The sequence below is a fragment of the Arvicanthis niloticus genome, chromosome 1 (assembly GCF_011762505.2).
Source record: "Arvicanthis niloticus isolate mArvNil1 chromosome 1, mArvNil1.pat.X, whole genome shotgun sequence".
Taxonomy (NCBI): Eukaryota; Metazoa; Chordata; class Mammalia; order Rodentia; family Muridae; genus Arvicanthis; species Arvicanthis niloticus.
In genome coordinates this window covers 96,221,223-96,509,580 of record NC_047658.1, presented here as the reverse complement: position 1 = coordinate 96,509,580, position 288,358 = coordinate 96,221,223, and the positions used below count along the sequence as shown (strand labels likewise).

At 43.3% G+C, this 288,358-nt stretch overlaps 1 protein-coding gene across 3 annotated transcripts; it reads right to left on the bottom strand.

Moving 5' to 3' along the window:
• Positions 1-99,625: 99,625 nt before the first annotated feature.
• Plpp4 (phospholipid phosphatase 4) lies at positions 99,626-224,569 on the bottom strand. 3 transcript variants are annotated; one of them, XM_034510478.2, is made up of 7 exons: positions 223,896-224,565; positions 174,095-174,203; positions 165,201-165,291; positions 160,044-160,107; positions 158,174-158,298; positions 110,129-110,299; positions 99,626-100,178 (listed from the first exon to the last, which is right to left on the bottom strand). In XM_034510478.2, exons 1-7 carry the CDS (start codon positions 223,949-223,951, stop codon positions 99,979-99,981), a joined length of 816 nt encoding a protein of 271 aa, XP_034366369.1. In that variant the 5' UTR covers positions 223,952-224,565; the 3' UTR covers positions 99,626-99,978. The 3 variants fall into 3 exon arrangements, with proteins under 3 accessions (XP_034366369.1, XP_076767540.1, XP_076767542.1); XM_076911425.1 differs by lacking the exons at positions 158,174-158,298; positions 160,044-160,107 and having other exon boundaries at positions 223,896-224,569; XM_076911427.1 differs by lacking the exons at positions 174,095-174,203; positions 223,896-224,565 and having other exon boundaries at positions 158,174-158,263; positions 165,201-165,216.
• Positions 224,570-288,358: the final 63,789 nt, after the last annotated feature.

Genomic DNA, 288,358 nt, shown 5'->3' with positions numbered 1-288,358 from the left:
ATCTTTCTGATGCATGAATTCTATTATCCAGGAGAAAAAAGGAAAATTTGAGCACAATATAAAAGTTTTTAAAATGTCCCTAGTAGCACAGATCTGGAAACAACCCTAATATCTATCAATATCATCAAACAGATCCCTTCCTGTATCACACAACTGGACAGAGTCGGCAATGAAACGGAATGAACCATTCCCATGCATAGCCACAGTGTAGGAAAGTCTCAGAAGGAAAGAAAACTCAGAAAATAAAAGAACACACACTGCATAGTCTTATTTGCACAAAGTTCTGGAACTCTCAAAATTGAATGATGATGACACAAACCTTTGCATATGTATCTCATTCTCTCTGTCTGCTCCTCCGTTGATGGATGCTGTTCTTGCTAGCTTTAATTGTCAACTTGACATAGCCTGGAGAAGAGCCTTTATTGAAGAATTGCTTAGACCAACTTGCTTCCTGGGTGTCTGTAGAGGACTGGTCTGACTATTGATTGATGCAGGAGGGATCAGCTCATCCCAGGATGTGTGTACCATGTCTAGGTTGGTGGTCCTGTGGTATAGAAGAAAGCTAGCTGAATCCTGTGATCCAGCTAGCAGATAGCATCCTCATTGGTCCCTGCTGTACCTTTTGATTTGTGAAGTGAGTTCTTGGTCAGAGATAGTGCTGCACAAGGTAGCAGACAGGTTGCCTTCAGGTTCCTGTTTTGAGTTCCTGATTTGTCTTCCTTCAGTGATGGAAAATCTTAGAAACCTTGGAAAACCTAGCATGGTACAACATGTATGAATATCAAGGTTTTTTTTTAAGGAGGCTGGCAAAACAGCTCAGCAGATAAAGGTGCTTGCTGCTAAGCCTGATGATCTGAGTTCAATCCATGGAACCTCTATAGACAAAGGAAAGAGTCAACTCTCCCAAGTTCTCCTCTGACCTACACATGCACACCGTGGCACATAATGACCAACTAACCAACCAACCAATAAATGTTAAAATTAAACAACAATGCCTCCCCCTCCCCCCAAAACACCAAGTTACCTTTGCAAAGGGGGTTAGCTGGCAAGAGATCTGAGGGAGTTTACTAAGATGGCAGAAATAGTCTATGTCTTGTTGGATTTGCTATGCACACCATTGTCAAAACTGACAGAACAGAATGCATATGGTTACTACAGTTCACTGGAGGCATGTCACTGTAAAAACAATGAAATGAGCCATCCTCTCCAAGCATCCACGATGCTATTGATTAGGGGCTCTGCTGACAAAGGTATTCTATCTTTCAGAACAGTCAGTGCCGTAAGGTTTGGAAGCAAGAGTGATACAATGACCTTTCCCAAATAGTGCCCTGAAAACACACATAGACACTGGAATACCACCATGTCTGCCCCTTTTGGTGCCAGAGGGATGGGCTCTCTCAGGACCAGCCGCTCATGTGATGTGCATTAACAGGACTTTCAGGGCTAATAGCTAAAAGGAGCTGCCATTCCTCCATGCCAACTATTACAGGAGCATTAACTCATTTTCTCCTCTCCAGGAGTCTCTGAAGTGATGGCATTTGGCTTCTAATTCTCTCAGTGTGGTGTCTAAAGCTCACCCAGGCTGTGTCTCGTACCTGGGAGGATAAGAGCAGGCCTAGTATTCAAACCCAGCTCTGCCTATGCCCAGAGCTCAAGTTCTTAACCACTGTGTAGCACTGAAGTAAGAAGCATCTGAGAATTTATTTTAAATGCAACTAGGCTACATGAGGGAGGGTTAGATGGCATTTAGAAGCCATGGAACGGCTATTTTGGGTAAAAGTGAAACACTTGTAATGTGATGAATCAGATTATCTGTCTCATAAATTAATATTTTCACATCTGTTTTCTCATGATAGAATGTGCCTACGTGGCCTAGGCTATGAGGAAGAAGTAGCATTTATGCTTTGTCCTTTTCAATACAGAGATATAAATACACAGGAGAGGCAGGCCTCTTTTTTCAGTAAACTTTATTAGAAAATTCACCCAACTTCTATCTCATTGGCTAGACCCATGGCATATAGCCAGGGAAATAGAAAAGTGTTCTCTTAAAGGGAACTGTGTTGTTATTCCCAATGGAATTGAGCAGTCATTGAGTCAGAAGGATACTGAGTGATTAGTTTGAAGTCTGCACTGGCAGGAAGAGAGAAAGAAAGTGGGTACAATCTGACCAAGCTTCAGAAAATCTCTGTAACAAATGGGTAGCAGGAAAGTCTGTCTGTGAGGGAAGGAAGAACTCCCGGACCATCTCAGATGAGCACCAGTGCTTAGAAAGGATACACTTGGGAATTCTGTTTGTCTTTGCCCTAATCAGATGAAGGTAGCAGGACTGTGAAAAGGAATGGCCGCATTTGAATCAAGATACCACCTCTGTATATATAGACAGCATTGCAATGTTCAGTAAAGTAAGCAGTACTAGCATAGAGTAGAGAATTTCCCATGCCCTCCCCCCAAATCCATACATTGTTCCAAAAGCAAAATGATGCTAGGGAGAATGAATGACATGTATTCACACTGTTGCATAGTTGTCATGCTAAGTACCAGAGTCTGAATGTGTGTGTTTGTGCCCTGACTATTGCCTGAGACTGCAAGAGGAGAGCAGAACAGTCTAGGATCCCTTGCTTAAGGTTAACAGGTTGTAGCTCCTGCCTTGTGCCACTACTATAAATGTGGGTTGAATTGAGTGGAATTAAATTAAACTGGGAACTATTGATTTAAAAAAAATCAAAAGTACAACTGTAGTATTTATCTGGGTATGTAGTATTTAATGGGCATACTACACTAGAATCACCTGGAGGCTTGTTTCAAAACAAGGATTTATTATTTGTCCCTAGAACAAATCACGTATGATATGCCTTGTGACAAGCATATTTCAGGCATTGCTTGGATTTTTTTTTTTCTGGAAGATGTGAACAAACATATGTTCACCCCAGATAGGACACTAAAAACCAATTCTACCCAAGTTTTGCTTAATGGGGAGTGTTTATTGTGGTTACTTGCAGGAACCACAGCTGATACCAGCACACCTGTATCACTGAAAAGCCTAATGATACATAGCAACAACTCATGTACACCACATTTCTGGAGCACACTACCCAACTTGCAAGATAGGTTGGACAGCAGAGAAGTCTCCTCTTCCCAGCAGTTGTTACTTTTTATGTTTCCTTTTAAGTTATTTTCTGAGCCTTGTAAGTTTCTTTTACTTCCTAAGACTTGTAAATTTCATTTACTTCCTGAGCCTCATAAATTTCATTTACTTCCTGAGCCTTGTAAGTTTCATTTTATTTCTGAGTTTTACAAGCTTCTAAAATGGAATATTTCTGTTCAGAAGAAAGAGCTATGCAGCACAAGGATCCAAAATGAAAATGATAGACAAAGTATGGACTACCCCTGATTTCCTAAATATTAAATTTAACCAATTCAATGAGAAAAACAGACAAAGTCTAAAAGTTTGATAATACAAATATAAATAAAACCATCACATGAAGTCCTGGGCTTGGGAATAAGTGGTACAACACTTATTTAAAATGTACAAGGCCCTGTGCTCAATACCTAAAACCATGCACACATATAAAATACACACACAAATGCACCCACAAATGCTGTAACAGTCATACCTGTTATACTGTTGTGAAAGTAATTCAGTTGCTAAGAAAGAGATGGGTAGGGGCTGTGAAGAAGAACCACTTGAGGTGAGAGATGCAGAAAACACTACCCTTAGGAGACAAAATTTTCCAACTTCACTCCAGAATCACAGAATGGGGCCAAAAGAATGAGGGAGAGATGGTTCCTTAATCATCACATGGGTAAAATATGGATTTTCTTCCTCTTAAGATTATAACCTCACTAGATTCAACACTTGAAAAAGCTGAAGCAGTATGCCAATTGGGACTCCTATGGCACTCACTTCAGCCTGATTCACCTCTCCTGTCTAACCTGGTGAGATGAATATTCTGTATAAAACAAGCCAGTTGACTGTGTCTACCCAATGGGCCATGAAGAGAAGTCACAAGTGAGACCTTCAAGGCCCATTACTCTTCTTCAGAAACCCCAAATTCCACCATGTACTCTGTTAATCTAAAGCCCTACATAAATTCATGGGAGACTTTCTGTTTCCAAATGTTGTAGAAATTTCTGGTAAACTGAATCACCAAGTCATTTTCAGCTGGGGAGAGGAAAGTTTTTTAACCTGGAGGACCACACCCAGACCATTCTGTAATGCTCTTGGTCTCAGACTCTAGGTTTTAGGCAGGAACAAGTAAGCAGGACTAACAAGTGTACACGTATGTATGTGGCAGTGAATGGTGGTTGCTAAGCATGGTTAAAATGCAGTTTATCCCACCTCAGCACCTTGAACTCCTGGAGAAACCACAAAGCAAGATGGAGCCAGTTCAACAGAACTGTCTCAGCACTGGAGAGTATCCACTGTTTTAACATGTGACTGTTGGGTTAGTTTCTACCATACAACCAAGTCCTAGGTTGACAGATATAGGTAAGAAATGAGATTTGACTTAAGTCACTAACATAATCTGTTATAGCAACATCCTGAGCATCATCCTGACGATAGAAGTAGGAAGTATGAACCTCTTCCCCATGTTATGTGTATTTAGATCATAATAATAAACTTTACTGTTGTGGCTTTATTTCTGTTGTGATCAAAAGTGACTTAGTAACAGAAGGGTTTATTTGGCTTACAGTTTCAGGTTGCAATCTATTACTGTGAGGAAATAAAGGCAGGAACTTAAGGCATCATATCCACACTCAAGATCAGAAAGAGTCAAATGCACCTATATTGCCTACTTAGTCTCATCTAGCTTTCTCCTGTTCTGTATAGTTCATGACTCTATGCATAGGGAATGGTGCCACCCATTCTGGACTGGTCTTCCTGCATCAATTAACAATCAAGGCAATTCCACAGAGACATGACATATGCACCACAGACATATAGACCAACTTGGTAAGCACAATTAGTCAACTGAAACTATCTTCCCATGTGATTCTAAATTTTGGCAAGTTGACATTTACAACTTACCATCGCTTTGGTTTGCCATTAAATGCATACCGAACTCCAGGTTAAATAGTTTTCCTGTGTCACAGATTAATTACTTGGGTCTAATTAAGGGCAAATGAATAGCCACCTTATTCTTTATCCTGTTTTCTACCTTTAAATACTAGAACAGGACTCATTTCTCTACATTTCTTGAGCAGACCCCACAGTTTGTAAGAATCAGTAGCTGTTCAAATGAGTGTTAATTAATAAAATGTGCAACTTTTTCCAGTTTTAAAATTACATGATCTCACCTGATTCTGACTTATACTGCTCCAGGTCTGGAGAGTGGGTAGAATATGTGTATGGCTGACTTCTTCAGAATTTTATTTTTAAAATCTGAGTAGCTAAATTCTTGATTACTAATATACCATCTGAAGGCATTGAAAACCTAAATATTTGAGAAGTGCCATAGCCCGATAAAGAAGGCTATTAAATTTGCAATCAATATCTTTTTTCCTTTTTTCATCTTTTTAAAAAATTGGGTATTATATTTACATTTCAGATTTTATCCCCTTACCCCACTTCCTCCCACCACCCAGAAACCTCCTATCCCATCCCCCCTCCTCATGCTTCTATGAGGCTGTGCCCCACCTACCCCCTGCCCCCACTACCCCTTCCCCACCCTCACATTCCCTCCCTACTCTGTGTTCGTTTTTCATGGGACCAAGAATCTCCTCTCCCACCTATGCCCAACAAGGCCATCCTCCCCTACATATACAGCTGGAGTCATGGGTCCCTCCTTATGTGCTCCCAGGCTGGTGGTTTAGAACCTGGGGCCTCTGGTTGGTTGGTATTGTTGCTTTCTTCCTGGGGTCACAAACCCTTTCTGTTCCTTCAGTCTTCTCTCTAACTTCTCCATTGGGAAACCCTTGATCATATCAGTGGTTAGCTGTGAGCATCGTCCTCTGAATGTGTCAGTCTCTGGCAGACCTCTAAGGAGACAGCTATATCATGTTCTTGACAGCATGCACTTCCAGCCATCCACATCAGTGTCTAGCTTAGGTGACTGAATATGGGATGGATACCCAGGTGGAATGGATTCCAGATGGCCCCTCCTTCAGTTTCTGTCCCATGTTTTGTTTTCATATCTGCTCACTTGAGTATTTTTGTTTCTCGTTCTAAGTAGAACTGAGGCATCCCCTCTTGGTCTTCCTTCTTCATGAGCTTCATGTGGTCTGTGGGTTGAGTCTTCGCTATTCCAACTTTTGGGCTAACATCCAATTATCAGTGAGTAAATACCATGTGTGTTCTTTTGTGATTGGGTTAACTCACTCAGGATGACATTTTCTAGTTCCATCCATTTACTTAAGAATTTCTCAAATTCATTATTTTTAATAGCTGAGTAGTACTCCATTGTGTAAATGTACCACATTTTTTGTATCCATTCCTCTGTTGAAGAACATCTGGGTACTTTCCAGCTTCTGGCTATTATAAATAAGGCTGCTATGAACATAGTGGAGCATATGTCCTTATTATATGTTGGAGCATCTTCTGGGTATATGCCCAGAAGTGGTATAGCTGGGTCCTCAGGTAGTACTATGTCCAATTTTCTAAGGAACTGCCAGACTGACTTCCAGAGTGGTTGTACCAGCTTGCAACCCCACCAACAATGGAGGAGTGTTCCTCTTTCTTCACATCCTCCCCAGCATCTACTATCACCTGAATTATTTATCTTAGCCATTCTGACTGGTGTGAGGTGGTATCACAGTGTCATTTTGATTTGCATTTCCCTGATGACTAAGGATGTTGAGCATTTCTTAAGGTGCTTCTTGGCCATTCGTGTTTCCTCAGTTGAGAATTCTTTGTTTAGCTCTGTACCCCATTTTTTAATGGGGCTATTTTTTTGTTTGGTGTCTAATTTCTTGAGTTCTTTGTATATATTGGATATCAGCCCACTATCAGATCTAGGATTGGTAATGATCTTTTCCCAATCTGTTGGTTGCCGATTTGTCTTATTGACAGTGTCCTTTGCCTTACAGAAGCTTTGCAATTTTATGAGGTCCCATTTGTCGATTCTTGATCTTAGAGCATAAGCCATTGGTGTTCTGTTCAGGAACTTTCCCCCTGTGCCTAGGTATTTGAGGGTCTTCCCCAACTTCTCTTCTATTAGTTTCAGTGTATCTGGCTTTATGTGAAGGTCTTTTATCCACTTGGAGTTGAGCTTTGTACAAGGGGATAGGAATGGATTGATTAGAATTCTTCTACATGCTGACCTCCAGTTGATCTAGCACCATTTGTTGAAAATGCTGTCCTTTTTCCACTGGATGGTTTTAGCTCCTTTGTCAAAGATCAAGTGACCATAGGTGTATGAGTTCATTTCTGGATCTTCAGTTCTATTCCATTGATCTTCCTGTCTGTCTCTGTACCAATACCATGTAGTTTTTATCACTACTGCTCTGTAGTACAGTTTGAGGTCAGGGATAGTGATTCCCCCAGAAGTTCTTTTATTGTTGAGAATGGTTCTTGCTACCCTGGGTTTTTTGTTGTTCCAAATGAATTTGCAAATTGCTCTTTCTATCTCTATGAAGAATTGACTTGGAATTTTGATGGGGATTGCATTGAATCTGTAGATTGCTTTTGGCAAGATGGCCATTTTTACTAAGTTAATCCTGCCAATCCAGGAGCATGGGAGAGCTTTCCATCTTCTGAGATCTTCTTTGATTTCTTTCTTCAGAGACTTGAAGTTCTTGTCATACAGATCTTTTACTTGCTTGGTTAGATTCACTCCAAGATATTTTATATTATTTGTGGCTATTGTGAAGGGTGTCATTTTCCTAATTTCTTTTTCAGCCTGTTTATCTTTTGAGTAGAGGAAGGCTACTGATTTGTTTGAGTTGATTTTATATCCAGCCATTTTGCTGAAGTTGTTTATCAGGTTTAGGAGTTCTCTGGTGGAAGTTTTAGGGTCACTTAAGTATACTATCGTATCATCTGCAAATTGTGAAATTTTGACTTCTTCCTTTCCTATTTGTATCCCTTTGACTTCCTTTTGTTGTCTAATTGCTCTAGCTAGGACTTCCAGTACTATATTGAATAGGTAGGGTGGGAGTGGGCAGCCTTGTCTAGTCCCTGATTTTAGTGGGATTGCTTCAAGTTTCTCTCCATTTAGTTTGATGTTGGCTACTGGCTTGCTGTATATTGCTTTTACTATGTTTAGGTATGGACCTTGAATTCCTGATCTTTCCAAGACTTTTAACATGAAGGGATGTTGAATTTTGTCAAATGCTTTCTCGGCATCTAGTGAGATGATCATGTGGTTTTTTTTCTTTGAGTTTATTTATGTAGTGGATTACATTGATGGATTTCTGAATATTGAACCATCCCTGCATTCCTGGGATAAAGCCTACTTGATCATGATGGATGATTGCTTTGATGTGTTATTGGATTCGATTTTTGAGAATTTTATTGAGTATTTTTGGATCAATATTCATAAGAGAGATTGGTCTGTAGTTCTCTTTCTTTGTTGGGTCTTTGTGAGGCTTAGGTATGAGCGCAATTGTAGCTTCATAGAACAAATTGGGTATTGTTCCTTCTCTTTCTATTCTGTGGAATAGTTTGAAGACCTAATTGGTATTAGATCTTCCTGGAAGGTCTGATAAAATTCTGTACTAAAACCATCTGGCCCTGGACTTTTTTTGGTGGAGAGATTTTTAATGACTGCTTCTGTTTCTTTAGGGGTTATGTGGCTGTTTAGATGGTTTATCTGCTCCTCATTTAACTTAGGTACCTGGTATCTATCTAGAAAATTGTCCATTTCATCCAGATTTTCCAATTTTGTTGAGTATAGGCCTTTGTAGTAGGATCTGATGATTTTTTAAATTCCCTCTGTTTCTGTTATGTCTCTCTTTTCAGTTCTGATTTTATTAATTTGAGTACTGTCTCTGCGCCCTTTGGTTAGTCTGGCTAAGGGTTTGTCTATTTTGTTGATTTTCTCAAAGAACCAACTTCTGGTTTTGTTGATATTTTGTATAGTTCTTTCTGTTTCAACTTGGTTGATTTCAGCCCTGAGTTTGATTATTTCCTGCCGTCTACTTCTCTTGGGTATATTAGCTTCTTTTTGTTCTAACGCTTTCAGTTGTGCTGTCAAGTTGTTAGTGTATGCTCTTTCCATTTTCTTTTTGTGAGCACTTAGAGATATGAGTTTTCCTCTTAGTACTGCTTTCATGGAGTCCCACAAGTTTTGATATGATGTGTGCTCATTTTCATTAAATTCTAAAAAATCTTTAATTTCTTTTTTTATTTCTTCCATGACCAAGTTATCATTGAGTAGAGCATTGTTCTGTTTCCACATGTATGTGGGATTTCCGTTGTTTTTGTCCATATCAAAGATAAGTCTTAGTCCATGGTGGTCTGATAGGGTATAAGGGATTATTTCAATCTTTTTGTATCTGTTGAGGCCTGTTTTGTGACCAATTATATGGTCTATTTTGGAGAAGGTAACATGAGGAGCTGAGAAGAAGGTATATTCTTTTGTTTTAGGATGAAATGTTCTATAGATGTCAGTTAAGTCCAATTGGTTCATAACTTCTGTTAGTTTCATTGTGTCTCTGTTTAGTTTCTGTTTCAATGATCTGTCCATAGCTGAGAGTGGGGTGTTGAAATCTCCCACTATTATTGTGTGAGGCTTTAAGCTTTAGTAAAGTTTCTTTTATGTATGTGGGTGCCCTTGCATTTGGGGCATAGATGTTTAGAATTGCGAGTTCCTCTTGGTACATTTTTCCTTTGATGAATATGAAGTGTCCTTCTGTATCTTTTTTGATTACTTTTGGTTGAAAAACGAATTTATTTGATATTAGAATCGCTACTCCAGCTTGTTTCTTGGGACCATCTGTTTGGAAGATTGTTTTCCAACCTTTTACTCTAAGGTAGTGTCTGTCTTTTTCACAAAGGTGCGTTTCCTGTATGCAGAAAATGTTGGATCCTGTTTATGTATCCAGTCTGATAGTCTATGGAGAATTTTTATTGGAGAATTGAGTCCATTGATATTAAGAGATATTAAGAAAAAATGAATGTTGTTTCCTGTTATTTTCGTTATTGGCAGTGGAGTTATGTTTGTATAGCTACCTTCTTTTAGGGTTGTTGGTTTTTCTAGGTTGTAGTTTCCCTTCTTGTGTTGGAGTTCTTTCTTGCTTTTTCTAGGTTGTAGTTTCCCTTCTTGTGTTGGAGTTCTCCACCAATTATCCTTTGAAGTGCTGGATTTGTGGTAAGATATTGTGTGAATTTGGATTTGTCATGGAATATTTTGGTTTCTCCATCAATATTGATTGAGAGTTTTGCTGGGTATAGTAGTCTGGGCTGGCATTTGTGTTCTCTTAGGGTCTGTATGGTATCAGTCCAGGATCTTCTGGCTTTTATAGTCTCTGGTGAGAAGTCTGGTGTAATTCTTATAGGTCTGCCTTTATATGTTACTTTGCCTTTTTCCCTTACTGCTTTTAGTATCTTCTCTTTGTTTTGTATATTTGATGTTTTGATTATTATTTGACAAGAGGTATTTCTTTTTTGGTCTAGTCTATTTGGAGTTCTGTAGGCTTCTTGTATATTTAAGGACATCTCTTTCTTTAGGTTAAGGAAGTTTTCCTCTATAATTTTGTTGAAGATATTTACTGGCCCTCTAAGTTGGGAGTCTTCACCTTCATCTATACCTATTATCCTTAGGTTTGGTCTTCTCATTGTGTCCTGGATTTCCTGGATATTTTGTGTTAGGACTTTTTTACATTTCATATTTTCATTGACCATTGTGTCTATGTTTTCCATAGTATCTTCTGTGCATGAAATTCTCTCTTCTATCTCTTGTATTCTGTTGGTAATGCTTGCGTCTATGACTCCTGATCTTTTTCCAGGTTTTCTATCTCAGGTGTAGTCTCCCTTTGAGATTTCTTTATTGTTTCTACTTCAATTTTTAGATCCTGGAAGGTTCTCTGTAATTCCTTCACCTGTTTGGTTGTGTTTTCTTGCATTTCTTTAAGGGCTTCTACCTGTTTACCTGCGTTCTCCTCAAATTCTTTGAGAGTATTGTTTATGTCCTTTTTAAAGTCCTCTATCATTATCATGAGAAGTGGTTTTAGTTCTGAGTCCTGCTTTTCTGGTGTGATGTGGTGTTCAGGACTTGCTATGGTGAGGGAACTGGGTTCTGGTGATGCCAAGTAACTTTGGTTTCTGTTGTTTACATTCCTGCACTTGCCTTTCGCCATTTGGTTAGCTCTAGTGTTACTTGCACTCACTGGTTCTGACTGGAGTCTGCCTTTCCAGTTATCTTTGTTGTGTCAGAACTCCTTGGGGTCCGGATGTCTCTATGATCCTGAGCTCCAGCTGTTCTGGGTACAGTGGCTCTTCTAGGATATCTCAGGATATGGTGTCTCCACTGTAGTAGACCAGCTAGGTGTTTGCTGCTCTGAGTATAGTTGCTCCTCTAGGATGCTTCAGGATATGGTGTCCCCTGCTCTGCAGCTCTGCAGTCCATAACCTCTCTAGGATGCCTCAGGATGCAGTTTCCTCAGGGGAGCAGATCAGCTGTGTGACTGCTTCAGCCTCCAGGATCCGGGCAATGGGCGGAAGGTGAGTGGTTTTCCACAGGGGTGGGTTCTTGATGCCAGGTGCGCTCTGGGGGCTCCTAACTGCCAGTTGTGTTTCTGGAGCCTAGGGCGGTGTGCAGGTGCCTGCATCTACCTGCAGCTCTGCAGTCCATGACCTCTCTAGGAAGCCTGCATCTTTGCAGTCGTGACCTCTCTAGGATGCCTCCGGATGCGGTTTCCTCAGGGGAGCAGATCTGCAATCAATATCTTTAAAAACTAATTGCCAAGAAGTCAAGTTGCATTTTATTATTGTCCCGACTTACAGAGGCTAGAGACTATTGACTGCTAGCTACTTCCTGAGTTTAACTGGGAAAATCTAATTCTGCTACTGTTATGGAACAATTTGTCAAGAGTGATAACTATGAGGTGGGAAGTTTACTGCCTCCTCCAAAGCAATTTTATTTTATGGTATTCATGTTTTTAGTTATCATTTTAAAAAATCTTAAAAAACAGAAATCACCTCTTACTGTTTTCTATTTCTTGCTCTGTTACAGAGCAGAATGTGCACTTGACTCCTGTTTTCCTTTTGGTTAATTTTTTCTCGGGATAGTACATGATTGGAATGACAGTATCTTAAGATTCAGTAGACTTGTTTTCATGAGGAAGGTAGTAATAGGCAGTGGTGGTAGAAGCAGCTTCCCTCTGCTGTGGTGAATGGGCTAGACTAACTCCTGTGGTGGTTTACCATGGTGGCTGTCAGGGTGGCTGCCTTGGCCTGAAAGATCTTTTATGTAATTTAAACACATTTTCTGTTCTCAGAACTGAGCTAACCAATTTCATAGCTCTCATTTTGCAAGCAACGTGAAAGAGGCTCCTGATGGTGACAGAAAGCTGCCGAATGCAGGCGAATATGTAACCACTCTGTTAGAAATATCCCCATCCGGAAGACAAATGAGCTGAAGTCATTTTGATGGCATCTTCTTAAACAAAATTCATTTTCAAGCAGTGACAGGACAAAAATGCAAACACTGAAATTAAGGTGCTGAGATATATTTGTATCAAAACCATTTTTCTCCATTTCTACAAAAGAAAATGCTACATAGTTAAGAATAGAGAGCCCTGACCCTCAGAAGGTCACAATACTGGAAAACTGTGACTCTCTGAGCTGGCTTTTGCTGCCAAATCCTTCAAAGAGAGAAGGCAAGGTCACATAATAGATTAGTGTTACCTGTGTGAGAATTGCTCCAGGTTACCATGTTATGACCTTTTGGGCCATAGTGAACATTTTAACTAGTTGTTCCAGTGGAAAGGGGACATCATTACACCTTGGGCATGTGAAAGCTAGACCACAAGCAGGTTTTCATGTTAAATCCAACTCACATCTTCTGAGTCTGGTGTCTGAAGTTCGCAGTGTCTTCAGCATTAGGGACCTACCTTTAGTGTCTAAGATGCAACCAGGAGTAACAGGAATAGACTATATTGTTTTGGGGAGTCCCTCAAACTAGCCTGGAGAACAACTTGAATGGGCATTTCTTATGCCTAGCACTGGGAATTTCTGTTAGCTATGCAAGCTACAGAGATGGAAATAATCAATAGTGCTATTCAGCTCTGATGCCTGTGAACAATACCAACATAATAAGAGATCCTCAAAGGTAGAAAAATGCCACTCAGATCTGGGTGGTAACCAATAGTAGTCTAGTTTGACTTAAGGCCCTCACATCAAGAGAGAAAGTATACCTAGTATCAGAATCTCAGTCAACTACCCAGAGTTTGTGTGCTCACAGCTCTTAGAGGAAGGCCTGTTACAACCAATTTATTAGACTTAATTTCATTCTAAAATCTATTTTTAACCCACATATAAGAGTAACCCTCACTCCACATCAAAGAAGCCTCTGTTGCCAGCAACAAAGACAATTATAGAAAACCCAAAATGATCACAATGGAGAGATTAACTGATTGAGGGGAGCCCAGGCCCAACAGATATATCTACAGCAAAACTTCTATACCTAAGGCTCAGGAAACATGTGACAAAAGGGAGAATAACGGTTATAAGAGGCAGAGGTCAAGGACATCTGCTATGCATTATGTCTCCTAGAATTGACAGGAGAGCTACAGTCATGACACCTCAACAATATGGTGCAAGACTTGAACAACAAAAGAACTAACATGAAAGGGGACATTTTATGAGGCCCCACCCCTAGACAAAGAACTACAGGTAACTAATGACTACTGAGAAAGAATTAGTCTTCTGTGAGGAGCCGCATTCGCCATTACAAGATGGCGCAGGCTTCTGCTTCCTGGTTCTTCACGGAAGCTTTACTTGAGAATGCGCCTGCGCATGGTGCGAAAACCGAGTATGACAATTGGATGAAAGATTTGAGCCAATGAGGGATCTGCACGTCTCCCAAAGCTCTATTTAAGCAGCGGGCTTTCTGAGCTTGGCGTCCTTCCCCTTTTCTCCATCTTGAAGAGCTGTTCAATAAATGCTGTCAGAGGAATCCTGAGTGTGGCGTTCTCCTTATCGGCGAGGTAGCGCGTTGCAAGTGGAACCGAAACCCAGGATGAAGCCAAACATCTCGGGGTTTTGACCAGTCACGAAGGACCCTGTTGGCTTGCAGAGGATTCAGAATTGACGGCGCGGAGAGTCTAGACGCTTTTCTGCAAGGAACTCCAGTAAGCAGGATACAGTGGAAGACAACCTGCACTGGAGAACCAGTGGACTGACAGAGACTCAATGTTTGAACTCCAGTAAGCGGGATACAGTGGAAGACACCCTGCGCTGGAGAACCAGTCGACTGACAGAGCTGGTTGAATTGGGAAGTGAAACAAAGGTGATTGCATATTAACAAAAACGGGGCAAGAAAAAAAAATAAGCAGAAACAGATGAAAAAAAAGTTTTAAAGATGCAAGGAGTAAATTGCAGGCTGCTCTGAGTCAAGAGAGCCAAACAGATAAATAAATAAAGGTTATAGTAACGAAAATGGGGCAAGAAATAAGTGAGTAAAAACAGATGAAAAAGGCTTTAAAGACGCGAGGAATAAATAGAAGGCTGCTCTAGACAGAGAGCTAAGCAGAATGATAATGTTAATTGATTTAACTTTCAAAATGGGTGTGACTCTGAGGTATATAGTTATATTTTTCTGGATAAAAACTCAATGTAAAGGTTTTTCTGGTTACTGGCTTAAGGAAAGGTTAATTTGGGAAAAAAGGTTTTTCTATGAGTTTTCTGATGAGGTCATTAAGGTAGTAGTTATGTCTTCCAGAATTATATGGATCAGACATGACAGAGGTAGGCCTCCAGAACACTAGATTTCAGAGAATCAAAATAATTATCTAGATACTAAAATTTGTTTTTGAGATTTGTATATTGCAGAATACACAGCTTTGGAGAATGAATCTTATCACTTGCATGTTCACTGATGCCCTGGACTTCCAGCTGGATGCAGTTAAGACAGACTTCAGATGCTTATCAATTTACCCTTCCCCTCATTCCTCTTCTAAAAATCAACGCCCATGTTCAGCTTGAAGAAGTTAATGAGGAGTCAGCGCCCCAATTCCCTGGACTTGGGGACTGAGGTGGTTAATATTAGGCTGTCTTTATCTGTATAATTGTTCGCTTGGATTTCTCCTTGACCCAGGGACTCTCCTCATGGATCTCTTCGGTCTTTTCTTACTTTAAGGAATGGGTGGGGGTAGGGTTATTTGGCTGCATGATCTTTGGGGGAGTGCTGCTTACCCTCTGGTTGCTCTGCAAATTCAAACAACAACATCAAAAGGATAAGGTGGTGATCACGCAAGCATTGCTTGCCGTGGAGCAGGGAACATCCCCTCAAGCCTGGTTGAATCTGCTTAAACAATGAGACACCATCACTTAATAGGATATCCTGAGGGCTCGTGTTCCCATTGCACCAGGTATCCTAGTGGTGGTCCTCCACACTTCCCAGGGCTCAGGTTCCCATTGCACGGGATAAAAGGTGTGGAAGGTCTCGTACTGTTTAACTGCCTTGAACGCCTATCGGTAGAACGGTGGGCAAGATCGGCAACCTAACAGCCCTCGATTGTTGTTGCAGTTTAATAAGGAAGGGGGAGATGTGAGGAGCCGTATTCGCCATTACAAGATGGCGCAGGCTTCTGCTTCCTGGTTCTCCACGGAAGCTTTACTTGAGAATGCGCCTGCGCATGGTGCGAAAACCAAGTATGACAATTGGATGAAAGATTTGAGCTAATGAGGGATCTGCACGTCTCCCAAAGCTCTATTTAAGCAGTGGGCTTTCTGAGCTCGGCGTCCTTCCCCTTTTCTCCATCTTGAAGAGCTGTTCAATAAATGCTGTCAGAAGAATCCTGAGTGTGGCGTTCTCCTTATCGGCGAGGCTGTGCGCTACAGTCTTCCCTAAAGATGAGCTCCTAATTCCATGGTTCTCAACCTATGGGTCGTGACCCCTTTGGGCATCATATATCTGATATCCCACATATTAGATATTTACATTAGAATTCATAACAGTATAAATTACAGTTATTAAGTAGCAATGAAAAATGTTATGACTAGGGGTCACCACAACATGGAAACTGTATTATAGGGTCACAGCATTAGGAAGGTTGAGAACCACTGTGATTGGTTACCTAAAACAAAGTATTCAGCTATGAAGTCATACACAAATAAGCAACAGTAAATGGTCTTGGAAAGTTTTGTGTGTGTGTATGTGTGTGTGTGTGTAACAATAATAAAGAAAATAAGCCATCAAGTTGAGAGCAGACATGGGAGAGGTTGAAGGGAGGAAAAGAAGGGGAGTTATAATTATTGTTTGATCAAAATTTAAAAACCTAGAATAAAAGAATGTAGAAACTGAATAACAAGACTTAATTAAAAATTCTACTATCTTAGTTAGGGTTTTAGTGCTGTGATCAGACACCATGACCAAGGCAAGTCTTACAAAGACAACATTTAATTGGGGCTGGCTTAAAGGTTCAGAGGTTCAGTCCATTATCACATGGCAGCATCCAGGTAGGCATGGTGCAGCAGGAGCTGAGAGTTCTATATCTTCACCTGAAGGCTGCTGGCAGGATACTCTATTCCAGGCAGCTAGGATGAGGGTCTTAAAGTCCACACCTATAGTGCCAATAGACCACTACTCAAACAGGGCCACACCTTCTAATAGTGCCACTCCCTGGGCTGAGCATATACAAACCATTACTTCAAATAAACTAAACTGAATGCCTCACTGAAGGTAAAGTATATCTTTTTATTCATTTTATGTTAAGCTTGTCTACTCAAATAAAACAAAGCTGAAGTGAACTCAAAATGTATTAGTGGGGATAATAACTGAAAAATATTGAGGAGCTGTTTCTCAAGGGCAATTAAAATCCCCTGACAAAGATAATGTACCTTTTACCAAATTGAGGTGCCCTCACAGGAAGTCAGTCACAACAAGAGCAAGAAAACTATCATTAATAACCATGTTTTCAGTGAATTTGCATTTGTGCGGTTCAAGAGATCTTAGCTATCTGACAAGTAAGACACCTGAAGGCAGAAAGAAGTCTGTTTGTCAAAATTCGTTTTGATGTTTCCTGATGGAAAGACTAACTTTAAAATGTACAACATCAGAGCTGAATAAAGACATATGCTGGCATTTCAGACAAGCACACTGGTGGTAGCTTTCCCTTTCAAAAGATGTAAACCTGAACTGTATGTAGAAGGGACTCCGGTGCTTTTCAGGGAAAAGCAAGGAAAGGATTTCTGTCATAATGAGTCTCATAAACTCTAATAATTGAGTACAAAAACCCTAATCCCTGTGAATGGCAAAAATAAAGATAAAAATAAAATACAATGTTTCCAGAATACAGAGATAACTGAATATTCAAGATGAGAAGGCAATCTATTTCCAAAAGGGACAGACATTCAAACAGCCTATGATGAACATTCTCTACCTAGACAATGTGGTCTGAACCTTTAACTCTAAGCTAGGTCAAGGAAGAGACCTGCTCACCAGTTCTGACTTACATTTTCTTCCCACCTGTTCCCCAGAGCCCATGGACCTGAGCATTCACTCTGGGCTTCGGTACTAGGGCTTTTTTTTTTTTTTTTGGCTCTGCCATCTACAGAGCTTTGCCCCCAGCAGGTCATATCAGTTCTCCTGGCTGCCTTTTTCTAATCTATTAAAAAAAAAAAGACTTAGATACTGACACTTGCTGCACAGATGATAATGAGAATCAAGCCAATGGTGAAAATTGAGGTTATGGTGAGAACTGGGGTGATGGTGTGCTTCGTTTACACATCATCAGCCCTGCCCTGGTGTGTGCACACGAAGAATTGCAGGTATTGACTGATGATCTATTCAGAAGTGCTAAGTTACTTTTCCCATTGCTACAACAAATTACCTGACAAAAGCAACTTAATGGACAAGGGTTACTTTGGTTCACAGATCAAAGGTATGGCTCATGATGGTGGAGAGTCATTGGGGTAGACCATGAGACAGCTGGGCACATGGCATTCACAGTCAAGGCACAGAAGGAGATGGATGCTGGGTACCCCTCTTGCCTTTCCTTTTTATTCATCCTGGGGCCTCAGGCCATCATTTGCTACTCACATTCAGAGCTGGTCTTTGCACTTTAGTTAATCTAATCTAGATGCTCGCTCATAGACAAGCCAGAGACATATTTCCTAGGTGATTTTAGATCTTGTCTATATTTTTTCTGTATCCCGACAATATTACAAACCATAGGAGCTTTATATTTTTGTTGATCTATATGTGGTAACATAGATGTCAATCAAATTCAACTCTTCTATTGAGGAGTCCATAGTTCCCATTACAAAGAAGGAATCACATCTAATATGGTTGGGGACCAAGATGTTAGCCCTCATTTTAGGAATGTTTAGGGTTTCCTCCTTTGGACTTCTACCTGCTCCAACTCAGCTGTCACAGCTAATTATCCATCTCAATAAATGGTCTCTGCTCTTCTGACCCTAGAAAGTCCTTTATTCAAAGTACTGCTCCTCTTTCTCCAATGAGAATTCCTGTCAGTAGATTTTGTAGAGAAAGCCAAGTCAGCCAAGTCTCTCTCTCTCTCTCTCTCTCTCTCTCTCTCTCTCTCTCTCTCTCTCTCTCTCTCTCTCTCTCTCTCTCTCTGTGTGTGTGTGTGTGTGTGTGTGTGTGTGTGTAAGAGAGAGAGAGAGAGAGAGAGAGAGAGAGAGAGAGAGAGAGAGAGAGAGATTCACTTCAAGAAAAACTTGATTCATGCTCATTGATTGGATTAAGCAGGGCACACTCACTGAGGCAGCTTTTGGCTGAAGGCATTTGTCCCATGCCCAGGAACTGACCAGGGACCAGTGACATAGTTGGCAATCAAGCATCAAGCGGTCTTTTCAGTTCTCAGTTCACTTACTGTGAGAGCAGCATGAAAGGCCACTTCCTGAGCATGCGTGTGGCTGAATGTCAGTGGTCAGCCATCACAAAACATGGGCATTTTGCTGCCTGGTGACAAAATTTTAAAACCAACTCTAGCTCTTAGAGCTGGGAGTTCTCAGGGTCTTCATCATTTTATGCTATAAAAACTCTAAGTGCTCACAGAACAAGAAATGTACAAAGGGAGGCTATGGGCATGGAGGCAAAAAGCGTGAGCAACTGATATTGCTTCCTCAACGAGAGGCAAGTGCACTCGGAGCTGGAACATCACATGTCAAAATCTCTCCCTGGTACAGAGAGAAGATGTGCATATCAGACAGGTTTCCTTAGCACTCCTTTAGAGTGCTTTCAGGAGGAGGGATGGGTGGAACAAGCTAATGGCTTTCAGTCCAGATCATTCTCAAGGACTCCACCAAGATCTGTGTCAACTAAAGACACCACTGAGGGCTCTTAAGGAGCCTTCCCTATCCTGCATGCTGAGATTTGCCTGATTACAACTTAGTTTAAAAGAAATAAGAACAAAAGATTAAATATATAAAGTAAGAAGCAGAAGATGTGCAGTACATTGGCATCCAAGAGAGAAAATGAGCTTGTTAGGGGCTGTTAAAAAGACCAGCAATAACCAGTCAAAGATAGTTGTTATATCTAGGTTGGTCAGTGGGTTACACCTCTGATTGAACAATTCCAAACTTATAAAGCCTATGATTAACATTATTTTTAAAAAATGTATAAATGCAAAAAGGAAAAGGGGGCATGGGATAGGGGTTTCCTAAGGGGGGTGGGGTGGGGAATGGGGATAGGGGATGCCATCTGAAGTGTAAATAAAATATCTAATAAAAAAAGAAAAAAAGGAAACCTTTCAACGTTATTATAGTGGTTTTGTAACTTATTTGAATACAGGGTATGTATGTAAAGCATCTATTAGCACCCCACTTCTAGAAGACAACTGAGGAGAGAGCAAGCAGGAAGTGCAGTCTGCAGGGCTGATGTTTTACCACTCATCCAGAGCCCTGCCATGGTGGCAGCTGTCCATGGTCTGAAAGGCAACGCCCTGCCTTTGCTATTTAATGGTAACACAGATATTCACAGGTCTAGCCCCTGCCTGCTCCCCAAGAGCAATACTAAGCATCTCTAAGCATCACCTACAAACATGGCAGTGCAGTGTTAAACTCTAGACCCTAAGCTATTCTTAATCCAATGTGTGTACACTGTACACCCTGGCATTCCTCCTCCAAAGTCTACGTCCCATCACCTTCCTCCTTCCTATTTCTCAACCAACAGAACTACCATTAGTCCCTTTCTCACATTTGGAACTTGAGAACTCTCTGAGAGAACTCGCATTTGTCCCTATTTCCCTTCACTAACATTGGGATTGTTGCTCTCTGTGTGATGATTGTATGCTAGGTTCTGGGAATGCAGTGATCAGCAGACTGATGGGGTCATTATGATCATGCAGCTTTTAGCTGGATAGACCACATGGTCTGCTCCCTTCTCTTGGCTCTGCACAACCGGTCCACCACTGAGTCCTATTGATTCCCCTTGCAGGATGGTCACCACTTGCACTCCACAGTGCTGGAGGGAATTCTAACTGGTAAATCTGGACTCAGTTTCTCATGTTTTCAGGCCATCCCGCATACTCTTACAAAAAGAAAATCCTGAACCACTTTCACTGTATTCTTATTATATACTGCTTCTCAAATAGATTCTTCTCTGTATCCAAAGGATCAATTCTTCATCCCTTGGCCCAGCCTCACAGTTTGCTTACTGTGCATCTTGCTTATGCCTTTCCCCTCTTAATTACATGGTAAAAATACTTTAAGCCTTAGCTCTAGCCAGCTTTTGAGATGTAGGCTTCCTTTGAACTCATGGATCTCCTACTGAACAGGATCCATCTCCACACGGCCCATAAGCCCACAGAATGCTGTAGCCTGGCTATTTACCAGGATCTCCTATGAAGGCATATCTTTCCCATTAACCTTGCACCCTAAGCTAGGCTTATTTAACTAGACTATGGCACATTCTGGAAATTGTGTGTTTTAAATATAGCTAGTCAGATGATTCTGGGTCATAGCTAAGATTGAGAAACACTGTCATTGTCCATCTATGTGTTTCAGGAAGAATTTGCCTCATGTCCCTGAGATACATGCTACTTTTTATTACACTTTTGGTGCAGATGTTTATAGATTCGTCAGACTGTTACCTGCTCAAATCCACAAAAGGTTGTGAAATCTAGGCTACACTACCATTCTATGTGTGAAAGAAGGGATAGAAACACACATAAACACAGAAGGAGACAGATAAAAAAGAAGATAGAGGAAAGAAAGAATGATCACCTTTATTGAACAATTTAAGGTGCATTTTATGTAATAGGTACTCAGTTCAAAGGACATGAACAGAGATGGATGACCATACCTGACCTGGATTGCACATTATTTCTTTCAACTAGTAGCTTTTCTGGCTACAAGTTGACAGACATTCTAAGATAACAATTAAAATTCTATTGTAATGTCTTTCTTATAAAGTGTTTGATTAATTTTTCTTCTTTTTGTAAAAAAACATTATGATTTATTTTAAGTACAGGAGTGCACTAACTGCACTCACATATTTAAAATATGACCAGAAGAGGGCATCAGATCCCATTATAGATGATAGTGAACCACCATGTGGTTGCTGGGAATTGAACTCAGGACCTCTGGAAGAGCAGTCAGTGCTTTTAACTGCTGAGCCATCTCTCCAGCCCCAATTAATTCCAACGAACTATCACATGCTACAACCAATTTTTTTTGACCACTACACGTTAACACTAGAAGAATACCATTTGTTTTGTTTTGTTTTGTTTTGTTTTGTTTTGTTTTTGACAAATCTGAAAATGAGAAAGGGAAATGGCTTACCAGGAGCAAAAATCAATTCTGAGTTCTAACTTAGAAGAAACTAGTTACATTTATCATGTGTTGAATGAAGGACCCACTCTCCTGTGGGCATCAAAGATGGTGTAGAGGTGGGGGTCTGTGTGTTAGGTGTTCTCTATATTTCTTTTCTTCACATATGGATACAGTCTACATTGTATAAGATTTAGTACTATATTATATATTATAAAGGCAAATTGACAGATTAATTCATAGACATACAACCAGATTACAGTTTGGGCTTTGCCACTTAAAGGATATTCTGTAACAGGTGATATTTAGGAAATGGTACCTGGTCTTGCTTGTTCCAGGGCAGCTGCCATGTTTCCACTGTTCTCACTTTGACTGCAGCTCTGGCTAGCTAGAGGTGCGGGCCCTGGCACCCACAAGATGCCACCATGGTGGCTGGTTCCACCGATCAGCTCCATAGAGACCATGCCCCAAAGCATGGATCTTGGGCCAACCCCATCACCTTCATGGTTATCTGCTAAGTCCCAGACAATACCTGCCATCCTCGTGGTAGCTGGTAGAATGAAGACTCTTAAAACTTGAAGATTATCCAATGGATTTATGTATTTGAAAATGCTAAATTAACAAGATGTCCACATAATTAGCGTAGTTACCCAATATCTAAAGGTTAGATATAAGTTACTACTCAGGACTCCTCTCAACCCATCCATCCTCCTCTGTGGTTGCTAGCCTTTCCCCTTCTTCTCTCCTTTCTCCTCCCCTTCCTCTTTCCTTTTCCCAGGTCCGCCTCCTCTTCTACTGCTCACCGAGCTCCACTGCAAATACAATGTAGCAGAATAAATATCCTGTTACAATATTCAACCTTTATAAATAAAGCCTCAATTTTCCCACTTTACCTCAGGTTACTGCCTGCCTTCTTGGCTATTGGATAAGTCAGATGAAACTACATCCCCAACTCCTCAGCACAGTGCCAGGCAGGGCCAATAGTGCTAAACGATGGTGTTTTTAGAAATCTCTGGTCAAGGAATGATCCTTCTGTACTTCTAAACTGTCTAGTATTTGTCGTTAAAGCTCTCTCAGTGTCTTCCATGTCCTTGCCAGCAGTGGGTCTGGAGGGACAGACACACTTGTAATACTAGAACGTTGGAGGCAAATGCGGGCAGATCTCTGTGAATTCAAGATCAGCTTGGTCAGTGTAGAAAGTTTAGTCCAGCCCTGGCTCCAAAATGAAACCCTGTCTCAAAATCAAACACAAATAATTAAACAAATAAACATAATTCAAGAAGAAAGCTGAAATTAAAGTGAAAAAAATAACATTTGCAAAAGTCTTACAAATGAGAAGAGACATTGCTGTTATAAGAAATATGATTTTGACACAGGCTCAGTTTGCTGGGCTGCTCCCACACAACAGGGATTAACTACAATCCATTCTTCATTGTTGATGTTCTATTTAAGCAATAGAGAAAATTCATCAGGCGACCATGGCTGTATGAATTTGGCCTCCTTACTATTCAACATTTTTGCTACAGGGCAGGGCAGAACTATGTCTAATGTCCCTCTTTCACTGTGGAAGAAAGAAGAAGCTGAGTCAAAAGAAGGAATGTAAATGTTTCCTTATTTCTTATGTAACTGGTTCAAGAGGATGGGAAGGAGACTTTGTGAACTAAGAGTTTCAAACCTTGACTTTTACAGCTTCTTGTAAGTTATGTGACATCCAGCAAGACCCTTCATTTGCTGGCGTTCCAGAGACTAGAAATTATAACACCTGCTCTGACACCTTATGGGGTCCATTTCTGACCATATTTGAATATTCATTCACATAACCATTTAATCTCTACATATATTAAGCACTGGTGACATACCAGGCTCAGGACCAAGTAGCAGTGGTATAAAAATGAGTAAAAGTAGGTAGAGCTGTCACATTCTGGAATCTTGTTAGGAAGATAGACAAACTGTCAATGGCACACCTTGGCTTAGCCTCCAGTATAGACCCAGCCATCTTGAAAGCATGAATGAGACCACCCCATCTGAGATAAGGAGACAAGGGGTGCATAGTGAACTCAGACAGAAGCAGTGTGATGTGGAAGGTACAAAAGGAAGGATAGAACACAGTGAAAACCTAAACAGTGCACGTTAACAAGGCTGAAGAAGAAGAGGGAGCCATGCAGGGACCACATGATGCAACCAGACCAGAACAGGGAGGCCATGAGAGATGTGTGATGTTGGAGAATCACCTACTAGCAAGAAGAAAGAAGATAAGTGAAAAGGGAGCAGAAAAACTGAGGCCCATACTGAAGAGGCATGCTTGACTCAGGGAAGAAGGAAGAGGAACTATGGGTAGAAACAGAAGTGAGGAAGTAGGCAGTCTGAGACATAGAGCAACTCAGAGCATGTGCAGGGCAGCTGTGATCTCAGCATGAGTAAGATTCAAACATCCATCCATCCCTGTGTTTGCATTAAGACAGACATGAGCATGTTCATAAATTCTAGGAAAATGACCCAAAAGGTGTTTAGGAAACAAAACCAGGAAAATAATAATGAAAGGATCTTTCATTGCACATATCTAACTATATTTAGCTTTAATTCATTTTAGCTTTAGATGCAACTTGCTATTAAGTCAATATATAATATTTACATGGAGGGGTGAAATGTTACCTTAAGTCTGGACTCTGTTGTGTGTGAAATTGGAGAGGATAGAATTTAATTTCCTCTGCTTAGCCTTCCCCAGAGTCCCAGAGGACAAGACTCAGCTAGATCTGTCTGTGGGAGAGTGTTCAGGGAATCCCAGACTGTGCGCAGAGAATAGCCTGTCTTTGGTTTGGAAGAGCTAGAAGCTGTGTTCTTTTCACAGGCCAGTGGTGAACCCATCTCCGTTAATCAGGTCCAGAGATCCCATGGCTGATGAGTGTTGTGCTCAAGTCGCAGGGACCCTAAAGACGACCGAGGAGTCAATTCCGATTCAAACACATAAGAGTCTTTATTACAAGCTCAAGAGCAAGGACTCTCACTGTTGCCATTGCAGCATATCAGAAGTGAGAGCCCCAACTCTAGGGGTGTGGGGTACTTACTGTAGTTACAGCAGGCTTGGGGAATTTCTATGCGGTTCAGCAAGTTAATATTTTAAAAATTGTATTTCTGGTATAATCTGCAAGGACCAAACATGGGGGCAAAACTACTTGAAAAAAACAGGATGGTTAGGTCATCTATTTTTCTTTAGGATATCTTAGGTTATCTATATGTACCTTGACCCTGCTGTCGTAGCCTGACAGACTGTTGTTAAGGGGGGGGAGGGTTGTCATAGGATGTTTGCTCAAGTGGACTTTGTGCACTCTCAAAAATAGAGTTGGTTGGGCTTTACAATGAGACCAGTCAGAGGAGAATATGGAAAGACCTAAGGGCTCTTGTGGGGGCTGGGGAGTGAGTGTGCAAGGCCACCCAGGAGAGGAGAAAGGCATTATTACCTTAAGAGCAAGAGAAGCTGCTTCTCTGTGCCCATGGTTTATTTAAGGGTTCATTCCAAGTGATGACCATTCTTTGGGTTTGGGTATATCCCATCTAGTATCTACCATCACCGTAGTTTCATTAATAATACCTTATGCTCTCCCCAGTCATCCCTCCCTCAGCTGTTGCTCTTAGCAACCATTGGCCTTTCATGGTTCACATGGCTCTTTTGTCCTGAAATCTCAGCTTTGGGATCAATCTTTGGTTTTCTGTGTTGATGCCCAAGGAACCCATCTTTAGAGCAGTTCTGGAGACAGACAGAATGCAAAGGCAGATGTAGCATTTGGGGTGAGGTAAGCTGGGTACTTTGGGCTTAAGTGAGGATGTTCCTGCTTACAGGATCCCCTCCAGCAGACTGGCCCTTAAAGGTCAGTGTCCCTTCACATGTTGGCTGTGCATCCTCAGAGCCTCTGGAGACCACATCAAGGACACCTGAAGACAATTAGGAACAGAAGCCAGAACCAAACAAGCCTTTCTCTGCCAACAGGATCTGATCAACCCATTTACCCTTCTTCAAACCTTTGCTTGTGCTGAGCATACACATAGGAGCCTGGGGGCACATATCACATGTGTGGCTCCCTCTTGATTGCTGCTGGACTCTGTCCTTCTCACAGACAACAGACTAACTGGCCCCGGCTACCTTTGGGAGCAGATGATCCCTTTTTAACCTGCTGCAGTCCTGAGTCAAACAACCTGTTTATGCAGATCACGCAGGTGTCAAACTGAAGCCACAGCCTGTAGGGGGGACAGTCTGCCTGAGGCCATTTTTGACAGCCAGAACAATAGCCCAAGAGACAGAGCAGGGCTGAGACTTCTGCAGTCACATAGTCTGAATGTCTGTGAGAAGTGCTAATGTCTTTGTGTCAACTGAATGCTATTATATATGATACATAATGCAAATGATATATAATGTTGTATATTCATTGTATATTATAGCAGTGAGAAGTATAGGAAGATATGTCCTAGCGAGGATAGAAGAATGACTTTCTCTTCCTCTGCTCTTGGAGTCTGCACAGAGACAAGTTTGCTTCCAACGCACACAACGAACATTTTCCTTCTTTTTAAAAATTAAGTCATCTGAAGGTTTTACAGGCACTTGTACAAAATGGAGACCCACTGAACTGATTTTCATAGGCATTCATTCTTTTAACAGATAATTGCCATGCATATGCTACTGTGTGCAAAGCAAAGTTCTGTGTGCTGGGATGTTGTGTGAGTGGACTAGACAGATTGCTTCTTTTGACTGGGGTTTAAAATGAAGTCTGTGATGGTTAATCTCCATTGTCAGCTTTGCTGAATTTAGAATGACTTGGACATTGCAGCACTGGACAGATCTCTGAGGATCTGACTGAGAGAGAGGTCTGACTGAGGTGGGAAGACTTGCTTTGATCATAAGCAGCATCCTGTATCAGCTTGAGGCTTAGAACTGAATAAAAAGGAAGAAATGGGAAAGGGAGCAAAACATCAGCATCCATCTCTCTGTTTCTTGACTGTAGGTAGTGCGCCCTGCTTCCTCTCTCTGTTACTTGACTGTTGTATTCATCTCTCTCTGTCTCTTGACTGTGGGTAGTGTGCCCTGCTTCCTCATGTTCCAGCTGCCATGCCTTTCCCACTATGATACATGCACCCTTACACTGTAAACTCAGATAAATCCTTCCATCACTGAATATTTTTAGGTATTTTTCTCATAACAATGAGAAAAGTAATGAATATGAGGGCTGAGTTTTACTCAAAATGAGACAAATGTGAGTCAGAAGTAGGAATACAGTTCTCATGATGTGGGATGTGTATGCCTCAACCCAACACATGTGTAGAAGTAGCTCTATTTCTGACTACACAGTCATCTAAGGCAGAGCAATGCCTTAGTGATTTAGAAAGTAAGACAAGGTTTTTGAGTGTGAAACAGTTGTCATCAGCTTTGTTTCTTCATATGATTATCAAGTCATTCACAAACCAACCTCCACTGACTTGAAATCGTATATCCCTAAGTCCTGGGCTGAAGCCCAATTCCCTCCCATTTTACTACTGAAGGCACCAGAATCTTGAAGCAGTGGAGCCTCATAAGGGGTCTTCCAGGGACTGAGGCTATGCCCTTGTAGTGAATAATGCTTGCTTAACTATAAGATAATACGTTTTGCTCTGCCATATGCCTGCTGCTGCAATGGGTTACTTCACTACAAGTCCAAACCAATGGTGTTAAGTGATCACAGACTGAAGCTTGAAAAACTACGAGACAAAATAGACCTTTCCTCCTTATAAGCTGAATTATCTCCAGAGTTTGTTACAGTGATGGAAAGCCGGCTGACACAGCCTGATTAGTGCATTAGTCTCTGAGATGGCTTTCTTGCCCTTGGAGTCTCCTGCACTGTTCTTGACATGGCAGCTGGAGTGAGCTATGCTGTTACAATAGAGCTGCCTATTAATTACATGATGAGACTTTGACAATGTATCAAACAGGAAAAGCCTCTGTTCTTCTTCCAGGCGCCTGGAAGAAGAGACAACAGAACACATATGATAGGAACTAGAACTAAGTGCTTTGTAGAAAATGAAGTCCTGGATCTCAAGAAGTACAATTTTATGTAAGATAATATCATTCTATGTGAAGTAAAAATAAAATCTGATGGATCCTCATGTTACCCAGAAGAAAAGTCAAAGTCTTTTTATGTTGCAAGACCCTATGGCATTATATCCTAATCACTCTCTGATCTCACCCCATCCCCAGCACCGCTGAGACCCAGCCACCTCTGTCCACACAATCTTACCTCAGGCCTGGCCAGGTTACTCTGTCAGGAAAGCCATTGTTCTCCTCTATGGTTTCAATGTGAAATGTCTTCAATAGGCTCCTATGATGAATGTTTGGTTCTCAACTGGGGACTAGTTGGGGAGGTTTTAGAAACACAGGAAGTGATACATTGTTGTACAGTGTAGGTCATTGTAGGGCACAGCTTGATGACTGTACCCAGTCTTCTTCAGTGGCTCATTCAAGTTTGCTTCATGTTCACTAATGAGATGAAAAGCTTCCTATGCCCCATACAACATCACCATGATGTTCTGTCCATCTCATGGGGTCGAACAACTATGAACTGAACTCTGAAACTCTGAGTTAAGATTTGACAAATGGCTAGTCCTGAAGGTGTTATAACAGCTGTGCAGAAGTAACTAATTCAGGACAGTAGGAAAGACACCTTGAGGGCATCCCAGGATCTATGATGCAAAGGTTTTTAACTCATCTGAAGCCTCTGAGGCTAAGCAAGCATTTTCCTGGGTTCAGCTCCCCAGAAAGGCCACTGCAGCATTGGTCCAAGAGAGCTCTGGCTGGGGGCCAAGGTATGGTATCACCCATGGGACAATTTTCAGGCATGTGGAAGGAATTCATAGGGCAGTATGTGGCAGGGATGCTGTCACTTTAGGTGACCTCTGGGGAGACAGGGAAAGCTGTGAAGATAAGTTGCAGCAGAGCTTGGGCATACCAGAAACTTGGGATGTCTGCTACAAAGAGACGCAGCAAATGAGTGGAGCCGGTCTAAGAGACAGAGCTACCCAAGCCCTTTGGAAGTCCTGCCATGATGTCCTGTGCCCAGCTTCTGGTATGCAACTACAGGTTTTAATTTTGACTGTGCTAAGTGTTCATCTTACGTTGGTCCAATATATCCTTGATATTCAGTTATTCCTTCCCTTTGAAATGCTAGCTCTGTGTCATTCCATCTTATGGGTAGAGGGTGGAGATAGAATATGCTTTGACTTTACAACAAAATACAGCTACCATGTCCCTGGATCGTATGGGTCACATTGAACTATGAAGATCTGGGGGATTTTTTGGAAGTTCACTTTGCATTATGAAATGTTCATGAGCCTTTGAAGAAGGGCCAGGGATAAGATGTTATACTTTGAAGGTGAAATGTCTCCTACAGGCTCATGTTTGCATGCTTGGCTTGTAGCTGGGGAGGTTCTGAAGGCTTCAGAAGGTAGAGTCAGGTAACCAGTGCTGCTCCTGGAAGGCCATGTCTGTATCTGGCCCCTCCCTCATGGCCATGTGGTACACAGCCTCTTTTGCCTCATATACTCAACTCCCAGGATGTTTTGCTTAATAACTTGAGCCCAAGCAACCAGAGCCCGAACCCTCAAAACTATTAGTTAAAAAAGTCTTTCCTCCTTCAGGTAGTTTGTATTGAGTGTATAGTCAGAGCTACATAAGAATAATTAATACACCCAGGTATCCAGTGTCTCATTTGTCATGTTATCAGTGAGGTGTTTACTGTCTCCTTTATGTAGAACATTAGCCTTCCTTACTCCTCTTTCCTGGTTTAATTTTTCTGAAATCCATTTTTAATGCCTTCCATCACAGTCATTTATTTATTTGTCTTTTTATTTTTGGATTTTATAGACAAGGGATTTGCGTGGGTCATCTATTGCTATATTCCTAATTCTTGGAAGAAAGTAAATGCTTACTATGTTTGTTGAAAGGAACATACTGTGTGTAGATCCTGTGTGTGTAGACCTGCAAATGAATTGCTGAAACAGAGTCTGTGAAAATTTAATGGACACTAGAGAGAACACACCTCAGCACTTAGAAGGCTGAGCAGGAGGATTGTGAATTTAAGAGCAGCCTGGGCTACACAGTTATAGACCAGCCTTGGCTACAGTGAGGCTCTGTTTTAGAAGAAGAAAGTTTTGCTTTATTTGTGATTTACAAGTTAATTTGCGAATTAGTTTATTAATTTTTATACCAACAGCCATGTGCTGAACGCCTATATTTTTATTAGACCTTTCTTATTTTTTTTTATTTGTAGTGACTTTTTTTACTTATGTAGGAAAGATGATATATCTAAACACATACACTAATATCAGGCAATTCTGAGAGAAAGTGCAGGCACACTAGTTAAAGTCAGTGTGCTACATGCAAATGAAAGTAGAAAGGGGCTTTCTTGGAAAGAACAGAATTCATTAGAAGAAAGAGGAGGAGACAGGGTAACAGTGGGGGAAAGAACTAAGATTCATTATTTATATGTATTATATGTACGGAACTGGTTTATCTGTTCTAGCCCAGACTGGAGTCTACAGCATTTGTTGCTTCTCCACAGCTGCCTTGCACTCTCAGCCTTGAACATGAATTCGTGTCTAGAAAGGAGTTCCTTTTGGGATCCTTGTAGCCTCTTACAGATGAGCAAATGCTCACACATGTGACACAATGCTCTGTGAGCAAATTGGGACTGCAGGTGGATGCACATCTGTGCACATGAAAATCCTCACAACACCTCACTTCTCTCATTTGGAGTTACCATTGTCCAAATAACAGTGTTCTATGCTGCCTGGAGCCATGATAAGACCCTGCAATACACTATAAACTTTACTTTTAAAACGATGATGGATGGGGGGAAGAATGACACAATGACAACCAAGAAAAATACCAAGCTAGAACAGTGAGTCCAGTTTAGCTTTAAAACCTCAACCTGCACCCTTCAAAGGTCAGATAGTGAACAGAACAACACAAAGGGTTAACACACCTTCAATACAAGTGCTTTTCTGTTTCCTTCTCTGTGCTGTTCAGATTGTCTTCTAGAAGGGCAACTTTTCAACCCTCATATTCACATATTACAGTGGAAAAGAGAAGCAAGTACTTATCTTGAGATTATATACCAGCTGGGCCATTCCCAACAAAGCCACAGGTAGATCTCAGGGATGCTTGGTGTGGTGGCCCTGGAGAGCCTCATTCTGGATTGTCCCCAGAGACATGTCACTTATCTCTGAGGATGGAAGGTTCCTGGTGGCTGGATCTGCCCATGCCCTTCTTGTCAGCATCAGCTTCTCTGTGTCTGTTACCTGTGGTGCTGCCTTAGCCCAGCAAGGCACAGGGTGTGCTGTGTGTGAATGTTCTAATGAGTTGTCTTAGAGGAAAAGTTTTTCTTTACCTTGTACCTCACTGTTGTTTCTCCACTGTCATATAACTAAGTCAGAGTTTGCCTACAGAGATTTGGTTATAAGTTCTCTGGTATACAGCCTCTCAGATGTGCACATCCCACCATACTGACATTTGGGAGAAAGATGAAGAAGAAGGATGCTTTAGGTCTTAGGGTATTTTCCGATTGTTTGCTGTATCTGGGAAAATTATCAGGTGAATAACCTCAAACTTATGCCATTTTCTTTTCTGACTATTGTTCTCACTGTTTTCCTCCAAGTTTAGTATTTGGGTATCTGGTTTTGCTTTTTGGTTAGACATAGGGCCTGACAGTTCTCCTGTCTTTTCAGTGACTGTCAATAAGCAGTATGCCACTTGTTCTGGGAATGAATGTGGTCTGGTCACTTGGGAATCTCACTTTATGAAAAGGGAACAAAGCAAGGCCACAGTAATTTATAAGGATGGGCTGATCGACTAGCTGCAGCTGATACATAGCAACCAGGATGGCCATCATAGACAGCTCTGCACACACACCTGCCTGCCATAGAGCCCCTTGTGCTTTTCCTATAACTGTTCTCATCAGTTCCTGAAACCCTGGTCTTATTTACAGAGATAGATTCCTCTGACCCACCCAAGAATCCCTCCTGGGCCATCATTATGACCTTCATTTCCAAATCAAGGAAACTGAAGCTCAATAGATTTCAAAACTTGGTCACAGCTAGAGGAAGGTGAGTGACAGAGCTTGAGCCCAAAGTCTTCCAAACTGCTGTTCACTGTCATCTCAGTGGGGTTCAGACATCTACATGTTGGATATACTTTTTAATGGCCATAAAGACCATTCAGAGAATGATCCATATTTGCAAGGTGCCTATGGAGAAATCACAAACATTGCTTGCTTGAACCAGGGTTGGACAAAAAAAAAAAAAAGGAATTCTAGCTTGGGACTATCTGAATCTAAGTGTGGAGTTTTTCAAGGGTCCATTTGTTAAAATATATCTCGAGACTTAATGGCTAGACATTATCTACAAAATTATAGAAGTCATAAAGCCTGATTCACTGTGAATCAAGACCCACTCCAAATAAGACACCAAAATGCACATGACTTTTCTTTTTACTAAAATAAGAACTTGAAAATCAGAAAACAAATTAGGTGGGTAGCATATGCCTTTGGCATATGACAGTGAGGGCATGGTGGTGGGATTTTTTTCTTGTAGGTGTTTCTTAAATAATGTTACTATGTTTTATACTTTCTACCACCCCTGACTTACACATGTATAGCAAAAGAATACATCTGCAGTCTTTATGAGTTAGTATCCAACTACGAATTGATAACAAATACACAGACAAACCCAACAGTACTTAGTTTATACTGTGTCATATTTGTCCAGGTTTATTTAACATCAAACAGATCAGGGTTAATGTCTATAGCTAAGTTGACATCCAGGCACATGAGTGTACACATGAGTGAATGCCACCTCCAGCTGAACATAGCCTCCCTGATTAGGGATGCCCACAGGATAATGTCCTCACATCCCATCTGGTTGCCCTAATGAAAACATCCTGAGAAGCAGGCACAGAACGCTGCCAGCCCCAGACATGCTCCTTGCTCCTTCTATCCTCCTCAGTAGGATGGGAAAAGCCACAGTCTTCCTGCAGATCTCATGTTTGTGTGGGGCAACCTTTGGGGCATCAGGGACAACAGCTTTGTGTTCACTAGTTCATACTCAGCATAGCAGAGTATTCCATAAACACTTGTCAGTCATCACTGGAGAGGCTGTTAGCAAAGCACTTAATGATAAAACATCATTCAGATCTTTGGCCTGACAGTGATAGCTATCACTTATGTGAATGTGACTACTGGCCACCTGACAAGATTCTTCTAGGCTGGGCATTATGTTGTCCATGTTTTGTATGAGAGGTGGCTGACAGTGTGCAAGGCTGACAGTGTGGATTGCCCAGTGACAAAGCTGACACTTGAGGCTAGAAGTTTGCAACCCCTATGTACTATCTTTTCATCATGTCTGCTCTTGGCCTTTTAAAGAATAACATAAATAAAGACATTTATGTCTACTGTTTGCCAGAGGAACTGGTGGCATTTCATCCACTATTCATGAGTCCATTATCCACATTCATTAATTCAAGCCATTTTATTGTGAGAGAATGTGCTGGACGCTATGGGAAATCAAAGACTCAAAAACACACTTCTTCCCCCAAAACATACAGTCAAGATGGAGACAAATAAAGGCACACAGAGACTAAGTGCTAAATAACAATTCAGTCATTAATACGGTTTCTGAAAGGCAGGAGCCCTGGCCCCATCACCATGGTCTCTTCTAGTACACCTGGATTTGTTGTGATATTTGGAAAAAACCTATTCCTGCAGACTGGCTCATCAGGAGGTCCCAGGAATGGATGTTCACTTAAACCCACCCTTGTTCTTTAATCAAGGTATAAACTTGATCTTGAAGACCCCGAAGGGTATGCTTTTACTAGAAATGTTAGTCATTCCTCGGCCTTCTTCCTTTGTAGAATGGATGCAATAATCCTGCTTCTCTCCTGACTGGTGATGGGGAGTTGGGGGTGGGGGGCACCTAACAGGCCAGTTGAGGCTGGCCAACACCATTCACAAATCAATGGATGGTATGCAACTTCCTGGTGCCTCTGTACACTTAGCGACAGAGAAAGATTGCCTTTGTGCTGAGTTAAGTTCTCATCTGGAAAAACTTAAAAGATTTTGAGAAAAAAAGAAAAAAAAGAAGGAGGGTGGTTTCCCAAGGCTTCCTCCTTTCTCGCTAAGAAAGACGTACCATTAATTAAGCATCTAGAACAAATAGGCAAATTCAGCTTTCAAGAGCTGACTTCACCTCTTTCCGGGGCTAAGAGCAAAGCTTCAAAAACCGTATTATATGTATTATTTAAATATTGTTTGTTAGAGAAAACAAATGGGTCATATTTTAAAACCAAAACCTTGCACTTGGCACAGAGTTTTCTATTAGTATTTTGTTTTAGCAACTGAGAGGGCTTACTAAAATAAAATAGAAAAAGAAGCTATTATGAGCAGTAAAGCAGTGGATTTTAAGGGGACATGTTGTGAATACTCAGCCCTGAGGTGTATGAATATATAAGAAATAGCTTACAAATCTGCGTTTCTGGAATTAAGAACAGACTGTTAGCTGCAAGCCCCATAATTATTCTGGTTCCCTCCTGCCAAGCTGGTAGGAGGAAGAGAAAAGAGGTTGGTTCTGCCTAGTCCCAAGAGAAATTAGACCAATTTTAGTTTTTAGAAAAGAACTTAGAGTTAATGGTTGAAAAAAATGAGAAAGGGAAGAAAAGCAGATGGTCCCTTTAAGATTGTAACGTTCTAGAGTCACTACCCACTGCTGGGATGAAGAATGAGACGCCCCCGCTGGGACTGGGTAAGGAGTCTGCTGCTACAGGTGCTGCTGCCTCCCTCCGCTACTCAGTCATTACCCTCTGCTCTGCCTACACGTCCAGTCTCCATATAACAGCTAGACAGGTCATCAGAAATGGGGGACGGGCAGCGCTCATGCCTCAAACCATTTTCATCTCGGGCTTTTAAATTTCTCCATATGAGAATCACCTGATCATCTACATTTTAAAAATCTGGACACCCAAACTGAAGCCCAGAATGGTTAAAGTCAGACCAAGAACTGGGACTTCATGTTTTAAAGTTGGCAGGGAAACATCAATGTGTACCACGATTGAGACAGAACACTGAGATCTTGGTGACAAGGTCCAGGAGAAAGAGTTCCCTGGAGACATTCCCTACTCTTATATCTCAGATCAAAGCCAAGTTCTCTGAGGATCCTCCTTGGTTCCCCTGCAGGGTCCTTGTACATGCCTCCTGAACATGTACACATCCTTGTTTTGCCTGTTGTCCTTGTCTGGCATCTGCTCACCTTTGACTTCTAGATGTCAGCATCCAGGGACCATTTCACCTGACTTTGCAGCCATCCATAGACCCCAATTTAATCTCAGCATTCCTCACACAGGGGTGTCTGGGGCAAATACCAAAAAATACAAGTGTAGAAGATTATTAAGGAAGTAATTTTCGTCCTGACAAGTGAGCCTACTAGAATGGATATCCCAGGACTTTGAATAGCCATGAAGTCATAGGCGCCCATTGGAATGTAAAGCCTCCAGCTGTGTGCCCTGAATCTTGCTATGGTTAGGACAGATGTGCAATCCAGGGAAATTTCCACTATGTGATGGAGAAAAGCAAACCTTCTTACAGCCCAGAGAATCAGCATAAAAGCATGTGTCTTCCTGGTGTGTGGTCAGCAGAGCATATCCAATCTTCCATACTGAACCACTACAGACAGCCAAGGACAACCCAGAGGGAACAATTATATTCTTCTCTTAAAATACCGACCCCTCACAAATAACCAAGTGGAACAAAGCTCCCTAATTTTAGAGCCAAGTCTTCCAACAGGTACTTTCAGAAAGAAACAGCCATTTCCTGACTTTTCCACTTAACACTGGTGCCTAGAAAAACCTGTCTCAGCATTTTCAAACAAAATAATGGCTTTCTTGGCTGCGCCTCTAAGCCTGAAGGGGTCTACCTCCACTGTTTCCATCCTGCTGTGCCCCAAGAACTCAAACCAACACAAATTCGTGTTTTCTCTCATTGCTGTAACTGAGTGTTTGAAACAGCTTATTTTCACACATTAAAACTACACGTGCATGTCAGCGACATGGCCATTAACACTCATTAAGGTTCATAATGGAGCTGGCTGCAAGTTGAAGCTATGCCTGCTCTGAAATAATCATGGTCTCCATACATTATTTGTGGAGAAACCCAAGCAAAGAGCCATAATATGCAAAGTAGCCTAAATGATTTTTGCATCTAAGTGGTGCTTACTGTCCTGGGAAGTTGAGCAGTGCTCCTCTGTACACGTGAATGCCTTCAAGGAGGATGGCAAGCTCCTCCTATCTCTTTAAAGCACCCTGGTCCAGGCTGGGTACTGTGACAAGAGAATGCAGAGAAAGAAGGCACTGTCAGATACAGCACAATGACCTACAATCACAGATGGAGCTTATTGAAGTACTTAACAGGATTTTGAGTTTCTGAGTCTGGTGATGAAGGGGAATTTGCATAGCATGTTCTCAAGTGAAGACAACACATATTCAGTAATTGTCTCAGATAATCCTGAAGCTGATGGCCTGACCCTGGAGAACAATTTTGTAACCATGACTGTGTGTTAGACTCTCTTTGGGATCCTGGGAACATAGTTCCCTGGAGTTCTCCTCAGACTGTGATCTAACTGGAAGTAACACCATCTAGTCTAGCCTCTTGGGACTGTTTTCCCAACACTTTTCTAAAGTATTACTCATACAACACGAAAGTACAGCTCAATGAATTACTACAAGAGGAAAATCTTACATACGTTGCACAAATCTCCCTCTCAGAACCCAAACATACAGATGAAGAGTTGGAGAACTTATCTTTACTACACTGGTAGTTTCAGTGAGCCAATCCAGCAGCTGCTGCTTTGGAGGGACATTGAACCTGGGTCTATAGTTGTTTACAATGTTTATAAACTGCAAAGCATCATTTTGATCTTTCCTGTTACTGAAGGGTGGGAGATTCGAACCAAGGCCCACCAGCAGCCATTTGCAGAAGCAGAAACAAGAAGTAAAAAGAGTTAGTTTGTAACTATTTTTTTAATAAGGTAAGGAAGGGAGAACAGCCCAAGGCAGGAAGAAAGCAAAATTGCAGAAGCAAAACACAGCCCATATTACTCACTGCTACAAATACAGTAAGACATGTTAACTTGTTCTTTTGGGTGTTGTTATTGATTATTTAATTTAATCACATCCCGAATGTTGCACCCTCTATGTCCCCCATCACAGAGTTCTTCCCCTGAGAGGGTGGCCCCCAGGCATCCCCTTCCCTGGGGCATCAGGTCTCTACAGGATTAGGTGCATCCTCTCCCACTGAGGCCAGACAAGGCAGTCCTCTGCTACATATGTGCCCATCTCTCCTGACTCTCCCCCACCATACCTGATCCTGCCTCCTCTTCAACCCCCACCCTCTCCCACCCAGTTAATTCCCTACCTCTGAACCCCATGATTATTTTGTTCCCCCTTCTAAGTGGGATTTAAGCATCCTCACTTGGGCCTTCCTTCTTGTTTAATGTCTTTGGGTCTGTGGAGTGTAGCATGGGTACCCTCTATTTTATGGCTAATGTCCACTTATCAGTGAGTACATACCATGCATGTCCTTTTGGCTCTGAATTACCTCACTCAGGATGGTATTTTCTAGTTCCATACATTTGCCTGTAAAACTCATGATATCCTTATTCTTAACTTGCTGAATAGTATTCCATTGTGTAAATGTACCACATTTTCTGTATCCACTCTTTGGTTGAGGGGCATCTGGGTTGCTTCTGGCTATTATGAATAAGGATGTTATGTACATAATGGAGCATGTGTCCTTGTGATATTGTGGAGCATCTTTTGAGTATATGCCCAGGAGTGATATAGCTGGGCCTTCAGGTAGAACTATTTCCAATTTTCTGAGGAACTTCTAGATTGATTTCCAGAGTGGTTATACCAGTTTGCACTCCCACCAGCAGTAGAGGAATGTTCCCCTTGCTCTACATCCTCGCCAACATCTGCTGTCGCTTGAGCTTTTGATCTTAGTCATCCTGACTGGTGAGGTGGAATCTCAGGGTTGTTTTGGTTTGCATTTCCCCGATGACTAAGGCTGTTGAACATTTCTTTGTGCTTCTTGGCCATTGGAGATTCCACTGTTGAGAATTCTTTGTTTAGCTCCGTACCCGAAATTAACTTGTCCTTAATCCCCCTCATCATATCAGCAGCCAGGAGACATCACTGAGGTGCTTGGACCCGGAAAACTCCTAGTTAGAGCTGCTTCCATCCTGAGTTTATAGTCATTTCATTGGGTTCCTTTAAATAACAACTTCATCTTGCCAAGTTTAAAATATTTGATATATTTCAAAAGCCTTTTTCAATACCCTGAACTCCCCCCCTCTTTTTCTCACATCAATATATTAAAAAACTGGTAGCGTCTAATCCCTGGATCACATACTCATTGTGTAGTTCAGAACAGCTATCTCTCCTATATGTTTCCTGCAAAATCAGCTGAATCTAAAGTCTTGGTTCCTAGAAAGTTTGATCCTATGGGCAAGCACATCCCAGAGGGCCATTTCCTTTTACTGGGAGGTAGACTATGACTGCTTGCCTCTTTTTGTGTTTCAGCCACTGTTAGTCCATGATGCCTAGATGTGTTGAGTGAGTTCAAACTTCAGAATGGTGATTCAGTAATTCTGTTGTTATTTTTTTTAACATTTTTAAAATTTTATTTACTCCTCCTTATAACTTTTATTTTTTAAAAACTTTATTTTTAATGATAGTCCTTAAATGCTGTAACCTCCCTTTTAGCCCACCACCCACCGGAGATAGTGGGGGGGAAAGGATATGGGGTGGGGTGGGGAAATGGACCTGTTTAGAAAGGTTCTTTGGAGCAACTCCCATCTGTGTTGTCTGGAAATTGGTAGTTTGGTTCACAAGTTGGCAGCAACAGCCTGATCTACTCGCTAACACAATTCACAGATACACCAGCAGTCCAGTTCAGTAGAATCAGGTTAGCAACAGCAGTGACATGACATAGCAGAGACAACCAGGCCTCAACCTCAAGTCAGCAGGAGGGACCAGAAGAAACACCAGAAGTTCTAGTCTGTGCCTCTCTCAGCAAAGTGAAGATCAGCAAAGACTCAAGCAAGACCCACAACTGTTGCACAGCTAACTTTATAAGCAGTCGAGTTCTATTTATAGTCCCTTCAAACATCACCCGTCCTCCATGGGTCTTTCCTCAGCATGTGCATCTGTCTCAGCTGACATCACTCTACCAAATTGGTCTGAGTCCGTAGAAGCAGCAAAAAGCTGCCAGCATACCACCAGAAGTTTTTTTGGTGCATTTCTCTCTACGGAGTCCTGACAAATGCAGCTCAACTATGCAATGTAAGGCAGACCAATATATGCATGTTGTCAGCAAAGACTCCTTCATCGTGTGTCCTCTCACGTGCTCGCTTTAGCAGAACATCCTCTCTTCTGTGTCTGCTTCAGCCAAATGTTTTTTCACGAGTTTGCCTTAGCCTTATACTTGTGTCCACTTCCACTAAACGTTCCTTCTCGTGTTTGCCCCAGCAAAGTACCATCCAGTACAGCCGACTTTCCAAAGAAGCCTCAGATTTCCGCTTCACCTCCTCTATTTTACTTACTCACCGACATAGTTCCTTATATTATCAGTTCACAAGATAACCAAAGCTTATAAAGTTGACCATTTATAAACTATTACTTTGAATTTAGGCACTCAAATATCTTTGATGGATGTTGATTCACTTCAACTATTATTATTCTTACGAAGCAAAATTGTGCTCTCTCTGTGAAGGGAGTGGCTGGTCAAGTAGGCTGGTGAATCCTCCTGACATCCTCCTGCTCACTCTGATGCTGCCTGGTGCGATGCTTCCAGGATGATTTGTCTCCTTTCTCCTCCTGGGCTGGGATCAGTCATAACTCTTTTAGAAGGAAATGGTGCCTTAAGACCACAAGTGGGTAAATTGTTTCCAGCTCCCCCCATTTTTTTCATTTTATACCCAGTATTGTTTTTTATAGTTTAACCTCTGTTTTAAAATCGTTTTCTGTATTTGCTAACTCTTCTCTAGGCCTGGAGTCTCCACTCTGAGTTTTCTAATTCTAACCGATGTGCACTTTCATGTTTTAGCTCATTTTCCGAATACCTTTTGGCTCATCTTGAAATAGCCAGTACCGGTTTCCTGAGCTTGCTTCTGCTGCACTGCCGTTGTCTTTAAGGAGATTCTTTTTTTCCCATTTAGCTCTGAATGAACTTCACCTGGAGTTATTGGCTTACATTCCTAAGGGCTAATTTTATATGGATCCTTAAACAGGAGAGAGGGTACAGAAAGCAATGCCTAACTTCTTGTCCCCTCTTCTGGCTGCTGAGTTTGCAAAGCCGCAGCTAGTTGCCCTCCTTCCAGCTGCCCAGTGTCTATCCTCATCTCTTCTCTGTTCTTCCCTGTGCACACCCTGTTCAACTGACATCTCACTCCGATCAGAGTTTTTGCCTCTGCTCTTGAGTTTCTTTCCTGCAAAGACAGCCTGGCCTTAGTTCTCTTTAGGCTCATGGGGGCTGTCCATCGATTTTCAGGACCTGCTGACAGCCTCTTCCACTTCCAGTGTTAGCCATTGTTCACAAATCTACACAATTGGTTACCAAGCCACCATCTTCCGTATTTGTAGGGGTTTCCTCACCCACTCCAGGATGTTCTTTGGCTTCTCCTACTTCTTTCTACCTAAATGGTTTTGTGGCTGTTGCAGGTTACCCAGCCACTCACCTCCCTTTTAGGATGGACTTTGTGGGGACACTTTGTCATACAGTGCTTTTTATAATCAGTGACTGTTCTACCACAATGCTGTCCAAAAGAATTGCCACCGCCTTCTTTCTCATATACTAAGCCGTTGCTTCCTGATACTGAGGGATGGTGAAATTACAGACTTCGTACCATCCAGATGAATTTGTGTAACTGCACATGGAGAGGAAAAAAAGAAAGAAAGCACATTCTGAAGAGGTTCCGCCCAAGGAACCATTGTGTACTCTTTACTGTCTATTGAGTACTTTATGTGGCTAGTACAAAAGGAAAAAAAAGTTTTTTTTTTTTTACATTGAGTATAAGTAACTTAAATCTAAATTTAAATAGCTATAGGAACTGATGGTTACCATACTGGAAAATGAAGTTCTAAGAAAATTATTTATTCATAAGGAATTGTTTATTTATAAGGAAATAATTTATTCATTATTCCATTGGGTTGATCTGTATAGAGGTACACAGATCGAATATAATGTCCTGCTTGTAGGTAGCTTACACTGTTTCATAGGAATCTGCAGAGAGCTGTAAAGTCCCCGTATTTCACAGAACTGAAGTAGTTCCTGTTTCTGCTTCCTGGAGCATCAGACACCTAAAACCAACTGCTCCCACTTTGCTGGTGATACCTGAGAAGACTGGAGAACTACTTACGCTCCAGCTTTTCAGGAGCACTGCCTGGGACACAGCCAGATATAAGTCATCTTTCCATTAACCCATGAATATCTCCTTTCCAGGTTTTCCAAAGTGATTTTTGTTAGGTCCCAAGGAAACCCCAGTTCCTAAAACTCCAAAAGGCAGCCCAAATATCCAGAAATGGGCCCAAGCTGGACTATAGGAAGATTTCTGACAGTTAGATAAAAGCCAACCCTCCGGGAACTTCTGAAGCTTGTTCCTCTCTACCGAAGGAGGCATTCCCTTTTTTTTTTTTTTTTTTTTTTTTTTTTTTTGGTTTTTCGAGACAGGGTTTCTCTGTGTAGTCCTGGCTGTCCTGGCACTCACTCTGTAGACCAGGCTGGCCTCGAACTCAGAAATCCTCCTGCCTCTGCCTCCCAAGTGCTGGGATTAAAGGCGTGCACCACCACTGCCCGGCTCCCTTATCTTTGACAGAAGGGACAAATGCCTATCTGTGGTGTTTGCTAGCATACTAAAGCACATGCTAGCTTTGCAGAGTCCATCAGTAATACAAATACTTTTTGAAGCCTAGGCTAGCATCCTAGCCCTAAAACCTCCTCCCCTGCCCTAAACTCCCTCCAGCTCACTGGCTTCACTCCCCACGGCTACTCGTTCTTCTCATAATGTACTTTTATATGTTCTGTCTAACATCTATCTATCTATCTATCTATCTATCTATCTATCTATCTATCTATCTTCTGTCTACCTATCTTTCTTTTTCTCTATTGTTCATCTATCTTTATCTTTGCCTGCCTATCTGTCCGTCTGTCTGCTTCTCTCAGGTCTAATCTGCTGACCATGTTCACCCTACTTCTTACTCTCTTCACTCTAGACCCTTCAGTTGCCTCTGGCTGTTCTCTTTCTCATGTCTACAATAAAAACCTCCCCCGTAACCATACCATGAGTAGTTCATGTCGTCAGTTTATACAGTTTCTCTTCTAAAAGCAAAACACATGTGGGTGTCATATCTAGTTTCCTCACTACACTAAGTAGTTTGCTCAATATATTTCTTGATTCACTGAATTAATACATGAGTCAACAGACTCTGGCTTATGGATCAAATCTGGCCTGTTGTCTGATATTCATAAGAACTATAAGAAAAGAATGGTAATTGCATTTTTAAGCAATTGGAGGGGGAAAAGGGAAATCAGTAATTTAATTCATTTATATAAAATTTAAGTGTCAATGCATATAAATAAAGTTTTATTGTAATGCAGCCATCCTACTTGGTGTTGTCTGTGGCTGTTTTCACACTACACAAAGCCTAAAATAGTTACCATCTGGCCCTTTGCTGGAAACTCTGCAGAGCCTGGAGCCCATCGATAAATGCCCATTATTTTCCTGAGAGAGACTTGATTGAATTTCATATTTCAGAAAAAAATGAATACTTCAAGAAGCTTTCTTCCAGCCATAGCCAGAGAATGTGCATTCCACACCCACATGTACAGCTGGGGATCAGGGAGGAGACAAACAGGAGTCTAAATGAAGTTATTAAAGTTGCAGCCTAAGAAATAAAATTCTCCATAGAAATTCTCTTAAGCTCAGGCAACTCAAGGGAAACAAAGAATTTAAGACCCTGTTTATTATCCAATTTCACAGAAATGCCTGGCATGAAAGCAATTACCCATTTGAAGTGCCTCTGTAGAGAAAATATTCACTTGCTCCTCCTAAAATTGGGAGAGAGGGACGAGGACATTAGTTAGTAGAATCATCAATCTTTGAGAAGTCCTTCAGGACAAACACACTCTGAATGTTGTAGGAATGTTTCTCCCTAAAGAAATGAATCAGGAGCAGTTAATTTTTGTGACTCTTGTGGAGTCTTTCCCGCTGACGGAAGCAACTGTTGGATCTAAGCTGAGAAACTCACAAAGTCAAAAGGGATGACAGGTCTTAAGTGGGAAGTTTATTTTAAAAGGGGGCTAAGGGGGCACAGAGGCTGCCTCTGGGTGGTGGAGGAGGAGAAGGAGAGGAGAGGGGAGAAGAAGTGAGTGGGGGCAGCATTTTCTCTGGGGTGTGGCACATGCGTAGGTGGACTTGTGACGCAAGCAGACAATGGGAATGTGTTGCCTCTGGGTAGCTACTGATGATGTGTCCTGTTGTGCCCAGGTCCCTTGGGCTGGCCATGGAGGTGCCTGATTGCCAACAGTAACCATCCTCTTAGCAAAACCCAGACATGATCTGAGTTGCATGCTTGACCCTACACAGTTTTCCCTAGGAGCAAAATTTAATGTATCCCACTTGGATAGTGAAAGCCTACTCATGAATATTCTGCATAATCTGAATGAAGGGGGATAGCACACATCTGAGATAATTGTGGTGTCTCTCCTGAGAGGGAACAAGCCATATCAGATCAAATGCTAAGATGTTCTCCTAAAATAGCATTCATGTTTTTCAAGGTACTACCCTTAAAGATGGTGGCAAATAATTGAGTTACTGATGGTGCCAATTAACATAAAGGTAGAAGTTTTGGTGATTGATTTTTCTTGTAAAGATGAAAACACCATGGGAAAACTATAATACTGAGTTGGCTCTACAGTAAGAGCTGGAAACAGCTGGAATCCGGGTTCACACTGAGTCTTGAGTAGGTTATTGTCAGGTGATGGACAGCTGATCCTGGTAGATGTCTTTCTTCTTCTCTTGGCCCTGAGGAAAGAATTACCCTGTGGTTTGCAACATGAAAAGCAAATTGTGCTCACGGCAGAGGAGCAAGAACAGAGGGCCTACTATGTCCAAAGCTACCCTGTATGATGACTGCCATGTTAGACACGAGTCAAACAGACTCCCTGCTGTGAAGACAGTTATGAGAGGAGTCATGGTTAGGTAATAAAGACAGCAAATCTCCAAGATGGCCAACTTCACCCTTTCCTTCCTCCCCTGATACAAAGGCCTGCCAGCTAACACCAAAGGTCTTGCAGGCCTTCTCCCAGCCATTGAATTCCCTGTTGACTGACTGGTTCAACAAGTTCCAGGCAAGAACAGGAAATGGTTGTAGGCCAATCAGCCATCCCGTCTCTCTTCAAACTGATCAACCCTAAAATAGGGAGAAAGATTCTTCAGAGATAAGAAGAGAAAGGAACCTTCAAGAACAAAATGAAGTTTTTCAGCTTTCTGAGTCTTCCCTCTGCTTTTCAGAGGATCTTTTTTCTCTGTGTATTTACTCTCTCTCTCTCTCTCTCTCTCTCTCTCTCTCTCTCTCTCTCTCTCTGTGTGTGTGTGTGTGTGTGTGTGTGTGTGTCTGTCTGTCTGTCCTTATCCCTGATAAAAACCCTCCTTCAACTGCTGGTTCCCTCTGCTCCTGTTGGCAGTATTCGAGAATTCTCTGCTGCTGCCTGCAGTGCTGGAGCTTTTCCCTGCCTTTTAATCCTGTAATTGGCAGAGAAAATGTTCAAGACCCCTACACTGTAACACTGTCACAGCCAGATAGAAAAGAATAACTGCTTATTAGGACATGATGGATCTTTAAAAGGATTATCAGAAAATGATGAACCACATCACAGCACAATATACAGATTGGGAGTTGACTTTTCTTGTGTCTCTTGTCAGTATGACACCTCGAGCAAGAAACACAATTCCATCGGGGCATTGGTATATGTAAGTCCAACTTTCAGAGCTGCTTATAAACTGAAAAAGAACAATGCTCATAGTTTGTGGCATTGAGCTTGCCACTCAGCAAACATTTACAACCAGGATAGTTAGTGCCACTAGTACAAAGTACCACCTTGGACTAAGGTTGGATGCCATTCTATGGCTGAACTTCTTTTGTTTAGAAAATGTCCATAATACTGTAAGTGAAGAGCTGATGGATAATTTGGGGAAGAGGTTGTCTGGTGTATAAAAGCTGGTTTTTCAGATGTGAACAAGGAAAGGAAGGGCCTCTGTTTACTCAGCCTGCTGGGACTCTATCCATGAACTCCTTTTTTTTTTTTTTTTTTTTTTTTTTTTCCTTTCTTTAAGGACATATGAAAGGGATCCCTGATGTCATGTGGGTGTCATTTCCCCCATGAGACTAGAGGTGGACCTCAAGCCTAAACTCCACCAACATTACCTTTTCTCAGGAGAACTCGGCTTGTGCCATGTTGTCTTAAGCATTTCACAAGCTTCCTCACAACCTAAGAGTGAAATTAATTTATATGGTAGATTTAACAATAAGTACTTGGGAGGGAGTGTTCTTAGAAATGAAAAATAGGATATGACTTTAGATATGTAGCCATGGATACTAAGATAGATATACTACATCCCAACATTGGCATTCTAGGGGGCAAAAGAGAAGAGAATTTCACTGAGGAACAGAGAATACCAAGAAATGCCATGTTAAGTTTCAAATGCCTGGACCAGGAGTGGTGATGGACAGATGCTCTACAAAGATTGTCTCAGTTGCCAGATGCTGTCTACCTTCCCTTATTTTCACAAGTTATCCAGAAATGTCTTGCAGAAACAGGCGATGTCTTCATTTTTCCTGAAGATATCCCCAGGTGACATTCAGCTATGCTGTTTTATAGTTTCTCTCTTTTAAAAACTCTTCATTAGATTATAAGTATATTGTGATTTTGAATATTTGAAGATAGAAGAAATGCAGAGTGAGTTCCAGGACAGCCAGGGCTACACAGAGAAACCCTGTCTCGAAAAACAAAAAAAAAAAAAAAAAAAAAAAAAACAAAACAAAAAAAAAAAAGATAGAAGAAATGAACATTCTTTTTTGACCAAGGAATAACAAACTGTAGAGAATAAACAGAAGCTATAAAAATAAACAAAGGGTTAGAAAGAGGAGGAGGAAGGGGGAGGGATGATGTAAGTTGGGGAAGAGATGGGGGATGGGCTGAGAGAATTTCAGGAAGGAAGTGGGGGTTGATATGACCTAAAAACATTACATCTGGTATGAACTCACCAACAAGAAAACAGTGAAGGATGGGGCTCCTGTTAGCTCCCTTGCCTCATCCTCTCACTGCTAATAAGGAGCACAGAAGCTCACACAGGGAGACAGAGAAGATCTGGAGGCTATGTGTGGTAACTCCTGTCTTCCAGAGCCAGTCCTAGATGTTCTAATCCCTCTTATAAACAGTAAAAGTCAGGTTCTTTGTTCACAGTGTGGGGCCAAACCATTTAAAATAGAAATCAGAATGTGAAGGCAGCCAGTAGGGTAAGCCAGCTCTTGTTCCTTCTTTTTCCTTGAGTCACACACACACACACAAACACACACACACACACACACACACACTGTCAACACTGCCTGTGGACCAATGACCTTGCTTTGCAATCAACAGTATCACACCAAGCCATGACTTTGTCCTGGTCCTGTGTCAGCTGAAGTTCCAGAATAGCTCTGAGCATCCCATTGCTGAGGAAGTTCATTCCTCAGAAAAGGCTGACACAAATGGAATGTGAGAGGCAAAACTGGGGATGGAGAGCTCAGGAAAAGTTAGCCAATGGCTTGACTCCTGAAGTTCACTGAGCTGAAAATGGTCCTGTTTAGAGAAATATTTAGGCATATCCATCTCCAAAGGAAGAGCACTAGACCATATTTTTTTTAAATGGAAGAACAGAACATCAAATTATTCCCAGCTGACTGGCAAAAGCATCTGAAGACCAAATCCTCTGAAAGATAAGTAGGGGCTTTCAGAACTGTGTGATAAGGGCAGTCAAATAGCTGAGAGTCAGTTCTCACATATACAAAGTTATATCTGACTCCATTAAGGCTGTTACAATCATTGTTAAATAATTACTATGTTCAGATAATCATTAGGGAAATGCAGATTTAAATCATAATGCAAATGGCATAATGCAAATTAAATCATAATGCAAAAGTAAATTGAATGGTTACACCAAGGTTGGCAGGGATGCAAAGGGGACAGTAGTTTTGTACATCACTTCCGAGGTGTAAAACAGTATGTCAGTTTGTACTTTAGAAGTTAAATCTAAGAATAGTATGTAAATAGAGTTGTTCTTTTCCTGGATGTCTATAACTATACAAAGACTTCCACATGAATAGTCATAGCAGCTGTACTTAGAATAACTGAACACTGGAAAACAACCCAAATGTTATCAAAAGGAATAAACAAATTCCACCATATGCAGGCAATATAATCCAAGTAATATGAAGAAATGAGTTGTTGAGATATTCAACCACATGGGTAAAGCTCAAAATAACTATCCTGAATGAAAGAAGCCAAAAGTATGTAGTATCTGGTCCTATTTATAAAGAAGCTAAAACCTGTAAACTGATTTGTAGTCAAAGAATGCAATAATATGGTTGGTTGTGTTTGGGGAAATGTATAGGAGCAGACAGAAAGAATTGCAAACTGACCAAAGGAATTCTTCGGAAGTGATGGGTATGTTTCTACTTCAATGTAGTCATGGTGCCACCAGGGCATGCATATGTCAAATTTTATAAAATTGAACACTTTAAATGTGTACAATTGATTCATGTCAAACATAGCAACAGAGCTATTTAAAGTATTCATATTGATGACTGTCTAGTGTATGTATGTACGTATATATGTATATATGTATGTATGTATGAATGAATGTATGTTTGTATGTTTTCACAAGAGACATAAGTTCTTTGTAGGGGTCAGAGACATACATTCATGTTCATATATTCTCCAAGACTGGAAGCATCTCACATGGTGTCCAGAGCACAGTAGGTATACAGTAGCTATTTGTTGAATAAATGAATAGATAAACTGGTCCCTGCTAAGGCAAAGATTTATACTGTCAAGTCAAAGTTGACAGCCTTAGTGATTTTCAGAGAACCTAGTTTCTTATGCCAGGCATGGGTGGTACAAGCCATTTGATCCCAGTACTTTGGAGGAGGCAGAGGCAGACATATCTCTTTGAGTTCCAGGCCAAATGGGACAACATAGAGAGATCCTGTTTTAAAATACAAGCAAACAAACTAAACATAGTTTCTTACCTTCATAAAAAGGCAGGCAACTTAATCACTCATAACAAATGTCTTGCAGGTTTGAAATCAGGCATTTTGATGTGAAATTGTATTTCTTTTTATGGTTACAACATGCTTCACACAGAGACTTAAGACTACAGTACAATAGCGTGTCACTTTTTGAACTGATATATCTTTGCTTATTTTTCTGGAAATATCTTCTCCATAACAAACCGGAAAATCTGGCTTTACTAATCTACAAAGTTGTCTTTGCCTTCACATATCCAGACATTTCTTTCTCAGCAGAGGTTGTGCTCACAAGTCACCTTTGTCATGGGGCTCTTGGCTCTGTCTGTGTAGACCAGAAAGAGCCAGTGTAAGACTCTAAAGAGGAGAGAAACTACTTTGATTCAGCTTGTTTTATAAATTCTAACCTTTCACACAACAAAAATGATTCCTTCACGAAAAGTTGCAGACTCAGAGAGGTTTCTAATGATTCTGTCAAGGATTCAATGAGTCCCTACTCCCCAAGGATGTATTTCATGTTGCAAGGTCATGGAGAGCTGGCCAGAATACTCAACTGGCTGGTGTTTTCCAGGAATCATACTTCCTAGAGATTAGAAGAGCACAGCCTTTAACAATCCAATGGGTAAGACCACAGGGTACAGAAAATTCACGTTTTTGTTTTCCTCTCATCTCAATTCAACAGAATGCTTCCATTTCCCAGACCACTGGGTTGGTGGTGCAGTGGTGAATGCATAGGGCAAGCAGAACATCCATCTGTGCCCAAGGGGCTGTTGAATGAATGAAACACAGAATCCACAGAAGGTACAGTTTACTACAGTGTGTTAGCAGAAAATCTCATTTTTTGGTGCCTTGACTTGTTCTAGTCTGATAGACTCTCTAGAAGGTCTCTACCAGAAGATTTCAGGCCTACTTGACTCTCTTAAAAATACTCAGATGCCCAGGCCTGGTCTAAATTTACCAGATCCAAAACTCTAGTAAAAAGTCACAAATGGATTCAGAGGGAAAATAAAAAAAAATGTTTTGGTTACATGTGTTGTTGCTACAAATACTTGACAAAAGCACTTTAAGCAGGGAAGGGTTTATTTTGGCTCAGTGTTCCACAGCACAGTCCACTATGGTGGGGAAGTTCATGGGGTCATGAGCAGCTGGTCATACTACATCTATGGTCAGGAAACAGAAAGATGGACCTTTCTTTTCTCCCTTATATGCAGTGTGGGCTCCCAGGCCATGGAATAGTACCTCCCACATTTAGGGTGAATCTTCTCACCTCTAGGAACCTGATTCAGAAAATCCCCTGCAAACACACTCAGAGTTTGTAAGAGCTGGTTTCTGTGATGGGTCCCATCAAGTTGACAGTTGAGATTAACCATTAGAAACAGTAAGTCAGGCACGATAAGAGACATTTGTAACCTTCAGGAGGCAAAGCCAGGAGGATCAAAAGTTTGAGGCCAGCTTGAACTACACAGAGAGACTTGATAAAAGAATTAAACAAACCTAAGACAAAGTCAATAAATATTCCTAGAGACTTTTCCCACAACTAAAAAATATTCTAGCTGTGCTAAAATACATGTAGCATAAAATCTACCATCCCAACCCACTGAGGATACCCACATCAGTGATATTAAGCAGTTCATATCGCTGGGTATCCGTCCAGTCTGAGAACTCTTTTTTTAAAATATTTACTTATTTTATGTAAGTACACTATTGATGTTTTCAGACACACCAGAAGAGGGTACCAGATTCCATTGCAGATGGTTGTGAGCCACCATGTGGTTGCTGGGAATTGAACTCAGGACCTCTGGAAGAGCAGTCAGTGCTCTTAACCACTGAGCCATCTCTCCAGCCCCAGTCTGAGAACTCTTTGCTGTATTAATTAATCAAGCCCCCCCACCCCCACCCAACACACACCACCCCTGGCAATCCTCTTTTACCTTTGGTCCCTGGGAATCTGACTGCTTTACAGATATTGCATAAGTTTGAATGCCTCATTTTCAATGCCACATTTACTATGATCACACTAAAGATTTTGATACAAAGCAGAGCAGCACATGTCTCCTTAGGGAAGATCACAGACACATGGGGTAGCTGAGGAGAGCTTGTGTCAGATAGTAAGCCACAGGGATCCTCAGGCTGACAACATTCAACACAGGCTTTATCTCAGGGAATTGGGTAGGTGCAAAGGTAATAGAGTTCAGAAAATACAGTCAAGGGCTCAAGGAGTTAGAAAGCAACCTTTCTCAGAGAGTGAATGTGATGAATTTGAATACAGATAGATGTCTGTAAAATGAGTTCTCATCTCTAGATAATAGTCTCCAAACTGGAATAGAGTAACTAAAAGCGTATTTAATGTTTCAATTGACACTTAACCGAGTCAGAAGGTGTAGGTGCACTTCTGCTTTTGGTAATTATAGGAATTGTTCGATTTTTCTTATAAAGACTTACTAACAGAATATATGACTTTCCTTCATGCTAGGACATCAAAGTAAGCAAACTGTGATGATATTTATACTGAAGAGAGAATCAAGGCAACAGCACTGAATGAAACCCAGAACAGTCTCTTCTCATCCAAGGATATGTCTACACCAGAAAGTGGGAGAGAATAGTAAATAAAAATTTCCATAATCATGAACTAAAGAATGAAAACAGAAATCATGGAAATGAAATCCTGTCATAACTGACTGCTTTGCCCTGCTTCCCTCTTCTCTCTGGTCACCCTCTTTGTCATCAGGACTTTTTTGTCACTGACTCTGTTTTCATGGGGAGCTACTCATAAACAACCGTTTGCTGAGAGTATTTGTACAGGCCTCAACTTCTCTTAGCAGAGTCTGCCTTTGAGTCTCATACAAACCATCTCAAACCTTGGAAGGGCCCAAGGAAAGCCTCCCAGAGGCCTCTCTAGGGGATGTGCGATGTTTGAATCTTTGTTTGTTTGAGTTGAGGTGTTTGGGAGGATTGAAAGGCAACAGATGTGAGAACAAAATTTGAAAGCAGCATTGTAACAATAACAAAAATTCATGGTCAGCAAAGACCACCAACAATTTGTTAAATATAGTCATAATAAAAATATTAAGCTCCTGCAGGGGCAGGGTGACAAAAAAATAAAGGCATGCAAGGGCGTGCCCAGACAAGTCCAAACAAGCCCAACTGAGTAATGGGCTATCTGGTGTTTACTTCTCTCTCCCTCCCTTTTCTGGGAGGTCCGAGTTTCTACAAGTTCTGCCAGTTCTGCAAGTTGCTGATATTTGAAATATCCAATCATGTGTAAGCGCGCGAAAATGCCTTCCTCCCCCCACCCCATGCTATAAAAGACCCTTTAACCCACCACACGGGGCCAAAAACCCTGCTCTTGGAGCTAAAGAGCATGTCGTTTTTGACCGCCGGCTCCTCCCCTAATAAACCTCTGCTGATTGCATCCAGGTATGGTTTCTTGTGATTTTGGGGGGGTCGCGATTCCGGAGGCTTGAGGAAGGGTCTCCCGAGTATGGGGCTCTTCACAGACACGTAACATTGGTGGATCTAGGGTAAAACTGAACCCAGCTGGTCTTTGTCATGTTCTTTGGAGGACTGAATTAACTTTCGATGCTGTATAACCAAACAGAAAAACAATGAGGGAGAGAAGTCAGAGGAGAAATGCAAGGAAGCCAGAGCTGCCGAGAAGGGTGACAGAGGCCCAGGATCACAGAACTCTCACTAGGGAGTTCGTCAGATAGAGGAATGGATATTAAGTCCTTGTCCAAATAGGAAGATTGCTCTCAGAATGAAGACACTGGTACATGCTCCAGTCAGGACCTTTATGGTGTGCAGAGCCCCACAGTTCTTAGGCACACAAAGTGCCTTTCCTCTCTTCCTTTGCACCCCTGTGAACTCATGTTGAACTACAATACCTAGGCATGCCTGAGATATTTCAACCCTGTCTTTCCTTTGTCTCTTGCTTGAAAAACCCAGACACTGAAGGTACCTATTCTTCACACTGTGTGATACACTAGGTGCCATACTGGCCCTAAAGAGCCCTCACACATCTCTGTGAGTTGTTCAGGGAGATCCTTACAGGGGTGACTCTCTGTCTGGTGCCTTTTCGGCCAGTTTTTAAAACCACACATGCCTGCAAATGTCTTGCTGAGCTCCCAGAACAGAAAGTACACTTCTGAATTTTTAGAAATTCTGGACTGTCCTGCTCCTTATCCTACTCTGTGGTTGGGGTTTCGGGGGAGAGAGTTTTACAAAACCAGACTAATAGTGCTTTTGGCTGCCCTTCTGTGATGTATGAATCTTACAGGCCCGATCTTACAATGCCATCTGTACTCCATGCCCTCTCTTCTCAGCCCTGCTCCTCGGGACCTCTGGCCCTTTAGCATTATTTGTTCACAAGATGTCACCCGAGGTAATGAAAGATCACAGGGCCCTACAGCTTTCTTTCCGGGCAGACTGTTCAAGTGTGAAGGGTGCCTCAAGACTCTTGGGATTCTGAATTCTCTGCCCTGTGGCCTGGAGCAAATCACTTAACCTTTCCAGAATTCAATTTCCTTGTGATAATAAAGGAGTGGATTATCTCCAAAATCCCTCACCATCTGCCCAAACTGTGACCTTAGGTAGGAGACTTAAAAAAAAAAAACTGATAGAAATAAGTGAAAATTTATTAAGGTGGAAGAATCAAATGATATGTTTTGGATCCAGGATCATGAAGGAGGAACTATCCGCCCACTGAGGCACTCCACAAGCTGTGTGGGATAGAGACAACAGATGGACATAGAGGACAAAGCTCTACCCCGTCCCCACCTCAGTACAACTAAGTCCACTTTGGAGCACTTTGGAGCATGCAAAGGTAAGCTGGATTCTGAGAAGGGAAATGAAGGTAGATGCAAAATGCCTTCCTCCTGAAATGGGGTGCACATCTGTTATCATTTGTGGAGGGAGGATAAAGAGCCTCACTCCTAAGATGTTACACCATTGCATCACCTCATTTCCTGATGTGCAAATGCCCGCAGAGCTCATTAGTTCAGACCCATTTCTCTAGGGCTGTGCCATGCTTGGCTGCCCTCTTCCTCTCCTTAAGTTGCCTTATTGAGATGAGGCTGTGGTACCTGTAGGCTTATGGAGAAGGATGGCTGTAACCCATCTGCCCATGGACCATGGGCATCAAGACACCAGATGTTCTCCTTGACAAATGGAGGTTGCAGGGATTTCAATCAAGTTTATATGATGATTGAGGGCTATACTTGACAAGTCAAGTATCATGATAGATGGTAAAGAACTTCACATTCTGAGAAGGGGCACTAAAGTGTTTATCATTATTTGGATAAAGTCCTCTTTTTCTAGAGGAAGAAAATGAAGTTCAAGTCAGAAAGCCAATATGCCTGAAGTCACCTGCAGGAAGCAAGACTGAGACCAGGAGGTGGCCAGTCCCCAGCACCTTGCAAGGCCACTATGTGTGCGAACTATACAGAGCCTGGAGTGGACTGTTTATTTTTTCAGCAGCTTCAGTGTTTCACCAGGAAGAAGCTTATTCTGACCCCAAGCATAGTTTAGAAGCTGCAGTGAAACTCCCAGAATTAAAGTTAAAAGGCAAAGTCTGGGCTGGCTAGAACTCATCTCGAATTGGTCCAAAATAAGTTATTGAAGATTTTTATTGTAGGATTAAATTACCATTTTTGAAGTATCTCTTTCATACTAGAAAATTTTCATTAGTATTTCTGTCTTACATGGAGGCAGAACTATGTCTCCACGGCCCTGGGGGGAATCAACGGAGACCTAGGTTTTACACCACACTTCCTGGACCATCAGTTCCTCTATATCCTATTATTTCTCCTGACCTCCACCAAGAAACCAGCCCTGTAAATGGACCAGGAAATCTCCATAGATTCTTTTCTGCCTCAGAGGAGGGATGTATGATATGAACCACACCATCATCTCTCAGCCCAACTCGAGAAGGAAAAAAGAAATCACAAGGATGAAGCCAGCTTATCTAAGTCATTCTGAAGATAGGACTCCCAAGAGATGTGCCCTGAGTTCCTGACCCTAGACTCCTAAAGCTGTGCTGAGTCCCATCCATCTGAGGTTAACCCACTGTCCTTCAGCATCTTCTGTCCTTCTCCACTCCATACTGTTTCTTACTGATCTCCCTCTCAGAGCCTCACTTGGAATCTCTTTCCCTTACACTTAACCTGTTACATGAGTCTCCTCACTGGCTGTTTGCTATCTTGGTTTCTTAAACCATGGGACACTTCCTCTAGATGAGCATGCCCAGAACTGTGTTCACCTGTCACTTCTCTAACCTAATCAATCTCATCACTATTCTGTATTGCTACTCATTTTGAACCTAATGTCCAGGTCTGACATGGTCACATACTCAACATCTGTCTGGTCTCACTTCCTGTCACTGACAAGGGAGGACCTGCCTTCAGTCTGCTCAATTCTCCCGTATGGGTCTGGACTCACATCCTCAGTTGTCCCCAGAGTCAGGAGTCTCTCTGCTTAGATCTGTCCAGTGAAATCTCATCCAGCCTCTAAGACCCTCTTGCAGGAAGCTTCCCTGACCCACTAAGTCTGCAATTCACACTCACATCAGACTTCCTGTAGTTACATGAGCCCACCAATTGCTGGATCTCCCCACCCCCCCAACTGCTTTGAACCCTTTCCAGTTTTTCATATACTTTAGTTTTATCTCCACACGCAGACTTTGAGAGGGGATCCTGGCTTGTGCTTCCTTAAATCCCCTGCAGCAAGTTGGTTCCCTGCTCCCTGAGCCCAGGTTCAGCACAGAGCAGGAGCCCAGTATATACTGGTTGATCTGAAGTGAGATAAGACTAAATTATATATCAAGGAAGGAATCAAACTGCATACTTCAGGGAAGGTATTTTCTTCAGTTATTTCAAAAGCATTTTCTCTCAGTGAAATTACATATATCGAATAGCATCAATTTTAAATATTAGATGTTAAAACACATTAGCCCACATCAGGACTTATTTCAGAGTTATTAATATACAGAAGAAAGAAAGTTTGAAAGTGTCTATGTTGATTTGAATTCCTATGGCCTCCATAGGCTCCTATGTCTGAATGCTTGGCCCCCAGCTGATGGAACTGTTTGGGAAGAGTTAATGAGATGTGGCCTTGTTGAAGGAGGTGTGTCACTGGGTGTAGGCTTGGAGGTTTCAAAAGTACATACCATTCTCAGGTCTGCCTCTGTCTCTGTCCGTCTGTCTATCTGTCTCTCTTTCTCTCTTTCTGTGCTTGTCTCTCGCTGTCTGTCTCTCTGTCTCTCACTGTCTCTCTGTCTCTTTTTGTCTGTTTCTGTCTCTCTGTCTTTCTTCATCTGTCTCTCTCTGTCTGTCTCTCTTTCTCTCTGTTTGTCTCTCGCTCTGTCTCACTGTCTCTCTGTCTCTCTTTGTCTGTCTCTGTCTTTCTTTGTCTGTCTGTCTGTCTCTCTTTCTCTCTCTGTCTCTCACTGTCAGTCTCTGTCTGTCTGTCTGTCTGTCTGTCTGTCTGTCTCTTGTGCTTGTGTATTGGGATATAGGCTCACAGCTATTGCTCCAGTGCCACATCTGCCTCAGGATGTGCTCCCTGCCATGAGGGTTATAGACTCACCCTCCAAAACTGTAAGTCTCCAAAAAATTATTTGTTCTATAAGTTTCATTGGTTATGATATCTCTTCATAGCAATTTATAAGTAAGGAAGAATTAAATTCCAATAATGAAATGAAGCAATTACTATATATTATATATATAATAACTTTTATACTGTTAGTGGCTTAAATCAACACAGAGGTAACTGGCTCAAATAGGTTAAAATACACCCATTCTGGATTTTAGGGCAAGGCTCATATGGATTTTGCCTGTGTTACCCAGATTTGACCTCCCCATACACTGACCCTCAGTCTGTTACCAGGTTAGACTCTAATATCTGAGGGTCTTCTAACAAATAAGTTTCTTGCATTTTACCCTAGACCCATGGATCGCACTTTCTTGGGGCAAAGCCCAAGAATATGGATGCTTAAGACACTCTCTTACTAATTCTGATGGGAGTTCAGCTTTGGAACCTCCCCACTTCCGATCCTCAGACTTGAAGAAGCCAAGTGGGTTCAAAAAGTATCCCAAAGTATCCTTCTATCCTCATCTTCCTAAAACAGCCTAGTTTTGGCCATTTCTCTCAGCATGTATATACACAGTGTGTGTGTGTGTGTGTGTGTGTGTGTGTGTGTGTGTGTGTGTACATGTGTGCGTGTGCCCTTGCACACAGCCTGTGACTTTGCACAGCCCTGTGACTTTGTGCAGCTGCTTCTTTTACCTGTGTGCAGTGTAGCTCTCTGCACCTCATCCATCTACCCAGTCCTCCTCAGATACTCCTTAATTACCAGTTCCTCTGCATGCCTTACACACTGCCCTTGTGAATCTCTGGGGATGCATGCCTTTCTTTTACATATTCAGCAAGCACCAGTAGAACACTGTGGTCATCAGAGCCTAATATTGAGTCCTTGGGATACACAGCTCAATTAGCATAGCACCTGGGTCTCTGATTTTGAGGACCATGGGGTCTAACTAGGCAGATTACCCAGACTGATGCACTCAATAGCCCTTACACAGAAAGCACAAGAGAGCATCAAGCATGTCTTCTGTGTTCCCTACTTTAGGAAGCTTTAGAGTCCCCAGGTGTTCAAGTTTGGCCCATTGGTTGTGAGAGCATACATACATTTATTTTACACGACATCATGACACAACACTGTCATTTTCAAAGTTCATGGTCAAAGAATCATGTAACCAGATCACAAAAAGTTAATAACTGAAAGAAACTCCATAGGGTTTAAGGAAGGTTTAGGAGCTTGCGTTGGGCCATATTCAGAGATACCCTGAGTTGTATGTGGCCTGTGGGCTGTGAGTTGGACACCCCAACTTAGACAGTTGTCTCTCTCTATTGTTTCTGGGTCATCTGAAAATAACCATGTCTACCTCTCATGCCAAGTATTTTCATTTTTGCCATTATGTCTTTAAATTTTATGTTTGATTTTCTGCTTTGATTTTTCAGTGTTAGGCTGTTTCTATTATCTTAACACTACTAAATAATAAGGTTTTATTTCCCCCAGCCCACGAGGATCCTTTCCACTTCTTCCTCCAGGGAATTCCCAGGGGTTCTAATAACATTTGCTGTTTATAATCTTATTATTGTCAACATAGCTACTTTGACTTTCCCTGGAGTTGTTAATTACCATTTCCCTGTTTGCACAATACACTATGTTCTTATCACTACTTTAAAATCAAGTGCATAAACAACTGTGTGAACATCCTCCCAAGAGGTCCAATGTAATCAATACTTTGAAATCTGTCTTCTTGAGGAAGCTCTCCCTGAGCCTTCAGAGCTCCTCCAGGATGAATTAGTGGTTCTGGGGACACAGAAATGAGCTGTTTCCCAGGACTTTGCTGTCTCCTCTCTCGTATCAGAGACTGCTTCCTGTACCCATGTCTTCCTCTTTCTTGATTTGTGCTGCCATCTTGTAGAAGACATTTTCTGGTATGTTCCTCAAACACACACACACACACACACAGGAACAACAAAATCCAGACAGAATTTTGTGGTGAAACATTGTGTGTCAGAAGATACCTATATCTAAGGTGATACTTTATTGCTTAGCAGCCATTTTCATTAGCGTTTCTTCAAAAGTGGACTTTGAGACAAAGAACTGAGTGTGATGGGCGTCTCTGGGAGGTGATCTAGGAAACACCAGCAGTAGAGTAAGACAGACACAGGCAGGAAATTCACAGGGTGGAATTAATGGACAAATTTTCACACTGGGCAGCTGACTCGGTCTCTACTAGAAACCCATGGGACAGGACACTCAAGAGATGCTATACCCGAATGACAAGGAGGTTGAAGTTTTCCTTTGGGAGTAACTACACTCAAGTGACCTGAAGAGAGTCTTCAGCCAGAGGTTTAGGTGTTTGTCCTGGAAGCACTGTGCACAGATCCTGGCATTGGGACAGTAGGAAAGGCTGGGGACACAGTCATACACTAACATCTACTGTGCATTATTTCCCTCTGGAACTGCAACATCTGAATTTCTAAAGATGCTCAATCTTTAGGATTGTCTGGGCCACAGTAGGTGAAGAATTGTCCTCAAGTGTACAACCTATGGCCTTCAGGTTCTGGGAGAATACATGTTTATTTTGCATGACACTGGGATATAACAAGCTATCCTGGGCTACATGATGCCCACAGGCCATGAGATGACAGCTCTAATAGAGATACACTCTAGGTGTTAGTCTTTGAAAGTCATAAGCTTTTTGGTTCTTACTGTTCCAAAACTTCCACCATGAGTATTGATTTTCATCCTTGGTACTCAACACTCTGGAGACCCGTGGTAATCCACAAAACTTTCTTGATGGATGTCACAAAATGATGTTTCCTTTCTGTTTTCTTCACTGCTTCCTAGGCTTCCTGTTGCTCAGATATTGTGAGCCTGGCCAAATGCTCCAAGCTCCCATCCTCTCTTTTCCTGTTTGCATTTTATACTCTACATTCTGAAATCTTTATCTTCCAAATACTACAGCAGATTTTCTTTTTTTCTTATATGTTTAATCTCCAATGGTTTTATTGTTGTTGGAAGCATGTTTCTCCTAATGACCTCATTATATTGTTTCATTTTTAACACTTTCTTTTATATATTTAAGGATATTGAATGTAGAACTTATGACAGTTCCCTTTCTTCAGTCATAGCTTATTCTTTCAAGTTGTTTTTGTTTGTTTATTTGTTTGTTTATTTGTTTGTGGCCTTGTCTTCCATGCTGGAGGCTGTCCTCAGATACCAGGGTTGCCTCTTAACTGTTCTTATGGAAGAGTGGGGTATCAGAAAGCCATGTCCATGTGCTGGTGCAGGCTGACCACAAACTTCACTAAAGCCATAAGTCAGTGAGACTTTTGGAGACTGACGAAGAAATAGGTCTAACCATCAGCATCACAAGAGTCAAACATGGCCAGAGGACATAGAAATACACTATTCAGTACTTATTTCTGTATTCTAATTGTGTGTGTGTGTGTGTGTGTGTGTGTGTGTGTGTGTGTGTGTGTGTGTGTGTGTGTGTGTGTGTAGGACAGAAGGAGTGTCAGAGTCCCTGGAACTGAAGGTACAGATGGCTGTGAGCCATACTATGTGGGTGCTGGGAACTGAGTTCCAGTTGTCTGCAACAGCAGAACGTGCTCTTTACAGGACTCATCCCTCCATGAATATTATAGAATATTATATTCTTGGGTCTGTTAAAGTGAAAAGTCTTCATTTTCTCCTCTCTATGAAGAAGAAAAATAATTCTCTCATTGATGGGAGAGTAGGCAGTAGGCACCCAAAGATTAACTGTTGTTTAGACCACTTGTCTCTTATTGCCGGGCTTTCAGGACCCCCTTGCAGCTTAAATAAGACATGAGACTTCAATTTTGTTTAAAGCTGTTGGTCTTATGCTGGGGCAGACTCTCAGCTAGCATCTAACTTAACCTGACTTCCCAGTCCGCATCCCCACTGCATGGCTAGCTCTTTACCTCCCTGTCCCTGTCCCTGTTCTGTTCTATCCCATTCCAATCCCTGTCTCTTCCATTCTCTCCTCCCTGGTGCCCTCTCCTGAGGCGCTGCTCTGCCTGCCCAGAAGGTACTTCCTGTCCCAGCTATTGGCTGTCAGATCTTTACTATAACCAATTGTAATTAAGACAATTGCAGAACATCTCTTAGATTGCCTCTAGGCCATGAGGACTGCCTGACCTTCATGTTTTGGGTTGGTATGGAAAGACAAACATTTACAAATAGAAAACCCAGAGATGGGCCATAGAAATCCTGCCATTGAATACTGAAATTCTTCCAGCACTTAGCTGTCTGCTGGTACAGAATTAACAATTGAAAATAATGATAATAAAAAACATACCTTAATACAACATGAACAGAGGTCACCCCAACAGTCTCTCATCCTTCTTTTAGTTCACTTCCCTCAGCTCTACCTACCAAGGCATCTGGTGCAGTAGCTCCAGAGCATTAGTGGGGTTCTGTAATGGAAGTTGGTTTGTTTCTTCCCATTATAGCTCCAGAACTCAGACTAAGTTTTTATCTTGTGTTTATATTTTCAAGCTTCTATGTTTTCACTGCTATAATTACTTCTGTTCTCTGATCATGGGGTTTATGCTTTTAACACAAATCCTTTTCCTGTTCTCTCTCTCTCTCTCTCTCTCTCTCTCTCTCTCTCTCTCTCTCTCTGTGTGTGTGTGTGTGTGTGTGTGTGTGTGTGTGTGTTTTCAAGAGGGGATGGAAGTAAATGAATGTTTAAAACCCACATAACTTACTATGAAGTTTAACCTTAGAACATTGGTTGGAGGGATACATCATATTCATTTTGTACCAATCTTTCTGTTAGGTGCTCAATAATGTCTCAATATAATGTCTGCCTATGGAGCAAATGAATGAGCAAATGAATGAATCCTGTGTCATAGTCCTGAGTGACTGGCAAACAATAAGGGTTTACTCAGCTCATAGTTGTAGGGGCCAGGAAGTCCAAGGTCTAAGGACAACATCCAGCCAAGGCCCACTTGTTGGGGATCTCTGCAGAGTTCCCAGGCAATGGCAAGATAGACATTACTAACTTGAATCTCTCTTCATCGTCAAATAAAGACACTAATACAACCACGGGAGCTGCAAACTCAGGACCTTCTCTAATCTTCATCATCTCTCAAAGGTCCCACCTACAAACATCATTGACCAATAGCACCAAGGATTAAATTTCAACATGAGCTTTAGAGGGATGAATACCCAGGCCGTAGCAGGTGGCTCGTGGTAACAAGGTTACTTCATGCTGTCTTATGTGGCAGAATCTGGGCTTCCTTAGAGACCCATCTACCAGGCTCAGGAAAGCTCTGGACAGCAGAGATTGTGGTATTATCATTCTATTTTGTTCTGGTTGTTCTTCTGGACAACCCACTACTAAATGGATTGAGTAATACATAGTAATATTTTTTTTCATTGTATTACCATTACTTGAAAGATCTGTCAATTGGATCCAACTTTCTGGAACATTCACTAAAATAAATGGGCTTTTCTATAAGATGAAGAGAACAAGTGCTTTCTGGTACAAACAACCCTCTCTTGCCCTGTATCTGGCGAGGAACAGGAACTCAAACAGGGCAGACACCTGAAGGCAAAGGCCTTGGAGGGGTGCTGCTTGCTGGGTTGGTTCTCATGGCTTGTTTAGCCTGCTTTCTTATAGAACCCAGAACTACCAGCCCAGGGATGACACCATTTACAGTGAGCTGGGCCCTCCCCCATCAATCACTAATTAAGAAAATGCCTACAGGCTTGCCTGTAGCCCGACCTTATGGAGGCATTTTCCCAACTGAAGTTCCCTCCACTCAGACGACTCTGGCTTGTATCAAGTTGACCAAAACCTAGCTGACACATTGTCCTTCTGAGGGACAGCACTGTAGGTATTACCATGTTTACACAATTAGATTGTATGGGTGAGTTTAACATTCAGAATTCATCAAATAGGACCCTAAGAGAGTGTACTGAAGACAAATGTAAATGTTGACACAAGCCAAGCAGGGACATGAAAGCTGAGAGCACCTCTCAGAAGCAGGATACTGAGAAGCACAAAGACAACTCCAGGGGATTTCAAGTAAGACACACCAGAGCACCTGTGTGCTTTGACTTGACCTTGTTAATAAAGCATGACACAGATAGAAAAAAGATTAAATAACTATTCAGCACATTTCCTGTGGCCTCCCTGCTATTTTAGGAAGAAAGGGACTTCTGTAACAGGTATATAAAGGTAAGGTAACTGGGCACTGACCTGAGCTCCTCAACAATCGTTATCTGTGAACTTTACCCCATTCCTCACCAGGTTCTAGATGAAAATGGTGGTCTCTGGTCTTAGCCTTTTATATGATCTACAAACTACATAAGACATTCTGAGCCATCACCATCTGCCTCTAATGTCCTTCAGATGTCTACAAGGATTTGCTACTGAGGGGCCTGATAGGCAGCAGATTGATCCAGAGAGGGACCAGGGAACAACATGGTCTCGGAAACAGATAGGAGCTACAGAGGGAAGAGCAGGAGTGATTACTCTCTCTATTGCAGTGGTGGCAGTCAGGGGTTATGACACAGCTCCTTCATGGGGAGCATCAATTCCCTCTCAGCAGATCATTTGAACACTGCCAACGCACACCTATTGCTTCTCCACTGTCTAAAGGGAGAACTCCTGGCAGCACTTGCAGGCAAAGCTTGGAAAAGGATCATTGTAATAACAGACAAAATTAAATGGGTACCTGCTAAGCACCAGACACAGGTAGCTTACAGTCCCTTCCACATCCCACCTTTGCTGAATCACAAGATCGTTTGTTGCTGTGTCTTTTCTGATCTTCTTCAAAGATGGGCTTCCAAGAGTGTATGGTTTGATTTGGTGGGGGAACTAGGAGGAGACTAGTGGGAGGTAGAAGACAGAGACAGTACCTCAGCCTGAGTCCTTGTGGAGGATTAAAGGCTGAGAGGATGCATCTGAGACCACAGAGTATTTCTAAGACCTTGACAAAGCCCAGGAGTTGACCTTGAACTCAAAGTCTCCTGTCAGAGGAGCTCTCGTTGTAAATTGGTTTCCCTCAAAATTCCTAGCAAGCCATGCAGTAGTGGTACACACCTTTAAAACCATCATTCAAGAAGAAGAGACAGGCAGACCTCTGAGTTCGAGGCCAGCCTGATCTACAGAGCTAGTCCCAGACAGTCAGAGCTACACAGAAACCCTGTCTCAAAAAAATCAAAATACTTAGCAAGCTCCAAGCAGTGAGCATCCTGAAAGAGAAACATGACAGGTGAAAGTGACCATCCCCAATGCTGTGCCTTAGAACTAGAGAGCTGATAGCAACTTTATCCATGGCTGACAGAAATACTTTGTAAAACATACTGTAGGCAGGCTTTTAGCTCTGGTGAGGAGTTGTGGGCGGGGCAAGATTTATAAATGGCTTCTCAAAGTCAGGGCTTTCATTAAGGGAAAGGTCTGAACAAGTACCACTTCCCCCAGATTACCTTCCCAAGAAACCCAGAGCAAGAAAGGCTCCCTGAAAGAAAGACCTCCCACACCTGGCTCTGCTCTGCCAGGGTCCATTCCTGTCTTAGCCAACCTCATCTTTAATTTTAATAACTCCTGTGCTCTTTCTTCTCTGAATTCCTTTGAACTTTATAGCTATTCCAGATTTGGTTTATACTCCTAGAAAAAAAAAAAGTGCCCAGTTTCCTAAGGTAGCCTGAAAACCCACAGGAGGGAGCTGGTTGGATTCCTGGGGGAATTCACCAGGGAAGTGAAGCAGCATGTGCTTTGTGAAGCTACAGAATACTTTATTTTCGAATGTGCATGGACTGTATTACTGCTAAATCTGTTTCTTCTTTCAAGAGTTCTCCTGCCAAATCACACCTTCTTCTCTGCCCTCCGGCAGTGGCGGTGCAGTTGTTCCAAGGTGCCATCAAGGTGGGAAAAGAGAGCACTTAAGGATGCTCTGGGAGGAGAGTCTCCCTATTTGCCCTTCCCAAGGTAGCTCAAAGAAAATATAAGGCAGAGGCATAAATGATGCTACAATGTAACAGCCTCAAGCCCAATGTGTTCATCACTTTACTTTTACTTAGAAATTGCTGTACTGTAGCCCTTAGCCTGGATCATGACTAACCCAGTATATATTCCAGTTGCTGGCATTTATAATTAACATTTTTCTGCTTGATCCAATTCCTTATATCTTTATCATGTAGGTTTTTATGAGTTCATACGAGATGTAAGTCCTGCCTTCAGTTGCTGTTTGGACACATACATTGCCTTTCTCATTGCTGCCCTCTGAACACTGTAAAAAGCTCTTACTGACCCCACAGAAGTCACTCAGCATCACAACTGCCATGTGGTATGCAGATTTCCATTTTTGTTTTCTTTTTTTATATGTTTGGGTGTTTTGTCTGCATGTGTGTCTGTGCACCACTTAGATGTCTGGTACACACAGAAGTCAGAAGAGGGCACTGAATCTCCTAGAACTCGAGTTACAGATGGTTGTGAGCCATCATGCTGTGCCGGGAACTCAATCCAGATCTGGAAAGAGCAGTTAGTGCTCTTAACCACTGGGCCATCTCTCCAGCCTAAGTAACTGTTTTCATAACTATTTGTTGGAATAAAATTATCTACCTCTTCCAAGCACTGAAGCCCACAGTGTCTGGAGGCTCTGCCATCTAGAGGTTGTAGTGGCTCATCTTCATTACCAACTTGACTGGACTTAGAATCACTGTAGAAACAAACCTCTGGGTGTGTCTATGAGGATGCTTCCAGAAAGGTTTAACTAAACAAGGAAGTCTCGACCTGAATGTAGGCAGAACCATCCTGGGGTCTAGAATCCCAGGCTGAATTAAAAAGAGAGATCAGGCTGAGCAGTGACATTCGCTCTTCTTGTCCTGACTGCACATGTGAGGCAAACCAGCCTGGTCCTGCTCCCGGTGCCATACCTTCCATGCTACAATGCACTGAACCATTGAATTATGAACCAAAATAACCCCTTCTCCCTTAAATTGTTTTTTTTCCCAGATATTTTGTCACAGTAAAATGAAAGAAGTAACTAATACAGAGACCAACCATTCACAGGATCAAAAGAGGCCAGTCATGCAACAGAGCAGGTAGGCTAGTAAGTACAGTTAGAGACGAACCTAGGAAGAGGGAAGGGCTTGCAGAGCTGCTGTGGGAGGGCCAAGGGTCTTCTCAGGAGGGGACCACAGGTATTAAACACAAGCAACAGGAAACACAAGCAACAGGCAGGAAGACAGCTTTCTTCACAAAGCCTCTTCTTTGTTGTCTATTGTGCCCATTGATGTAGTGAATCAGGGCAATGATCTGCAGGCTTTGCCTCTCAGGGGCAGTACTTCTAGAAGGTGATTCATCCCACAGTTACAAAATCTTGAGACAGCCTTTAATGGAGAACTATTTTTAAAATGTTGGTAGGTCTATTAATCAATTAATAAAGTTGTTTTGTTATTTCTCCAGTATGTAATTATTGGGTATCTTTCAAGGGGTCAGCTGCTGTTCTAAGTGTTAAAGTATAGCACTGAACAGAACAGAAGTTCCTGCCTACAGGAGCCTGCATGTTAGCATGTGAGAAAGGCATAATGAAATACATTTGTAACAGGAGACCAATGAACTGAAGGAAAATAAGTCAGGGTAAGACAGAGAGTCATGGGGTTTGCCATCTTATATAGACTGGTCAGAAAAGGCCTTTCTATGGAAGCAAAATATAAAGAGAGTCTTGAAGAAAGAATGAATGAATCATTGTATCTTTTACTAAAGCCTCTTCTGGGTGAGCAGAGGGGACAAAGACACAGGAGTAGGAGGCCGCTCTGAGTGGGCAACAGAAAGGTCAACGGTGCCAAAGGGAAGGAGAGGGGAGATACGGTCCTCTGTACCTGCAAATAATGGGCTGCATAAGGATTGCATTGTGGCTAATATTCACAAAGCCAAGTGTTTTGACATTATACAGTCCCCCACCTTGGGGTATCAAAATAGCCGCTGAATTTTTTTTTATTTGCTTGATAAAATGATATCTGTCATTGAGGTCAAGACTATACATGAAGAAGACTTGCATAAAACAACAAACACAAATAGTGAGAGAAGGTAAGAGGTGGAGGACATGTGTGTGTTAACAAATGTGCAAAACGCAACAAAGTAACACAAAAACATGAGAGAGCCAGGACACCTCCAAACGACAGGAATGGAAGCCTCATTCATGAAATAGCTGAAATGCCAGGAAGATTTCAGAATCCTACTTGTTAAAATGTTCAGTGAGGGGCTGAAGAGATGGCTCAGCCCTTAGGAGCACTTGCTGTTCCTGCAGAGGAACAAAACCTGCACAGTGCCTCACTAGCATCTGTAACTCCAGTTATAAGGGCTCTGACACCCTCTTCTGGCCTCCACAGGCACTGCATGCACATAGTAAGCAGAAATACATGTAGGTAAAACATACATAAATAATAAATAAAAATAAATTTTAAATGAAATATTCAATGACTAGAATCAAAAAGATGACTCAAAGGGGCAGCTAGATGAAACAAAGAATTCACCTCAGGATCTAGATAAGGAACAAAGTGCATGAGGTAAACCTTAACAACAATGACGAAAGAAAGAAAGAAAGAAAGAAAGAAAGAAAGAAAGAAAGAAGCTCAAAACATGGAGAAAAATCATGAAAACTGAGTTATGATATCATAGGTTCTTTTTCTGTTATTATTATAAAATAACCCAACACAAGCAAAATAGAGATAAATGGTTTATTTCAGTTCATAGTTCAATGTTCAGGGTGAGAAATTTGAGGCAGCAGGGGCTTGAGACAGCTAGTCTCATTGCGCCCACGTCAGAAAGCAGAGGGCAGTGAGTTAATGTGCCCAGCTCATTTTCCCTTTTGATTCAGTTCAGGACACCAAGCCTAAGGAATGGTGCCACCCACAGTAGGCTGGACTTCAGTCAACATAATCAAGATAATCGCTCACAGACATTCTCAAAGACCTGTCTTCCAGGTGACTCTAGATTGTGTTAAGCTGACAATTAACTCTACCTACCACAGCCCTACTTTGTTAAAACTATAAATCCAGTGTGTTAGTGGTGCTAGGAATGGATCCTGGGCCTTGTGTATGTTAAGGGCACTATGCTAGGCTCTCAATCCATCAACAATGTGTCTATCTGATTAAACCACAGTAAGGAAGCATACTGGTGTGTTGACATTTGTTATTGCTAGTGATATTATGGATTTTAAAAATCCTTTTTGCTTATCTGTGTTTCCTAATTCTATACAATCAACATGAACTATTTTGTAATGTAGTCTTTTGAATCACACACACACACACACACACACACACACACACACACACACAAAAACCCAAAAGGTAGGTACTTGGAACTAAATCTTTATCTTTCTCCCACCCTCTCATCTGGAGCCATCCTTGGCATTTGTGGGCAAGAGTCACATCTTGGTCCCTGAGAACAGCCTCTTTGCCCTGGCTATGACACAGCTGGGTATGAGGATCCATAGTACAGACCTACCTCAGTAAAACTCTGACTCTCCATGTCTCTGCATGTTCCACATCCAGCTCATTCTATGACAATTTTCTCTGAATCACCATTTAGACATTAACCACTGAAAGAGCCCAAGCTTTACCCAGTCATGCTGAGTGATGCCTCCTCCTGGCTGGCTGGGCTTCCCACACACACACTGTCATTTCCTTACCACCCTTCTCACTATACCCCATTCTCTTCTTAAAGTCACACACCAGGAAATCCTCAAGAGCACTCTACTTTTTCTAATTTTGTTTTTTAATGTTATGTGTCTAAGCGTATCTGTGTATGATTCCGTGCATGTGAGTGCAGTGTTCACAAAGAGTGATAGACTCCCCAGATCTGTAGTTACAGGCCATTGGTGTTGAGCTACCCGACGTGGGTACTAGTAACAGATCTCAGGTCCTCTGCAAGAGCCACATTCACATTTAATCACCAAGTCACCTCTCCCGCTCCAGCACCTTATTTTTTTTTTTTCTTCCTAACATCAATTCTTTGGGATCTCTCAGAACAGATCTAAAGGCCTCTGTCAGGTCACAGTCCTCATACTGTGTGAAAATGCCATTCCCAGCCCCAAGCTCAGTCAACACTGCCTGCCCTCCCCAGAGCTCCTCCACACTCCACCCGGACAGTGGCTTCCATTTCCCAAAGCCCAGTGGATATCCTGCCTCATGATCATATCACACTTGTACACTAACTTGCCTTGTGTGAGTTCTCTACCAAGTGTCCTCCATGTGTAATGACATTTAACTCTAACAATGGTATCATTATTCTCTCTACTTTTCACATGATAAAGCTGACACTCAGGAGCTGAGAGTTGGCTCATTATATAAAGTCTTGCTGAGCCAACACAAGAACTTAAGTTCAGATCCTTGGTACACCTGCAACCTCACATCTGCGGAGGCAGAGACAGAAGGCTCTCTGGGGCTTGCTTCCCAGAGGTCTAGCTGAACCAGGCTAGACTAGGAGACCTCGTCTCAAAAAAAATGTGCAGAAGCAGCTGAAGAGTAATACCTCCTGACATTGATTTCTCACACACACACACACACACACAAACACGCATAATCAAACACACACACATAATACGCGTGCATACACACATGCTCATGCACACATGCATGTACAAATGCTTACACACACACACACACACACACACAAAGCACTTGACTGGGACTTAGGTTGCTTATGTATCAGCTGATTACTTGTACAATCTGGACCTGAGCCCACAGCCTTACCTGCTATGACCCTCGGCCTACCACCCATCACCACTCTCTCCACCTCACTAATGTCTCTCCCCTCTGGATAGTTAAATCTTCACAGTCAGAAAGCAGCATCAAGTCCTTCACATTTGATTCTGCTATTTGCTGTTGTTGCTTAAAATTCCATGCCCCCATGGAGTGGCAAACTTGCGGCTGTGGAGATGTAAATAGGCACAACCACTTTAGTGAACAACTTGGCAACATTTACATACCTGTTCCCAGCAATTGTGCTCAACGGTATTGGTCTAAAAGAAAAACTAATCACTTGCCCACAAAATGTGTAGTACAAGATGGTTTATAGTTTATTCATGATAGCTCCAAACTAGAAACAACCCAAATAGCAATCAACAGAATGGGCCATAGCTCCAATGTGAATAAATGTAATATGGACGAATCTCACAAGTGTACGGTTAGCAAGAAAAATGTAGAATATGAATATTGGTATATGGTTTCATTGTCATAAGAACCAAACAGGCAGATACTTCCTGCGAGGAGGTTAGACCCTACAAGGACTCAGAAGCAAAAGGTGGGAAAAGTCAGCAAGGGGATGCTTCCTGATCTTGGGACTGGTTGCAAGGGTGTTTTCAGTTGGAAAGTTACACTAGCTGAATGCCCGCCACCTGAGTGTTTCCCCATGTATGTTAGAAGCCAAGTTAGAATACAGTAGCTGAGCCATCACTTGCCCACACCCTTGTACTTTCCTCTGTTACTAAGTGTGTGTGTTGAAGGTATCTAAAATCTACTCATGATCAAATGCTTCCATATTTGGCACTATCTGTGGTTCATAAATTAAAAGGAGCTGTTTTTGTGTGCGTGGATGCTTATAGCTTTGTCACTACTACATTCTGGCCTTCCTGTGAAATCTCAGGGCCTGCTGGGTTCTGTCCAGGGTGCTGATAGCTTCTGAGAGGACTGAGCTTTTGTCTCTCTTCTTTCTCGAACTCTGATCGTATCTATCCACATTAGGGGTATCTCCTCTGATCTGTCAGCCTACACAGCAACAGAGTGTTCTGCAAACATGATGAGCTTATTCAAAAATCAAAACAGCATTGCCAGTGAAGACTACTGGCCCCTATCCCATGGTGGACCAAGGGCAGGAGGAGGTTGAAGCAAAGGAACAACTGAAATGTGAAAGAAACTTATCATTTGGGGTTCTTATAGGAGTCATTGGTCCATTTGTGTGTTAGGGGATAGTCTTTTGTTTTGTGTACGTTGAATTGCTGTGTGTTTGACTTATGGGGCAAAATGCAGCTTTTAGAAAAAGTTCCTATTTTATTTCCTCCAGGGAGTCTTTTTAATCACTTTTAAACAAATCCGCCTACATGAGGATCTTCTGTTATTAACCTCAAGAATGTCCTCACCTGGGGCTAGGGATTATCACAGGACTCCAGTTTGATTCTGACAGCTGCCACATATTATTCTAATAAATCAGCTTAAATTAAGATTTTCATCTAGAACTGTAATTACCTCTATTTTTCAGTCTTAGATACACATTATCATTTCCTGGTCACCTGCTTCTGAGATGTCCCTTGTACTTACACTTGTCCTCATTTTATAAAGTGGAAGTTACATTTCAATTCCCTTAATGACATCATACGTAGGTGATGAGCCTAGTGACCATCTGCACTCCTCACTGTGGTTTTTCTCTCCACATTTCCATTTGACTTCACTGTCTCAGTTCCCAGATGAGAGGGGTATTCATCTGTATGCAATGACTATATACCATTTCTGTACATCCTTCAACACATGTATCCTGATTTTTAAACACCTGTCTGACAGTCTCAACATTCTGATAAACTTGAGTATATCAGTTGACTTGTGTTGCAGCCGTGCTGTGCATACATTCCATAATCCACGGTTGTGTAGAAGAGCAGAGATGAATGTAAATAGTTTCATGTGCACTGGTGCATATATGGTCAGTAACTGATTGAGCTTGGGTCTATTGTACCATTTTTAATTTCAGTGGGTTACAGGTTTTAAATGTCTCTAAAGGGCAGAATTGTAGGAGCATGTATCAGAGAGGGGAGGTCTCTGTCAAGTTTGTCACTCCACTAGCCCTGTGCCAGGCTTCTCTGGCTTACTATTCATTGATGGGCTCCTTTTGCAGGTGCTAGGGTGTTATGTGACTTTTCCTGGGGAGATGTGGATGATATTTGTTCATCCCTCTTGGCAAGAATAAGACCACTTCCTCAGTTTTTTTTTTTTCAAAATCTGAAACAAGTTTTATGAAATACTGGTCGGGATGATGGATACTGCCCAGGTCAATACCCAAGATTTCCAGAGAATGACTCTGACTTATGTTAGTCTGCTACTTATTTTTTTAAATTGGATGTTTTATTTACTTTTCAGATGCCATCCCCTTTCCCCATTTCCCCTCCCTAGAAAACCCCTATCCCATACCCCCTTCTCCTTTTTGCTTTTATACAATTTTTTTTAATGTTAACCAATGGCTTTATAAATTTGGTAATGCTCAATGTCAATCAGAAGTGTAACCTAATACCCAACCTAGATATATCAACTATCTTTGACTGGAGGAGACATGTGAACATCTGCCTCCATGTCTGGCCCCCCTCTCTCTTTCTCTCTCATCACCTAGCTCCTCCTCTCCTTCTCCTCCTCTCGTTACTCTTCCTCTTCCTCTCCTTACTCCTTCCACCTTAGCTCCTTCTACATATCACCCTTCCTGTTAAAATAAAAATTTTCTCTCAAAATATAGTTAGAGCATAACTATACCAATTTATGTCAGTAAGGTGCAAGATAGACCTAATACCCAGTCCATCATTTTGTTGACTAAGCAGAACCTCTGTCGTCTCTCCTAAATAAAAGACTTAGTTCTGAACCTAGCTTTCTTTCCCTTGGCTTTAGAATGAATGTCAGCTGAAAACCATCCTCTCAAATCTTTTCTCTCAAAGTAAATAGCAAGGATTGGCTATGAGACTATAAGTTTTCAACACCATCAGAAATCCAGAATGACTGAGTTGACTGAAATTACGGGAAGCGCAAAGCATAGCTTCTAAAACATAGCCAATTTATAGAGACCGCTGAACACCTGGACAGTCTCTATACTATAGAACGTTGGAGCATCCAATCTTCAGCCTTCTGGCCCAGGATCATCTGACAGACCTAGTGATGCAGAATTATTAAGGGCTGATTACTCTGTCTTGGCAGATATAATCAGTCGACTATTCTGCAAGTGTGTCCTTTTCTGGACAGTGATTTGTCTGTAGATGGAAAGAGGCAATTCTTGCCTACTGGCTGACTCACCACAATTGGAATAACTCCAAAGATGCTCAATTTCTTTTTAGAATCCAAAACAAGAAGCTGTCAGGAGCAGACACGTCTCTAATTAAAATGAACATTAATACAGAAATGTTTGTAACGTCAATTCTGTGGATTTCTGATGTTTTGAAAACCAACTATTTATGTAAGGCAATCTGGACTGTTTGTTGTCTGTTAACTCCTCTCAGCTATTTCTAAAGAAAATATAGAAAACACCCTAACAATAAACTCAAAGCCATGAATTTGCTATAGGCCCTTAACTCACAGGCTAACCATCTCAAATAAGTTAAGAAAGTTAAAGAAGGACTGGGTCTAAGCCTTGTATTCCTAAATGTGTTATACAGGCACAATGCCTATGATAGTAACAATATTAATCTCACTTTTATATTAATAAAAAGCTCGTGTCAATGAAAACCTTAAATTTGAAATAAAAGTAAATTTTGTACCGTTTAAGAAATTATAACTTCATCTTAATAACAATTATACATATTTCTACCAATAGGTTATGGCTATGCAATAAATCCTAGCTAATCCTCCCTGTTCCACCAAAACCACTACTTTTCCCTAAAAAGACAGCCCAATATTAACCACCTCAGTCCCCAAGCCCAGGGAATAGGGGCGCCAACTCTTCATTAACTTCTTCAAGCTGATTATGGGTTTTGAGATATTAGAAGAGGGGTTGGGGGAAGAGTAAATTGATAAGCCTTTGACACTGTGTCTTCACTGCATCCAGCTGGAATTCCAGGACATCAGAGGTTTGAGCAAGTCTGCTCAGCTTGCCTGATGAGTAGATACACCAAGGCTATGTATTCTGCAATATACAATTCTCAAAACAAATTTTAGTATCAAGATAATTGTTTGAATTCTGGAATCTAGTCTTCTGGCGACCTGCCTCTGTCATGTCTAATCCATATAATTCTGGGAGTTTCTATGAGGGTGTGCTCCCACCTTCCTCCCATTTTGCCTTCCTGCTCTCAATTTTTCCAACATCAGGGAATCCAAACTTTCGGGCACCTAGACCCTTCACTTCCACTGATGCCTAACCCCTTACCCCATTCCCCTGCTCCAATTACTATGAGGGTGTGCTCCCACCATCCTCCCATTCCCACCTCCCTGCTCTTGCAATTCCCCAACACTAGGGAATCCAAACTTTCAGGTACCAAGGCTGTCCACTTCCACTGATGCCTGGCAAGGCCACCCTCAATTACCTATACAGGTGTAGCCATGAGTCTTCTCCTCCCCCCTTTGTGTTCTCAGGCTGGAGATTTTAGAATGGCTACTCCAGCTTGTTTCTTAGGACCATTTGCTTAAAAAATTGTTTTCCAGCCTTTTACTCTAAGGTAGAGTCTGTCTTTGCACTGAGGTGGGTTTCCTGTATGCAGCAAAATGCTGGGTCCCGTTTATGTACCCACTCCATTAGCCTGTGTCTTTTAATTAGGGAACATTGATGTTAAGAGATATTAAGGAACAGTGATTGTTGTCTCCTGTTATTTTTGTTTTAGAGGTAAAGTTATCTTTGTGTGGCTATCTTCTTTTGGATTTGTTGGGAGAGGATTACTTTCTTGCTCTTTCTAGGGTATAATTTCCCTCCTTATATTGGAGCTTTCCTGCTATTATCCTTTGTAATGCTGGGTTTGTGGAAAGATATTGTGTAAATTTGGTTTTGTCATGGAATATCTTGATTTATCCATCTATGGTAATTGAGACTTTTGCTGGGTATAGTAGCCTGGGCTGGCATTTGTGTTCTCTTAGGGTTTGTATGACATCTGTCCAGCATCTTCTAGCTTTTATAGTATCTGGTGAGAAGTCTGGTGTAATTCTTATAGGTCTGCCTTTATATGTTACTTGGCCTTTCTCCCTTACTGCATTTAATATTCTTTCTTTTGTGCACTTGGGGTTTTGATTATTATGTGATGGGAGGTATTTCTTTTCTGGTCTAGTCTATTTGGCATTCTATAGGCTTCTTGTATGTTTATGGGCATCTCTTTCTTTAGATTAGGGAAGTTTTCTTCTATAACTTTGTTGAAGGTATTTATTGGCCCTTTAAGTTGGGAATCTTCACTCTCATCTATACCTATTATCCTTAGGTTTGGTCTTCTCATTGTGTCCTGAATTTCCTGGGTATTTTGTGTTAAGAACTTTTTGCATTTTGCATTTTCTTTACAGTTGTGTTGACATTTTCTATAGTATCTTCTGCACCTGAGATTCTCTCTTCTATTTCTTGTATTCTGTTGGTGATGCTTGTGTCTATGACTCCTGATTTCTTTCCTAGGTTTTCTATCTCCAGTGTAGTCTCCCTTTGTGATTTCTTGATTGTTTCTACTTCCATTTTTATGTCCTGGATGGTTTTGTTCAATTCCTTCACCTGTTTGGTTGTGTTCTCTTGTAATTCTTTAAGGGATTTTTGTGTTCCCTCTTTAAGGGCTTCTACCTGTTTACCTGTGTTCTCTTCAAATTCTTTGAGAGGTTATTTATGTCCTTCTTAAAGTCCTCTATTGAAGACCCCCATACTCGGGAGACCCTTCCTCAAGTCTCAGGAAATCATGACCACCCAAGAATCACAAGAAACCATACCTGGATGCAATCAGCAGAGGTTTATTAGGGAAGAGAGCTGGCAGCCAGCAGTCTGACTACATACTCGTGCAGGAGTAGAGTTTGACCCTACCCGCCAGTCTGAGGAGGGTTTTAAAGGGAAAAACCACAAACCAGGGGAGTGGGAAGGGGGTGAGGGGTTGCCAAGGATACATAACATAAGAATAGCGAAACATTCCAGAGAAACCCACCCTGAAAGGTTAATAGCCATGGAAATTACTCAGTACAATCATTTTTCTCAAAAATGTAGTTTTACCATATCACTGCCCTACCCTGTCAACTATCTATTAACTATTTCTCACTAGCTCCTGCCATAGAGCCACAGCCCTGTCATTGTGTTTTTACCACCTGAATGATTTTCATTCTTTACAGCCAGTTCCTGAAACTGGCCTGGCTTGTTTCAGAGAAAAGTTTCCATGTCCCTAAAAGAACTTAAAAAGCATCTATATATGTATATATTCTATAAAAATGATTTTTATAATTTTTCATTCTTCACTATCATCATCATTAGAAGTGATTTTAAATCTGAATCTTGCTTTCCTGGTGATATGGGGAATTCAGGACTTTCTAGTGTGGGAGAACTAGGTTCTAATGATGCCAAGTACCCTGGGTTACTGATGCTTATGTTCTTGCACTTGCCTTTTGCCATCTGTATCTCCTTAGTGCTACCTGCCCTGTCCCTGACTGGAGCCTGTCTTTCCTATTATCTTGGTTGTATCAGAACTTTGTGAGGTGGGTGTAACTACTGGGGTAAAAGCTGGGGCCCAAAATCTGCTCAGTGCTCAAGTGCAGACAGGATGCTGCCCAGGTTAGAGCTCTGGGAGCCCCTTTTCCTCTGGGTTCTTAGAGATTGGGGGCAGAGCTGCCGCCCAAGATCTGCTCAGTGCTCTGGCCCAGACCAAAGGGAACCAGTGCTCCGGGCCAGGAATAACTTCCTGGGTCCTTATGGGTCCCAGTTACTCCCTGTTTGAGGCAGGCCTTACTGTCTGCTTACCTAAGATACTGCCCGGGTTAGAGTTCCTGGGAGCCCTGCTTCCTCTGGGTTCTGTGTGATTGGGGGCAGAGCTCTAGTCTGCTACTTATAAAGGCAAAACCCATCAGGTATGTACTTCCAGCCTTCATCCAATCAGGGGCCAGTATATATCCTGCCATACTTCCTGCCTACTTCCCACCTACCTGTGATCAAGCACAACCCATGGGGTTGGGGCAACCAACCTTGTTTACAGAAGAAAACCATGTGGCTTGTTGAACTACAGGCCTCGGCATTCCAGGAAGTTATTCATCCCTGGGCAAGTAGGGCTTTCTGGTTAGAGGCATTTTTGTTTTATAGATCTCACAGGCACAGTGATTTAAACATAACTTTAGCCCTCACATTGTCTAGTTACCCCAAGTAAGGCAACAAGGATAGATCAAAGCAATGATTCCACCCAAATCTATCTGGGCGAAACAATGAGTTTATTGGGAAATATCTGTAGGAGTATGAGGGAGAGGTTACTATGGGCAACTCAAAGGCAAGGGGTATCACTGAAGTCATGAGAACAGTCAGAGGAAGCAGGGACCCCACAGCAACAGTTCTGAGAATGTCCTTGCTGGAGCCCAGGAACCACAGGACAGAGCTGATTCCTGTCTCTTTGTTGTCTCTCCTAAAGAAGCTCCTCTGCCTAGAGGCTATGCATAAGATGTGACTGAAGCTACTCATAAATAAATGAGACTCTTGGACTGACCAACTCATCCCTATGCCCATGCCTCCCTCCAGTTTCTGATATAAGTCCATTAAAAAGCTCCCATGCTAAGAGCTTAGTGTTACCCTATTTCCTAGGACCCACACTGGACTTTGACAGTTCATTGAGTTCTTAGACATTTGTGTGTGAGATTCTTATTTCCCTCCTCTGTAAGGTGAAAGTCTGTATGCCCCAACTCTTGTAGAGCTATTGCTCTGGAGTCAATTGACTTTCTTTCAGCCCTCCTCTGAGCTCCAGGAACTTAGAATTTTGTAGCCCTGTCTGCTCCTTCATCCCGGTAGTTTGGTACAGCTACCCCCTTCGAAATGAAAGCTGATTGCTGAATCTCATTTAAGTCAAGATCAACTGGGACAAAGCAAAGAAGAGTCAGACTAATTTCCATTTTACAAATGACTTACAAATGCTGTAAACTCACATTTGCATTTGTGTAAACATGTCATTTCAATAATAAAACACCAGATTCTTCTCATTCCCTGGCACCTTTGCAAGGCTGAGAACTTCACTACAGCTTAAAGCTGAAGGCTCAACAAGGCTTTAAAAGTCCCATTTCACCTCCTGCTTCTAAGGAGCGAATGTTCAAACTGTGCTTTCATTTGGAGGTTAACTTGTGACTGAACTCCCGGCATCACATCTAAGTGTTAATTTAGTATCTTCTCTGTGGTTTTAACCCATGATCTGTCAAGAGGTTTCCATGAACTTGAAAAGGTAAGAAAGAAGGGAAGGAGCCAGGCTTGGAACGCTTCAGGCTTTGTTTTTGGTTTCACAAATGAGAGGAGCCAGAGGTGAGAATGCTGTAGGAAGCAGACAGGGTTCAGAGCTGCTCAGAAGGAGACATGCTCCAAATCTGAGATCAGAACTGCTTCCAAACAGCTCCCAAGTGAATTTTTTTCTTACAATTTTTTTTTTAAAAATAAATTTTGTTAAATTTGGTTGAAAACTGTATCTTCCCATGTTTTAACTTTGGCACAAAAGTTTATGTATATACAGTGAACTGTGGCCTTTCTTTCTTCGTTTCTATTTTCTTCATTTCTTGTCTTCTTGCTTACACACACACACACACACACACACACACACACACGAATGTTTGTGCAATAACCGTTAAATGGGAACAGGCTATGATTTTGAGAAAAGGCAAGAGGATGCAAGGGAGAGGTTTTAGGGAGGAAAGGAAAAGGCGGTAATGATGTAATTATGTTATAATTTCAAAAAGTAAAAAAAAAAATCAAAAAAATTTAAGTTTTATTAGAAGAGGGCTCTAGGATGAGTAGCAGAAAGTGACATAGCCCTGTGTACAGGTACATTAAGACTGAGAAGATAGATGTCCTCCGAGAAAGAGTGCCAGGACCAAAGCTCCCCTCCCCCAAAGTAGCAGTGCTAATGGCACTGTCCTAACAGAAGGGTTGTCATCAGGTAAACAAAACCAAAGCTTCCTGTTTACTGGGTCTCTTAGGTGGTTTCTGTTCACCAAGAACCTCCTTAACCTTCCCCAATGGTCAGCTACCTCAGGCAAGGACACCTTGGATCCCCACCCTGCTGACTATCAGGTAACATCTGCTTTTTTTCTGCTATTTTGCTCTTCTCTCTGCAACCCACCCTCCCTCAGAAATGGCTCTGGCAATTCGATCCACAATAAATCTTTCTTTCTACCCAAGGAGTGGTCTAGTTCAGTAGTATTGAAAGAGTTAAAAAATTTTAAACCTTCCACATATGGAGTTAAGAGTGCAGATCAGCTTGTTCTGTGCTCTGGGTCCTAGGAAACTAGCTACCCACAAGACAAAATAGATAAGACAGGAGTTCAGAACTGAGAGTTCAGGTCAGCGTGACCATGCACCATGGGTACCAGGAACTAAAAACTGACTATAAGATAGATTGAATAGGGTTTGAGCTGGGAGTTCAAGTTAGCGTGCCTGTGTACCCTGGATACCAGGAACTTAGCTGACCACAAGATAGATGTATAGGTTCTTGGAGAATAGCCTCTTCCTTGTACCCTGTCACAAACTGAATAATGGGCTGGGACTTTCCACAGGTGCTCTCCAATAGCCCTCCTTTACTCCCCCTGGTTTGTGCCCCCCCCCCCAGTTGTGGTTTTGGGCTTTAAATTCTCTCTGTTTCCAAAGCCCCAGGGTCAGACCCCACTGCCCCTGCGTGGGTCATGGGTCTTGACCTCAGTATATTGATTAAAATATGCCTCTTACTGATTACATCAAGTTTGGTGTCTTGTGGGTTACTGGGGTGGCCGAGAATTCCTGAGGCTTGGGTGAGGTCCTCCATTCATGGGGGCTTACAGTATCTTTGCACCATTGTTTATAAAGAACACCTACGTATTCAGGAGAAATAGATGCTCTGGACCACACCAGGAGCATTCCTGGAAGTGAAAGATATAGAAAACTTATGAAAAATATAGAAAGTTTTTATGACCCCCAGACCTGAGCAAAAGAATGCAGGTTCACTAGTCCCAAGGAAGCAGAACTGAATGTAAGATTTCAGGCCTTCACTGCCCCAGGATACATTCTGGGAGGAGTACATTATCCCTGGGTCAGAGGACACTTGCTGGATTAACATTCCTCAAACCTCAGGGAAGAGAACCCACCTGTGAGTGGGGAAGGCCCAAATCGGGAAGACACATTCCTGACCACAAAGAAAGATGCAAGTCATCTGGGTGGTCCCAGGAACTGGCTGACCGCAGCAAGATAAATGGTTGGGCAAGGTTACATTCTTAAAAAAGATAAGTGTATAAGATGTTTTCCAAATGACTCTGACTAAATTTGGGTTGGGACCTTTTAAGACTTTCTACTGTTTTTATGTTATGTTTCCTTGGTAACCCCCCCCCCCTTGGTTTGTGATTCTGCCCTATATAAGTCCTCCACTCCCAGCCAATGGGGTCGACACTCCTCTGCCCCTGCCTCAGTCGACTGACTCCAAAATATGCCTCATGCTGTTGCATCAAGAATTGTGTCTTGTGAGTTATTGGGTGACTGTGAATTCCTGAGGCTTGAGGGAGGTCCTCCTTTCGTGGGAACCCCTAGGCTCTTAGCCTGAGCACTTGAATAATGGTACCTCCTCCATACAAGACCAGTTGGAGTGATTGGCAGGGCCTGGGGAGTATGAGCCAAATTGTCTCATAGTAGGTAACTGTCTATGGTCTCTGGCTGCCCTCAATCACAACACTTTCCTTAACTATATTGTTTCCTCAACTTTCTGGTCAGAAAAGCTCTACCTGTCCTCTCTGTCCATCCACCTAACCAGCAAGTTCCACTCTGGCTTCAGTAGACTTATTTGTCCTGCGTGGCAGGTTTCTTGTTTGGTGCACAGTCTCTGAACAGCATTCACTTTGCTCTTGGAGCTGCTTCTTAATCAAATATGTAGGTCACTGGAGTGTCAACATGTGACTTGCCCAAGCTAGGGGAGGAACCTGAAAGCTCTTGGGTACAGAATAAAAATTTTGTTCCAAGAATGAAAACAAGCCTAAGGGCAAACCACAGAGTAACAAGAGCAGCACATACCAGCTAGCTGCAAGCAAATGGAACCAAGTGGGAACTACTAGTTGCTGCGGGTAGAGTTATCAGTGCTGGAATTTGGTCTTTTTAAAGATACAATTCTAAATTCTTAGGTAGAGAAATAGTTCAGCCATTAAGAGCACTTGCTGCTTTTGCAGAGGGCCAGGATTCTGTTTTCTAGTATCCACACGGTGGCTCAGAACTGTCAGTAACTCAAGTTCCAAAGATCTAATCCCTTCTTCTCATAGGCACAACAATACAGACAGGCAAAACACACATGCAAATAAATAAAATGAACTCAAAAAACTCTGGTCTGCTTCTGGTTCTAAACTTGGTTTGCTATCTTCAAATCAAACAGCAATTCCATATAGCATCAGTATATGAGGTCAGGAAAGCTTCCATTGGGTGTAATGAAGCTTTCTTGGTGGTCAGTGTTAGATCCCAACTTCCAACACCCCACCCCCCCAAATGGCAGTGCCATTGACAGTGTCCAAAATGACTATCTGGACTCAGCTCAGGCTGGACTCTGACAGGATAAACAGAAAGATTGAGAAACACTCAGCCCTCCGCAGAAACTTGTGAGATTGGTTTCTATCTACCAGGAAATTCTCTTATCTTCCCTTACCTCAGACAAATGGGCTCTCTAGGTCTCTATTAGCACATAGCACATATTCAAGTCCCCCACTGATACTCTAAAATTCCAGGATGTCTGGCTGCCACACCTTTTCTCCTTTTTATAACTGGCAAGTCTTTCCTCACCTTCTCCCTATTCTCTCTGCCTCCCAGGAGGTAGCCATGGTGGCTCTGAACTTCCATAAATGCCTCTCTCCACCTGGGAGTTAGCCACCCAGTATCTTCATATTCCCAACAAATCTCTCTACCAGTTAGGTGGTCTCAATCTGTGGTCTCCATGTGCCCTTGCTTATAGGTAGCCGGCCTGAGACCTAGCTGTTATGGTGTGTAGATGCATCTTCTCTGAGCTGGAGACCACAAAAGAATTTGGCTTACTGCTTTGCATCCCATCAGGCTGCCGGCAATGGAATTTGCAGCAATTAATTTGGGTTTAGCAACTCTGTCACTCAAATCCTGATTTAATAAGTCCTGTGGGGCCCTCCAGGTGTGTATTGACACACTTGGCTCTTTAGCAGAAGATAAATTGAATATAGTTAGAAAATGTCTGGACCTGCAGTTGTGAAGGAAAAGTAGATTAATGTTAACTACCTATGAAGAACCCATACCCAATCTGCTTCCCTATCCCGACTTTTCTCTCTCCTAAAAGCTGGTTAGGATACAGGATTTCCCCACCTCCTTCTTGCCACGATCACAGCTAACAGTGAGCAATTGTAAGCCAGCAACTGTTCATTAAAGAAATTGTTCCACTCAATGGTGAGACAGGATGAGGCACAGGAGGAAAAAGGAGGCCTCACCTTGGAGACTGGTTGTAGCACCTCACCAGCCAGCTGGGAATCAACGTTTCTTTTACATGAAGATATTTTCAAATGTGAATGTTAACATAACACTGAACCATGTCTGGAACCTGAGCCTTTATAACCTGGTCCTTTCCCAGATACCTTCTAAAAGTCTCACAAACAGATCTCTAACTTAGTTTATAGTGAAAGCATCTTAACTCCTAACAACTCTCATGATAGCTGGGATTTATCTTATCAGCTAAAATCCTAGCTGTGTCACCTCAGGAGCTATTCTGTGATTTCATTTAAATTCCTTAGCGGATCTTTAAAAAAATAATAGTTTTAGAACCCACCAAGATCAGGAGAAGTGCAACTGCTCTGGGAAGCCCATGCCCACACCCCTATGTGTGTGTCTTCTTTCCCTAAACACTTCTTTTTTGTTAATGCCTTTAATTAATTCTGTGCTAAAAAAGAATCCCTTTTTAGTAAACCCAAGCTCTGCCCCATATTGGCAGGTTCTGCAATTATTTTCTGTGGTGAACTCAAGGCTCCAGCTTTCCTTGAATGGAGGGCTCTGACAAGAACACCTCAGGCTATTGCAGGAGGCAGTGTGGAGCTGTGTCTCTGGCCCACACTCACTGCCCTTGACACTTGGATTCCTCTTTCCCAGGACAGGGGAAAACTCTGTGCACGTCAGATGATCATGGCCCCGCAGGTGTCCCTATGGACATATCTATCTCCTCCTTCCTCCCCTTGTGGCTGAGGACTGGAATATCTCCTGGGTAGACATTTTCTTTCAAAGTGTGTCCCCTAACACCAGGCACTTCCAGGCACTTCATTTCTTAAAGGGCAGCTCTCTTCTTATACGCCCTGCAGGGTACTGCTTGCCTGCTGGAAGGGGCTGGCAGAGAGAGCTGCTGCTGTTTGCCTTGGCAGCATGTCACATTTACATCTGTCTTGTCTTTGAAAGCTATAATCTTGCTGTAGGCTGTTCAGTGGGAGGAGGATTTATTAAATCAACTTTATTGAAGTGTAATTTACACTAATAAAATGCAGATTTTTAAGTGCACAATTGATAAGTTTTGACAAATGTATACATCTATCTAACTGCTGCTTCAATCTAAAGCATTTTAATCCCCCCTCCACGCCACCTATACCCCTTCAGAGTTCATCTCCATCCTACAGGCAACCAACAGTCTAATTTCTGTCAACACTGATAAATTTTGCTGGTTTGTAAATTGCATATCAATACAGTAAATGGCATGCATTCTTAATGTCAGCCTTTTTCTTAGTCCATGAGGGAAGTCTACAGGATCTTATGTGTTTTCAGTTTCCTGACTGGTGGATTGTATTCCATTGTGTGAATAGAGTACAGCTCTCCAAATATCGGAGAACATTAAATTTTTGGCTATTATATACAAAGCTGCTATAAACATTTATTTTTAAGGTTTTTGTTGACATAAATTTTTAATTCTTATATATGTGTGGTGTGTGTCTCGTACACTCATGAGTGTGTGAGTGTATACATGGCATAGTCACATGCAGAAGCTAGAGAAGAATCTGAGGCTGAAAATACCAGCTGAAGAAAACTGCATGCAGACCTAGTCATAAGAAAACTGATGTGGTCGTATTAAATAGATGTGGTCCACAGTGCTCTTATCTACTGACCCATCTCTGCATCCCTAGCTGAGAAGTGTGGTGCTGGAAGACCTCTTAGAGGTTAAAAAGGATGTCAGAAATTAACTCAACAGCCAAAAGCTCCTCCCAACCCTTCCTTCCCCACTTCTCTGTCGCTGGGGTGGCTCACACATCACACTGCTTGGGCTAGCCCAGGCACCTGCTTAGGCTCCTATCTGCAACTGGCTCCCAGTCCTCATTCCATAACATGGCAGCTGTGCTGGCTAGTTTTATGTCAATTTGACACAAAGTAGAGTCATCTGAGAGGGAGGAACTTTGATTGAGAAAAATGGCTCTATCTGGTTGGATAAATAGTCCTTTTATAGCAAACCAGGCTCCTACCTGACTGTTGCTAGGTAACTGTTGGGTGGAGCCTAGAAGAAATGCTAAGAGTGAGACCAAATAACATCTTTTTTAGCATTTATGTAACCCATCAGTACCAAGGACTTGGTGGATGTGCATTGATATTGGGTAGGGTTCCACGTGGGGAAAATTGAGGGCATACTCAGTCTTTGAATCTTTCATGTTCTCTCACGTGGTGGACTTATTTCTTAGCTCCTCACCCGGTGACCATCTCTACTCCATTCCAATGTCCAGGTTCTGTTTTCCATTTAACTACATGTTTCTTAGTAACATGCAGCCAGCAGCAAGAAGGCAATACATACATCCAGAAACAAGGACACTACGAACTTCCACGTCTGTCCACAACCAAGAAACCAGGATCAGATACATTTGTCCACTGCAAACTACAGCTTACAGGTGATGTATGACCATCATTCCTAAGAGAAGAAATAACAAGCTCAACCACACGAGGTGACCACATATGAACTAAGAGACAATGTCTGACACAAGTCTTTTAAAGGCAGATGAGTTGGTTTCAGTTCACGGTTCAGAGTATAGAAAAGTCTAGCAGGCTGGAAAAGGCGGGATGGCAGGGGACCAGGTCTGGTCTGTGATGGCAGGAAGCTTCAAGCTCACATCTTCTGTAGGTCAGGAAGAAAACAGGTAGAATGCTCGTGCGCTTTGATTGCTCTGTCCTATTCCCTTCTTACCCCATCTGAAAGATGCCCCTCGCCAGCGCTCTAACTACTGAGTAATGTAAGGGCCTCGGTAAGGAAAGCTAATGTTAACCTAGAGTTCTTCCCAGAAGCACCCATCAGACCTCAGTGCAGAGAGAGGTGCTTCCAGCGAACAGCAGTGTTAACAAGCTGAGGAGACAGACTGGGCTCGGCAGAAACTGAGATAGATAGATGTTATTTAGTCTCACTCTTAGCAGACTAGCCTGCTAGAGATGGCGGAGCTATGCAAAGGAAGAGCTGCAGAACTCCGCCTCAATGGCTCAGGCTCTAGGCTGTGTATTTGTAGGATGAAACCCCCAAATTGGGCAAGAACTGCTGCCTAACAGTTGTGATGCATACAGTCCTCAGGACTCACACCTGCCTGGTGGAGTTCCACTTTTAACTCGCCAGAGGAAAGAGTACGTTAAACACATAGGGCATGCAGAAAAGACTTTATGAAGGCCATAAACTTGTAGTGAGACTAAACCCTAGGCTACTTTAGGACCCCTGAATAGAGTTTAAGAAAGAGCCTAAAGAATGGATTTGATCATCCAATAACTTCACTACCAGCCTAAATCCAATTGTTTAAAGAAAGGCATCAAAACCTAGATGCTCAATAAAGTAACATTTTACAAGGTCCAGGATACAATCTAAAATAAATGGTAAGCCAAGATGTAAATTCCAGTGCCCTATAATCAGAGGAGAAAGGAGTGTGGAAACAAAGACTGAGATCTTGAATCCTAGATTTATTTTTGTTCCTTATCCAATCCTCCTTTTAATTAGCAGTTGATTTTAGCTCTGTCAGCCTGTCTCGATATGAAGTTACTCTGTTTATTCCCAGATGATGTTCTTGACATCTAATTAACTAAACATTTACCAAAGCCCCACGGATGCCTGCTGACAGCTACTGCCTTGAGAGAGCCAAGAACCTGGGCTTGCCTGCATTAGATGAGATGTAACTCACCGCGGCACATGGGAATAAGACATTGCAGATGGATTCCTTCCAGAGAGGTCATTTGCCCATTTCCTCTTTCCGCCCCTGTAGGTTTTGTCCCTGTGTCCCCAAGCTGCACTCCCCATTTACCTACTGTGACCACAAAGCAAAGAAAGCTGCAGAGTAAACACTGACTAATTCCCAGGAGACATGTGGGGACACAGTGGGATTCCTTTGAATGGTGCTCTGCTTTTCTCTGTGATCCATGGGGGATTGTGACAAATGTTTCCTTTTCTCTAGTGAGCACACTAAAAAGTGTCCCAACATTCATTCAATAGCTATGATTTTTACTCATAATAAACAGGCTGGCTGAGCCTGCAGAAGGCAGTGGTCAGCTGGCTGGAGGATGGAACCTTCTGTGACCAGGAGGGTGGAGGATGTGAGTCTCCATCAGAACTGGTAGCCTGGGGACATATGCTATGTTGTTTTATTTTTAAAAATCAATCCAAATATGAGTTTTTATTTTAAATGATCCTTAAGCAGATCCTTGCTTCCAAAGTGAGTGGGTGGGTCTCTCTCTCTCTCTGTCTCTCTCTCTCTCTCTCTCTCTCTCTCTCTCACACACACACACACACACACACACACACACCCCACAAACATGTACACATAAAGCTCCACCAACACACACACACATATACAATACTTTTCATAAACACAAACCCTCACACACACCCTCAAATGCACATACAAACATACAAAACCATAACACACACACACACACACACACACACACACACACACACACACTCCATTCCCTAACATTGCTCATTATCTGTGTAGCCCTGTATACCAAAGTGACAAGGAGTCTGGGTTATTCTCTGACTCTGCTGGCACCAAGTTGCAGGACCATACAGTAGTTACAGATGTTATTATGCTGTGTGTCCAGAGTTTAGTTGTCCCCTTCAGACCTCTTATGCATATCCCTGTGTGGGTGGCAGTGCTCTGATCCACAATGACCCTGTACTATCTGAGACCTGTAACTGTTCTACCATCCCAGAATGCTCTCTGGAGCCAGCATGCTGCTTGTGGGCACTATGTGAAGGGAGCTGAGGTTGTTTGCTAGATGACAGAAGGAAGCCAGTGATTTAACTCTGCCCATTCTTCATCCCTGTGGGGTTTCTGGAGAGGAACAATGGCCGCCTCATGAATGCAAAGCATTCTCCAGGCGCATGTTCTGTTGTAGCTGCCACTGTTTCTGTCTCCTCTGGACTCTGCTGAAGGCTGAGAAGCATTTGTGTTTCCAAATGGCTTAAGTTTCTTCAGGCATGTCACTAAGGCTGCTGGAGTCAGTGTGAGGCACAGAAGCCAGTACTCTGGCAATCTTAACATTTCTCCAGATGTCTGGCTTCCTCTGTCAAACATGCCACCTGTGTGTTTGGTCTCAGCCTGCATGGCGCCAGGCGGGAACTCCCCACCTCACTGGGAAGCCTGTTTTTCTATGAAGAAAGCTTAAAAAATAAACAGACCCTCTCTTCACGACTTCTTGGTTCTTTCTTCCTTTCACCGTGTAAGAAACAAGTCAGCTGGGATTTCCACACAGCAGCATTTGATATGCCACTCCCTGGTGCAGTCCCGGCAAGCATGCTCCCTGCCTGGCCTCGAACCACTCTACTGTGGTGTTGGTTGACACAAACTTCTGCTCATCTAGTTTTCTGTACCCATTTTGCTTTTTTTTTCTTCTTTCCTCCCTCTTTCCTTCAGCCCCTCTCCCTCTTCCCTCCAGCCCTTTCTTCTTTCTTTCTCTCATTCCTGTTTCCCTCTCCTTTCTGTCCCTTCCCTCTATCTTTCCTTCCTTCCTTTCTTCCTTCTCTTCCTTCCTTCTACTCAAAACTACAAGTTGGAAATATTGCTCAAGAACACCAGCGTGTGCCTTGATGGGTCCCTTAGGTGTCTTTGGAAGTTCTTGGAGGCAATCTGTTCCTAGCAATGGTTTATTTTTGCTCCATAAAATAGAATTGTAGGCCCTCCTTACTGCAGAGCCAGGTGATGAGTGATCCGGTGTCATTTCTGCCCTCAGATGCCAGAAGTGACCGCAGCCGCCCCTCAGCTTTCTACTCCACAGGACAGCTGTCTCTCCTGTACACGGATGGAGCCAAGACTCAAGACAGCTACTTGACACGGGTGACAAACACACGGATTTAAAGTATCTGATAAAGTAACTGATAGGAGGAAAAGCACTCCATTGTCACAATGCTTTCTGGCCAGGGTCCCAGGCCCCCACATTGTTTAATGCCTGGATGTTACCTCTGAAGGCACATGAAGGCCAGAGGTTTCTGCCTGATAAGTTGGGTTACTTCTATTTTTGTTACCAGATTTTGGGATCCAAATGTCTTGCTAAACGTCTTACTGTCTGCCAAGACGTGTATATGTCTTTCAAGATAGGAAGTGTTCTAGTCTGCTGTCTCTGTGATAAATACTATGGCCAAAAGCAACTTTGGGAGGAAATGGCTTGTTTTAGTGTATTTGCTGTATGCCCATCATTGGAGTGAGGCACAAGCTTGAAGTGGAAGCCACGAAGAGAGGCTGCTTTCTGGCTTACTTCCTGGTCTATTCAGCTCCCTTTCTTATATAGCCCAGGCCCAACTGGGTAGGGATGGTACCGCCAATGGTAGGCCGCCTTCCTACATCAACAAACAATTAAAAAAATGCCCCACAGATATGCCCATAGGACCATCTGATCAGGACAATTGTGCATCTGAGGTTGCCTCTTCCCAGGTGACTCTAGTCTCTGTCTAGTGGACAAAGGTTACCCAGCACAGGAGACGGCTGCTACAAATCTTCATGAGAAACTCTGTACAAAAATAATTTACAAATGGGATTTAAAGTGTGTCACCATTGCTTGAGCTGTTGTTGGTGTGTTAACTGGCTTTCTCATCCCCAGATTTCTCCACCCCACCCCCTGCCAGGTTCCATCAGAGAAAAAGTGGGTTTAAATGTCCTCTTATTTATTTATTTATATAACATATACTTGGGGGAAATTGGACTTCAATGTCCCTATACTTTCCAAAATGACATAATGAGCATCAATGACACCTCTGAGCCATCACAGCTCTGAGCCATCAGAACAAATTGCCACTGCAGCCCAGCTGCGCATACACAGAGTCTCTCACTGATGAAGGCAAGCTCAAGAATGCAAACCAGCGCGCAGCAGCACTTAGCATTCAGCTTGCATCACCCAGACTGAAACGCAAGTGTGCTAATGAGGGAGAGAGCCGAATGTCGCAAAGTCCCCGCTGTCTAGCTTCTAAAAACAGCTGGGTGCGCTGAGAGTGGAAGGTATGGAGCTGGCAGAGTGAACAGTAGGGTAGGTACTGGAAGAGGACAGCAGTGGGGGAACAGGAGTTGGGGTGTAAACACACTTCTGCCTTGAGGACCCAAAGCTAAAAGTAGTCCCTACTCTGCTAAGGCCTGTGGAATGAAAGATCTAACTACATCTGATCAAGGAAAACAAAGATTGCATCAACTAAAAAAGCTGAGAAGCCAAGGTCATAGCTGTCCGTTGCCACAGCTGTGTCCAGAACCCAAAAGAGGACATCTGTTCCTTCCCCCAGTGTTCGAGCTCTGGCTTTCTCCCTGCTGGCTTCACTCACAGGCGATAGATCTTTCCTAGCAGTGAAGACGGCTGAGCTTTTTCAGGGTTCCAGTCTAGCCTTTGGACCTGAGTCTTAGCAGCTCTGATTGGGTATCTACAAGCCACATGGCCATCCCTTAACCAATCACTAAAGTCGAAGACATGTGATCTCCCGATTGATTGGCTTGACTAGGTCACATGCTCATCTCTGAGGTTGAAGTGAGGTGAGGTCTGCAGTTCCTGTCTGGTGAGTGGGAAAAATGATTAATTTCCCCCTAGAAAAGTTGAAGTTTATTAAGATTTGAAAGACTTCAGACAGGATCATAGTCCTCTTAGAGCAACCTGCTGAGGGAGCAAAGAGAGCCTATGGGGCGGCTGACAGCTGAGGATGGTGGCTCAGTCACCTTTCCAAAGGACTCTCTCTTCACGGTCTGAGGAGCCCCTGAGACATCAGGGCTCTCTCTTCCTGCCAGCTGCCATTGTAACAGTGGCCATTGTTGAGGAAGTATAAAATTAGCAAGAGCAAACGCAAATGAGTTTGTCCTCATTGTCAGTCAGATGTCTTGGGGGCCCATTTAGCCTAATCACATACAGTGATGGTTGTTAGAGTTTTTACTTATTTTTAAGTTATGTGTGGATGTATGTCTCTGGGTGGGCTTGTATATGTGTGAGTTCAGGCACCCACGGAATCCAGAAAAGGCCATGGGATGCCCTGGATCTTGAATTCCGTAAGGGTGTGAGGCATTGGGTATGGTGTGATGGGAAGTGACCTCTGAAGGAGCAGTGAGTACTCTTACCCAGTGACCCGACTTTCCAGCCCTGCCTTTAATTAGTTGATAGATTATTAAGTTTTTGTGTCTTCTTCATTTGCTGTTAATTGTTATGGCCTCTAGTGTGAACTTGAAAAGTTGACATTTCGAGTTGCAGGTCATCAAGGGCCATCATTTCCAAATTCGTTGATTCTGATAATGCTTCTGTCAGTGTCTTTAATATTGAACAGCTAGGAGAGGCCATTCTGAAAACCATAGGTATCAAATGGAAGCCTCTTGGATTCACTGACGAGGTCACAGCATGTCAGTGTCTTCCTGCTGGACTCTCTGAGTTAGCCTGACAGACACACTCCGTTTCTCCCTCTGAGAAGTTTTCATGAGCTAAGGGCTCAGTATGTGGCAATCTCAAGTGACAAAGAGAAATCATGTTTACAAATCAGAGGTATCTGGCTACCAGAGTCAGGTGGAAAAGAGCAGGCCTCACTGTGACTTCCTTCTCAGAAGCCTGGAGTATTCTGACATCAGTGAGCATGGAAGAGAGGGATGTCAACAAAGGCTCCAGTCCCCCAGTGACACCGCCCCTTGCCCGCTCTCAGTGGTAGGGGAACATTTATTCTGGAGAGATTCCTGCAACACTTCTGAAAGCCCCAGTGAGGTCTCCTTCACCATGGCCCCATGGTAGAGAGGGGCTGCTGCTCCCAGGTCTCTCAGCACACCAGAGGTCCCTGGAACTGGGAAGCATATATCCTAAACAGGACTTCAGGGTTCCCTTCCAGTGGACAAGGGGACCATGAGACCAAGGCCTGGAGTCTCTGAGCGGAAGACCAGATGAGACTAGGCTGGATGTCCAGACCAGGTAAATACCCAAAAGGGAGATAGGCAGGAAGGGCCAGCAATGGCTAGATCATCCTACAGGATACTGCATCTGAGCCTTGAAGGGATACCCAGGTAGCACTGATTCCCAAAGAAAAGGCCTTGATGAGATAGATGTTCAGGTGGATTAGTCTTGGAAAAAAATAGACAGACTAAGACTTTAAAAAGAGGATGTATAACTTCTAAGTGAATGATGAATGACTGTGGGTGACTGTAATGCTCCTGAAGCCCTGTGGCTACAGAATTTGATTGGGCCTCAACCTGCAGATCTGCTGAAGCCCTTTCACACGAACAGGCCCTCTTATCCACAATGGGAGGTGACCAAGCACAGGGTTATACGTGTGGCCCTAAGGTAAGACCTCCTAAATTGCCACATGCTGTCTGGTCAGGCAGGTATCTGCTTGATGGAGAAGCTGGTCTCTGCCTCATCCTATTCACCACATAGGGTTAGGCACATATGAACTCCTCCAGCTCCCAGATAGGGACCTTTTCTCACCATGGGATTTGCAGAGTCCTGATGTGAAACTCACATGATCCTGCAAAGACCTTTAAGCCCAAAGAAACCAGGGAAGCACCCCATTAGCTTCCCTAGAGGGTGAAATCTTGTCCATGATGCTCTCTTGCTACTGGCTCCAGTTGCCAGCAATACGTGGTGCCAAGGCAGTTGCAAGACCACCTGTTCCCATCCTTCCTTCTGCCACTGAGGGAAATGCCAGGCCCTCCCATTATCCAAGAAGGTGACAGCTATGGTACCTGACCCTAACTCTGGCACCATACTGGCCAGAAGAGTAAGGAGAACCCCTCCACAACTGTGGAGACATTATAAAAGTGATTTTCTCCTTTTAAGGATTTAAAGGTCAAATTGCTTCCTAACTCAGGTTTGGGACTTTTCCCAGTCCTGGGTGACCTGAGATGGATTCCTAGGACCACCTGGTAGAAGGGAAGAATAGACCTCTTTGCCTTTTATGCACGGGTGGTGGCACTCTTACACATTAAACAGATGAACACATGCAATAGAAAATAACATAACATGAAATCTCCTGATCAGCATAAGAGATCAGATTTTTAAGCTTTCATACCTACTATCCTCAATGAATCCTGAAGCTACCCTGTGTCATACATACTGTCCCCATGAGTCCTGCAGCCACTCTTTGTCAAACTACTGTCCCCTAAGAACCCTGCAGGGCCCGTGTGAGTTAGGTAGGCAGATGGCATTTGCCCAGTGGAACATAGCCATCTTGGGCCCACTGCCCAGTGCTGCCTCAGGTGCTAGAAGTTCTGACAGTGAGTCTGTGCAGAGAGGAATTTCCACTCTTCCCCTCACTGTTTCATGCAGCTTAGCCTTAAACGCCAGGCCTATGTGACAACATTGCTTCTCAGTTCACCCAAGTCTTGGAGCAGAAGGCAGTGTTGAGGCCCGAGCTGTCCCTGTTCGGGCACCAAAAATGTTGAGGCCCTCTCCACTCCACGCTTGGCGGCCACTGTATCCTGGCCCAAGCTGCCACTCCTGTCCGTGGGTCGGGGTTCAGCAAGAGAGAGAGTGAGGATGGACTCAAAGAATGGAGACTAGACAGAGTGTGATTCAATCCTGTTTATTCTTCAGTCTCTCTTCCTAGTCTAAGTCCCAATTCTTGAGTTTCTAGTTCCTAGTTCCTAGTTGTTCTCCTCCTAGTTCCTAGTTGTTCTCAATCTGTTCTCTTCGGAGTGTCTAATGTCTACTCCTACTCCTAGTGTTTGAATCTCTGTTACTCCAAATTGTTCTCCAAGTTGTACTCTCTAAAGTATCTGATTCTCTGTCTTTTATATGTCTCACTTCTAAGCCATGCCTTTTGGTCACACCTTTAATCATGCCCTTAGGTCTTGTCTGTAAATCTGATCTCTAAATCATACCTTTAAGTCACACACCTTTAATCTCACACACCTTTAATCTCACACACCCAAGGAAAGTCCTGGGTATCTAAAGCAAGATGTTATCAGAGTGTGCTCAGCTGTTGTAGGCTATTGTAATACAAGTCTCATGTCAGGGTATATGGCTCAAGATGGCTGCAACGCTGATAGCCACTTTCTGCTAAAAGTCAGCTCCCAACAAGTCAGCAAAGGGCTTATGAATGTGTTTATGTAAGTGAGAGACTCTGTTAGGGTATTAGCTTCCCATGAATTCTTTATAAAGCCAGATGAGCCACCTTTTTAAAAAATTATGTATGATGTGTAGATGTAGGTGAGCATGCACACCCTGGCATGTACCTGGGTAGCTCAGAGGTTGATGTCTAGTGTCTTCCTCAATGTTTCTATGTCTTAATCTTGATACAAGGTTTCTCAACCAAACCTGTGGCTTGCTGTTTCAGCTGGACCTGCTGGCCACACTGTCTCTGCCTTCTTCCCTATCCTGTGGTTACATATGTACACTACAGCACCTGGCTTTTATGTGGGTGCTTGGGATATGAACCCAGGTTTCATGTTTACACAGCAAGCAGTTTACCCACCAAAGCACCCCTAGCCCATGAGCCAACCTCTTTGTTTCAGGATCTTATGCTTTTGTTTACTTCCCACTTCTTGGGGTTAATTGCAGTCTCTAGGTGAGGACTGTCTTAGCTCATCTTCACGGTCAGCTCAATTGGATCTAGACTGACTGTGGAAGGTCACCTACGGGATGTGTCATCGACAATATATCTAGAGAGAGTTAACTGAAAAGGGAAGGCCCATCCTGAGTATGGACAAGCTATGCTATCCCTGGGAAAATGTCATGTACAAGAAGACTGTGAGCAGGGCACCAGTATTCATCTCTGTCTGCTTCCTGATGGTTGATACAATGCGATGCACCACTTCATACTCCTCCCTCCATGACCTCCCTACCCTGATGAACTTCAGTGTGAAAGCCAAAGCAGATGTGAACCACCTATTTAAAGCATTCTGTCACAGCAATGATGAAGGTAATCAATACAAGGTCTCTGTGAACTGTGACAAAAATGTTATGAGTACTTAACTCAAACCCAACCTTATCTTCTCCGCATCATAAGACTTGAGTTATTGGTTGGCCTTCTGTGGACCCCAGATCCTTCTCTTTAAAGTGTTAAGCTGCTGAATTGTTAATTAAATTGGAAACATGGCTTCTCCTCACCTTAGGTCATTGAATCTCTCTTCACACACTGGAGACACTAACACCCTATGAGATACTGGCATCTATTGGGTTTTGAGAAGAGGACTTCAGAAACCACCCAGTATTCCAGTTCCCCACCCAAATTCCACTGGCCAGGCAAGGAATTTGGGCTGACTGACTTGGGGCTGTGTCTGTACCTTCAGTGGAGGTCACATTCGGAGAGGAACATTGGGAAAACTTAGTGCTTTCATTCTTTGCCATTTTACTCATTACCAGTGATGGTTAGCTCTGTAAACTTGATACAGCCTATAGCGTGTCTGTTTCTGTCACCAGTATCTCTCAATGTTCAAACCAGAGATAATTGTGAAATTGACCACTGACTGCTTCTGGCTCTCTGCTTCTCCAGTATACTGGGTATGACAGCTACTGTCAGTTGCCAATGTGACCTAAACTAGGATCACCTGAGGAAAATGATCTCAATGAGAAATCATCTAGATTGTGTCGACCTGTGTAGGAAATTATCTTAATAATACCCTTAATAATATCCACTGTGGGTAGCACCATTATCTAGGCTGAGAATTCTAAACTGTGTAAGGGTTGAGAAAGGGATTCGGGCATAGTGTGCGTGCATTCATCAATCCATCACTTCCTGCTCTTGACTGAGGATGTAATGTGTCTAGCTGCTTTATATTTCAGCTGCCTTGAGTTCTCCACACAGTGATGGAATCTGGAATTGTGTGAGCCAAATAAATCCTTTCTCTCTTAAGTTGTGTTTGTCAGGGTATTCACCACAGTGACAGGAAAGGAAACTGAGGCATTCAGCATCATCTCTTCCATGACCTCAGCCCACCTGCTGGCTACATCCCTGCCTAGCTAGGGCTAAGCAGCTGAGGACCTGGCATGGGGGCGGGGGGAGTGTGTGTGTGTGTGTGTGTGTGTGTGTGTGTGTGTGGCCTAGAGAGTGGGACAGCAGCAAAGCTTCCCCTGACAGAACTTCAGTCCTCTTCAGCAGCAAGTGAAACCCAACCAAAATGCCAATAAATTCTCCTGATGTTCATGGATCCACTAATGAGTGTTCAGAATTATTTTTCCATCTTCAAGCTACCCAAGGAATAAAAGGCATGAGTGCAAAAAATAGCTATAGCGGTTTCAAAGGTCTTTCTCATTGAAATGACAAAGTGGAGAGGTTCCTCCTTTCTGTCCCTGGATAATGAGATCGCATCCGTGTACTTCAAGAGATGTTTCTCTCTCTCAGGGGCTCTTTGTTCCACAAAAGAGCTGGGTATTCAGTGTTATGGAGGTAATGAAGTTCCAGAGCAGTCTGCCAAACTCAAACACAGAGAGAGACATACCCACACAGACGCTGAGAGAAGATAGGCACTTATAGAAAGCGATGAATGAGCATAAACGTCACAGGCACACAGCAATATACAGAGTACCAGGAAAACAAACAAACAAGCAAACAAATGAAGCTGGAAACGGGAAGGAAACAGCCGTGGGAAGGGAGCAACTGTGGGAAGGGAGCAGCTGTGGGAAGGGAGCAGCTGTGGGAAGGGAGCAGCTCTGGGAAGGGAGCAGCCATGAGAAGGGAGCAGCTGTGTTGAATCTTGAGTTTTATGTTCTGTTTGTCATGCTGCAAATTGATTTTGAGTTAAAGTAGTCACCAGACCATTTAGATGCCTTAGAGCAGTCTCGATCCCTTTGGAGGTTGAATGACCCTCTCATAGGGGCCACCTAAGACCATCAAAAAACACAGATATTTCTATTATGATTCATAACAGTAGCAAAATTGCAATTATAAAGTAGCAGTGAAAATAATTTCATGGTCGAGGCTTGCCACAACACGAGGAACTGGAGTTAAAGGTCATAGCATTAGGAAAGTTGAGAATTACTGCTTTAGAGGACAGACAGCTTCACTTGCAAACCTTTTTAAGGCAGTCAATTCCTCAAAGAAATGTAATATTTAATATGTAACCACCCTTAATCTCCTGAGTCATCTTTGCAAGACACCGCTGTGCTGAATTTGGTTGCACCGACCTTCTAGTGTTGCTTAAAATCTAGATGGCCTCTTCTTTACTTGGTCCTTCTGGAAAATGTCCCTGGGTTTGTAGGTGGGTTTGCTATTGGTGTGTGTGTGTGTGTGTGTGTGTGTGTGTGTGTGTGTGTGTGTGTGTAAAACAACAATAATTATTGAAGAGAAGGTCATGAAATTGAGAAGAAGAATGGGAGTAGAAGGGGAAAGAGAAGGAAAGGGAGAGGTGGAAATGATATAAAAACAGTGCTCACGTATGAGATTCTCAAACATTTAAAAAGAAAACCAACCGCACATCATCTGCTAGGACAGGACAACGGAAGAGGAAGCCACAGCAGAGTAGAGATTGGAACCATGCCTTTGATGGTAAACTTCACCTTTCTGTGTCTGCTCACAGATGTCAGACATAGGGTTCTGTTGAAATACATGCTTTTAGCTGCAGAATCCCCTTGGAAATGTATGGCCCCAAGTGGGAAGCTGTGGCAGTCTAAAGGAAAATGGCCTCAATGCGTGTGTAGATTCCAATGCTTGGTCCCCAGTGGGTGGAACTGTTTAGGAAGGACTAGGAGGTGTGGCTAGAGGAGGGTGGGCTTTGAACTTTAAAAGTCTGTGCCATTCCCAGTTAGCTTGCTCTCTGCCTCATACTTGTAGATAAGGTTATAAGCTACCAGCTACTGCTCTAGTGCCATGCCTGTCTCAACCATGTTCTCCCCCAAGACAGCCATGAACTCATACTAACACTCCTCAAGTTAAACAATTTCTAAGTTGCCTCGGTCATGCTGTTTTGTCACAGCAATAGACAAAAACTAAGAGAAAGCAGAATGAGCAAGTCAGGTGAGAATGTTATTCAGCAGTTTAATGTGTAGCTTTTGAAGAGAGTCTGATGGATCCAGATCTGTATCCTCAGCTTGCTGTGTATGACAGTCAAGCTCCTGCATGTTTCTGTGCCCCCTTTCCCTTCTGTTTCACTGGGATAACAACAGCACCTTTCTCTTCATGCTGATCTGACTACAATAGGTAACCCTGGGAGATCCTTGAGGTAGCTTGGACACGAAGACAGGAGATGGTGTCAGAGTGTGGCAGCTGCTGCCCTGGCCATTTCCCCTTAAGATCAGAAGCCTTCAAGAGCAGTGCCCTGCTTCCTCCCCGCAAGTCAACTCTGATGTCCCTGGGGAGTCCTGTGCTGCTCCTTTGGTTGAACTACCAAGCCTTCATCCTTCCAGGAGGATGTGTGTGTACTGAAGGGAGCCAGGTGTATGTGGACAAGGCAGCGGGTGTCCACTACCCCGGGCTGTATCAATCTGGTGAACTTTGCAGAGCATAGCATGCTATGTGGCCGTGGTGGAAAGAGCAGCCATCAGAGTCCAACCTCGCTTCTCTTAAAGTCTCTGGGGCACATTTTTTCCAGTTCCTGCTTGTATTGGCCATCTCTAGATGTTCACAGGACTGGAGAAGGGCAGATAAACCTCCTCGGGGAGGAAACAAATGTAATAGGAGGACCTGAGGGACCCTGGAATTAGGCGAGCATGTTCATCCTGCCTAGAATGCTGCCTGTACTAAGACAGCCCAACGCTGTTCCAACGTCTAAAACCATGACTGGTTGACCTGGGCCAGACTCTTGACTTTGAAAACTCAGGAGATCTGACTGCAACAGGCTAGGCTTCCTGTCTGGCAAGGTCCATCTGGAGCTAGAGTATCTAAGCCCCACTCCCCAGGTGTGTCCTTGATGGTGCTTTGGTGCTCTTGGCTCCTGATATCCCTGGCCAACGCATTCACCGTACTCCTATCCCGGCCTCTCAAGATGCCTAATCTGTGACTGCAGCCTCTCATATGTGTGCTGAGCAGGTTACCCAGAGGGAGAGGAAGTCTTATGGTTCCCAGCTTCTGGGGTGAGCCCTGATTCACGCCCCTGCCCCTGCCCCTGCCCCTGCCCCTGCCCCTGCCCCTGCCCCTGCCCCTGCCCCTGCCCCTGCCCCTGCCCCTGCCCCTGCCCCTGCCCCTGCCCCTGCCCCTGCCCCTGCCCCTGCCCCTGCCCCTGCCCCTGCCCCTGCCCCTGCCCCTGCCCCTGCCCCTGCCCCTGCCCCTGCCCCTGCCCCTGCCCCTGCCCCTGCCCCTGCCCCTGCCCCTGCCCCTGCCCCTGCCCCTGCCCCTGCCCCTGCCCCTGCCCCTGCCCCTGCCCCTGCCCCTGCCCCTGCCCCTGCCCCTGCCCCTGCCCCTGCCCCTGCCCCTGCCCCTGCCCCTGCCCCTGCCCCTGCCCCTGCCCCTGCCCCTGCCCCTGCCCCTGCCCCTGCCCCTGCCCCTGCCCCTGCCCCTGCCCCTGCCCCTGCCCCTGCCCCTGCCCCTGCCCCTGCCCCTGCCCCTGCCCCTGCCCCTGCCCCTGCCCCTGCCCCTGCCCCTGCCCCTGCCCCTGCCCCTGCCCCTGCCCCTGCCCCTGCCCCTGCCCCTGCCCCTGCCCCTGCCCCTGCCCCTGCCCCTGCCCCTGCCCCTGCCCCTGCCCCTGCCCCTGCCCCTGCCCCTGCCCCTGCCCCTGCCCCTGCCCCTGCCCCTGCCCCTGCCCCTGCCCCTGCCCCTGCCCCTGCCCCTGCCAGAATGAGCTGTAGCCACCCTCCATATTCCAAACAGATCAGGACAAGAGGCACAAGTGTCACTCTCCAAGCCACCTTCTTTATGCATCATGCTGTTACCGTTGCTTCACATTAATAGAGTGTGGAATTAAACATATGGATCTACAAAAATGCCTGCCTTGTGTGAGCTAGCTGGCTTAGGCCATTAATTACTGCTCCCAAGGATCTGGCTGCGTGCTGCATGCTATTACGTCCTTTGCAATTTTAATTACATTTGAATCAAAGCTTTTACATGGCCCATTTTAGGGCTTTCAGTTTAATTATCAGCATTAACAATATTCTGTTGTTGCTTTACAGAGCCCTTCTGGCCATTTGTCTTTAAATGTTAAGTATTTATATAAACGGACACCTCATGGTCCAGAATTTTAAGTGGCCATCCACTGAAGAATAATTACTCTCCCTCTTTCTTTCTGGCCGCTGTTTCAGAGCCAGGTTAAAGCTAGAATCAAATTAAGCTCAAGGCCTCAGTTTTTGAACAGTATCACTTTTTCTTGCATTTTTATTCCTGCCTTTGGATCTGAAAGTTCTAGAAATTTTTATTTCAATACAGATATTAATTTTTTAAGTTTCATGTAGATTTTATCTCTGGATTTAGAATTGTGTCTTATGAGCTATCATGATTTTATTGTTAGGCATCTCATATCCATTTTCTTTTTAAGAATACATATTCTTCATTTGTGTTATGCACGTGTGTGTGTGTGTGTGTGTGCATGCACACGTGTGTACGCACAGAGGGCATCTTGCAATCTTGCAGGAACTGGTTCTCTCCTTCAACCGAGTAGGTCCTGGAGATCAAACTCAGATTGCCTGACTTGACAGTAAGAGCCTTGACCCACTGAGCTATCTTGCTGGCCCTATGGTCATTTTCAGGGGTGCTTGTAAAGGTGGCTGCTGCCATTGTTTTGTAATCTAAGCTTTGACCTGGTTTGAAAGTTCATTTAGGCTTTTCTCTGCCTTGCCCCTACCACTGAGCAATCGTGTGGCTCTGTGCCAAAAACCATAGCTGGAGAGAAGAGCAGCTGGAGAGGACCTCGCTGGGGGCCGGGTGGTACATGAATGCCACCTGAAGCTTGTACTGAAAGTGTATGGTGATGCCTCTACCTGGACCGCTCATCCCAGCGCTGCTCAGCTGATGATTTAGATACGAGTATTCTCTCCAAGTGCAGTCTGTCACATTAACCGCCAGAGTCTGACATTCTTTGATATCAAAGACGCCTCACCTTGTACAGCAACCAAGCCCAGCAATCTAGAAATCTAGAGCAGAGTGAGGGGTTTGCTCTCAGCTTTGAAAAAACCAAGCTGGCTGGGAGTTCAGCCTGAGAAAGATCAATGGTAACCTGGTGCATTTGACAACCGGAAGAGCCCAGCAGAGCCAGCAGTTCCTTTTCTTTTCCTCCTTCTCCCAGGGCCTGCCACGCTGATGATGCTTCCTCTTGGCCTGCAACCAGGCTATGCTGCTATCAAAGGCCCCTCAGAACGAAGCTGCACAACATACAGCTCTCAGAAGGGTAAGACACCTCATCGTCAGCTTGTACCTCCACTGCTCCCCTAGTTGATCCCACAAGGGAAACCACAGAGCTCACTTAGTCACCTGAGAGACAATTCACTCTGTCCTCTGTGCATCCTTTGCAAGGGCAGAATTACATTCAGAACTGGCTCTCCAACCTCGACTGTAAGATAACAAGAGTCCCTGCACCTAGAACCTGAAGCAACATCCCCACACAGGCAGACCCTTGCTTTCAAGCCCAGAATGACCCAGGGACAGAGACTGTTTCATGCCTCACCGCAAACCCCATCATGACCCCTAATAACATTTGCAAACTGATAGCCAACACCAAGTCTGGGTGGGAGACTTTATTATGTTTCACAACATGAACATGGAGGAGGGTGGGTGCTACAGCAAACACCTCAGGTAAAGGAATCACTGGATGAGCAAACATGCCCACCCCGTCCTTGCATCCTCCTTCCTTGTGCGTGGGTCTCTCAGAGACTGGTCCTGGTGTCCCAACTTTACAAATCCAAAGTGTTGAAAGGAGACATGAAGAGTGGCGAAAACACCATCCACAGAATGGAAGCAGAGGGGACTTGAGAGTAGCTGATGAGAATCACATTACAGGACATCCGTTCCACTGTGTTATGACAGGGTAGAAGAATGAGCCAGGGGCTCAGCGTCCATTCTCTCTAGACACCCGTCATACGGGGCCCTCGGTGATCCCCTCCAGGGGCAAGCTGGGTGCACTGTCGGCCGTAGGCCTCTCCTCCTTCTTTAGTGAAGTGGGCACTCGGAGGCTGACATACGGTTTGTGGCACGCTGTGTTGGCCAGAGGAGGATAATGCTGTCTGTAGCAAATATAGGCAAAAATGAGGCCAATCACTCCTCCAACAAAAGAATCTAGTCAGGAGAGAGGAAGTGGGAACATGGTTATTCTTCCTTTGCACAGTCAGCCTGGATTTCCAGAAAGTTCTTTTTCCAATTGCCCTAAGATGCTGGATTGCTTTCAGTTTCTCCACCCCAATCGCCACCCACCTCCCCTGGAAGACCAAAGGAAAGAGAGCATACTCGAGGTGCAAGTCGTGGAGGTCTCTGCAAATGGCCATCATTCCTAGCACTTAATGCTAAAAACCAAGGTTTCAGACTAGTGAAATGGCTCAGTGTACAAGAAGCCTGTCAAGAACTGTGACAGCTAGAGTTCTATCCCCAGCACCTACAGGTAGATGGAGAGAACAGGCTCCACAAAGTCGTTCTCTGACTTACATGTGTGCCTCACCCCCTGTGCCCCACACACACAAATAATTTTTAGAAAATCAAGGACTTGACTCTACACCCCTCCCCCATACACACACTTCTTTAACTCACACCTGAGCATTGCACGAGCTCAGACTGGTAGTCTAGATTTTTTCAGAGTAACTGAACTCTGGAAGAAGAATCCTAGCCATCTCTCTCTTATCTGAACACCTCCAGAGAGGCTGACATTTATTTTTCCTAGGCCAGTCTTGCTGGAGTCTTTCCATCTTGCTGGTGAGCCACAAAACCCCAGCAGGTGTTCAGGTCTCTGCCTCACTGTAAGTGGTTTCTCTAGGATGAAATAAACCCTCAGAGGAACATGGTAAATAAAACCTTTAGCAGTCTTTGCAACTTGGCAAACTTTTTAGAGCTCTGTAAAAAGGAGCCTGACCCCTCCAAGGAGCTGTGGGTATCTCCAAGATGAGGTGGTGGTGGTGCAGAGAGATGGAACAGCACATTCACCTGTAGGCAAAGCTGGGCCTCAAACATGGCACTCAGCTGCTCAATAGAGACCCCATAAAGATGCTCTACCCATCAGCCCTCGGTGTGTGTGGTGCACACCCAAACTGTCTCTAAAGATTATTTCTGCCCAAATATCCTGACACAGTGTGGACCTCCCACAGTAAAAGAAATCTGGAGCTCAGGTCCAGTCACTGCTATGCTCAGCTGTCATCCTTTAAGGGTTCCATGTACACTCCGGTTAGAGGGTTCCACCTTTACTCCAGCTAGCTTGGTGACTTGTGCGCACTACCTACAGGCTGTTGGAAGCACCTCCATTTTCCCCAGCATTCCAGTTAAATTCTATCGCTGTGAATGAAACAGGCCAACATCTTGCTGCTCATAGCACAATTAGCAAATACCATGACCAAAAGCAATTTAGGGGAGAAAAAGGGTTTACTGCAGCTTATAGTTTCAGTCTATTGTCACGGGAAGCCATGGAAGGAACCTGAAACAGAAACCACACAGGAACATTGCTTGGTGGCTCAGTTAAAGACCTATGCTTGGCTACCTTTTTTTTTTTTTTTTTTTTTTTTTTTATATATATATATAACCCAGATTATTTGCCTAGGGAATGGTGTCACCCAGAGTAGGTTGGGCTCTTCTATATCAATTGGCAATCAAGACATTCCCTTTATTTCAGATACCCTTTCAGGTGACTCTAGGCTATATTAAGCTGACAGATAAAATAAACCAGGACACTATTACCCTGAGTCTGTAGCCCATGCTGGTCTAGGGGCTATGTAAACCCTGACAGGTTCATTCTAGGCCTGATAACCTTGTGACTTTCTGAGGTCCTGGCCTTCAGAATGCAACAGTGGGATAAAGGCTATGTCCACCTTGGGTCAGACACGGAATACCTGCTTCCACACTTCTCGGGATGCCAGACACTGTGCAGCCACCTCAGCTTAAGTCAAGCTAATTGTCTTCTCTTCCTGAGAGGCCATATTGAGCTGTTGTCAAAGCTTTGTATCTTTCTAGAAAATGAACCTCTCTGTGTAGCTGTGTCTGTGCTACCAGTCATTGCTGGTCTTCTGGTGCCTCTAGACCACCTTCATTATCAGAATAATTTTTTTAAAAATTCCCATTTTAAAATCTATTTAGTACATGGTTGTACATGTATGCACATGTATATGTGCATGCCACAGTTACTGTGTGTTAGAGGACAACTTTCAGAGGTAGGTTTTCTCCTTCCTTCTACGCTGTGGGATCTGAGGATCAAACTCAGGTCATCAGGCTTGGCGTCAAGCAAAGGTGCTGCACGAGGGAGTTTCCTGACCCTATCAAAAATTTTAAGGATGGGCACAAAACTTTGTATGTTTTCATAGCACTTTATTTTTAAATGAAGTATTTTTTAAACAAAAGATTAGTTAATTGTGTGTGTGTGTGTGTGTGTGTGTGTGTGTGTGTGTGTGTGTGTGTATGAGGAAAAATTATGGGGTTTGTTTCTTCCCTTCCACCATGTGTGTCCTAGAGAACAAACTTATTTGTCAGACTTGGCACCAGGTGCCTTTACCCACTGAGCCACCTCCCCAGCCCTTTGTAGCATTTTAAATAAACTTGGAAAATATGTGTCACCCAAAACCCTGTAAAGCAGTATATACTATGAATTCTTGAATGGGGCTTCAAGGCACAGGTAGGCATCATGGAATGAAGCAGCATCTCAAATGAAGAGTTTCCTCATATAATCTCTGAATATCAGTCCATAAAATCTCTGAATATCAGTCCATAAAACACACTCCAACCTTTTCTAGTTCAAGGTCTTTGAGCTGTACTATTACATTGCTTTATTATCTTGTCCAAGCTCAGGGAACATTCCCACCGGGTGTTATTTTTATGAGCATCTAAAATAAACTACAAAACCTAACCTGCATTTGAGCCATCGACTATCAAACGGACCAAAGAGCTAAGTCTACAAATGACAGAGTCCGGCTTCTGTACGACACAGCATTTCAAGAGGAGGGTCATTGACTGAAGCGCTCTAACAATTCCAGGCATGTGCTTCCTGGGCTCACTGATGTAGCAGCATGTAAGGAAATGGTAATGTCAAGCTAGTTCCTATTGGATGGAACAAGTGAGAGCCCCAAGGGCATGGGAAGCAGCAGGAACAAGATGGAGTCTTCTTTAAGCCACAGTCCCTCACAGATGTGTTTATTACCAAGGTGTGAACAAAAAATATCTTCCTTTATGGAGAGCTTGTCATCAAGGGCTCAAGTAGCTACTGCCGTTTTAATTAACTCACATTCACAACCTTTTGACAGATATCAAGCAAGGGACATGAAGGTCTTCACTAGAAGAAGAAGCCACTTAGGACTGAGTTTCCCCCAGGTATAGTAGCATGCTCCTGAAAGACTCAAAAAAAGAAATGGATCGCTCTCCATGCCCCTGGCATCCACATGCTGCAGTTTCCTTAATTAGCATTGATGTCAATCTTCCAGCCTCTAAGTTTATTGTATGTGTATCAGGAATTAGGCGTTGGAGTCAGATTTCTGACATCAGGCCTAATGAAGTGCAGAAGATCGTGCTACCCAGAGTTTACAGTCCTAGGGCTAAAGACAGAGGCTGTGTAACGATGGCTGAGCAGTGAGCTGCAGCTCTGATAAGCACCATGAATGATGGGGGGCCTGAGAGCTGACTCAGCAGTGTGGCCTGGGCTAGCCTGGAACACAGAGTTGTGCTGAGGGTATGACCCAAAGGTTGAGACCTAAGAATGAGCAAACGTTATATAGGGGAAGGAGAGGCAAGATAGGCACCTGTGGGTTTTCTAGGAAAAAGGAAAGAAATGCATAAAGCTGCTCCCCCAAAAAATGGAATAAAGGGGCTTGTCAGATTGAGAAACTGATGGTGGGGCCATCTAATAAAAGGGTTGTAGGACATAGGTCAACCATCTGGTTGGCATGAAGAGCATTTCTCACATTCCTATACAGTTCTGGTGAGCTCTCAGCATGGACCACAGTTCACTTCTCCTCTAGGGTGTATCATCTGTGCATCTTGCAGCCTCACGCCTTCCTTCCTGTTTGGTACCCATTTCCAACTCTGCCTGTCCAGTAGATGGCCCCTAGGCTCCTAGACAGCAAGCTCAGGTCCATTGCCTAAAAACTCAATAGTTTCTAATTTGTAAATGTTTGGCAAATGCGTACAATAAACAACATCTACAAAACACACTTAACTGTCAACACCAGCAGCCACAAATGGCCATGCATTCCATGGCGCCTAAAACAGGCAAAGCCAGAGACAGAAAGTCTGTCAGTGTTGCCAGGAGCAGGGGAGGGTGACTGCTAGTACTTTTATGATGGCTGCATTATTCTGAATGTGCAAACAGAACCCACTGCACTGTGCACTTCAAAGGGGAGAGATTTACAGTGCTAAATCAGAGTGCAGGAGCCTTTCTTTATAAAAAAAAAAAAAAAAAAAAAAAAAAAAAAAAAAAAAAGTGGGAGGAAACCAACAGTAGATGGTTTCCAATGGGACCAGAAACTGTGACTTTGAATCCAGCCTTTAAAATGCCCACAAACTAATCCTCATCTTGTGAGGTCAAAGGACAGGAAATGGCCCCACCAGGTCCTCCACAACCAATATGCTGAGCTATGTTGACCTGCTTCAATGAAACAACAGTATGAACAAAGGCTTCCTAACATCTTGGCAGGTTCCCTGGAAGAACACATCCATTCCTGTCACCTTGACAACATCCAACATCATTGCGTTAATTTTGACTTTGGAGTTTGTATGCCTTGGGCTTCATGACCTAAGACAGAAGAGCAAAATCCAACTCTGGAAAACGCAACAATTGCATCTGACCTTTTTGATTGTTTGGGTGATGATGATTATGATGATTATGATGATGATATGATGATTATGAACTATTATTATTATTTCCAGTGTTTCTCTAACGAGTAAGATTTCTGCCAACATACCTAGTAAACTGTAGGCTGGAGGCCATACTGCTTTACTGAGCCCACAGGCACAAGGAGGCATGACAGAATGAATATCTAAAATGGAAAAAAAATTAAATCTACTTTTAAGAGATAAGAGCTTACAGAAAATGTGGCTTATTATATTGAAATTAGTTGGATGAGTTCAGAGAAAATGGGAGTATCTGTGTCACCCTGCCACATCCCAGAAATATTGGCTTTTGATCCTTAGGGTGTAGTCAACCCAAGCAAGTGATAGAAGCCAGCATTATCTGTAGGGAAAAGTGCTTCTTACACAGGCAGTGTAAGCTACTCAGCCACTGCTTGGAATGTCGTCCTACAAGAGGAAGCAAGCTAAGTAAATGATGTTCTGGCTATGTAGTCTAACATAGAATCCCTCTCCCTGCAGTGAGCAGGGTAGTGAAAGGGGCCCACTGTGGAGTGGTTTCATTCTCTTGAAGCCCACAACTACTGGACCCAATAGCAAATTTCCTGTCTCATCTGGGTTCCTAGATGCTTCCTGTTTGTGTTTTTCTTCCTCTTAGTATGTTATGATGAACCTGTGTCTCATGCACTACTGGGACATTTTCTTCAGTCCCTAGACAACTTTCTCTCTTGTCTGATACAGCTGAGGATGTTAGCAGTGCGAAGAATAAGTACGACATGTAAGAAAGGAACATGCGTTAAGCCATGTACATGTTCGTATGCCCAATACTGAAGAGGTTGAGGCAGGAGGATCTTGAGTTTGATGCCTCTAAGATTGTCTAATAATATGGACAAAGGTTTCCTAACATCTATTGGCAGGTTTCCAGGAAGAACACATCCATTCCTGTCACCTTGACAACATCCAACATCATTGAGTTATAATATTAGTTCTGGGTTATAAAAACATTCTAGGGCAGCCTGAGCTCACAGTGAGACTGGCTAAAAAAAAAAAAAAAAAAGGCAAAATTTATTTAAAATCATTCACTTATTTAGCATATATTTATTGAGCTGACCTATGTCCTTTTAAAATTTCTGTCAAATTCCTAATCTTTATAACACTGAGAGGGATTATTGGGAAACTGGGTCTTACGGTTTTGACATCACTGTGAGACCAAAGAGATGACCTTGTATTTCTCATCTTTCTGCTACTGCTTCCTGAATGTTGGGATTACAGATGTGTGACACCACACCCAGTTTTTTTTTTGCAGTACCGAGGCTAGAACCTACTGCCTTCATGGCAGGCACACGAGAAGCCAGTGCAAAGGCTCCAGAGTGAGATGGGCCTGGAATGTTCAAGGAACAGCAAGAAGCCGCATGAGCAGGCAGGTCTGAAAAGTGGGATATTGCAGGTCACTGCAGGGTGTGGGCTGTGATGTTCAAGAAATAGAGAGAGTATGGATGGAGGATTCCTGCAGGAACTCATGGACAAGCCCACAGGCTCACTGGAGGCTCACTGGCTGCAGCAAAGGGACAGGGAAAACCAGCCAGGAACATTGCAGCATGGGGGGAGGAATTGAATTTTAGAAATACATTGAACATAAAAGTTTACAGAAAACCACAGGAAGCCAAGAAGAGAAGTGAAGCAAAGTACCCATGGATGTCTGGAGCAAGCAACGTCTTTCCCCAGGGAAACTGGGCAAAAGTTCTGCCTGTCTGGAGGCTACATAGAGGGAGGAACACCACAGGGCTTCAGACTGTTCCCACTCTACTGAGAACCAACATGGACATGTTGCTTATCGTGGACAGCTGGGCTCCGAGGTCCCTAAATAGCATGGAATGCTGTGAGTTCAGCCATACCACACAGGTAGCCAATGGGGGGCGGGTACATTCTTTTGGGGTGGACTACTCTAAACAGAGAGCAGCAGGGCCATAGTTTGTTTGGCTCAGGGCTGGTAGGTGTCTGGTGGGAATAACCATACAATTCTAAAAACCCCTTTAAAGTCCCTTTATTTAGAACACCAAAGGATTGCTTCTGATAGCCTAAGAGAGGTCTGTCTGGTGAAGTGTGTGTGTGTGTGTGTGTGTGTGTGTGTGTGTGTGTGTGTGTGTGTGTGTACCAGTGCTAATTTACCCAGGGATGATGAAGCAAAGCACATGTTATTTCCAGTCCTATCTATGGTTCTTCCCTGGCCAGGAATCACAAATACCCAAGAGTAAGAAGAGGCAGAAGCTGGCTTATGGCATGCTCTGTCCTTCTCAGCATCTGTTTTCCCAAAATGGGATTCTATAAATTTCTGAGTTCAAATGCTTTGTGTTTGTGGTTAATCACAAAGGTGAGCCCTGTTACCAGGCATGGGTCTTTGCCCTGGCACGACATGTGAATCTCTCTGGCTTCCAAATGGTCTGGAAGGCAGCCTAGCACAAAGACAAAGGGAACATCAGCTACACAGAGTTTTAGAATTGATCCAGCTAGCTCTTTCTGGGGAAGTTCCACTGAATATTTTATGTGTAGCCCTATCTATGACTATACTTCCATATTCCTCTCATATAGTGAAAAAATTTTTGTACACTTGTCTATTTAGGGTGGGCTAGGGAGGTAGAAATAACAAAAAACAAACATGCCATGTGAGATTAAGGGATATTGATTAGACATGATTATGTAATGAAGTAATTGGTTGTATTTCCATACAGACATCATTGCTTAAATCACACTGAAATGGAGTCATACAATCCCATAATAGTAATGATGCTAACTAACATTAATAATGAGAAGGACATGGAATTTGCTGATGCCTATTGGGGTTCCATATTGATTTTCACCTTGATTGATGGTCCCGCCAATGGTCACTGGGCAGCTTAGTTCACCACAGAGAAAAAAAAACCAATTTGTCTCAATCAAGCACCCTGCCTCTAATACCCACCTACACTGCAATCGCAGCCTGGCTTCGATGTGTTTGTCAAGCTTAAAGCCTTAGAGGTTTCCTCCATTTCTCCCAGAACAACTGAGGACTGAATAAACACAATTTCTCATTCCTTTCCTAGTGGCTTCATTATTCAACCACAGAGAAAATGGCAACAAGGCAGGCTAGGGTCAGAGAGGGTTGAAAAAGTTCACACTTCACCTCTTAGGTTGCCAGTACAGTTTCATTAAACAAAGATGAAGCAGGAGGTGGGGAGAACATAAATTCTGAACCTTTTAAAAAAGTTTTTGCATAGGTTTTCATACATCTCGGGATGAACATAAGCTCACTGTGCAGCCAAGGATGATCTTGAACCTCTGGTCATCCTGCTTTCCCCTCCCTAGTGTGAGAATCCTAAGCGTGTGCCTCCATACCCAATTTATGGAGTGCTGGGGATGGAACCCAGTACTTCATGCATTCTAGGCAAGCATGCTACCCATGAGCTATTTCTCTAGCCCCTTGAAGTTTTTCATTGTTTCCCATATCCAAGATGGCCAAATAAGAGTGGCAACTAAGTATTAGTTGCTTATGAACAGATCATGTGGCAAAAATGCATCTGCCACAAGTCAGCTGTTTGGGAAATGCTACACATCCTTTCTCAGTAACAGTGAACGAGGCAATGGGGGATACTGATGAGAATAGTGCATTTACATTTACCAATGACATTTGGGTTCATTATTGCATTCAGTCTATCGGAGTGCTTTGTGAAATGTTCAGATAGTATCATTCTATAGCAAAGGAAGAAACTGCAGTTCCCCAGGTAACAGGAGACATAATTCACTCAAGGCCATTTGGCCCATACCGTTCTTGCTGGGAAATTCCCTAACCCCTTAACCTTGTAGGCACGAACGAGGTGGGAAAACACTACTAAAGCCAGTGCTGCAGTGAAGACATGCCCCTGTTGCTGTTGGCTCAGGGACTCAGTCTTTCCTTTCTTCTTACAATGTGGTTTTCATGACACCAAGAATTTTGCTCAACTCGGTGGTAAAGATAAAAAACAAGGGAGGGCTGCAGCTACAACTCAGTGGTCCTTCCTTCACCTCCTCCGTTTGGCGAGCACTGGATGACCATGTGCCCCCTGTCTAAACTGTGCTTCGGTATCTCCTCCACACACCCCACACCATCTAACTCCAAAATGTCATCTCAGATACGTGACTCCCAAGACATGAGCTTCAGGAGGGCTGGGAGTAGATCGGAAGCTGGGAGGGAGCAGAAGAAACTGGCTCTTTACTGGTGACTGTCAGACGTGATTAGAAAGAACAGGCTCGCTTGTCAGCCATGCAGACCCCTGGACATCACACACGACCCCATTCTACTCCAAGATAGAAGTCCAGGACTAAGTGGATGTGGAGGAAGCTGATTGAGGTGGTATGAGGATGCCATTGTGGGAAGTACCACCCTTTGATTCTGCTGTCCCTGGAAGCCACATCTACTCTGGCTGTCACTTCTGTCTCTGCTCCCTGTCTATTATAACAGGCGGTGATTCTCTTTCAGGCCAACTATGAGCTGCAGTTTATTGGCAGAGGCATGGTAGGGTCAGTCACATGCCAGGGACAAACTTCTCATTTGTTTGTGATTTAGGTTTTAAGGACTTTCCTAGGACTGATGCACAGAAGCAAGATTTACCCTTGCCTTAAGACAGTAAGTTTCAGGCTCGCCTTGCAATAAAGACAAACCTTGTCCCAGCCTTGTGATAGAGGCAAGCCTCATCTCATCTGTGTTAGGTGTTAATTCCTACCCAAGCCTTGAGACAAAGCCAAGCCTTACTCCAGCCCTGATACAGAGGCAAGCCTCACCCCAGCCTTGAGATAGAGGTTAGCCTTGTTCTAGCCTTGTGGTGGGTACTAAGAATATTAGTGAAGTTGGGTCCCTGGGCTGTACATACCCTTTGGCACTGCCTCTGTGGTGAGAAATATGTCTTTGGGGACTAGATTTACAATAAGAAAGGAGCCAAAAACAACTTGGCACTGAGTCTGAAGACTGATCCAGCAGAGAATTCACATTTGGGTCTGAGGCCAGGGTGACTACAATGAAGATCTGACATCCTGGGAGGACTTGAGCAGTCTTCTTAAGAACAAATGAGAAGAAAGAACTCAGCAGGAACAAGATGAATACCAGGACACACTTGAACAGACCTGTGTTTTATAACCATATCTTGTCCAGCTTTTGACAATGGGGACTCAGTTCTTCCCAATTCAATGAATGCCCAACATCCATCCCTGGAAGAAGGGAGGGGCCGCTGTGAGGACTGCTCAGGACTCACCTTGCCAATGATGCTTGTAGTCACACATGCGGGACAGGGCGATCATCATGGCACAGTACAAGGGCAAGATGGCAGCACAGAGCCTCCAGCTCTTCCCCCGCCCACTCTCTGTGAAGCAGTGCAGCTTGCCAGCCAGGTAGAATGTTGTGAAACCGAGGCCCGAGAAGGCAACTGCCAAAGAGAAAAAGCAGGCATTACCCTAGCAGGTGAGGAGCAGTGGGAACTTGGTGTATCTCAGGCTTCCTGTCTGTCATCTTCATACCCTGAGGCCAAGGCTAAGAGGAACCACGCAACTTGTAGGCAATCTGTTCTCCTGTCACAGCTATTCTAGAACAAACATTCAACCATGAGAATGACCTTCCAGCTCTGCATGGGCCCAAAGCCTATTCTGTGTCGTTATTCTTTCACTCACTCACTCACTCACTCACTCATTCAACAAAGGGTTAATGATTCTTGTGATGGGTGATCTTGGTTGTCAACTTGACATACCTGGGTCAATGAAACCTCAATTAAGTATCTGCCTTCATCAGACTGACCAATGGGCATATCTATAGGGCAATTTCTTGAGGGCTAATTGATGGAGGGCAGTATCATCCCTAGGCATGGGAGACTGGGCTATTTAAGAAAGGTAGTTGGACATGAGCCGGGGAGCAAGCCAATCAGTTCCTGCTACAAATTCCCTGGCTTCTCACCATGATGGACTGTAACCTATAAGATGAAATATATTTTTTTATTCCCCAAGTTGCTTTTTATTTTCAGAGGGGTTTATCACAGCACAGAAATGATAGCTAGAACAGCTATCCAATATATACTAGGCACACACACTTTAAAGAGGAGAAGAAAAAGATGAGCAGGACATGCTCTCTGCTCTCACAGGACTTGGGGGCTGATGGAAGAACATGGCCGTTCTGAGAGACTATGTTAGAATATATTATATACAATAAGAAAAAAATACACCTAGGAAAATAAGAAACGTTTTTGCTTACATTAGAAGGGTCAGGACAAGTAAGATGACTGCAATAATTTTTTGGTGTGGTTCGAGACAAAACATGAAAATACTAAAAAGAAGTGGACTTGATAGAGAAGCCACTCATGGCAAACACCTTGAAATCTTTTTAAATTATAAAATTGCTCTATTTTAGAAATGCAAAGACTTAAAACCATGGAGTTTGGATATAGTATACGTAAACTGGCAAGCTTTCATCCATCTATTTATGGCCATATGAATGGATCTGGAAGTCACTCTAGTAAGTGAAATAAATGTGCCCAAGAAAGACAATTCTAGTTTTGTTTCTGTTGTTGTGATGAACATCCTGAAAAAAAAAGCAACTTAGGAAATAAAGGGTATATTTACTTACAGTTCCAAGTTCCAGGTCCATCACTGTGGGGGAAGTCAAGGCAGGTGAGCAAAGCATAAGATGGATAGCCAAAAGTAGAGAGAATAAACGCATGGACCCTTGCTTTCTTACTCTCAGATAGCGTTCTCCTTTCCTATACTGTTCATGATGTCTAGGGAATGGTACTGCCCACAAGGCGCTGGATCTTGCATAATTTACCAATTAAGACAATCTTGCCCATACATACACATAGGCCAACATATCCTATAAAATTCCTCATTAAGAATCTCTTTCCTAGTGATTCTAGATTGTATCAAAGCAACAATTAAAACTAGTAAGCACAGAGGAAAATGCCATACATTTTCACTCATGCGAGAACTAAAACTCTGATCTCACAGCAGAGTAAAACAGTGGTCACTAGTGTCTAGAATGGATAACTGGAATAGAGAGAGCTTGGGTCAAAGACATCAAAGCAGTTTATTAGGAAGGCTTGGTTCTAATGCTCTGTAGCACACAGGGTTTCTGTGACCTATGGCATCTGTTGTGTATTTCAGGATCAATGAAAGTATCCAAAGGTCCCTACACAAAATGGTGTCTGAGGAGATGGAAATGCTAACTACCTTGGCTTGATCATTCTGCATTGTTTGCAAGTATCAAACTAGCAAATTCCTCCCTATAAGTAGGTATAAATATTGTTAATATTAAAATATGTTTAGAGAATTGATGCTGGAAAAAAAAAAAGAACAGAGTTTAATTCAGTGAGATTTAAGCCCTCTGAGGGCTTAAAACAATGGTACCCAACTCTGGATACACACAGAGTCTCCTTTAATGGATAGGAAACTACTGGTACTCAGGTCCTATTGCCAGACAACCTGTAGTGATCTGGCATGGTTCCTAGATTAGATGTGTCTGTTCCTGGGTGCAGGCCTGTGTGCCATATCTGAACTTCCCTGTGGTTATAATGGCTGCCATGACTGAGCTCAGAGGTTTTTCTTGAGGCCAGCTACTGCAGCTGCCCATCTCGGGAGGGCAGACTTACCAAACCTTTATCTTGATTGGAAGGTACTTCTAAAGATGAGAGCTCCTATACACTCAGCCCACGCAGTGACTTTGGGAGAGCAGCTCTGACAAATACTTCATCAGTACACCAAGAAGTCCAAGGACAGTGGACAGCCTGCAGTGCAGTGTGGGCATCACGAAGGAGGTTCTTATAAATCCAGACTCACTCTCAGGCTGGTTCCAGGCCCATGAGTGACAACTGGCTTTTCACAGTATCGCTAAAAGGATCTGTACGAACACTGCAGTATGAGAAGCCCTGGCCTAAAACACATCCAACATCTTTTTAGGGGGTCTTTAGGTCAATCTCAAGGAGATAGCATAAATTCTGAGTGGGGGGGGGGACTAGAAATTTTCCTGTTTAAAGTTGTTCACAAATGTGGAAAACTAAAAATGATTAATTAAAGGCACAAATAACCCAGCTGTGACACCTCCAACAGGGTCACAGGGGCGGGGGGTGCAACATGAAAACCCAGATTATATAACAATGTTGATTGAAGAGAGGAGGACTCAACAGTAGGTTTCAGGCCAGCATAGCTATCCTAGCCTTCAGCTTTTCCAAATCATCTCTGGAAAGTGTGGAGTTACTTAAAAGGGATGTTGGTGATGAGCATGAACTCGCAGCTAAGTAGGTCGCCCTCAGCAGCCGAAGCAAACAAGGTTACAGTGGATCCCCACTGAAGCAGAGGTAAGAAAACACACACGCAAGCCGTATGTGTGCACTGGAGTTTTTCTCCTTATGAGCAGCATTCCAACAGCAAACACATGTTGAGGATTAAGCTTAGCCTAAGAAGATATGAGACATGGCTCCGTCCAGCATGGCATGCTAGGATGATAGAAGGGTATTAACGACTTCCATAGTGTTCTAAAAGGGGAACCATTTGGGTACCATCCTAGCTGGTTCAATAACTTCTTAATTTCTACCCACATGCACTGGACTCCATCCTTCCCATTCATTTCCAGTCTCCCAGGAGGTACAGGAGTGGGAAGGCTGGTCAGCTCATTCTTATTGGCTCTGGCCTTATCCTGAGTTCTTACAGAAGGAATAAAATGGTCTTTATTGAGGAGAGACAGCTTAACAAGTCTATCCACCTAATTACCCTAAGTGTGAGGAGCAGAAAAGTATGGTCCTGGGGCTCTCTTGGGCTATGGATGGAAGTTTCCAGAACCAGAGAGGAGGCAGCTCAGAGCAATGCCAAATTGTCATCTCTCAGGAAAACAAGAGTATTTAAAAAGCTAAGGAACACCATGTGGATGATGATGAGAATGCATACTTCCCACATAAAAATGTCTTTACGACTTCAACACAGATGCATCATCAGCTCAAGTTACCAATTCTACCTGCACTTTAGTATCTTCAAGAAATGGAGAAGGAAGGAGATGCCTGGTTAGCAATGAGGTTCCAAGCTCCCCCTGCCTTCTGTCACCCAGGAGCTCTCACAAGGCAGTGCTAGCACCAACTCTGGCCTCAAGGGCTTTACACCATTCTTTAGGAGGCAGGTAAAGTCCTCTCTCCTGCCCAGTGGGAGGCAGCACAGCCTCTCCCAAGCAGGGAGGCCTTTTCCTCTTTGCAGAGGATTTCCTTTGTCAAGGTAGAGAGCAATTCTGGAGGCCAGGAGAACTGCAGCAGCCAGTTTCCTTTGACAGGAGCTACTGGCCTGAGGGCACTGCATGCTCTTACTTTTCTAGGCAACAATATAAAGCCCCAATTTCATGCTAAACCTCATGCTTGTCACTTTCTTGCTGACATTTATACAGATTTGGCCCAGTCTTCTGTTTTCTGACAACAAACTCAGGGAAGGGATTCCTTCTGGCCTGACAGATACAACTGAGCATCACACGGTTCTGGTTCTTTGCTCCTTTGCCTTTTCATTAACCACTGAGTCTAAATTAGACCCACCAAACTATGGTTGAATAAATACCATTCCTTATGAGACAAGGGGTTTGGCACCAGGATTCAATAATGTTCTATGAACCATTCTGCTCTGAGATCCTGAATCATAGATTCAAATTCAATGAGGAGAGCAAGTAAGAAATTCATTAAAGACAAATTCTCTAACTCCAACCAAACTACACCCTAATTTCTTCTCAAAGGAACACACTCAGTGGAGCTGCTGGGGGCTCTTCATCCCACTTTGAAACTAGTTAGATGATGGCCATTTGCACTGAGAGTTGATTCTCTGTCTTCCTTTAAATGGATCACTACTTTCTAACATGACGAAGAAACAAAACTGAGACAAGAATGTAGCAAGGCAGGTAGAGTGCTTGCCTGGCATGCATGAGGCCCTTGTCCACCTCTTGCAGCATATAAGCCAGGCATGGAAGCACAGACTATAATCCCAGCACTTATGTAATGATGGCAGGAGACAGAAAGATCAGAAGTTTAAGGTTATATTCAGGTGCACATAGAGAATTTAAAGCCATCTTGGAAACATAGGAGACCCTATCTCAAAAGAGGAACAGGGGAGGAGAGGAAGGGAGAATGCAACCCTAGCTGAGAAATGAGCTTTCAAATTCATAGATACTGCATTTGTCCACTTTGGAAGATGGAATTATAGGAGAGATAAATATATATATTTGTTAGCATTAGCAAGAATAGAAATATGAACAGACTATCCCCCCCCCCCAAAAAAAAAACCAGTGAAGTGAGGGAATTCTAAGAACCTGATTTTTCTGGGTAACAAATTCACTCACAGGCATCCTAGAATTTGGAACACATGTATGGGTGCTTGCACACACACAGCTCTTTACCACAGATGGGAAGGAAGTAGGCATGGTGATGTGCAAGAAAAGCCTTGTGACTTTTGCTTTCAGAGACTGCATGCTTTCTTGGCTGGAAGGAGTTAACGGTAAATATTGACAGGAGGATCTGCCTGATAGCAGCAAAGATGCTCTTAGCTAGGAAGAAGGCAAAAGTGAGATTGTCTCACCTTGTTTCAAGAACATGAGAGCTCACACTTGTTTTCAATGACAAAGACAAAGGAAATGGTCCAGGAGGTGTTCCAGGCCCATCCTGTGACAGGCCTGCCTGCCTCCCAACTGATTCTGGGTAGCGATCACTCATCCCTTTCCCTGAAATCCAGATGAATGAGCAGAGATTTGCAGCTCTTCTCTGGCAAAGGAAAGTCCATTTACTGAGCCCTCTTATGTCCATCATGTGGCTTACCTTTCTTCCTCAGTTGACTCTTAAACCAAGTCTCACCTTAAAGATTTAAGTAGTGAGAAAACTGGCACTGAAGAAAGTTCTTCAAAAAGCAGTTTGTTCTTCTTATAAGTGAGACCAATCCTAAGCTTCAGGTGGAAGCTCACAGACTTCAGATAGCCAAAGCCAACTTAAGTTAAAAGGACAACACTGAAGGTACCATAATACCTAATTCAAAGTTATATTATAGAACAATGAAAACAAAGCCAGCATGGTGTTGGAACAAAAATGGACACATTAGTCAATGGAATAGAACAGAGGGTCCACGTTAAACATACACACAGCTGGCTACAGTCACAAGATCTTTGACAAAGATGTCAAAACTTACACTGAAGAAAAGAGTCTCTGTGAGAAACGGTGAAGGGAAGCTGTTATCTGCACACAGAAGAATACTAGATCCTCATCTCTCACCAGCTCAATACAATTCGATACGAACGCCAATTCAAAGTAGATCAAAGATCTCAATCTAACATCTGAAACTTCTAGGGGAAACACTTCAAGATAGAGGTCTAGGTAAGGGCTTTCTGAAAAGACACCAAGAGCTGGGGAAATAACAGCAAGCTTTAAAAAATGGACATGAAAAGTTTCTGCACATCTAAGGAAGGAGCTGAGTTCTGTCAAGCCTACAGAATGGGAGAAACTCTTTGCTGGCTACACAACTGAAGAAGATTAGTAACTAGGCTACATAGTAACCCCAAAGCCACAAACAACCCAATCAATAAATGGCACAATGAAATGAATAGATAGACCCCCAAAGTACACATGGCTAAGAAGTATATGAAAAATGTTCTATATCCTTAACTATCAGTGACATGCTAATTAAAACTGTACTTTCCATCCAGTAAGAATGGCTATTCCCAAGAAAACAAGCACTACAAGGACTGATGAGGATGTGGGTGACATGGAGTCCCTTTATATTGCTAGTAGGAAATTAAATTAATCCAGCCACTGTGGACACTGTAGAGATCACTGAAGAGTTTCCTCAAAAGACTAAATATGGGTCTGTCATATGTCCCGGCTTCACCACTCTTGGTATATGTCCAAAGGACTCTTAAAGTCATCATATCATAAAGATGCCTTCGAAATTACATTTAATGCAGCTCAGCTCACGATAGTCAAATTATGGGATCTGCCTAGATGTCCATAAAGAGTACACAGATAAAGAAAAACGTGGTCTCAATACACAATGGGGATTTATTCAGTCCTAAAGAAGAATGAAATTATGTAATTTTCTGGAAAATGGATATAACTGGAGACCATCATATTAAACAAAACAAGCCATGGACTGGAGAGAAGGCTCACTGGTTAAGAGCACTGACTGCTCTTCCAGAGGTTCTGAGTTCAATTTCCAGCAATACATGGTGGTTCACAACCATCTGTAATGGGATCTGATGCCCTCTTCTGGTATGTCTGAAGACATCTATAATGTACTCATATACATAAAATAAATAAAAATATCTTTAAAAAAACGCAAAACAAAACAACAACAACAACAAAACCAAGCCAGACTCAGAGAAATAAACATCACATGTTTTCTCTCATTTGTGGATGTTAGATCTTCTATAGATACACCAAATTATTGATATATTTGTCAACAAAGCAGATAGGATACTGAGAGAAAGAAGGAGGGGGTGAGGGAGGGAAAAGAAACGGAGAATGTTGGGTGAGTAGAGCCCATTCGCATGACACCCTTGGAAGAGATTGTCTCTATGAAACTGTGGGAAAGAAAACTGTGAAAGAAAAAATATAAAGACAATGAACAATGGAAATTGAACTTACGTGACATTAAGAGATGTAAGAACCAATTAAATCATTATAGGTCACCATACCCAAGATGTCATTGATTTTAAGATTTATTGTTGTTTTGTGCCATATAAAGAAGAAATACTGACATCTGCTTTCTTATCACATTGACTGCAAGATGTGCTCAAACCTTAGCTAATTAAAGCTATCTTGTAACTAAAAAAACCAAATGAGACAAGAATCAGGGAATCACCCTGCCTTTCCTGTTGCATTTTAACTTTTTCTAATAATAATAAATTGCTCAGGCAAGCATCATTCAAGACACTGGAGATAGAACTGTGCTTTAATGAGGCAATCTGTGTGAATTTTCTGTCTGATTCCAAGAGCTGGGAATTCCTTTCCCAAGAGGAAGGAGGGCATCACTTGGTATCTGAATGGCAATGTTGAAGGGTGTTCTGCAGAGGCTGAGAACAGCTGGACAGGACCACACAAAGCCAAGGGCACAGGTGACAAGCATGCTGCCGCTGCCTCATAAGGACCAGTGTGGTAGTGAGAAGAACAAACCTGGTTACCTTACCTTCTTAGAACAACAATGCATGGTCCTGTTCAGCACTTTGCTATTCCTCTCTAGGCTTCAGTAATGAGAGGCTCGGTATGTGCACACTCACAAACACACCAAATAAGCAAATAATGTAATTGAGTAAATTAAAAACCTTTAAAATGTGATGTCCTGCCACTCTGAGATCTCACCTGGTCCTGCTTCCAATGTCAACGGTGTTTGAAGAGACCTTGAGCCTAAGCTTCCTTCTCTTCTCCCTCCTGGGGAAAACAATCCCCTGATAGATCTCAGGTCATTGTTCTAAGTTAAGCAGGTAATATGTGGCTAATACTGCACTTATTATTCCAGGAAGCTCTATGAGTAAAGGAGGAACGGGCTTTCAGGAGCGTTGAGTGTGTGCAGTACCCAGCTCCATCGTCGAGTCCTGCATGAGTTTGCCTTCTGGGGACGAATGCCTCTTCATTTCCACATTTGCACAGTAGGATCAGTGATAGGTGAGTCTCTACACTATGTGAGGACTACACACCAGAAACTTTGAAACCCTCAGCACAGGTCTGGGAAGCCAGGGCTTGCTCATTTCTTATCACTGGCTGTGGCATCCATTGTCGCCTCAGCTCTGTGAAGCCCCCTTTTGAAAGAGAAGCTTTAATGGACTCTCCTTGCAGCCTCCAGCTCCTTGGTCACATAAATACAAATCCACTTAGAGAGAATTCCAGGGTCAGATTCCAGGGCTCTTCTCAGCCCCAGAGGCTCTCAGGAGATGTTAGCAAAATTAACAAACTTGAAAACAGGAAGAAAAGAGGTGGTAGAGAGGTTTTTCTTCCTCTCATTGCAGGAAGCCCATGCCTCTCCGATGAGAGGGCCAGACATGCTTATGCCAAGTGACTCATTCCAAAAGGCATCTCCTAGAGTTCTTGGAAATAGTTCTATGTATTGGAGCCTACTTGAATCACAATCAAATTCTCTCCCCCTTCTTCATTCCTTCTTTTCTTCCTTTCTCTCCCTCCTCCCTCTATCCTCTCCCTCTGATTTTTTGGGGCAGGTTCTTATGTAGCCTAAGCTGCTTTAAACTATGTATCTACAGACAACTTTTAAACCCCAATTCTCTTGCCACTATTTTCCAAGAGCTAAGATTATAGGAGTGTTCTGCCACGTCTGCCTTTATATGACCACTTTCTCAATTTAATTCCCTAGTTTCTCAACTCATAGACTAGGTCTAGCAAGATACAAAAGACCTGGCTTCTGCCCTGGGGAAGTTATATTGAAGAAAGGGAAACTGAAATAACACAAGAAATTGAATGGAAGAAAGACTGGGAGACAGGGAAAGGCTGAGGACGTGCTTGGCTGCTGGGAGTCCAGGGTTGAAAGCAGCCAACCTTTCAGAGAGCTGCTTGTGGAGTCCAAGGATGGGCAGAAGGGCCAACAGCTTCCAGGAGAACCACTTAATCTAGCATCACTATTGTGCCCAGTCCTACTGTAACTTGGGCCATGTTCATGTTTTGTTGATATCCCTGGGAGGCTTGTTCTTTTCTTAGGAGAGGCAGGAGGTAGATTTTGGAGAGGAGAGAGGTAAGGAGGACTTCAAGGAATGAAGGGAGGAGAAGGTTCAGTCAGGATATATTTTATAAGACAAGAATAAATAAAAATTGTTTAAAAGATGCAACAAAACCTGAGGCTGTTAGCTGTTTGCTAGTGCAAATGTGGTGAGCCAAACCCTAAGCATCCTGGGGAAGCCAAAGTGAGCCTGAGACTGCTAAAGCTCCTCTCGTCCTGTCCTGTCCTGTCCTGTCCTGTCCTGTCCTGTCCTGTCCTAAATGACGCAGACAACCACCCTGGACCACTGACAGAGGCAGAGTCAAGTAGACCTGGTGGATACAACCTGGCTGTATTCCTTTGATGGAATGTTCTTAGGACTTGCTTAAGTTCATGCAGTTCCTACACTATTTCACGTTCATTGATAAGCTACTTCATCTTCCTATGCCTTAGATCTGAGAATCCCATGTTTCTTTATGTTCTATAGCTTCCTCTGAGCCAAATGAAGGGAGCTCACTTTGTTCCTTGAGTCTGGCCCAGATTCTGAGCACTGAACTCTGGAAAATAGAGAGGGCATTGCTCTTTTAGAAGCTCAGGGAGATTCTGAGATCATCTTCACAGTAGACAGAGAATTAATCTCTCTCTCTCTCTCTCTCTCTCTCTCTTTCTCTCTCTCTACACACACACACACACACACACACACACACACACACACATTTTCTAGAGGGTGAGATGTGGTCAAGAATGCAATGCAGACCCAGCTCACTTCCTCTCACAGGTACCTGGAACCCATGCATTTGCAAGCCTGACTCCAAAGCTCTTCCCCTCTGTTGGGTACATCATTATCTTCTTCTTTTGCAAAATCTTCCCTTATCATCAGGTCTGCATCCTTTCTGTCAATGTCTATAGTTGCTGAGAATCCACCAAGTATGCACGTAAGAGCTGGAGAGACTCTTCAGTGGTTAAGAGCATTGGAAAAGGAAAACAGAGCAGATGGTACCCATCCTGGGTCAAAGTTCTAGAGGCATCAGTCCTGAAAACAGGCTTGGTCCAGAAGAGGAAGCATAAGCAAAGGATTAAGGATTTCTTTTTAAACAAGAGAATCCACCCTGTCTTCTCTCACCCACCCCAGGGATTGCTGAAAGATGCTTGTCAGGACTCTCTCTGAGGCGTGGGTGACTAGTTGGAAAGATGGGAAGTGGCTTTGCATATCAGAACATCCCCATCTACAGCAGGTCTGAAGCCTCAAGACAACTTCTTCCCTTTCAGCCTGGATGATATGTCACAATGATTTGAAACATAATATAAGACTAAGCCTTCAAAGGGGAGAAATTACCTTTCCCATTATGCCTTGAGGGGAGCTGATAAGAGCCTGGGCAGGGTTCCCATAAAGATAATATTTTAATGGAAAATGCTTTCATTCCACTTCCAAAGGCCTTGGCATAACATAAATTTGACAATGGGGTCTGCATAGTAATGTGCATGCTTGAGAAGGGCCAAAAGGCAGTAGATTTTGACTTGTTCCATGTGCTTATCTGATTTCTTCTACTTGGATGGGGGAGCTTTGGCTACAGACATCTACAGAGTCACAGTGGCTGCCATTGCCTGCTATTCTCTAAAGATAGCTTCTACCTATCTGTCTTTTATCCAGTATTATAGTGAGACAAGAGATAGCATCCTTCTGGCAGTAAGGGCAGGGCTCAGAATGGATCATGGACCAATCACATAGCATAGCCTTAATCATGTTACATCTTCCCGAAATGGATAAGTAATTCTCTGGTTGGTCAAAGGAGCATGTGTAGGGTTCTCCTCACTGCTCAGCCCACAATGTATTCAAAAGTGACCAATGTCAACTAAGAAGACCTTTATCTACATCCAGTTCCTGTCATAAAATCCATAAAGGATTACCAGGCAGGCAATATGGCTGTATTCCTCCCTGGGAACCCCTCCCACTCTTCTGAGTTTTTCTTACTTCTTCTTAATAAATCTACACATGCTCTTCTCACTCCCTGTCTGTTTCCTTATCTCCTGTGGCATGAAATAAGGAGCTCAGAAGCCATGATTTAGGGTAGCTTTGCTGACCACAATAGTCTCTTACCCCAGCTTCTTGAGTTATACCCCCAAGAATAGCTCTGCCACTCTCAAAGAACCCACATAGGTAGTACTTGTGACATGATTTGTTAGGGAAAACAAGCCATTAACCCCACTCAGCCTACACTGGAAGGGGATACAAGTAAGCTTTTCATGGAGATGTGCTTCCTCTGTGGCCAAGAGAGAAGTTGTGGTGGGTGCTGGCCAAGAACCCAAGCAAATCTCCTAAGCACTGCATAATGGAAGGAATCTCAGGTATGGTAGCTCAGACCTACAGTTTCAGTACTCAGAAGGCTGAGGCAGGAGGAACAGCTCGAGTTTAATGTCAGCTTGGGATACACAGTGAATTTCAGGCCAGCTAAAGTTTCAGACTCTATTCTCCCCCCCGCCCCCCCCCCCCCCCCAAAAAAAAGCAAACTAAGGACAAAGCAAAAACGAAACTGAAATAAAACAAAACAAAAACAACAATTAAAAACCCCACATAATATTGTATAAAGGAAAGGCAAAAGGAACTGGGCTTGAAGTTACATCCTGAGCTCCACCAAGTCACTTTGTTGTTGCTGAGGAAAGCAGCAGTGTCAGACATTCCGCAGATCTGGTCTAGCTGATGTGGTAGCGTCCAGAGAGTCCTCAAACTTCCTTGTATTTTTTCCTCTGAAAATAATCTTTGCATATCTAAAGATCAGCTATGATCATCTCTCATATTCTAAGAGAAACTGACCATAAATATGTCAGAGAGCCTCAAGTCTCTGACCTATGAAAAGGGTGTCTCCCTGTGACTTACATTTAAAAGTTTCAATAGATGATGATTTTGTTCATATAAAAACTGTGGGTTTGTTTGTTTGTTTAAGTCTGGAGGGCCATGTGCAATTTGAGAAAGAAAATATCATGTGCCATCATTTCCATGACCTTCACAGACAACAGCTAATTGATCAAAGGATTTTATCCAGGAAGCCAGGTTCACTCCAAATCTTTCAAGATAGCATGTAAGTGAAAGCAAATGGAACTCCTCTGCCAGCTTCTCTTAGATGAAATGATCTACTCCAAGACACCCTTGTATCCTAAGTGTTTGAAGACTTGGATTCTTAATCAACCAAAATTGGCATGGTATCTCCCACAGAGATCTCATCCATTAGCCAAATGTGGATACCCCTTTGTGGGAAAGCACTTTGCAAGCAGAACCCATCATGCAGATGTAAGGAGCTGTCATTTGTAGAGCCAGGAAACAGAGACCTACAAATACTCAGTGTAGAAGCTGGGCTTGAACTCAGACATGTTTTATGCCAACTTAAATCATGGATGCTTCTTCGCCATTCTCTCTCATTTCCTTGTTTCTTTAAGCTCCAGTTAGACAACTGTTATACCAGCTCACCCTATTGTCTACATCTCTCTGTCTTCCAATTAGTCTTCTTTTTCCCAGCATAGATACAGCCAACAATCCCCAAAGTCAGACTTCTGGTCTTCTAATTGAAGCATTATTATTATTATTATTATTATTATTATTACTATTATTATTATGTTTAAAATAATCAAGTGTTGATAAAATTTTAAAAAGACCTTGAACACATCATTGCATTGAAAGAAAAATTAATGAGAGTGAGGTTTCCCTAAATGAAGAAATGGAAAGAGTCAGGCCAGGATGGACCCGAGTATGGACACAATGTGTTTCTGTGTGTGTGTGTGTGTGTGTGTGTGTGTGTGTGTGTGTGTGTGTGTATGTGTAGGGGACAAAGTCTCAGGATACTCAAAGCATAGACTGTGTTACAGTAGAACTGAGTAAGCCTCAGAACTCCAAGATGATACAACCTTTCCAAGAAGAAGGACAGTATAGACCTTTCCCACCTCCATCTGTGCTGTATGAAGATACGTGACAACTACCAGCCAACTGTCATGGGCTTGCTGTGTAGTCTATGCTTCTCCTATGGGATCCACAGATCTTTAAGTGGAGAATTAACTTTGAGCTGTCCTGATGAGGTCATGCTATCTATGATGCAATTAGCAAGTCTCTTCTCTAGAATAATTAAACTTTTACCCAGACTTTCCCAAGTAGCAAGTTCTATGAAGAAAACTCAAGCAGAAATGATTTCTGGTATCATGAATAAGGACACACAGGACAAGCTGACTTGCCACCAACCTAGATATACTAATCACAGGCAGAGGTTTTAAAAAAAATCACTGTATTCAGTATGTGCCAAGATTTATTGAGAAACTTACAAATAAGGACAGGACAGGCATGATAAAAGAACGGATAAAATAGGTGTTTTGTAACTGTGAGCTTTTTCACCCAGGCATGAATTAATGATTCTGAGACTTATTATTTCTGAATAAATGCCTAGGCCATAAGCTGGGGCTTGTTCCCTGACTATGTCATAATGTAATTAAGCCATTTACTCTATTCTACGAGTGCCACAATGGTTGGTTGCCTCTCCTCAGTTTCATGTGTCTGACTCCTCAAAGTCTGGGGCTAATCTCTTCCTATGCCAAACTCTATCCCAGAGTTCTTTTCTCTCTACTGGAACTCCCGCCTCCTATTTTCTGCCCCAGCTAATAGGCCATCAGCTTTTTGTTGATAGGTGATACTTCCATGCAACACACATGAGATTGTCTCTATAGTGTTTTAAAGGTTTCTTTTTTAAGTCTATGTTTATCTGCGTGTGCCCAAATGAGCTGATGTGTACCATGTGCATACACAGGCTTTTGGAAGCCAGGACTACTTGAGCCCTCTGCAAAAGTTCTTAATTACCAAACTACCTCGCTAGCTCCAAAGTATGTTTTAAAGACCAAAGAGAATCTCCATATATGAAAAATATTAATCATAAAATTTATAAACTCAACAGAAATTAAATAGCATGTGAGACAAAACTGAATAAAGAATAAGCAAAATAGAAGATTCATTGTGTTTTATAGAATTCAGACAAAGGACAACAAAGGAAGGAGAATGGAAAACTACAAAGGGAAAGTTCAGAGAGACAGAGAGACAGAGAGACAGAGAGACAGAGAGAGGCAGGCTAGAGAATGGCCCAGATGTTAAGAGTATATACTGATCTTGTAGAAGACCCAATCTCTCTCCCCAGCATCAGGAGCAGGGCTCACAGCTGCCTATAAATCCAGTTTCAGGGGGTCTGAGGGTATCTTCTAGCTCCTTGGACAACTGTATTCACATGCACATATCCACAGACATATAATTTAAAGATAGAGAGAGGAACAAATAATAGGGTGAGAAGGTCTAATACATGTCTAACTGAAGCTCTCAATTAGTGAAGAAATGATTCAATGGAGAAGAAAAACAAAATTCAGATCTATAACAGCTAAGAGTACCTCCAAATGTTGGAAGACATGTTTATAAAGCTAAAAGGAATCTCAAATTCTTTGAAAAAGAATTAGAGCACAGTATGAAGGAAAGCCATACTCAGGTCTCTCAACCTTCATCTCCTCTCATGAAAATGAAAAAGAAAGCCTATGCCTAGAAATATAATAGTAAAACATTGGGAGAGAAAAGAAAAACCAAATGCTAAAAACATCCAGCAAAGAGGAAAAGAAAAACTTAGCATGAAGTAGCAAAGAGACTTAGAGGTTATTATAAATGAACCCCAACCTAAACCCTAAAAGATAATTAAATATTCCTAAGATTCAGAGAGGAAAACCATCAAACTAGCATCCTATATTGAATAAAGCTGCCTTCTAAAAATGATAGCAAATAAAATTTAGAAAATTAAAACAAAATTTGTTCCGGGGGTGGGGGAACAAGAAAATTTAAAGCAAATATTTTAAGTGAGACAAGGAAAGACTGAGAAAGAAAAAGGAAAGTAAAAGTAAAAATATTAACATTAATTAAACTATGCCTGGGTTGTTGACTCTGTTGGAAAGAAGGAGACAAAAGGCAGGTTTAGAATTAAAACACTTACAGATTAAATTAGTAAATTATATTGTATTCATCAGACCCAAAGTATTTGGTTTTTATACTGCTCAAAAAAAGTTACTCAAGACTTTGTTAACTGTGTGTGTTATAACTGAAGTTTGTAAACTTTCAAAGGTGAAGAAGGAAATGTAGACATAGGTGTGAAACCAGTGCATAAAGGAGAAGGAGGTATATAAAAATACCACAAATAAAATTACTACAAATGCATAGGCTCCTATGTCAATGAAGAACAGAAATACAACTGAAATAATTTTCTTAAATTTCAAATACATAAAACAGGGTGCATACAATAGAAATACACTAGGCAAACATTTACTGCTAACAAGCTGGCATCAACACTAACATAATATCACTTTTGATAAACATTACTATTTTATAGTAATAATTATATTCTTGAATCCACATGGACACATTTCCATATGATTTTGTGCCTATATTTTACTATTAGTTAAGCATCCTTGTTAAATAGTGTCAGAGTGCCATGGAAAGAACATATTTCAAGAGCAAATGGAGCTAGACACGTTATCAAATGATCAACAACAGGGATTGTGCAGCTACCCACGGGGCCACCTGGCCAGTTAGATCACTGTGTAAAGGAAACCCATATTCAAGTCTCTCCTTGTGACAGCCCCATCTTTGCCAGGCATGGCCTCTGTGTACCAGGGCTCTGTGTGCCAGTAAGAATAAGACAGTGATGACCAGAAAGTGCTGGATCTGGGTTTTCAGAGACAAATACAGACTATAATTACAGAGCCTTTAAATTGCATTTTTATGATGATAGTGATTTGGTTAACCAGAAAACAGAAACCATGTTCCTCAAGAGAAAGCAGAGAAGGAAGCCTACCAGAATGCTGGGCTCATTATTCAAGTGCAATGAACTCCAACTAATGCTTAATTATGAGAGGCGCTGGAAAGATCAGAGGAGAATGAGACACGGCATCTCCTGAGGCCCTTGATTGATTTCTCAGAGTACAGAATTCAAGCTACTGCAAATTCTGAACACACAGACTCAGCCAGAAAGGGCCAGGGAATACACACGGCTTGTGGGGAGAATAATGGCAAAATAAATGAAACAATCTGCGCTGTTTGGCCCAGGTCTTAGACTAGAACATATTCCAGATATCACCACTGCTATACTTTTCTAATGTAGATATTTTAATGTTGCTTTATTTTGGGAGATGGGGTGAGAAACATGGCCCATGTGTTGAGCTTAGAAGCCAACTGTAGGAGTTGACTGTCCTTCACACATGGGTTCTGGAGAGTGAATTAGATTTTCAAGCCTTTACTGGGTAAGCCATCTTGTTGTCCCAAGCACAGCTATTTAAGGTGAAAACACAGATTTCATTCCATCTCTCTTCTTCATCACCCATGACTCTGCCATTTAAGTAGCTGATAAAAACTGGTGACAAGGTAGGAGCCAGTGAAGCCACACTGCTGAACACACTGAACATCTCCCCCTTCTCCTTTGGGCTTATCATCCAGCAGGTGTTTGACGATGGCAGGATTTATAACCCTGAAGTGCTGGACATCACAGAGCAGACCCTGCACTCTCGATTCCTAGAGGGTGTCCGCAATGTGGCCAGCGTCTGTCTGCAGATTGGGGACCCAACCGTTGCCTCAGTGCCACACTCCATCATCAATGGGTACAAGCGTGTCCTGGCTCTGCCTGTGGAGACTGAGTACACCTTCCCACTTGCTGAAAAGGTCAAGGCCTTCCTGGCTGATCCGTCTGCATTTGTTGCTGCTGCCCCTGTGGCTGCCGCCACCACTGCTGCCCCTGCTGCTGCTGCAGCCCCAGACAAAAATGAAGCAAAGGAAGAGTCGGAGGAATGAGATGAGGATATGGGATTTGGTCTCTTCGACTAATCACCTCAAAGCAACCAAGTCAGTCTGCTTAATTTGAGAAAGATGGAAATAAAGGCTTACTTCTCTTAAAAAAAAAAAAAAGAAGAAGATAGTCTGCATGATTTTCACAAGCTCAGAAAAAAATCTAAACCAAAGACTTTGATTATTTCTTCTTTTAAAAAAATTAATACCAATGAAATGCTCCACAAACATGAAAATTAAGTCAAGTTCTTTTTGTATAATGTTTTGTTTTTGTTTTTGTTTTTTTTTTTTTTTTAGAAGAAAATAGCAGCATGAATCTCCAACTGGAGATTTTTTTGATGCCAATGTCTTGATCTAAATTCAGTTGGCCCTTCCTGTCAGTAGCTTTTGAATCTAAGGATTCATATGACCAACTGCAGATAATAAATATTTGGGAAAATATAGCATTTTTACTGAACACAGATATAGTTTTTTCTTCTCACTCTTCCTTAAGCAATAGAGTAGAATGGTTGTTTATATATAATTTACATCATACTATTGAGTACAACATTCTCCAGAGAATAGGAGGCTTAAACCATATGCGAAACTGTACACAGGTGCCATGCAAATAGAACGCCATTTTATGCAAAGATTTCATGTCTGTAGAAGGTATGGAAACCAATCCCCACACAGAATGAGTGATGACTGTGTAAGAGGCATAGATATTTATACAAAATAATACCCCCCTTCCTTGGAGCCTAATTTCACTATTTACTGGCCATGTGATCTTGTACAGGATACTTAATCATTAATTTACACCTGCAAAATGGATAAAATATCTATGTCGTTGTGAAGTTTAAGTAAGATGATGCATGTTAAAAACTTACTATATGCTAGGCACACTGCAAGGGCTCAATAAATCTAGTAGAAACATAGTTGGAAATTTCTGTACATATTTTAAGATTCTCAGCAGGAGCCTGGACTTTCCCATGCCTCTTTTATACAAATGGCAAGCTTACATTTCATAGCTGTGTCCACTGCTTGGTATCCTACCCATGACATCTGAAACACTCAGCTCTAAACAGACATGTGAGATAGAGATAGTTTAATTTAAGCTTAACTTTTCTATTGCCACTGTGACTTTAATTATGAAAAAGAGGAAAGCAAACATGAGAAAAGTCAACACCAGCACCTGTTAGCTTTACGCCATCTGTAGGACTAGAAGATGTCCTTCCCAGGATACTAAGAAAGTTTCATCAGTGTGGAACAAAAAACCACTTTCAGGAATCTTTGCAAAACACAGACACCAGAGAAAGTGCTCGGTGACAGGAGAATTCTTCATTGATTTATTGGAAGAAAATGGTTTAAGGACAAAAAAAAAAAGTTGTGGATGTTAAGGACCCCAATTGTCACTAACAGTCTCTGGTAACATTCTCAGAGTAGAGTGTATAATTTCCTAATGGCTAAGGCAGAGGGGAGATGAACAGCCCTTCAGGTCACAGGCTGAGAGAACAATAGATTAAGCCACAACAATACCTACAGTCTGGTCTCCTGGGAGACAGAGCCAGTGAGGTTCCTGTGGAAAGCTCCCTTTTGTTGCATTTCCATCCTTCCTAAATGGAATTTCTATAGGACAGGTGTCACCTTATTGACCTCTAGACCCTCATCACTTCTTTTAGCGCTTGGCACCAGGGAGGCAACCAAATGTCATGTGTCCTGTTCAAAGTCATGGCTTTTACATGATAGATGTTAAGGCTTGAAATTACTTTCTTCCATTCTTCTATTCACCCATCCATTCAATCAATTAGACACTGACTGAGGCAGATCCTAAGTCTTGTATTCTTTCCTTCTACACCTAGTAGGTCTGAATGTTCATCAAAGCCTCCACTGTGAAGCCTACCACAATGAACATCAGGGGTTCCTGGACAGTCCTGGTAACTGACTGAGCCTGGCAAGCACAGATGGGAGCCTGGTAACTGACTGAGCAGTTAGCCCAAGGAAGCACAGATGCCATGCTGCTCAGGGCTTCTGCTATTGTTTCCTATTCAAAGTGTTTCCTTCCAACCAACCGAAGAGAGAATGAAATGCCAGGTGCCAAGTGGTGTCCCAGTGATGCTGAGGAGACATCAAAGCCCTTTGTAACTAAGCAGTCCCCATCCTCTCTTCGCAAGGCAGAAAATTAAAGTGTGATTCTAGCACAAAGAAGTGAGCCTAGTGGGGCCAGCCCACCCTTAGAGGGCTCCTCCATCCTTCATTCAAATCAGCCACAGAACAAGGAGAGACAGTTTTCAGTCTGCCTCATGGGTACACATGTTCTCCTGTGGAGCCCACCTTCCCTTTACTTCTTCAGGAGCTTTGTCACGCATAGTCTGCTGGTGTTTTCTGTTTTCTTGCTCTGCATTGGTACTTTCTCTGCTTTCTTCCTACTGTACTGCCTGAATCTACACCTTTCTTTCACCTGCAGGCTTGGGAGGTTATCAGCATACCTTGTACACCCCCAGAGGCAGGTTTGGGATGATGGTGATGTAGATGAGGGTGGCTGGTTTTCATTGACAGCTTGACACAAGGAAGAATTCCCTGGAGAGAGTCTCAATAGGAGACTGTCCAGATCAAGCTAGCTTGTAGGTGTGTTTGTTGGGCAAATCTCTATTACATTACTTGCTATGGGAAGGTGGCCTAAAATGGGCAGCACCATTCCTTAGGCTTTGTTTTGTAGCAGTGTGGTGAAATAAAAAAGAATGACACGTATGCATTCATTTCTCTCTAATTCTTGACTGTGTCTGTGACTACCTGCTTTAAGTTCTCACAGCCTTAAATTCCCCACAATGATGGACTATAACTGGGAACTGAAAGATAAAATAATCACTTTCTCCTCCAAGTTGCTTTTAGACAGGGTGTTTTAGCACAGCAACATTAAATGAAAGGAATACATAGACCTATGCTGCCTGTCCAAGGAACAGCTGTCCTGAACCTTGTGGTAGAAACCCAGAACAAGAAGTCAGAATCTTTCCAGCCACTACTGAGAGCTCTACCTGGAACACAGAAGAAATGGGAAGGCCATGGGAATAAGAAGATCAGGTACTGTGGTCTGAATGCTTATGTTCTGCTAAAATGTCTGCTTCTCATGCACATCTCACAATCCTTTCAGATTTAATTCTACATCATGTGAAGCAATTCTAATGGCCTCCTCCAAGCTGACTTCAGCTTCTGTTGATCTGCCGCTAACTGCTAGCTCCTAACCTACAATGCCAGGAGCTCTGTGATCGCTTCCTTTGACTTCATGAAACTCTGCATTTTTCTCAAAATGAGCAGTTTTCCTTTGCGCTCAGCACATGATGCATTTGCCTTGTACTTGTGTTAATATTAGGATGACATAGCAAAGCACTGGAGAGTGATAACATATAAACAGCAGAAATTTGTTTCTTACAGTTCCAGAAACTGAGAAATCCAAGACCAAGCCTGACCGAATGTCTACTGAGGGTACATTCCTAGTTCCTAGATGACTTCTTGTGGCTACATCCTCTCACGGTAGACGTGGTATAGCTTCCCACAGATTCTTCTAGAAGGGTGTTAGTATGATCTTGAGTACTCTGCCTTTGTAACTATCTCTTTTTCTTTTGTAAAAGATGTATTGATTTTATTTATATGAGTACACTGTAGCTGTCATCAGACATACCAGAGGAGGGCATCAGATCCCCTTACAGATGGTTATGAGCCACCATGTGGTTGCAGGGAATTGAACTCAGGACCTCTGGGAGAGCAGCCAGTGCTCTTATACGCTGAGCCACCTCTCCAGCCCTGTAACTATCTCTTGAAGTCCACTTCCTTAGATCATCCTACTTGTGATTATTTTTTAACCCATGAATTTGGTGGTGTGTGGGGGGGGGCGTGGGGAGAGACAAATTAAAATAACCAGTAATGAGGGAGAACTAAACAAGGGTACACTAAACAGGTTGCCTAGGACTTGGCAGGAATAGAGGACAGAAAGCAGGCTATCTTTAAAAGTGGTCAACTGCTTTCTTCATGCCATGCCGACTTTGGCTTTCTGACCCCAACTCTTAACTGTAAAGGATAAGACTACCAGTCAGGAAAAATAGCTTGGAGAATTTTGTCATTTCGGTTACATAGATTGGGTATCCCATGTGTGGACGGTGTTGTGATCATTTACAGAAAACCAAGGGCCCTGCCCTTCTTGGTGAGAGTGAGTGCAATAAATCAGCTATCAGGGGAACATCTGGAAGAGCTCCCAGCTCCTCCGTTGTATCCTTCAAGGATACTTTCCCCTAAATCCATTCCATCGGCTCTAGTCTTGTCTTCCCACTTCTTGAAAATATTTTGAAATTAGTGTGTGATGTGCTTTTCTATTCACTAACACAAGTCCACAACTTTGAAGAGATGAGTCTCAGAGATGGCAATTGGTCTATGCACTGCAGTGCCGAAGTAGGTCATAGTTTCAATGAAGTTCAGTGTGGAGAAGAAAAATAATAGTCAAGAAACTTGTGAATGCAGTCAAAATGCTCCATATGGGCTACCAGCCAGACTGCTTTTCTGTAAGTGACCACAATATTATGCATACATGGAACACAGACTCTGCACATTGAGCTGAAACAACAGAATTCCCTAGAGACTTCCGAGACACTGTTTTTTGATGGCCAGTGGAGGTAGAATAAAAGTCAGCAATTCCAAAATCTTGATGTCAAAAACAGAGTTCACATTTCCACTCAGAGAAAGGTGACAACAACCATATTTGCACTGCACAAAGCAGCTGTGATCCACTAATGAAAAGTCATGTTTATTAGTTACTCTTCTTGTTGCTATGATAAAATATCCTGACAAGAAGCAACTAAAGAAAGGAAGGAAGAGTTTGTTTCAGCCATATGTAAAAGTTAAAGTCCATCATGGTGGGGATTTCACAATGACCTGAGCTTGAAACAGTTGGTTTCATTGCATCCCCAGTCAAGAATCACAGAGTGAACAATCCTTATGTTATGTTCACTTTCTTCTTATACAGTCCAGGATTTTAACACAGGAAATGGTGCCACTCATGTAGATGGGTCTTCTCTCCTCAATTAACCTAAGCACCCATCATAGGTATGCCCAGATTGTCTCCTAGACAATTCTAGATCTCAGTTAACAAATGAGACTCACTAACCACCATACCATCTATACCAACCACCAACCACCAACCACCAACCACCAACCACCAACCACCAACCACCAACCACCAACCACCAACCACCATACCAACTATAGGCAGCAAAACACAAAGCATGGAGAAAATGCTTGAACTTTCAGCCCTCAGGTGATACAAAATTGTCAGTGTCAAGGAATACAGACTGCTAGGATTTGTATGGACTTCACAAAACACACAAACAACACACACCCTTCAATTAGCACAGTTACAGAACCAAAGCCTAGAACTATAGGCTGAGTTTTATTATGAGTTTACTAAGTCAACAAGTGTTTGTTTAGATCTGCTAGATTCTTGGCTAGTATGCTTGGTTCTAGGGAACAAATATCAGACTTGGTTGAAGTCCCAAAAGATTTAGAGACAGAAATCATTATTAACATTTTCAAGAGTATTGATTAAAAAACAAAAGAGACTCTTAGAAGAGAGGATGCCAGGTGGGAACAGAAGAGAACTATTCATTTTATATACATAATAAGCAGGGAAGGCCATATAAAGGGTACTAGAAAGAGTGGACACAGATGAGTATGAACCTGTGAAGAGGAAATCCTGAATATAGTTAAGGTACCACCAGATGCCAGTGTAGGCTTGTGCACAGAGCTTAGTAGTACAGTGGTACATGACATATGTGAAGCTCTGTGTTCAATCCCCAGAGCAGAAAGGAAAAGGCTGCTAGCGTATTTGGAAGGGAGTATAGCATGAAATGAAGCCTCCGGAATAAGCAGGGCTAGAATTTTACATAATAAGTCATAGTAAGTCTTTCAATTTTTATTCTAAATCAGTCTTATCCTAAGAAGTTTAAAGGGTAGCAGAATATGAATTGAATATATATGAATGCCTGGGAAGATGAGCAAAAGTAGACCCAAGAGGACTAGACAGGAGCCAGTGAGCTTTGTATCACAGGTTCCTTTGGAAGCTTGCATGGCACTGTTTGGTGCCATGAATGTTAGTCCACAGGGAGCGGGCATTCAGGTCAGTTCCAGCTTTAAGGTCTCCAGACCCTTCGTCTGAAGTGCATGGTGTCATCAGCAATAAGGACTTACCTTTCACCTCTGGGGAGTAACCAGTGGTGGCAACAATAGACTGTATGTTTTGGGAGTGTCCCAGACATCTCTGGCCAACAATTTGAAAAAGGGCTTCTCATGTCTGATATTGGAGTTTTGCTAGGTAGTCTTTGGTTCTTGGAGGATCATCATCGCAGATGAGAAAGATTTTGTTTAACCCATATGTGTATATTTATATGTAGAATTATATGTATTATAGGTTTCTTTATTTTAGAAAATAGTTAATAGTAATATTCCTTGTGGAGTTTTCAAATATGCCTGTTGTTAATTTATCATTTTTTTCATTCTTTATTTACTTCCCTTCCTCTCCACAAAGAGCCCTCTCTTTCCCCATTTCCTCTATCAGATGATTTCATACATTGTATTTTGATTATCTTTACCCCCTCCCTCACTCACAGATCTACCCCCTTTTCACTACCAACCAGACTTTGTGTCTTCCTGAGTTTTTGAAGCCCTATTAGCGCTGGTACATACTCTTGTGTGTGCGGCCACCCATTGGAGCTTGTTCAACCCATCCATTTAAATTTGTAATTTTTACTTAGAAAGAAAAACTTATGTGTATGTGCCTAAGTGTATGTATGTGCACTGCATGCAGGCAGATGTCCAAGGAGGCTAGAAAAAAGCATCAGAGTCTTTACAACTGGACTTGTAGGTAGCTGTGAGCCACCCACCATGGGTGCTGGGACTTGAACCCAAGTCTATGGCAAAATCAGCAAGTTCTCTGAGCTGAGGACCTATCTTTCCAGTCCCAGTGATTTCCTTTAAACGCTACCTATTCTCTTGTTGATGAATATTGGTATTGTCTCTGGTTTGGGCTTATTAGAAAGACAACTGCTATTTTAACACCTTGTGCCAATTATTCTGTGGACACATGCTTTGATTTCTCTTGGTAAATACCTAACAAATGGATCAGTTGGGTAACAGGACAAGTATATGGTTGAATTTTATGACACTGAAGATCAGCTTTCAACTTGGCCATTTGAATTGATAATTCCACTAACGATATTTGAGAGTTCCATTCAGTTGCATTTCCAACATGTGATGTAGTTTGGTTTTTAAAGTTTAGCTATGTTGTGAAACACTGCCTTGGATAGGTTTAATTTGCATTTCTCTGTGAATCAATAACAAAGCACCTGTTCACACACCTCCTTATAGAACCCTTCCTTCATGGACAGACTTTTGCCTACAGTTTTACTGTACTGACTGTTTTCTATACTGAGCATCTTGTCTGTTCTACCTCTTAGTCACATCTTCACACCCCCAGTCCCTGGCTTCTCTTTTAAAATCGCTGATCAGGGAGAAGAATTTTGTGAATTACATGAGTTGAAAATATTTTTTTTCAGTCTGTGACTTGACTTTTAATTTTCCTTAATGTCTTTGGAGGAACAGGAAAAAAAGGAGGGGATTTTGGTGTAATTCAATTTATCAATTTATGTAATTTTTTTATTGCTGGCACTGTGTATCTCTTCTAATCAACCTTTGCTTATCACAAAATACTGATGATATTCTTCAATAGCATCAGGAGCAGTGGTTCTCAACTTGTGGGTCACAAGGGGACAGGGATCACATATCTGATATCTTGCATATTAGATATTTATATTATAATTAATAATGGTAACAAATTTACAATTATGAAGTAGAAACTAAATAATTTTATGGTTGAGGGATTTTGTATTTTATAGTTCCTCACCACATGAGGAACTGTATTAAAAGGTCACAGCATTAGGAAGGATGAGAAGCACTGCTTTAGAGGATTTCTCTCTTTTACTTTTTAGTATTGGATCAATTTTGGATTAGTTTTGCATATGAGGTGTTGTAAGTCAACTTTTTTTCTTGTTCTTTCAGATTTTTATTCAGGGTTTTTATCACCATTGATTGAAATTTACCCTTGTTATCTATATCAAATTTAAGTGAACCATACATGTGGGTCTATTTATTAACACCCTACTGTTCCATTAACATGGCTCTGTAGTCTTTGTTTCTTTAAAGTGTTTTATTATTTTATCTGTTTTTGTGTGAGCATGACTGTAGCATGTATGACATATAGCACTGTGCACAAATGGAGATCAGAAGTAAACTTGAAGAAGTCAGTTCTCTTCTACCATGTAGATCTGGGGAATTGAACTTACATCATCAACAACAAGTTAGCAACTTTATCTGCTGAGCCATCTCACCTGTTCACTCATTATTCTTAAAATACACAGGATCAATATAGTTTTTATAGTAATTCTTAAAATTAGGTACTTTAAACACTTCAAATTTGTTTGGTTATTCTGTGTTCCCTGACTTGTCAGATGACTTTCATAATCGATGTTTAAACTACTACACCTATTTTAAAAATAAAATTATGCTGAATCTATATGTTAACTTAGGGAAAATTAGCCACTTTGTTGTATCATTCTTTCATGAACATAGTATATATTGTACTTACTTAAGTCTTCTTTAAATAATATTTTTTTTTAGTTTAAAAAATACAGGATTTTGATTTTCTAGCTTATTACTTATGGATATCTAAACAGATGTTGTAGATTGCCCTGGTGCTGTTTGTATTGGTGTTAATTCTGCTTCCGCAGGAGAGGCTGCCCCAACAAGGAGTGAATCACATACTCAGGTGATTTCATGGGAACCTTCTCCCCATTTTAACTGGTCAAATAAAGGCTAGAGCCTGTGATTGGGTGGTGGAAGGGAAGGGTGGGGCTGGAAGTTTTAGAGAAAGGGAGAGAGAAAGGAGGAGGAGAAGATGGGAAGATTAAGGAGAGAGAGGAGGACAGAGGAAGAGGAGGTGGAAGGAAGATGGGGCAGAACCACATGGCCTGGAGGAGCTGCAAGTAGCAAGGGATCTCATAGGGGTGGAATAGAGTAGTGTAGTGGTAGATCTGCCCAGTCTAGGTGTGCAGCTTATAAATATTATAACTGAGTTGTGTGTTCTTTGCACGGGCTTATTGGGGTTGAGATTTACTGCAACAGATAGATATCAGTATGGGTTGCCTTTTCAAAGTTTCTAACTGCCTCTTTCTATTATAAATATACAATTGATTTCTCATACTGTCCTTGTATCTCATGATCTTGCAAAATTAATTGACTAGTTTTAGAACATTTTGTTGACTTTGATAATGGTATAATTTACACATTAAAATAATCTCTCTTTTTTGATTTTTTTTTTTTTTTTTACTTTCTAATCTAAATGCATTAAGGCTACCACCATGATGCTGAATGAATACACTGGAGACAGACATATCTTTACGATTTTTATAAGCGCAACTCTTTTGTTTAAAAGCAGTCTTCATTAAGTATGAAGTTAGCAGTAGGCTTTTCATAGATCTCTTTCATCAGCCTAGGGCGATTTCATTGTGTTCCCCATTTAATGAGAAATTGTATAACTGGCAAATTTTTCTTTTTAAAATATCCATTCAAATAATCATATAACTTTCTCTTTTATTTTTTTCACTTTGGTTAATTGCACGTATTAGTTTTGTTTTCAATTTTAAAAGATGTATTTAGTGTACTGAATGTATGAAGGTGCTGCAGATACCAGAAGAGGATGTTGGATTTCCTGGAGCAGGCATGACAAACAGTTGTTAACTGAGGGACATGGTGTTGGGTACTGAACCTGAGTCACCTACAAGAGCAGTACATGTTCTTAATTCCCAAGCCACCTCTTCAGCCTTCCATTTTCCATTTTTAAACCAATGTTTAATTATAGGATAAATTCAAATTCTTTTTTTTATGTGTTGCTAAACTCAACTTCCTAACTTATTTAAGAATTTTGTCTCTGTGATTGGGTTTTGTTATCAGGATTATTTTATGACCCTATTTGTTTCATCTTAGAAAATGAGTTGAGAAGTTATTCCTTCTCTATTTTGGGTAAGATTGATATAAATTAATTGCATATATGCATGAAATTCAAGTGTCAGAATTGCCACTGACTATCATCGAAACTAACTCCTTAACTATGACATCAATTTAATGTGTGTGCAAGCCATTACAAGATTCAATCACATGGGATTAAAATAGAGATATTGGCATTTTTGGAAGGCTAATGATGTTCTTTTTATGAAAATAATGTACCCAGAGCACCGAGGGACTAAACCACCAACCAAAGAGTACATATGGAGGGAACCATGCCTCCAGCTGCATATGTAGCAGAGGATGGACTTGTCGGGCATCAATGGGAGGGGAGGGGCTCTTGGTCCTGTGGCGGCTCAACACCCCAGTGTAGGAGAATGCTAGGGCTGGGTGGTTGGGCAGGGCAGCTCCCTCATAGAAGCAGGGGTAAGGGGCATGGGATAGGAGGTTTACCGAGGGGAAATTGGGATGGGGGATAACATTTGAAGTGTAAATAAATAAAACAACCTATAAAAAAGAGAACATACTGCAAAGTATTTCTATGTTTACTTTAAGATGAAAAAAAAAATCAAGGTTTAGGTAAGTCTGATTCGTAAAGTCCTTGTAGCTACCTTGGACTTACAGTCCCACTTCCCACATTTTAATGCCTATAAACTTTTCACTCAGCTTCAGTGTTTCAAACACCGGAGGCAGTGTCTGGCCAGCCTACAGGTGGAAGGGAACTGCACCTCATGAATCTGAGCGGCGTTCAGTGGAAAAGAGGAGTGCATGAGAAGAAAGATGTTGTGCTGGGCAGCTTTATGTCAGCATGACGCAAGCTAAAATCATCCGAGAGAAGGGAACCTAGATTTAAAAAGAGCCTCTATAACACCTGGCTGTAGGTAAACCTGTATCGAGTTTTCTTAATTAGTGATTGATGGAAATGGCCTAGCCCGTTGTGAGTGGTGCCATCCCTGGGCTGGAGGCCTTGGGTTCTATAAGAAAGTAGGCTGAGCAAGCCATGAGGAACAAGCTGGGAAGCAACACTTTTCCATGGTTTCTGCATCAGCTCTTGTCTCCAGGTTCGGGCCCTGTGTGAGTTTTTGTTCTGACTTCCTTCAGTGATGGGCTATGGTGTAGAAGTGTAAGCTGAATAAACCCTTTTCTCCCTGACTTGCTTTTTGTCATGGTGTTTCATTACAGCAATAGTAACCCTAACTAAGAAAGATGCCCTTGGTCTTTCCATGGGTCAAGAAGGGTCCCCATGTGTTCAACAAAATACAGTTGTTGACAGAAAGCAGCTCTTTGATCAACTGTAGACAGATGATATAGATCCATGTTGAGTGACTGGGAACCCATCATGTGCCCACTGGAATGTCCCTGCACATGGTTAACTATTTCTTTCAAAGGCTTCCAGCCCTCATCTTTCATTCTAAAGGTGTGACTAAGGAGGCTGAGGAATTTCACTTACAAGCACATGGTATGCAATGTCTAGCTAAAATCACAGCACATCTAATTTCCAGACCATTCTCTAAAAGGCACTTAGTTCTTCTTAGTCAAGAAAGATAAGGGTTAGACCACACATTTGTTTTGGAGCCTGTCCTTATTGAGTGCCGTATTTTAGGAAATTGTAAAAAATCAAAAAACAAAAACAAAAAAATCTTTTCATTATCTTTGCTTTTGCCATTTAAAAATAATTTTAAGATTGGGATGGGGGTTTTTGGGTGGGGGGGGATGGGGAAAGGGAATAACATCTGAAATGTAAATAAAATATCCAATTTAAAAAAAGACAGATGTTTCAGGGACATACATTTTAGAAAAAGAAAAAAACCTGTCAAGTATTCCTGATTCCTAGAAAAATATTGGACATGCATGTTGGACCTATCTCTTGCAAACTTATATTGCTCATTTCATCTGCTAATTCAATATACATAATAAAAACAATCATAGACCTGGGCTTTAATCCTTTGTTACATTCACATTTGCAATGGATGACAGACAATCTTGTAATCTCTAGCATTCTTCTTAGGACCACTCTAGAAGGAAAGTGACCTATATGTTACAGATTTCTTACAAGGGTCTTAATAACCACAGAAGAATTCCAAGAAGACATCGAAACAGACATCCATCCTTGACAGAGGGGTGTGTGGGTTGTGGATTTATTTTCCCAACATTTTCTGTACCAGTTACAGTGAACTTGGGAGAATGACCAGGAGGGTACTACCTTGGGGAAAATGAAGACCAAGCTACAGCCTGAGGGGTTTGTATTCAACATGCAGATATAGGTTTTCTCTTCTTAGAAGAAATAGACAGAGAACTTAAATTGGTTCAGGCATGGTTTGGAAATATCTCCAGGTTGGAATTCTCCCATATGTTATTGAAAGAAATTGATGAGTTATTGTAATTGAAGCAGATTCTTGGGGTTGAGGCCTAAGAGGGGAGCTTAAGTCCTCCTGAGTTAAGGTGGGAACAGAAGAGGGTCACACAACAGGTGGGGGGGAGCTGCTGAGGTGCAGGATCCAGATCAATGTTTCATTATCAAGAGGGTTGGAATGAGAAGCTGGAGGACAGCTAAACCTTCAGTCTGGCCTCCTCCTTTAGAATGTACTGTTACTTCTAGGCCAGAGCAAGGGACCAAAAGCAGCATCCTGAAGCCACTTCTGCTCAAAATGATAACAATATGAGATTCTGATCAGCTCTCTCTCTCTGAGAGGCATCACCACCCCTCAGGGAATCTGGGTTGACATAAAATAAAGGGTTCTTTTAGGTTTAGTTTTGGTTTGGTTTCAGTGAAGCTTGCAGTCATCTCATCCTTCCTGACCATGCTGTGTCTTCCGCTGCTAAGTCTCCTCCCTGCCCTGATAGCTCTGATCGAGGTGATCATTAAAGCGCAACATTCTGATCCTCCCCACATGAGTAGCCCCATCTAAGGCCTGAAGAATCCTGAAGGGAAAAAATGAAAAAAAAAAAGTGAGTGGGACCTTCTTCTAATTTGGGGACTATGAGGATAAAATGAGCAGAGGCTAGAAGCAGGTGAGATTGCACATACCTAACAAGGAAGACAGGACGCTTTATTCCTCTCAAGACCTTGGATTTGTGTGGCCAATCCCCAGCTTTCAAAGTCTCATGAAGACTGGTAATCACCAACTATCACTCCTATCAGACTAAACTGCTATCCCAATGGAAATGAAGCCTTGGGCCACTACCAAGAACTTATGTCACAGGAAGACGGGTAAAGTTATATGCAACGGATTGGGAGCTGGCCACATGGCAGGTATTGGCTTAAAAGGTAGTTTCTAAGGATTTGCAACAGTATCTAGCTAATGTCTTAAAATGGTCTACATGTTCTGGCCTCTTCTCCATCACTAGGGTAGTCTGTTTCCCTGCCCTCCATGTGCACCAGTGAAGGGAGGGTGCATGGAGACTCTTATACTCACAAGCACTCTTGACCTCATTCTTCAGAAATTACTCTTCTAGATTCCTCTGACTGTGTATATACATAATTATGCATGATGCATTTTTCAACTAGTGCATTTTGGTATTATAATTAAATGGCCATTTGTATAATTATTTGTTTAATATCCATTGTTATCCATCACAGCTGCCAAGGAAGGTTGTTTAGGTTGCCCACTGCCCAAGGTGCCCAGTACAAGAGGGAGGCCTGCTTCTATTCACTTGGCTGTGTGCTTAGTATTGTATCTGCTGGGAGGAAGGGATGCCTTTGTTTAACTGCCACAGGGCACCCCCTGTGCTTACAATGGTCCTGTCCTATGAGCTCTGTGAAATCGGGGACTGGGATAGTTTTGCAACACTATCTCCTCTAGCATCAAACTTAAGCCAGATACGTAGAAAATGCACAGGAAGCATGTGTGCAATGAATGCTCTCCCTGTATGCATGCATGCAGTGTGTGTGTGTGTGTACAGGCATGTGTGAAAGCCAGATGTTGATGCCTAGGTGTCTTGCTCAACTGCTTCTCTATGCATTTGCTTGTTTTGGAGGCAAGATAACTCACTGAACCTGGACCTTGTTGTTTGGACTAGACTGGTAAGTTCCCAGGATCCACTGTTTCCACTTCCCCACCCCAGTGGGAATTATAGACACATATAATTATATGTCTATATAATGGATTATATATGGGAATGGGATTATAGACACATGCTTCCACATCCGGTTCTTCTGTGGGTGCTAAGGATCTGGATTCAGGCCCTCGTTTTGATGCAGCAAGCATTTTACCCAATGATCAACCTTCCAAGACCAAATGAATGCTTTTAAAATAGTTTTCAGGGTACTGGAAGTTTTACCAAAGATAGGAACTAAGCCATTGGCTCACAGAACAAAGCCACAGGGAGAAGTAGGCAGTGGACATCAGAATCCTTGTTTGACCATAGTCAACAAATGCTACTCAATTTCTTTCTTTCTTTCTTTCTTTCTTTCTTTCTGTCTGTCTGTCTGTCTGTCTGTCTGTCTTCCTTTTCCTTTCTTTCCTTCTTTTTTTCTCTTCTTCATCCTTCTCTTCTTCCTCTGCCCCTCCTCCTTCTTCTATGATTAAAGCCTTGCCTAACTTGTAGGATGAGTTATATCCAGGCCAGACTATCAAACACTTTCTCCAAAGACCACATTAATTAAGGACAAGAAAACAAAAATATGAGCCAAGTTCATTACGAGATCACTAACTACCTCAGTATCGGGGAGGCGGTCTCCATTAGAAGGTGCTCCTGGTTAACAATCAAATGTTCCACTTAGTAAATGACCCCAAGAAAAGCCAGTATCAGCCTCTTCCTTTACCCTCCCATGAGGAGAAAGTCTTGGTTAATTATGACCCAGAAAGCTGATGTCCATCATCCTATGAGGAAGAATGACTCAGAGCCTGAGGCTGGATGCAGCCACCGATTGATGACAATAAGCACAGGAAGGCGCACATCAAAAGCCTGATCATTCTGAAAATGACCATGTACTAAAATATAAAATGCATTTGAAGAGCCAGAGCTACCGAGTGAAGACACTATTTTGCTTCCACTCCTATAAGTCCCTGGTCCCCAGTTCCATTCCAAGCTTCTAGGTAAATGGCTTCTAATGTACATTCTTCTGGCTCTTTCCAACCCTGGGCCAGGCCCACAGCACAACAGAAGGAGGCAAAAGGACTTCAGCACACAACAGGCTCCTTCTACATGCCTGGCACAGAGCTAGAGACTCAATACTATTTGTCCCAGGAAGATGCAAGTCTTCTGTAGGTATATTAAGCCCTCTTTGGTAGTAGATGGAACAGAAGTCAACAAAGACCACACTGATTTTATAGCACAAAGGTACTAGTAACTATACACTGAACCCTTCATCTCCTGAGAGAAGAGGAATCCCTCAGTTGTGAGGAGATTACAGCGTTGGATCTCTCTCTTATTAGAATCAAAGGAAGGTATAGACTTGCTAAAGATGTCAGAGCTCAGTCACAAAACAAGATTCAGAGTTTGACACATGAGTTTTCATCAGGGAAGTGGAAGTCAATGGAGCCTCCCGGACCTAAAATGTCTCCAGTGTAAAGTTTTTATTAGAGATGACTGTATGCCAAGATATCATATAGACATTAAGCCTATGTTTCTAAAGAATAGATCACTTTTGCTTAATAGATCACCAGGCAGAACAAAGACAAGGTATTATGGGCAGAAAATATATGGAAACAGAACAAGCCTTGTGTCTCAAGAAAAGCCTGTTCCACCCACCTGAGTGGGAAATGTCTTCTGTATGGATTATTTCATTCTTTCCTTGGTGTGCCAAGGACCAGGGTGCTCACAGGTGCAGAATGTATTCCTTTCTCAAACAAGGTTGCTGGCAATGTGGAATGTCCTGAAAACATGACCATGACGATGACACTGGGATCCTAAACACACATACATAGCGTAAATACAACTTTAGTTAAGGCCTTATCCAGTTATGCCAATAAACCCATTGGCTCAATAACTATCGGGAGTATTTTGAACTATTCATTGTGCCAGACAGTATAGACACTTTAAAGCCAGAGTCTTTCACAGCCCCCACTCTGATGGGGCAAAAGGGAGATATTGGGGAAAAAAAACCAACTAATAAACAATCATGATAAATGCAGACTCAAACACTCTGACAAGGAATTGTGAAAGTCATGGTTTGGGATCCAGAGTCTTTGATGAGGCCCATGGAGCCAGAAACACCTGGAGTGCATAGGACACAGCCATGGAACATCTTAGTTGTGGGTTCCTTAAAGGTGAGACCTTGGAATGGATTCAAGTGCCAACACTATATTAGCAAGATGAGTCAGGAAGCCCCCAGGGACAAGTGAAACCAGCTCAAAAAGGAAGGTGTCATATAGTACAGAGGATCAAGTGATGACTCTGGGCAAGTAGCTGTCAAGAAGTGTGGTGAGCAAGTGACAACCCTGGGCAGGTACAGCACATTCCACTTGGTGGCTCTGCTTACCAGGTAAAAACCATTCTTGAGATTCACTCAGGGCATAGGGAGCTGAGGTATTTATACACCAGCCCCATCAGAATTGCCTGAAGGCTGCTCTGAGGATGATTGTACATCAATTCCCCTGAGCATCTCTTGTGCTGTGGGCACAGGCTGAATGGTTCTAATTGAGGAGAAACTCTTAGCGAAGAAGGTATGGTCACTGACTGCTGGGCATCAGATCAATATGCAGGGACAGAGGGAGGGGGGAGTGGGTGAATATGAACAGGTCCATGACAGCATATGGAAGAAAGGGGAAGGCAGGGAGAGCAAAGATCAAGAAAGGAAAGGAGAAAGCTAGAGCTTTGTGTGAAGTTGAGCCTGGGTTCTAATATCAGACAATCTGGGTGCAAATACCAAAGCCTCTGTCATAGGCTGGCTGTGTGTCACTCGAGGTAGATTACAGTCCTATCTAAGCCTAAGATCCTCACCTGGGCAACAAGACAAATCATTATTAGTTAATTCAGAATATATAATGAATATTAAATGGAGCAGGACTCTCTAGGCCTTTAACACAGTGCCTGAGACCGGATATTGTCTTGTGTTTCATCAAGAGGACAGGAGTGAGGAGCTGGGATGTAGAAACAAGGGAGAGTCTAGGTACTAGTGATGGCTGAACTGGAAGCCACTGAAAACTTTGAGCTGAGGGGTTAGCTGCAATACTTTCTGGGATGTAATGAATATGAATCACCTTTTCTTCTATATCTCCCATGCTAAGATTGCTGATGGTGGAGGATGAAGGCGCTGCTGTACACTAAATAACTGGAACCCAAAAGCTCATGCAAGGAAAGGTAGGTTGGTCTGAATCATCCTAAGATGCCCTGACTTGGCAGTGAAAGAATCTGCTTCATTTGCCTTTGGCAGACAGAACTCCCTGACCATCCTGACTTGGGCTGCCATCCAAAAAAGTTTGCATTCTCCAAGTAGCTGCTAATAGTTGGGAAAGTGTTCCCTAAAACTACTTAGAGGCATAAGGATCTGAGCTCAGAGAGAAGTGGCTGATGTGGATGCCATAGAAATATGTGTGCCATTGAGTTCTACTCAAAAGGGAAAATAAAATACTCTTGTAAGGAAATGCATTCTAAATTTGAATGTGGAAAATACACACACACACACACACACACACACACACACACACACCTCTGTCTTACACAGAGGGAGAGAGAGAGAAAGAGAGAGAAACAGAGGGAGAGAGAGAAACAGAGGGAGAGGGGGAGAGGGAGGGGGAGAGGGGGAGAGGGGGAGGGAGGAGGAGAGGGGGAGAGGGGGAGGGAGGAGGAGAGGGGGAGAGGGGGAGAGGAGGAGAGGGGGAGAGGGGGAGAGGGGGAGAGGGGGAGGGGGAGAGGGGGAGACAGAGGAGGAGAGGGGGAGAGGGAGGGGGAGAGGGGGAGAGGGGGAGAGGGGGAGGGGAGAGGGAGCTGATAAACATCTTCAGCAAAGTGACTGGATACAAAATCAATTTTTAAAAAAGTAATACTATTAAAGAAAATTTAAATTCAGATCTCTTCTTCATCTTCTTAAAAATAAAATCAGTCATAGGGAATGGTATGTGACTGCCTTGCTGGGCCTATGCTGTATCAAAAGGGGATGTATTTGTAATAACAGTCTAGAAGAGGTTAGTGGGGGAAGAGCTAGACTGGACAAAGAAAAATGATACTGGATGGTAACTTGCCTTTTAAGACTCCACAATAGAGCAGGATCTTTTAGACACAAGAGAGCAGTTGCACAGATGAACTCACAGCATCTGTGATAGCATGCACAAGATTCCATAAGATTTACATAAGCTTAAGCTAGTCAAAAATCCCACACTGAGGTGGGGAGATAGACACAAAGCATCATCTCTAGCTGAGGAACCATTATTAGCGATTGACAGCATTTGGGAGAGGAAGAGTCCATTTCCTTTAAGATCAACCATGTCTGGTTGATGGCCACAGACCCAAGAAGGGTGTGGGAAGCACAAATGGGATTTGATAGGTTTTTTAAAAAACAGTGAGAACACGAAGTTATTTACATAGGGAAGATGGGGTTGATCTGGGAGGAACTGGGGGTGTGTGTGAAATAATCAAAATATATTATATTAAATTCTCAACAATTAATAAAATATTTTAAAATGAATTATTTATTCATGCTGCAACACTAATGGGACCTGAAAACATTACACTAAATAAAATATGCCAGCTACACAGAACCGTATATTATATGACTTGATTTACTTGGCTTGTTCAGAATTGGCAACTATAGACTAGTGGTTGACTGCCTCTGGGGGCAAGTGAAAGATGGGAAAGGAGAAACTAAGGGTTTCAGGCCTTCTCTTATGGATGACAGAAATGTCCTAGGCTGAGACTGAGCCTATAAAAGCCCCATGAATGAGCTATAAAACTCAAGCCATAAGCATATACCACAAAATATTTTAATGGTTGAAACTGTATCGTAAGTAAATTTTATCTCAATAAAAATGTTCAAAGACTAGTTTTTGAAAATGCATACAAGCTGTACATAGTGAAAACTATAAAATACTACAGAGAAATAGAACTTTATAAATAAATAGAGAAATAGACTTCATGGAGCAGAACACTTGATAGTGAAGAGATAGTTACCCTCCCCCAGGGCAGTCTATTGACTCTACACAATCTCCTACCCATCTCTGGCAGGCTTTGGAGAAACATATGAGCCAATTCTAAAGTATGTGGAAAAAGGGTTTGTAATTGCCAAAGGCAATCTTGGTGAAGAAGCACAGAGATGAAGAACTGAAAGTGCCTGACTTCAACCTGCATTGTGCTGTTGTGGTGATCAATATGGTGAGTTCAGCTGAAGGGAAGAATACAGAAACACAGCATACACAGTGCAGAAACAAACCATATGTTAGCATTCTATTAACATCTGCAGAGGCTCTGAAGCAATTGTATGGAGAAAAGGAAGTCCTTTTCAAGAAAGGAAGTTGAAAAATTGTATCTCGATATGGAACCATACCTTACTTTATGAACAAAAAGTGATTTGAGAAAAACTCCTGAGATGAAACAAAAATCATATAGTTTTCTTTAAAAAGATTTACCTTTATTTCTAGGTATATGCATGCTGTGTGCTCAACACATGTGCCCACAGAGGTTAGAAGAAGGCACCTGTTGTCCTGAAGCTAGAGTTATGGGAGAGTTACCCGACACGGGCATTAACATTTAAGGCATCTCTTCAGCCCCAACAATAAAGGTTTTAAAGGAAATAATGACAGTATCTTTGCAACTATAGGGTAGCAATGGGTATTCTACCCAGAACACAGTAATAACCATGCGAGACATTTAATCAAATTATATAATGGCCTTTCATCAAGACGCACCATCAAGAAAACTAACGAGCAAACAAACATCTCCGTCAATTTGGGAGAAAATAACACAAAACATTTATCTGGCACAAAAAAGTTATAAACAGAATATGGGAAACTAACCATAAATAAAGAGAGAAAATGCACTTGAGCAGATGATATGCAAATAGGCAGATGTGTGAACAGTCACTATGCAAAAGGGAAGAGTACAGAGTACCATTAGTCATCAGAGAAGTGCAAAGTACACCCTCCAAGTGGTACCACTGCATATCAAGATGACTAAAATTAAAAAGACTAATAACACCAAATGTTAGTGTGACATGGGAAACCTAGAGATATCATACATTGCCAATGAGAAGGTAAAGTGAGGCAAGTGTTTTGGAACAGGGGTCAGCAGCCTCTTCTAATGTCAAAAATAGATAACTTTGCCTTAAAGTGCTACTCATAAATATTCAAAAACATAATACAGCAACACACATCAATGAAAAGAACTGCATAAGAGCTAAGACTAGAATGAATACACAGCCTTTTAGTAGTCAGTAGGATGACATCAGAAATAAGTTACTGATACTTACAACAATGTGGATAAGTTAGAAGACATTATACTGATCAAAATCTCCCATGCACCAAAGAAATCACATTGTATGATTCCCTGTGTATGAGGTTTAAATAGACAAAGCTAATCTGCAGTTCAAGGGGGCGGGGCAGGAAGGAAAGAAGAAAAACCATAGGGATATCTGAAGAGTGGATGCCCAAGAACACGAGGCTTGGCTGGGAGTGCACAGGAAGGAAACATCATTGAGTAGAATATTATTCATGGCCATGTCCATTTATCAGGACTGGTTGGCTCTGACTTACACATTTCAAAGTATTAATTACTATAATGGTTAAAATCTAAAAAGAAAAAACTTGTTACCATCTGTCAACTATCAACAGGGGTACAGAAGTGGTGAGAAAAGCTAAAATAACCAATCAAAAAGCAAGAATAATAGAGTGTGGGTCAGATTTTTATCACTATGACCAATAGCTGGGAGAAAGCATTTTAACAGAGGAAAGACTTGCTTCTGCTCATGGTTTCAGAAGTTTCACAGTCCCTTGGCTCCATTGTTCCTTGGTTCCTGCTACTGTGAGGTGTTCAGCAGCCTCACAGCACACACATTCACACTGACACATAGACACAAACAGACATAAACACACATGAACACACATATACACACAGGCAGACAAACGTGAACATACACATGCTCACAGACACATAGACACACACAGACATATACACACAGAGAAACACTGACACAGACATATATGTACAAATACACATACACACAGATATGTACATGTGCATACAGACTCAGACACACAAATGCTCACAAACACAAAGACATATAAACATACACACAAATTAACACAGACATATAAACAAACGCACACAGATACATATATACATACAGACAGATTGGCACCCTTATTCATAGACACACATATACACAGACACACAGAAACACAGTCGCAGAGACACATGTGCACATACATATATACACACACCAGATAATCAAAAATTTCTCCAGACATTGTTAAGTGTCACTGTGGAGGGACAAAAGGCCCTTAAGAATAACTGCCCTAGAATATATATTCTTGATAAAGATGCCATCCCTTCAGGGAATGGAAATTGGCTCTTGGAAAGATGAAGAGTCTTATGCATTATAGTTATTTGGAAAAAAATATCACCTTAGGGGAACTATGAGGAACTCTTGCCAAGTTTGCTGACATGGTAGTGACATTGGGATCTTTTATTCTTGAGTATATTAAAGGATATACAATCTGTGACATTAAAATTTCATAGTGAGACTTAAGGAGGAGAAACTTTAATGAGATCCATAGGGAGGAGATGGGGGACTGTGATAAACAGACAGAGACACACTGTTCCACAGTGTGATGTTTGTCATGCTGTGAGTTACATGCTTGCCTAGCATGTGTGAGCATGCACAAAGCCCTAGGCTTAATTCCTACTACAGAACTGAGATTTCTCTCCCTCCAGATGTTTGCCTGCTCAAAGCAAGCTATCCAGCATGGAGGAGAGTCTTCTCATGAGTAGAAAAATGTAAATAAATAAATGCAGTTTTTCCTCAGCATTTTCCCAGTTGTTCTGGAAGCTTGGAGTAGAGGATAATAACGTAGGTTGGAAAGAAGAGAACTATGAAGGGCTTGTGCCATGCATGTCTGCTGATGTTCCTTGTAATGGCCATAAAAATGGAAGCTTCAATGCTTACACTACAAGACAAATCACATAATATGTGACCTCAAATCACCAGCAATTTGTCCTGGTTGAACAAATAGCCCATGTAGCTCATGACCTTTTATTCAGTGCTTAAAAGAAGCATAAAGAAGCAATTGTCAAGTATTTCGTCCACCAACAGCAACCCATGGTAGCAACTGTGTTTCATAAAAGGAAGCACAACAAATGTATCTCACCATCCCTTCTCACTCCCCTGTTTCCTCTTTCTCCATGCAAAAGCCAGTCTAGGAACTTAAGCAACAGCTGGTTTATGACACTGAATATTCATGCTTGATGGGAGTTCAACCTGGCATAGATGAAATCTTGTGATTATTTCCCAAGTTGTAGCTAAAAGCTATTTAGATTCCACTGCCAAGAGCAAATACCAGACACTTAGCTTGGGAAGCCAGACACTAGTGTCTTTCAAGGACTTTGCTGACAGAAACAGAACCCGGCCACAGATGGATCATCTGCACTGAGGGCATCAGAGCATCATGATGGCATTTCTGACTTCTAAATGGTAGAGAAGTGGAACAACAGAATGGTGGCTAATTTTATATCAGAGTGGCACATTGCAGTTGCCAGTCACCACTTGGTCCAACCCATTCTAAAAATTGCTGTGTCTTAGGAAGTAACTAAGGTTTACAATCGACTTTAAACATTCAGATTTTATGCCACACAGTGATTGGGCCTCATCCCATCAGTTGTAAGCCTTAAGAGGGGAGATTGGGTTTCCACCATAGGAAAGAATCTGCCTTTGGAAGCATCCTGTAGGGCTGAGAACACAGCTCAGTGTTGGGTTATTTGGTACCATGTGTGAGGACAGCACATTTTCCAGTTTTCAGTTTCTAGCACAGAGCTCAGCACTATTGCAAGTGTAAATATTTGGGCTTGATGCTTAGCACTATATAAACTAGGTAACACGAGGCATGACTGTTATACCAACTCTTCTGAGATAGAGGCAGGAGGATCAGCAAAGTTGTCCTTGGCTGTGTATGCATTCATGCACACACATTTTATATGCACACATCCATCCAGATACTCAGCCTGGGCTCAAGGTCAGCCTGGGCTACAAGAGACTCTGTTATCAGAAAAAAATAAAGCAGTTCCACATAGAAACCTTGCCTGAGCATCCATCCTGCTGATCTGTCCTGTACGTTTTGGATTCAAGATGGTAACATCAACTTTTCCTTGAAGTTCGAACCTGCCAGCCTGCCCTACGTAGACTTGCCAACTCCCACTGTCTCATGAGCCAATTCCTTCAAGTAGATGTCTTGAAAAAGGAGAGAGAAAGACATCATATTGGTTCTGTGCCTCTGGAGAACACTAACAGATCCAAACAGAATGCAGATTCCATCTGGCCACTCCCAAGTTCCTCCCCACTGTAGGAAGAGCAGGAGGGAACAAAACAGTTGCTGATTTACCAAGCCGAAGACACCTCATTCTTCCTGTCTACAGAAGATAGCAAAGACAAGAAGCAGCCCTTTCCACTCACAGAATCCTTCAAACTTTAGAGCCATTAGCATCAGGTGCAGGGAAAGGCAGAAGAACCATGACATCACAAACAGGGTAGAAGAAAGTTCCTGTAAGAAGCTACATCTTCCACTATCTTTCCTGTGAAGCCCAGAGGTCATCCACAACCTAACTCTAAAAGATTTGGGAAAAGAGGAAAGTGGAGGGTGCCATGGAATAACCAGACTGGAAACAGGGCATTAGATAAAGGACCAGTGTGTAAAACAAGGTCCATTAAGGCCTCCTGCACAGAACCTGGGGCTCTGGTTCACATCTCTGGAAGAAACTGGAGAGCCCTCTCTGAGGATCCAATGGACTCAAGGTGAAGGCCATGTGCTAACCCATGACTGTGCCCAGGTTCCTTGCAGTCACCCTCAGCAAAGGCCAGTTAATGTACCTTGTGCAGTTAGCTTTAACCATCCATCTTTAAGGACTGAGAACACCATGTATAAGAACAAAGCAGCATATGAGAAAACAGAGAAGGCAAGGTGAAACTCCCAGACACAGAGAAAGAAATAAGAGTCATTCCATCTGTGAGAGAAGGAACAAGGTGGTACACTTGTTAAAAATCCAGAGTTTGAGAAAGCTCTTAGAAATTGAATAATAGAAAAATAATATGATAATTCTATATAATTCTATAAAGTTTTAAATCTCCAAGAGGTGATTATAAAACAACCAAAAGGCAGAAAACAGGAAAGAAAAGATAATGGAAAAGTAACTCAACATCTGTCTATACAGATCTAGAAAAGAAACAGGGGGCACATTCCCCAATTAAAAAGACACATCCAGTGACCAGAACAATACACAGAGAAATATATGTTTTCAGTGAGGTCTGTCATTCTGAGATCTCAGATGACCAGAAGTACAGAATGGGCCTTACAAAGTTGTGAAGGTGGGAAAAAAAGCAAAAGACAGGATCTCATTTAGCCCCCAAAACAAACCAAAGAAAGCACCTCCATCAAATGCCCCTCAGGAACACTGTAACTTGGAGACCCTCATGGAAATGACTGGTACCCTAGACTTCCACACTAAGAGCACAAAAATCTCAAGACATGTTAAACTACAGAGGTGCCCCTCCTGGAGGCTGTCCCTGCCTTTCTAGGTCCCCCAACTCCCACCACATGGCATCCCAACACTAGTGTTTGCCCTCACACTCCAGGAGGACACAGAGTCAAGTTTGTCTTTGCCTTCTCTACCCAGTGCTTAGCCCAGTAGTGTTAAACACTCAGAGCTCACAAAGTCAGCAATGGTTGATATGACTTTATATGTTCTCGACCATAAAATGTATCCCACAAGCAAAAGTGGCCCAACCTTATATAGTGCCAGAGTTGCTTAAAAGTGAGATTGCCAGGGCTGGAAGTCCAAATCAGTGGCTAAGCACTTGCTTAGCAATACTGAAGCCCTGGATTCCAATCCCAGCCCCATTTAAACAAACAAACAAATACCTACAAGTTTGGACATCTAAACAAGAGGATCTACATGTATGTTTTGAGTGCACTGGTCTTGCTTTAGATGTTTGCTTGTTTAGTGGTTTGGCACGTGTCTTAGTTTGCTTTCTATTGCTGAGTCAGTCTAGTGGGCTTATACTTCCACATCACAGCCCATCTTTGAGGGAAGTCAGGAAAGAAACTTAAGGCATGATCCTGGAGATAGGAATGGAATCAGAGGCCATGGAGGAGTGCTGCTTTCCAGACTGCTCCCCATGGCTTGCCCAGCTCATTTTATTATAACATAACACCCAGGACCACCAACCCAGGAATGGCACTGCTCACAGTAGGCTAGGATCTTCCACATCTATCATTAATCAAGAAAATGCCCAGTAGATTTGCCTGCAGGTCAATCTTGTGGAGACATTTTTGGTAGGGGTGGTTCTAATGCTAAGGTCTTGTTCCCCAATTGGTTCTTGATCTATCAATAAAGATGCCAGGGGCCACTTGCTGGGTGGAAGGAAAGAGGCAGGACTTCTGGGTCCCTGGAGGGGAGGAGAAGAGACTCAGGAAAAGGGAAGGAGTTTTCATCATGCTTTGGATAGGTTGACCAGAAGTTAAGGTGCTGATCTGTGACTAAAGGTAACTGAGCATCTGAAGCTGAGGGCAGGTTGAGAAGTGCTGAGCTAAGAGTATTAGGAAGGGCTTGCTAGCCAAGGAAGACTTAGAAGAGCCCAGCAATTGAGTCGACAATGCAGGTTGAAATTGAGCAACATGTGTGTCTGTTTTTTATCCACAGATCCGTGAAGCTGATGTTCTCTGGGCGGGGGCTGGTAGCTCGGTTCCTGGAGCTCAAGGTGGGGTAGAAAAGCTACATGTAACACTTTCTCAAGTGAGGTTCCTTCTTCCTGGATGACCCAAGCTTGCATCAAGTTAAACAAATAATCAAACAGCCTAACCAGCCCAGCTTGTTTAAGACAAAAGTTTTGCTACATAGTGCCTTCAATCCAATGATTCTCCTTGTTTCTATCTATCTTTTTCTGCAACTGCAAGTATTCTGCCTTAGTAAGGTTTTGATGCTGCTGCTTTACAGTATTGGCACCAGCAAGGCTGGTCTTTCTCCACAAAGGACACATCATAGCTATCATTCCCCAAGTCCCTTTCACAGCTATTCAGCTCTGCCACTGTAAAGGGAAAGCCACTACAGACAATAAGTAGATGAAGGAACATCTCGATGTTCTAGTACAGAATGTCTATAGATAGGAGCCGTGACTAGAAGTGGCTCATGTTCTGACACCTGGATGTCATCAGAGGGGGAAAGAAGTTCTTGACTACCACCAGTTTTGCAGGACAGATGATTCTGTATAGCTCGACAGTATCATGATTTGTTACTACCTACTTCTTCCTTATTTAAATCATCTCCCTAGAAGTTGAACGGATACCGAATCAAAAAAAAACTGAGACAATCCCCTGTTCCAAACACCTTCACACTCAGCTCCTGGAGAAGGCACAATGGCAACTCTTTTTGAAATCCTAAGTTTGAAATCTCTTGCTGCATGCAATTGTGGTCTCTGCTGTTCCAATCAAGGAAACTAGGGCTGTCTTAAAGAGCAAATCTCATGCAAAAGCTTCCATGGGGCTTTTCTGCTTGCTTGCTCTTTTCTGAAGCAAGAGGTAGTAACAGCCTCTGCCCAAAAGCCTGTCAGGCACAGATAGATCCCTTTAGCCACACATCTACAAGGCAGACAGCCAGAGGCAGCCTGTGAGAAAGCCAGATTTTTAGTGGAGGAAGAGAGAACTCTGCTTGCACACCACACTGGAGCCTTTCAGCTACTTAAGGGAGAATCAGACCACGTTCTTTTGTTTCCGAAACAAACTGATATCTGTTCTTAAGTTCAAAATAAAACTAAATGTTCTAGGGGATAATGTAAGGATGTGAATTACATCCAGCCGTCAGTGACCTGTGAACAGAGGAGCCCTGCCCACATCTCTTTAACCTGGAATCCACTTTATTCAGTCAGTCAAGTCTGGACTAGAAAATTGATTGTTTAAGGAACATAGAGCATTTGTAACAAAATGAAGGTCCACTGAGGTCATCTCTTCTGAGGAGCAAAAAGTCACACCAATCATGAGGTGTCCTAATGGTGACAATAAGAAAGGCAGGACAGAGCACTGATGGGTTCCTCACTGCATAAGGCAGCTCCCTTCAAGCTAACACTATCATGTCACAAGTCAGGGAAAGAGCACAGATGAAAACAACTTTATCAAAACCCAGAACTGTGTTGGACATCCTGTCTGCCAACAAGAGCAAATGTTAATGTCTTAAGGAGCGTCTGAAGCAAGAGGTAGTAACAGCCTCTGGCCAAAAGCCTGTCAGGGACAGATCCCTTTAGCCACACATCTACAAGGCAGACAGCCAGACGCAGCCTGTGAGAAAGCCAGATTTTTGGTGGAGGAGGAAAGAACTCACATCTAATAGAAATATTTCTTTAAGGCTTGGCCACTAATTTCTGAGGTCCACAGTCTGGCAGCATGAGGTATTCACAGAAGAGCTACTTCCTGCCCAAGTTCAAATGCTCCAGCAGATGCAAACCTGCGCTATGATCCTCAGTCAATTATTGGAGAAGCCAGGATTAAGATTTTTATTTTAGAAACGGTTTCATTTCCTAGTGATGTTGAATTTTAAAGCCCTTTAAAACTCAGCACTAGCAGCAAGTCTTTGGGAGTGGGGGAGATACTTCAAGAAGCACAAAGATAAGGAAATAGCTCAGTTAGTAAGGGGGCTGCCATGCATGCAAGCATGAGAAGCGGAGTCAGCATCCCTAAGACCACATTCTAGAAAAAAAAGAAAGCTGGGCATGGGGATGAACATTCTGAATGCCAGACCAGCAAGGCTGAGACAGCTGAATCTCTGAAGCTTGTGGGTCAAACCAGCCTAGCCCACCCAGAGAGCTCCAGATTCAGGGAGAGAGCCCCATCTCAAAGCATAAGGTGGAAGATAAACGATAAAAATAGTCCAGGTCAACCTTTAGCCTACACACACGGCACACATACCTATCCATGTGAATATATACACCCATGTGTATGTACACACATGATACACATGTGTACAAGAAATAACACAGCATCAAAGACAGAGGACATGAATGAACCTACCTGTAATAAAATAGATGGAGAACCTATAGGAGCTAACTCCCACCTTAAATACTACTCCAGATCCCTCAAAGTGTTACAGCTTTGGAAGCCTTAGCAACAATGGTATAATAACTTAGTGCAGCAGGAACCCTTCCAGCTGGTACCTACACTCATTTTAACTGTGACTCGAGAAACATACAAGATTGAAAGGAAGCACTCTTGCATCCTGACTGCAGCCCAGAGTGACTTCTTCCGTCACCATGTCCTCACCATCGGCACCTCAGAGGCACTATACAGCAGTGTATGGTGGTTCTAAGGCTGACTCTGTTATACTTATGGTGTTGGATCTAGCTCTGTTTATGTACTTCCTAGCCTGCTGGAAAAAAAAAAAGCTCTCATCAATTTGGTAGCATAACGTATACTCATTCACTTATAGCTCTGGAGATCAGATTCTTAAAATGAAGATGTTGCAGGGCCATGCTTCCTCTAGGCTCCGTAGAAGGACCACTCCTGCAGCATCTTCCAGCTCTGGTAGATCCACGTGCTCCCTGACTGTGGCTGCATCACTCCATCTTGCTGTGTCCTCACGTAGCCTTCTCCTCACCTCCACCTCCACCCCCCCCCCGCCCCCCGCCTGTCTCCTACGAGAACAACTATCACTGGGTTTCAGAATACGTTAAATCCAGGAGTTTATCTTAATATTCTTAACTTGAGGGGTTTTTGACTGTTCATTTTGTTTTGGTAATTAAACACTAAGGGAAATCAAAGCATGCATAGAGAATGGTTACTACAGCCAAGTTATTTAACACATCTATTTTCTTATACAATCTCTCTCTCTCTCTCTCTCTCTCTCTCTGTCTCTCTCTCTGTGTGTGTGTGTGTGTGTGTGCATGGAGGGAGACAGAGACACAGAGAGAGTTACAGAGAGAGAGAGAGAGAGAGAGAGAGAGAGAGAGAGATCCTGAATTAACTGTCCTGGCAAATTTCTAATATTTATTACTATTACTATTAACTACAATCCTTTTTTTTAAAAAAAAAAAAAGTCATATTTATAAGCCTGGATTTGTTTAGGAGATGGGGTACAGTATTCCACTTTCCACTTACTATAATCTTCATAGCTGTAGAGAAGAAAATGGGGCATCTATTTAACTGACATAGAATGTGAACGCTCTATTATATTAAATCTTGGAAAGGGAGAAAACACCGTCACTCCAGAGGCTGATAACCTCAGATGAATAACCAATCCTATCTGAGCCTCACTGTTCTGTGTAAGAAGATCCTCTTCCTGCTGACAGGCTACAGAGCTGCAACAACTGTTGATAGTGATCGCCTTAAAGTGCCTGCCGCCCCCATAGAGCATTGGCAGACCCAAGTTTCCAGTGTCTCTGGGCAAAATGTCCATTCAAAGAAGCTTTAAGATGTTTCTCAGCTCAGCCACTCACCAGTAAGGTGCATCTTTGTCATAGGATTCAGAAAAAAATCCTATTAAGATAAGAGGCTTTCAGAAAGTAAATGATTAGACCTATTCAGAACCAAGGACTTCACAGTTTGACAGGCGTCTTTCCTGTTCCAAGCAGTCACCTGAAGCCATAGTCTGCCTTCAATTATCCCAAGAGTCACAACATCACAGACATCCTGCTACACTTGTGGACTTCCCAGGGCTATATTTTGCTTTGTTTATCTCTGGATTCCTAGGACCAGTGCCTGGTATCTGAGTTAGATGGTAAGCCCCACTAGAGCGAATGGAGACACCAGCTCTGGTAATAACTACTAACAGGGAGAGCTACTGTGACAAGTCCAAAGCCCAAGTGCCTGATCCTTGAGGGATTACATAAAGCAATGCACTTCCACATTCTGGTTTTGAAGGATGCTCCAGAAATATTAGTAATTATGATCTCTGACTTTAATCCTCACTTCTACTGAGAATGGAGGCATTCCTATTTCCATTAACACAGTTGGACCTGAGGCTCAGAAAGGTGACGTTCGAGAGCCAAGACATGGCAGAGCCAGGATGTGTCACAATTCAGAGATCTGTGGGGTTTCTTATTTTTTTGGTTTTGTTTTTTTCTGCTATGCTATTCTGCTGCTGGTTCAGACTAGCCTTTGTGTAAAGCTGATCTGGGCTTTAGCACCTAGAGTGAAACAACACATTGAGGTTCGTGTGCATACATACATATTTTCATATGCATTTTATATGCACGTGTGTTACATATTTGTTCTTAATTTAAAAATTCCAGATACAACGCTGAATTGAACACTGGTTGTCAAGGAGCTTGGTAAATTCCCTTTGCACTGTCAAATTCTTGTGTCATAGCTTCCGAGGGTGAAATGTCTCATGCCTCTCATGCCACACTCTTCCAAGCTCACAAAAGCAACACATACAACAATACAGCACTGTGTAAAATCTGGAGCTTTGGCTGCAGGCTTTCATGACTTTCCAAAAACACTGTTTCTTTAAACCATCCATCCCACAGTGACGAAAACTACACCGTGCTAACATTCAAGTACCAAAACCATCCTTTCCACTTAAACACCCAAAGCAAGTGAGCAGGAGGACCAGAGTGTCTTCTCCTTGGACTTACAGGAGGAATGAATGCTGGGGAAGCTTTTGCGGCCCTCCGACACCAGGTCAGGGTCACCTGTGCAGTGCATCTCTGAATTCATTACCCCATCTGGAAAGCAGCGGTAAAAGAAATCGGGGCGAGGTCTACAAAAGACACCATGGACATTTTCAATATACAACACTGCCATCACAATGAGCCCCAAGCTCTTCCCTCCTCCCCACACAATCTGCCCGTCCGCACGCCCCCTCTGTCGTCCTCCACGGGAGTTCCCTAAGAGCCCTTCAGACTCAGTTGCTGAGGAAATTCTCAGTCTTTGGAGTCAAAAAGGTCTGAGTTGGAGCTAGGCTTGTAGCCTGAGGGCGGTCTCAACCTTCCCCAGCCACATTTCCACATCTGTAAAAGGGAGAAATCAATACCTGGCCAAAGGCGAGCTCTGTAGTGGGACTTCCTAGAGGCACCTAAGCATTGTATCAACAAAATTGAGAGGACTTCCTGTCTTGATCTACTGCTCGGCCAATCTAGATCCTACTCCCAGGTTCTGAGAAGCTAGGCCATGACATCTCTACATGCCAAGTTTTGGTGGTCAGTTATCTTTCCTCAAGTAAGAGCCTTCAACCTGACTGGGAACCTTGACAACTCAGTGACACAGTGTGAGGAGTTCAGTGACCCAGGCTGGTGGCTCTGGTTTAAAGCAGGAGTGGGACAGACATCTCTAGAGGACAGAAGGGTGATTCTGGCCCTGAAGCCAGGCCCTCCAGAGCATCCAGAGCTAATATTAACTTAGCCTTGGGTGAAGATGCTGTGGGGGGCACTGCATATCCACCATGCATACAGTGCCCTATGAGAATCCTTAAAGCAGGGTCAGGGTGCTGAAGGAGATGGTACTCATGCCAAGGTCATTCATGATCCATAAGTGGCAAACATAAGCTGTGAGCCACAGAATTGAATCTCATGCCCAGCACTTCACCACAGTCTGAACGTTCTGCTCGAGTGAGGACTGTATTGCTGAAATGTGCCAGTCCACTACTCTGTGGCTCTACTCCAGCGCTGCTGTGTGCAGACCAGGGGTGAGGCTTGCTAATGCTGCAAGCATACCTCTCTTTTACCAGACATACTGAGTCACAGTTGTCACACACAAACTCAAACTGATCTTCCTAGCTCTGGAATCTCAGGAAAGTGTCTCTGTGTCCTTTCAGAGCTGCTCCTGTCCTGTCTTCCTCAGTCCCAGCCAGTGTTTCCTAATGTGGTTGTCCACCTCCTCAACCAGAACCTCAAGGGGCGAGGCCCAGGAATCAGCACTTTATCTGGGCCCCAAGTGCATGCTAAGCATGGGAAATCTGGAGGGACACCCCAGTTCAGGGTGTTTCATTAGCCGAGTCTGACTCCTTTACTGGAGCAGTCAGAGGAGAAGGAAAAACAAAAGGAGATTCAAGACTATTTATTTTTTTCAGGAGCAGTAAGGGAAGTGGGTCATAAAGCCAGACCTGAAATGCCAACCCATACATCTCATTCCAAAGAGAACAATACATAAGTGATCTGATTAATTTGTTAAAGGCCAAAACTGATAAGTGAATAATGAGCCTGGCAAGAGGCTGGGAGAACAGTGGATGGCTCTAGAGATGCCAGTAGCAGGTTTTGGCCAAAAGAAGCTGTGGCCCAGCCAGCTGATGGACACACTCTCTTACACGTGAGCTCCTCTCTCAAGTAATGAGTTCACAATATAAAGGAGAGAAGAGATCTGTATTGAAGGTCAGAAATCCCAGAAGAGCAACAATTTAAGGGGAAGTGAGACAGGCTGGAACCTGTCCTCTGGGTGTCCTCTACTCGCACTTGCCACACAGCTGAACTTTGTGGTATAAGCCATTGTGTGTTTCTTCTTGGAACTTACCTTCCCACTATTAATTTAATAGTGTTTGTGCAGACTCCATTCAAAGCGAGAGCCAAGGACACTGCTGTAAAGCAAAACCAACAGACAGAGAAAAAAAACAGTTGGTTCTCAAATTTAAAAATCATCATCTCTATAACCACCGTTTACCATCATCACCACCATCATCATCATCACCACCACCATCATCATCATCACCATCACCACCACCACCACCATCATCTCCATTAGTATCATCACCATCACTACCATAATTATTATCATCATCACCATCAACATACCATCACAATTACCACCACCACCATTATCACCACCATCAACACCATCATTATCACAATTATCTCCCATCACCATTGTCAACCATCACCATCATTATCACCATCAACCATCATTTTTATTACCGTCACAACTATCATCATCATCACCACCACCAACATCATCATCTGTAATTAGACTTATTTTGTGACCACAGTGTTGTTAAATGATACTTTAGAAACATAAAGAGAAGCCTTGTGGCTAGGGCAAATATAACTGGGGCAGAACTCTGGAGCCTGCCCCATAAAATGCCACATTCCTATGACAAGGAATTTATCTTTCCTTCTTGGCCATAATCTTGAGCCTCACAAACAAACCTATCTATCACTTTCTAGCCTGATATAAACAGATTTAATACAACAGCATATAGAATTTCTTTTACTGGTAGCAAAACACATAACTTTCTTATTTCTTCCAGGCAACCTCCTCAGACATAATTCAAATCAGAGCAGCTGCCAGAATCTTTCTGAAGAGCCGGACAGCCCAGCCAGGCCTCTGCCTCACCGCTGAGCCATCACCTGCCAACAGCTCTCCATCACTGTTTCCAAGACGGTGGAGAGTGAGTCCAGGAGGTGACTTTTGTCATCTAGACTAGCAAGAACTTCTGAAATACATTGTTTTACAATATACAGCTCAGGGACCTCTGAGTAGCCTGGAAACCTGCCAGAGAGGGGCCAGACCAAACCAAAGGAGCAGCAGCATGAATTGCCCACCACCCCTTCCCTACAAAAACCTTGACCCTCCCTTACAATCTGTTAGGGGGACTTAAGAGGCACAGTCATCACTGTCAGTGCGATGAGGGTCAAACGTCTTACGTAAGCAGCAGAAGCCCAGGAAGGCTCTCTGCTTTGCTGACTAGTCAAAGATGTGAGTTGCCTCTCCTCTTTGGCAAATATTAACTGCTTGATGCCAGCAGAGATTTATCTAAGATGAGAGCAGTCGAGGGGCATTTTCGGGAAGGACCTTCCGTGAGTGACTCATTATCATGAAGTGAGACCGATGAGCTATACCACATGCAGAAAGCATGGCCCTCACAGTCACCGGGGCACGGGCTACTGGGCTGAAGACAGAGCCACCTGCTTTTAGCAAGTTGTAAGAAATGGAAAGAAGGGGGAAGGTTGGGGTAGATACTTAACGAAAAGTTAAACCAAACACCTGAGTGGGGATGAGGAACTCTTGGCTATATACAAATAGAGTGGAAAAGAAGGGGTAGGTCCCTGTTGGAGAGCTGAGCATGAGTCGGTCCTACAGCACTACCATGAGAAGGCCCAGTGTGCGGGCCAGGGCATAGACTGGGTCTGAGTGTGGAGACACAGGAAGATCTGGTGACGACAGTCTTCACACACACACACACACACACACACACACACACACACACACACACATCTTTCCTGCCTGAAATGTCAGCCTCCTTCTCTTCTACAAACTCAGAGCAGAGGTGAGGCCTCTTCTGCAGAACTGAGAAATTCCCCCAGGCTATCCGGGTTGACTTCTCTCTGAGAGTCCTGACAAGTAACCGTGAGAGTGCACAGAAATGATGGTGGTAGTCCTCCCTGTTAGGGTTGGTCCTGCCATGCTTTCTAAGGGAGTTCCACTCAGTCTTAGCCTAGGAGTATGGCCTCAGTGCAGACAGGCCATCCATGAGTAAGCATCACTGGCCACTCTCTCTTTATCTCACAGAAACTTGTGTGAACTTCATCTACAGCTCCATTGATCCAGAGCACAATACACCTCATACACACTGGCTTATCATAATACAGTATACCCTTTCCAAAGGTTTCAAGTGAGTGAGCTAGAAAACCCCGAGGTATGAGCTGATTTTGTGTGTCAACTTGACACAAGATGGAGTTATCTCAGAGAAAGGAGCCTCCCTTGCAGAAATGCCTCCATGAGATGCAGCTGTAAGGCACTTTGTCAATTAGTGATCAAGGTGGGAGGGCCCATTGTGGATGGTGCCATCCCTGAGCTAGTAGTCTTGGGCTCTCCCATGCTGAGCAAGCCAGGAGAAGCAAGCCAATAAGTAGCATTCCTCATGGCTTCAGCATCCACTCCTGCCTCCAAGTCCCTGCCCTGTGGGAGTTCCTGTCCTGACTTCCTTTGGTGATGAACAGCAGTGTGGAAGTGTAAGCTGAATAAACCCTTTCTTCCCCAACTTGCTTCTTGGTCATGATGTTTTGTGCAGGACTAGAAACACCAACTAAGACACCTGACAACCAGCAAATATGCTCTGTGATCCAAATGCCAGAAAGAGACAGAGAAGGATTGAAAGCAAGAGTGATGACATTTGAGAGTGTGGGAATTGCTTCGGCATTCTGGAAGTACATGCGACTGATTAATTTTTATCTGATACAATGGGCAAGGTACTTGGGGATCAGGCCTCAAAAAATCAGGGTACTGCTGCAGGGACCTCTCATGAGGCATCTACTCCAACCTTCCGTATTCTCTAGAAAGGTGCTTGGTGGCTGGATAGACAGGGGAAGGCATGGCCCCAGACAAGAGTGCCTGCTGACTAACAAGAACATCATGGGTCTAACTCATGTGGTGTTTTTTATAGAATCTGACAGGACCATTTTGACTGATGGGCCAGAAACACAAACAAGACTGTCTGAGAATGAAATTCAAAGTGTCATGTCCTACAGGTTGACTTGCTAGGGGCTGGCATTGAGGGTACTATGGAATATTGGCCAGAGGATTTGAGAGCTTTTGCTGTTGGTTTTTTTGTTTTGCTTGTTTGTAGTTTTAGGTAGTCCAATACTCCAGTCTTTCCACAACAGAGTTCCTGGCTATTCTACAGCCTGAATGCCTATAAGCTAGATACTATAGGGACTGCCATTCTTGTCTGTATGTAGCAGAGGGGAACACTTGGACTCAGGTATAACTAAGTGCCTATGTTAAATCTTCTGAAGACCCTGAAGTACAGAATGGACATGACCACTAAACCCCACTTCCTAAGACAGTTCTGAATTCCAGGCTTGATTAGAAACCATCTAGTTCTCTGACCTTGGTGTTTGAAGTCTCCCCCTCTCACTGCCAAACCTTGCTGAAAGCATGGGATGTTTGCAACCCCCGTGCACAGTGCTGGCTTTTCGTCATTTTCCAGACAGGAGCTCATTGATTTCAGCAAACAGAACAGCCAATAATTCCTTTTTAGTTACAGCACAGGAGGCAGAGTATGGTGCTCAATTTTGAAGCATCACCCTGAGGGAGATTTAGCCGAGAATGAAAATGTTTGGAGGAGGTAACCAGGCATGCTTGGAGACATCCAGGAACACAGCGCCATAGCCAGCAGGAAAGTATAGCCACAAACGTGACAGACCATTCTTACCCACCATCATTTATCTTGAGACTCTATGTGAGGGAGCAACCACAGTATAAAGTGAGGTGAAGGGATTTCCAAGCCAACAGAGAGGGTTCCTAGTATGATGTTCTGAGGACCACAATAACATCCATCCAAATACTTCCCTACCACTAAAGCCAGGTATAGGAAGGTAACAATGTTTCCAATCCCCATGAAAACTCTTCAAACTTTGTCATCACAACACCAGACCAAAGCCGTGTGACCAAACTCAGTCTACATGTTACCTCCCCGGAGACCACACCTGATCAGAGAGGGTGAGCATGTTACCTCAGGCTGGCTAGAGTCTCGGCTTTACCTTCAGCCTGGAGAAGCAATTGAAAAAGTCTCCATCTAGAAGGCTGGAGCCAAGAAATAGAGTGGAAGTAGCGGGCGCCACCAGAGTTGAACAGTCAGATACACAGGGAGAAAGTGACACCACTGTAAGCCCAGGTCTCACAATAAGCAAAGGTCTGGGGCCTAAGAAACCAAGGCTAGGCAGTAGAGGAGACTGGAAGTGGAGGGGGTAGGGGATGGCATATTTCAGACAGCGTGGTCTTGGGCTCCTTGCATTCCAGCTCTCTCCTCGTTGCAGCCCCATGGGGTGCTGCTGTGCTGTCCCCTCCTTTTCTTGGAGTTGATGAGATTACTTATTTTAGCTCTGTCTTTAAACCCATTATTTACTGGAGTTAATTTGAAAGGGAAACTTAACATTATTCTTTTCAACTAGGCAGACCTAACTAAAGCCTGGTTACATAAAGCCAGTTCTTCGTTCTTTAGACATACTTTGCCTCATTCAGACTCCCTGGCTCAGAAAAGAGAGGAGTGTCCTGTATGCTTTCATCACAAAGCAGCAACTAACAAACACATCCCTCAACAAGGAACCTCAGGTTTCAGACTTCCACCCAGAGGATGGCAAGTCCACAGACTATGCTAAACCCAAGCTTGAGGACTTAGGGATGGAGGTCTAGACAACTTAAAGTATATACATATTAAAATCAACCAATTTAGTTTTCCAGGGCATTAGAAAGCTGGATATCTAGACATGGGTTAAATTGCCTTGGTTGCTAAAATAGCCCAGTATGATTGACACTCTCTCTCTCTCTCTCTCTCTCTCTCTCTCTCTCTCTCTCTCTCTCTAAGAGAGAGGGGGGTTCTCACCATGTAGCCCTGGCTGGCCTGAAATTCCTATGTAGACCATGTAGACCTTGATTTGCAAAAACCTACCTGATTCTGTCCAGGAGTGAAGGGATTAAAGGTGTGAGCCATCATTCCTAGACTGTGAGGAAGCAGTTTGGGCAGGGAAGTGACCTTCTGAGAATTCCCGCTTGTGGATGCCCTTTCCTGCCCATTGGCTCAACTCCTTTTAAGCTTATCTCATTTTCCACAGTTTAATTTTGACCAAAATAAAAAAAAAACTCAGTTGAGTGTAAATGAGATTTTTTTTTCAAATGTGATTATCTAATTAAGATCATTCCCAGCCCCAAAAGAAAGAACTGTGAATACTCTACCTAAGAAGGCTTCTTTAATTTCAGTCTTGTCTGTCCGCCGGATAATTTTCACCACACAAATAACAGCCAAGGGTGTGAGGAAAGAAATTGCCTGGAAGAAACAACGAATAATCCCTCATGAGGACACTGATTTGCTTCAGATGTGCAATCCATAATTAGTCCCAGTTAACTTCAACTCACTGTCAAATGACCTTCCTGAACTGACCTTAAACGAAGAAGGGCAATTTGTCTATGTGGAGCAAAAACACAGACTCGGAAACTGGAGGTCTGATTGCAGGTTCTAATTGATTTGTAATTGCTAGGAGCCACATTTAAGGTGGGAGCCTTGAAGAGAGTAAAGAATAGTATATAATTATGATACTTTATCAGCCGTGTGTGTGTGTGTGTGTGTGTGTGTGTGTGTGTGTGTGTGTGTGTGTGTGTTGGAGGAATGACTGTAGGCTCCCTAGCAACATAAGGAGGGACAATCAACTCATTCCCTTTTGGAGTTCTTCTGTTGAATATTGATTTTTTCCCCTTCAAGTTAGAAGTGAGAGCCCCTTTATACAAATTCTTCCTTCCAACTTCACCTGGAAGTCAAACCTCTAGACATGTTTGTAAGGGAGTTTCTAGATTGGGTTAATTCAGCTAGGAAGACCCAACCTATCTATAGGCAGTACTATTCCCTGGGTAGGATCCTGTAGAGAATGACAAAGGGAAAGAGGCTGAATTCAGTATTCATTTCTCCCACCCTCCCTCCTCCTCCTCCTCCTCCTCCTCCTCCTCCTCCTCCTCCTCCTCCTCCTCCTCCTCCTTCTTCTTTCTCCTCCTCCTCCTTCTTTTTCTTCTTCTTCTTCTTCTTCTTCTTCTTCTTCTTCTTCTTCTTCTTCTTCTTCTTCTCTCTCTCTCTCTCTCTCTCTCTCTCTCTCTCTCTCTCTCTCTCTCTTTCTCTCTCTCTCTCTCCTTCCAGACTCAGACACAACATGATCAGTCACCTCCCACTTCTACGGACATGACTACCCTACGCCCTCACCATGATGGACTGTATCTGCTCCAACTATAAGCCAAAATAAACCCATTCTCCCTTAAGTTGCTTCTTCTCAGGTATTTGGTTGTAGCAACAAGGGAAGTAGCTAAAGTACCATTTACTCCTTTTCCTCTGTACAAATACTCAGTGGAATGAAGCTGGTGGGGTCCACATGTAGCCAGACTCATCGCAAAGAACAGTATGAGGCAGTTTGAGTATCAGGAATATATAAGGCTCATGATGCCTCTAACAAGATTCCTGTGTTCAGTGATGGGCCTGGGAACAGACAGCTTATGAGTTACAAGGCCAGTTTTCTTTCTCCAATATGGAGTCTCTAACTTAGTTTTCTAAAATTAATAAGTTAGTTTTAACTACTGCTGCCACCAAAAGGAAAGGTATTCACTTAACTCTTCATGTGAAACATCACAGGATAGCAATGTCTGGACAGACTGAACACTGCACAAGTCAGTTAGTGAAGAGAAAAAGGGTGGTAACTATGAGCCATTTATGCCCCTACTTAGGAATTCTTTAACTGTGCTCAGATGAGATGCCATATTTTGCAGAGAAGTTTTCTGGTGAGACCAAATCCATTATGATGGTGTGACCATCATGGATGGAATTCATGAAAATAACCATGACCTTTTAAAACAGGTTCTTCTCATTTCAGACTAATTATTTTGGGTACTTCTCTTTGATTTCTGCCTTCAGAGATGGTTTACAAGACAACAGAAGGACTTCCTTCCTATTTGTCATCATGCCTTTGTGGTCTAGGAATGTCCCCTTATCAGCTATGGCTCTGAGTGACACTGGTTATTTGAAAATCAACTGATTAAGTCATTTGGAAGGCAACTGCTCATATCTGAATAACTGTGGGACTTGCTGACATGCTAAGGATCTACCTGAATCTGGGTAGATCCTGGTCTGGGGACTGAGGAACATTTAAAAACAACAACAACAACAACAACAAGGATCTCAAACAGCCCTGACGCTGATGATTGAGAAACACATCTCCACATTTAGATTCTGAAAACCAGTGTCTAGGGTACCACTTCCTAATAGCCAAGACCACAGTTAAGCCTCAAGAATCCATTTTGTCTCCAAATGCAAGCATCAAGCTCACCAGCCTAGTTGTTTCCCATCCTTTAAAACCCTACATATAGTTCATACCACAAGCTCCTGAAGAGAAGAGGGCAACTCATCAAACAGTGATCTTTAAGGACACAACCACCAAATCAAGCCTTAATAAAATAACATAGAACAAAAGAAGATATTAAGAGACAACCCTAATTAACATGCTTTCATATGTGTAGGCCGAAGAAATAAAACTACAAGTTAAATATGAGTGGGAGAGACTTTCCCATGAGGCCACAAAGACTGGGAAAGGGGATTTTAGAGCAGGATGCTTTGGCCCAAATAGGGGATAGAGCATCAAGTGAGAAGCATGCAGGCTCATGGCCAAGAATCAGGATTAGGGGAGTTACTGATGGCAAAGGGCTTTCTTTAAGCATTGTTCCCTGATACAGATCTCTTATTCTTAGGTCTCTCTTCCCTCTGCCTCTGCCAAGACCAGCATTCATTGAACCCACTCTGCAACTTTCCTGAGTAGAATCAATTTAGGATTGTTTATGACACTATGAAGTTTCCACATAGAAACTGCTTACTGAGCCAGCACTAAGCACCCCAGAGGAGGGGCACAATCTCTGTACCTCAAGAGCTTCTCCAGAAAAGGGGCACAGCCCGACAGAGCACAGAGCTCCATCTCTGAACAGAAGTATTTGTGTGCAACTGAAGACTGTGATCTTCTCTATAGCCTAACAACACTGGGACACCAGTCTCATGTCTTTGTCCTGGCCATGTATGGTGGTTTGGTTGAAATGTCCTACAACAGCCATTCTAAACCTGTGGATTGTAACCATCAAAGAACACATATTTCAAATGATCTTGGGAACTGAAACATTACTCAGGGACAAAATTACAATTATGAAGTAACAATAAAAATAGATTAATGGTTAGGATTTCTAAGACCATTGAAAATGTGTGTTTTCTAATGGTCATGGCCCACAGGTTGAGAACTACTACCACAGGTAGTTTCAGGAATTTGTTTCCAGTTCGTGGCAACATCTGGGCAGGCTTAGAAGCTGTGCATGGAAGAGGTATGTCACTGGGGGCTTCCCGGTTCCAAAATCTGCACCTTGTTCCCAGCTCATTCTCCCTCCTTCCTGCTTGTGGTTTAAGATGCAAGCTCTTAGCCTGCTGCTCTAGTCACCCTGCGGGCTGCCACACTTTCCCACTGTGATAGTGGTAGATTTTTATTCCTCTGGAACCATAAGCCCAAATAAATCCGTCTATATGTTGCCTTATTTGTTGTATTTATCACAGCAATGGAAAAAGTAACAAATACAGCCTGTATCTGCAACATCTTTGGAGGCAGAGAGCCCAATGCAAAGCAGAGACATACTTATATTTGCCATCCCCTGCCCCTTGTCTCTTACCTGATGTCTTGCCATACCCCAAAATGAATGTAACATGTACTCAAACTATACCCACAGAGTCTCAGGATCTCATATGGGATTAGAGTATGTTTCACACAAGCCTACCTGATCCTAGTAGAGAATGCTGGGGAGAGGAAGAAGGTTGAAAATAAGGAGGAACAGAAGTTTCCAGGCACCTTGCACAAGCAGTGTATGACCACTGTCTCTAAGAGAGGTCCCACCTTATATGCCCACCAGTGAATCCCACATAGGTTTGGCCTTCAGTGTCCTGGTTTTCTACTCCATCTAGAAATGGGGTCTGCCTCAGCACTGCTGCAAAGCACTGGACTGCCCCAGCTGTGTCTAAGAAAGGGCATGACTTGGAGTAGCCTGTCTATAGAGGGGCCATGAGCACAGCAGGAAGTTTTGAGGGGAGGCAAACCCAAAGCATTCCAATGTCAGGATTCTCACTGGGGAGGAGGTCACCAAGGCTCACTTACGTCACCACACAGGGGCAAAGTGCCTATGGCTCTGGCACCTTACCTAAAGGTGGGTGGTGGACGACAGAGCGATTTTAAAGAGGACTCCAGCACACAGACACCCAGCAAAGGTCCCACTTTGGGTAAACAATGGAAACCTGTCACCACGGAAAGGGCTGTCAATGATTTAAAAGGAGTCTGCAAATTAAACTGTCCATCACCAGCCAAGTTTGGCTCTTCTCCTTCCATCCTTTCCCCGAGCTGACTAGTTCCTACCTTCCTTAAAAGCATCCCAGAATAGGAAACCCTCCTAGCACATCATCCCAGTGACAGGAAGATGTTATCTGAGAGATAAAATCATCAGGTGTGCCCGGGGCAGCACCAGAAGGGACAAAGGGAATGAGTCTTGGGTGGATATTTCCTTGGGAGGCAAAGGAAAATTTTGAGAGCTCTATTTTCAGTTTCCTAGTTAAGTCTAAATTGCTCTTCAAAGGGTTTTCCAGCAAGGCGGAACTTGCCAGCTGCCATTTGTGTCTGCGTCTTTAAGAGAATAGACGCCACATCGATTCAGCTCTGCATCCCTACCGCCTAGCTCTGGGCTTGGCTCATGGCAGATGCTTCATGCCTGCCTGGTGGGTGAGTCGTAGTCATCGTCGTCGTCATCATCATCATCATCATCATCATCATCATCATCATTCTGAAGGCATCCAGTGTCGGGTTCCACTCCTGCTTCCTCTGCCTCCTCACCCTATATATACACCCCCAAATCAACTCTGACTCAGTGGGCTTTCAGGGCACTGTTCTCCCATTTTAGAGCTTTTATGTCTGCATTTTCTGTGTGTGCCATGCTGGCACCATCTCTCCGCCTCCCCCAGGTCTGAAAGGGGCCCACAGCATAATGACTTCTCAGTGTCCTGAGATGGTCTGGTCTAGCTTCAAACAGTTACAAGACCTTGATGACATTGCTTGGTTTTTTTTTTTTCATCCTGAACTTACTGAGCTGATGAAACATGGTGCTGTGAGAGATTTTCTGAGAAGCATTAACCAAGATGCCGCTTGGGATGTGATGAGCACAGGTCCTGACCTCAAGAAACAATGGCTGCTGTGGTCGTTCACAGTGATGGTAGTGATGAGCATGGGTGATGGATGCTGATGATGGTGATGATAATGGTGATGATGACAGTTGTGGTGATCTGAATAAGAATGACCCATAGACTCATATGTTAGAATGCTTGGCATACAGAAAATGGCACCATTAGGAAGCGTGGCCTTGTTAGAGTAGGTGTGACCTTGTTAGATAGAGGAAGTGTGTCACTGTGGAGGTGGGCTTTGAGATACCATATATGTTCAAGTCTGGCTGGTATGTCACACAGTCTCCTGCTGCCTGAGAATAAAGATGCAGAACTCTGGGTTCCTTCAGCACCATGTCTGCCTGCATGTTGCCATGCTTCCTACCATGATGATAGTGGAACAAATCTCTGAAACTGTTATCCAGCTCCAAGCAAATGTTTCCCTTTATAAGAGTTGCCTTGGTCATGGTGTCTCTTCACAGCAATAAAACTCTAAGACAATGATAAAGGTAATGAAGCCCCATAGAAGTTTACCTGAATCTCCTCTTTGACCTTTCCAGATCCTATTTTATATCAGAGTATATATGCAGGGTCCCTGAAGATATGTTTCACACCTGACCTGACTTCCTAGTCTCCATAGTCTTTATGGTCTCCCCTAGCTACAACATGTTCTTTGAAAGTATGCCCTGAATGCACAACACGACATTAACGGAGGGTACACTGAGCAGTATCCATAACCAAATGACATGGCCTACACCAAGAGCAGGTGTTTAGCCATGCATGCTCTGATAAATCCCACACACTCAGCAAGAGATGGTGACCTCCTTTGAATAACAGCACAGCCTCTGGCTGGGGGCTGGCTGCTTGGGAATGATGGGGAAATGTTAAGTCAAGACTCGGTGCTTCTGAAAAGGATCCTTTGTCTGTCTCTCTGGTCAACAAGAACGCAGATTCATCATGGCAAAAAGAAGTTCTTGGCATTGGACAGTCCACCATAGCCACACCCATCACTTGCACCGATGGAACCACAGACAAGTCAAGTATGAGTTGGGGCTTTTCTGTGAATGTCACTACTATTTAGTCTCCTTTGAGTGCAATTGACTCAACCAAACCTTTGTTCTATTATTTTTCTGGTTACATTTGACCAGGGGATTTTGATACACACAAACACACATGCATGTGTGCTCACACATGCATACTTATGACTTGGGGCTATGAATTACTGGATAAAGAAGCACCTGGATCAATGCTAGCTCCCTAGAACCCATTTCAGTAGGAAAGTGAGAACATTCACCTTCAGATGAAAACATTCCAAAAGACCCAAGATTTAACATGAAAGAAGAAAGTTTATGCCAGTGAGGTAGACAAGCCAATAGAGGCACCCTGTACCAACCTCTACTACCTGAGTTCCAACACTGGAATCTACATAGAATAAAGGAAAGAACCAACCAATGCCCCCAAGTTGTTTTCTGACCGTGGCAAGCACACCATGGCCTGTGCGTATGTGTGCAGCCACACACACACACACACACACACACACACACACACACAATAAACAAATGAGTAGAATTTGAGCTTCCCAGAGGGACCGTCCTGGATTAGATATCAGTGAGACTATGTTCTCCAGTCAAAATTCTCCCGAAGACACTGGGAAAGCTTCTGAGGGCCCAAAGCTGACAAACAATAGCTCATATTAAGCTCTTAATAAAGTTTAGGAGAACAAATCTAATTATGGAATGACAGAGAATTTTCCACCTTTGAGTTTTGGGTATTTTAAATGGCGCTTCTGCTCTCCTGTTGCTCTTGTGGACAGCACTGAATTTGTAGTTGAAAGCATATCCTTCACCAACCACTATTAACGAAGTAAAAGGTTGAACTTGTTTCTTTTTTAAGATTAGAGAGCGAGCCAGTGCATGGAGCCAAATATACTTCATGTTTCCAAAAATCGTGGCACTGGATGACCTTTATGCATCTCATCCCAACCACTGGCAATATGCAAATTGTTTCAGCCCACTTGTGTCTTTAGCTAGAACATTTGTGGTGTCTGCATTTAGTCTTCAAAACAATCCATTGTTCATAAATCTAGGCTGGAACCGCAAATTTCTCTTGGTGTCCTGTATGAACATTCATCTCCAAATTGCATTTTATGGCACATGAAATGGAAAGCCTGGGAAGGATGGGTCTGAGTGATAAACAGATGTTTTCCCCTAATTGTGCTGTGAAGTCATTAGCCACATACTGGTTCGTTCATATCTAGGATTTATTGAGTTAGAATAGAATTGGAAATGAATCTTATTGCAATACGTGAGTATTTGTATGCCCTTCTGCCAACCAACCTTAATATTTCACTTCCTCTAAGATTTACAGAAACCTATTTTCTTTTTCTAAGCTGAAAAGTAATTGTGGAAGCAACTGTAATAACACCTCACGGTCCACTCAGGCTAGCAGCCATTTTCATAACACCTGACTATCCACACAGGGTAGCAGCCATCTTCATTTGCAGATATGGATAAATCTTTCCAACCATTATTACTTAAAACACTTTCCTCTGTGAAATAACAGCATTTCTTTCAGATAGTCCAATGTGTATTGTGAGAGTTCTGGAACAGGCACCGAAGTCCCTAGAAGCACAGACATAGTGATGGGCCAAAAGGAACCAGCTTCCACTACTCGGCAGCCCATCAGAAAGTTTTGTTATTTTTTCCAGTGGAGGGAGCACATGACTGCTTCCTCTGCTACAGAAAGGCTCACTGTCAATGCTCCAAGAGTAACAGCATTAGCAAGGAGTTCCTGCCTCTCTGGAACATCCATGGAAGACAACTGAGCTCCATAGCTGGTTACCCAGATCTAACACTGCTGCCCACTAACTGTGTGGCATCAGGAAAATTTCCTCATCTCCCTGGGATGCACCTCTGGCCCTGCAAGTGGTGGATAGTAATGACCCCTTCCTCTCTGAAATAGTCTGGGACCATATGAGGTAGTCTTTCATATGCACTGTCACACAGGGATGGAAAGGTAAAAGGCTATAATTGCCGAGTGGTAAGAAAAGGAGGGAAAAGTGACCCCACTCTATCTGTCGCTTGACTGTTTTCTCATTCATTCTAGGAGAGAGACACAGATAACATCTAGTGGTTGATATGGGGTAGGCTTTTGTTGTTTGTTTGTACATATGTATATTTCTGTTGGCATGTGTGTGGGCATATGAGTGTGTGTATGTAGCATGCATAGAGATCACTAATTGAAATCAAATGCCTTCCTCAATGGTGCACCACCCTACATATTGAGGCAAGGTCTCACACTTGAACTTACAGCTTAGTGATTTGGCTAGTCCAACTGTTACGCTTGCTGAGACTCACCTTCCATGTGCTAGAATTACAGGCTGGTCAGCATTTACATGGTTTGGGGAGGGGGGGATCTGATCTCCAGTCCTCACACTTGGGTGGCAAGCATTTTACCTAATGAGCCACTCCTCAACCTACCAAAGGGTCATCTTATCACCAGACAAATTGTTAGCAGAGCTCTCTGTATTGCCCAAGTTAGAAAATTTCAGGCTTATCCAGAAAGGAGAAGGGATGGGGAATTCTTGTCACTAGCTTCCAGTCTGTCTTTACTACACTGTCACTATGCAGAAACATTCAACTTAACTCAGGTAGGTAATTCCCCTCTGTTTCTAAACTGTTGGACAATCACAGTCTCTCAAGTGGGCAATCAGTGCTGTTGGGACCTGGAAACAAGTTTCAATTGGATGGAACCCCTTCCTTTTTATTTAAAGCTGACTACTATCTTCACCTAGAATAGCAAAGGTCAGAGCCTATTTGGTATGTAGGTGGGATTGTGGACACATTGGCCACCAAATCATGGTACTTACAAACATGAGGCGGGTAGGTATGTTGTCTGACTGCACCAAAGGATTTTTATAGAGCCAGATCTCTTCCGGCTGGATGACTCTCTGGAATGGATCCAAAAACTCTGTAAAACTGAAACAAAACAGAGAAAAGGACATGACAGCTGAGCACTCACGGGCCATGGAAAAGGCTTCCCAGGGGAAACCGTAGTTCAAATGCCCCCAGAAGAATCTTCCTGACTTCTGGGAATGGAGAAACAGGGAGCCTCTAGTGATAATCCTCAGCCAGTTCCAACCAGAGAGAGACAAAGCAACACTGAGCCTCCTGTCACCTGTGGCAGCAAAGATTCCTTCTCTGGCTAAGGAGACAGCCAGAAAACAGCTTTACAAAGACCCTCAGAACTCAGGCTCCTAATGCCGGCTGGAAGCTCAAGTACCACAAAGCAGCTCATGTGAGGTCAGGGTCAGGCTGTGAGTACAGTGTCTGAAAGCAAAGGTCTGAGACAGGAATGGAGACTCAGCAGGTTCCCTCAACTTAACAAGGGGGCAGGAAGTGTCCTGCCCTCCCTCCTGTTGCACAGATGAGGTCATGTTGCTGCCACTCCCTCCACTAAGGGGCAGAGGAAGAATGAGATGAGGCAATGGGATGTTTTGAGTCTGCTAATGGGCTAGCTCTAGGCATCTTCACTCTTCATCTTTTTACCCTCTGAGAGCTACTCCTGCCATGGGAATCCAGCATACCCCAAGCCTGGGCTATCTCTTCATTAGTTGGACAACCAAAAGCAATCCTTAAATGAAAAGTGGTGGGGGTGGGTGGGTGACAGGCAATATTATGAGTTTATGATATCAGACTTCGGCCAACAGCCTTCGCCCAGCATCTCCAGCCTCACCTCCATCTAAATTTCATTCAGAATGGTTTCAAGCATGAATGGCTAGGAGCCAGAGCATTAAGAGGTTCCAGTCTTCCACTGCCAGGCTGAGAAATTTTGATTCAGAGCCAAAAGGATCTAGCAACTTTGGTCTTCCCATAGCCACCCTTGTTTTAGTCCTGGATCCAGAAATTCTTCCTGTCTGAGGCAAAAAGAAGGGACAGTCATCCAAGAGCCAGGTCCTAGCAGAACTGGGGACCTTGCAACCTCACTATGCATCCTAAACTTGGGTGTCATATGACCTTGGTCTGTCTGCACGTTTGTGCACATTTTCAGCAGTAACCATACAAGACTGTAAGCTGAGGGCCTCCTAGGATGGCTGACCCACTAGGGGGCTGTGACACTGCCAAACTTAACATATGCTCTGAGCAGCTTCACATGTAATACCACCAAATAGACCAGCCTCCCAGTGAAGTCTACTGTGCATCTATAAGAACCCATAATCACCCATGTCTGTTTCTACATGCCTTCCTAGCCTTCCTTCTGTTCTCTCCTCTCTGCACCCTCACCTCTAACTGTGGGTAGGGTCTTAAATGCTAAGAATCTGTGTACTTAAGAATTCCAAAAAATAGAGGTGTCTTCGACAGCTCTGCTTAGCCCTGTGACCACAACACCTCCATCTGAAATAAAAGAGTCACCTGGGAAATAGTTGCCAGTGTAGTAATTTTCACAGAGACCAGCCAAGCCCTCACCAACCTGAGCCCAGAATGTGTCTATTGCAGAATGGGATCCCAAGTACATCAAGAACCTAGTCTGCAAAGCTACTATGGGCCCCGTGCACTTTCTCCAAAGCAAGGTTATGGTGAGCACTTCGCTGGGCATCAGAAAACTGCTCCGTGGAACAGTACTCCCATGAGGCTGCTCTGTGCCACTTAGTAAAACACTGCCCTTTGTGGGGCTGCAGTGTACAGATTTGCAATAGGGCAGCTTAGAACTAAATCAGAGGCCACAGCTGGAGATGGGTGAGAATCTTCTAGAGACTTGCTAGCCAGATGTATAGACAGTATGGTTAGGGCCTAGGGGTGTGGATTTTAAACCATTCTCCAGCCATGCTCCAGCTCTGACCTCAGTAATCTCTTCTAAGGGTCCTTTACTTTGGACTCCAAGAAACTTGATGACTTAATTTTCTTGATTGACAATGGAGTTTCAATCCAGCCATGGCTGCATGGTGCACAGAAAGTGCTTTCCTTAATTTCTCTCTCTGATTCCTGGTTTCCTTGTCTGTGAATTGAACATTTTTTACAAAGCTGGAATGGAAATTAAATTGAAAGAACACACATAGAACATGGGGACGAAGCTCGGTGGGTAGATGCTTGCCTGGCATGCACGAGGCCCCAGGTCCCATTCCCAGCACTATATAAACGTTGTATGGTTATGCACATCTATAATCCCAGCATTTAGAGAATGGAAGGAGGATGAGTTCATGCCTGGCCTGGGCTCTGTATGAGGGGGAAGAAGAGAAAGGAAAAGGGGGATAGATGGAAAAGAAAATGGAAGGGGAGAGAGAAGTAAAAGAATGGGAAAGAAAGGGAGGGGAGGGGAGAGGAGGGGAAGAGAGAGAAGAGAAGGGAAGGAAAGGGAAGGGAGATGAGGGGAGGGGAGATGAGGGGAGGGGAGGGGAGGGGAGAGGAGGGGAGATGAGGGGAGGGGAGGGGAGGGGAGGGGAGATGAGGGGAGGGGAGGGGAGGGAAGGGAAGGGAAGGGAAGGGAAGGGAAGGGAAGGGAAGGGAAGGGAAGGGAAGGGAAGGGAAGGGAAGGGAAGGGAAGGGAAGGGAAGGGAAGGGAAGGAGGGTTTTGAAATACATAGAACACCCAACTAAACATGGGCAGAAAAGCTAGTATTTTTCCCATTTACCACCACACTCCAGTCTCCAGTGTGTGTTTTCACCAGTCTTTAGTATATTCTTTGACTGCATCACAGCCTGATCCCTGCCTCCAGGTGTTTTAAAAGCACTTTAGATGAAATGAAATGCAATAAAGTTTGTCTAAAAGATGTTTTTATGCCACATAGACTGCTCGTGATAGCTAAAGCGTCTAGGATATCCTGATCACCGTGACTCTACAATTAAGCCATCTAAAATTATTTGATTTAGCTCATGAGTTTGTAGCTCAGGAAATTCCATGGGTCCAGCTGAAGAGTTTTTGCTTACACGTTCTCCTTCGATAACTTAGAACACTGGCTGAGACTGTAGTTAACTGAGTGCTGCACTCGGCCTTATCAAGATGGCCACCTGCTACTGGCAGCCTGGCTGGAGCTGAACTGGAGAACTGACATGCTCCCCCCAAGTCCCCGGGTATGGAGAATTTCATCCTGCATCCCTCTGGAAGCAGACCAAAGCAAATGGCTTCTCCTAATCCAGCCTTGAGAGTCACATAATGCCATTTTCATACTTTGGATGTGCACAGCTCCCAAGGGCTCATGCATTTGAACACTTGGTTTCTAGGAGGTGCTGCTGGTTTGGAAGGCTGTGGACCCTTTAGGAAGTAGAACCTTGCTGGAGGAAATGGGTCACTTGCTATTTATAGGCCAACCCTGTTTCCTGTGTTCAGTTTCCTAATCGGTCCAAACGTAAGTGAGCAGCCTTAGCTACCACAGGAAAGAGCTGCTTCTGTCTTCCCTGCCACATCCTCCAACCATGAGCCACAAAAGATCCTTCATCCCTTAAGGTTGTCTTTGGTCAAGTATTCGGTTACAATGAGAAGTCTAATGAAAGTAGTCAGTGTGATGAGTCTTAAAGTCTTCAAGGAAGGGAAACAGATGCCTTCCGTTGACAAGTACAGTGAGTCTTAACTACAGAAAAGCAGGTGGTACAGAATATGGCTTCAGCCACCACTGAGGCACCATCTGCCATCCACAGGGTGGCACTAACTGTAATGGCGCATAGCCCACTATCAGAGACCCCAGAACCTTGACTCCCATTTCTTTCCCACAAAGCAGGCCATGGGGCCAGGACACTTAGACACATGACTGAGAAATTTCTTTCCCACTGTCACTGTGTCCTGGAATCCTCATTGTGTGTCTCTGTCTTTGTGTGTATGTCTCTTTCTGACTGTCTTTCTCTCTGTCTCTGTCTCTCTGTCTCCTGCCTCTGGTGGTGTTAATGTATACACACATGCATGTTAGTGGAGGCCAGAGGTCACTTTAGTGGAGGCCAGAGGTCAACTGACCTCAGATATTGTCCCTCATATGTTGTCCCTTGTTTTTTGACACGGGGTCTCTCAGTGAGACTTGGAATGCCCACTAGGCTAGGCTGCCTGCAGCAAGCTCTGGGGATTTACCTGTTCTGTTTCTCAAGCATGGGGATTACAGGTACATGTCACTGTGCCCTTCTTTTTAAGAGCATGCTGGGCTTGGACACATGTCCTCATACTTTCATGTCAAACACTTTACTCAAGTGATGTCCCCAGTCTAAAGGTTTTACTTCATAAAGGTCAGGTGCAATCTTTCTAAAATGCTGCCAAATAACTGAGACCTTTGAACAATCCTTCACTGTACCCTGAGTAGCTGTAGCAAAAACCCACATCTATCAGGCAAATCATATCCCCCGAGACCAATAGTACTAAGAAAGATAGATGTCCCTTCTCCAGCCACTGGCGTCTGCCTCAGGGAGTCCAGACAGCAAGGCAGCTGCTCAGAGGACCCAGGGCTTATAAAAGCAAATAGGGTCAGAAGAGGGCATGCAGAGGATAGAAAACACTGGAGACGTGAACAGAGCTTCCGAGGGAGGGCACACCGAGCCCTAAAAGCATCCTTGGAAGTTAGGCTATAAAACTAGAAGTAGAATCTCAGGTTCTGTTCTGGGGCTGGGAAGATCATTCAGTCAGGAAGGTGTGTACTGCACAACCGTGGAGACCAGAGTTCGACCCCCGTATCCTACATAAAAAAGCAAGGCACCAGAGTCAGCATCCATAATCCCATCACTGAGGAAGCCTGAGACAGGAGGATTCATGGAGCTCACTAATCAGCCATCTTAGCCTACCTAGTATGTTCCAGGAGAGTGACAGTCTCTGTCACAAGAAACAATAATAAATAACCAAAGTTGATGGTTATCTGAGAACAACTGACTCTAAGAAAAGACAGAGAGGTCTTTTGGCCTCCACATGCAACTGCCCACACAAAGCATACCTGCATATACAATAACACGCACACACACACACACACACACACACACACACACACACACACAGTGAGATGTGGAGCTGTGAGGTACTGTCTCTAGTTACCACCACACCAGGGCTTACTCCACACTGAGGATATCCAATAGAATGTGGGGTCATAAGATCCCATACTTTAATGTATCCAGGAGACACACAGGAGTCTTGTGAGTACAGATCCAGAAACAAGGATCCCTGAGAGCTGGTGTTTTTAGCAAGCTTATTTCCTGATGATGGTATGACATTTATCTGTAGGTCAAAGCATGAGCACTAAGGGATCATGACCTGGAAAGTCTGTCTCAACTTCAGACCTGCAACCTGAACCTTCACTTAGCAAATCTCAGGGGACTGGTGTGCTTGCTACGCATTGAGACAGGATGTTCTCGGTAAAACCCAGGGCCTTCTAACACTGGCTATTCACGAACAAGGTTGGATGATTTGTATTATTATTTTTCTGTCAACAGAATCCCTTTGAAGCTACTCAGATATTTTAGAAGAAATTTCATGTCACATTAATTATAAAACCAGCATGCCCTCCAACACACCTGCTAAGCTTCAAAATAAGCACAATAGAATTGGAGGGCTGATGACTAGACCTCTTCAGTGACCATGGACTCAGAACAGAACTCTGTCTTCTCTGAGAAGAGAAAGAAAAAGTGGCCAAAGCAGCCCTCCCATAGAGGGTGGAAGAGAAGAGAGATGCCACTGAACTTCTCCACTGGGAGGAAGGCCGTGCTCATGTCTAATTACAATCATCCCTCAAAGCCTCGAATATCATTTCAAACCCCACTTGTGTTAAAAAGAAATTAAAAAGGGAGAAAATACAACACTCAACATTGGACACTCAAAGACTCAACAATAACAAGGGTTATTCTACCTGAAGGAAAATGGCTCTAGCCTCATCAGCAATGTCTGAGCATCAACAGCATGGTAATCACATCCTTATATCTGCAAGAAAGGGATGAAGAACATGGGGGCAACTCTTTGAACCCTGGCAGGTGTATAAAATTATTTAGTTTACTTTTATTTTGAATTAATGTAACACAGATGACAACATCTTAATGCCCCAAAGCTCTGCCAGGGCCAGCCAGCAGACAAAGGATGGGACCAGGGGCCTCCATTTTGAATGTCACTTCCCCGGTTCAGTTGGAACAAAGACCTGAAGTAAGCATGTGTGTAACACGGGGGCCTCTGCACCCAGATGGCATGGATCAATGCCTACATCCTCACTGTGCACCACAGTCATCTTTATGCTAAAGTAAGATTCCTAAAGCTTCCTTAAGTCTAATGGCAAAAAAATGAACAGAAAGGGAAGAATCCTGAACCAGAAGGAAGTACAGAAGTCTATCAGGTCATTGGGGGGGGGGGGTGTCAGTTACTCATCTCTTCCAAGAAAACAATGTTATACAGTAAAACTGGTTAGATAAAGTTGCAACATTATGTTTTTTGTCCCCAATAAGCCCAGGGTCAGCAACGGGTATCAATCAACCTTCAGATAATGAAGTCTTCCTTCACTGTACGCATGCATAAAGTGTTAACTACTGTCAACCTCTGTTCACTCAAAAATAAAATGTCTGAACTATTCAAGTCAAGATGTTTCTACTACTGTTACGAAAGTAAACAGGTATTATTAAAGGCTAAAAATGTGCAAATGTATCATTTTCTTTCATGAAAAAAAAAATGACTGTCAAAAATCAAGTGACTTGCTGGGCAAAAACTGAAGCATACTCTGGCTTCCCTGCTGCCTGAGAGGGACCATCCTGAGACTACACATGCTTTACTTTCTTCTTGGCAAAGGGAATGGTTTTCCTTAGCTTCTCATCACAATTTGAAGAGCACAGAAAATACACAGAATATGTTTTTAGAGACAGGATCCTAATCTTATGTTCAGAAATTCTCTCCTAGATTCATGCATAGTTCATGCACAGAGTATTTGTTGGAATTTCCCATAAGTACATCTCTCTCACAAACACACATACACATATATAGGATGCACAAATCCAAATCTGTCAAAGCTGATTAAGTGAGAGGGAAGCATGCAAAAGCAAGCAATGTTTCAAGATGCAGAGAATCTGCTACCATTTACTGAGACAGAAAAGAGACAGAAGAGCTAATGACAACAAATGAAAAACAGGCAAAACCCTAAGGCAGAAAAAAGTAAGATCAATGGCAAGCAACAGAAATCAAACACAATTTCTTCTGGGTGGACCTTCACCCGTTCTTCTCCTGCTTTCTTCCTTGGGTTACATGATTCTTCTCCAAGCAGCAGGTGCAATTCTGGGGGGATATACACCACCACTGTGGGTTCTCTAAGCTCTTCTAAAGGTTGGCCACCTGTAGAGGATCCCAGATGAGGCCAGAGTCTAGACAGGCACAAGATGTGTTCCTAATCTCACATCTACTCATCTCTCTGTCTCTCATCTCTCTGTGTGTCTCTGTCTCTGTCTCTCTCTCTCTGTCACACACACACACACACACACACACACACACACACACACACACACACACACACACACCAGCACACAAGCCAGGCCCATTCTCTGGTTCCTCAGGGATATTTCATTGAGTATGACAACAGATCAGTCAAAGGCTGAGAACCAGAAGAACAACCCATTTCAGTAAATCACTAGTAGAACTTAGAAATAGCATGTTCCAGACCAAGGAGTACTAATGCCTCTTTAAACACAAATTACCAAAGCTCTCCTCTCCCTATCAACCAATAAGCACATGGATTTTCCATTGTTTGTCCACTCCCAAGAAAAGGGGATGCTTAAGGATAGTAAGAATCATACACTTAGAAGGAATCCCTCCATCCTTTCTCCACCATTAATTTCTACTCCAATTATGCAGAAATATGAGCTTGCCAGATCATTGACTTGGTCCAAATCTCTGACTCAGCACTTGCCTGTTGGGTAGCATGAGAATAGTCATTTAACCTTTTCTGAGATTTCACATCCTGTAGGCTTAGAGTTGTCAAAACCTACTTTACTTAGGGTTCTTAAACGCTTCAACAAATCAGAGGTAGAGGAGAAGGAAGGTTAAAGAAGGCAAAGGGGGTTATGGACCTGTTTAGAAGTAGTTCCTTGGGGCAATTCCCCCTCTTCGTTGTCAAGATACAAGCAGTCCAGTTTCATAGTAAACACTAAACATGAATCAGTAATGGCTGTTCCATCCAACAGAAACAGCAAGGTTCCACCGAATCGGCACAAGTCAACTGAAGTGGCTAGAATCAGCCAGGATACCGTGAGTTCTTTGGTGCCTTTCTCTCTATGAAGTGAAGACCAGGAAAAACCAGCCAAGACCAGTGAAGACCAATGAATACCAGTGAAGAAGCCAAGTGTTGCATGCAAGAGCATCCTCTCATTGTTTGAGGAGTTCCATTTATATTCTTTCTAAACAACGCATGCCCTTTCATAAGACAGCTTCCAGAAAAACATCATGTGACACAATTGAGTTGTTAAGAAACCAGAAATTTCCACTTCAACATTCCTCTCAATCCTTAGGAGACCAGACCTTCCATGGCCACAGTGAATATTGTATTCTCAGTAATAAATGTTAGGGTCTGGACTGGACTCTTAAAATTCCCAGTGTGAACAACAGTGAGAGTCGTCCATAAGAGGATGACCGGGTTTGAGACTGGCCTCTTTCTTTAAGGTCCTCCTGAAGACAATGGGACTGTGTGTTGGAAAGGGACTCAGACAGAAGAATGGTAACAGCCATCACTTGACTTTGGCTACTTAATGAGCCAAGAGTATCCTGGAAATCTGTTTTCAAACCTTGAGATCTATAAGGGAAAGACTGATGCATGCTAAAAGGGCTTTGCAGGTGAAAGCCGACACCGAAACCTGCTTCCTAATTGTGAGATTGACTCTTGCTCTCCAGTGGGCCTTAAAAACAGACATCAAATGTGGCCAGTCGAAGAGCCTGGCAGCTCTACACCTGCTGAGAGCAAGACTGACAGAGTTTTCATTAGTCCTGGGAACAAGGGGTGGGAGACAGTTGTGGAGAGAAAATATTGATGAGTTATCACTGCATCAGTAAACCAGCAGCCAGACTCCAGATGGGTCTTCCTTTGAGTCTGAATCCTTGGAGACCCCCAGGTACAAAGTTACCAATTAGAATCACAAGCAGAACTAAGCAGCACACTGGACACTGTCCTGTGCCAAGCACTGCACTTAGCATTCTCCAAAGTAACTTCAGTAACCCTCAAAACGATCTCTGGGCGAGAACTGATTGTTCAGTTCAGTACCAAGGACACTGAAGCTACAAGACATGGGATGCCTGTTTAGGTCCATACAGATTTTAAAAATGGGTAAATGGGTTGTTACTACTACTCTACTACTCCTCTGTTACTACTACTACTACTACAATAATAATAATAAAATTATTTATTATTGTTGTTGTTTTTAGTGCATGAATGACATGGTGTGAGTGCAGAGGTCAGAGGACAGTCCAGGAGTTGATTCTCTTAGGTCATCATCAACCTGACTTGGTGAGTGACTGTGCTCACAGAGCCATCTCACTGACAGTCCACACAGCTCAGCCCTTCAGTACCCACTATACCTTGGGGCATATACTGCAAGCTTAAGGAAGCCAGGGTCTCATTCCTCCCTATGTCTCCTGCACACTGATCTCCAGCCTCACTGAGTGTGGCTGGCAGGACAGGTTCATGCAGAGGGCAGTTTCTGTGTTTACTGGGGGTGGATCTAGAAGTACAGGAAGGATCTAGAACAGTGGTTCTCAACCTTCCTAATGATGCAAACTTTTAATACAGTACTTCATATTGTAGTGACTCCCAATCATAAAATTATTTTTATTGCTACTTCATAACTTTAATTTTACTATTGTTATGAATCATGATGTAAATATTTTTGGAGACAGAGGTTTACCAATGGGATTGTGACCCACAGGTTGAGAACCACTAGAAGTAAAAAATGAGACTCGAGCCATTGTTCCCACCAATGCCTTTCTGCTTGTCACTTGCAAAGTGGTTGCCCTTGAAGCAGGTGGTTTAGTCAAGTAGCCTGCCCTCACTCAGGTGTGGAGACCTGTATCAGTGCCCTCTTCTCTAGACCAGTGAAGACCAGCTCCAGGTATCACCCTTTCCTTTTGTTCTGAGTTCAGCCTCCCAACAGAAGTATGGGCAGTGACTTCACAGATGTAAGTGGTGCTCATACCAAAGCATGGACACACACTTCACCCCTCACTCTAAACACGTGCCCTGTTTAGCTGAGACTACAGACTCTGGGGATGAATGGCTCCCTTGTATGTCCATTCTTCGCCAATCAGCCATGTGATCTCGGGCTCCTCATCTCTCGAGCCTTGTTTTCTTCATCTATGAGGTGATTCTGAGTGCAGTGTCTACTTTGGACAGTTGGCACGTGTATGAAATTAGTCTGCTTATGGGTGTGACATTTGGATAGTGGAAAGTATAATCAAGACTTAACTGCTTGACTGAGCAGTTAACTTGACACCAGAAGGGTTTTAGAAATCCTACTCGCAAGCCTGTCTCCTAGTCTGCTTCCAGGAATAATGTTTCCTGGATAAAAGGAAAAAAATGTCCTCGCAAGGAGCCAGATAGTTCCTGCTTAGCCTGAAGGTGGAGTCACAGTTCCTGTCAGTCTATATTCAGCTCTCCTTTGGGAACATGACCCAGTCCCTGCCTGTTGACACTGTTGTTGGGTGGCCTTTCACAGCATGCACTGTCCTCGTCCTGGATGTGAGTCTCTTATGACACATAAACCCTGTCCAGAGCTATTTATCTTCTGTGGTCATTCTCAAAACCTGAAGTCAGAATTTCCTCCCCCAACTCTCTAAATCTCTTCATTAGCAATCCCTCCTTCCGTATTGAGTGGATAATGTACAAGTAACACATGTACGACTATGTTCTCCTAAGCACACTGGCATAGGATGGAGTAAGGAGCAGGCCAGTGGCAGAATATGTGGTCTAAGCCAGGAGATGTTGTTCATCTGGCTAGCTCTTAGGTGTGGGAGATGGAAGGACCAGAAGAGAATAGACCAGAAACAAGCTGCATGAGTCAACAACACTGCTAGTGTAACTCTTTTTCAGATCCTGGAAGCCCACTGATGGCCATTCCCTCTCTGTGGTCACCGAGAGTGAGCCCAAGGACTGCTCTTTCTACACCTCCAACTCAATGTGAAATGAGGTATGTTCATGGCATCATCACTGTCAACCTGACTGGGCTTGGAATCTCTGGGAGTCATGACTCTGGGTGTATCTAAAGGAGTTTTCAGAGAGGTTTAGCTGCAGAGAAGACATACCCTGAATACAAGTTGCAGCATCTCTTGCGCTGGAGTCCGGAGCTAAATAAAAAGGAAGAGGAGAAAACAAGCTGAGCATGTGCTTTCCTCTCTTTCTGCTTGCTGACCATAGACACACTGTGGCTAGGTGCTTTACACACCCACCTCCATGTTTTGTAGACACACTGTGGCTAGGTGCTTTACACACCCACCTCCATGTCTTGTAGACACACTGTGGCTAGGTGCTTTACACACCCACCTCCATGTCTTGTAGACACACTGTGGCTAGGTGCTTTACACACCCACCTCCATGCCTTGTAGATACACTGTGGCTAGGTGCTGTACACACCCACCTCCATATCTTTCCTATAAGGATGTGCTGCAGCCCCTCAGAGCACGAGCTAAGATAGACCCTGCCGTCCTTAGGCTGGTTTTGTTATTCGTTTTGTCAGAACAGTTTTGGTTCCCATTGAACATTCTTCCCAGGCACATAAACCTCAAACCTCACCAAAATTTAGACCCAACAGGGACAAAACCAAACCAGACATGGAACAGTGAGATGAGCCCAGGAAAAAAGTAGAAGTAATAGCTCAGAGCTGAGTGACCAAAGACCAAAAACTAAAACAGAACAAAACACAGCCTAAATACAACACATATGCTTAGATTGGAAGGTCCCAGGTTTAAAAATTGTAGACTGTGAAATGGGAGAAGGATTGTGGGAGGGGGTCACCAGGAGGGGAACAGTGAGCGGGATATAAAGTTAAATAAGTAAAAAAAAAATTAATTTCATTAAAAACCAGCATAGTCCTTAGCCTTGAGGATGACTGGGGAAAACCAAGGGATGGGAGACTGCACTGGACATTATTAACGAAGGAAGGACTGGTGTCCTTCACTGCAGTGGGGACAGGGGCATGTGGAAGAACACTTCCTTTGCAAAAGCACCTGAAGCTTTCAGGGAGCTTGGGAGCATGAAGTGTCAGCTAGTCATCTGCAGGTGTTCAGAAAAACAAACACCCAGGCATGAGGGGAATGTGATGGATATTGATAACTGCCAACTCTAACTTGAGCACGTAGGGATCACACTACTCTTCGCTTGTTCTGGATGCCTGAAATGTTTCAGAAGAAAACATTGGCCCAGGAAAGTCTAGAAAGGGCATTTCAGAGGCGGGGGGTGAGTAGTGGGTGTGATGGCTGGCACACATCTGTAATCCCAGTACTCAAGAGGCCAAGGCAGGAAGATTTCGAGATTGAAGCCAGCCTGGCCCACATAGTAGGTCTCTGACTCAAAAGAAAGATATAAGTGGGAAGGAGAGCCTGCGGAGAAGAGGAGCGTCACTAAAGACAATGATGAGAGCTGGACTTCTGAAACTGAAAGCTTACACACTCTTCTTGCCACTTACTTCCCACATGACTTTGGGCAAGGGGCTTTCCCTCTTATCCTCCCTGTAAATGGAAGCAGTGGTTCCACTCACCACAAGAACTAGGGCGAGGAAAGGCAGAGTGGATTTGGCTCAGCACTGGGCCACCCTGCTCAACCCATGTTCCCTTTCTCTGGGCTTTTGTCTCTAGCATCAACAGCATGTTGCAATTGACTTCTGATTCACAAAAGCCACATCACACATTCATGTGTGCTTGCAGGGGACAAAGCATGAGTGTAGGCTGAGCTTGCACAGACACAGTGTATAAAAACTGTAAAAATTGCCCAAGAAGTCCAAGCACCCAGATCAAAGCCATTTGTAAACACTTCCCCTTGGGAGAATACTACAGAAGATGGGAAATGAGTCTTTGGCACACAACCAAACAAAAACCCTGGTCTTCATGAGCTCAGAATGCAAAGGAGGGTCTCCTTTTGTCTTCACTGACTCTTCTCATCTGATAACCCTCCCTTCTCCTTGTCTATAGAATGAGCAGGAAGCCCACTGCAGAGTAACAGGCTTTTAGCACAGTTGACAGGACCCAGAAAAGGAACTCAGCCACTGTACTAGCAATACTAATTGCTGGAAAATTACAAATATCCCACTACTGTTAATATTGGCAGGCACAAGGAGTGCCGGGGGAAGTTAGTTGGTTTTGTTAACTGTTCAATTGTCTTTATATGTGAAGTTCTTACTCATTAAAGTTAGGTAGTGAAGTGTTTACCTATGAAATGGTACCCTGTCTGGGGTTTGCTGTAAAAGATTCCACATGACACAGGGAAGAAGGGAACAGAGTAAGTGAATGGACTCATTCCATGTAGAGGGTGTGAGAAATTTCCCACAGTGAGTTTTTTGCTGTTGTTTGGCTAGTTTTTTTGTTGTTGTTGTTTTGGGTTTTTTTGTTTTTTGTTTTTTGTTTTTTTAAACAGGGATCATATGTCCAAAGATGACCTCAAACATGGTATGTATAAAGGATGAGTTTGAACCCTTGACCCTCCTGTTTCTACCACACACACACACACACACACACACACACACACACACACACACACACACCTGGACTCTGGAATCTAGGTGAAGCTGAGGAGTTCCCCCCAGGGCTTGGAAGCTGTGTGGGTGCCCCAAAGGACCTGCCTAAGAACCCAGAGTGAGGAGGGGCTGGCAAAGTGAGCCACCTGGTGGCAGATGTCTTCGGTACACCCAGGCCAATGGGTTTAAAAGATTCAGAAACCTGTAGAATCACTTTCCCAGAGATGGACCTCAGCCTAGCAGAAGCAGGCTAGGATTCCTCCTGCAGTAGGACCAGAGCAGAGAGACCCCTTAGGCAGAATTCCCCTCTGAGGCCAATAGGTTTCCCAATGAGGGAGGATATTTGAACCACCTAGCTGTGTATGAAGCCCGGGAGAGCAGAACACCAAAGAAAGACCTAACAGGAGACTGACAAGGAGGAAAACTATTTCCTTCCAATAATTCTGACCAAAGTGTTCATTCCTGTATCAAGTGGGGAATCTTTAAGAATTCAGACAGACCTTAAAACACACTGGGACATTATACAAATACTCCATGAACCAGGCCCCAGCACGATCACAGGAAAGGCCACCGCACAAGACAGAACTCTGAGCAAGAAGGAACTCCATTCAGCAGTCAGGGAAACATGGTGAGGAGGAAACAACCTGAAGGGGGTTCTGAGCCTGGTTAAATAAAACTACCAGCCAGAGTGCACCATCTGTGGACCAGGAGACTGGGTGGCTTATCTAAGAATTCCCTCCACTGTAACCTGAATTCTCCTGAGACCATTGGTCAGCAGTGTAGGGGCATTAGGTCTTCACATTGCTACCCAGCATCTCTCCCAAGGACCCTGATATCAACACCCTCATGTCCTCAGCCTTAGCATCTGTCTAGACTTATCACTTTCTCCACCCATAGGAAGTTTAAGGCTGTGTTCTCCTAGCATGATTTTTGGATGGGCTAATAAATACAGAAAATGGAACACCTATAGAGCAGAGGGGCCAGGCCTGGGGACTGTTTATAATCCCATAGGAGGATGGGGCAGAACCACTGGGTTGATAACAAGCAAGTGGGCCATAAGCCCTGTGAACCGACTCCTCTACCCGAGAAATATTCACACTTGTAGTTTTTAAGTAGCGAAGGAGAACTCATACTTGTCCCTTACACACACACAAAAAGTTCATATTAAACATCACTGGGTGTTTTTTATAGCCACCCACATGCAAACTCAACTCTTCAGTGTGCTGTGAAAAGGAGCTAAGAGCCTGAGAGCCTTGACGGAGCGCACCTGGAGACATCACCTTGCTGGTATCTGTGACTCAGAGTCTGAGTCAGGGCTCAGCAGTGGCTGCCTGTTGACTGAGCTCTGTGGACGAAGTTAAACTGCTCACTTAAAGTCTTCCAAAAAGGATAGTAAATCACAAGGCCATTGTCATTGCTGCAAAGATTCAGAGCGGGTAGTGGTGGGGGGAGGGGGGACAGTAGTTTTAAATAGGTAACATGGATTTTTTAAACCTGCTTCTGAAGATCTGTTTATCTCTATCTTATGTGTATGAGTGTTTGCCTTTATGTATGTACGTATGTGTAGCACATGGAGGCTAGAAGACATCAGATCCCTTGAACTCCTTTGCAATTGGAGTTATAGATGGGTGTGACTCTCCATGCGGATGCTAAGAACCATGACGCCATCCCTCCAGCCCACGATCTGCTTTTGATTATGGCTGCACCACTGGCTTTTTGTACAATGCCTGGCACATTGTAGGTGGTCAGTAAACATTTGATGAATCAGTGCCTTAGGAAACAAGTCCATGACAGCTGTCTCCGTAAAGAAGCAGTCCTCTGTTGTATGAGCTTTGGTTGGAGGCTGCTGGGCAGCTGCCTGGATACAGCCTGCTGCTAGATTGGGTTTAGGCTGGATAGCTGCCTGGATACTGTCTAGTGCTAGATTGGGTTTAGGCTTCTCAGTGTTATCAAATATGCAGCTCGTGGCCAATATCTGGAAACTGGGAGTTTTTACATTAAAACTTGAACTTCTGGCTTTTGTTAAAGAATCTGGTCTGATTACCTTGGGTCTGCACCCCTCTACCTCAACAGAAGCAACTGCCCTACTGTACACAAGGTAGATGTCTGCCCCATTTGAGTTGGGGACCTGATATCATATAGAGTGTGCTTAGGGGCAGGCAGGTGGGCTTCTGTGGTAGTTAATCCTGTTTTTCAACCTGACAGGGAAACATCACCATGGAAACACTTCTGGGCTAGTCTCTGAGGGCATTTCCAGGAAAGTTTATCTGAAGAGGAAAGGCTCACCCTGAATGTGGCTGGCACCACTCCAGCCTGAAATCTCCGACAGAATAGAGAGCATAAAGCTAGCTGGGCGCCAGCACTCACTGGTCTCCAGTTCTTGATTGTGACGGCTGCATGAAAAGTGATCTCCCCTGTCCCAGGCAAGGAACACTGGCCCACTGAGCTCTGAGAACCAGGTCTGATAAATTAGTCACTTCACACTCCTCTTTATTCCTGCAGTAAATGAGATCTCAGCAGAGACATCTAGAAAGGAGAAAGGCATGAGAGGGGGCGACAGAAGTGGGAGATCAGATGATCATCTGCTGACTCTGCTAGGCATCCCTGACATCTTACCTCAGTCCCTCCTCACAAGTGAAAACTAGGCAGTTATCTCCATTTTCCAGAGAGAGAGAAACTGAGGTTCCAAAGAGGTTTACTGACCTGCCTAGGGCATTAAACTAACAGAAGCAAACTGGGTCTTTGGAAATGTAGTTGAAGAGCAGAAAAAGCAATGAGTGGAATGAATGTAACAGCTTGAAACCATGGGATGGGGCACAATAGGGTGACCAGAGTCCCCAGGCAACATGAAGATGCAGACTTAGGAGAGCCAACTTGCCCTAACTCACCCGTGGCTACCTTGTTTCTGATTGAAAGCCACCCACCCGTCCATGCTGTTATTCTTGGATGGTGAAATGGACATTAGAATACTTAGAAACCCATACACTCACTTGAAATATAACAACATATTAAAGGGCAAGGCCTGGGTTCTGAGATCCACCTCCTTGGGCTGGACCTTGGCCCAATCATTTCACTCCTGTGTGTCTTGGCTTATGGTCTGTAAGAAGAGTTCAGCAGGTACAATAATCCTCACACGGGAGGCAAGTGTGGAGAGAAGAGCTGTTGTCTGCCCTTCACTGACTCTTTCCTCAGTTTGGTATATGATGATGCTCACTCATGCGCCGATACATAACAAACAGAGTCACTTCACGAGCTAGGGTCCCACTCGTAGGGGTCAGCATTGATACTGGGTTCCTTAGGGTCTTCCTGTTCTTTGCTCGTCTCTCTGCCCATTTTTTCTTTCTCAGCTCTACCCACCCCTTTGCAGGCTCTCATGAATAATGTCACCCCCATGAGGCTATCTAGTGACCTGACTTTTATTCCATAGACGCCACGTCTGCTCCAGGGAGCCCTGATTTACAGGGATTGTTCCTATGCATCTCTAGGTTCCCTATTCACAGGGATGAAGTGGAAACTTAAGGGTTCTTTGAAATCTCAGTTGTGTCAGATGGTGTTTTGCCGGGGCAAACACATGAAGGAATATTTTCCTGAAGCAGACACAGGTGAAAGGCTAGAGGATGTTCTGCTAAAGCAAGCACGTGAAAGGACACATGATGAAGGATTCTTTGCTAACTACACGCATGCGTTGGTCTGCCCTACATGACGTAGTTGAGGTGGTGTCCTGCAGCTTTGTGCTGCTTCCCCAGACTCGAACCGATTGGCAGAGAGATGTCAGCTGATACTGACTCGTGTAGGACACGTGATGTTTGGAGGAAACGTAAATAGTGTAAATAGGACTCAATTGACTGTGCAACACTTCTCGGTCTCACATCTTCACTGATCTTCACTTTGCTAAGAGATGTGCAGCAGAGAACTTCTCCTGGCATTCCTGTTGGTCCCTCCTGATTTGGCTGAGGCCTGGCTGTTCCTGCTAGGTGGTGCCACTGCTGCTACTATTCCGACTCTACTAAACTGAACTGTTGGTGAGTGAGTTGGGCTGCTGCTACTGGCCTGTGAACTGAACTGCTGATTTCCTGACCACACAGATAGGATCTGCAACAAAGAACCATTTCTAAACAGGTCCACTTCCCCTTTCTTTCCCACTACCTCTGGTGGGTGGTGGGCTAGAAGGGAGGTTAAAGCTTTTAAAAACCATCATTAAAAGTTGGCTTTGAAAAAAATTAAAGTTTATAGGGGCGTTCTCTAGGAATCCCTACGTTCCCACTGTCCTCTTGGATCGGATTTCCAACTGTCTTTGGGCCTCTAGCTGTGGACCCAAAGGTTTCCTATTAAACTTGCAAAATGAGCCCTAAATAGGGGCATGGTATTCCTACCAGAACTAAGAGCAGTTTGCCAGAGTTCCCTCCCTAGGTTGGTTGCCAGTCAGAAAACCCAGTGTGAAATACCAGAGGGCATCTAACATATTATATGCCAAGTCCACGGAGGAGTCACCTTCCCACCTGAACATGTAATTACCCTGCTGTAAGTATCATGGAGCCATTCCCTTGCTCACCCAGAAATACAAAGCCCAGAAGCAACAGCTTTGTTCTCACTGTTCCCCACTTGTTGCCAGACCTGCTGGACTTAGGAGAGATTTCCCCAGAATCCAAAGTCCGTATTGGAAGGTCTTAATTGGCTTCTAAGATTTTTGTACAGCATTGCGAATTTAGGTAATCAAGTTTGGGGAAAGAGTGTAATCAAGCTGATTTATCCACAATTACCTCCCCCTATTATCTCCTTGTTACCCCATTCTGCAATTACTTGCATGGAAAATTTTTATGTAATGGAGACAGTGAAGGAGAAGGCTGCAGACACTTGGTGAGCCCTACAGTGTGCCAGGGCTCAGCTCTGTCGGTGAGCCTGGACCCCTTGCCAGAAACATCTCGGGCAGGCTGCCTTCCAGGCAGGTAGGGGATGTAACACATACATGGTTTTGGGAACCTTGTTCCAAAGCTAACAAGCTCCTTGGACCTGCCCTACTTGGAAGTCCGTGGTAACCTGGCCTCAAGTGAGGATTTTTCTCCCTATCTAGTAAGAATAAACATCCTGACCACCCCCCACAATGCATCCCCAAGTTGTTTGCTAACAACTCTGATACCTGAGGAACCATCCTTCTTCCTATACTAATAAGGTATCAAAACAATATTATTTGTAACAGCTTCTATCTAAATATCTCACAGTATTCTGAATACTTGCCTTTTCAGTCTCTCGGCTGCTATGAACTGTTGATTAGTATTAAGCCCATTTTAAAGATGGTCAAATGGAGGTTCTCAGACTCCAAAGCCCATGCCCATAACAGCTAATGGGCTCCACTATTGAGAAGGAGGTTGAGATAGAGTGAGAGAGAAAGTGGGTTCAAGTTTTATGTCTCTTAAATGAGCATTTTGGAAGAAGCAAGAAAACTTAAAAATGACAGAAATGGAAAGAAACCTACTTCCTGATGCGACTGGCCTCATACAGCACCTCTGACAAACACCTGTCAGCTCTGTGGCGGGCATGAGAGATTCAAAAGAATTGGCTTTGATATCAACCTGACCACTAGGTGTGACGTGATCTAGAGGTGAGACCAGCCTCTGTAAATCCTAGTGTCTCCATAAAAGGGGACAGCTATCTGGGTGGTCTGTGCACAGTACCATTTGATGAGTTCCAGGGAGAAAGAACAGCAGGGCAGGCTGCTGTTCAGACTCACTCTCACCCTGCCTTCCCCTGGACCAATTAACCCAGGGTTCCCAATCCAGGACAGCCAGGGTAGCACACCCTGCCAAGGAGTCTCCTTACAGAGCCTCCTTTAACTGGAGAGGCCAATGAGGCATGCCTCTTTATTCTTTTAACCTTCCTTGTCATCTTTTGTTGGAATGTTCTCTTTGATTTGATCTTTGCTTCATTTGTTTCCTTTCTCAATGCACCAGTAACAATGATCTCTTACCTTTCAAAGAAAAAAATATGCAGTATCCAGCATCAGAAATTGTGTGTGTGTGTGTGTGTGTGTGTGTGTGTGTGTGTGTGTTGAGTTCTGACTATGAATCCTTCTGTATAATGGTTGCTTCCCTTCCAAGGGTAGTCCCATTTGTTGCAAGCTATGCCAGCAGACAGCAGTCCAGCCTGATATAGAAGTAGGTTCTTCCATATTATACACCATTATCAGTGGCTCATAGCAAGACTAGAAAGAGAGGCAAAGGGCTTTCTCTTTTCCTCCATCAGAGGCTCAACTTCTAAGCAGATGCAGAGTTTAACAAACATTTATTGGACCTGAAGGTCATGCCAGGCACTGAGATCCAGAATAAACAATGCATAGCCTCTGTCCCAGAACCTCTAGTCTAAGGAGAAGGCACAGACTTCAAAATGATAGTATGAGCATGCTACTGCTACCATCAAGAGTCTCCACAGTCCTTGGTTTTGATCATAAGACTAGAAGCGGGAGATATAATGCAGGTCTTGCCAAGCCAAAGGCAACACAATAACAAATAAAAGTTCCTTTCTAGATCTAGGGGATGATCCACTTCCTGTCCTATCCCAGTGTCTAGGGTCCATCTGCATCTCAGTGGGAACCGTGGCCCTTGCCTTTAAGGACTTGATAGCAAGAAATAGGGGCATAGGAGATAGATAGGTCCAGGACCTGAGTTCTCCTGTCCAGTCACTAGAAGCGGCCACTGTCTTCAGGCTCCAGCCACACAACCTCCCAGAGTCCTAACTTTCGTGGCGGGAGGTTTCTCTCTCAGGAATTTTCCCTTATTGTTACTCCCACCTAGAATGCACCTGGAATGCTTTCCCCACCACCGGATCCCTGTCCAGTTTGCTCTTCACTTCCTCAGGGCTCCAGGCAAACAGCATTTATCTGCCAGGTTTGCTTTGACATTTCTGTTATTAAATAGGCAAACTCCTTGACCGTACCAGCCCTCCTTCTCTCCCTCACTTTGAATGTCTCTGACCGTGTGCTGACATTCACTGCACTGTGGGTTAACCGTGCACGTCTGCATAAATGTCTTTCTCACCAGGTTAGAACAGGAACTCCGTGAGGGCAAGAGCATCATCCTCTGTGTTCTCTGAGGACCAGCTAGGTTTGTGTGGATGGCTGGTCTCATTCTGTCATTTAACAAAGAAAGCTTCCATACACTTATGGGGGGGGTACCTCAATAAATGCTCTACAACTGTTTCTGGTTATGGGAGAAAACTAGAAAATGTGAATTATATCTTGATACACTCTTGTATGTGCATACAAATGCACGTGTGTGTATTTGTACACACACACACACACATGTACACCAGAACCTCCATAACAGCTAGAGACAGTGACAAAGACTCTAAGAATCCTCCTCATAGACATGAGGCCCAGAGAACTTGTTGATTTGAGTCCCTCCTTTCTCTCTGATCCAAAGTCTTATCGTTAAGGAAAGTTTGGTAGGCAACATACACTACACAGAGTCAGACTCCCTACATACTCAAGGATGAACCTGGATGTCCGGTCCTCTTGCCTCTAACTTCCAGTTACTAGGATGAGAGGTATATGCTACCATGCCTCTTTGCTGTGATGCTGGGGATCAAACCTAGGACTTTGTGTGCGCTAAGCAAGCACTGTACCAATTGAGCTACTACATCCTTGGCTGGACAACAGAGATCTAAGAAGCACGACAACGAGCAACCCACTGAGATTCCCCAAAGGAGCCATCTTTTGTCAAGAAGGTGCCTATGAGAAGAACCTCATGAAACCGGAGACTAACTACATTTCAGGTCAGGGAGATTGTGTTTGGACTGTGATCACATCACCAGCAAGTGGCGACAAGGACTCAAACCAGGCTGTCTAACCAACTTCTGATCAGGAAAGCCCTTCCATCTTCATCCTTCCTCAAGAAGTATGCTCGATATCGGTTTGCCTGGTGCTGTTTTAAGGTAAGTCAGTGAAGGGGTCAATTGTTGACCGGAAAACATGAACAGAGGGAGCAGACAAGGACTTTACCAACAGACACAAAGTCTACAAAGGCCACGAACTAAAGTCTCTCCACCCAGACACTGCAGAGCTGCTAAATCAGGGAGATCAGATTGAGGCCTTAGGGAGCCTTCCTGAGGACACTCCCTCATAGGCTTTGTAGAAGGCCTCAGTGTCCTCTGCCTTGCTGAGGTGATAAGAGCACCAAGCCTGGCAGGAGGTTATATAAACTGCCTCCTGCTGGGGAAGCTCTGGAGAGACACCTATGAGTGCACGTACACTTCTTTTCTCACTTGTCTCTCAACTCCGCACTTCCGCTTTCAGAGCCCTCTTCCGACTTCCACAATGGAGGTTGGCAGGTGGCTGTTCATGGATACTCTGATTGTTCTAAAGCCCTTTCACTCAAGAAACAATGTGTCTCTTTCTCACTGGTGTCTGATGAGCTGCCCAGAAGCCCTTCAGAGGAGTCCACACAACCTCTTCATCTCCCTGCGTACAGCACAGCCCCCCCACCCATGTCTGTTCCCATTCTGACTGCAATCCTGTCACTGCTCCCAGATCTAAGAAGAGTCATGGCACCAACCAGCTTGTCCCCTGTGTCAGTCACAATGTCTCTACTCGGAGTAGAATACCTGATAAGGCAGATCCAGTCCCTGCCCTCCGAGAGCCCTGTGTCCAAATGGCAAGACAAACCACTAGGCCCTGGCCATAGAGTATGGCAAGAACAAGGTAGAGAGAGAGGACTGCCCAGACACTTGGAAAGACAACAAAGTGAGTCTGTGGAGCAGGTCAGGGAAAGCTAGAAAGAAAGAGGCCAGCTGTGACTGGTTGAGGGGAGATGAAAGAAAGATGGGATGGAAGGAGGAGGCTGTCCCTCAGGTAAAAGAGGAGTCAGGAACAGCTCAGGGCAGTTGAGCAGCTGTTGGTCACAATTAGGGCCTAATTAACTTAAAATTAACATCTGGAAAAACCTCAGACTTTCCTAGGTCCCCAAACTGCTGGAGCTTCTTCCACGGCATGTAGGCACTCGTAGCTCTGCCTAAGCATGCTACAGACTTCAAGTGTAATCCTGTCAGAATTTATCTTGTTAGTCAGAGGCCTCTCACTCCTGTCAGGAGTTTTAGGAATCTTGATTTTACTATCTGACATATTAGTCTTCCACCCTGGTTTTTTGTCATTTATAAATTTGATAAACCTGCCTTCAAGTTGCTGACAAAATCCTTACACAGAAGAAACCAGATTTAGAGTCTTCAGGCCTAACTCTGGGCAGTGACCCTAGCTGTGCCCGAGATGCAGGGCCACAGCTGGCACTTCCTGTCCCACCTGTAAGAACTGGACCTACAAGACTTTTGTGACCTTTGTATTTCTGGAGCCAACACACTGTGAAACTTCTCTCACCTGGGACCCTCCTACCCAGACCATCCTGCTATTACAATAAGATGCAATCTGCCAAGTCCCAGGCATAGAGAAGACTCAGGTGCTGAGCTCTGGAGAGCTGCTCATGTACCCAGGCTAGCCCTGGGCTTGTTAAACACTTCCCACAAGCAACCCTTTACATCGATAAATCCTCATGGGACACGATGTATACAGGTATATAAAGTAAGTAGGCAAATCAGACATTCACCGGTGGTAAATCTCATAAAGAAATTTCTTAGAAAAAAAATTCTTTGTTAGACATTATTTTATCTGATTAGAGATTTAGACAAATTTTCACATTAATAAGATGGAAGTTCTTATCTGTCTTCTGCAATACAGTCCAAAGATATAATAATTTAATTCTTGTGTGCTGAGAAATAATGGAAGGCAAATATTAAAAGCCTTTGTCTTCTGTAATTAAACCATTTTGCTCTGTAGAGCTGAAAGCTTGGTACGTACAGCAAAAACACTACAATTCATAACATACAATAGTCCCAAATCGAAGTTGGGGTGTTTGAGGCAGTATTCATTGGCATTACGTGGCACTTGCACGAGGCAGATTGTGTGAGCTGTGTGTTCAGAGCCAAGGCTGTGGTAAAGTTATGCAACACAACTTGGGAAAGCAAGGCCCAAACCCCCTCAATTTATTAGGCATTTGGTTTTGGATTCCTGATTGGTTATGGAGACTTTGCACACCTTTTACTGGGTTAAGTTTTCCATCACCTCTGTATTCACTTACTTAGCCCATGAGGGGTTGTGACCCTCAGTCTGAGAGGCTTTGCACTGTTCTTGCTATTCTTCCTCAGCACACAGTTTTAACTAAGGACTGTCTCCTCTCAGGGCCTTGGCAGATTATCAGCTGCCAGTTAGAAGTGGAGGCATGACCTGCTTTATACACCTGCTGTCTCAGCCTTTCAAAACAGGGAAGAGATTTCAAGCCAGTGGTTCCCAACCTTCCTAATGCTGTGACCCTTTAATACAGTTTCTCATGTTGTGGTGACCCCCCAACCAAAACTTATTTCTGTTGCTGCTTCATAATTTTGCTAGTGTTGTGAATCATAGTGCAAGTATCTGATATGCAGGATATCTGACGCGTGGCTCCTGAGAAAGGGTCATTTGATAACCTCCACCCCATGGGGGTCCCGACCCACAGGTTGAGAACCACTGTTATAAGTTCTAAGAAATTGTAATAATTACAGTCTTTGGATAGTCCCTGGGAAAGGACCTTACACCTCAATTTTATAACTAGCTGAGGGCTGCTTATCTCCATTCTGCGACCAGTCATAGATTTCATTTTGATTGGCATCCTTCTTTAGAACCTGAACTTCTGAACCTGTGTTCTTGTACACGTTAGGCAATCCTGCCATCAATGAGGTACAACCTGGGGCTTGGTTTTTGACAGGATCTCATCATGCTGCTCAAGCTGGCTTTGATTCTCCTAAGTTACTCAAGCCAGCACTGAACTCACAACCATCCGGCTCCCGCCCTGTGAGTGCCAGGCTGTAGGCAGGTGCTACCATGCCTCACTGTTCATGGCTTTTTAGGGCATGATGATAATTAGACATTAGAGTGTCTCTAATGATGCAAGTAGAAATTCATTCTCTTCACACCAGATGAGTAAGGCATTCGGGAACAGCTAAGGTGGGGGAGGGGTACTGCAGGGCAGCAGTGAGCCCAACAAGCAGGATCCCTGCACCCACAGAGTGTGCCACCCACTGAGCAAAGTCATGGTAAATAGGGATGCCAATTAGAGACAGATGGTGTCAATTCAGATCACACGCATGATAAACAAGTTCGGGAAAGGGCTCACTAGGTACAGACTTAAGAATCTAAGTTTGAAGCCTCAGAATTTATATAAAAGTCAGGCACAGTAAGCTGAGTCCACAACTCTAGTGTTCCTAGGATGAAATTAGAGGTGGAGACATGGGAATTCCTAGAAGGCTGTGGGCCATCTAGCCTGGTGTGAACAGTGGCAAACAACCAAGAGATGCCGTCTCTAGCAAGACAGAAGGTGAAGACAGACAAGGCTGTCCTCTGACCATCTCAAGCATGTTGCGGCAGACACACACACACTAAAAGAACAATGCCACAGAGAGACACACTGGCATGGAACGTTACATAGAATTCTATGGAAGGGAGCACATGGAGCATTGGGGCAGGGCAGATGGGAGAACCAGTCAGATCAGGTGGAGATAAAGAGGCGTGGATTTGCCTTTCTAAAGGCAATTTGGCAGGAGTAGACAGGACCTTTTTCACAGAAGTTCCTCTTTGAGGAACTGAGTGAAGGGGGACAAGATGTTCACAGTGATGGTGGACCAGGATGTCCGTCATCATGGTCTCTATATCCTGGAAAAAAAACAGAGATAGCCTTCTCCTCTCCAGCACCAATGAGTTGTTGTTGTTGTTTTTGCCTTCATTTAATGAACTATATTGCAGTCTTCCAAAAAAAATCCAATTGAAGGAAAACACCTTTCCACAAAGGTGGGCAAATAGAGAGGGTATAAGGTCCAGTGAAAAAGATAGCTGAGGGGCTTTATTTGGAACACATCTTTTGTGAAGAAGCATTTTGTATTATAAAAGAAGGAGGGGAAAAAAGCTAAAAGGGACAATCAAAATGTTAACTTGTTTCCTCTTGGAGGTAGGATCATAAATAATTTCATTTTTCTCCACTTTTCCTTCTGTATTATATAACTTTCCTATATTTGTTTCATAAGAGATCTTTTATTTAAGATAAAACAAAAGGATTCTAGCAAAGAAAACTCCTTTCAGAGCAATGACTCTGCAGGAGAGAGCTTCAGTCATGAGGAGGAGGAGGAAGAGGTACTGGGACCTAGGCTTCAGTGTGCACTTGAAGAAATGGGCTGAATTCCACCAGAGTCCCTGGCTCAAAAGATGGGACCGAGCCAAAGCTGTGGCATATGTGTAGGAGGAAGAGCCTATAAACCCTCACTGGCTACATCTTCATCCTTCCTTGTTATGCCTGCAATAGCCTCCACAGGGCTAACTGCTGTGGAGACGGGTCAAGCGTCACCTGTCTAGGAAGGTGGCAGAGTTGAAACATCCACAGGGTGTCCTGAAGCCACCCCTTTTCTAAGTATGTGTTTCCCTAGAAAGGTCGATGCTCCTGTGACGCCAGCCTTGACCATCATCAACCTGTACGCAGGCTCAGGACATTAGAAAAGGGACAGTGCCTTTCTCTAGCCAGTGAAAATGTAACCAGAAGCCACTTCATTCCCATCTCTGTTCTCTCAGCCTCGGACATTGACAATGGGCCAGAGAGATCTCAAATCCCGAAGGCACACAGCCCAGCAGGACCACTGTAGTCCTGATCCAAGGCCACAAAGATAAATGACACTCAGACTGGCTATATCTACCATTGTGCTAGGTCCTGACTATGCACTATGAAATCTCGCCCAGCACTGTCTGTCCAGGCTAAGACCTGCTTTCTGAGTCCCTGCTTGGGGGAGGTGGAGGAGAAGTCCAGATCTGCAGCGGGAACGTCAAGCACAGCCCTCACCAAGTTCTCCTTGTATTTAAACTCGAAATAACTAAATTTAATCCAAAAGCTATTTGACAAACCTTCAGCTTCACAGAGAAGGAAGGAGAAGCCCTCAGGCATGAATTGGAAGTGCTGACACAGCAGTCCAGAGATTTTTTTTTTTTTTTTTGGACTGTTCATCTGGATTAATTCAAAACAGGCACTCACATCACTCACATCCTTGAGAAGAAAAATTAAAGCCATGACTCACTCTTGAGATGAAGACTTGCAAAGTTTCTCAGGCTCTTCTGAAGCCCTTGATACACTTTAGCTTAACTACTCGAAGGAAGACACTGTTTTTCTAGCAAAGTCTCCCCACATCCAAGGAGACACTGTGCTTGCTAAAGAAGCGCCCAGGGCTATGGGAAACTAAGACAGACAATCATAAACAGGTGGCTTTCACAGGCAGGAACAGGGTCCAAGTAACAAGAGGACTATCGGGAGAGTGGCACAGAAGACATCTGGGGCTGAAAAGGCTACTCAGTGGGTAAGAATGTTTGTTGAGCAAGTACAAAGATCTGAGTTCAAATCCACAGAACCCATGTAAAATGCCAGTTATGGTCATGTGCTCTTATAACCACAGTGCTGAGCAGGTACAGACAGAAGGCTCACAGGGGCTTACTCAACAGCTTAACTCTACTGGGTTCAGTAGAGACCTTGGCTGGAGGGAATAAAGCAGAGGGTGATAGATAACTCAGGACACCTGACATGCGCCTATGGCCTCGGTGCCTGCACACAGGCACTGCATCCCATTCCCCCCAAGCAAAGAAAGCACTTACACATATACACATACGTTTAAAAAAGAATACATCCGGTGGTAAAGATGGGGGCTTGGAGACCAGCTCTCAAGAATACAGAGATACTGGTAATGTGTGCAGTATGTTCCCTATGTGCCAGGCAAAACTCTTCCCAGCATTTATGCCAAAGACTCCATCCCACAGCTATCTTGTTAGCTCTTCTCCACAGACTAGTAATCTGAAGAAGGAAAGGATGAAGGAACCCAAAGAAAGAGATGGAAAATTTGATCCCAGGGCCTCTGGCTCAGGTCCTTGGATCTTTGCCATAAGATTCAAGTATATCTGACCACTGGTTTGTTAGAGGCAGAGACCAAAGTGTGGGAGACTCAAGAGAAAGTACTCCTTCCACCTGCAACAACAGAGCCATAGCCCCAGAATGATTTTAGAATGGGAATCTTCCTGGCAGATGAGCACAGGAGAGTGATTAGCCCTCTCTAAGGTTCAGTGTCTCACTGGTGAGATGTCGCTGGTGTGATAACCTGCTGTGGTGGAGAGACTGTTTAACTACACATAAGTGTAAGAGTCTCACCTGAGGAAGGTGAAGTGATGAGGGGAGTAGAGAAAGATGGAAGAGGAGACAGAGGAAGAGGAAGATGAAGAAGAGCGGAGGGGGAGGAAGAGGAATAGGGAAAGAGGAGGTAGCAGGGGGAAAGAAGCAAAGGAGGAAGGGAAGAAAAGAAGAAAGGGAGAAGAAGCAGTACGCTATGACACCTGGGAGAGAACTCAAAGGACAGACTAGGTGGTGGCAGTAACCACAGACCAGGTGGTGGCAGTAGCCACAGCTGACCCTACACAGAAGAGAGCACAACTAGCCATAAACCAGGCTTTTCCTAATGCCCACAATTCTCTTCTCGCACCAGCTCTGCCCAGTGTCCCCTCCTAAGTTCCCAGCTCCACTTTTAGCCCATCGTTGCTCCAGCATGTACCCCATGTAATGACAAATTTCCCAGGCAAGTAAGATTGGCCTCACCACAACCTAGAATCTCAAGATCCTGCTGTCCACCAATGACACAATTTAGTGAAGACAGCACATGCTATTATTCACCTTGGTTTCAGAGCCAAGTATAGTATCTGACACAGTGAGTTCAGTCATCTGTATGGTACCGGAGAGGTGAAGCCATGGATATTATCTTAAGTGAGGAAGTGGGCTTTCAAGATGGCCTTTGTCCCCCCCCCCCCCAACAAAAATAAGTGCCTCCTCCAATGAACCTTAGGTTTCCTCCATTTTTCAAGCAAAGGCCCATGGGAAATCTCACACCAGGGAGACCAGGAAGTGGGAAGACAGCACCCTAAGGGGATGGCCCGCTCATGCCCCATTTTGTTCTGTGGGCTGTGACACAGTTCTTTTGCACTCTATGGAACTATGACAACTGTGTTGAGCGAAACACCAGGTCTTTCTTTAGGGAGAGATCTGGTTTTAGTGAAAAGAAGCTCTCTCAAGATGCTTGCCTGAGATCTATACAGAAACAGCTGCCTTCAGATGATCCTCAGAGAGAGAGGAAAGAAGCTAGGCAGATAGCTCAGCAGGCAGAATGCTTGCCACAGTGTCGGGGCCAGAGTTGGAATCCCCAGATCCTATGGAAGGGCAGGGTGGGTGTGCTGGCCTGGCACAGGAGGCAGAGACAGAAACCTTCAGAGCCTAGTCAAAGTCATGGCAAGCTCCAGACTATGCTAGAGGCCCTGCCTCAGTGTGGAAAGTGAAAGGCACTCTGTAACCATGGGCCTCCACACACATGTGCACCACACATACATATAAACCCCCATAGACATACAAGAGTGAATACATGAATGTTCACATAAGTCACACATATACATACATACATACATACATACATACATTCTAAAAAATAATATAAGCAAACGGAGAGGGGAAGACAAGCCCTCCCTGCAGAACTTTTTTTTTCTAGAATGAAGGAGGAAAGGTGGGGAGAGGTCCTATCACTGCTCTGGCAAATCCCCCTTTAAATAATTAATAATAATAATAGTAATAAATAAATACAAAGAAAATGTAAAATAAAGAGGTACAGGATGTTTACCCAAGGGTTCTTCTGGCTTGGACATTGACATAAGATAATTTGTCCCAGCACTATCTGGGAATGTCAAGGCTGTATTTGCTCAGAACATGTCTACCTCTTTTATGTCCATGGTTCCCCTGAGGTCATCAGGGTCACTTCGTTATCAGAAAAACCTCAAGCCAGTCTCTCCTCCTCCACTTCCTCCTCCTCCTCCTCTTTGTCATCATCATCATCTTCTTCTTCCTCCTCTTCCTCTTCCTCTTCCTCTTCCTCTTCCTCTTCCTCTTCTTCTTCTTCTTCTTCTTCTTCTTCTTCTTCTTCTTCTCTTCCTCCTCCTTCTCCTCCTCCCAGAATCTCATATAAATTATCCCAATGTAGAAAATACTCACTTTCAAATTTCTTTGCCAAGCATTGACCATCATTTCCCGGAAGTGTGCTGTTGGGTGAGGTTGCTACTTTATTTGAGCCATGAATTCATCATGGAAGGAAGAAAGAAAGAAAGTGTAAACCTCCTGGGAGGGTTTGGAAGGAGGAGAGGAACTAGAGAAACAAATTATAATCTCAAAAATAAAAAAGTAGGGGGAAAAAAAACCTTCCTAACTCCTAGAGTTAATTGAGGACATAAACAAAAAATATTTTTCTAAAAAACCTTTATTATAAATATTTATCCTTGGGAATTTAATACTGTGTATAATAAAATACAATCATATCCACTCCTCATTTCTCCCCTCCAACCTCTCCCAGATCTCCCACAACCTGTTCTCTTCCTAACTGTATGTAACTGTATGTTCTCTCTCTCTCTCTGTCTCTCTCTCTCTGTCTCTTTCTCTGTCTCTCTCAGTCTCTCTCTCTCTGTGTGTGTGTCTCTCTCTCGTGTGTGTGTGTGGTGTGTGTGTCTGTGTGTGTGTGTGTGTGTGTGTGTGTGTGTAACAGTTCACTAAGTTAGGGCTGCCCATTTGTACCATTCACAGGAGCATGGGAACATGGGAATCTTCAAACAGCTATACCACCAAAGGAGAACCATCAGCCCTGCCTGTCCTGGTTTGCTTCCCCATCACCAAAAGTAGAGGAAGGGTTCCCTTTGCTCACAGCTTACACTCCATCACCAAGGGAAGCCAGGCAAGGAGCTGAGTCAGGAACTGAAGCAGAGACCACACTTCTTCTGGCATTCTCAGCTCTCTTTCTCACACAGCCCAGGCCTACCTGCCCAGTGACAGCACTGCCCACAATGGCCCTCCTATATCAACTAGCAGTTAAGAAATGCCTCACACATGCCCACTGGTGAGTCTGACTGAGGAAATTCCTCAACTGAGGTTCCCTTTTCCCAGCAATGTCTGGGTTTGTGTCAAGTTAACAGAAACTATGACACTCCCTACCAGTTCTCAACTACCAATAACCGCCGAGTTAGGGTTGGGGCCAGGTGAGCTCCTCCCTTGTCTACTCTGGAATTTTGGCTAGCTTGATCTTGAAGAGCCTAATGCAGGCAATGTCAGCTGCTGAGGATCCGTGAGAGCCGTATGCCTCATCACACCTCCAGGCACACAGTAAGAACTCAGGGAGTGACTCAATGCTATCATTCTCTTCTCCCAGCCCATCCCCTGCCAGCAGTGAAAGGACCTCTCATGTAAGGGAAAGGCAACACATTTCTTTTCCATATAGGTTTTCATAAACACTGTGTTAATATTTAGAAGTCTAACTTTGCATGTTTTCATTGCATTACTGAAGAGTTTGGCATTTGTCTACCACATTGGATTAAAGGTACATCCAGAAGCCAGGTCCTTAAATTATTTAAACAAAAGCATAAGCATAAGAATTTTAGAAATATTTGTCAGCAGTATTATATTTATTAATTTGGGGCTGGATGGGGTGACACAATATTATAGATAAGAAAAGGTTAGCAGGAATGTTGGAAAATACATAGAATTTTAAATAGCAAAGTAAGGCCATTTGAACTATGAATCTAAAATCCATAAATCTTTTATGATTAAAAACAGAGAACTGATGTCACTTTTGTAGTCATTGTTCTGTTTTGTTTCTGGGGCAGCATCTTATGTAGCTAAAATGGCCCTGAACTTCTGATCCTTCTGCCTCTGCTTCCCAAGATCTAGGATTACAGGTCTGTACCAACCTGTGTGGTTCACATAGCTCTGGGATTTGTACATACTAGACAAGTACTCTGCCAACAGAGTCACATCCCCAAATCCTGATGGCAATTTGGTGTATGAAACACATGAACTGTGTCCAAAATGTTCCTTTTTTTCCTTGGGGATCTGTCTTAGTTAAGGTTTTACTGCTGTGAGCAGACACCATGACCAAGACAACTCTTTTATATGGACAGCGTTTAATTGGGGCTGGCTTACAGGTTCAGAGGTCCAGTCAATTATCATCAAGGTGGGAACATGGCAGCATCCAGGCAGGCATGGTGCAGGAGGAGCTGAGAGTTCTACATCTTCATCTGAAGGCTGCTAGCAGAATACTCACTTCCAGGCAGCTAGGTATTAAAGCCCACACCCACAATGACATACCTACTCCAACAAGGCCACACCTCCTGCTAGTGTCACTCCCTGGCCCAAGCATATGCAACTTATCACAGTATCAAATCCAGGCCCTTGCAACTGACAGGCAGGTGCTCTAACTCTGGGTTATAACCTCAACCCTTGGGAATAATTTAAAATCTTAATTTTTTTTAGATTTATTTTGTTTTATGTGTGTGAGTGTTTTGCCTGTATGTATGTATGTATGTATGTATGTATGTATGTGCACCACACAGGAGCCTTGTGGCAACAGAGGCCAGAAGAGAGCATTGGATTTCCTTGAACTGGAGTCACAGATGGTTGTAAGCTACCATGTGGGTGGTAGGAACTGAACCTCAGCTCTCTGAGTAATACAATAGTAACACAGTAAGTGTTCTTAACTGCTGAGCAATCTCTCTATCCCCCTTAAAGATGTTATTAAAGAGACATCTAGTTCAAGACTGATGGAACTTGACATTTTTCTCTTTTCCTGAAAACCACCACTAATAAAAGTGAAATCATAAATACAAATCCATACCTAGGCTGAAGAGCCTCAAAAGATAGTAATTAACAAAACAAAATAGGGAAAGAATTTATGGGAAAAAAAATAAAGTGCATAAAGATGAAATAATGACTCGTGTAAATAAAAAAACTTCCCTGTAAAGGAGCTTAGCCACAGGAGGCATCCAAAATTTTGCATAGAAGTTTCCTGCCAATCATTGGGAACTAAGAAATTGCAATGTACAGGACACTCTAAGGATCCCAGGGAGAAGGAACAGCTGCAGCCTGGAGAGTCCAGCAGAGATTTCGGCAGCTAACCAGTGCTGCCAGATAAGTCTTGAGTTGAAATTTCTCCTAATGAAACTTTCCATTGAAATCCCAAAGAGGCAGATCAGAGGACAAAGCATATCCCAGGATTAAAGGGAATAACATAGGATCAAAGGCAAAGCAGACACTCACACAGCCTAGAACTCTGGCTCTGAGGGTGAAGGTGAGCCACCAGCAAATCAAGTGCAAACAAGAATCAACATTCCCAGGGGGAAAATAATCTGGAGTCCCTTCAATGCGTGAGTCACCATGCCCGTACACAGAAAAAAAAAAGTGGAAGGACTGAAAATAGAGGGAAGAGATTTTACCCATAACAAGAGGAAAAAATCAAAGCTATAAATTCTCTTGATGTCTATTTCCAATGTTAAAAGACGATTAAAAAAAAATGAGCACAAGTGAACAGCTAGAAAACATCAACACAGAAACTAAGACTCTAAAACACATTTTAAAAAAATCAAGCGAGGCAGTGGTGTCGCACACCTTTAATCCCACCACTTGGGAGGCAGAGGCCAGCCTGGTCTACAGAGTGAGTTCCAGGACAGCCAGGGCTACACAGAGAAACCCTGTCTCAAAAAAAAAAAAAAAAGAAAAGAAAAAAAAAGAAAAAAAAAAGAAAAGAAAGAAAGAAAAAGAAAGAAAGAAAGAAAGAAAGAAAGAAAGAAAGAAAGAAAGAATCAAGCAAACTAGAACTGAAAGGAGCTTCTGCAATAAACCACTCATCACCCAGACTCAGAGGCAGAATAGATACAATCGAATAAGGAATTAGTGAAAATGAAGACTGGCCAGTCTAAGGACAGTCCCTTAAACTGAATCATGAGATGGAAAGCCAAGAATAAAACAGAGCAGAGCACCTAAGGTTTGAGATCCAATAGCAAACTGTCTACCTCAGAACCAGAAGGGAAGAAGCATAAGGAATACGGAGTGGGGGAGCCACCATTTTTAGACTATTCACTTGATTTGAGCAAGGCATAGCTTGAAGAATTTCATTGAACCCAACAAGCAAAATGCAAATGAGATGAATTCACAGTCCAACTGCTTGAAAACAAAGTGTGGAGCAACAGTCTTAAAACTGTCAAATGTAACAACATACCGTATTTAGGACAGGGGCAATGACAGCGGAAACAGTGAAGCCCACAAGAGGACATAAAGACAGCCTCAAGATGCTAAAAGAAACTGACAACCTTGAAGTCTGTAGCTGCCAAAACCGCTTTAAAAGTAAGATCAAAATAAAGACAACTGCAAGAAAACAAAGGCCAGTGGAATTCATTTCCAGCAAACTATACGAGAAATATTAAAGAAAATTCTTCAAGCATGAACGATACAATCCCAGACAGAAAAAAGCAAATCTGAAAGAAATAATGCAAAGCTTTGGAAAATGCAAATATTTACAAAAATCAAGTAGATTTATTTTTGGAATTCAAGGGAAAAATTATTGGAATATTTTATGGGACTTATAACTGAAAAAAAAATCTAGAATAATTTACCAAAGGCTGAAAAGAGAAAAGAATGTATGTTGTCATAGGTTTTTACATTGCACATGAAACGCTGTGAGACTGACCTATGGATGATGCTGATTTTCAAAAATACACCCTGATCTCTAAAGAAACTACTAAAATGCATTAGAGCAGTATAAGTTAAAAGCTAAATAAGGGAGACAATAGAGAATATCAACAAATACTTGACAAACCTAAAAGACTATAGTGAAAGAGGGGGAAGGATCGATGAAATAAATAAAAACCAAATGTAGATAATCAATTTAAACCTGCAGCAGACATTATTGCACTAACTGTAAATGGTTTAGCATTTCTAATTAATGACAGAGACTATTCAGATGAATAAAATTTTTTAAAAGATGTTTATAAGAAACAGTTTTAAGAATGAAAAGAGAACAACAAAGGTATGTTGAAATTAAAAGGTTAAAAATATATATTTTATGTAGACATTACTCTCAAGAAATGTAATGCCAAAATACATTAATGTTAGATAAACTTCAAAATAAGGCATTTCACAAAGAAAATGGAAATTTTATTAGTTTTATCTGTTTAAATTCATCAGGAGGTAAAAGTGATGTATTAACTAGAAATACATTGACATAGAAATTATAACATATAAATCACTTATGGAGAAAAGAAATAGTAACAAAAATATTGTAAGCTACTCAGTTTAGAGCAAGATACAAGAGCTTGAGAATGTCTTCGCTTATTTGATGTTTCTATAATATAATACTGGGAACTAGGTAATTTATAAAAATGGAAATGTTCCTGCATATCCATCCAATATGGACTGTGCTCCATCATCCCCTGGAAAAAGGAAGACAAGACAGGGAAGGAAGATGAGAGCAAGGAATTGAACTGACAGCCTCAAGCCCTTTAATAACTGACATGAAGGGTAAAGCTTTGTTACCTGAGCACCTCTCATCAAGCCCCTCCTCCCAATCCTGTTACACTGGAGATTACGTTTCCAACACATATTTACTTGAGAACATTGGGAACATATTCAAAGTGCAGCAGGGGAGAAGTGTAAAACTATAAAACAGCTCAAAAATAAGCACATGGAATGTTGGCAGCAATAAGACAAAACAACAATTATCTCAACACCAACATTAAACACCCCAGAGGCCCTAATTACCCTGTTCTGATGGAGAGAGACCACCTTCGCATTTATAGGGTACACTGAAGAATGCGTTGGTAAGAGTTTGACTAGCATCGTCAAGCTGCACTAGTATATTTAGAACTTTGTATTCAACAAAAAGAAGCTGCTCATTCTGTTCAAGCTATGTGTATTTGCTCTTAAAATCCATTATATATGGCCACACAGAAAATGATAAACATAATTATATACATGGAATAAACTATCATCGTTGATTTCAGTACAATGAAGCTATTTTTACACCATCATTACATCTACATTAATTATTGGATAACCGACACACAGAAAGGGAAAATAACCTCCCCAAGTTTGCACTGTTAGTTAATAATAGCACATTAGTACTGTGAACCTGGACATTCTGAAGACAAAGTTTACAGCACTGACCATTGTACTACTCTGTTTCCTATGCAGGTGGATTTCCTCAAGATATTCGCTCTCTGTCTCTTTCTGGCTCTCTCTGTCTTTCTCATTCTCTTTTTTCTATGTATGTGTGTATGTGTGTCTCGCCCTTTTTTCTCTATATATGAGGTATCTGTGTGTGTGTGTGTGTGTGTGTGTTTGATATGTACACATATATCAGAATAGTAAAAAAAAAAAAAACTACAGTAATTAAAATGCCAATTGAATCACAGCAGGTAAATAGCAAATCTGAATAGGATCCAGCTGCAAACTTACAGATAAATAATACTTGCCTCTGATAAAAAATGTCACTGAGAAAAACCAGAGTCTCTTCGTAACCAAAAAACCATCTGACAGGAGAGGAAAGGACCCGGAAGATGGCTCAGTTGATAAAGCATTTGCTGTGCAACATGAGGATGTAATCCATCTCAGCACCCACATAAAAAGTCAACAATGCGCACTTGTAACCCCAGTGCTGAGGAGACAGAGACAGCAGGATCCCTGGGGCTTCCTTACCATCTCTGTGAGATTTCTGAACTCCAGTTGCAGTGAGAGATCTAATCCCACAAGCTAGGGTGGAGAGCAACTAGGGTCTTAAGATGAAACCTCTGGCCTCCCATGTATGTCCTCAACATGCAAAAGCACCTGCATGCATATGCACATATACAAACATATGCACAAACACAGCTGAAAGGAATAACCAATACACTGAAGAATGAATAGTAAACAACTGTAAAATACTAGACACTACAAAGAGTATTTCTGGTTTAGATAGAAAATGATTTTCTATACAAGAATGAAACTATTCAAGAGGAAAAGGGCAGATTTACCCACACAAAATCAAAACTCATATGCAATAAGAGAAATCACAAAGAAATTTCAAAGCAAATCATGGAAGTATAGACAACATCTGCAAAACATGAAAGTCTAATATCTATCATACTGGATACCTCTCTCATTGCTTTGACAAAATATCTGACAAGAAGCAATTTAAGAGAGCCAGGGCTTGTTTTGATTTGTGGTTTGAGCGAGTATAACTCACCGTGCTAGGAAATCATGGTGACAGCCAGCTCCACGGTGGTAGGAGTGTATACCAGCTTCTTGCTCATATCACCATGACCAAGAAGCAGAGAAAAGACAGACTAAACTTTAACACCTGTTCCCTCTACCATACCAAGATGAGATTCACTTCCTTCAGCTAGGACTCACTGCCTGAAGGTTCCATATCCTCCCCCAACAGCGCCACCAACTGGGGGCCAAGTGTTCAGTCACATGAGCCATGGTGGTGGTGGGGTATGTCACATTCAAGCTGTAGCATCCACAAAGCACAGAGCATGTCCTGTATATCAAGATGAGCAGTCTAGAGTTCCCAGAGAAGCATGAGCTGCTATAGAGACAAAATGTGTGCAGTTGAGAAGATGCTCAACGGATCACAGAGACATGAAAAGCAAAGGTTACTACCCCACCCCTACCCCCACCCCAAACAAATCAGACATTCACATTCTACACAGGGGCTGGAGATGGCTCAGAGGTTAAGAGTGCTTGTGACTCTTGGGGAGGACCCGAGTTCAGTTCCCAGTATAAGTTGGGCAACTCACAACTGCCTTTCCTCCAGCTCCAAGGGACTAGATGCTCTCTTCTGGTGGTAGTAGTAGTTGTTGTAGTAATAGGTGTATATATTAGACCATTTTGATGGACAGTTTGTCAATGTACATATAAATATAAAATACATAAGGGCTTTGATCCAGAAAAATCTACTGCAAAAACTTCTTAGGCAGCTATATTGCAATGCTGTTTGTCATAAAAAAAAAACATAAAAACATTCTAAAAGTCTATACCTATATTAATAAATTAGGGATCCATACAGCCAGTAAAAAGAATCAAGCAGAATTTACACAGATAGAAAACATCTTCAAGACAAAAAATGTAGAGAAAATTTACCTGTGCAGAGAAAGTAACCCTTGTGGGGCTACCTGGGACTGAGAGTGTTGCTGAGAAAGGGCCTCTCTCTAGTCCAGGCTGGTAACTAACTATGAGACCTAAGCAGGCTGTGCATTCATGGCAATCCTCCTACCTCAGCCTCTTAAGTTACTGGGATTACAGGCATACTTTACTATGCTTGTGTGTGTGTGTGTGTGTGTGTGTGTGTGTGTGTGTGTGTGTGTGTGTGTGATTATAAAAGCATATATTAAAATGTTTAAATTTCAAAAGTGAAGAGAGTAGTCTGGTAGAGACAGATGAAGGGATTCAGGGAGTGTTTCCTCTTTCTTTAGGAGAAAATGCATCCCTTCCAACAGACCCACCTTGCCATCTTCTCAGGAATTTGTCAAATCAGACACAGTTCTAACAGCTATGACTCTGAGATAACCATATGGAGTGTTTCTATCACATGTATCATAAAATTTTACCTCATCATTTTAAAATTTTTCAAAGTGAGTCTGTTAAAAGTAACACTAGCATCTCCATGTTCTCAGTTGCAAGGCATCATCGAAGTGGACCATCTGAGTTTTGATCTGTCTCATTTTATTTAGCATACATACTTCCTTGGATTGTAGAAAACATAGCAATAAAAGGCAACACATGTGAGGATTTTTATACCTTTACTTTTGTGCTTCAATATATCGCTTCCACAACCCCCCCACCCCCCAGAACTCTCAGTGAAGGCCATGGCTATCTCTAACTTCACTTCCAGCCTCTAGCAATGTCCCTTCTGGTGATGTGAATAGAAATGGTCCCATTGGCTCATACTATTTGAAAGGATTAGGTAGTGTGGCCTTGTTAGAGTAGGCATGGCCTTGTTGAAGGCACTGTGTCACTAGAGGTGGGCTTTGAGGTTGCAAAGGTCCAAGCTCAGCACAGAGGCTCTCTCTCTTCTGGCTGCCTGTGGATCCAGATGTAGAACTCTCAGCTACTTCTCTAGCACCATGTCTGCCTGCGTGTTACCATGTTTCCTGCCATGCTGAAAATGAACTAAACCTCTGAACCTGTAAGCAAACCTCAATTAAATGATTTCTTTATAAAAGTGGCCTTGGCCGCAGTGTCTCTTCCCAGCAATAGAACACTGATCAAGAACAAAGTTGGTGCCAGAGAGCAGGGTATTGCTGTTGTAGGCCTGACCTTGTTGGCACAATGTAGACTTCTGAACTGTAGATTAGGAAAGCAGTTGAACACTTTAAGCAGGGCTTTATGGGCCATCCTAGAAGAATCCTAAAGACACCGGGGCTGAGTGTAATGTAGATTAATTATGATGGCCTGGCTCATGAGGTTTCAAAAAAGAATGTTAGTAAATAGCCTAGAGATATTTTGTGCTCTTGTGATATTTTGACAAAGAAGGTGACTGTTTTCTGCCCTTGCCCCAAAAATATCTGCCTGAGGCTAGATTGAAGAGTTAGGGATTAACAGCTTTGGCAAAAGAGATTTCCAGACACCCTAGTATTGACTCTGTCCTGCGGTCATTAGTGGCCATTCGTATGCAGACCTATAATAAAAAGAAGCAATCTGAACAAGGAAAATTACAAAATGTACAGTTTGAAAGGAAAAAAGAAGCACCAGGAAATGTACTGGCACTAAATCCTGTGCTCAAGAAGACAAAACATTTAAAGACAAACTGGATGCTAAATGGAATAAAGGAAGTGGTGACCTCAAGGCAAGGGTGGGTGACCCAACTCAGCTAAGCTTCCAACTTGTAAAGAGGAATTAAAGGCAAGCTTAAGCAGGGAAGGAAACCATCAATAACAGAAAGCTGGTACAGATGCATTGAAACTAAGAGGGCCCAAGTTCCCGCCCCAGCAAGCAGCAGAACTTGGCACCTTAGGCCACATGGTTCTCACTTTAGAGTCCAGGATACAAAGAAAGGGTTATGGAAACTCCTTCCATAGAAAAGGAAAGACACTGAGACCTGGCATGTGTCAAGGGTGTCCCTACATGGAGTCCCAGAGAGGCTGATGCATGAAGTTGTGAAGGGAGAGCCTACCATTGGAGACACCAAGATATCAGAGATACTAGAATGGCAGGAAAAGGCATGCAGGCTGGGTATAGAACCAAGAGAATAGAGTGCATTTCAGGGACAAAGCTGAAAGTTGGAGATCTGAAGACTGCTTTGACATCAGACATGGAGATGCAAAGTTTGGAGTTAGTCCTGCAGTTTCTTAGTCTTGTTTTGGTCTAGTGTTTCCTTACTATGCTTATTCTAAAATAGCAATGTATATTCTGTGCAATTTTATGTTAGAAGTATGAGATCTGATTTTTTATTTTAATTCTATAGGGGCTTACAGTTATGAGATTGCCTTGAGTCTCAGAAGAGACTTTAAACTTTTAAATAGTGTTGAGACTGTGATAGACTATGGGGACTTTTGAAGTTGGACTGAATGCAATTTGCATTATGATATAGCTACAAACCAGGGAGGAGAATGTGGTAATTTAAATAAAAATGGCTCCATAGGCTCATACTGAGTGGCACTATTTGAAAGGGTTAGGCAGTGTGGCCCTATTAGACTCTTAGAGTAGGTATGGCCTTGTTGGAGGAAGTGTGTTACTGGGGGTGTTTTTTAAGGTTACATAGGCCCAAGCCAGGCCCAGAGCCCTCTCTCTTCTGGCTGCCTGTGGATCCAGATGTAGAACTTTCAGCTACTTCTCTAGCACCATACCTGCCTGCATGTTACCATGTTTCCTGCCATGCTGATAATGGACTAACTTTCTAAACCTGTAAGAGAGCCCCCCCAAAATGGGTTCTTTATAAAAGTGGCCTTGGCCCAGCAATAGAACACTAACCAAAACGTCCCTTTAAACATAAATTGTAATTGGGATGTTTAGCGTTTCAGCTTTTTAACATGTTTTACATGTTGTAAAATTCAAAAAGATTGATGTGAGGCACATTTGTGCTTCAAATAATCCTGTAGCAATCACCAAAGAAACACTAGTGTTATAGTCAGAAGTCTCTCTCTCTCTCTCTCTCTCTCTCTCTCTCTCTCTCTCTCTCTCTTTTTGTGTGTGTGTGTGCATGCGTGTGCACGCATGTGTATGTTATGTTCTGTAACAGGCAACATCCATATTGATTATTGGTTATGCATAAAACTCACAAATCTTAACTATAAAATGAATTATAAGTACCATGAAGAAAAAAAATACCAAATATATATTATCTAATCCTATTAGCACACCCCACCCCTGCCCACCACTGAGGTGTTTTGGGGGGTGGATCTTTATGGGGATTTTGTCATAGCTATAAGAACAGATTGAAAGTCACATGAAAACATCATGCACACTGCTCTTGTCTGTCTTATCACTTAGTAATAGTTGTCAGGTGTCTTCCTAGTCAAGGGATAGGTAACTATACTAACTAACCTTAACTGCTGCTCATGTGTCCTACCTAGTGGCTCCTACAAAGCTGTGCTCACCTGCATGCACTGTCCCCTTGCTGTTTCCAGATGCATATCTTGTATTGCTGTGAAAGTCAAACATTGAAAGGTAGACTTGATCTTTCTGTTTTCATCAAATCTCTCTTCGTAGCCCTTGCCCATTTTTCTATTGAGGGATACTTCTCTTTTCTTACTGACTGGTAAGAGCTCTCTGAATATGATAGATACTGAGCTCTTCACTCTGTAAAATGAGAATATCACTTCCTTCCTGGGTGGTTACAAAGATACAGCCATCTAACACATGGTCATCAACCCCACTTCCTATAGCCACCAAGTATAATATTAGGTCAGTCTAAAGTTACCTACATGTAATTATATACCAGTATTGTTCTCTATGACTCCTTTCATCCCTAAGATTTCTAACTAATAATAAACACGAATGTTGCCTGTTATAGAATACCCTGTATATCTATAAATCATATCCATCCTGTGGTCCTGAGAACTGCACCCTTCCTATTATTGTCACACTGGGGAATTGGGCATCTTTCACTGGCTTATATCACACCTCAGTCACAGGAAGAATGAGAAGTGTTGTGTAACAATTTGCTCCGAGATTGAAACATTCCATATTATAGAAAGGCAACAAAAGGAAGGTGAACAACTCAAAATAGCATCAGAAAGTCCCTGAAGTTGATCAAATTCACTAGGCCCATCCCTGTCAAAATAAGCAATAAAAGCTGAGAGTTCCCCTTAGATGAGGGAGCTAAACTGTAACACAGATTATGAGACAAGTAAATCTGAAAACAAAAAAATTAGACTGAGACCAGACCAGCTGCCTCTAAGGAACTTCCTGGACTAAGCCACCTGGAGAGAACATTCCAGATTATTGAGCTGCCTAAAGGGTGTGCAGTGTGCTCCAGATTCCTAGCTTTGGTGAGCTGTCATATTTGCTAGGGTGGGCTTTTGTGATATAGCTGTCATTGAGCCATTTCTGTTCCTGTAAGTCACCTCTTGTCCATATCCATGTAAGTAACCCCAATAAAACTCACTGGTTCACCAAGTTTGATTTCGGTGATATCTGTACTTTGGTCTGTCATGGGCTCACTATCTGGGCTTAGTAGGCATGTGTGCTGCATCTCTCCAGAGAAAATTTTGTCACACAACAAGGGACTAAAGAGATGAGCTTGTACACTAATCATATGCTGTCCTTGGTGGCCATCATGCCTTACAGCAACTCCCATTTACAGTATTCCTCGTGGGTAAGATCACATCATTGTCCCTAACAGAGTCAGGACGTCACTGTGAGACCATGTGTCGTGATACCCACCCTTCTACAGGATGGGATGTTGCTTTAGGCCTCTCTGGGCAACTCTCTGAGGGAAATGAATGTGGAAAACAAGTTATTCCTGTTCCTGTTGGATAAAGAGAAGCCAGACACTTTGTTAAAAACCAGTACATTCACCCAAAGTATAGCTCTCCTTAATTACCAATGGATTCATAACAAATCACGACAGCATTATATTTACTTGTCAGAACTCTTCATAACAAGCCACATGTGTAACTAGGCAGGCTTTAGGTCATACATAGATTTCTCTGTGGTGGCCAGAACAAACAAGTGCTCACGACAATGTGGAATGAATTGTCACATGTCGAGACAAAAGTCAGACGGAAGTGCACACACACTGTGAGTCCATTCATGTTGAGTCAAAAACTTGAGCTAGTGAAATCAGGGCGGCCATGGAAGTAGGCTCGGCAGGTGGGGGGTGGGGGGAGGCTGCTGTGGGCAGCTGCTCACTTATGAATAGGACATTTTTCTTTGTGTATGTTATTTTGGGATTGCACTAAAAGAAATTTCCAGTTTTGTAGGTCAAAACAGTCAAATACCAACTATTTCACATGGCTTAAACTCCCATTTCAATGGAAACATAGCTTTAAAACCCTCTGGCAAGGCAGAAAGAAGCAATCAGCATTGGCCAGCAGAGTGCCTGCTTTCTGGAAACCGACCTAAATGCCCTGACCAAGTCTGATCCTGCCTTCTGTGCATCCGTTATCAGCAGAAACAGTGTAACACCAGCCTTCAGCTTTTATAGAGCTGCTTGTGATGAAGCTGTCCCCAGGCTTCCCTGTGGCATCTACCTGCACCATCCTAAGTCCCCAGCAGCCCAGTGTCCTAACCAATCGTGTCCCTGACTAAGAGGAGCTGCCTGAAGCAGGGGTTGAGGCTCTTCAACACATAGCACCAAGGCAAACGTTTTTTTAAAGAAGCAATATTACAAAGATAATTTTTATATTTACCCCTTCCCAGAAAAATAGAAGTGCCAAGCTTTTATAAGCCTTGTGTGGCTCATAAAAGGCATCATCCTTATAACTAACTGAAATAAACGTATCCATCAGTTTTGAAACTGGTGATCACTTTTTGTCATCTCCCTGTGGGAAACCAGCATCAATTCTGAGAATTCTAGGCACAGCCATCTCATTTTGCAGTGTCCAATAATATTTCAAACCGAAGCACTATTTGTCAGCCACTCTGGAAGATGCAGGGCAAGAGTGTCAGGGACACTTGCTTTTACATGCATAGATGAGGCTGGAGAGGATATTTAGTAGAGAAAGCTCCCAGGTGTGGGTCTAACTGAACTACTTAACTCAATGACTCTGAAGGTAACAGGAACAGACTGTTCTCTTTTACACGTATCTGACACAGTTGTACTGGTGACATTTGGATCCACTGTCTTAGGATTGCTATTAGGAAGGATCCATAGGTTAAGCCCCCATTAAGAAGCCACTGAACTGGGCTTTCTGCCCCATCAGATAGCAAGACCCCTGAGCAAGCTGTAGAGGCTTGCTGAGCTTAGGGTAAGCTGATACCCTGGGTAGGCTAAAAGGAATCCCTTGAAACACACTTAACGAACTTTATTCTTTGCTAGAAATCTCATACTAAATAATTTATAATAAGAATACTATTAGCTATCTGCAGCATCTCTCTTCACATTATGGATTCGTTTTAATAAAGGACAATAATGGCGTTAGCTCTTTTTGAACACCTACTTTAAGCTAAGTACTATCTCACTTAATAAGCACAACCTGATGTTCATCAAAGTAGCTACGTGTTTTTATTAAATGGATGGGGATGCAGAGCTTTAAGCTGGATAAACAATTTGTCCAAAGACTCACCCACCTTATAAGGGGCAAAATCAAGATAGAAAGTCAGGCAACCTAATGCTAAAGACCACAGTCATGACAACTCTACGCAGTGTCATTCGCAGACACTACATATATGTAATAAGGATTAATGAGAACGCGGAGAGAAGACAGTTGCATTTACTGTAGGCACTTAGAAGCACCGACTCTAATCCAATCCAGTGACCTATTATTTCCACTTCCCATATAAAGTAACTGAGGTGCAGAGATACAAAGCAATTTGCTAATTAGTGACAGAGTGAAGATTTAGACTTGAACCCACAGCCCCACAGCCCGTGGTCTTCTGTTATGCCACTTTGCCTCCAATATATCGTTTGAAACTTCTTGTAAATGCCAACACAACTACAACAGGCATGCTATCACAGAACAGACTAACGCTGCAGTAGCTAGCCAACAGTTCCCTGCATCTCAGTTAGCAGAGAACTACCTTCTGTCCCAGAGTCTACTTGCACTATCTTGAGCCTCCATGGCAGCTGTCCCTACCTCAAAGCAACACACATTGACATACAGCTTCTTACTCTCCGCTAAGGAAATTCATGCCGCTTCTACCAAGTGCCCCATGGGCTAGGGCTCTTTGCTTGGCCCCATTTAATCCCTTAGCAGAGCCAAGGACAGTTTTTTCCCCCATAGGGCCAAGAAGGAGAAAAGCAGAGGAGACCATACTCACTCATTAAACATTCCTAAAGCCTAGTGGATGGAAAGAATGTCTGCTCAAAAAGCAGATGCCAGCATTTCTTTTATGTTGGTCTGTAGGTTATGTAGAGCTAACCTGGGCTGTGGGTAACTCTGACACAGGTAGTCAACAGATACCCGTGAAAGTAGCTTCGTTCTGCATTGATGCAGCACACTCAGGTTTCTAGGGAAATCTTCGGAAGTCAGGTCAAAGGGCATCAATCACACTCATGGCAAGGTCCTATGGGGAGCAAAGCAAAGAAGATGGAGGTGTGTCCTGAACCCTAGAGTACAGCTATCGGCAATCCAACAGCAGGCAAGTGCAGAGATGACTGACCACAGCACAAGAGCAAGTAAGAGAGGTACTCACATGCTGAGATAATATCTGAGCAGGTAGCTCTTTGTTTCAAACCTTTGGAGCCAGGCTGCTGAGATGGCACTGTCTGAAAGGTGTTTGCCTTGCAAGCGTGAGGTCCTGAGATTCAAACCTTTGGAGCCAGGCTGCTGAGATGGCACTGTCTGAAAGGTGTTTGCCTTGCAAGCGTGAGGTCCTGAGATCCTCAGAATCTACGTTAAACAAGCAAACAAACAAAAGCTGGGCATAGTGGCAGAAGACTAATCCCAGCAGTGGAAAGGTGGAGACAGGTCTATCCCTGGAACTCATTGGCTATCTAGCCTAGCCTACTTGGAAATTCTGGGACAGTAAGAGACATAGTTTAAAAACAAAACAAAAACAAAAATTAAAATAAAAAAAACACTAAGGTTGACCTCTGGCCTACACACACACACAGACACACACACACACACACACACACATACACACACACACACCCCTAAAGGGCCTCCTTACATTTTTATCCTAAGCTCACTTCATATCAGAAAACAGCCCAACTTGTCCCTGAAACCCACAGTCCACAGCCACACCTGGTGGGCTGTTCCCCACCCACATTGTGCCTATCTGCTGCCCAGCCGTTACTCTGCAGGAACGTCCTTGAGCCCAGGCCTGCCTCATACACCTGACACCAGATGCTTAGGTGAGCAGTCAGTCATCTCTGGGCATCATTCCCTGGCATCTATTTCCACCTTCTCATCACTTCCTGTGTTAATTATTCCTTCTTTGCAGTAAACTGAGTACTTTGTACAAGCTACCACAGCTAGCTTAGCCCAGGCTGGAATCCTACAAATATCATGTGTGACACGTATGCCTGTGTATCCTTTGTACTTGTGGGAGTGCAGGTGCCATGAGAGATATGAAGAAGGTATTAGATCCCCTGGAGTTAGACCTAAAGGTGTTTGTGAGATGCCCAATGTGGGTTTTGGGCAGTGAATTTGAGTTTTCTATAAAAACAGTAAGCCATCTCTCAGTCCCCAAGATGTGATAGCCTTCATCACTACCTCACATGTAGTATTCCCTCAACAAATAAAAGTTCTTATCTTGGCAGTAATAGTAAAAGTTACTGGAATACCAGTACTAGCAAACCTGGGGCCCAGGGCTGGTGATCAAGGAGCTCAGAGCTGCTGAGTAAAGTCCAGATCTTGTTAGCATTTGTAGAAACACTTGCTGATTCTCTCCAGTCTTTGGTGACAACTTGTCCCAATGCCCAGATACAACCAGTAGGGCCCTTGAAGCTCACAAGCATCAGAGCACACTAACTGTAGCCTCTAAGCTGCAAATGGCCCTTTTAAGGTCCCTACACATAGGGTTCCCATAAACATCTTCCCCTCTGTTAAGCTAAAGTTGATACGAAGTTGCAGCAGTTACTGTTCACTGCTCTTTGGTCGTTGTCATTTGCTTGTTTAAGATTTGAAGCAAGGTTGCTCCAGAGGCACTGAGAATGAGATTGTCTGCAGACTGTTCTCTGAGTCTAAATGCACAAACCCTGGGCTTCAAAATGAACTTCCAGACAAAGGGCTTTTCCTCAAGAGTTGACAAGAGAGAGCTTACATGCTCAGGGGTCCAAGGCACATCTCACTGGGCTTCACTTAAAGTCTACAGGGAGAGTCTGTGGATCGGCTGCTTCCAGGCAGGAAAGATGATCAGAAAGCAAGCACATCTCCCGGAGAGAGTTCTCTAAAGCAGCAGTTCTCAACCTGTGGGCCTTTGAGAGATCAAATGACCTTTTCACAGGAGTCACTTATCAGATGTCCTGCATATCTGTAATTTACATTACAAATCATTACAGTAGCAAAGCACAGCCTTGAAGTAGCAAAGAAACATTTCATGGTTGGGGGTCACAACATAAGAAGCTGTATTAAAGGGTCGCAGCATGAGGAAGGTTAAGAACCACGGCTCTAGAGCATAAGCTAAGAAAAAGTGAGGCTGCTCTCTTCTGTCTTAAACTAGCTAGCTTCTAGACTGGTCAGTGTAGCAGGCAGACCAGATTAGACTTGCCTGGACGGACCTCCCTGATGTCCCAGGGCTACAAAGACCACCATCTTCAGGGTGGTGAGCCTTCACTCAGTCCCCTCGTCACCACAATGCTGCCAAAGGGAAGAAGAGAACTTCCTCTCCAAAGCTAGCCTCTGCCAAAGCGCCAGAAGCTTATCCGAGGAAACAAGAGGTCATCTGTGTCCCCGCTCCTCCTAGGCTCTCCCAAAAGCTACTATCTGCCTAAGCTGCCACCCCCAGCTTGTCTTTGGTGCCAATCTGGTTTTTATAAAATAATATTTGCAATTTTATATGAAACTCAAGAATCATGCCAAAATGCAATCAATGTCCATATGTATCCTGTGGTGGCAGGTGATTGCAGAGCCCACACTAAATAACACAGGAGGAGACTTTGGGGAAAAGACTGAAAAGTGATGAGTTTTTTTTTTTTTTTTTTTTTTCATTGCTTGCTTGGTTGGTTGGTTAGTTGTCTTGATTTTTTTACATAACATTCTTAGAAGAAGCCAGACACACATAAACAAAATTTACCAAGTTTTCTAATTCACTCCATTGTATATTTATAAATATCTCATGTTTGGAAGAATGTTTGAAAGAAAATATGAAAACATGTAAATATTGTGCATGTGTTTAGACACTTTTAAAATAAATATTCCTGGAAGCAATTAAAGCAGAGAGCCTACAAGCCTATTTCACGTTATTCCTGCATTATTTTTGCACAGACATTTTCCCTCAACAAACGTCAGATTCTACCCCGTACTAACCATCAGTCCATCATTTTTAACACCTAATCATTGAAGGGGGTTTTAGCCTATCTGCCAACCCAAAACTGCCCCCATGCAACCACCTGGCAGCCACTCCTTGGAATGTTTACTCCAAAGGTAGAAAGACAGAGAGAAAGAAGGGGGAAAGGGCTTGATTCTTTGCAAATGCATCAAGATCCAACGGAACTTCCTTCTCCCTGTTCCCAGTGAATAACACTAGTGTTCAGTCAGAAGGGGGAGGGGGTGGCCCGCAACTGGGGAGCTCCCAGTCTTTTCTGATGGTTTGAATAAATTCTCAGGATGAATTTAATTCCTAATTTAAGCGCGCGTGTGCACACACACACACACACACACACACACGCACTAAACAAACAAACAAACAAACAAACAAAATTTAAAAAGCATTACTTTCCACGAATATACCCCAAGGTGCAGAAGTAGTCTGATACTACACACCTGCCTACCTGCCATGGTTGGGGCAGAAATTTAGAGGGGGGCTTCCTGATTGCCTTGATGGGATACCTACACACATTTCAAGACTCCAGCAAATCCAGATAGTCCGTACAACTTTAATATTTAAAATATGACAGCCAGCCATTGGTAGTCAAGAGAAAACCTGATCTACTACTGGGGGTAACAGTGCAGATGTGTCAGCCTTGGTAACAGGCACTTAAGGCTCCCTGCTAGGTGGATTTGAACTAGAGAGACTAGAGAGCCAAGAAAGCTCGCTGGGGGGGGGGGTGTGGAGGGTGGGTTGCTTAGAGCCACAGAGAGGCAGGACGGGTGCCTGAGCACAGACATCTCTGAAGGAATGGCACCAGGCTCCCTCCTTTTTTCAGAAATGACGATTCCTAGGTGCCATCCTGAACATTTCAATGCTGTCCCCAAAGGGCTTCTGCCCCTCACATGTAAAAGGAGCTTCTGGTGCTCCCAGCCCCGCAGCCTGCTGCAGCTCCTGACCTGCCCAACCCTCCATGGCAACAGTTTTCCAGTCAGAGAAGTAACGCAGACACCTATTTGATGCTTTTTAAGGCTGCCAGTTCAGGAGCCAGGGACATACAAGGAGACCTAGGCTGACCCTGGCTGCCTGGGCACAGCATGGGGTGGCGGGAGCTGGAGCCAAGAGCAAAAACTGCCATCATCAGCTTCAAACGATCACAGGAGAGAAACTTCCCTAGGGCACCAGCCAGGCTGCCCATCCTGGTCTTAAGGAGCAGCCTAAATTCCAGGGACAGGTGTGCGGGGCTAGTGAGAGATTCAGACTTGGGGCAGCAGAGCTAGGGCCGCCGGACTTGCTTCCAGACTAGGAGCTACTACGGAAGCAGTTCTCAGTCCGGGCATGCTAGGATTACTGTGCACTAAGGGTCCCAAGAAAAGGCGGAAAAGGTTTCTTTTGATCCCGTTGGGAAGGAACATCCCCGGCACCAACCCAGAAGGGAACCCCGAACCCAGGCCCCCGGCGAGATACAGCAGCGCAAACAAAGTTGGGGCTCCCAAAGGCTGAGTCTTTAGGTCCCCGCCCGCGGTGCACCACTACTTACACGAAGACCCCAAAAAGAAGGGCTCGCACCCCGATCTCAATGGCCAGCTCCCGCATGGTGCAGCCGGAGTAGCTCCCGCAGCGGCAGCTGGCGCTGTCCGTGGCTCCCACGGCTCGGCCCGAGCGGCTCTCCAGTGCCTGGGCGGTGAGGGAGGCGCGCTGCAGGCCGCGAGCGGGGGCGGGAGGCGGGCGCGGGGTGGGGGCGGCAGGGAGGGCTCAGTCCCAGCCTCCCGCTCTGGGCTCCCGGACACCCAGACACCGCACTGATCTCTTCAGGTCTCGCTCCGGATCACACTGATCGCGCCGATCGCGCGTCAGGGACTCCCTGCTCACTTGCGATCCCTGTTGTTTCTGTGTCCTGGGCTCGCGCCCGGCGCCCAGGACCCAGGAGGGGAAGCCTGGGGATGCCCCTCTGTCGTCGCCACCGCCTCCCTCCGGACGCTCTGCGCGGCTTCCCGACTACTGGGCGGCCCCTGGGCTCTGCGCCCGCCCGGCAGCACGCTCCGCCGGCGGCCGCTGCGCGCCTCCTCTCCAGCCGGCGACTCCTGCTCTGGCTCTCTGCTCTTTCTTCACAAACCTGCACGTGGGCATGAAGTAGATGGGCGCTTTGGGGATTCTCTCGCACTCAGGACAGCCCTGACATCCTCTGGTTCCACCTGGGAGAGCTTCTTCCTTCCTGCAACATGCTCCCCTTACACCATACCAACCTCAGATTCTTTCTTTTCCCGCCCCCGATTCTAGAAAGTTCCCAGGAGATTGCTCCCAATCTTTCTTTCTCTCTGAAGGTGCCAGACTGGCATACAAAAACCCTGACATAGACTGAGGGCAAAAGTGAGCTCGGGCACCGCCCCTTTATGCCACCATTGCTGTGTAGTATCTGGGGACCCCATCTCTCCTTTCCTCCATCATCCTCCCAACACCATCAGTGGCTTTGGGCTGCTGTGCTGTAGATGTAAAACAGCAGCTCTCTAAGCATCCCTGCCTGCACATGGCAGACTATCATTAGGCAACAAGTAGAAGCAGGAGCGTTGGCCTCAGGACTCAGTCAGAAATTCAAATATAAATAAATGGTGGTCTCAGGGTGCCGACCACAAGCCTGGGACCAGCTTGGTCTTGGCTTTGCATTTTCATCGCCTGTAGAGGTTATTAATCCTACTTGTAGGATTGTCTCTGGGGGAACTTGGACCTTTCTTGGAATCTGAGCAGGGATGAATTAGAAGTTGGCTTCTTGTGCTGAGGGGCTGGATTTCCAACTTGGACCCAAGTAAGAGTAGGTAGAAAGCAGGCTTTGGGAGGAAAGCAGACCCTGTTTGCCAATGGCACACGCCAGACCTTAGATAGCCTCAGGGAGGAGGGAACCAGGCTGCGTGGAAGGGACACCATCCCAGCAAATGAAGGTACTGGAGCAATGTCTGCTTTGTCCATGGAATGCTTTGGCATGATTTCGTGCTTGGTGAGTATTGCTGAGTGAACAGTGCACGAGGGACTGTGTAGATCATCAGGCACATGGGATACCATGTTCAGGGAGATCAGGAAAGGTGTGGAAGGAGGAGGAAGTGGCTCTGTCCTCCATGACTTGGGCCTAGCATTACTCTCTTTCCACAGCTTGACAAAGTAGTACCAGAAACCCATGGTGAAGTCTGGCGGCCTACAGCTGAGGCTGCCAGGGAGGTAGCTGCACGCTGGGTGGAGTGCTAGCAAGAATGCATGTTGAGACATCACTTAACTGTAAGCATCAACTAGGCAGCTGTGCAAAGTGGGGTGCTGGATGCTCGGACTCATAATCCACTTCTGCCCTGGAGAATCTGGGTTCCACCAATCACACAGAGAAGTGAGACAAGGTTAGGTGGGTGGTGGGGACCTCCTTGTGGCAGTCCTCCTCACCAGGGTCTGTAGCAGAGACAATAACTGTGAATCTTACATTCATGTTTCTGTTTGTTGTCTGTTCAAACACTTAGATCACACTGACCTCGAAATCTCTGTGTAGCTTACATTGGTCCTGAACTTCTGACCTTCCTGCCTCTGCCTTCCAATGCTGGGCTTATAGGCATCCACCATCGCTATGTCATGAAGGACATCATGGCTTTCATTTCTTCTTTGTAAGAGAGTTACCTGGAGAAAGAATCTGAAAGGGCATGTGACTCCGTTGCTATAGTCATTATGAAGTAATTTTGAACCGAAAGAGTAATGTAAACACCAAGCCAGTCACAAATACTTTGATCTATAATGGTGTCCTCCCAGCAAGATCTGCTAGGGCAATGGTGGCACAAAGCTTGTGGTGGTGACCAACCAATGTCTGACTTGACATAAGGCCCACTCCATGAGATGAAACCCATACCTGACACTGCTGGAGAGACCAAGAACTTGAGACTTGGTAGCCCAGGGACCTAGTGTAAAACCAAATGTAGCAATGAAATGATTCTTAATGACATTCTGCTATACTGATTCAGTGCCTTGCTTGACCATTATCAGAGAAGCTTCCTCCTTCACAGAACAAGTGTAAAGACCCATAGCCAGACATAATGCTGAGAGTGAGAGAGCTTGGAACACTCCGCCCTAAACAGGATGTCTCCATCAAATCCTTCCCTTCAGGGCTAAGAGAACCCTGGCCTAGAAGGAACAAAAAGAGTGTAAAATCCAGAAGGAGTGGAGGACACCAAGAAAACAAGGCCTCTAAATCAACGTGATCAAAGCTTGTATGAATTCACAGAGACTCAGGCAGCGTGCACCAGACATGAACTGGTCTGGATCAGGTCCTTGGCATGTATATTATGGCTTCCAGTTAGTGTGTGGATGGGATTTCTGAGTGCATGAACTAGTAGGCCTCTGTTTCTTGTGCCTTCTCTTGGGCTATTTTCCTGTTCTTTGTTTTGTACGACTCTGCTGTGTTAGTTTTTGTTCTATCACATTATATTTCATTTTATCGCTATTTCTTAGTAGCTTGTTTGTTTGTTAATAAGAGACAGACAGAGGGTGGATTCAAATGGGAGGGAAAGAGGGAGGAGACTGGGAAGAGTAGAGGTAGACAAGACCATAATCAAAATATATTGTGTGAGAAAAATCAAGTCTATTTTAAGTAAAAGGGGAGTGACTCTGAAGGACAGAGCTTTAAAGAGAATCCTGATCCAAGCCCCACTCCTCATTCGAAGCTTGAATGAACGCTATGTCTTGTCATCTGAGTCCTTCTGTGCAGACTGCCCATCCTGCAATGGGAAAGGCCATCCATTTTGAGAGAGCTTGTCTACCCTTCAGACAGTTCCAATGAAAGCCCTGCCTTGAGGGAACTCACTCTCCTGTAGCTTCTATTGGTGCCTCCATTCTGCTGGCCCCATTCCTGCACACATCACTGTGGTCAGAGCAGCCTTATGGCAAGCAACAGTTATTCCAACCTAAATTTATTTAAGAAAAGATTACTGAAAAGCCCATTGTCCTATGGGCTTCAGGTTCTACTTCATTCACGGTGCAAAGAATATTATCGGGACTTGTTTTTTTCCCAGATTTCCGCTGTGTTTGTCCTGTAGAGACTTATTTGGAGTCTTGATAGTCCAGGAATTCTATTAGTCAGGATATGTTTGGGTGTAAGAGCCCTGCCTGCCTTGATCCCATGACTCCCAACAAAAGTGTCATTGCTGAATGTCATTCTTGCTTCAAGCCCTGAACGGATCACCATGGCCAGAAAATCATGATGGACTGCTGGTCCCAGACCTGGACTTTGCTTCATCTCAAGCCTCGGACTGTGAATGGGGCCAAGGTGAGCCCACAGACAGGGCCAACGCCTTGGAGCACACTGCATGTCTGATGAGGTGATAATGAACAGCCTTCTGTGCCATAACCAAGCAGACTGGAGACAACTCCCTATGTTCTAGTCAACCAGCGATACCCAGTAAACAGATGTGTTCTGGGTGCCCTGTGGGTGTACCAGTGTCTACCTTTGTCAGCACTGACTTTAGGGAAGACTAAAGCAAAGCTGGGATGGCTCTCCCAATGCTTGTCTTCCCCTGTCCAGTCCCTGTCACTTTGACCCTCAGTACCCTGTCATCTGCCCTAATGAATTCTTCTGTCACATTCCCAAGTCTGTTGAAAGAAAGCGCTAGTCACACTCATTATATAAACCCATAACATGGCTTCTTGGTGTTCTTGATATTCTCTCTCTCTCTCTCTCTCTCTCTCTCTCTCTCTCTCTCTCTCTCCACACACACACACACACACACACACACACACACACACCACACACACACGCCATTTGAGCTTTTAGCCAGGTCCCTTTTGAAGGGCAGACCTGCTCTGCTTCTTCTAAAGATGGCTACAGCAGATACCCTCATACCCTCAGTGCTTTGGATCACACAAAGCTGGCAGCCACCTCCATTGTTTGTATACAGCTGCATCTGCCAAGCAGGTAGAGAACTCCGGAAGAACCATGCCACTGTGCAATCAGATAAGTGAGCCCACAGAAACATGGAGCAAAGGCAGAGAAGAGAAAGCCACTGATGTAAGCTAGGCCAGTCCTGACAGCCCTGCTGGGCCTTCAGAAGCCTACTGTGGGAGGTGAAGCACTCTAAAGAAAGAAGAAGACTAGGTCTGGGCTGTTAAAAGGCCCACACATTTTCTGCTGTGAAAATTGAAATGATAAATTACTGAAGTATTCCTGGTCACTGGAGCTGTAAAGTATGAGGCAGATCTTTAAAACAAACAAACAAACAAACAAACAAAAACAAACCAGAATTGGACACTTGTGAAATACAACTTCGCTGACTGACTCCATGCATCTTCCAAGTGACACTGACTGAGTCTTTCCTACTGAGCTTATGGCCTGCACACTCTACAGTCAAGCTTCTGCTATGTTGCTTTTCTTACAGCATTCGGCAGAATCATTCAACATGTTGATCCCAATAAAGCCCTCAGAGCTAGTTGCCAAGTCCAAAGCCACCTTCTAAGACCAAAAGCTTCAACTTCTTACAATCTCACTCTCAAAAGCTCCCCTCTGTATGTGAGTGGTACCTGTCTCACTGTTCTCAGAGTAGATCCAGCAACAGGTAGCCAGCACAGCCAGCCTTACCTAGAAGCTCTCACAAACCCCACCTTTCTATCAGGGTTGCTTGGCACGCCTAAACCATCAAGAATCCAAGGGCAGCTTCAAGTGGGTCGTCAAGTTTAAGCTGGTCCATGAATTATCTCCCAGCAAGTGCTTGTCCACTTGACACCTCTAGGGATGTAGAATTCATCTGAGGCTTGTTCTGTTTTAGGAGAGATCTATTGTTTGAGTAGAAACAGATCTGCCTGAAGTCGAGCTCCATGGGTCTGAATTATGCTTTGGGGACAGCACAGAATAAATGCAATGTCTATTCTACACAGTAGACCTTTAATTATAGCTAAGGTGGTAAGGGGAAGAGAAAGGGAGAGGGTTCTTTCTCTTCCAAGCTAAGTACTCGCTATCCTTCACTCTGTCTGCTTCTAAGCAGTAATATTCAGAAGACCACCGAGAACCTAGCACCAGACTTGCCACGAAATGTGCTTAAAACCGAATCCCATGTGATAAAAAGCAATTATCCCACAGGAACAGGGTTGAGACACATAGAAAGTGAATTAAATCCTCTATAGCTTCAGAGGGAATGTTAGGCCACCAAAGGAGAAAACGCATGAAGAGGTAAGTTAATAAATGTCATTTCTAGCCAGGCAGTGGCGGTGCATTCCTTTAATCCCAGCATTTGGGAGGCAGAGACAGGTTGATTTCTGAGTTGGCCAGCCTGGTCTACAGAGTGAGCTCCAGGACAGCCAGAGATACACAGAGAAACCCTGTCACAAAAAAACAAATGAATAAATAAATAAATAAATAAATGCTATTTCTTAGAAACACCGAGCATCTTTCTTTTCCAGTAGGATTTTGTCCAGTACCATTGAATTAGTCATGTGGACCTTCAGGGTACCACTTCAAGTTCATCCACGGAGAAACCTCTGTGTGGGAGCTACCAACGGGCTCCTCCTTTCCATGCTGTGATACACAACATTGCATTCTGCAATGTCCATGCAGGACAAAAGTAGTAAGCGGCCTTGTGCTTAGCACTCAGCTAATTCTGTTCCCAGGGAGTCTGCATCGGGTCAGAGGCCAGGCTCTGTCACTCAGTCGTGTCAGCAGCTATCTCTTGAGGGACATTCCAGTGCAGTTTGGGTGTGCATTGCTCTGCTGGCTGAGGGGATGAGGCATCTTTTCATGTGGATGTTCACTATTGTCCTTTTTCTAAGTGGGTATGAGGTGTCTATTCATATCTTTCAGCCATTTTTTAAATTGAGATTTTTGCCTTTTATTATTGGTTTGAAGGACTTTATAATATAATCTGAATATGTTCTTTGTTAGTTTTATAAATTGCATATGTCTTCTTTGGCTCAATTTTTCATTTTCTAAACAAAGCCTTTTAAAGGGTACATTTTTAATTATGACGAAGCCAAATTTTTCAATTTTCACTCTCAAGATTGTCACTGGATGTCCAGAGATACCTTTGCCTACTCTACACTCCTCAAAATTTTCTCTTACATTTTCTTCTAGAAATGTTATTATGCTGGCTCTTTTATTTGTATCTATGTGGTACCTAAATTGAATTTTGCATGGTAACTAAGGTTCTATTTTTCATAAGGGTATTCAATTGTTCTAGTATTGTTGGTCAAAAAGATGGTATTTTTACATTAGAATTGTCTTAATACCATGGTGAAGACTAACAGTTTGTCTTTGAGTAACAACTGGATTTTTTTTTTGTTAAATTTTCCATCCATCTATCTTAGGTTCTTCTCTGTGATCACCAATACCAATGTACTTTTAAAAATACTCACAATGTCTTTTCTAGTTGCTAAGTTTATTTTACAGCAGTGATGGATGCACATACATCCTAGACTTCTAAGCTACTGCTCTGTAGGCCTGTAGTCTGCAGACAGGACACCTAGCACTGCCTCCCTCTGGTGACTAAATATTGCCTTATGTGACCTATTACTCAACCAACTATCCAAGTAGACTCCCAACACTATAGGATTCTGTAAACACAGGGCGTATTTAAAGCTGAGGTTTTGTTATGGTTTTACTTCTGTACTATGACAAATAGCTAACAAGAGGCAGAATATAGCAGAAAATGGTTTATTGCTTATAATTCCAGGTCACTGGCTATCAGAGAAGTTAAGGCAGCAACTCAAATAGCTAGTCTTGTCCTACCGAGAGCAGAGAAAATAACGCTTGTTTTCTTCCTTCCTTCCTTGCTTGCTTGCTTGTTGCTAACGTTAAGCTAGCTTTTTCCTTTCTTATATAATCCAGTGTCCAGACATATTCAGGGTGGGTCTCCCTATCTCAATTAACAATCAAGACAAACACACAGAGACATGCCCACAGGCCAATCTAGGTAATTACTCATTAAGACACTCTTAAGTGATTTTAGGTTGTACCAAGTTGATAGTTGAAAATAATCAGCACAGGGGGCCATAATGAAACCCCTAGAAATTGAAAAATAGCTGAGATACATGCCTATTTTGTTGTTAGGTTTTTAATCTGATTCTTGGAAAGCATCATAGAAAAGTCAAGACTCTGCTTAATTATCAAATCAAATTACCTCTGACCCCATTACATTTTGAACAGTGGCTGTTCCGGCACTGAACCCCACATGCATGAACTGGCACTTTTCTAATGGCTGCAACTGGTATATGCAATGCTACCTTATTGAAAATGGCAGAGGGGGGCACATTTAATGCAGACTTCCATGATTGGACCTGGCTTTGGGCCAAGCTAGGATCTGACCCACTCCCCAAAAGACTCTACTGAATCAGACACCTACACATTGTGACAGAGGAGCAAGTGGCCTAGAACAGTGCCCTATTGCCAGCCGGGGTATCTCTGAAGTGTCTGGAAACATTGCCTGTAATTTTGGCCTTCTTATAGAAGAAAAGTCCCTCCTTCCAGGACAAGTATCCACAGGGCTTCATCCTATATATACCAATTGCATTTTCTTAGTAATATCTATATGAGAGCACAAGACTATGTCAGCACAGAGATGGACACTCCAGACAAACAAAAGAATTGGGGTTTCACGGCCAGCCATTAGTGGCAGTGTTTTTGAATCCACTTGACTAAAGGAGAGTGGGATCTATTGCTTTTCAATCTAGCATCAGTTCACCTCAAACTATAGCCTAAGATCACGTGCCCAAGATCTCGTGCTGCCCCGACATCAGAGAAGCCAGGAGGACCTAGAACAACCTTAATACAAGGTTCTTGCCATGGCTGGTGAACAGCATAGGAACCATATCTTAGCAACAAAAAGAAACATGTATCTCAGATATTTTCCAGTGTCTGGGGGTTTCATGTGCCCCTCTGTGCCTGGTTAGTTTTAACTGTCAGCTTGACACAACCTAGAATCACTTTAGGACAAGTCTTCATGAATATCTAGATTGGCCTGTGGATGTGGATGTGAGTATTTGTCCTGACTGTTGAGATTGGTAGGCCCACCCTGAACATTCACAGCAGATGCACCAGGCACAGGATATGTACACCGGAGTGTGGGGCTTCAGAACTCTGCTGTCTGGAATAATTATTCAAACACATCTTTCTACTCTCTCGATGCTATGGAGTCTGCCTCCTATCACCCCTTGCATGCACTACCATCTTCCCCAGGCTGTGAGCAGATCGGATTAGTGAACCACGCTAATCTCATCTGCAGTGTCAGGAGCCATGTATCAGCCATCCCTGAACCATGAGCCGGGAATCCTTCCCTCATCAATGGTTAATCAAGATAAACACTCCAGTAAAGGTGGCCTCCTTATAGTCTCTGTATTTAATTCAGACTTGAGCAATAAAGGCCAAGGCGACTGGTCCAGGGATAAAAATGCATGACCCAGTGAGAGCCAGTGATAGACTATATAACTTGCTACTGAGAATAGCTTTCTTCTTTTTATTTAGTCTTGGACTCCAGATGATGGAGGACTAAAGCAAGCATCTTTTAACCTTTAAATTCCGAGAGTTAATATGGAGAATAGGGATGATTTGGAAACACTGGGCCCTGTTGATGCCATATGAGGTCCAGAGCTCATCTGTGCTTAAAGCCAATAGCATCATATTATATGAGAGCCTCATTCCTGGTTTATACAAGAAACTATGTGACCCCTTTCTGGAAAACTCCCTCCATTCTTGCCGTCTCATCCTTTGTAAGTGTGGCCAGAATTTGTCCAAGGAGGATAATAGGAGATAGTGATGTCACTAGGACAGAACTGGTGCCTTCTCCATCTTCCACGAGGCTCGTGTGCTTATCTAATTCACAGGTCTGTTTTGTAACATTCCAGGACGAAAGATGTTCTGACACTTGAGTAATGAGCGATATTCACAAGATGCTTTCCCCTTCCCCATGCAAAGGGTGCTAATGAGCGCAGGTGCTACACCTTCCCTCTTTCACTCTTTGTCTAAGTAATAAGAAAATAACCCTCTCCTTTCATGTCATCATGGGGTCCAAAATACCAATGGCATCTGAACTCTATGCAGGATGTGGTAAGTTCAGTCCATACCAACAACATCCAAGGTGTGTGGGGAGTGGAGAAGGAACCAAATAGGTAGAGCCACTAGAGAAAGCAGCCAGCGAGCCCTTTAGGCACTCACAACCATCTCTAAAGCCAAGGATCCTGGGACAAGCAATACCTGGCTGGATTGACATCTGGTTACTGACAGAAACAGATGAGAAACACACCCTACAGGGTCTTTACTAACATACATGTGGATCAAATCAGCTAGGTGTTTCCACACACCCCTGGACTTTATTTTGCTATTTAAACCATGCAGAATAGCACAAGAAGCATCCACACAGCCTCAGCTGGGTTTCCTGAGTATTGGCGTTTGCCGCTTGTGTTCTATTCCCATCTGTATAGAGATAGGTAGGTAAGGCGAGTGAGAGAAAAAGGAAGAGAGAAGAGAGAGATCAAGATGTGTGCGTGTTTGTGTCTATATACAATGCTTTCCTGAATCATTTGAAAATATCTAAAAGCATTCAAACCCTTCACCTCGGCACCTTCAGAATGGGCGGCCTAAGGACATTCTCCTACATAATAACTACGATAGCACTATAAATTCTACAAAACTCAACAGTGACTCCAAAGCACTACCCAACATCCCAGCAGTCATCCAGCGTCTCCAAACACATCAAACAACTCACACAGAATAGGATCAAGCTCCAGTCATCGAGTGGTCGTCGAGTTATCGTCATCGAGTTATCGTCATCGAGTTATCGTCATCGAGTTATCGTCATCGAGTTATCGTCATCGAGTTATCGTCATCGAGTTATCGTCATCGAGTTGTCATGGCTCTTTGGCCCTTTGTAATCCTTGCTCCCTCTTCATGACACTGAGCTGTCGAAGAACACAAACAACTTGGCTTGTGGGATGCCCTGGGTCAATTCATCATACTTTCTGTGGCTGACTGCCTCCTCCTGGTGTCTTCGAACTTCTTTACCTCAGCCCCAAGTAATAGCTATGTGTGAAACTCATTTGCCTGCTTGGTCTGCTGCAGGCTAAGCAAGCTGGGCAACACTGTATCACAGGGGAGTCCCCACTTCACATTGCCTCACACCAGGAGCCCAGGATTCCAGGGCTGTTTTTTTTATTGGTGGTGCTAAACATGACTGCACAGTTTAAGTGGCAACCAGCAGACCCCTCTGCAGTTTTTCCTCTGTAATTAGTAAATCTCTACTGTGTCTTTGGCTGACATCCTGGTCCTACCCAGCCCCAGGTACTAAAGCTCTTTATCTTGCTACTTTTGAACTTGGTATCAATGTAATTAGGCAGCAGCAACACAACACAAAAAGGCTGTAATCCCAGCTGCCGTGGTGAGGAAGGCAAGTCCAGATGGGGTGAAATTAGCTTCACAGATGTAAGACTGATGAACTCTAAGCAGGTGTGGGTCCCAAAACCTTCATATCAACCTTCATATAGTAATCTTGAGCCCCACCTTTATCGTGTGTACTCAATTCACCAGCCCACCTCTAGAACTGTGCCCCCAAAATTCCTGCTATGACTAAAGCTTCCCCGTGACTCCAGAATATTAGACCAATTGCCTGAAATCCCATCCACTCAGTAGAACATAGAGGAAGTGGTCAGAGGCGAGCAGACCAGAATTCTTAATATGCTTATTAGAAGAATCCAACTATGTTCCCGGGTGAGGCCACATTTATGTCCACCTTCTGACACTAGATGGTGACACTCTTAAATCTATAACCAATTCTCCTCCCCTCAGGGGCTGGCCAGGATAAACACTGTCCAGACATTGCTACTCCACCTGGAGGTCAGCTCAGGTTTCTTAGCCCCCAAACCATCCATTAATCCATGGCAACCACATTAAACACCCTGGGGTTATGCAGAAGTCTGCTGGCTTGAGTTCAACCTTTACTCTGCCACCACGGAACATTAGACATGCAACACACAACCTTTTCTGGCCTCAGGTTCTCTACTTAGCACGTCAAAGTACTATACTGTGGGCCTTAATTTCAGACCTAGAAAATAAAACAGTGTTGTTGTTGCTGCTGTTGTTGTAGTTGTTAAGCCACTAGAAGCACGAGAGAGAGCAATCCATCCCTTCATTGTACAAATCTAAAACAAGGAAGAAAAACAAATCCCTGAACTAGTTTGCAGGGTTTTCATTAAATACCTGCCCCTCTCACAAGCTTATTTTCATTATTGATACCACAAAATTCCAAAGACTGATAATAGTGGAAAATTTGGGGGAATCTGTGGGAGATTGATGCTGAATATTCCAGGCATGAAATAGCTTGTCACACAAGTAAGGGCAGGAGGCTACACACTGCTCCCCAATATCAGAGTGCCATGAGCTACATGTAGACAGAGATGCCACATTCCCAGAGGGAAGTCTTCACTTCCAGCCTTTCTCTCTGTGCCCTTAGAAGCAGGTAATGAATGAGTGAGGTGTAGAAGACAAAGCAGCTCCTGCTTTGTTCATCATTATTTCCATTAAGGCTATGGTTTTGACATGGTCTTCAGAGTCAATGGATATTGGTTCAAATGATGTCTCTGCCCCTTCTCCATTAAGTGACCTCAGGCAAGTGGCCTAACCTCCCTGTGCTTTGGTTTCTATGGAGCAGTGTTAGTACTGACACCTGCCCTGCAGAGCCTTCAGGGCACCCAGTGAGGTGAGGTGAGGTGAGGTGAGGTGTGTAAACGTGGGCACGCACAGTATGTGGCAACTGGCCAGCACCAAGGGAACAGAGCAGCAGATTTTTCTTTTGGAAATAATTGTTTTGCCAGGGTGGGATTGATTGGTTGTAAGACTCTGTTCTAGTTTGATTTTTGTTGCTGTGATAAAACACTCTGACCAAAAGCAACTTAGGGGAGGAGAAGATTTATTCGGCCTATACTTCCAGGTCACAGCCCATCACCAAAGGAAGTCAAGCAAGAACTCAAGCGAAATCTGAAGCAGAAACTGTCAGGGAATGCATGTGGCTTGCTGGCTTTCTCTCAGGCTTCTGCTTAGCTGGATTTCTTATGCAGCCTAGGCCCACCTGCCCAGGGAATGGTACCGCCCACAGTGGGACTGGCCCTTCTACATCAATTAATAATCAAATCATCCCCTCAATACATGCCCACAGGCCAATCTGATATAGAAAAACCCTTAACCAATTGAGACTCCTTTTTCAGGTGGCAAGCTAACTAGGACAAGCTTCTTCACAAAGCTGCCTTGGCAATCGTCCTCTGCTCTTTGGCTTTACCTGGTTCTGTTCATTCTTCTGAAGCAGGCATACTGAAGGAAAAAGGGGCTGGCCTTCCTGCAGGCTGCATACTGGAAATGATGGTTTCAAATTAGTGTCTTAAATCAAAGTATGACTATGAACAATGCGAAAGAAGGAACAGGCCCTTTCTCGGGTAGCATAATAGACCTCAGTGCATCAGGGATCCCCAGTAAGTAAACCTGGGCAGCCACATAGGCTGAGTTTTGTATAAATGTCAGAGGAGACTGCCACCTTCTGCTCCTGCATGGGTCTGGCATCTGCATGAGGTGACAATGCATTCAGGTCATTTTAACGTTCTAGCCTCTGCATATCTCTTTGCATCGAATGCATGCAGGAGGACAACAGTGTTAGTCCAGTGCATGTCCTTGTCACTTTGAACCTGTCAGCTGTGTAGTGACAAGTTTGGACACTTTGCCAAGTAAAATGTGCAGCTGGCTCATCAGAATAATGCCTCATGTTGGAGGCACGATTCAGTCCTCTCAAAAGGCTCTGCTGTTTCCTGCCTGCCAGAGATATGTGGAAGGGAGGTGGCTATTAGCTTTATAAGTGACTCATTCTGCAAGCAATTACTAGCTCTCTCATGTTTCTAGAATAGTTTGATCGAAATATACTGTGTTTGCAAAGCAAGATATTTAAAAATCCATTGTCAATATTCTGTGAAAAAGAGGGTTTTTTTGTTGTATGTTGTGTTAATCAGTTCTGTGTCCCTTCAACAGAATACCTGAAGCAATTCATTTTATACAGAAAAAAAAGTTGGATATGGCTTATGGTTTTTGAGGTTCAAATTCTAAGGCTGGTGGTCTTACTGGTTTGACCATCTATGAAAATGGTGGGTGTCAGCACAATGTGGTGGAAATGTAGCTAAGGACACCAGCATCAGTGAGAAGGACCACGATCTTCTGCAGGGTCATGTGTCTCAAAGAACTCCCACTAGGATATGCCTTTTAAAGTTCCATAGATAACAGCTTCATACTCGTGACCAAGACTTCAATCAGAGTAGGCCCTTGGGTCTACCTCTAAATTCTAGCACATTTGATCTAGAGAGGATGAAAAAATAAAGGTGACACATCAAAGAAAAAGGGCCGTGCTAATGTCTTAGTATGGGTTTCTACAGAGGCAGGTCCTAAGACATGAGTATAGTAGCTTGTAGTCAATTTGGAAGTGATACCAGACAGCCCTGTAGGAGACAGGGAAACAAGACAGAAGAGGGAATAGTCCAGGCGGTCCCTGTTGGCAGGTGAGACTCAGCATCCTAGGGCCACTGGAGTGGACAATGCATCTGAGTCACCTTCACCTTCCACCCAGATCCACTTGAGACCAGTGTTTGTATCCAACAACATCTGGTTCCAGAGCCACTCTGGGAATGGGGGCAATGATATGGTACTGAGTACATCTGGCTTTTCTGGAGCTCTGCCCAAGCATGTGATGAGGCCAGAAAAAGTCCTGGCAGGGAGGTGAAGATACTTGCAGACAGCAACTAAGAGCCAGGAAAAAAAAAAAAAAAAAAAAAAAAAAGATACTGAGGAGAGGGGGAAGGGACAGTACTACAAGGCCCAGGTAGGGATGCCCAGGTGTGAAGAGTCAGGCACACTCCCCCTCTCTCCATTGGTGGCAATTTAACACACATCTTTCTGCATTGCAGTGGGGTGAGGTAGGGGTGATTCTAACTGCTCATGAAAAATTATTTCTATCCTCTGTCTCTCTCTCTCTCTCTCTCTCTCTCTCTCTCTCTCTCTCTGTGTGTGTGTGTGTGTGTGTGTGTGTCTGTCTGTCTGTCTGTCTGTCTGTCTGTAGCCCAGAGGTCAAGACCAGTTATCTTCCTCTAGTACTCTCTAATTCACTGTTTTTTGAGACAAGGTCTCCAACTGAACCTGGAATTCATTGATGTGGCAAACAATAACTGTCCAGCAAGCCCCAGAATCCTTAGTCTCAACTTTCCTTAAGTAGGGGTAACAGGCATATATTACCATGTCTTCTTTTTTGTGGGTACTGAAGAGTAAAACTCAACTCCTCATGTTTATGTGGCAAGTGCTTTGCGGACTGGGCCCTCTCCTTGGCTCTCTCTCTCTCTCTCTACCTTCCTTGAACAGATCAGGAAGCTGAGGCTTGATGAGGCTTGATGTTCTGCGATGAACTCTAGATTCACCTTTGGATTCTGGGGGTTATTTGGTCTCCACGTCTTAGCCTCAGCCTTTCTCCGTTAATACAACACATTCTGTTGCACTTTCTCTCAAGTATAACACTCACTGGTTGCTTAATTTCTCTACCTCACTGCAGATATGTAGCTAAACCATAGCTACATATCAGCTTGCAGGGTCCAGACCCTCATCCTTCCACTGCACCACCTAGTGAGAGACTCAGAACAAGGGGCACCTCCCCTTTGAAAAAGTCCCCAGGGAAGCTGGGTGCTCTCTGAGAGACATCAGCAGGAACTGCAAGGATCCTGAGGTTTGCCCTTCAGAAGGGAGAATTTCAGGCATCAGGCTGACCCCATTCCTGACTGAGTAGAGTCAATGAGGCTTTCTGCTCCTCATTACAGATGCTCAAACTTGTTAGATTAGCCTGGAAACCAGAGGAGAGAAATGGCTGGAGGGGGGATGAGTAGGAAGGGATTGTCTTAGAGGAAAGATATCCTGCTGCTGCACAGAGGCAACTGATGAAATTGTTCTGCACAGCATCCCAGCCTTATCACCTCCCAGAGTCACCAGGAGAGGGGAGGCTAGTTGCAAGTAGAGACTGAAAAACTAGGTTGAATTAGGAGAAGACTCAACATGAAGAGAGGATAGCTCCTTTTCACTTCAAAGTCCTTTTCAAAACCTAAATTCAAAAGCAGCCACCCCTCTCGCCCCTGGGGAAGCCCTGCTTGGGAGGGCATCTCCCTGTCACCTTTAAAGATGAGAAAGAGGCCTAGGCATGACTGTACCTATGGGGACCAGAACCACAAACAAACATCTAAAGCTTGTGCTCTCTGCTCTGGCCACACAACCCTCGAATAGAGAAGTCTACCACTTTATAAGCCCATCCTTGGAAAGGAATAGTTAGAGGATGATTCCCTTCAAATACTAGCCTTACAAAGGAGCCCCATGCTCATCTGCTTTCTTCTGCCTAGACAGTTGGTATTGGTAAAGGGAGGGAGATTCCTGCCAGCTGCACAAAACAGGCCCTGCCCCCATGGTTCAGGCATCCTTACCCAGCAACTCTCTCTATAGCATAATTACTCTGTCAGACGATTAATAAGCAGAGTATGTCTTTCTCTTGAATATCAAACAAAACTCACCAGGAACTCGCCTCCATTCTGCTAGACTTGGTGAACCTTGTGACCACAGACTATAAACAAATGCAAGATACATGCAGAGCCCGATAGTCATAAAAATGCCCTCTGTCCATGATTACAGCAGGAGCCAAAATGTCCATGGCTCCAGAGAGTCCAAAGCGTAGGTCTTACCCAAGGACAGTAGTAACCAAACATCTATAAAAATACATAAAATGACATCTCAGTAGAGTGGAAAACATGAGAAAATTCTGCCCTGAGAGAAGCTATGAAGACCTCAGCCAGAGATGCTGGGTGTGTAGACATCTGCTCAGCACATCTCCTGTCATTCAAGCTATGTCACAGCCACGGCCGCTGAGAGCTTGGAACATCAGCCAGACTTGGCAGTGAACAGTGGGAAAGGGGTCATTGCTTGGTGTGATTAAACATACACATGCATCCATGTTCACAGTAACCATATTTATGGCAGCCAAAAGATAGAAATAACCCAAGGCCAGATCAGATGAATGGATGAACAAAACTGTAGGTATGTACAAATTAATGTGTGTGTGTGTGTATGTGTGTGTGTGTGTGTGTGTGTGTGTGTGGTGTAATGTGAATGTGCATATACATATGTACTTACAGATATATATAGTAGAAAATTACTTTTAAAGAAAAGGGATTCTGATACAAGCTACAATAGAGACGAGCCATGAGGATTCCCTTATACTAAAGGAAATTAGGCCATCACAAAAGACAAGCACATAGGAATCCACTTCTAAGCAGTACGTAAAAGACTCAAACATACAGAAAAAGAGCATAGTAGAGATTGGAGAGGTTGGGGGATGTGGAACATGGGGCATCAGTGCTTACTGGGTCATGGCAGTCTGTTAGGGAGGGTGAAAACATTCTGAAAGCACAGGATGACAATGGGCAAGCAACACCATGGAGCTGCACACTTAAAAATGTCGGACATGGTAAGCTGTGTTTTATATATTTTGGCACTATAAGAAAACTCCACTGCTGCAAGAATTCCAATTGTTCTGTCTTTACAGTACCAGCCTGTGAGTCACAGCGTCTTGCAAAGCTCATACCATGGGCTATATTATGCTAGCTGGCATCTGGCCACTTTCTTCTTCCTGGTTTCTGTGGCTTACACACTGTTATTGATTAGGCTGAGTCGAAAGCCACATAGAATAGACTTCCCACAGGAGGTAATTAGTTCGAGGTAGGGGATGCTAGACAAATACGGGGTTGTAATGACAGAATATTTCCAGCTTCCTATTTTTTAAAATGTGGCAAAGGAGTTTATATCAGGATGGGCTTTTAAAGAAGGTTTACTTTATTTTTATTTGTGTGTATGTGTGCATCTATGCACAGGTATGCCATGTAGGTGCTTTCGCCAGCTAGAAGTGGATGTAGATCCCTCGAAGCTGGAGTTTTAAATGACTGTGAGCCACCCACCATAGATGCTGGGAACTGAACTCAGATCCTCTGGAAGAGCATCAAATGCTTTTAGCTTCTGATCCATATTATATTTCTAGCTCCCTGGAGTGTGTGTGTGTGTGTGTGTGTGTGTGTGTGTGTGTGTGTGTGTGTGTAACTTTAGGCACACATAAGGATCACCTAAGAACAATTTGGACACCTTTTCATGATAACCAAAGAAGGAAAGTTCAGAAGGGGAAAGTACATCCCTGCTTGTGAACTCGTTCTTGGTTGGGATGCTGTCATTTGTGTCCAGCTGGTGGCATTTTCCACTCTTCCTTTCCAAAGGGACTTCCATAGCAATAAAGAGCAATAAACAGGCTCCTCAGTGAAGAGGGAGGTCACCTCCATTCTGGAAGAAGGAACACAAGGTTTCTGAAAGTGTGTTCCACAAGCTCCCTGCTCAGGGTCGCTAATGCACTTATTAAAAATGCAGATGTCCTCCTGAGTCATTGTCTCTGGGAACACAGGCTCTAGGACTGCTCTGGACTAAATAAGATTCATGGTCACAGAAGAGAGGCCTGGTGGAACAAGATGGTGAGGGGTTAAGGCAAAGTTCATTTCAGGTCAGCAGGATCTTATGTCAAAGGGATGGTTCATTAGGAATCATGACACAGACACATTCCCAACTGAGTCCACAGCTCCCCATCCTCTCCCTAGTGACCATCCATGAGTCCCTGGTGACCCATAGCATCTGCTTTGTCACTTCAGCAGCCCCATCCTCCTCATCCTTAGACAGCCCCTGCCCACTAACCGATTCAGGAGGACAGAGAACTACTGTTCTGTTGATGCCCAAAAGATGAAAATAGGAAGGCAATGATTGGTGTTGGCACCTTGATTAGTGCCCCCAGTTTCCATGCCTGCTTCTACTCTGGCTGCCTGCCCAGAGCTGTCCATCCACTGCCTTTCTGTGGCTACATCAGGTTAGCTGGAGCAGGCAGGGGAAACGGATCTTAGTCTTGGGTGCTGACTCTGAACCACATAGCCTGGGGCTGTAGCTCAATTGGTAGAGTACTTGCTTGGAATGCACAAAGCCCTAGGTTTGATCCCCAGCCTCTACACAAGTAAAACATGTATAAGGGTACAAGCCTATAATTACGGCACTTGGGAGGTAAAGACAAGGGGGAACAGAAACAGAAGACCATTCTCAGCTGCAGAGGATGTTTGAGACCAGAATGATCTACACAAAATCTTATTTAAAAACAGACAGACAGACAAACTCTACCAGTGTCTGATTCACTGAGTCTGGGGTGTGCCTGGGGTCCATGACTTAATAACTGTCATGGACCAGGAGGGTAGGAGCATCCTTAGGAAGCCAGACATACTCCCTGCCCTTTAGTTGCTTTTAGACAATGCATTTCATGCTTCAATGAACCATGTACTTATTCATAAATACCTATATAGCATTTTTCTATGTTCCAGATACTTTTTAAATGGATTCCTAAATACTAACTCACTTAATCTTATAACAACGCTGATGAAGAGACTATTATTTTCTAATATAGTTTTACTTATTCTTTGAACATTTTATGTGTGTGTGTAATATATTTTGGTCATATCCACCTTACTCCCCAACTCCAACTTCTTCCAGATCCACCCACATCCTCCTCCCAATCTGTTATTGTGTTGGTGGTGTTAATGGCGAAATAAAACACATTCGTAAAGCAGCCTTCCCTTGCAGTTTGGCTACAGTGTTTTATCCCGAGACTCTGGGGAGATGAAGCAGTGGTTTTTATGGATGTGAAAGAAAGCAAACACAAGACAGAAGCTTTCCTACTGACATCACTGGAACCAAGAGAGAAGTGTGAGGTGAGTAGCTGCCAGGCTTTGTAGCCCACTGTCACATCTGGGAGCCATGGTGGCCTATATGACGCAGAGTGTGTACTGGTCAGTCACTGCTTTGCACTTCTAAGTACCAGAGGGCAGTTTGCTTCTCACACTTGAGTCCCATCCAGACAAGCTGGCTGCTGCTGGTTTGCTGAGAGATAGTATCTGTTCCTGAGAGCTAAGGTCTTAGCCCTAGTCACGGGGCAGACTTAAGCTAGATTTAAATAAGACACATCTTTGAAGTCTCCCGTCAACACAGTCAGTAGTTACCATCAGTCTAAGATGGTAGTTCTCACCCCATGGCCTCTGGAGCAGCAGGAACTTCACTCTTGTTAGAAATGAAAATTCTGATCCACCATAATCTACAGAGGCAGATGCTGTGCTATGGGGCCCAGCATATTGTGCTTTACAAGCCTCTGACTTTGCGGAAGCCATCCCTGAATCAAAGGGGCCAATCTATTACACATCACAGTAAGACAAATTCTATGTATCCTTGTAATGAGTAAGACTTTTGAGAATATATCTGGACTCAACCCTGGCTCTATGATTTGCTGTTTATATGACCACAGGCAAGCCATCTATTCTCAGGAAACCTGTTTTATTGTGTGTGCTATTACTTTTATGTAGATACTGACATATGTTCAGCAGTGAGACAGACCTGATATATATGGTATTGATGGAATTAAAAGAAAAGATGCATTCAGAACACCAGCAGCACATGGAATGTGACCAGTGTTCAAGATAACACTTGTCACTAGAATTCTTAGTGTTGCTGTTATCCATGCCATATTATCTGATAAGTAGTTTAAGTGTTTAATAAATATGTAACTATTTTCCAATTGTTTATGAGTCAGAGGTTGGCATGGTAAGAGAGAAAAGGGACTCACCTACTGTTAAAACCTGTAACTTCTGCATTCCTTCCTGCAAGATCCCTGAGACGTAGAGATGATCCTCCAGTCAGATCCCTTCCAACAAAGGAAAGATAGATAAGACTGTGCAGAAGAACAGAAGCAGCTGATAAGGTGTCCAAGAGGAAAAGGGTATAGTTAGTGCATAGGGATCTGGGTCAGCAGTAACGAGCTTGGCATGCAAGTATGAAGACCAAGGTTCCAGAACAGAAGTAAAAAGCTGGGTATGAGTTTTTGCTTTTAACCTCAGTGCTGGGGAAGTCGAGATCCCAGTGTCTAGTAAGCCACCCTAACTAAATCAGTGAACCTAGGGCCCCAGTGAGAGACCTGATCTCACAACATTGGGTGGACGGCTCCAGAGGAACACCCTCAGTGTTCATCCCTGGCCTCCACATACATGTGCACATACATGTGATTATGTGTGTGAACACATACAAATAAACAGATATTAGATACTAGATATTAGGTTGGGCTTTAATGATGCCTACTTTCAAAGTCCACTTCACTGAGGAGTAGGACAGTATTGCCATCTTTGTAAAAACAAAACAAAACAAAACTCTTCTCTCATGAGGACCTTGTAGTCCCCATTGCTATTCTGGTGACAAGGTCCTTGTTACACGTGATGGATAAACCACTGCCACTGAGGGTAACCAACTACTCCAGAGCCAGGAGGCTGGGGCCAACTCCATATAATGTGGTGATGCACACACACTGTTCTTTGAGTGGCAGATGACAGAAGAAGGGTCATAAGAACGTGTGCTCCACAGGAGGGAGGTTGATGCCCCACTTCTGACTTTGTATCAGCAGGACTCGCTGTCTGTGGAGTTTGTATTCCATCTGAGAAAGACTGGCCTTGAATCCAAATGGCCTTGTCTATCTATACACTTCATTAACCTAAAAGACAGCTGTGTGAACTCCCCTGCTCAGCGATCCACTTTGACAAGCTCCCCTGCTAGTGTGGGCCCATCTTTTTCCTTACTTATGACTGGCCCTTGAAGAGTCAGACAGTGTCTCATTGAGCAGAGTGCTGTGTACACGCTGGGTGCTTCATGACTGGGCGACATAAGTCAAGGCAGAAACAAGCGTGTTGGAAGGCCAGAACCTGAACCCAGCAGCCAATGGAGGCTGGTGACAAAGTAAAACTTTTTAATGGAGAAATTTGATTTCAGAGGCAAAACATCCACCCAACATTATGACGTCAATAATTAATTATTATCTGTGTGTGGATAGTTTTGTATGAACAAGAACATTTGTAAAAATTAATATTTAGCTATTATAGAAGGGTTTGTCATTTTCTGATGATGGTGCATAATTAAATAGCAACTTTTTAACATTTCAGGACCAAGCTCTATTCAATGCAACAGTGTTAAGAGTAAATATGGAAGATTTATTAGTAAGACCTGAAGTCTGTGAGCCATGAGCCCTCTAGTGGCTAAGGCACACAGTGCTTCTGAAGCCTCAGCCTTTCACTCCATCTCCCATCATCCATCCCCTCACCCCTCACCCCTCACCCCTCACCCCTCACCCCTCACCCCTCACCCCTCACCCCTCACCCCTCACCCCTCACTGCTTACCCCTCACCCCTCACCAGCTCTTCCCTGAGTCCCGAGGAAATAGTTAGGGGTCCTACAGTGTGTGAATGAGGTCTACTCTTCCTCCAGGACAGGATTTCTGATTTTAAGAGAATTCCTAGGGATAAGAAAATGTTTCCCCTTGGGAACACTGAGGTACATCAGGTCAAAGCAGGGAGAGTTCCTGAGGTCCACAGTAATGCCTCTGTGCAGAATTGAGCTTTCCCTGGGATAAAGCATTTCGTCTGTAAGAAAGGCACTGTCGTAGGTGCTAAACCCAAAGTTCCAGGATGTGTGACTTGCCCAGGGTCCTTCATCTTTCTGATTGTATTTGGGGTGTCTCCTCTTCAAGAGGGCCTTTCTCCACCATCCTGCATAAAGTTACACCACCTACTACTCAGTTGGCACCATGGAACATGGCCAGTGTGTGTGTGTGTGTGTGTGTGTGTGTGTGTGTCTGTCTGTCTGTCTGTCTGTCTGTCTGTCTGTCTGTGTCTCTGTGTCTGTCTGTATCTATGTGTGTGTGTGTGTCTGTCTGTGTCTCTGTGTCTGTCTGTATCTATGTGTGTGTGTGTGTCTGTGTGTCTGTCTGTGTGTATGTGTCTATGTATGTCTATATGTGCCTGTGTGTCTTTGTGTACCTATGTGTCTCTGTCTTTCTGTCTATCTGTCTGTCTGTCTGTTTGTCTGTCTGTCTGTCTGTGTCTGTAAGGACTGAACCTAAAGCTTCATGCATGCTAGACATGTAGTGCTATATCAACATTTCTATTTATTTACTCACTAATTTTGAAGACAGGGTCTCACTGACTTGCCCAGGGTGACTTTTTTCAATCTGTAAACCAGGTGTGCCTTGAATTTGTGATCTTCCTGCATCTGCCTTCTGAGTAGCTGGGACTACAGGTCTGTGCCAGCAAGGGTTCACTTCAGCCCTGGCTACATCCTGGCCATGTGTTAGTTATGTACTCCCACATCACAGCAGGTCCACATCTCTTCATTCTCTACACTCTTCTAAATGAAAGCAACCAGCTAGGGCCTGGAAAGTCCTAAATGATAAGATTAGTTACAGAGACTCAAGCCAGGGCCCAGATTCAGAGACGTACTTGGTCTCTCAGGCCTTAGCTGTTGGAGCTCCTATACATCCACTGGCTTAGCCACAGACACCTGATCTCCATGTCCAAAGCCAAAGTGTATCTTGACCACAGATTCCTTCCCCTTTGTTTTATTCAACCCTTCAGATGAGGACCTCTTTCTTCATCTTCATCTTTTTTCTTTTCTGGTTTGTGAGCCACAAACCAGAGTGTCTCTGAACTCCCCTGCATATCTCACTGTAGCTAATTAGCATGAAGCCTGCTAATTGCACCTCCTGAGAAGTCTCTGGGTGTTTCTGCTGCCCTCCTTCCTAGCCTCTCTCCCCAGGCAGGTCACAGTCACTACTTATCATAGTCAAAGTTTGCCAACAATCCTTCCCGCTCCAGGCTGCAGCCAGAAGGTGCCTCCAAGGAGACAAAGCTCAGCCTGTCCTTTCACTAGGATAGTAGGAGCCCCTGTTCAACTGGGGTTCCTATTGTTTTTAGGGAAAGTTCAAATGAGCACCATATCCCCAATGCCTGTGTGATCTGGTCCTGGTGCGGCTCCATCCTCCCTCCTATGATCTGCTCCAGGCTATAGGTCTCCTTCCAGAGAGCTCATTTGTGTTAGCCACTCCCTGGCCCTTCCATGGACACCAAGCCACATAACTCTGCAAGCATGATTCCCATGTTTTAAGTGAATCAGGCTCACAGAGGAGTATATGACTCACCTATGGCCTTGAAATCTATTGTTCCTTCTACCTATTGCTACTGCTTCTACCTCCATTGTTTAGTTGACAATGTGTGTTAAGCTGTGAGTTCAAGATAGACAGAACCCAAGCAAGATAGATCCTAAGATATCCTCCACCATTAAGAATCCACTGAGCAAGGTATGAAAACACCTAGCCTACAAGCTCATGGATGTGAGGTACTAACAAACAGATCATTGTTCCCTGCTGTCTACCAGCCATCTATGGTATTACTCCAGCCCCAAGCCCCATTCACATCTGGCTCTTCAGTTGTCATGGTTCTAGAAACTTTTTTTTTTTCAGATTTTTCTACCATCATGCAAGTCTCTTGGCCCACTGGCAAGGTCTATGATGTTGCTGATAAATAGCTGTTGTAAGGATTCTTAGGAGGTAAGCCATGGGTGAACTGTCCCACAGTAACATGATGGTGATGACAGGCTTCAGACTGGACCTGTGTTGGGGTTGGAATACAGACTTTAGCTCTTATATAATTCCAGTAAGGCAACAGTTTCTGGATGCAGAGGCAGCCCAGGTGAGAGGAATGTTCCAGACAGCTGCTCATCCATGATGACAGTCATCTGTTTACATCAGTTGCCATGGCAACCTCATCCTTCAAGTTTGAAAAGTCTTATCAACAAGATCACCCTGGTATTATCAATTTCATGAGAAAACCAGGCAGATGCATCAACCCTCTTGAGGAGTGCAATTTCCTTGGAAGCCTTTTGCAATCTGGTAAATATGACCAGGAAAAGAGTGATGCCACTCTGTTCCACCCCACTAATGCGGGCTTTCTAAAAAATTCAATTTATGTGTTTTCTCAACCTTTGTCCTAGTGTGCAATTAGTTTGACAATATCGTTTTGATTAGATAAATGAAAGAAATTTCTAGTTTTTAAATTGGCTTCTCCTACAGATGGGTACTGGAAAAGACATTGGATTGTTCCATGAAACCAGGTAGGAAACCAAAGTAGTTCTGAAGTTGATCAAGGAAGCTTCCCTGCCCATGCCCGGCTTTGCCTTCCACTGTGACTGATGCGAACCTGTGATTATTTATTTATCTTTTTGTTCACCCTTTTCTCTCCCAAAGCCCCAGTCCTCTCTACAATGCCTGGTCAGTAAGACACAGGAGACAGAGTTAACTCAGTCCTTGCTGTATGCTAACTGCTCTTTGTGGTGGTACATTCTCGTAAACCTGTGACAAAGGTACTAGCAAGGAAAAAGACATTGCATGACAAGGTCACATTGTTAATAAGATATGAAGATAGATTTTGAGCAAAGGATGCTTACCAGTATCTTGCCTAACTCAGCACCCAGTTTGATACTCTTTTGAATGAATGAGTACAAGAGTCTACAGTGAAGACAAACATTAAATAAACCATTACTCAACACCTACAAAACCACAGAGAACTGTAGGTCATCGTGCCATGAACTGATAGAGAACTCACACTTAGTTCCCAATCAGGAGAATGACAAATGGGACTTGTTTGTTGTTGTTTGCTTTTTTTGAGCCAGAGTCTTATTCTGTAGCTCAGGCTGGCCTGGATCTCGCTATGCAACTCAGGCTGGCCTTAAACTCATTATGTAGCACAAGTAGACTGGAATTTCTGCAATTCTTCCACCTAAGCCTCTCAAGGGCTGGGATCAAGATGTGAGCCACCACACCCTGCTGGAAGTGATGTTTACTTTACTTATGGGACACTGTGCAGTGTGGATCAGCTCCTGGTCTTGGAACTCAAGAGAAAGAAAGCCAGTGTATCCACAGGTGGAATAAGAGCGCATTCCATGGCAGTCCCTGGTGATTGGGATTCAAGGGACTCTGCATCAGAGTACCCCGTTTCCCTAGAGAAGATACTAGTTGGTACAGGGGATTGACTTGCTTTCAAAGATTCTGGAATAGGTGAGCACCATATATGTGCAGAGTGAGTCACCTTTAGTTGGTTGGCTTTTATAGTCATGATCATATAACACTGTCTTAACTAATTAAGAGGTCACTTCTTCCTGGGTGTCCTGGTATGGTCCTGGCCCTTTATGTATCTTATGAATATGGTAACCTGCCCAGCAGATCACACAAAGGAAAAGAAGCAGCACTAAGATGAAGCAGAGATTTTCAACTTCAATTCAGTAAGTATCTGAGCCCCAGAGAAATGTGAGTGCACATTTTAGGTATCATCCATCTGGGGATTTTTAAAAAAAAAAAAAAAATATGAAAAAGAGACACTGCACCGTTCTGCTGCCCATAAAGCATCAGTTATTTGGTTTTAGGGGTTTTGTCTGTCATTATCATTGTCATTCAGGGTTTGAGTGTACATTCAATGAATTTCTCTTAGAACGCTGTCCTTGTGAGCCCCGCAGTACATCCTCCACGATCGCTGCCTCTCACCATCTGTGCCTCTTGATGGGGAGCAAGTGATGGTACTTTGGTGAAAATTTTTTTCCCTCTGAATTCACTTGAGAGTCAGCAGAGAGAGAGAAGAGAGAGAGAGAGAGAGAGAGAGAGAGAGAGAGAGAGAGAGAGAGAGAGAGGAGAGAACTCTCCTCTCCCTGTTTTACCTCAAAGCAAGCCATGGATTGCCTTTTGTGAAGGTGACACCCCACCCACACTAGGAGAAAGTGATTCTTATCACGAGAGACTGAGAGATGATCAACATAGACAAGTCTTACTAAAATAAGCCTTTTATGCTAACTTCTCTCACAGAGTTCATAGTCAGCTTCCTACTGTTTTGGTTCCCTTGAAACCCAAAAACTGTTCCTTCGTTAACATAGTATTTTAGCTTCCAAGTCTGCTTCCTTGAGATTTCATTCTTCTCATAAACACTCAGCTGCATAAATATTAATTCAATATATACTCCCTTTATTCTGTCCATCTGTTTTTTTCCCCATTAACCCCAGAGTCCTCAAGCCACAGAACCTAAGATGGAAAGGTTTTCCTTCACACTATACTGTCCTCCCTGTTGATTCTCATCCAACCCAGATTCCTTCCTGGCTCCTGAAAGACACAGAACTCTCCCCTCTGCTGAAAATATCCCTGTCTCATGTCTACCCAACTTACGTCTTGGTTTTGATTAAATACAATAGGAAGTCCCCTCTGATAATCCCCATTACAGTTTGTTTCCTGGATGCTTCTCAAGATATGCAGTATGCTGGTGTTGTCCAATTTGAAATGGGGGTCTCTTAGGGCTAAGGAAAGTCAGAGATTTTGAAGGAGAATCTACAAGCCCCACTTTACTAAGACAACATAATATATTATAAACATTTGTCTTTATCCCCACAGATAAGTGTAGTTCTTGCCCTTATCAAGGAAACTTCTCTTTGCAACACATAAAGACCATTACCGAAAACCACAACCAATCAAAATGCAGAGTTGTGGGAGCCCAGTACCAACTGATAGAGCACAGTTCCTGAACCTAGGGCTCAGAAATCTCTGCAGAAGACAGGCAGAAATGTTCTACTAGCCAGAGAAACCAAAGTTCACTATGAGATTACATCTCTTAAAATGGTCAGAAACTACACCCACGAAATATCACTAACATGGCTGCCTAAGCATGTCCTGAACAAGGATGACATCAGTAGACTTGCTAATGTGGATCAGGGTAAGCCCATGAGTCCTCAACCCTAAACAAAGAACTACACAAAGTCAAGGAATGTTGAAATCAGGAGAAATCATCTTCCCCACAGAAGAGGACACCAACTGGTCATCCAATACTAAATTGCCAGCCCTGAAAACATGCACATTCAAGTAATATTACATATACTAAAAAGATGGCCCTTATATATTTAGGAACACATATGTGTACGTACGTGCATACACACGGTACATGGAAGTCTTTGAAAGGAGTAAAAGGAAAGGGCAACTTATGTAAGTATATTATAATATCAAAATACTAAAAAATATCATTAAAAAAAAGAAATTTGGGTTCCTAGGGACTGGGAGTGAGACTGACATGCTGACTACTACATCCATCACCGCAGCTCCCAGCCCTGCAGTGGGGACACAGAGGGTTCTCAAACACTACTGCTGTTGAAATGACTGCCCTAAATCAGTGGTTCCAGCTTTCACCCACATTCCTTTGATGATTCTTGTCCCTACCCAATGGAAATCCCAGGTTTCTAGTACCAAGTTTTCAGGTTCATAGGCTCAAAACTGCTCAATCCACCCATAGAGTGGAAGTTTTCTCTCCCAAGAGAGGGGAGCAAGGGCAGCGACAGCAACCCCTTCCTCTACTTAGCCCATCTCCCGTCACCAGGGAGTTTACCAATTTTACCCCCAAAATAATGGGCCAGAGTATTTCTTAGAACCTGAACATTGCTACCTAGAAGTCTCTTTGTTTTGTAACTTTACTGAGAAACTCACAAACAAATTCTACACATTTTAAAGAGATTCAGAATTCGCCGCCTCGTGAGGATCCATAAAGTGAATTAATTATTTAGCTATTTTCTGTAAAGCTGCTCAGAAATACCTCAGAGGCATCTGTGTTTAATTCTGCTAAAAGATTAGCAGTCAGCCTAATTTCTCTTTTTCATATTTTACTAACTTTTTCCCTCCTCTGTTTACTCCATTAAAGTCTATAACCACATAACAGATGAAAGAATGCATGCAATTGTTGTAGAATGCTAATTTCACCAAATCCATGGTGACTGATCAAGGTGATTTCTCCTTCACCAAGGAAATGACTCTATGTGCCTGACTCCCAAGGTGAGCGTTCAGTTCTGAGCCTCTGTGATGGATGTGCCGATGGGATCGAGGAGCGGTTTACATTGCAGACCTGAAAAAGCAGCACACAGGGCAGCTTTGGATGAATGTGAGGTCAATTCTCACGCCTCTCTGGGAGACAGGAGATGGTAAAGAGAGGGTGGCGAAAACCACGCATCGGTAGCCGCTCTGTTAACAGAAGCCATGAGGATGTAAAAATTACAGGCTGAGAAGAAACTCACAGAGATAACTAACACAGACAGAATCCGTTGTTTCTGTGGTTGTTGGAGGCCAGAGTGAGAGGGGTGGATGGTGAATGGCCATCACAAGGAAAACATTTAACAACATAGCCTTGAGAATGGTGATGGACCCCAAATAGCTTCCAGCATCTTTCTGAAGTCCGGTTCCTCTAATTTCTGCCTTCGTACTTTGGAGTGTACACATGTAATATAACTCCTCAAGAGGAGGGGGTCTCTGAGTGGGCCCTTGTAGACAGAAGACACAAGTCAGTGGTACAGGCCCAGCAAATAGACTAGATAGGAATAGTGCTACTTACTTGTTTTTGCGATAAAACACCCAGAAAAAAAAAGCAACACCCCTCCCCCGCCCAAGCCCCAACGTATGGAAGAAAAGGTCTATTTTGGCTCACCATTCAAGGATACAGCCTGCCATGGAGGAACAGTCAAGGTGCCAGGAACTTGAAGCAGCTGATGACATTACATTTCAGTCAAGACAAAGAGAGCTGAAGACTGGTTCTCAGCTGGCTTTCTGCTCTTTCCACACCGTCCAGCATTCCAGCTCAGCGAATGGAGCTACCCACTGCAGGTAGCTCTCCTACCTCACCTTTAACCTAATCAAGGTAACCAACCCCACAGGCGCATCCAGAACCTCATTTCCCAGGTGGTTCTGGATCTTATCAAGCCTTCACCCACTGAGCCATCTGCCAGCCTGGTTTTCTAATTTCCAGAGGCTCCTGTACTTCTGGCTCCTGCCCTTATCCTCTGGTTTCAATAGCAGTAATATGACACTTTCCACTTTCTATTTCCCTCTTTGTGGAGACAAACTGCTGTTTCTACTTTAATCCTCTCACTTCCTCTCATCCTTATAAAGATACCTTAGACCACTCAAAAGACCCAGCGCAGCCTCCGTTCTTCAGAAGCCTTCATTTAATCATCCATTATCTCCATAATCTAAATGCACCAAGTTCATCTTTGCTACCTGCAGGGCCGTAGTCAGCACAGATGGCCCAGATGAGTCAGGGCTGGGATGTGTTTGTGAAAAGCAGAAAGGGGCACTAGAACCCAAGGTTTACACAATGACCTCAGATGAACCTGGGCTTTGCGAGTCTTGATACACTAACACTTTTGTGTACCTTCTTTAAGGAAAACTTTATAAACATAAAATTAATACGAAGGCAGCTAGACATAGTGGTTCATCCCCATAATCCCAACAACTCAGGAGGCTGAGGCAAGAGGTAAGCCAGGAATGTGAGGCCAGCCTGGGTTCCAATGTGAGTTCCAGGTCAGCCCAGATGACAAAGTGAGACCCTATCTCATAGAAACCCCCCAACCCTCAAAGTATAAATAGTTGTTTACAATGAGGAGATAAAACAGCACATAACCAATCTCAAAATTCAACACATGCCACAAATCCCAGTAAATAAAAAAATTTATTTGTTAGCTAACACACCTGGTATTAGTTTCTCCTTTGATGCCTTTATGTACCAATGACTTTGTGATCCTGTTAGTAATGTAGTGTTACATGTTAGAATGGCCCTCTTACAAGATTGATTGGTATTTAGAGTGTTTTGAGCAAATAAATGTGATTTCAAACAGATATATGTAGTATTTTTAATAATGCTACAGGCTAGGTGCTATAAATAAGGAAAATTTGACAAATACTAATGCATGTGAAATCCATGAGAACACAGACAGACAAAAGAAAATTGATTATACAAACTGGCTCATGCAATTTTGGAGGCTGCAAAGTCCCACATTCACCCTCCTGCAAGCTGAAGAAAATGTATAATTCAGTCCAAGATTAGAACGTCAAGAACCAGGGCAATCGCAGAGTCCAAAGTCTCAAGAACAAAGTGCTCTAGTGTCCAAAGACAGGACAGGAATGCATGGATGTCCCAGCCTCAAAACAAAACAAAACAGGGGTGAGGGAAAGGCACAGCTGTAACCCCATCACTCAAAACACTGAGGCAAGAGAGTGTGTGTTCAAGTTCAGCTTGGGCTGTACAATGTTATTCTGGAGAGAGAGACCATTTGAAATAGCCAGACTGGTAAAGCATATTCACACAGAGTCTGCTCATTCAAATGCCAGTCTCTTTCTAAAGCACTTTCACGAACACATCCAGAAATACTTAGCCCTGTAAAGCTAACATATGAAATCGATTATCCCAGGCAGCTGCATAGCCAGAAGATGGGAGCCCCTGGGCTTTAGTTGCAAAAGTCAGGTGATCCTTTTGTTTGAATCCACCTACCCTCCTGCATGTTCCTGTTATTCATCCAGCCCTACACAGATTCCCACCTGTCCATCTCACCGCCCTATTCAACTGTCCATACCTCCACCTGTTGTCCCATCTGTCCAGCTCCCATCCACCCATCTATCCACCCAATTAAATCCTTATTACGATCTGATAAAGACAAGCCTTTCTGTTTCTGATTCCACTTTCTCGATTTCTATCTACAAAGAGATCTTTATATAACAATGTGAATGTAAATGCTTTGTCTCGTTTATCATTTCTCCTTCCAGACTGTGACTCAAGTTCCTCTACTCCCCGTAGAGACTCCTTCTCTTCTGCGCTATTCAAATGGCTTATGCATGACTAATTAATGTTTCTAATCAGAATAATCCTCATTTCAACACAGACAAGAGCACATCGTATGCATTGCGGTGTCATTTCCTAGAACATAATAAGAAAACAATAGTTGGGAATTATCCTTTTACTAACAGTAGAGACATTTGTTCAAGGAGGGATGAATATATAAAATCCAGTTTAACAGCTGGCATGGGGAAAAAGGTTCTAATATAAATGCAAAAATACAGGAATGAACCTCTTCTAATTTTTTTTCTTTGTTGATGTCATAAGACACCAACTTAGGGGAAGGAAAGGTTTAGTTCATCCCAGGCTACAATCAATCACTAGGAAAACAAGGCAGGAACCCAAGGCAGGAATTGAAGCAGAGGTGTGGAGGAATGTGGCTTTCTAGCTTGCCTAGACTGCTATCTTACACAATCCAGGATCATTTGCCTAGCGGTGGCAATGGCCATAGGGGTCTGGGCCATTCTGCATCAATCACTAACCAAGAAAATTCACTGCAGACTGGCCTATAGGTCAATCTGATGGAGATATTTTCTCAATGGAGGTTCCCTCTTCCCAGATGACTCTAGCTTGTGTTGAACTGAGAAACCTTGCCTCAAAAAGTAAAGTTAGAATGATAGACAAAGATACCATAACATGGACTTCTGGTCTCCATGTGTGTACATGGAGTATGTGCCTGCACAGATACCCATTAAAAAAAGAAAAGAAACGCCTTAAGAATCAAGCAGTTATATAATGTCCAGTCCTGTGCTTTTGAAATAGTGTGTGTCTCACCATCTCTCTGGCCCACTTGAAGGTGTGAAGTGCTGCAAAGCTTACTGGGACAGCCACTGCCTTCACACAGCGGTGACAACCATGTCCCTTGCATTTCCAGGAAACTGTGTCATTTTTTTTTTCATTTTATGTTGGAATATATTTAAATAACTCACTGAACCAAACAGCTGTGGCCCAAGGAGGTTCTTGTTTTCTATCAAGAAGGCAACTAAGGGAACAACAGGACCTGGCGTTATTGTCACATCCATCACTGATGAGTTAGAACGATGGCTGCATCTCAGGATGATGTGAACACAGACAGCTCCATAGAGCTTTCCCATCACACACACAGGGTAGAACCTCTCCTCCCAAAACCCGCCTTGTTTCAAGTTTGCAGTCTGCAGCAGTGATGTGCACAACAGCTAAAGACACAGACCTAAGTACTCTCTCTACCTCCTGACTCTCTTGATACCTCAGCAGATAAATGTTGCATTTATCTATTGGGGGAGCACCCTCATAGGAGCAGGGGAAATGGGGGTGGGATAGGGAGTTTGTGGATTAAATAAAATAACCAATAAAAACAGGAAAAAAAGAGAAAATGACTGTGCAAAAGGCAGGTGAGTAATTCTATAATTTTCCCTACTGAAATGAAATGGACCAGATACTTCTGAAGCTGGAGCGCCAGCTCTCAGGCTTCGAATGTTTCAGACTACAGCTGCTTCATGCAACTCCAAGTCGTGAGTAGCTGTGGCTTCTCAAACTAGGCCTGTTGCCATCCCACCTGGGCTCAGTAATCCTGGAATTCTGCAGAGCCAGCTGCAGTGCAAAGGAACTCCCATCAGCTCCCCTCTCCCATTTACCTTACTGTTATTTTAACAAGGACAGTGCAGACACAGGGAGCAGGGAGTGGAAGAAAAGATGGCATCAGGCTAGAGAGAGAAAATTTTGACAAGAAAAAGGGCCATTCCCCCCTCTGCCTGCTTCATGTCCTTTTAAAGAGAACCACTATTCTGATAGTGCACACACAGTCTTCCAATAAAATATGAATGCATTGTATTCATATATGATTTCAAAATATTTGATCAGGACATCTTTGTCTGTCTATAATCATCTGTCCAGACATGTGTACAGATCATCCCTTTCCCCTTCATTTGTGTTGAAGATCATTTCATATAAAATATTTATATTTTATTTTACTTTTTATTATGTTAAAATAGACGTAATATTTTCCATAGCTTGGCACTCAGGTGTAGCTCAGTAGTAGAGCTCCTATTCATTATACACGACACCTTCAGTTTATTCAGTGTTGTAAGAAATAAATATTGTATGTATATATCCATTTATACTATCTCTGAAGTATATATAACCCAGTGGCTCTCAGGACATGCTCAAATTTTTATATTCGTTTTATTCATGCATATGTGTGTTTTGTATGTACATATGTGCATTGCATGCATGCTTATTGACTGCTGATGTCAGAAGAGGGTGTCAGATCCCCTGGAACTGGAGTTACGGACAGTTGTGCGCCACCGTGTAGGTGCTGAAAACCCAATCTGGGTTCAACTTTGTTGCAAGAACAATGACATTTAGGTTCCATCATTGTCTGTCACAGAGTTGAGGAGCTGTAACTTACCCATGTCAAAGTCTCAAGTGAGCTGGACTTGTTTCAGATCCAGCTCTCATTCCAAGTGTCTTAACAGAGACTTAGAGGTACTTCAGGAGCCCACTATAATTTCCAGAGGCTCACCTATGGCACATCCTCTCCTAGAATCTAGAAGCTAAGGCCAGACAGATTCCAGACAAGGTCTCTCCTTGCATGCTTCTGATTCTCCATTTGGTCTCCTAAGACATCAAGTCAAACTGTCCCAGCTCAGGGCCCATGTCCAGCCTCAGCATAATAAACCATTGACCTAAGAGACATGAGTAGAGCTCCTTGGGTAAGCCATTGTAAGGGATTATTTTGGAAACGAGAGTCAGGGAAACCCCTCTTCCCTGCAGAGGTCTGCAAGACCCTGATTAGTACCACTGATGCAGAGAAGCAGAGAAGCAGAGTTCTCATCCCATTTATTCACTGTTAACAACATTGATAACATAATACTGATGGAAAACAAACATACCCATGGAACACTGACAAACTTGAAACAAACACATTTGTCAGGATGTGACTGAGAGCTGAGAGGGGACTTCGTAAGAGAGGATGTATTTCATTAATATGAAGTCATCTTTTTCAAGTAAGTGAACCTTTTTTTTAGTCTTACCATAACAATGGCAAGAACATATCGCTTAAGTGAAGTTCAGGCACACAATTTCCTAAAATAGCCAGGTAACTGTATATTAAGAAAATATGCTTTACCCTAAGGACTGCTAGTAGCTGAGGGTGCAAGAAAAAAAGAAAGGGCATATGTGAAAGACTGAAAAAAGTTTCATTACTGAGGCCCCCTAAGACATAGACAGCAGAGGACTTCCTGGTCTAGTGGTCTGGCCTCCGTAAGAGAAGACACATATAACCTTTGAGAAACTTGAGGCCTCAGGGAGTGGGGAGGCCTGGCAGGGTATTTGGGGGGCGGGTGTGGGAGTGGGGACATCCTCTTGGAGACTGGGAAGGAATGGGAGGGATGAGGGACTGTCTGTAGGGCAAAACAGGACGGGGATAAGGACTGGATTGTAAAAAAGATTAAAGATAACAATAGAAAGAAGAGAGAAAGAGACAGACAGAGAGAGAGAGAGAGAGAGAGAGAGACAGACAGAGAAAGCCAGATATAGGAGATGACATTGATCTTCCTGAGTATATGGAAGCAAACACACATACACCAAGGAATGCAGAAATCCCAACTTGCAGATACCTGCAGACAGGTGCCTCTGAGTCATCTTAATCACTCTGCACGATGTGTGTGATGCTTTCTTTCCCCTCTGACTTGTCAATTCCAACTATAAAGAGAAGAACGATACAGTTCTCCAGGGACGCTCTCAGTCTTCACCCCGATTCCTTCAGCCCTGACTGAGAACACACACAGGCTTTGAGCAGCTTCTATTCACTGTTACACTTCTCTGAGAGCACGTGTGCTTTCCCTCCAGAACTTAGAACAATGAGATTCTTCCCACTCCAACACTTGGACAGGTCAGAGAGCTGAGGAGTGAGGACCACAACAGGGCCAGAGGCAGACTCCCAGTATACATGCTGGGAGCAAGGCCCTGCTCTAAGTTTGGCTCTATGAGATAAGTATGCAAACACTACAGTCACACATCCTTGTTCCTTTGTGCACACACGTGAAAAGGAAAAATGAAGAGATTATCGAGTCAGCAGCAGAAAGGCAGAAGGATGTGGGTAGCCTTGCTGGGGTCAAATCTTCCAAACTGTGCCAGTGAATCCATCAACAACTAGTAATGCAGACTCCATGGACCTAAGAGGACAAAGAAATGATTTAATTTTGTAGTATGTCTGGGGGAGGGTTAGTGTGTGTGTGTGTGTGTGTGTGTGTGTGTGTGTGTGTGTGTACATGCAGAAGACAGCACTGAATTTCCTGAAGCTGGAGTTATGTGGACACTAGAAATTGAACCTGGGTCATCTGTAATAGCAGCAAGCTGGGCACCTTTCTAGCCCAGGAATGGCTTTTAAAGCAGTGATTGATAAGACTGTCCTGATGTCTATGATGTGGACAAAATAAAAAGCTAATTGTTCAACAGGAAGGATCTGGGAGGTGGTGACTCATTTGTTCAGAAAGCATGTACACTCCCTTCCCTGGCACCGAGCTAAAGAAATAAGATGGCTAGAGCATGACTCTGTCCTCAAAGATTTCCATTTGTGAGGAAGAAGACCACAAAGAGTGAGCAGACAGACCCCTGTGCATCCCACCTGTGAGTGTAAGTAGCAGTTCTGCGAGTGGGAAAGCAGCAGACCCCAGTATGAGAAGTACAGATGATGTATCCTGCTAAAAGCAGAAGCTGGAGACCAGGGAGGGTGGCCTGGAGGAAGTAACATTTAGCCTGGGTATTAAAGACCATGTCAAATCTTGTATGATATCACAAACCAGTAATCCCCACACCCTCTCTACAAGAGAAAGGATGTGGGCTTCAGAGCACCCTTGATTATATAGAGAGCTACTGCTTAAACACACACACACACACACACACACACACACACACACACACACACACACACACATGCATGTCACCAAGCTGTCCACACACTGGTTCGAAATACTTGCTGCTTGCTCTTCTGTCCTGTGAGTACAGGCTATTGGCATGGTGCTGACACAGTCAGAGTCTTCTATTTCCCAATACTTTAGCTTTTCTGGGCTGAGGGTGGCATGACTTTTATTCCTCAAGTATTGCCATGGCTTTGACCAAAGTTCTACCATGGATGTTCCTCATTATTTTATTTTATGTCCAGTTTCTTCCAGACTCACTACAGCCACCTTGGTTTCTCCATCCCAGATTCCCCACTTAGCTAAACAAACACACCTAGAGACAGTACCTCCAGGAAGCTGGTTGTTGGGAGATGATACAGATGCACAAGCCAAGGATGCACTAGATGTGAGAGATGAGAATTGGATTACTCTCACCCATTATCAGTCCAAGTCAGTTGTGACTTGGCCCATAGTGATTCTTGGGGTTAGAGGAAGCCCCAGTGCTGATCTTTATCAATGATGGGTCCTTAGAAGACACTACTGTGGAAGCGAGGCCAAAATCAGTTAAGGGGATGGAGAAATGGTTCAGTCAATAAAGTGCTTGCTGCAGAAGCAAATGGACCTGAGCTCCAATCCCTCAAACCCATGTTAAAAACCAGGGGTAGTAAAGTCACTGTAATTAGAGCCCACTGCCAGCAAGCTTAACTGAAGTAACATCTTACTGCCAGCAAGGATATCAATACATTTTACCAACCCAAGTCTTCTAGAAGAAGAAAAATATAACAAACACCATTTTTTTCTTTCTAAAAAGCCAAGAACAATTTTAAAAGCAACTAGCCACTGGGCGAAATTAAACTCAAGTCCTGACAGAGTTTGAGGCTCAGTAACTCCAATCTTCAGATGTTTTGAACCAAGCTGAGAGAGTGAAGAATCTGCAATTATCCCAGGCTGCCCGCTTCAGTTTCTGCATTGCTTTGGCCACATTAAATTCATGAGAAATAAATCAGAAGTGAAGATTTATTGCAGCAGACCTCGGCTGAGGGAGCAGGGCTGACATGCCTGACACGGTAACGACTGAACTGAACCGAGAACTGGCACACTGAAACTTGGGCCTGCCTTTATGGCACAGTGCTCTCCCGGCCCTGGTCACATTCCAGTGAGCATTGTCTTCACGGGACATCCATGCTCTCATTCTCAACCAGCCTCCAGTGAAGGTGCGGGTTTGCTCAGAGCTTCCATTCATCTCTAACAGGGCAGAACAGAACACCCTCTCAGAGCCCCACACATATCCGTCTCCGCTGACAAAGCACCCACTCCCGCTTGTCTTTCAGAACAGAAGAGGAAAATAAAGAGCCTCATCTGACTACTTTTTAATACTTACACTTTTAAATAATATTTTTATGATATGGAGAATTTTAAAATACCACCCAGAACTCAAATATTTTAAAGTGTTATACACTCACTATTTAATTTTTTATGGCCACAAAAGCATTACCCAGCTCCTCGTGACTCCGAGATCCATTAGAAACAGATCTTTTTCTCCAAATCTTCCTGTGAGCATATTCCTATTACTGCTGAAATCTCTGCTAATATCATAATGGGCTGTCTACTGCCAACTAAAGTGATGTATTATGAAGCCAAAGAACTGAGTAATTTTCAGATTATGGGACTCAAATCTATTTTTAATAGGCACCTAAACTTATATGTATATAATATTGTTATGCAATGAATCATAGAAATGCCCCAGAAGTTTCAAAGTACATGCTTGAAAACTCCTAATACCTTCAGAAACCCCAATATGTCTAACTGCAGAAATTAATATGCAGTGAATCATTTGACTTATTTAAGAAACGTGAGTATTGAATGCCTATGGACAAAAACAGCAGCAGCAGCAACAACAAAACCATTATGTAATGGTCTTAGATTCACTTGTTAAAGGAAAAAAGATGGTCCAAAGAGATGCTCAGTGCTTAAGTGCTTTCTGCTCTTGCAGAGGACCCAGGTCAGTCCCCGGCTCCCCTGTGGCTACTCACAATCTTCCTCCCTTTCAAGGAAATTCTGATGCCCCTCTCTTTTGACCATCACAGGCACCAAACACACACATGATATATATACATACATACATACATACATACATACATACATACATACATACATACAAGCAAAACACACATTTGTTTAAGTAAGTAAATAAATAAATAAATAAATAAATGTTTAGATAAATCTAAGAAAACCTTTTTGCAAAAAGAAAAGAAAAAAGAAAAAGACGATATATCATCTTATTGAAAAGTCAGCTGATATAATCCCATTTCTCAAAAGTAATATATTTTAGAGGAAAATGCAGTTTGAGGACAAAACATCTATTTTAAACTGGCTTAATTATATATTTGAAATACTGAGATTATTATTACTACAAGGTAGGATGTTTTGGATTGGTCACACAACACAGTCAACATGATTTGTCTTTCCTGTGTCTCTGTCACTCTCTGCAAGAATTAACTCTCTCAATTGTTGTTACACATTTGGGTATTTTCTTTATTTTGCAATAGAATCTAGATGACTTTTTCCCCCATGAAAAGAATGAACTTAATCCTGCTGATTTTAGTTTTTAAACTAGAATTTGCTCTGTGGAAATTGTCTTGTTATAACTCCTTAGCTGCTAATGGGTGTTTTCTGTGACTTGGATTCAACATCCAGATCTCTAGGCTGGTCCAGCGCTGTTCTACCAGAACACTGGCAAGGCTACTCCTCTTCAAAAGGCCTTCAGCTTGGAGCTGAATAGTTCCTGTTGATTCCTGAGATCCAGTCTTCATACTCCTCCACTTCGTGATGCATCCATCCATCACTGGGGCTCTGAAATGCATAGCACCAACTGGATATTGTCTTGGTTCTACTATAAAAGGGAAGGGCACAGGGAGGAAAGACATGGGGAATGAAGTTGAGGAGACTATGTTCCCTGGCTCTTTCATTGTTCTTCACATTTGGATGAATTCCTTCTCAAAGGTCACATCCTGGGGGCAGAACCTGTCTCCAGTTTCAATGCCTCTCTCCTTAGTCAAGTAAGCACTACCCTTCATGTCCCCTTGAGCAAGGGATATAGTGAGATGGAAGAGGAACTGACTCTTTAAGAACTTTGGATGCTCTACAGGCTCCCAGGCTCCTCCACCCCACAGCCCATTCCAATGGCTCAGAGTTTCTGCAGCCATGACAGACATTCTTCCGCTAATATGTGGAGTCCTTTCCCCTCTCATCACAGACAGGGTGAGTACCCAATACCTCTGCACAGAGCGCCATGGCATTCGAGCAGGTAGCATTAGCAGGCAGGGTGCTATGAATGTGGGAGCACATGTAAACAACACTCCGCTTGTCTCAAGCCATCCTAGGTAGGAGTCCATCATATGGACTCCTGCCCTGTGTCAGGAGTCCTAACAAATCCTTTTTGAGTTAGATTTACTTGCCAATTCATGATTTCTCTCTCAAATACAACAGGCTAAAATGGTTGTTCTCAAAGCTAGTCAGTGCAAGGAGTCTGCAGCCTCAGAGAGTAATGCCACAGGTGGGTAACAGCCAGGAACACTAGAGAGTGGTAAGAGCTGCTGGGAGCTGCCAGTCTTCGCTGCTGAAAGAATAGTAGGAAAATCTGCTGATGACAGAAACTGAGAGATGCTGGCATTCAAAGCTCAGGGACAGGAAATATCTGGATTGTCCCAGTTCCCAGAGACCAGGAAGGAATTTCCCTAGGTCCTCTAAAGGAAGCATAGCCCTTGCTTAATATTTTCAGTCTAGACACCAAATCTGTGAGAGAATACCTTTCTGCTACCTTAAGTCCTCAGTCTGTGGACAGGGGTGAGCATTGCTCCAGCACATGAGCTTTCTTAAGACAGAAAGTTCTTGTTCCTCATCACCTGTCAACAGTTCAGCCACTTTTAGAATGTGTTCCATGAGATCCCTCAGTGCCTGCCCCCCAACAGCCCCTAACCACCTTTCTTCACTCAATTTCTCTTTACCTCTTTCCTCTTTACCCAAGACCCTTTCCCCCCTTTGAGGAAAAGAACAAAGGTGTCGAGAACATTATAGAAGCAAGAGTAATATGATAACAAGGCAGACCCATATTGGATTACTTTGGGTAATACCCAATGACCAGTATCCTTGTACCATGGAAGATACCCAGCTCACCCTTTGAACCATTGGTAGTAGCTTATACAAGTGCCAACCCCTCTTACATGTGTCTCAGAACTTCACCCTTGCCAATACATCTGTGAGGCAAAAGCATGGAGGATTTTAAGATGACATATATTTTAAGCCAGTAGGGGGTGGTGCATTTTACTAATTTAGCACAGGAATATCCTGGGACAGAAGACAACCAGAATGCAGGATTCTTTGATGTTCATGTTCTCAAATCCTGAGTTCACAGAGTTAGGCAGAGCTTACGGAAGAACAACTTCAAGAAGCAGGAGGAAGCCCTGGGGGTCTGCCTAATGCAAAAGGAAAGCATTCTGAGCCAGAAGAGCATTGGGCCCTAGCTCTTCTCAGAGAGACAGCAGGAAGGACCCAGAAGAGTGGAGTAGAGGCACAAAGGTAGAATCCCAGCCTCCCCAAAACATCTATGCCTCAAACATAACATAGAAAACCTTCAGGGTTTAACCTCATCAGGGCAGGAACAGACAAATCCAGATACACACTTTACCTATGTCTTCATCAGATAATGAGCTCAAAAGTGGGCTCCGACAAGAACTAAATGAATTTCCTTCCAGATGGGGCTAAAAATCAGATTTGAATTGAACAATTCTGGACTGGTTGGCGATGGGCAAAATTTATAATTAAGATCACAGAAAGCCAACACTTCTTCTAAGTGTATAGCCACTAGAAAGGTGAGCATATTTTTAACAGATGACACAGTCTAGAAGATTCCTGAGTGTTCACCATAATCAGATTAAATTGGAAATCTGTTGAAGTTCTATCCCAGTTCTTCCTCTCAGCTCCATGCTTCCAGAAATAAGACTAGGACTTAAAATACCTTTACAAATACTTTTGCCATATAGTTAGACTCTTCTCTGACTAGAATCATAACCTAAGGTAACCTATTTATTTTAACCTACATTCTGCCACATGGTTGGTTACATGTGCTCAGGCAGCATGTGTCTGTCTTGTTACATATTCCCAGCAATCCTTTTTCTGTCCCAGATGTCCCACCTCTATTTCCTGCCTAAGTCATATGCCATAAGCTTTGTAATTGATAGCTGATACATCCATATAATACACAAGATATTCTATCTACAGAAACTTCCCATTGGACACTGGTAGGGGAGTGAATAAATGAATTCTGGAAGGGGCATATGATGACATAGCGTCTAATAACAAGAATGAGTGATTTCTAACTATTCACAGCATGGATAAAAGCCCACCAGCAAAATCTTGAGTGAAAGAAGTCACCTAATCCCATTTAGACAAAATATTCTGTGTTGGCAAATAAAGCCAGACTCCAAGACAGTGGTGTGGGAGGAGTAGAGATGAGAAGGGAACATACAGGAGTCTGAGGAAGGCTGGGCAGTGTTTGTAATTCTCCTAAATGTGTACTCTCTTTTCTGCATTATCTTTCTGGGAAAAAAATAAAGTGAGAACTATTGAGATGGCTCTGTTCGTAAAAAGGGGTTGTTGTACAATCGTGGGGACCTGAGTTCAATCCCCAGCAAGGTATGGCAGAACTCATCTGTAGTCCTACTGCTGGGAAGGTGGTAGGGAGGAAGGTCCCTGAGACCCAGTTGGCTAGATACTTGACCCAAATTGGTGAGCTCCATGTTCATTGAGACTCTGTCTCAAAAAAAAAAAAAAAAAAAAGTAAACTGGAGAGGGGCTGGAGAGATGTCTTAGTGGTTGAGAGCACTGACTTCTCTTCTAGAGAACATCTAGTTTGATTGTCAGCACCCACTCAGCAGCTCAGAACTGTAACTCCATATCCAGGGCATCTGACACCCTCCTCTGGCCTCTGCAGAACATACATGATACACAGACATGCACACAGACAAAGAAGCCATATACATTAATTAAAATACATAAAATTCCCCCTCTTTCACACCCACCCCCCCACACACACAGTTTACAAAAAAAAAAAAAAAGAAGAAGAAGCTTAGGGCAAACAAACAGAAAAGGGACAGAGATAGAGAGACTCATGGGGACAGTTGGAAGCAGTCAGGGATAGACAAGGCTTACATTGCTTTCCTTGTGCTCTAGATCAAACCCAAATCCTGACACACTCTAAGCAAGCACTCAATGACTGACCTACTCCCCAACCCTAAGGGCCTAAGTTCGGTAGACATCCCACTTTCTCTAAAACCATTTGATATCACAGTCATCCTTGGGTGATTAATACAGTACACTGCTTGCACAAGGCACAGGGTGGGGGTGCAGTAAAAGAGATAATGTTTGAAACTACTTGTGTGGAAAGCATGGCAGACAGCAGGCTCCCCACAAGCTCTTCTCTCAGCTTGTCCTTCCTCTTTTGCCTGCTGACCGTGAACAATGTTACTGAAAGCTCTGAATTGTACAATGAGCAGTGCAAACTCTCATAAATACTCAGAACCGGAGGGGAAAAACAAAACACCCATAGCTGGGGCTCAACATTTGTATTGGTTGTTCCTGCAAGTGGTGAAATATATAGCACACTGCGTTTCATGTGGAGGGATGCTGCCCACTCATAAGTCACCGAAACTTAATGACTGTTATAAATTGCTTATACAGTTTTTTCCCTAAGAATCATAATATCTCTGGCATTGTGTAGGGACATATAAAACTGTACACATGGTTATTTCATTTGGAAACCTAGGTTACTGTGCACCCTCCCTCCCACCTCTGATGAGCTAATCAGCACCCAGTTCAGCCTAGATCATGGCACAGATTCCACTTCTCATCTAAATACTCACCATAGCTGTGAAATGTGAGCCCCCAGAGGATAAGACCATAAATTATTAATTGCTGGCATTAATTTATACCAAAAGATTATATATTTGGACATGACCCTTATTATTTCTCAAGTATTTTCCACTTGATTTATTATTCTCCTGTACATGAATGCATGTTCATAATCTGCATTACTGGTCCTCTAATGGTGCCGTGTCAGATCCAAATGTCACCTCATTATTTCTGACACTCACAGAACCCACAACAGTAAAAGCCAATTATAGACTGGAGAAATCTCAGGAGACTGTGCCTGTTACAACATCTAATAAGCTCCAGTATTGTTATGCTGGGAGATATTGGCTGGATATGGTGGCTGCCTTGCTTGTCTGTGTGGTGCAGTGGGGTCCTCTGTTTACAGACGCAGCCATCTAGCTGAGAAGGAAGATTTGGCTGCTAAAGCACATCCTGAACATCTTGGCAAAGGGCCACAGGATGCATTAGCAGCTCCTTGGCTGAAGGACCCTGATGGTTTCTCATCCCGACAGACGCAGGAATTTGTTTCAGATAGTTGTTCACAGAGTTACTTGGGCTGAGCTAGGACCACATGTCCTAAAAGATGCCTTCTCATGGTTGGATCCTTCTGGTGTCGGGTTGGCCAGAGGGAAACTGTTTAGCATTCTAGAGGCAGAAGTAAAGGCAGGATCAAAGCCATCACTTTGGAATGACACCACGGTCAGGCAAGGTGAAGGAGATCTGCTGGTGCAGGCAGATGCCTTCTCCCCTAGACAGTCTAGTTTCTCTTCCTGAGTGAACACCTGCTTATCAACAGGACATTCCAGCTCTCCTGAGGCCAAAGGACAGCCTCCCACAGATCTCCACCGGCACAGTCTCTGTCTCCAGTGATGAGACCTCTTCTCAGTAGGCACTTCTTGCCCTTGCCTGCAAGCTTAGCCTCTCCCACTAGGCCTGTACACAAGAAGGCTGGGAAATTACTTATATCTACTCCCTTACCCCCAAACTTCTCTTTCCAGATTAAAGTATTGCTGTGGTTGGTATCTGTGGACACTGGTCGGTAGTCTCAGTGTCAGCAGCAAGTAGAAACCCACCCCTTCACCAGATATCTGCTGCAACTCTAATGAGCCATGGTCTGATTTTGCCATATAATAGCAAGAAGACACACTGCACCCTGTCCCCACTAAGCCTGCATGCCTAGTAAGGATATACAAACTCCAGCTGACAGGAGTTTATAGCATGGCAGGTACTGCGCTAAGTACTTTACAAGTGAGTTAATCCTCCCAAGCAGCACTTTATTGTGTAGTAAGATCTAGTAGTACCTCCATATGCAGACATCAAACTGATTGATTCCCCAATCACTGTTTCCATACATAAGTGATAAAACTTGACCCAGATTGGTTCTGCATCGTGCTAACTGAAACCTAACTTCGTATGTAATCAGATGGCAACCATTCTTCGATGAGATTCCTGAATCTCAGCCTATCATAGTAAAGGTGCTTCAGCCAGCCAGTTATGGCTGTGAATGGACCATACCACAAGCAGGCAAGACAAATGCTGCCTGTAGTTAAACAGATTGTTTTTCTGTTACTCTCTTTTCTCTGGCTACGAGTATAACCTGTACATGTGGGAGGGGAGATTGTTCTGAGTCAACTTTGGTCTGGGAAGGCTGTCTGGTTCTACAGTCTTTTTTTGCTCAAGCAAATTGTGCTAAATTTAATCAATCTCAGGTTTTTCCTTAACATAGATAAAGAAACAAACTTACTGACTGAGGTCAAGAAACTTGGACTCTGCTTTGATCCCAAGAGACAGTTTCTTATCTCTTCCATTGTTGGGCTTCCCTGGGCAAGAAAAAAGAAACTACAGGGCACCAGACACAGCAAAACAGTTTGTTCTTGATTGATATTTTTGTCTAGTGCCCAGAATTTTTAAATGATTCCAGTAAAGAATAACACTAACCCTGACAAAATGCTCTGTGCCATCTTAAAAAGACCTAATAAGAGGACAGTGGATATGAGGAAAAGACCATGGCTTTCGAGGACATAGCTGGACAGCAAGGCAGGCCAGACTCATGTAGGCCTTGTTTTGTCTTAATTTGGAGAGCTATGAAGTTACTAAGCAAGCTCACAATATCATATTTGATCTTTTCTCTGTTGCTAGCATGAACCCAGAGAATAACACTAAGAACATTCTACTTAACAGTGCTTCCTCTGAGGGAGAGGGATGATGGTTCCAGAGAATTCTCAACATTCCGTGTACAAGAACTTCTTTTGAAGAAGGATTGATCTGCACTTAGTCACCCTTTAAGTGTGTACATAAGTGCGATGTGCATGAATGTGTCTATGCATGTTCACGTGTGTGAGTGCACATGTGTGTGCAGGTATGTGCATATGTATGCACATAGAGACCAGAAACTGATACTGGGTGTCTTCTTCTGTTACTCTCCACCTTATATATCGAGGCAGGGTTCACTTGAACCCAGAGCCCGCGTGTCCAGTTGATCTAGCTTGCTCTAAGGATCCAGCTCTACCTCTTCTGCAGAGATTACAGTTGGGCTTCACTACTTGCCTAGCATTCACATGGAGGCTAGGCATCCCAACTCCAGATTCCAAACTTACACGCTGAGCTAGCACCCCAGCCCTGAGCACTTTAGCAGGGTGGATATATGGTTTTGCCACCAGAAAAATAAATGAAGCTTCTAATAAGACCAATAGTTTATGTTGAATTATTATTTCAGTTGGACGCCAAGGCCACAGCAAGCTCCTTTCTGCACAGGTAGGCAACTGGCCCCCATCATTCTTTCTTTCCACTTTCCTCTTCCCCTCCCATTTCTTCATATGCATTCAGAGAAGAGCAGTGGATTTACTGATTGTTCCCGGTGATGAAGTCTAAGTTCACTGTTAATTGATCCTGCCTTATATCTCTTTTCCAATTCAAATCAAGACCAAACCATTAATCATTCCAGCACAGCTCCCTCCAAAACTGTGCATACCAATTTTTCCAACATTATCACCCACTGCTCAGGAAAGATTGAACCAGAAACTTGACAGTGGCTTCATTGCCATTTGCAAATATTATTTCTAAGTCTTTTGTGGTCCTGTCAAAAAAACAATCAGTAAATACATATTCTTCAAATTGTGTTGCTAATGAAAAGGACAGATTTGAGTTTGCCAATATTCTTCCTCAATTTATTCTGCCTGTTATAGCAAAAAAAAAAAAAATGATTCAAGACTAAATTAAAACTCTACAAAGGGATCCTTTTCCACGCTGACAGCATGGCAGGGCAAGAGTCTAAACCATGCAGCTTGGCTCCAGGACAATCAGCAGTCTTTAAGTCAGTGAGGGAACTAGTTCTTCAGGATTTCTAGTTCCATTGTATAGATTGAGGTGGTGATAAAATAAAAAGAGATTTCAATCACAAATTTATCTCATGCTGAATAAAGTGATCAAAGGCACAAAGACGTGGGTTAAGACCCACACCGGGGATGTCATCTAGTGAAACCATCATGGGAGACTTATGGTATGTGATGGTTAATGTCAACTGTCACCTTGGCAGGACCTACAATTACGAAGGCATGGATCTCTGGGAACATCTTCAAAGCTTCTGACTGAGTTGATAGAGCTTATAAAAATACCTACTTTCAATGTGGTGGTGCCGTTCCATCAGCTGTCGTCCAGGACTGAAGAAGAAGGAGAAAGCGAGCAGAGCCCTCACATTCATCTCTCTACTTCCTGACTGTGAGTGTGGCCTGCCCAGCTGCCTCCCTCTCCATCCACCATAGCTCCCATGCCATGACGAACAGCACCCTTAGACTATAACACTAAGTCTGTCTTTAGTTGCTTTTGTTATCAGATGTTTTATCACAACAGGAGTCACCAAAACACCATGAGATCAAGCAACCCTGCACACACACACACACGTGTGTGTGTGTGTGTGTGTGTGTGTGTGTGTGTGTGTGTGTGTGTGTGGTGTTGTATGTGTGTTGCATGTTTGAGTGTGTTTGTTGCATTGTGTTGCATGTTTGAGTGTGTTTGTTGCATGTGTGTTGCATGTTTGAGTATGTGTGATGCATGTTTGAGAATGTCTGTGTTGCATATGTGAGTGTGTGTACTGCAGGTGTGAGTGTATATGGTGTGTGTATGTGTGTGTGTGTGTGTGTGTGTGTAGTTTATATGTAGCATATGTGTACTGTGCCTGTGGAGGCCACATTTTCTCTGGATTAGGAATTATAGACAGTTGTAAGCTGCCATGTGGGTGCTGGGAACTGAACCTGAGTATTCCACAAAAGCAGCCAGTGCTCTTGACCAGTGAGACATTTCCCCACCCCTACTCCCCACAGGGTTTCTAACAGATCTATTTTGAAGAATTTTCTAAAACATTCCTACTCCATTTCCCAATGTTTTCTCCTCTTACTATTTTCAACCGAAAAGTAACAGATATGTTTTATATACCCATTACCTTCAAAGTTTAAACTAATCCAAACATTTTTCCAAAGTAAAGGCTGAAATGTCAAAAGCAAGAATAATCTACAAACAGGCTGCTTCTGGGCAAACACTATGGAGAGCTCCAGGACTCCTGCCTTATCCAGGCTGTGGCTTTCTGGTTCTATACCACATTCTTAAAGTCATAAATAAATCCAGCTTGAGGGGTTGGCAAAGAGCAACTGTGGAGAGGGAGGAGAGGGGAGCAGGAGATTAGCTACTGTGCTGGGAACAGAAAGGCAGAGATCAGGCTTGCTACAGGACCTCAACTATAATGTCTTGCTCCCTCCAGGTGATGTAAGCCCCTTTTATCCTCCAATCTTGCTCCTGTTGTCTGTCTAGAAATATTCAGGAATATACACAGTGGCATTCAGTGTTACAACAGGACCCAAGTACGACACAAGAATGAAAATTCCCCCACAGGCCTCTGATTCCTTTGTTGGATGCAGCTCCTGTTCTATTTTGGAAACAACGTTGCATACCTTATGGTTAATAGTGATAAGAAATACATTTATGGTGAGGACCATAGCTTCAATGGGAATGGTAGCAGCAGCATCCAGTGGGGCTCATTAGTACATCAGGGTGGTGTCAAAGATGATGTTAGGAAAGCGACAGGCAATTTTTATTTTTTGCAAACTCAGCTACCTGCTTCCTCTTTTTTCAAAGAAACCAGAGAAGCCATCAATACCTACAATTCACGTTACAAAGATTTCAACATTCTGTGCATCATCCTTAGAAGTTGAAAGATGCCTGGCTCTTAAACTTGTTGAACAATGGTTTTTCGGTTGTAACGACAAAAGACACAAAAGTGGGTACTTGATAGGGGAAACAGGTTCACAGTGGTATAGAATGCCAGTCGAAGATTAGCCTGGTCCTTCAGTTTGGTCTCTGGTAAGAGATCCTTTGACTATATCATATCATGACATTAAAATCATGGTGGGAGCACACGGGAAAGAGAACCAAGAAAAAAGGCAGAGAAGGAAGGAGCTAGAATGACAACTTATTCTTGTGACACTCACTCTGAGAGTCACAGATCAGTCCCTTCAAGGGTAATGTTCCCCAGGACCTAACAACCTCCCATAAAACACTCTGTCAAGGTCCCACAACCTTTTACATCACCACACCAAGGATCAGACTTCTGACATGGGAAACCTTAGTAGGAGAACCTCAAATCATCTCCAAATACAATGACAGCTAATCACTTGCTCAGTTCTTTTATGGTTTGTTTGATCCTTAATAAAATCTCCATGTATATAGAAGAAAAGCTTATTTTTCCATTTAATTTCTATTTTGATACTAAAATAGTCCAGTTTCAAGCATTTTAGGCAATATCAAAACAACAACCAAACAAGCAACAGCAACACAAACCTGGTCACTTACTACAATCAGAACAAAGACAACCCTGGGCTTTCAACCACAGTGCTCAGGTTTCCAGACTTTGCTCAGTTCCTTCAGCAAGTTCCCCACCCCAGCACCACCCAGGCTTCCCTAAGTGAAGAGTGCTATATTAAACCCAATCTATAAAGAATCTTAGCTCAAAGAAAGATCAAAATAAAAGCTTGTCTGCTTTGGTATTGCAGTGAAAAAATTAGGATGCTGCATCAAAAAGCTTGGCTAAAAATGAAAAAGTCAATTAGCAATGTCTTAAACAACACACAAGCATACAAACACAGACACACACATGCAGAGAGAGAGAGAAAGAGAGAGAGAGAGAGAGAGAGAGAGAGAGAGAGAGAGAGAGAGAGAGAGAAAGAGAGAGAAGAGCACACAGAACCCTTCCCTCAAGTAACTGCTGAGATGCTTGGAGGTCTAAAGTCCTTGTAAAATTGTATACATTGATATCCTTACTTTATCTGCTCCAGATACCCAGCCAAGGCACAAGGAACAAGACAACTGCAGTGGCAGTGGGTACTCTGGGTAGGCAGCAGGCAGATATAAGATTTTATGTGCATATGTATGTGTGTATATATGTATATACATAAACATATGTTAAGAAGATGTGTTTTACTCTTGTTAATCTGTCTTTTGTTGGTTTAACCTCTAGGGTTCCAGCCAGGGAATCTAGAGTATAGAAGAAAAATATTTTTTCTTCTTCCACCAAAGAGCATCCTACCCAGGATCAGGAGCTCTGTTCTCTTCCCCAGACAGCACATGTCCACCCACGCCTGGACTAAGTGTTTAGCCTCAAGGCAGTGATGTGCAAGAGCTAAAAATGCCCTGGGTTGAAAATGACCACAGTGCTGTGCATAGCTACAGGCACAAAGTAAGAATTATCACATCCTCTTGCTAACGCCAAGAGAGCTAAATAATAATAATAATAATAATAATAATAATAATAATAATAATAATAATAATAAAATAGACAAAGACATCCTGGGCTGGGGTGATGTGGAAGGAAAAGTGACCATCTTCTACCTTAACACTCTCAAGGTGACCCAGTGAAGGTAGCCTGTGTCAACTACAAGCATTTTAGAAATAACAAAACTTGGCCCCTCTCAGACTGGCTGAATTGGGACCTTTGGAAGCACAGCACAGCCCATTATTTGGGTTTTACAAAGCCCTCTGAGGGCTTCTGATCCACCCACACGTCTGAGAAACATAGTTCTAATTAATTCTGAGCTTTAGGGCTCCTCCCCTTTATCTAACTAGACAATTCTGCAGTAGAGCAAAGTTTAAATTATATCATCTACAAAGTCAACCTCCAACAGGGCTTGGCCAGTCTTAGAGTATTATTAGGTATGATTACACAAAATTTCCCCTGGTCTTCATTATTAGTTTTGCAGTTGCCAGACTCTGCAGCCAGCAAGTCAACATATTTAAAGAATATTTTGAAAGGTTTATTTGTGTTATGTGTATGTGAGGATTCGAGATTGAATCCAAATATGCCACAATTACAGGAGGTCAGAAGCAATTTGACAAGTTATTTTCTTTTTCCACCATGTGGGTTCTGGAAGTCAAACGCAAGTTGTTAAGCGTGTGGCAAGTTCCCTTCAGTACTGCATCGTCTCTTGGTCCCCAAAACAACTTCTTAGTGAGTCACACATAGCTCATTGGCAGAGACTATTGCCCAACTGTGAAATTATCACCCAGAGTAGCATTACCAAAAGTCAAGAACAGACTTCTTCAGGAGGCACAAGAAAAGAGCAGGGAACCCTGTCTTAAAATACAGAGTGTGGGTCTCCTGCCTGGAGTGTGCTTCAAGTTATCTGGGTGAGTCCCAGGTATCTGCAGAAATGTACTCTAGGTGATCCATCTTGGTCAAGTGCCAGGAACAACCTGCCCAACCCCCACCCTCCCTGAAAGCGGTCAAGAGACCCTTCCGGTTTTTGTTTGATGATATTCATCAAATGAATTAAAGCTAACCATGAATTAATGACTTTTAAGCACTTTCTGTAGGTGGCTGCCCACGTAATCAATCTTAATTCACAAATACTGCTGAGGGCCCACACAAGGGTAATAATGCACCCAACCCACACATAAATCTCTGCAATGAAAATTAAGCAGGTACGATGGAACACTCTTGTGGGCATTATTCAATGTCCCAAAGGGTTCTGTTAGGTTAACAGGACTGAAGCTGAGAAATCAATTGTAAAACAACAGTGAAGAGTGGCTTCCCACCCTGCCCCAAGCAGTGACCTGAGGAAGAAAACCCTCTCTTCTGTAAGGTGGGGGTACTGCAGAGCTGGAAACCATGGGGGAAGCTGAAGATGCTTTGTAATGGAGGGGGGTGGAATAGGAATTACTGGTTCCTATACCTAAGTGAAATGCTCACAGGCCCTTGCAGCATCCAGAAACCAGAGGGTATATTGGCACCACCACTTTAACCATCAGCATGCATGTGAAGACAATAGAGATTCCCCAGGCCCTATCTCTAGAGCAGTGGTTCTCAACCTTCCTAATGCTGCGACCCTTTAATATAATTCCGTATATTAAACCATAGAATTATGTTTGTTGCTATTCAGCAACTATCATTTTGCTACTGTTATGAATCATGTGAGAATCTGTATTTTCTGATAATCATAGGCAACTCCCATGAAAGAGTTGCTCAACCCCAAGGAGTCATGATCCACATGCTGAGAACCACTCCTTTAGAGGAAGCATTGTCCATGGAGCATTTGACATCATATGAGTTTTAAATGACACTGGGCAGGTGATGCTGACATGTGACTTCACTGGATTTGGGAGCATGACTTTCTTTAGAGCTGGTGGGTGGGCAATGTGTGGCTCCATATTACAGCCGAGACCAGTTGTCTGGTGTTTACAAGTTAGGAGGCTTATTATCTTATTTGGGGCTAGTTCTAACACTCCAGAACAGCCATGCCTTGCCCACCTCTGTGGTTACTATAGCTAAGAGTGCGCTAAGCGGTGCTCCTTAAACGTTGGGTTCCACATACTAAAGGATAGCTTTCAATGACTTCAGACATAAAAGCTAAAGTCTTCAGCAGAAAATCGAGACCCACAGCTTCCATGCACATACCCTTCCTACTACTGTCCCTTGTAAAACACCAACTGACATTGGTGACGCCACCTTAGCACCTCTCCTCCACCAGGTAGATCCTTGATTCTCTCTGAGTCAACATTAGCACTGACTCCATAGTGTTTTGCACCATAATGAGGTGTTCACTCCTATCTCTTGCAATAAACTGGCAGCTCCCAGAGTTTAGGGGCTTCACTTTAGTGATGTTTGAATCCATTTCTCCATCTTCCTTTAGACTACAGCTCAGAACTTACATATAAGAGATGCAGCCTAAGCTCCCGTTCCAGAGAAATGAATGACTGAACTTCTTAACCAGAGCACGTGGGACTCACAGGCTAAAGAGCTCACACTGGGGAGCTTTGAACAGAGAGGGGAGGGTGCATGCTCAAAGAAGAGACCAAGATCCTCCCACAGGGGAGCTGCAGTGAGGACATGCTGCCTTCTCTGAGGCCCTGGTCTCCAGGAGAAGTCCTGCTTCAGAGACCTGTCTACAGAAAGGGGTGAGTGTTCCTCTTGCTATTCCTCACCCGCACTTAATTCAGAGGAAAAAATAAAGAGGCTGATTTCCACATAATTACATGAACTCAGATCATCTGCTTAGCTCTGTGAAATTGGATTTAAAGGGAGAAAGGCTTAAAGGGAATCATTAAGCATAAATATCCTAGGAAAATTACCCTAAAAAAAAAAAAATCCATTTCAGCCCTGCTGGGGAGAGATCCGGCAGCTGGTACAATCCTGAGCACTTTACTGGCTCAGAGTGAATGGAATTCTCCTCTCCAGGGCATCTGACATACCTCAGAAATCATCTCAGATGCAGCTATTCTAATTCTGGGTATGGTGGGTCCAGAAGCCTGAGTTCTAATCCCCAGTGGTTCTGATGCAGTTGACAAGAAGCACAGAAGCATGGCGACACTCTACCTCCCTGGGGGGCCTCATCATGTGTCATGCAGGGTATAGGTTTATGTTGGTAACTGTTGCACCCAGCAACTTGAATTCTGCAGAGTGATCAGGAGCAGGGAGGGACCAAGGCAGGTCATCTTGATGAAAGTCTCTGGACATCTCATCAGGCAGAAATATACATGTCAGTTGAGGAGGACAGAGTACTAGGCCAAGTCAGAGCAGTTCCTGGTGGCACTGGGACAATTTTATGTGTCAACATGACAAGAAACAATCCTGAGCTGTTCAATCCCACACTAGCTAAAGCTCTGGAGCCATATGACAGAGATGGTTATATTAGTCAGTGAAGTGGAAACTTAAGGGCTCTTTGGAAGGTCAGTTGTGTTGGATGGTGTTTTGTTGAGGTAAACACATGTAGGAGTTTTTTCTTGAAGTGGACACAGGTGAAAGACTAAGACAGACTCATAAAGAAACTTTTCACCCAAGCAAACACTGAGAAGGGATGTTCTGCTAAAGTAAGCATGTAAAAGGACATGTGATGAAGGACTCTTCGCTAAGGACACACATGTATTGGTCCCCCTTACATTGTGTAGTTGAGCTCCATTTGTCAAGAATCCATAGAAAGAAACTCACCAAAAAACTTCTGGTAGTATGCTGCAGTTTCTTGCCATTTCCTTGGATTCAGGCTGACTGGCAGAATGGTGTCAGCTTAGACAGACACACATGCCGAGACAAAACCCATGAAGGAAATGTGATGTTTGAAGGGACTATATATAGAACTCAACGGATGGTGTTGAAAGCTGAGGTTAGCTTGCTTATAGAGTTAGATGTGCAATGCTTGTTGGTCTTGAATCTTTATTGATCTTTGCTTTGCTGAGAGAGTCACAGCTGAGAACTTTTCCTGGAGTTCCTGTTGGCCTTGGTCCCTCCTGCTGACTCATGCCAAGGCCTAGGCCTGGCTGTCTCTTCTGAGTAGTGCCACTGCTACTGATTCATGTTTGCTATCCCAACTGTAATGGACTGGACTGCTGGTACGTCCGTAAAGTGTTTGCGAGTGGATCGAGCTGCCACTGTTGACCTATGAACTGAACTATCGATTTCCAGACAACACAGACAGGAACTGCTCCAAAGAACCTTTCTAAACAGGTCCACGTCCCCATAATCCTCTCCTTCTCACTACCTCTGGTGGGTGGTGGACTAAAAGGGAGGTCAAAGTGTTCACGAACTATCATTAAAAGTAGGCTTTGAAAAGAATGAAAATCACAAGGCAGGGCTATCTAAATAAAGAACCAACAGAAAATGTCTATGGGTTGTAAAAAGAGAGATTATTGGATGAGTAGTGACAGCAACTATAGACATAAAGACTCAGAGAAAAGGGACTCTCAGGTATGTGTATCACCTTGCTCAACTTCCTTGCTTCATCTGCCAGCCCACTGGGAAGCACTGCCCATATTCAGGTTAGGTCTTTCCCTCTAGTCATTGTGCCACATATATCCTTTCTGGAAATACCCCTATGGACACAAGATGCATATTGCCACTAGATATCTTTTAAATCCAGTCAAGTTAACAACTGAGCCCATCACAGTGGTTAACAACCATCTCCATTGACTGAAGGAAAGAAGATTATCCTAGATACTGTGGGTGTCTCATCTAATCAGGTGAATGCCTGGGAGCAGATACTGAAGTATCTCTGAGGAAGAGAAACCCACTTAAAGCCTATAGCTTCAGATCATGCTTGGGAATCTCAGACTTGCCAGCCCCACACCACATTAACCAATGCATTAAAGTAAATTTTCATGTGTGTGTGTGTGTGTGTGTGTGTGTGTGTGCATATATATTATGATTATGTATGAATGTAGATGTGTGTATATATGCATATATGTATTGATTCATTTTTGTTACTATAAAAATATTTATAATTGGGGTAAGAGATTTATTTCTTATGGATCAGGGACTGGAAAGTTGCTGTCTAAGAAACTCCTATCTGGAAAGGATCTTGATGTTGTGTTACTCTATGGTAGGGGATTGAAAGGCAAGAGGGCCCAAACCACTCTCATGATAATGGCATTACTTTATTCTATACATGGTAGATGAAAGGTTCTACCTTTCAACACTTGAACTGGGATTAAGTTTCAACACATAAACTTGGGAGAATACAGTCAAACCATTAATTACTTGCAACCACACACATACACGTGCAAACTTACACATTCACTATTTGTTCTGTTTTCTAGGGATCTATGACTGATAAAGGAATTTTTTTAATACTGTACTTTGTCTACAAATTGTAGAACTCTTGCCACAAGGATTCTATTCCTTCTCAAACCAAGAAATGTTTGTAATGGAGGCTCCAGGTTTCAAGAAGCAGAAAACAAAAATGTACATATCTGCCTAGAAGGGATAGCCTATGGGAGCTGAAGGGTCAGGTGACATTTCCCCCATTCAAAGGCAGCAAAACAAGATTCAGTGGCTTCCTAGCCCTGCTAAGCTGGCTGCCAGCCCAGCCCTCATCCAAGTCTCCAGGAATGGCCACCATCTACTGTAGAGATGAATCCCTCTCTTGTTGGACCTCAACAAGGATTTTCATCTAATTTCTTTCCAATGCTACCTTGAAACTTACTGGAAGTCCTAATTTGAACCCATTAAGGAATGGCCATGAGTTTTGCCTGCGTGGGGAAGATCTTACAGGACTGCCTGGGCTTCTTCGGGGTGTTTCTTTCTGTCCATTGTCACAGAAGTAATTGACATTGAGGTGAGTCTTTCAAACGCTGTTGCTTTTAATGGAGCTTGGTGATAGTTCTGTCAGTAAAGTGCTTTTCTTGCCAGCATGAAAACCTTCATTCTAAACCTTCCCTGAAGCCCACATTTATTTTTTTAAAAGCCAGATATGGTGGTCTATGCATAAAGTCCCGGCACTGGGGGAGATAAAAATAGACAGACTCCTAGGGCTTATTCTCAGCCAGCTAGTCTATCAGCAAGCCCCAGGCCAAAGAGAGTTCCTGATTCAATAAACAAGGTAGGCAGAAACTGAGGAATGACACCCAATGCTGTCTGCTTCTCCCCCCCCACCACATCTTTTCCATTTCAAGTATGCTCCAAAAGAAAATTTGGAATGTTACTACCAAGGAGCAAAATGCACATGGGCTTTTACTCTTATGGAGGAACAGGGAGTCAGCAGGGTGGGGCACAGACTATCAATGAATAAACCAAAACATGTCTACAGTCCATTCAAACTACCATAACAGAACATCTTTGATAGGACAGCTTATAGACAATAGAAATTCACTTCTCACCAGTCGAAAATAAAAGCTAGACTGGAGATCTGAAATCAGTGAGGTCCAGTCTTCATCCATGGCAACTTCTCACTAAATTCCAACCTGGAAGAAGAAGCAGGGACCATTTTTATAGCAGTTCTAATCTTCTTTATGAGGCTCCAATCCCATGACCTAATTAGTCCAAAGACCTCCATCTCCCGATGCCCTTGCTGTGTGTAAATTGTGACTGTAGAAAGTCCTAGAAGAAAACAGAGGGAGTCTGCTATCAGAAAGGGACTGGAAATGAATTAGATTGCAGGGCATCTCTGAGAACGTGTCATTTAGGAAGTAGCCACGGAAAGGTCTGGAGGTGAGGGAGGGAAGAAAGGAGAGAGAAAACAAAAAAAAAGGGAAGAGGGAGAAAGAAAAGAAAAACAGGAAGGGGAGAAAGGAACAAACAAAAATAAAAATTAGAACGAGTGGGTAGAGGCCATCCCTGGCAAACCATGGAAAGCAGGGTTTGTTTAGATGACTTCACAGTAGGAAAGAAGATGATACAGCGCAAATCATCCTGCAAACATGGGGACTGCTCCCATGCCTAGCATCTGCTGAGAGGCAGTGCATCTAGCTCATAGAGAACTCTGTAGTCAGCATCCTCCGAGATCAGCCACATTCTGCTTTTTTAATAACTCCATGCTGGTCTGTGTGACAGAAGCAGGAAGAGTTGTGGAACAGGTGACAGGAGCAAGGGATTCTGAGAATTTCCTAGAAAGGAGTTGCTGCGGGAGGAGGATCTGACTGATGATACAGGACCCATGCTCCTCTGATCCTTCCCTTGTGCCTAGAATTGGATATTCTGGCTACAGCTCCAGCAGAAGGCCTCTGACAACATAATGAAAATTGTTCTCTAAGTACAGACTAGAATGGAAATGTGCAGGATCCTCCATCCCCAACTGTCATATGACAATACCATCTTATTCTTGAACTTCACATTGATAGAGTCCTCCTTAGATGAGAAAAGCAAACTCTTTTACTAAGACACCATCTGCCATCAGGCCATAATTCACAGATAAATCTAATGTCTTATACCTCCCCCACTTAGACAAGTGGAGCAAGCTTGACTGCCCCAGAGTCAAAGCACTGTGTTCTCACAAACCAGCACCTGGCTCTTGAGCCCTCCTTGACCCTTCTGCCTTAGACGGGCTTTGACCTCACTGTCTCTCTCCCTAGACAACTGTGGTGTCTCCCTAGACAACCCAGGGAATTGATGCCCTCTGTGCATGTGTTCTGTATCACTGTATTGACAGGGGCCCAATGCTTTTCCTGAATGGTTAGTGTCTCAGATCCCTATACTAAGAACAACCCAATGGCTTCTTAGGAGAGTGACCAAATGGAAGGTAAAATCACATAAGAGAAGAAAGATGTAGACTGTTTGTTTGTTTGTTTGTTTGTTTAACACTATCTGGTGCTCAGAGGAACTAATTCAAATATAAGTGTTGCTCTGTAGTGAGCTTCAGATGTGCTCAAGAGTCGACTACTGATGGATTGTGAGATGTGCAGCATGCCCAGGGGAGCAGAAGACAGGAAGAGGCACTTCCAGCTAGAAGATTCTTCAATGACTAGACCTAAGGTGTCTGTCATTAGACCTTCATTCTGTATGACGTGGCTAAGTTGTGTGCCTGGGCCTATATGTTGGAGCCTGTGGTTGTTTAAATGAGAAATATCCTCCATAGGCTCAGGTCCCCAGTTGGTGATTCTGCTTGGGAAGTTTGCAGAGGTTAGGAGGGGTAGCCTTCCTAGAGAAAGGACATCACTGGAAGCAGAATTTTTTAGTAGAAGCCACTCAACATTTCCAGTCCTCTCCTCTGTCTCTCTTTTTCTTTGTGTTTGTCTCTCTGTGTGTGTATGTCTCTGTGTCTGTCTTTGTCTCGGTGTCTGTCTTTGTCTCTGTGTCTGTCTCTCTCTGTCTCTCTGTCTCTCTCAGTCTCCCTGTCTCTGTGTCTCTCTGTGTCTGTCTGTACCTCTCTCTCTCTGTCTCTCTCTCTCTCTCTCTCTCTCTCTCTCTCTCTCTCTCTCTCTCTCTCTCTCTCGCCTTTGTGTCTGTAACTGAGATGTGAATTCTCAGCTTCCTGCTCCTGCTGCAGGAAACAGGGCCTTTATGGAAGTAATTAAGGCAAACCGAAGCTGTGGGAATGAAAACCTGTTCAGACAAAATTTGTGTCATTCAAAAAGGTTCAGAAGGGAGCTGGGAAGGTAACTCAGTCATAAGCACTTGCAAGCACGAGGACTCAAGTTTAATCCCCCAGATCCCATGTTTAAAAAGCAGGGTAGGGTGGCATGTGTTTGTAATCTTGGTGCTGAGAAAGCAGAGACAGAAAAAGCCTTTGGGCTTGCTGGCCAGAGAGTCAAGGGGAAAGCAAAAGAGATTAGCACCTGAGGAACCACTCCCTAAAAACACACACACACACACACACACACACGCATGTGCACACACATACAGGCACGCATATACACACACATACATGTATGTTCACATACATATGCATACCTGCATACACATACAGACACACATGCATACAAAGTAGGTAGGAGGAAGGGAAAGAGGGAGGGAGGGAGGGAGGGAGAGAGAGAGAGAGAGAGAGAGAGAGAGAGAGAGAGAGAGAGAGAGAGAGAATGTATATTTATTCTCCTCCACCTCTAGAAAACCACAGCAGAAAGGCATAGTCACCACCAGGAGGACCCCTTAATAGACTCAGACTACTGACACCTTAGTCTCAAATTTCTGGCCTTCAAAACTGGAATAAAATCAGTTGGCCTTGTTTATACTGCTCATTTGGATATCTGTCCTGGCAGCCTGAGATGGCAGGTATAGCAATAGAGTGTCCCCCTCAACTTACCGAGCAAGCATGAAGACAGCAGAGCTGTGTGAAGGAGGAGTCAGCATGGGAGCTGTGGATGGATGTCCTTGTTTCCAGCCACCACCTGAAAGTCAATGGCCAGGCAAATCAACTCTGCAGTCGACACACAGCTATTGAAAATGCCAGCTGGTCTTAGGTCTCTTCCTTCTACTAAGCCCATTCTTTCTTTTCTTTTATGGTAACAACTGTAAACTATGCCCTCACCAAAGAATCCAAAGGCTCAGGTTGTGTGGTGCTGGCTTCACAGGTGAAGACTATGGGTCCTGGAGATCTGAACTCACATGAAAAGTCAGACTCTGCAGCCCAAACTGGGGGGCCGGGGAGATAGAGGCAAGTAGAACTCTGGAGTCCACCGGCCAGCCAGTCAGCCAAACCACTGAGTTCCAGCCATCCAACCTGGCTGCATCAGTGAGCTCCAGATTCAGTGAGAGACCTTGTCTCGAAAAATAAGATGGAGAGATGTTGAGGAAGACACCTGACTTTGACCCATGGCATTTGTTATATGTACACATGTGTACAAGCATGCACCTGAACACGCTTGAACATGTATACATACTTTATGTATACCATACTACATACACACAGTCAGTATATAGTCCCACGGTCCCAAGGCAGTCTCCTAGATTTGAGGCAAGGCATCATGGATGTGGCTCACACTGACAAAATGCCTTTCAAGCCACATCCAGATGGCAGCTGAATCAATAACTGGACTCCTGGGCCTGGCCATATCATCACATAAACCAGCTCCTATGGAGTAAAAAAAAAAAAGAGCCCAGGATTAAGTCCAAACTTTCCCCTATGCTATAATCCAGCAAAGAAATTTGGCATTTCTCATAAAGTAACTTTATTAATTATGTCTTCCATTTCATTTGTTTTGCTGATATACTTGTATCTTGCATGTATGTGTGTTTCTACCCATTTACATCTGTATGCATAATACATCTTTACTCATGTACACATATCACATGGGTGCCAAGTTTCACAGAGAGAGAGAGAGAGCAGGCAGACAGACAGACAGACAGACAGACAGAGTCTGCTAAGACACTATGTTCCAATGCTTTCCAAATGTACTAGACTGGGTGAATACTCCATTTGTCTTCATTTCTCACCCCCATCCCAACCGGCTGTACTTGAAGTGAGCATTTTCAATTACTGTTTCTATCAATAATGCTTGTAGGTTCATCACACCTCCCCCTCTCATCATCATCATGATATTTAACACATATTTGCATTCCAAGCCATTGCATGATTACATTAGAGACAGAAAAGGAATCTCTTCTCTCCCTGCTTCTTAGGCATCAATAACTGTACCAGATTACACTAAAGAAAAGGACAAACATATGCTATTTCAAATCTAACGTTGACTAGCACGCAGCATTAACCCCTTGTTTAATTAGTCTGGCTAGTGGGATTTTAGAAACTAGAGAAGAAAATCATCTCTACTGTCTTCACAGTGGCTATGGGTCCAAAGCCACTGGGTATGTAACACTGCTGAAGACAAGCTCAAAGAATTCAAGAGCTTCTTGTGTGTCCACAAGGTCAGGTTGTGTTTGTTTGTCTGTTCTTCTTTTTGTTTGGGATGTCAATAGGTTTTAAAAGCAGTTATTAATCTTATGTGTATGAGTGTTTGGCCTGAATGTTTGTTCATGAACCACATATGTACCTGGTGTCCATGAAGGTCAGAAAAGGAAACTGGATACACAGGAAGTGGAAATACAGGTAGTTGTGAACCACCTTGTGGATGCTGGGAATCGAGCCCATGTCCTCTGGAAGAGCAGCCACTGTTACTAACCACCAATACACCTCCATAGCCCATGATTGGAGGGTGGATAGAGGTGAAAAGTATTTTTAAATTATTTTTATGTAAGCCCCTTTCCCACCACATCTTTTCCTGGATTGCCCGGGCTGGCCTCCCATACTGAATACGTAGCCAATAATGATTACCTCCATTTTCTGAATGCTGGGATCACAGGCCTGAGTGTCACACTTGGTTTAAGCAATGCTGTGGACTGAACCTAGGACTTCATGCATGCTAGACAGGTATCCTGCGAGCTGAGCTAGAGTCCCAGGCCACAAGTTTGTTGTTGTGTTTTGAAACAAGGAAAGGGTGGATTTATTGTCCATCCAATCCTCATCTTGCCATTTTCTCAGGCTTTCAGATGGTCACTCTGTTAGATAATAGCTGGGACAGGCTATAATTCAGAGTGGTTAAATTAGCTTTAATAATAAGACTTGCCCTGCTTAGTCCCTTGGAAAATTCAGCATGAGGACACAGTGCAGTGTTTCCGCAACAGGAAACGCATGCAGCAACACATTGCTAGACTCAGAAGCAGCCTGACATTCCCACTCCCGCTCCCTCTGAGCACATGATGAAGGAAACAGGATTCAGGGTCCAGCTGCTGCTCAACATAACACCCTTTCCTCTTAGAAACAAATTAGCTTCCACGGTTTTGACAGACATGCCTCTCTCACACATACCACCATTTTCACTATCAATCTGATAAACTAGCCTGTACAGTTGCCATTTAGATCTGAGCTGACCCAGGACTTGCCCTGAAGGAGAACTAAGTTTGCCTACCTCAGCTTCTGAACAGCCTTTTAACCTTTTGCTTGGTCAGGGACTTTTCTTTAAATAAATGATTGGAGTTGAGTATTTTTTTAAGGTTGTTATTGTCTTAAATAATTTGGAGTTCCTTTTATTTAATGATCTCCATTTAATTTGGAAAATAACTAATGAAAGTCTTTATAACAAGACAATATTTTAAAAGGTCTGCCAATGTTCACAGCCTTTCTCTCCAATTTTAAGGAATTAAATGGCTGCAAGATAAATTTAGCAGTGGGATAATTATAGAGACGCTTCTAATTGGAGACACTGCCTTAACCAGGAAAGACTACTTGTGTATTTCATAAGCTATGTGGATCAAGTCTAGTCCCTCCACCATGCACAGGCATACAACAACCCTAGAAGCCAAACATCCATCCCAGCACTAAGTGTCATGAGGGATTTGAGAATAAGAGCTCCTGCAGTTCACCCTTCCTTGGGTTGGTCAATGCTTGTTTTATTTTGTGTGTCCACATTTGTGCGCCCACAGGCATGTGTGTGTGTGTGTGTGTGTGTGTGTGTGTGTGTGTTCACCTGCTCCAGAGGTCAACATCAGATGTCTTTCTCAGTCACACTTCACCTTACTTTTTGAGACAGAACTCACTGACTCTTGAGTACCCAGCAAACAGCAGGAAGCTTCCTGTCAGGTGAATCTCAACTCTCCTGATGCTGTGACTCTCTAATACAGTTAGTTCCTCATGTTGTGTTGACTTCAACCACAAAATTGTTGTCTTTGCTACTTCATAACTGTAATTTTGCTATTTGATAAGCAACCCCTGTAAAAGGATCATATGACCCTTAAAGGAGTCATACCCACAGGTTGGGAACCACTGCTCCTGTCTCTGCCTTCCCGATGCTGACATAGAGACATATACCACCATACCTTTTTGACATGGATTCTGAGGGATCAAACTCGGGCCCTTGTACTTTAACAGCAAGCTCTTTACCTGAGGAGTCATCTCCCAGCTCTGAGAACTCCCATTTAAAATCTGCCTTTTCTTTCCTGTTCCCTTCTGGTGAGCAGCTCACATACAGGGAAACCAGCAAAAGGCCTCCATATCCATCATTCGTAGCCATCAGTTCATCAGAATGTGGGTCATGTGAGCAATGACCTACATTTCCTAGACTTGTCTATGATGTGTGGTTACAAACCACAGAAATTCTGGCTCCAAAGACTATTAATAATGAATTTCTAGTCTCCAACAGTTGAACTAACAGATATAAATAAATGAAACCATCAGGTATCACCACAATTTTCCTGTAGGATCCCAGCCAAGCTACAAGCCACTTCCTGGGGAAGGAGCTCACACAATATTGAGTGTGTGGGATTCACTTTTTCTTACAATTCATTTCTTGAAAGAAGTCTATCTCCTTTTCAGAAAGAGACTAAGACAGAGATAGAGAAAGACAGAGATAAGGTGGACAGAGGTTAAAAAATGAAGGGAAAGGAAGGGAAGGGAAGGGAAGGAAAAGAGGCAGGCAAAGGGAGAACAGAGAGGACATCCTGAGAAATGAAGGGAAGAAGGAGGAAATGACTAAAAGAGGGGGAAAGGAAAGAAAGGGGGAGAAATTGGGGGAGGCAGGAACAGAAGGAGAGAGGGAGAGGGCAAAATCTTCTTTTGCATACTCATGAGAGAAAATCCAATTAACTTCTGCAGTTTTTTAAACAAACTCTAGGATAACATTGAGAAAGGAGAAACATCTTTTAATTAAAGAAGATACAGAGGCTCCAGATAGTCAGCTGTGATGCCCAGTCTCAGCCTCAAACCAGACCCATGCTGGCTTCAGAATCCAGAAGAAGGGGGGAGACAATAAAACAGAGCAAAATCTAAAAGACCCAAGGAAATGACAGTCCCTCCACATGCACCTGATCTAGTAAAAGGAAGTCTGCAGTTCTACTGAAAATGAGCTATGACTGGGACAAAGTGTTGTGGGGAGCCAACAGAAGGCGGCTATCATCCTTGCAGCCATCTTGAACCATATACCCTGACAAAAGACTTGATTACAATAGCCTACAACAGCTGAGCACACTCTGATAACATCTTGCTTTAGATACCCAGGATTTTCCCTTGGGTGTGTGAGACTTAAAGGTGTGGGACTTAAGGATGTGACTTAGAGATCAGATTTAGAGACAAGACCTAAGGGCATGACTTAAAGTTGTGGCTTAGAAGTGAGACATATAAAAGGCAAGAGGCAGACAGAAGAGTTCAGAACAACTTGGAGTTAGTTATTAGACATTAGGCACTTAGCACTTGGAAGAAGTAACTTGGAACTTGGAGGCACTAGGGACTAGAAACTCAAGACTTGAGACTTGGACTAGGAAGAGAGACTGAAGAATAAACAAGATTGAATCCAGCAAGAATATTGTGATAATGGAAGCTTTTGGAGCATGAGATATGTTTTCACCCCTGTGCTTTGTACATGCCCTTTCCCTAGCCTGACATGTCCTTGTTCATCTTCCTTAACAAGCGAAGACTTGTCCAACAGTGATTCAGTTCTCACTGGCTCTCTCTTCATGTTATGAAGAGTGTACTGTAGCCAGAGCGTTCGGCTGTCTGGTCCTGCCCCTCATCCTCACCACTGCCCTGGCCTTCACTATCATTTACTGTAGCTGACTTCTCTTACAAGGCAGCCTTTGTTGCTTGGTCGACAGGAGCCACCCCAGCTGACAGCCACTGAGGGAGAGAATACATTAGGAACTGCCAGTTAAAGCAGAGGCTTTGGTTCTCTATCACAGTGAAAAGATGGGATGCAAATCCCATGAGGTTTTGGTTGTTGTTGTTGTTGTTAACTTTTACTTTTGTGGTCCTAAAGAGCGATGATAGGAACTTGCAAACCTAAGACAAAGCCAGGTGCTCTGTCACTGAGATACATCTCCAGTTCATTAAAAAGTTCATCAACCACATCCCCAAAAGAGATT

Bases quoted from the DNA above. Each gene is read 5' to 3' on its own strand.
- Plpp4 (XM_034510478.2), bottom strand. From the start codon at position 223,951: ATGCGGGAGCTGGCCATTGAGATCGGGGTGCGAGCCCTTCTTTTTGGG. The intron at 158,299-160,043 runs GTAAGTTCCAAG...TGTCTTTTGTAG, and splicing joins ATTAAATTAATAGTGGGAAG to ACCTCGCCCCGATTTCTTTT. The intron at 100,179-110,128 runs GTGAGTCCTGAG...TCTCCTGACTAG, and splicing joins CTACAAGCATCATTGGCAAG to ATTCTTTTGTTGGAGGAGTG.